The 278,810-nt window shown below is 52.1% G+C and overlaps 9 protein-coding genes across 23 annotated transcripts in view; 5 read left to right on the forward strand and 4 right to left on the reverse strand.

The window, feature by feature from the left end:
- The first annotated feature begins 478 nt into the window (after positions 1-478).
- ZCCHC8 (zinc finger CCHC-type containing 8) lies at positions 479-19,282 on the forward strand. 3 transcript variants are annotated; one of them, XM_024566868.3, is made up of 14 exons: positions 479-825; positions 2,029-2,071; positions 4,176-4,250; positions 5,304-5,409; positions 6,572-6,649; positions 10,218-10,321; positions 10,438-10,503; positions 11,064-11,124; positions 11,795-11,937; positions 12,894-13,036; positions 13,215-13,336; positions 14,476-14,562; positions 14,823-14,937; positions 18,356-19,282. In XM_024566868.3, the coding sequence occupies exons 1-14, from the start codon at positions 627-629 to the stop codon at positions 19,132-19,134; spliced, it is 2,121 nt and encodes a 706-aa protein (XP_024422636.2). In that variant the 5' UTR covers positions 479-626; the 3' UTR covers positions 19,135-19,282. The 3 variants fall into 3 exon arrangements, with proteins under 3 accessions (XP_024422636.2, XP_045056654.2, XP_053784255.1); XM_045200719.2 differs by lacking the exons at positions 479-825; positions 5,304-5,409; XM_053928280.1 differs by lacking the exons at positions 479-825; positions 2,029-2,071; positions 4,176-4,250; ... (1 more) ...; positions 10,218-10,321; positions 10,438-10,503.
- A 2,653-nt stretch (positions 19,283-21,935) lies between these two features.
- CLIP1 (CAP-Gly domain containing linker protein 1) lies at positions 21,936-120,488 on the forward strand. 6 transcript variants are annotated; one of them, XM_053928275.2, is made up of 26 exons: positions 21,936-22,055; positions 56,761-56,954; positions 59,529-60,100; positions 68,395-68,519; positions 68,950-69,172; positions 73,176-73,373; positions 73,980-74,083; positions 76,065-76,125; positions 77,318-77,350; positions 80,307-80,411; positions 84,044-84,988; positions 86,470-86,586; positions 88,371-88,428; positions 88,966-89,049; positions 89,950-90,106; positions 91,446-91,611; positions 91,698-91,913; positions 96,805-96,921; positions 99,386-99,492; positions 104,005-104,125; positions 109,850-109,902; positions 115,619-115,736; positions 115,818-115,968; positions 116,480-116,529; positions 118,368-118,492; positions 118,818-120,488. In XM_053928275.2, the coding sequence occupies exons 2-26, from the start codon at positions 56,870-56,872 to the stop codon at positions 119,041-119,043; spliced, it is 4,317 nt and encodes a 1,438-aa protein (XP_053784250.1). In that variant the 5' UTR covers positions 21,936-22,055; positions 56,761-56,869; the 3' UTR covers positions 119,044-120,488. The 6 variants fall into 6 exon arrangements, with proteins under 6 accessions (XP_053784250.1, XP_053784249.1, XP_053784252.1 ...); XM_053928274.2 differs by lacking the exon at positions 21,936-22,055 and adding an exon at positions 31,451-31,590; XM_045200715.3 differs by lacking the exon at positions 21,936-22,055 and adding an exon at positions 45,387-45,643.
- A 1,779-nt stretch (positions 120,489-122,267) lies between these two features.
- Positions 122,268-143,851, forward strand: VPS33A (VPS33A core subunit of CORVET and HOPS complexes). Its single transcript, XM_024566918.3, has 13 exons — positions 122,268-122,436; positions 123,868-123,933; positions 124,362-124,489; positions 125,371-125,557; positions 129,652-129,768; positions 130,612-130,786; positions 131,583-131,776; positions 135,594-135,720; positions 136,569-136,636; positions 137,297-137,434; positions 139,521-139,658; positions 141,137-141,305; positions 141,680-143,851. The coding sequence occupies exons 1-13, from the start codon at positions 122,335-122,337 to the stop codon at positions 141,859-141,861; spliced, it is 1,791 nt and encodes a 596-aa protein (XP_024422686.1). The 5' UTR covers positions 122,268-122,334; the 3' UTR covers positions 141,862-143,851.
- A 2,093-nt stretch (positions 143,852-145,944) lies between these two features.
- On the forward strand, positions 145,945-147,210 carry LOC128781356 (uncharacterized). The gene is made up of 2 exons (XM_071221862.1): positions 145,945-146,093; positions 146,849-147,210. Exon 2 carries the CDS (start codon positions 146,874-146,876, stop codon positions 147,006-147,008), a length of 135 nt encoding a protein of 44 aa, XP_071077963.1. The 5' UTR covers positions 145,945-146,093; positions 146,849-146,873; the 3' UTR covers positions 147,009-147,210.
- A 71-nt stretch (positions 147,211-147,281) lies between these two features.
- On the forward strand, positions 147,282-156,978 carry DIABLO (diablo IAP-binding mitochondrial protein). Its single transcript, XM_024567011.4, has 6 exons — positions 147,282-147,432; positions 148,241-148,367; positions 153,371-153,502; positions 154,160-154,270; positions 154,404-154,500; positions 156,337-156,978. Exons 1-6 carry the CDS (start codon positions 147,287-147,289, stop codon positions 156,528-156,530), a joined length of 807 nt encoding a protein of 268 aa, XP_024422779.3. The 5' UTR covers positions 147,282-147,286; the 3' UTR covers positions 156,531-156,978.
- On the reverse strand, positions 156,276-174,791 carry LRRC43 (leucine rich repeat containing 43). 7 transcript variants are annotated; one of them, XM_045200814.2, is made up of 13 exons: positions 174,604-174,791; positions 173,338-173,598; positions 172,193-172,303; positions 169,242-169,381; positions 167,253-167,491; positions 166,539-166,726; positions 165,786-166,012; positions 163,949-164,090; positions 163,636-163,788; positions 163,374-163,562; positions 163,100-163,127; positions 162,941-162,985; positions 160,507-160,639 (listed from the first exon to the last, which is right to left on the reverse strand). In XM_045200814.2, the coding sequence occupies exons 1-13, from the start codon at positions 174,772-174,774 to the stop codon at positions 160,524-160,526; spliced, it is 2,010 nt and encodes a 669-aa protein (XP_045056749.2). In that variant the 5' UTR covers positions 174,775-174,791; the 3' UTR covers positions 160,507-160,523. The 7 variants fall into 7 exon arrangements, with proteins under 7 accessions (XP_053784237.1, XP_045056749.2, XP_045056747.2 ...); XM_053928263.1 differs by lacking the exon at positions 160,507-160,639 and adding an exon at positions 160,661-160,858; XM_053928262.1 differs by lacking the exon at positions 160,507-160,639 and adding an exon at positions 156,276-156,326 and having other exon boundaries at positions 162,941-163,127.
- Positions 156,861-160,320, reverse strand: B3GNT4 (UDP-GlcNAc:betaGal beta-1,3-N-acetylglucosaminyltransferase 4). 2 transcript variants are annotated; one of them, XM_024567179.4, is made up of 2 exons: positions 160,212-160,320; positions 156,861-158,532 (listed from the first exon to the last, which is right to left on the reverse strand). In XM_024567179.4, the coding sequence occupies exon 2, from the start codon at positions 158,522-158,524 to the stop codon at positions 157,451-157,453; it is 1,074 nt and encodes a 357-aa protein (XP_024422947.2). In that variant the 5' UTR covers positions 158,525-158,532; positions 160,212-160,320; the 3' UTR covers positions 156,861-157,450. The 2 variants fall into 2 exon arrangements, with proteins under 2 accessions (XP_024422947.2, XP_053784239.1); XM_053928264.2 differs by lacking the exon at positions 160,212-160,320 and adding an exon at positions 159,285-159,372.
- A 17,472-nt stretch (positions 174,792-192,263) lies between the features above and the next one.
- Positions 192,264-241,292, reverse strand: MLXIP (MLX interacting protein). Its single transcript, XM_053927921.2, has 17 exons — positions 240,762-241,292; positions 207,323-207,429; positions 206,718-206,803; positions 205,461-205,550; positions 205,060-205,101; positions 204,561-204,732; positions 203,754-203,843; positions 203,076-203,167; positions 201,507-202,158; positions 200,970-201,088; positions 200,694-200,850; positions 199,708-199,835; positions 199,037-199,138; positions 198,836-198,963; positions 198,484-198,607; positions 197,114-197,243; positions 192,264-196,711 (listed from the first exon to the last, which is right to left on the reverse strand). Exons 1-17 carry the CDS (start codon positions 241,172-241,174, stop codon positions 196,590-196,592), a joined length of 2,754 nt encoding a protein of 917 aa, XP_053783896.1. The 5' UTR covers positions 241,175-241,292; the 3' UTR covers positions 192,264-196,589.
- Positions 241,293-255,829: 14,537 nt separating this feature from the next.
- BCL7A (BAF chromatin remodeling complex subunit BCL7A) overlaps positions 255,830-278,810 on the reverse strand; it is a 25,386-nt gene continuing 2,405 nt past the window's right edge. The window contains exons 3-7 of the mRNA XM_053927758.1: positions 273,118-273,199; positions 270,394-270,490; positions 265,796-265,963; positions 262,016-262,137; positions 255,830-258,604 (exon numbers count right to left, since the gene is read on the reverse strand). Coding sequence (XP_053783733.1) covers positions 258,533-258,604; positions 262,016-262,137; positions 265,796-265,963; positions 270,394-270,490; positions 273,118-273,199 — 541 coding nt within the window. The 3' untranslated portion in view covers positions 255,830-258,532. The remainder of the gene's footprint in view (positions 258,605-262,015; positions 262,138-265,795; positions 265,964-270,393; positions 270,491-273,117; positions 273,200-278,810) is intronic.

Here is a 278,810-nt window from a genome sequence, read left to right on the forward strand (position 1 = left end):
CCGCTAAGCAGGCCTCCCCTGAGCTTATCAGGTTTAGTATGTGGCCCCTTTTCCCTCCACAAGACAAATCTACAACATTTTAATGTAGCTGGTTTTTCATAAAAAAGTGAAGCAATCCCAGTAAAATGAATTATGTTGTCCAAAATCCCAAAGGTAGTCTGTGGCAAAACTGGGGTTCTTAACTCTGTCCCTGCTGTTTGGCATGCACACCACAATCTGTAATAAACCATGCGTCATGTTCTGATTTTTTCAGCCTTAGGTGCGTAACAAGAACAACCCATATTGTTTTAACACATTCTGTTTAACTTGAGCTTTTTAACGCTTGAAAAGGAGCAATCCCAGTATGCAATGCAAACAATGAGCTAACAGTAGCCTAGGAACTACATGTCCCAGCGTGCCATGCTCCCGCGCAATCTCGGCAGTGGGTGTGAGGACCGCCATTGCATTCTGGGAGTTGTAGTCTCTCGGGACTGGCCCGCCCCTAGTGCAGCTTCCGCGGCCTACATTTGAAGAAAACCCTACACTCAGGGTCGCTTAGCGCCCTACAGAGCGGTGCCGGCCTACAACCTCTGCCCCCTGCCCGGGGGGCAGCTCCGCCCCTTCTCCAGTCTTTCCCACAGCCCAAAATGGCGGCTGAGGTGGATTTTGGCGATTTAGAGCTGTTCGAGGCGTTTGACCACCCAGAGGAGTCGCTTCCAAAGCCCGTTCACACCCGCTTCAAGGACGACAACGGCGACGAGGTGAACGAGAACCGGGCCGACGACGCGGAGCTGCGACAGCGTCTTCTGCAGTGCGAGGAAACCATCGAGCAGCTCCGCGCAGAGAATATCCTTCCCGCACGCAGGGCCCGTCACCCGGGCGTGGTGGGTGCAGAGCCCGGGAGCGCGCGGGCGGAAATTCCACGAGGGCCGCAGATCGACGTAATTTCTCTCCCCGACTGGCGGGCTGAGAACCTGGGGTTCTGGTTGCAGAAGCTGCCCCGGGGGCCTCGGCACGACCTCTCCGCGTGTGGATCCGTATCCCGGACTCCACTCGCTCTAGCCCGCACCCAGCCTGGGATCGGTTTTTAGGGTTATTTCGGACTGTTGGATTGGAGACTTTTGGGGAGTCATTCAATTTCATTTTGCAGCCCAGCTAAAGTTGCTGCAGTCCTGTTACAGTTATGTGTTAGGAGATATCGGATACTTAGACCTGGCGTAGACCTGTTTTATGGGTTTTTCTTTTGCGGGGGGTGGGGGGAACACTGGGCAGATGCAAGTGGTCCTAGGATGTAGGCTTGGGGGCCTTAAGGATTCCAGGGATGCATAGAGAAATGGTTAATTGCTTGATTAAGATTGGGGGCTCATTTTAAAGTTCTTCCACTTTGAAATAGCTTCCAAGGTGAAGGTGCATTGCAAAGCTTTAGGGAAAACGCGCCAAATGTTTCCATTTGTCTTTAGTTACATGATGACAGGCTTTCTAGCAAGCTTTGTTATTATGTTTATTTACAGTCAGGGATTTAAAAAAACTATATTTGCAGATAATTTTGGTTCGGGTAGTTTTCCTTTTAGAATTTGTAAGGATCCCTGAAAGCGGTTAGGAAGTTACCTAGGTTTTGAAGTTTGATTTTGTTCGTGCTCCCTTTTTCCTGTCATTATGGACAAAAATTAAAATACAGAAGAGTTGAAAGTATCCTAGATGCTACAGTCGTGTACCTTACTGCACATCATGATGCTTTTGCCTTGGAAAATTTTCTTAAGTGAGTGACTGTTTAACTGTTGATGGGACACCGGTGTTGGAATAACGTTTTTAGTTCGGTCTGTTAGTTTCTTTTGAGCTACAGGATGGTATCTTCTAAATGTTTTTGTTGGAAGGGATGACAACTCAGTTTTTAGGTCCAAATGCCTAGCCCTGCAACAAAACAGAAGCTCAGTGTGTCATTTTCAAAGTAGTTGCGTGTCTTTGAAGGCAAGTATGAGAATTTGTAGTTGATTTCTATGATGTTTGTGAATGTTTAATGAAGGCGTGTGCTCCTTAACACGTAATAACATCAGGAACTTAGAAGAAAATTGAACATTCTGACTCGACCAAGGTATGAAATCTTGAAATGACACCATAGTTGTCCTTTACTTTTTTATCCTGATATTAACATGTAATCAAAGTATCTTTGTAAAAAGGGTGTTTCGGATTTTTGTTTTTTTATTTGTTCAGCCTACTCTGAAGAAATCAGAAGTAATGATCCTTTATTTTTAACTTGTGGGGGTAGAATTTGAATTCTCAAACACTTGTTAAAGTACAAATGTATTACCATGTGGAGTGGTGGTATTTTCTAGCTCTCAGAATTTGGGGGTGCCTGGTGCAGTTTCACAGGAGCCTTTTGGTAGCGGGTACCCCCCGCGGGAGTGACTGGCTACCCTGGTGACTTTTAAAAGTGTAAACTTTTAGAATTCAGATGTGTTTTGGAATAACTTACCCATGTCCTACCTTTCTTCCTCTGTGTGAGCACACTTTTATGGATCTAAACTCATTTTTGGTTAGTTATTAACCATTGAATATAACTACGATTCCTCAAAAATCATAAGGTATTTTATTTAGATAAGCACATTTTCTGATAGAATTGATTGCTTAACATTAAATATTTATTTAAAAGTGGGTTATAATCACCTAAATTCAAATGACTATAGCATTGTAGGCTTTGCCATTTTATAAAAAGTAAGCATTAGAATCACGAAAAAGGAAAAAAATTAGAATAAGTGCCCTCCAAATTGTCACAGATAAAGCATTCTACAGAAAACCAAGGAAGAAAAAGAAATGAAAGTTATTTACATGAAGTTTGTACCCTGAGTCTCTTGGTTTTACCCTTAATTTGGAACCATCATGATCAGAAGTTTCTCTCTTTATACAGTAAACATTGTGTTTGTTTGTGTTATGTACTTTATATTATGAAAATTTTCAAAGAACTTGGAAAGAACAGTATAATTAGTACCCGTTTTTCATCACAGTAATGATTAATACTGGGTCCGGCAGAAGTACGGCTTGCTTGAGAGTGGCTCGTGGGGTACGTGGTCTCGCACCAGATGAACAGCGATTTGGACATTTCACCTAAAATGTCCTGCGGTGTGCTGGAGTGTGACGTTGTTATGTTACAGCATTACATGCTTACGATTTTATAATAAAAAACAGGGGCGTTATTTGTGCCAGACCCTGTATTTTTGCCGTACTTTTTTCTAATCCCATACACACATTTCACCCCAAATATTTTAGTGTGTATGTTTTTTTAAAGTTACTTTTTCATGCACAAGCACACCCTTATCACACCTAACAGTTGTCATGGTCTCCTTGATAACACTCCCAGCCTAGTACCTATTCAGATTTTCCCAGCTGATTGGTCAAAACAGACTCCAGCCAAAGACCCTGCAATTACACCCGGTAAAAACAGGATGTATTTTTTAAAACTGAAGTTTGCTCAGACTGAAACAAGTCTGTGAACTTTTCCGTATTTTCCTTTCATTTCTCTACTTGTGGGAACAATTCTAAATACAGACTGATGTGTTTCACATGCTGTCCAGGTAGAGGAGTATGAGGCCGGTGAGGAGGAATTAGAGGCTCAGCTGGTCACAGGTTGCCGGAGATGCACTGCAGGCTTCCAGGCTGCGTTCCGGTTCCGGGCTTTGAAAGGCAGATGCAGAGCAGGGTGCTTCCTGCGTCTGCGCTGTAAAGCCCTGGATTTGGGGTACTTAGTGCAGTGTGTGCTGCCCTCCAAAAAGAACGTGTCCACTTATTTATGGAGTGTTTCATTTTCCTATATAGTTCAAAGCCAGATTCACTGATTCTTCGAGCAATATACTCTTGTAACCTGCTGGTTTATCCAACTCCCTCCTTCCTCTCCCCAGTTTGTAAGGAAAAAAACCAATAGGTAAAAAAACTTTTTGGTTGAAAACAGAAAGATTAACTTTTAATTTTTTGTGAGATATTTAAAAAAATATGTTATATCAGGGATACCTCTGTGTGAAACTGTAAAGTGGGTAAAGCCGTGAAACAGGTTTTACTTGAGAAAACGAGTTCTTGGTGGTTCCAGATCTTCTCTTTAAAATATTATATGATCTTTGGTACTTAAGGATTATATAGGTTATTGGTTTATATGTACATATGCAAGTTTTACTTCAACTTCTCTAAGAATATGTTTTCTGTTTTAGTGGAATATTGGTGAACAACACTAAGTTAGATGGACCTTTATTACAGATTCTATTTATGAACAATGTTATTTCAAAGTAAGTCATTTTCCCTTCTCTAAATATAATGAATTTATGTGTTTATGAAACAATGTCTTCTATAAGAATGTTGATTTCATTTGTACTTGTACCATCCTTATTACTTTACTTACAATATGTGGCTTCGTGATGAAGAGCAAGGACATTAGAGTCATGTGCCCTTGAATTTGGTCTCTTTCTACCCATGTGAACGTGGGCACTGATGCTCGCTGCATACCAGTTTCCTCACGGGGAAACAGGATATTAATAGTCCCCACCTCCTAGATAGCGAAATGAGCACCTGTGAGAGCCCAATAAATACCCTCTAATTAAAAGATAAGAACAAAAATAAAAAACTACCTTCACTACTGTAATGTTAGCCACTTCTCCCCCCCCACGTCAGGTAACAGTTTTCCCTGTTGGCTATCTTCAGAGCTTCTCCACATGATACATTTTTAAATATCAAAGCTAGGCCTTTGGCGCCTCCTGACCTGGGACTGAATGGAGACCGTTGGGTGGAAATGGTTCTTGACCTGGAAAGCTGGAGCACGTAGACCTCAGTAGTTTCTCTGGCCTTGCATTTTGGTTTTCTCTTTTTCCGGCTTAGTAGTCACGTAGTATTTCCTTATGTGCACATGGAGGGTCTCTGGGAAGAGCATGTGGAAAAGCAAATGCATGGGTTGTCTTGCGGGGCAGAAACGGGGGCCAGCACACAGGGTGGGGAGGAGGCCTCTCATTACCCACCCTTTTACTTCTACTTACCAAACCGTGTACATGTGTTACACATGCAAAAGCCAAATACACAAAATCTACAAATCCGTTTGTTCTTAGTGCACACGTCTGCCACCTGTTTCATGCCCGACACTGTGTTAGGTTATCATCGCCGTTTTGTTAACTTGGCTCCAGGGGTGGTTTTCTCCCTAGGAATAGGTCCTGGGTGTGACAGAGTCAGTGACTTGATAAACCTGAACAACAAAGTAGCGAAAGTTACGCGTGACGTAGTAATGGGTAAGACTTCAGCCTGTTCCGTGTTTTACTCTGTCTGAGTTCTGACCGTTTTGTGCTCTTATGCAGGCAATATCATCAAGAAATAGAGGAATTTGTATCAAATTTAGTAAAAAGATTTGAGGAACAGCAGAAAAATGATGTGGAAAAGACTTCCTTTAATCTTTTGCCCCAGGTATTTCAAACTTAAGAGACTTTAAGATTAGTAGGTTATGCTTTTCACCGCTAATTATTAGGCCACGAGGATCCTGTTGAATCAAAACCAAAATGATGAAGATTGTCTGTTCCCCTCCCATCTGTCAACGGGCCTCTTTCTCAGCGCGCCCCTCCCCCCACCCCGCAGCCCTGGGGCTTGCTTTTGGATGGTGGCGCCTTTTCCCCCAGGTCCCGTGGTCAGACCCGGCTGCACTCAGAGTCAAAGGCTCGTTTTTTTCATTCCCTAACTTGGACATGGGGGTTTGTGTAGAAAATTAATTTTAGGCCAAAAAATCTACATTTCTGGAGTTTATAAAATGTGGATTATTTTTTCCTAAAACCAAAAAAGTTTATGCATTTTTCTCTTCTGACCCCTTTACCTGTTTAAAGGAAAAAAAAAAAAATCAATAGTGTGCCCAAAGAAATCTGAGAAATTTTACTATGTGAATATTAGAGCATGAGTTTATGTTTTAAAAATCAGAATTATGTTTTCTGGGGCTTTTTTAAAATTAGAAGTTAAGGTAAGTAGAGTCTCTCAGATAAGGATCTTCCGCTGTTTATCCCTGAGGTTAGAGATCAGTTTTCGGATTAATTAAAATTTTAAGTCACCTTAATTTTGACCTATATAGAATTTTAGAGATTTCAGAAATGGAAGATACATTTTCACCTACATGGAATTTTTAAAGATTTAAGAAAAGGAAAATCAAAACCATACTGAATATTATTGAAGTTTTGATTCAAGATACACTTCAGAATTTTGTAGTGGCTTGAGGTTGGTAGAAGTTACATTAGTGTTGACCCATAATGTAAAGTATTTTTTAATCTTTCTGGTTACCGGGTTGCAGGATAAACTAAAATCTGCCTTGCCTGCCAGTTTGTGTTGGAAGTTCCATAATTAATATTCATTAGCAGAAAAGTGAGAGTGTATGCTAATGATTCAGAAGATGCTATTTTATATATCTTTTTAAATTTTTAAACTTTGCTACTTGTGAAATTTCTTTCATGAGCATTCCTACCTAGCTAAACTTAACTCACCTTAATTATGACAACAATTAATTCAAATTTTTATAGACCTTAGCGCTAGGTATTAGAAAGTGTGTTCAGAGGCTAACGTCTGTGCTGTGTGTTTCCCCATGTGTCAGCCATCCAGTGTCATGCTGGAAGAGGACCGTAAAGTAGAGGAGCCCTGTGCCGTTAAGAACGACAAGGAAGCTTTCAGTGTAAGTTGGGATTGTTTATAACTCTTCAGTCACTCGTTTCCCGTCGGGGCGGGGGCACCCTGTGAATGACGGCACAGTGTGTGGCACCGAGTGAGCGCACCCTTTCCCTGAGTCCGTTACAAACAGCGGTGCGGGCTTCAGCCTCTGAACGCCACGGTTCGCTTCTTAACGACTGTTTTAGTGTGGCGTGGGGCACATTAAATGGACTTGTCTGGCGGACTTTGTTGCCGCCCTGACCAACCTCTTTGTGTTTATTTTCAAGAACTTGGAGGAAGGTGCCGAAAGCGTGCTTGTCGAACTTACAAATGGTTCAAGTTGAGAGGGATAAATAGCTAACGTAACAGGTGGCAGATGTGAGATTTAAAACGTTGCCAGACTCAAATAACAGGTGAAAAGTGGAAGCTTAACGGGTGAACCTGTGTTTAGGCTCTTTTCAGGGCCTGTGCAGGATTTAGCAGCGTCAGTGCGGTGTGGTGGTGGGACTTTGCAACTTAGGATTTTGTAAAGATGAGGGTGTAATCCTGGACTCTATCCAAGGAAGACTGCTCCTCAAGTTTGTGAAGTGGTGTGCTCCACTGGTAATGCACAATTGTAAGGACCGGGGCCTGCTGCGATAATGAAGAGCCCACGAGTCTCACAGAAAATATTTACAAGGGATGCCACATCTCTGCAGCTGTGATAAGGGCTGGCATTTGCAAAGGGCTCGTTTTAGATCACCCTGTATAGTGCCAAGGGGCAGGACGAAGCCCAGCGATTGGATTGAGAATAAAAAGGCTCATTTCAGCTCAGCGTTAAGTAAGCAGGAATCTCTGTCAGGCAGGTGAGAGCCGAAGTGGTTGCTCATTTTCGTAGAGGTGAATTCCCTGTTGTTGGAGTCGTGTAAAGACTGTGATGCGCTCGGCACTGAGAGAAGGCTTTCTGAGTTTGGGCTAGATTGCTCTCGTTTCCCTTCCACGGCGAGGTTCTGGGGTTTAAAGTGGCGGCTGCCTGGAAACTGGGAATTGTGCGCGCCTGTGAAATTTGTCCTTCAATAAATATTAGTATAAAAATCGAGTAAATATTTTCTAAATGTTCCTTTGTACCATGAACAGTTCCAGGTTCCAGGGACATAGTAATGAGAAAACAGGCAAAGTCCCTGCCCTCGATGAATTCCAAACATAAGCAGGCTAAGTAGCTGAGGCATATTTGGCTTGTGTCGTGAGTCCTTGGTGACAGCCTCTGAGCCAGAGCAGAGGGGTGTGCGGGAGTGACCTTACTGCAGTGTTCGGGAGGAGGGCTCCTGGCGGCAGGAGGAGAGAGTGCGAAGCCGTGAGGCAGAAGCAAACATGTATTGTCCTCTGCGTGGTCAGTGCTGTTGTGAGCTCATTACAAGTGTTACTCGGGAGGACACTATTCTTCATCGCACTTCACAGACGAGGAAGCGGACATGACACTAAGTAACTCGCCAGCGGTCCCTTAGCTGGGGAGTGGTGCGGCCAGGCCGTGAGCCCATGCCTCTGACTCCTGACGTTGCCTTACAGCCACCGTGAGGACTTTGGGTTTTACTCCGAGTGAGATGAGAAGCCGTTGCAGGCTTTCAGGTAGAAATGTGACTTGATATGACTTGAATTTTTAAAAGAACTGGCTGTCTGTGGAAAAGGGCCTCTAGCTGCTTGCATATGGAAGCTGGAAAGCAGTGAGGAAGTTACTGTACTCATCTCAGGTGAGATGAGACAGCAGCTTAGACCAAGGTGATAGTGCTGCAATAAGAAGTGGTTTCTTTTTTTTAAAGATTTTATTTATTTATTTCTAGAGAGGGGAAGGGAGGGAGAAAGAGAGGGAGAGAAACATCAATGTGCGGTTGCCTCTTGCGTGCCCCCTACTGGGGACCTGGCCCACAACCCAGGCACATGCCCTGACTGGGAATCGAACCAGCGACCCTTTGGTTCTCAGGGCGGCACTCAACCCACTGAGCCACACCAGCTAGAGCAAGAAGTGATTTCTGACCTGGATACGCCTTGAAAAGTAGGACCGATCAAGTAGCTTGGTGACCTGAATGGAGAACCTGAGACTGAGAGTAGTCAGAGTGGCTCCGGTTTTTGTCCTGGGCAGCTGGAGGAGTGTCCCTGCCTCTTCTGTAATGGGAGAGGCTGGAGGGGGAGCAGCGTTTGGGGGTGGGAGTCCAGTGCAGTTTTAAACAGGTGAGTGTGAGGAGCCGCACATGCCTGGGAGGCCTGTCAAGTCGGCACTTGCGTGTGCACGGCTGGAGGTTAGGAGTGGTCAGAACTGGGCCCTGGGGGTGGTCGGCACGTAAATTCCGTTTCACACCATGGGTCTGGAGCCACCGAGAGAGTGACAGCAGAGAAGCGGAGCAAGGGCTGAGCCTTAGGGAACATGGAGAGATGGGAAGGATCTAGCAAAGAAGGCTGGGAGGACTAGCCAGCAAGGTGGGAAGAAAACCAAGAGAACGGTGTTGTGGAAGCCAAGGGAAGAAGTAGTTTTAGGAGGAAGGGATGTCAGCTGATAGGTGAAGGCGAAGACTGAGAACTGGCCACTGAGTTTGGCTGCGTGGGGGCCATGGGGGCGCTCCATGGTCAAGTAGCTTAGTACCGTGTCAGGAACAGAAGGAAGCCGTCCTGGACACGTTGGAGAGGATGACAGTGTCGTTTTAATTGAGAAATGAAAGTGGGGGGGCTGTTGTAGACTGAAGGAGACTAAGCAGACTCGGCAGGAACGTGAGTACGACGTGAACCTGTCTCGGATCCTGGCCTGGGGGAGAAAACGTCTACAGGGCGTTCTGGGACGGTGGGGAAACTGAACGTAGATTGGGTAGCGATGATACGGAGGAGTTAACAATTTTCTGATGGTACCGTGGTTTGTGGGAGAATGTTCTTTTTGAAGGCTCCTACTGAAATATGTAGGGGTGAAGTCTCGTGGAAATCGAAGCTGGAAACCATATAGGAAGTCACTGTATTCATCTCAGGCAAGAGGAAATAAAGGCTTAGTCTAGGCTGTGATGATGGTGGTGACTTTGTTTAAATGGCTCAGTGAAAGGTCAGTGTGGAAAATGTGACTGTGGGCGGGGGGAGAAGACACATGTACGAAACTGAGCAATTGTTAAATGTAGGTGGAGGGTACGTGGGCATTCCTTGCACCCTTTCTTCAACTTTTCTGTATGAAATTTGTTACAAAAAATTGGAGGGAGAAGAGACTGGGAGGAAGGAAACGAGTCAGTGAATGTAGTCAACTTCCCTGCCTGTCTTGCTGCAAGGGAAGTGAAGAAACAGGGAACGGGAGCGAGCAGTGAGGGCCGTGGGCGAGTTTCGAGTTTTTAAGTCTGGAGAGGGTGCGGCTGAGAGTGCTGAGCCGCAGAGAGGAGTAGCTCGTGGTGGAGGAGGCGAAGGGAGATTGATCCATGGAGGCAGCTCTTAACTTTCGCATCAAAATCTGGCTCCTTTAACTAGGGAGTTGATTATTATTTCTAATAATTTCATCCAAAATAAGTTGTTGAAGCAATCATAGTCTTACATTATTTAATGTGTTTTCCCCCCTGCTTAAATAGCAATATTTTTTGACTTGTTTTCTGCAGGTTGTAGGAAGTGTCCTGTATTTTACTAATTTTTGCCTTGATAAATTGGGGCAACCGCTACTAAATGAAAACCCTCAGCTTACCGAAGGATGGGAAATACCCAAGTATCCTACATAGTGAATGAAGATCTTTTATGCGTCTTGCCTTTAAATCACCTTTAAAAAATATTTACCACATTTTGCAGACTATGATAACCATTCCTTAATAACATTCACTAAAGGTACCAGCAAGTCTTCAGCCACATTGTTTCCCTAGAAGGGCAAGAAATACAAGTAAAGGCAAAAAGGTTTGTGTGGGGAGCGGTTTTTGTTTTCTTCTTTTTGCTCTGTAACCAAATCATAAAGTCTTTTAGCTCGACAAGTTAATGTTCTCTATCGCTGGCTTACTATAAATAAATTACAGGCTGTGCTGTAACTTTAATGTATAGACCTATATTAACTGTTTAAATTGATCATCTGTTTATGGGAATTCATTGGTTCATGCCTAATGTGTGTGGGTGGGTGGAAAGGTTTAATTGTTGCTGTCGGTGTGTTGCTGTGTTAAAACCCCCGCCCCTTTCCGTGACGCTTAAAGGAAACACAGTCTGGTTGCCTCGTTCTTCTGGTGCTAAACACTGACAAAACCCGGAGGTAACAGATCAGTGGGGAGCGTTGGGTTTTGGTTAAAAGTACTGTTCTGTTTAAATCTCTAAGTGCGGGAGGCGAAAGTGGACCCACGGCGGATCTTACTCGTCTGTGGTCGACTTGCTTTCTTCCCTCTGATGCACTTTTCCGTCCTCTAGGATGTTACCGATTTGCTTTCATGTTTTCATTTACATTATGAAATCTTTGTTTTTTGACCAAATAGGCCAAAGCCTCACTGTTTCAATTGTGGGTCTGAAGAACATCAAATGAAAGATTGCCCAATGGTAAATTTTTCTCCTATAAAAAAATATCTTGGAGCCAGCGCTGTCTGGGGCTTTCAGCATATTTGTGGCGTGGTGTGGTGTGAGGGGCCTTCCTATGTCAATTTCCTGTGGTCCTTGAATTTGAAATTCTTTTCAAATTCATACTTAAATTTCAAGGCATTATATTTTTTGAAAAATTTAGTACAGAGCTCTGTATTTGAGATGACTGAGCATTAGGAGAGTTAATTTTCAGACAGTTTATTCTAAAAATTTGATTTTATGTAATGATAATTTGAGATAATAAGAAACTAAAGTGATTGCTTCTCTTTCTTGCTTATTTTTCTAAGATATCCACCCTGTTTCACACTTGTTATTTATACATTAAAACCACAATAACCTGCTTGCTTGCCCTAAAGTGCTCACTATTTATCTAATTTCTGAGGCACAGGGCCCGGCAGAAGTAAAGCTTGCTGGGGTGCGGTCGGTAGGGTTGGGGATAATGACAGTTTTAATTTGAACATTTCCCCTAAATGTCATGGTGTGCTTGAGTGTGACGTTGTCCTGTTACAGAATTACATGCTTATGATTTTGTGATAAAAGATTTTGTAATGAAGAAAGGGGCGTTACTTGTGCCTGACGGTGTATTTCTAAAGTGCTTCACACCATTCTTTTCAAATGTGTCGCGAGGTAGCCTCGGAACGCCACCCGCATAAGCGAGAAGAGGAAGGAGTACCTGGACGCCTGTGGGGAGGCCAGCAGCCAGGGCTTCCAGCAGCGCTACCACGCGGACGAGGTGGAAGAGCGCTTCGGGAGGTTCAGGCCCGGAGTCATCAGGTACCTTTCTCGGAACCGTGGGGGCTCCTTTCTGTTTCCTTGGGGTTTGAAGCAGTCTGTGTTTTTAGGGTAATTATCAGTAGATAAGTTTTCTCTAGCAAAGCTCTAGATAACATACATCAGTTCATTTGAAAATGTTCATTGAAATCTTAACTATATGAGGTCTGTCCAGAAGGTATCCAGCCACATAATGTAAAAAATAGTGACATTTATTGAAGAAGATACAAGATACAAGAAACATCGTACATAGGACAGTGACGCCTCAGTCACCTTTGAAGTAGGCACCTTGGGATCTCACACAGTTCTCCCAGTCGCCATCAGCCGCCCCATCATATTTTCCTGAATCTCATTGAAACCTCCTCCCTTTCAAAGGTGATTTTAGTTTTGGGAAAAGCGAGAAGTCACAGGGCACCAAATCTGGGCTGTAGTGGGGCTGAGTCACCTGGGTGATTTGCTGCTTCACCAAAAAACTCTGCACAGACGTGATGCATGAGAAGGTGTGTTGTCATGATGAAGCTGCCAATCACCAGTTTCCCTTAGCTGGGGCCTTCTGAATCATCCGAATAGTTCTCTTGCAGGAAAGTTCAAGCTTAATGCAAAATTTGATGCAGATTCGTTGCTCTACTTAGTCTTTTGAATGTGATGGCCATATACTACACATGCTTACTCAAGGGTGCCTACTGCCCCCACTGACTAGTGCAGTGAAGTCATCATTGGTCACACTTGCACATTCCAGTCCCCTCTTCTTGGCTTCCAGGTTACAGCAGTGTCACGCAAACTGTTCTCTTATATTAACAGTGGCTGGACTTACTCCTGAGAGACCTCGTATATTTGACAGGCACCAATGCCGCCAGCTGTGTAACGTGAGACAGAATTGTTTCAAAACCTTGGAACGGTATGCGTTTTCATCCAAACTAGAGTACAGTATTTTTCCGTCCTCTCTTATTTTTACTTAGTGAGGAACTTCAGGATGCACTGGGTGTGACGGACAAGAGCCTTCCGCCTTTCATATATCGAATGCGCCAGCTGGGGTACCCACCAGGATGGCTCAAAGAGGCCGAACTGGAGAACTCGGGGCTTGCGCTCTACGATGGGAAAGGTAATGTTAGGTTAAATAGGTCACCTCAGTGTTGAGCAGCTCCGAGCTAACGGTTCAGACATACTGGTCGAAGAATAATGCTCTCACCGTGAATGTTAGCGCTTCCGGGTCTGCGTGTGGTCTGGCGGGGACTTACATCGGTATCTAGAGTATTAACTCCTTCGGTGGCCCGTGACAGATGGTGCTGATGGGGAGACAGAAGCTGGAGAAATTCAACAGAATCAAAACATCACTTACGATCTCTCGAAATTGGTAAACTACCCAGGTTTTAATATCTCTACTCCCAGAGGCATTCCAGACGTAAGTATATTGTTTTCTTATTCTTTTGAGATGTGTAGATTGTTTAAAATGTTAGCTTATGTAGCAATTACTGTTATATGCAGAAGTAAATCTGTTACTTAAGTGTTTAACTTTTTCATTTTCTTTCTGTTGACTAGAATCTTAAGTGAAACCTTATATTCATCAAAAAAGAAAAAACCTACAGTAGTTTTTTTTTGGTATTTTATGCTTTTAGAAAAGGAACTAAAATGGAATAGTTAGATTCTGTAAATCTAAAGTTACCCTAAAATTTTAAGAATTATTTTTTGAATTATGGGATGATTCTGAGGCAGTATTATAAGTTTTACAGAATTACTTGGAAAGTGAATTTCTGCCTTTGATAAATCTAAGTGTACCATTACTTTTTTCTGTTCTTTCCTCCTTTTTTCCCCCCTTCAAAGTAAAATTTCTCAGTCTGTATGAGAATGGCTCCAGCACTTACTCTTTTCCAACTCTCGAGTGTCCAAGTTCAGCAATTAGCTATTGTGGTGGCAGCGGTATTTTAATCTAAAAAGGAGATGCATGGGCTACTTTGAGGGTTGAACTGCATGGTACAGACCATCAGTGCCTCTGGAAGTGAGTCCCCATCGGAACCCCCTCAGGGTGCCTGCAGCCCCTCCCTTACACCTAACCAACTGCAGTCCCTGGAATCTGTAGGTGTGACAAGCACCAGAGCGATTCTTCGTGACAGTCACTGTTGAATGTGCTGTGGGTGAAGGGAGAAACGTTGAGCCTTGCAGATGAGCGCTCAGTTTGGAAAGGGAGGGAGCAGGAGGTAGAAGACTCAGTGCAGGCAATTGTGTTAGGAGCAGTGAGCAGCGGGGAGGGTCAGGCCTGCCAGGCCTGGCGGGTGTCCCTGTAGGTGCTGCTTATACCGTCTGCTTGTCATAAGCAGAACGTTTGGGGGCCAGTGAGTGTCAAGCTGTCTTTTAGTGTTCAGTCCTCATTGCTCTGTAGGCAGAGTGGAGGTTTTTTCCCTCCAAGGCACCATTATTTTCATGAATTCGCCCAAAGAGGAAAAGTCGTGTATGGAGCAGAAATGTAATTTGAGACCTCCACTTTACCTCCTTTGACAAAATCTCAAAGCATGGATTTCCTTTTCCTTCTCTTCGCATCGGCAGGAGTGGAGGATGTTTGGTTCCATACCAATGCAGGCCTGTCAGCAGAAGGACGTGTTCGCCAATTACCTTACTTCTAACTTCCAAGCGGTGAGGAGACTTTCAGAGGGTCCTCCATAAGCGTTCACGGCGCGTGTCTGTGGGATTTTGTGATGTGTTAGCGTCTTACTGCCTCTCTTGCTTTGTATGAAAGCTGTCTTTGTTTTCTGACGACTCAAAAGGAAAGAGGTGGCTGCGTTCACCAGTTACCCAGACTCAGCCCCAGATTGGTTTTCTAAATCATATGTAAGTGCCGGGACGGAGTTTCGTTCTTTGCCTCCCCACTGACTGAGGTTTGGTTCTTCCGTCAGCTGAGTGCCCGGTCTGGCTCCAGGCGGTCTTCGTCTCAGCCCAGCCCCAGTAGTCCCAAGAAGCAGAAGAGGGAAAGCAGCTCGGCCTCCCCTGCCGACATGGAGCTCGACTCGGGTAGGTTTCATGTCATGTTTTGATTTCCTTGAGGAGGTAGGACAAGTTTGTACGCTCCTGAGTTCCATGAGAAAGAGGAGCTCTTTTTCAGTACCAGCTAAGTAGGAACTCTTTTGTTTTCCCGTCGGAGACCAGAGCTTCCGCACCGTTGCTGACAAGGGCTGGGCTGGAAAGCATAGCTTGGCGTGCGGGGTAAGTGGGCCTGGGAGCTGAGTCCTGAGTTAGGCGGACCTGGGTCTCTGGTCACCCTGTCCCTGCAGTCCCGGGTCTGGGCCGGCCCCTCGGGCGGGCAGTGTGGAGACAGGTGGGAAGTGTCCCCTTTAGCAGCTCGGTCCACAAGGAAGGAGGGCAGAGCCGAGCCAGGCTTCCCAGTTACTCTTTCCAACACTTCTTCTGTTTCGTTTTAACTTTTTACTGGATTTATTGGGGTGACAGTTAGTAAAATGATAGGTTTCAGGCGTACAGTCCTGTAACACATCATCTGTATATTGTATTGTGTGTTCACCATCGCAAGGCCCACCCACTGTGTTAACTCAGTAAGTCGTTCCTCCTCCCCAGGAAGGAGAGGCCAGGAGGAAGGTCTGCCCTGCGGGAAAACCAGGACAGAGCTAGGCCTTGCCCTTTGACCCCCCTCGCTTTCTGTTCTCCGAACCTGTGGGCTGACTCGTGGGGTCTGGTTAGGCAGGACCAAGATGGTTCTGTCCAGCAGGTCAGCAGTGTGTCAGGACAGAGTCCCCTGCCCCCACTCCCAGTATCTTTGGGTTTCCCTCTGGTTCCGATGCATAGATTTTGCCCCCAGGAGGCTCTGGAATGAATCAGAACTTTGTGTTAGTTAGATAAACTCCAAAGCCACTCCGAATCCAAGATTGAAACTCATTCCTCAGGCTGCTTTGCATCCTACATCCTGCCCAGTCACTTTGGTCCTGTGTAGCATGTCGCAGGTCCCGAAGTGAGATCAGAGGGCAGCGTTAAGGTAAAACGCAGACAGATATTCTGATAGTTAGACGCCAGCAGTGTAAATTGCCCCAAATTTGAATGTGAAACTTCCCCTTCCCCATTTTCAAATTCCAAAGGAGAATTTAAAGATCACAGATGAAATTCCCTTTAAGTCCAAGGGAATTCGAGTCCAAAGTCAAATTGTTTTGCACGAGTGGCCTCCAAGTCAAAAATCAAAGCCCCCGAACCATTTTCCCTGATCGCTTTCTCTGCTTGGTCTCGACCACAGGAGTTTCTGATGCCCGAGCAGAGTTCACGGCTATGGCCTCGCTCTTGTCACGGTCAAGGAGTTCATAGGAAACATGGAATTGTACGGCCTTTGGAAATTACCTAGGAAATTTTGACAACAAGCCATGTCCCCCAACCCAGAAGCACTTGTCCCAGACAGAATCATACTCCAGAGCTCAGCATGTCTCAGTGTCACCAAAGGCCAGAGCCAAGGTTTCTGAGCGAAGGCAGGAACCAGGAACCTTGTTAATGCCATTGTTACTTTTTAAAAGAATATTTTATTTATTTATATATGTATGGTTTTGTTTCTTTGGTTTTTTTTTTAGAGAGAGAGGGAAGGGAGGGAGAAAGAGGGAGAGAGAAACATCGATGTGCAAGAGAAACATCAATCAGTTGCCTCTCACATGCCCCCAAGCGGAGACGTGGCCCACAACCCAGGCCTGTGCCCTGACCGGGAACCTGACCGGTGACCCTTAGGTTTTTACAAGACGATGCCCAACCCACGGAGCCGCACCAGCCCGGGCGCAGCGGCCATGTTCCTGTCGTAGTGACGCAGGCTGAGAAACCCCGTCCGCCCTGAACCTCGGCCCTCCGTGTTCTAGCCGGTCACCAGCGCCCTACAGTGTTTCCGCAGTTGCTTTTCTCTCTCACCCGTTGCTCTTGGTGGCCTTAGAGCTGATCGTTGTTTGTTTTTGTTTTTGGTTTTTTGCATCCTTTCAGCTTTCATCCACTCTTTGCTCTCCTGAGTACGCTGATTCCTTAAATTCTGAGTGACAGCCTGTCACCCCCTCACAGAGCTCACTGCCTGTCCAGTGAAGTGCACACCGGTTTGCGTCGCACTCCCAGTTCCGTGTCACCCAGTTGAATTTTCCAAAGTGTTCAAACGTGTACTGTTCCGGACCTCTCTGTAGACCCCGGGGTGGCAGATGCAGCCCCACCATGCGGTAGAGATGTGCCGGCCGTAGTGACGCACGCAGAGCCCAAGGGTCGCATGGTGCTGCCACCGAGCTGCTCACAGACCAAAGTGGTGGCACAAAGGGGTCACTGAGCAGCTGTGCTAAAGTCAGACCTTTGCCAAGAGTGGCCTTGGCAGGCCCTGTGGGTTGAATTCAGGGGTTTACCAGGGAGGCGAGCGGCCTCAGGGCGTTTGAGACAGTGGGAGATGCAAATGTAGACGCGTGCACCGTCACCACCAACGACAGAGTGACAGCCGGAGTTTAACCAGGCAGTGCGAGATGGCTTGGCGGAAGTAGGTAAATTCTCGGTCATGGAGGGCCTCAAGGACACTGGATGTCATCTCGTAGGGGATGGGGAGGCACTGGAGGCTTTCTCCTGCGTGCGGTGGGAAGGACCAGATTTGTGTTTCAGAGCGAAGGCTTGTGGGGAGGGCGTATACGAGGAAGAGGAGTCCAGAGGCGGAGCCGTCTCTACCATTCCTGGCGAACAGGGATGGCCTGGAGTAACGTAGTGGCTATTAACGGCCTACAGGACAGAGGACCCCAGACAGCCAAGGACCTGGGTGCGGCAGGTCCTTGGGAGGACTCCTAGGTGACCAGCAGGTTTCAGGTTTGGAACCTTTGCCCAGGTACCATTGCTGGTGCCCTTGGTGAGAACGGCAAATAGTAGAGAGTCCCGATTTTAGAAAGAGACCCTTTGTTTTGGACAGGTTGGGTCTGTTGTGTCCAGTGTCTATGGGACATCTCGGTGGTATAGACCAGTGACCAGTTAGCTGCATGCAAACAGTCCAGACGAGAGACTCAGAATTAGGAAATGAGCCAGGGGGCAGTCCTGCCTCGCCTGCTCGCCTTTGTCTCTGCCAGTGCTCCCCACACTCAGCGGCCCGGCCAGCCCCGACTTCCGGCCAGGCGTTCTGTAGTCTTCCACGAGCCCATCTTCAGTCACGGCAGACTGCCTAGAAACCGCTCCGTGCCCACGCTGCAGTTCCCAGTGCCGGCTCTAAAACGGCGCACACAGCACGAGAACGGACTTCCCAGGGGCTGGTTAAAGCTGCTGGCGCCAGAAGGTCCCACAGCTCTCTCTGCAGGTATCCTTTTCAGGTGGCGTGAGGACACGAGGTGATGGACATGGCATGAGTGTCCATCGAGTCTTCCTCTCAAGCCAGCTGTTTGCGGCCATTGAACCTCTGACCACCCCAGGTTGAAGTACATAATACATGTTAACTTTCTTATTTCAGATGCAGAGGTCCCGCACGCTTCTCCGAGCAGGGAGGCCGTGCAGTTCCAGCCCCCGTTGCCCCCTGGCACTCCTCCCCCGCTGCCACGGGCCACTCCTCCCCACACCTTCACGCCTCCGCTCCCCAAGGGCACCCCGCCACTGACTCCCAGCGACTCGCCGCAGACCAGGACGGCATCTGCGCCCATGGATGAGGACACACTGACTCTGGAGGAACTGGAAGAGCAGCAGAGGCGGATCTGGGCGGCCCTGGAGCAGGCCGAAAGCATACACAGCGATTCTGATATTCCTGTGGACACACCTTTAACTGGAAATTCGGTTGCCTCTTCACCTTGTCCCAATGAGCTGGACCTCCCCGTCCCAGAAGGCAGACCCTCTGAGAAGCAGGTGCCAGGGGAGCCCGAGGAACCCGACACTGGTCCAAAGAAATTGGAAGTTGACTCTTGCTCGAGTCCAGCGTCCGAGGCGACACTGCTTTGTCAGAAGGACAAGGAAGAGCCCGCGCACATCGACTCCAAAGGTGCCCTTGACAATGGCACAGCTGTGTCAAACTGTGACGTGAGGAATGGAGGCAGCCAGCAGCTCCTGCGTGTGGACGGCAGTCCTTCCGCAGCCGCTAAAGTCCACAGTCCCATCCCTGACATGAGCAAGTTCGCAACAGGAATCACGCCGTTCGAGTTTGAGAATATGGCGGAATCTACTGGGATGTACCTCAGGATAAGAAGCTTGTTAAAGAACTCACCCCGAAACCAGCAGAAAAACAAGAAGCCTTCTGAGTAACTGCTTGACACAGCATCCCGGTCCTGGTCGTTAGCACCAGGCGGATACATAACACTGTCTTCCTGCTTGTCCCTCCCGTGGTCAAAACCCATCCAGGGCTTCTTTGTGACCTGATGTCAGGCCTGTTTTAATGAATGGAAAGATTGGGCTTGCTGGTTTCCTCTGTTTTTATTCTCACTGATAGAAACTTGGGGGGGATGTGAGTATGAACTGCTTTAGAGATAGTTTGTTAAGGTTTATACTATTTTTGGATTGTGAGTGTCTGCCAAGAGTGATGGTTTTTATCTGTCTTTTGTACATTGTTTTTCCCTTTCTACATTTTGCTAATTAATAAGTTTAATATATCACTTTAAAAAAAAAAGTCTAACCATTTTAAATTCATACTTCAACAACCAAATGAGAAAAATCAGGGATGAGCAGCTTTTATCCCCCTTGGGGTATTTTTGTAAGTGATTTACATACATCAGTTTTAATGACTTTTTTGTAACTTCATTCTCCATATCAGCTTGCTGTACAGCATGTTCACCTTTGTGTACAGAGGTTTAATAAATTAGTTTTCATGTACATAATCTAAGGCTCTGAATACAAAATAGCAACTCACAGTGAAATCAGCATATAAAAAACCCCATAAGTTTGGAAGTAAATTGTGTGGTTACAGAAATTAGTAACAATATAAAGGGAAAAAAGCAAAGGAAATACAAGATACTGCAAATTTGGGTGCTTTCCGTGGACTTCAGCCTTAAATATAGAAGCAGCAGGGTCTTAATCATTTTGAAAAAAATGAATGGAGGGTAGCCAGCCTTTGTACAAAAACAAAAATTTCTAGATTTGAACCTCAAGATAATTAATGGTTAAAAATAGAAAGTAGACAAAAAATTGCTTTCAATTGTCAGATCTACAGAAGAGCTGAAACTATGGTTTTTGTTTTTATGTGGAATGCTGCTGCATCCTTATAGTCCAGTTCACGAAAGTAAACATTTAGATGATCTTGAACCATTAGTCTCAGGTAGTACAGAGTGGGGCAAAAATAGGTTTACAGTTGTGAGTACTTGAGTCTATTCTCGAATTATTAATTAATTACTGTATTTTTCATAGAAACAACTGGGAACCTACATCCCCCCTGCCCCATATTATCCTCTCACACCAGCAGAGGGAACTAAATACAACCATTCTGGATTTAGTTTTCATCTGGAGAACTTGCATAATCTGATTTACTGCTCTATAAACAGTAAAGGGAAGGAAGTTATATGAAAGGGGGAATTTATTTTTCAAGGCCCTCACAGAACATGCTAGAAATTGAGTAACATGTTAGGTACTTCTGGCTTTTTTCTCTCAGTTGAAGTGCATAACGAAAGTGACCCCTTCCTCGATCTTCAGTGTTTCTATCAGATAAACGTAGTGTCACCACACTATGTACCTAAGGAAACATCAGGGCCGTGGAGCGGTTACTGGGACTCGGCGGCATCCCAGCAGCAGCGACTGGGTGGCGGTCCTCCCCGAGAGATTTGCCTGTCCCCCGAAGTGTCGTGTTAGCCGAGGCCCCTCTGGACACCAGAGCGACCTCACGGCTGCCTCCTGGGCCCTGGCCGCAGAAGTCATGCACAGGTACTGTGGTGCTTTGCCCCGTTTGTGTACCTCCGTACTGGGTTTCGTGTTGCTACCTTCACCTTTTATTAGAGGAAAGGCCTCAGACACACAGCTGGTATGTAACCCAGCAGATCTAAATCCAGCTCCTTTTGACCCGCCTCCCCATCTGTGCATTAACCAATGGACTGCCTCCCTGTCAGAAGCCCTGTAAAAACCCCGGTTTCTCCAAAGAATTGGCTCCTGATTCTTAATTTATTCAGTTATGTCTTGGAGGACACAGCTTATGTTAAGTCATCGTATGTGCTTCGGGCACTAAAAGAAAACAGTGGTCTGTACGCCCTGGCTGGTGTGGCTCAGTGAAGGGTCGCCAGTTCGATGCCCAGTCAGGGCACATGCCTGGGTTGCAGGCCAGGTCCCCAGTTGGGGATGTGCGAGAAGCATCTGATCGATGTATCTCTCTCTTTCTCCCTCCCTTCCCTTCTCTCTAAAAAGAAGTAAATAAAATCTTAAAAAAACGCGACAGTGGGAGAATCTGCGTTAGTGGGAGAAGACCAAGATGGTCCCTTGTTCAGGAGAACGTCCACTCAGTGCGCTGGCAGGAGGGCCAGGCGCCCGGGTTATTGTGGGAAAAACTGCTCTGGATGGCTGGCTTCAGATTCCCAGGGCCGTGGGTTCCAGTTTGGGGGGTGTTTGAAGACTCCAGGAAAAAGCCTTTGAGCTAATGCTTAAAGGGTAGATAGGATTTCTATAGATAATGAGCCTTGAAATGTACCGGAAATCCCATGATTAAAACAAGCAGACACTCAGGAGGGTAGAAAGAGACTTAAAAGGGTTGTTTATTCACTGAAGCTGAGAACTCTTGATTGCTTTCCTATGAGGTTTGAATTTTATGAAGAAAAATGATCGAAAGATTGACCCGGGCGGTGTACTCCCTGAAAACATCCAAGAGGTGCTTCAGGAAGAGAAACCCAGCAGCGGAGCGCAGGGTGATGGAGAGGAAGCAGACATTTTGTAGAAGGAAGCCCAGAAAAATGGGAAGTAGTTGCCTTCCAAAGGTGCCCCACTTACAGTAAGATTCATTCTGAAGCCTGTGTTTGAGGAGGATGCAGAGTGCTGGGTGGAGGAGCGAGGTATGGGTTGGACGTGAGCGTGTTGGGACAGGTGTCCGGGCGTGGGTAGGTGAGGTCATAAGCAAACCCGTGCACTTCAGGGTTGGGGCGGGGACCTCAGGGGTGGGGACCGGTTTCTAAGGTTTGCCTTGGATTAAAAGGAATGTGGACTGCAATACACAGGTTGCTAAGACAAAGTCAGCTCTTTGTCACCTCCTTGAACAGGTAAGTGGAAAGCCTTACTAAAATGCCAAATGACTGATTTCTTTTCTAAAAAAAAGATTGCGTTTCTTTAAGTGGTCAAAAATTCGGCCTACTTTCTGCCAACAAGAGGTTTCTCCTAGTCGGTTCTGCAAGTTCTCCGCTGGCGTCACGGGGCTCTTCTGTCTCACACTTCGTAGGTTGTCACTAGAAGGCAAAACCAGCAAGGGGGCTGTGACAAGGGTGAGTCCCCAAGGGGCTGACCGGGCATGACCGTTTCCCAGGACCCCTGGCCACACAGCCTGCGCTTTCCTTCAGCATTTAGGAGAATTCGTTTTCCTTTAATCTGTTTGTTTGATTTAATGGTGTGAATTTACTTTTACGTGTTTAGGAGTAACTTATTTTGTTAAAGTTTATAGTTTTCAGTTACAGAACCATTACTATATTCTTCATAAATTAGAAGTCTCGGAACAAGTATGCTTTGTAAGGCACCAGCAATGTAGCTAAAATGTTGGAATATTGCAGTGGAGCGGGGGGGAAGTGACATCTGTCCTCCCCTCCCTCAAAAAAAAGGATTTGGGGGGAGGCTCCAAAAGAAATGACTCCTTTAGAGGGATGGAGAGAATGAGGCTGTAAAGTTAAAATGAAAGAACGCTTTCCTTACAGTGCTGTAGAGCGTGTGTTTGTGATGCACACTTGGATTTTGAAACAGTGGGTTTTACAATTTAGCAAACAGCCTCTGTAAACGTCACATCCCGTGCGCTCCCCTCCCGTCGGCTGCTGTTAGCTGTCTAGGCATCAGAGGCCACTTTCAGCGCATTTTCGGGAGCAGTTCAATTATACCCTTTTATAACCACTTAAAAAGAGAAAATTAAGATACTTTTTCTTTGTTTAAAATGCTTGTATTTTAAATTGTAAGCAGAAGAAGTAATAAAGTCATACATTTGATGGAAAACCACCCAGAGGAAGGAAGCCCACGCCATTTTCCTTCATAGCAAAATTTATTTTCTCAGCAGACTGTTTTCTAAACCTAAAACATTTTTCTTTTTCCCCAAAATGGAAATTCTTGATTCTGATATAAAGGTAATACATATTTGTTTTATAAATGCAAAAGTCCTTTATGTGTATAATCAAAACTTTCAGTTCCCATTGTTCATTGTTCACAGTTTGGTGTAACTTTTCGTGAGCAAATGCTAAGATCTTTTTGTTCTTTTTTAGTATTTTTCTGTATGTGAGTCTTACAAGTGGTTTTTTTTTTTTTTCAAAGATTTTATTTAATGTTTAGAGAGAGGAAGAGAGGGAGAGAAAAAACATCAGTATGTGCTTGCCTCTTGCACGCCCCCTACTGAGGACCTGGCCCACAACCCAGGCCTGTGCCCTGATGAGGAATTGACCCAGCAGCCCTTTGGTTCACAGGCCGGCACTCAGTCCACTGAGCCACACGAGCCAGGTAGTCTACAGGTGTATTTTGACAAAAGTGAGATTATGCTGTGCTTTCCTTGCCAGGATTTGAAATATTTTTGTAAGATTTAATTTATTTTTTGAGAGAGGGAAACACCAATGTGTGGTTGAAATCTATTGTTATTAATGGCTGCCTAGCAACGCACAATATTTTATTCAGTATTGTTTACAATATTTTGTTATTGCAGTGAACTTTCAGAAAGGTACATCTTTGAATATTGGTGGAAATATGCGTATAGGATGCATTCCCTATAGATTGTTGGGTTGAATATCATATGCTTATTGCCAATTTTTATTTCTCCTGTGACTTGTCTTTATATCCTTTGCTCATTGTTCTTTTGGTTTACTTACTGACACATAGGAACTCTTTATTAAAAATATACATACTCCGTTAAGTACACTGCAAAACTATGTTTGCGATTTGTCACGTATTTTCTACTTGTTTATGGTACCTTTTGCACTACAGAAGTGTCAAACTGTTTTGCATCAAATCTTTGAATTGTTGTTTATGAATTGGCAATTTTGATATGATGGTCTATTTACAAAATAATTTGTTTTGCAAATTCACCATCTGATACCCACTAATGTGGTTACTGATTGAAACTGGTATTGAAAAATTACTTCCTCCCCAGGATTTAAATGATGCTATTGGTGAGACTGACCCCATACAACTCTCTAAGTTAACGTTCATTGGGTGATTTTACTAATTACTGTCCGAATTCAGTTCATTTTCCCCTAACCTATCACTGTATTTTAGATTTTCTTTGAGTAAACTGGAAGACAATGACTGTTTTTCCTTTCTTTGGATTTTTTTTTTAACATATGGGTTAATGGGGAAAAAATCTAGAAAGATTGTGACAGAAATGCCAAAAATGTTTAACCTAACCAAAAGAAAGAATGGATCATGCAAAAAAAAAGAGTTATGATTCTTTTTTTTTGAGAACTTTTGTAAGAGTTTATTTGAGCCAAAACTGACAACAGTTGCCAGGAAGCAAGCTCTCAAATGCTCCCGATCCTAATCTTTTTATTATTATATCGGTGGTGATGGGAGATTCTAACACATCTAACACAATTCTAGATACCAGAAATGCATTTTCTACACAAAATGAGCTATCAACAATCTGACTCCATGTGGAATGTTTCTAATACAAGGACTTCACTGAAAATGCAGGTGGTAAACCCTGACTCAGCTTTCCGCCGTTCTGGACAGCTGAGGTCGCTGGTCTGTAGGGGCGACGTCATAAGGGAGCAAATTCTCAGTGCTTTCAGCGGTGGTGGGAGGCCAGTTCGTTAGTCATAATTGAGGAATGACACATGAAGCGACATGAAACCGGATCGGGACAGGCTGTGGGATTGGGCCCAGGGCAGATTTCTCACAGGCCTCAAACACATTTCCTTCTGTTCTGCCACCTGCCTTGCGTGCCTGTGCTGGCCTTGACTCTCCAAACCAGTTACTGTTCTGTTTGCTGTATTGGTGCAAACTCGGCTCCTTATATGCGGACATGTGGAAGGATACTGAGGCTGCACGCTAGTCGGGTGGCTGGAAGCTAATAATGGTTCCATGGAGAGAATCAGGGATGGGGACAGGCGTTGGTAGGAGCAGGACGTGTGGCCTCTACATTTGTAAGTGAAAGAAATGTCTGAGTTTCTCTGAATGTGCCCAGAGGCCTGGGGACTCAGCAGTAAGAACTCGCCCGAGGGGTTCCACGGATGGTCCTTCGATGACAGCGAACAGAGCAGAGGTCCCTCAGGCCTGCTGGCTGCTTCCTCACTGGAACCACTTGCCCCTTGAAATCCAGCTGTCCTCACCCCTTCAAGTCTGTGCTTAAATCTCACCTTCTCAGTGACCCCACCTCTACCACCTGATGTAAACCTCTCCACACACAACACACACGCACCACCCAGTCACTCCCCTCTCCCTTGAGCTACACTTTCCCAAGTAGCATTTTTTACTCTCTGTTACATAGTTTGCTGCTTGTCTGTTGCTGCCTTTCCCAGCTAGAATTTAAGTTCTGCAGAGCAGGGATTTCTTTATCCACTAATACGGCAAGTCAGGAAGACCAGCTCAGCTGCAGGGGGCCGGGAAAGAGAGTCCACCTCTTTGGATGAGCTACAAAATATTGTGGCAATTTTTAAAAAATCCGTCATGTATGTTTCAAGCAATTTATTATAAGTCTCCAGTTCTGAATGAATTGTCATGTATCATGGAATCCCTTAATGCAGTCAGTACAGCCTCGCAAGTATGAGGGTTACCATGCTTTATAGTTCTTTCGGAACCAACCTATTTTAAAAATATTTGAGATTAAAAATAGGTAACTTCCAGAATAGGAAAAAAAAAATACGTGGAATAAGGAAGTATTTAAAATCAGGAACCGCTGGGGTAACAATGCCGAACAGTAACATTAACAAACCAACCTAGTTCAGGTGCACTCAATTTTTCAACCCTCTCCTCACCCATTTGGCCTATAGTAACGTTGCTCTTCCAAGGAATTGTCTGTCTGAGCAGTGGCCCAAAGCACCAAAATCAAGTTTAAAGTTACATGTCTTTGTGTCACATGATTGTTCATAGCTAATAGACACCCAGCAGTTGGATAAAATTCAGAGCTGACCCAGCCTGAATCCTGCCCATGTGAATAAGACCTTGTCAGCGCAGGAGCGGGACTCAGAGCTGTGTGGCTCCTCCCCGCAAAAGCAAACTGAAATTCAGGATGCATTAACCATTGACGCACATTTCCCCAAGAATTTGGAGTAAGACGCAGGTCTCAGCAGCCATTTCTATTTTCCTCATAAAATTCCTCTTTAACCAGTCTGTTAGCCCTCAAATACTTATTTTATTGTTCTAAGTAATTCTGTTTTGGTGCTTATCAAATACTGTCCCCAGATAAATAGGTCTCTTTCTAGGAGAGGCATTCTGTCCTTCCAGTTCTTCTGTTCCGCCACCTCCACCTCTTGGCTTTTGTCTCTAGGCTCATTACCTCCGGTTAACAACATAGCTGCTTCGGCTCCAGCTGTCATTTCTGTATCTGTCTCCATTTATCAGGGAAGGAAAAGCTTTCCCAGAAGTGCTTCTCACCAACTTTTCTAGGAAAAGGCTAAGCGAGCATAGGTTTTTGGGCACGTTGCCACGTCAGATATAATTGAGGTTTGTTAAGTAAAGGTGGGAAGGATCTTGGGGGGTGGGGCAATCAGCAGTGGCAGACACAGCTGAGGTCTTTACAGGAGACTGTCCTGCTTCCGTGACCAAGCGTTGGTTTGCTTGGCACCTGGCCCTGACATAAGCTCTTTCTTGGCTCACTCAGGACGCGGTGCCTCCTCCTGCTGACTCAGCCTTCCTGCCCCACTCACTGGCACAGCTGGCACTGCTGAGCCCGTCACAGTGCTGCTACAGTAGTCCCACACAAAACTCCCAATCAGCCTTTCGTGCCTCCTAGTGTGCCAGGGAGGCCCAGAAGTGCAAATAGGATCTTCCTTAAGCCTGACCTTCCCGCCCATCTTAACGACGCCCATCTTAACGACGTTGGGTGGAGCTGTCCTGGTGCCTGAGGGTTTTCTTCCAGGCTCTGGAATGTGGAGTGGGGACAAGAGCAAGGGCTCCAGGTTCTGGGAGCCACACCCTCTTCTGCCCCAGATTTCAACCTGTGGCTCTGCCTTCCTCACTCCCAGAAAGTATAACATCTTCTCTTATTTCTTCCATCTGGAGATGGGTCTTTTTTAAAATTGTTTTTTGAAGATTTTATTTACAGAGAGGGGGGTGGGGAGAGAGAGAGGGAGAGAAACATTGATGTGTGAGAGAAACATTCATCTGTTGCCTATCACACATCCCCAACAGGGGCCTGGGCCCCAACCCTCGTGCTCTGACGGAGAATTGAACCGGCGACCTTTGGGTTTGCAGGTCAGCCCTCAATCCACTGAGCTACACCAGCCAAGGCTCCTATTTATTTAATTTTAGAGAGAGGGGAAGGGAGGAAGAGGGAGAGAAAACATCAATGTGAGGTTGCCTCTCACGCGCCCCCTACTGGGGACCTGGTCTGCATACCAGGCATGTGCCCTGACCGGGAATCAAACCAGCGACCTTTGGGTTTGCAGGCCAGCACTCAATCCAGTGAGCTACACCAGCCAGGACCTTTTTTTTTTTTTTTTTTTGGCTGAGTATATTCCATTGTAGGGATGGACCATAATTTGTGCATCCATTCATCAGGTGATGGACATTTGGCTCATCTCCACCCTGTGGCTATTGGGACCAGTGCCCCATTAAACACGTGTATACTTGTATTAGCATCTGCCTGACTTTTGCTGGAGATCGAGTCACTTTTTCAGGCGCTTAACAAGTGTTTCTGAAACCGCTGCATCGACCTCTGATTCCACACACGTTTTGCTTTACTGGGTAAAAGTCACAGAATCTTTAAAATGTCTGTGGTAGGAACTTCCTAAGTCATCTTGTCAACCCCACGTCATGGACCTGCTTGCACGCCGAGCCCCAGGCTGTTGCGAAGGCCCTCAGTTCAGCTCACATCCTGACCTGGGTGCCTGGCTGACACAATTCCTTGTTGACTGAGCGGGCACAAAACAGCTTTTGTGGTCACACGGCGGTTCTCCTCGAGAAGGGACCGTCTGGATTTAAATTTAGTAGCTTGTCATCAGTTCATCATGTTGCTTTTTAAAGAATTCTGCCGCCATCGGCACTGCTTCTGTGAAGGAGCTATAGCAGGCAGTCTTCACTGGCTTCAGTGATGGATTAGTGTTGGGTCCAAAACAACCTATGAACGCTTCCCCGCGTATCGTGGGATTTATTCTGTTCCCTTTCTTTGCAGTTTAAGACTCTGTCTTGCTCTGTGTTGGTCACTTTTTGCATCGACGTTACACATTTTTCTTGTATCTGACTTTATAAATCTCTACCTACCTCAATTTTTAGCAGAGCTGCATGAAATTGACAATGGGTGTGGGCATAAAACCAGAGGAATTCATAGAACAATGATTATCCAACCTTTTGTAAATCGGATAGCAGTAAAAGTCAAGGTTGGAAGACAGGGACTGGATCTTCACTGCTGGATCCCCCCCAAAGCCTGGAACAGTGCCTGAGACACAGTAGGCGTTCAGAAAATACTGGTTGGATAAGTGAGTGAATTAATTTCACTCTGGTTTCCGAAACAACAACGCTAGTAAAAGTAGGTGTAATTGTAGAAGTAGAAAAAATAGCATAGTGAAAATGGATTCCTATGCCTTCTTTATAAAGATTATTGTAATCATGGACTATCTCTCAGAAGTTAGGTTTTTAATCGTTACCTATCTACCATGGTTCAGGAATTTTTTTTAAAAAATTGACTTTTACTTTAAAGAGCATTCTTGCTAGGACAGCTTTTGTTTCGTGTTTTATTTTAAAAGCTCTGTGAATCCTTACATCTTACAGCAGTTTACACAGCACCCTCCAGCCAGTTTCATACCGTTCACCAACCGCAAGTCCTACGCTCCTTTTACAAACTAGAGCAATGAATGAGTCTACAATCCTCGCTCTCTTGCAACTTCCATTCTAGGAGGGGTGGAGTCAGACAGGAGATAAAGTAACCAACACGCTGTGCTGCCGAAAACCAGCAGAGAAAATAGTTACTGCCAAAGAGCTGTGTAGGAACAAACCACGAACACCTTTCGTGTTGCAGAGAATACCCTCTACTGGTTTTGTTGGAGGGTCTTAGCTACCTTATACCATTAAAAAAAAAAAAAGGTCAAAGTAATGCATGCCCATAATTTTTATTTTTTTAAAGATTTTATTTACTTTTAGAGAGAAGGGAAGGGAGGGATAAAGAGAGGGAGAGAAGCATCAATGTGAGAGAGATACACCAATCAGCTGCCTCTCACACGCCCCCCAACTGGGGACTGGGCCTGCAACCCAGGCATGTGCCCTGACTGGGAATTGAACCTGGGACCTTTTGGTTTGATGCTGGATGATGCCCACCCCATTGAGCCACACCAGTCAGGGTCATGCACATAATTTAAAAAAATTAAGTATATCAGGATTTATAATGAAAAGCATCATTGTTCTGTCTCCTACCCCCATCCCCAGAGACCACTAATTTTTTGCTTTTTGCTCTTCTGGTGGTTAACTTCCATATCTCTCAAAATATAATTATACTGTTACTTATTTATCATCTGTAGATGTTCTCTATTGACCTCCTGTTTTGACTATAGCACCACACCTCTCCCTCAACAGCTCTGCCACTCTGCAGTTATCTCTGTTGGTTACATTAATAACCTGATCAAAGCTTTATTTTTGTTCTGGAAAGACGAAACAGCAGGTATTTACCCACTTTCCCACTGTGTGGAATGAAGCTTTGGGAACTCCCACCTGCCTTGCTGCTGCCACTTCCCTCCATTTTCCAGAGTTTTGTGCCTGGAGCTGTTCTAGTACTTTCCCCCGAGAGCCCAGGTGTCACCAGGGGTTCCAGGTGACATGGCATGTGAGCTGAGGGCTGGGCAACTTTAACCCAAACACTGGCACCCCTGTGGGGCTGGAGCAGATGCGCCAGTAGTAGTTTTGGGGGTCAGCCTTGATCACCAAATTTAAGGAGGCACCAAAAATAGTATTTTAATGCAATATTTTTAAGAAATCAAAATTAATGCAAAAAATCCGTGATGCACAAAATCTCGGCCTTTAAAAATAAAGATGGGTTCAGCAGAATGAGTAGAGCAGAAGAGAAATAAACAGACACGTGTACAGCCGCACCCTGCCGTCGTTAGGGGCGGCCCTTGCCTCACTGTGATTATTACACAGGTTGCCTATCAGAGCTGGAAAGTGTTCAGGTGGGGCGGGGTGGGCGGTGGAGGAATTCAGACACTGGATTTCAGAGGTGCCACCGTCACTTTGGCCTCGGAGCTTGCAAACCAGGGCGATGGTGAATTAGGAAGTGGCATTTTTGTGATTTAAAAACGCGAATCTAGGGGAGGGGCTCCCAGATCAATTCACTTTGTTCAGAATTTCGTTGCCTTTCTACTGTAGTTCCCTCCCCCTGCTCTGTGCGTGCCTGTTGGTCCAGGCAGCAGCGTGGTTTGAATAAAGGTCAGCAAAGGGGTCACTGTCCCGATTATTCTCTTTTACCCGGCAGAAGGAGGAAGCCGGGCCCCCTTATCCGCCACTGAGTCGTTGCAAAATCCTGGGTTTCCCCGACAGCTGCAAATCCTTTCCAGAAGCTGCAAAGCTTCTGGGGTTGCCATGGTCCATGAGAGTGAAATGCTGGCTGCCCCTACTGCACCAGCCCCGAGCGGGCTGTCGCTGTCACCCCTCCAGTCCCTTTCAAAAGCTTTTAAAAGAGATCCAGGGCGGGGGTGGGGGGAACGGGACGTCAAGCAGGGCTTCCGTCCAAGCGGCTGGGGCGAATAAAAGAGGCCTTTCTCAAACTAATGGAGCAAGTGCTGGGCTCGGTTCAAGGGATTTTTAGCCCTCGGCCTTTCCCGGTGCTTCCCAGGCTTCCTCTGCCCTGGGCAGCGCTTTCAGCCTTTTCCCAGGGACTCCTCGCCCGGATCTCTCCCTGGAGGGCCCGAGGACGCCCCCTACCCCGAGCCTGCGGCGCGCAGCTCCTCCTAGCTCGTTCAAAGGATTTCTCGCCCAGGGTCGGGAGGGACGAGGCGGGGGCGCGGGGGAGACTGAGCCGCAAACGGAGAGGCTGGGGTCCTGGCGGCCTGGAGCCGCGGGCTGCGCCTGGCTCCTCCCGGGCGCACTTTCAGAGACGCGGAACTGCGGAGACGCGCCGCGCGGGCGCCGGCCCCGCGGGGTCCCTCCCCACTCGGGTCCGCGGGCGGGCGGGCGGCGGGCGCGGGGTCGAGGCTCGCTTACCGCGGGGCGCGTTGGGTGCAGACAAAGCGGCGGCAGCCGCGGGGGTTCAGGCGCGGGACTCGGGGCGCCCGGCCGGGCGGGGGGCGGGGCGCGCGGGGAGGAGCCGCCGCGGCGTCTTCTGCTGGCGGCGCGCGCCCGCCCGGCCCCGCGGCGGCTGCGGCGGCGGCGCGTCACGCTTCCCCCTCCCCGCCCCGAGCCGAGGAGCCGGGAGGCGGCGGCGGCGGCGGAGGCGCAGGTGTCGGCGGCCGGCGACGACCGAGGCGGCTGCGGGCGGTGAGCGGGGCCCTCTCCCTTCCCCGCGCCCTCTCTCCCTCCCTCCCGCCGAGCCGGGCCCCCGCGTCGGGCCGCCCGGCGCGGTGACGGGGGCCGAGCCCCGCGCGCCGGGCCGCCCCGGAGGGGACCCGGGAGCCCCGGGGGGATGGCCCTGGAGGCCAGCGGTGCCTGGGGTGCTCCCCGGGAGAGCCGGGAAAGTGGCCGGCCCTGTGAGCGCCGCGCCCGGCCTTCCCTTCCTCCGCCCGCCTCAAGATGGAGCTTGGACTCCTTGCCCTGCGCCGCCCAGGGCTCCGCGCGCCGCGGGCGCCGGCTCCCCTCCGCTCGGCCCCGGGGCGTCTGCGCCGGCCCCGACCTGTTGCCCCCGGGCGCTGCCGCTGCCGCCCCGTCGCCCGCGCGTTCCCCAGGCCCTTGGCCCCGCCGGTGCCCGCGAGCCGGAGCGGAGGACACCCTGGCGTGGCCTCCGTGGCGGGCGCCGGCCGGCGGTGTGGCCCCGGCCCGGCTGGTGGTGGCTTTGTCCCCGCACCCCCCCTCCCCATGGGACTGTGATTCTTGGAGAAGGTGGATGATAAGAGGTGACGAGGATTTCTGAAATAACACCGCTGCTCTGTAACCCGAACCTTCTGCCTGGGCAAGGGATTGGCTCGGAAGACAGATGACACTTGTTCCGGGGTTATTTTAAAAGCAGAGCCTTCCGATTCCTCTCCTGGGGGGGGTGGGGGGGGCTGGGCTTCAAAAACCTGGTTTGGGTTGGGGGATTAAATCCCGAGCTCGACTGTTTGTCCCCTGCCTGTGGCTTTTCCATCTGGCGGGGGCCGAGCGCCACCCCCTCCTCCCGCCGCAGCCCCACCTCTTTGGCAGGAGGAAATTACACGTTAAGTCTGCAGCCCTTCTAGATACCTGTTTTTAGCAAAACTTGGGGGCCAATTATCGTATTTAGAAAGGACGGTGGAAAAAATGCTGCAATTTTTTTTTTTTTTTTTTTTTTTTTTTTGGTTCTTCGTTGCCTTGCTGTTGTAGGTTAGGACAGTGCCTGCCAGCGAGACCTGAGTAAGGACCGTGTTGCTGCCGCGGTTCAGGTTGTGGTTGCGGTTGGTGTTCCTGTTTTGTTATGATTACTGTTACTTAGAGTGTCCACAAGTCCAGAGACCAGTCTTTGAGTTTGGGTGTTTTACAAAATTGACGAGAGAGAGAGAGATGGAAGCATCGATTTGCTGTCCTACTTATCTATGCATTTATTCTTGCCTGAGCCCTGACCCAGGAGGGAACCTGCAACCTTGGTGTGTCTAAACGAGGCTCTTAACCAAGGGAACTACCCAGCCACGGCTGCCTTTGGCTTTTCTTAAAAATATTTTTCAGTTACACCTGACATTCGACTTTGGCTTTTAATGATAACCTTTTGCAAGAATCCTCAGGGATGTTGCTCCCCAGCCTGGGGGCATTTTTTTCCCCTCTGAAAATAACAATGTCCTTTTATTGAGGGCTTCTTGTGGTCAAGCCCTGGGCAAGTCTTTTGTGCGTTTTATCTCAATCATTCTCATTATTCCCATTTTATAGAGGAGTCTGAGGAAGGGGAAGCGCCTTACCCAGGGTCACACAGGGAGCAAGTGGTGGTGTCAGGATTGGAGTTCAGGAGTTCTGACTCCAGGTGCTTTATAATTAAATGAGTAGAGTGAGTCTCTAGCAAGGAACGAGGCTGGCGGTAATTAAATACAGAAGTGGGTGAATGCTTGGCCAAGGGCTGGTGCTGAGTTTTTAAGGTTCAGAGAAGTACATCTTTGGCTTCCCACTAGGCCTGGTTCAAAAAACAAACAAACCAAAACCCTGGAACTAGAAGTGTGTTGGAACCTGTAGGTCTCCGTCTGAAGATAAAGCTCACACCCTTCCCTACCTTCGACAGTTGCTTGAGCTCCTGGTGCGCCTCAGCACAACGTAAGCTGCTCTGGTTCCTGTTCTTTAGAAATGTAGAAACCGGTGCGCTTTTGTATATTTCAAATTGTTTTTTTACCCTGTGTCTAACATTGAGTCTGTTGCATCCCACCTGATCCATACACGTATGTGCACTTAGCTTAGTAGTGTTTGACTCTTGCTTTTTTAAAAATCGATTTGAGATGGACAGAGACATCAATTTGTCGTCCCACTTCTGATGCATTCATTGGTTGATTCGTGCGTGTGCCCTGACTGGGGCTGGGACCGCAGCCTTGGCATATGGGCACGATGCTCTAACCAGCTGAGCTACCTGGCCAGGGCTGACTCTTGCTTTTTAAGTGCTGTCTCTGTGGGATTCTAAACTTAGTGGATGAGGGATGAGGGATGAGAGATGACTTGCTCCTCTTGAACTCCTTACAAAGATCGGCACCTGTGAATGCATCGCATACTGGCTGCCTGGAGTTCTCAGTTGTTGCTGTGTTTCTGGTCTTCCGTGTGTGTGTGTGTGTGTGTGTGTGTGTGTGTGTGTGAGAGAGAGAGAGAGAGAGAGAGAGGGGTCCTTGCCACACATGTATTTCCCTTTATAGCACCCCCTGCAGAATTCTGCAGAGTCCCCAGTGCTCAGTAAATATTTATTTAGTTAGTTGAAAATATGAGGTCCATATGTTTCAAACTAATTTTATAGGAGTCAAAGCTAAAGAAAAAAAAAGGTAGTGTAGTAAAATCAAAGGAAAATTGCTTAATAATTTGTTCATATTAAAACCTCGTCTATACAGTATTAGCTAAAGTGATCACCTCATATAACTTTACACTTTATCCGCATTATCAGCTTCTTTAATCCCTTCCTTGTCCAGGTGAGAGGGGAGGTGGCTTGTCTCTTCCTGTGGTGTAAGAATGGACATCGGTATTTGTTGCAGGCTTATTGTTCACCTTGAGGTACTGTAGTTTGCTGGTCAGTGAGTGGGAATTAGCTCTCTCTCAGTCTTCACTCAACAGATTTTTACTGAGCACCTACTGTGTGCCAGGTGCTGTTCTGGGCGCTGGTGATACAGCAGTGAATAAAACACAGAAATCCCTGTTCTCTTGGAACTTCCCTTTAGTAGGGGAGGCAGAGAATAAACCATTAATAAAATTAATAGTAGTGATACATAGTAAGAAAAAAAAACAGGGAAGGGGAACATTAGGTTGTGGGGAGAAGTTAGGGCAATGGAAATTTTAGGTAGGGCAGTCAGAGGAGACCCTGCTGAGAATGTGGCTTTTGAGTAGAAATCTAGAAGAAGCAGGGGAGGGAATAGAGATCCAAGAGGGAAGAGCAAGTGCAAAGGTCCTGAGGTGGAGGCTTGGGAGGGGGCAGATAATGGAAGGCCATACAGGTCGTGGTCCTAAATAGGTACTTACTAACATATTGTAAAATAGCGAAAGGTAAAGAATAATGCCATGTTGTTTGTGATTTTGATGAAGAAAGAGTTAACAATGGGGGGACCCGAGGCTCAAGGAATTCTACTCACTTACCTAAAAGGCCACACAGCCAGTGAGTACAGAGCTGGAAATCGAACCCGAGTTTATGTTAGGTGATGTTGAGTGGCGTGGAGAGTGTGCTGGCGATGGAACCTGCAGTGGCTGGCGGAGAGGCCCGGCCGGCGCTTGCTGTTCGGACCCGCTGTTGGGCGTGCACTGTCTGTCCTATGTGTGTGTAGCGTCTTGGCTCCTCCCTGGGAGGCCTTGTGACTGATATTCGCGTCTGTAGCTTTTTCCTGGAATTGTGCTCCCAGCAGCAAAGCCTTCCTTTTTAGTCTCAACCGTCTCATGGTTCAAAATTTATAGTTAACATAAACCTTTATGTTGGTCTCCAGGATCACCCCGCATATGAATTTTTTAGATACCTGTTCAGGGAGGCTTTAAAGTATTATAGCATCTTACAGGTTTTTAATACATGTAGTGTATCTTCCCCATGTAGATGGAACGCAAAGAATCCATATGCTTTAAATCAGTGTTCGAGTTACAGTGTACTTTTAAGGGAAACCATATTGACTGATGGCGCGACACAGGAATTTCAAGTAAGAGTGACCTCTTCAGACTTCAGTCAGGGAACAGATGAGGCCCTTTCTTTCTTTCCTTTTTTTTTCTTTTGATAGGTTGGCGGACTTAATTAACCAACCTTGAATTTGGCTAGGACATCTGGGTTAATATCCTGGCCCTGGCACCGAGTACCAAGGAATCTTGGCCACAGTTAGTAAAGAGCTTTTTTTTTCCTCCTAATCTCCATCTGGCACTTCCAGAAGGACAGATTCCACTCGCACTAGCTCAATGGGCGGGTCTGTTTTTTAATTGTCTCTGTTATTGTGGTTCAGCAACAAAATCTTTCAAGTATTCTTTGCGGACTATCGGAAACGGAGGAGTCGGCCTGCTGACAGGGTCCCAGTGTGCCTGCGTGCCTGTCCCCGGGAGAGGTGTTCTCATCTGCCCCTTCTCAGGGTCCCAGTGAGACGAGAGAGGCACAGTCTGCGGCCTTAATGTTTCATACGAGCAGGCCTGATACACTTCCGACTCAAATTAAGTACTTTAATATGTGTATTCTCCGCTGCTTACTCAGATCTAAGAATAGCTTGGAGTACACCCCAGTTTCAGCTCTACCCATGTTTGACACTTAAAGTGGCCGAGTCCTTGATTTACGGTAGCATCTCTGAAGTCCAGGGCCTGAACATGCGGGTGTTCAGGATGTGCCGATCATCCGGAATTTGGGGTGATGTATGAAGGGTGTACAAAAGGAAGGCAGCTTTAATGAGTCTCTCCCACCCTCCACCCCCCATTCTACAAATCCCTGGTCCAGCAGGGCACTGACATATTTGGTGTACCTTTTTCCTTTCTCAGGAGAGATAAGAGGAGCTAGGGATATTTTGCTAAACATCTTTTAATCAAATCTTTTGACTTCCACATTCTCTCTTTAACTGATTTTCTCCATTGAATGATTTCTTATTGGAGATACTGTGTTCTAACACCCCAGGCAGGAAGGAACCTATTCAAGACTTTTCGTTTCCAGACTATAGAATAAATAAACATTTTAGGCAGGGTAATTTTTTTTTTTTTTACACCCTCTGTGAAAGAAAACTTTTACCACTAAGTTTCATACATGGGTGACCAGAAAGAAAGTATATCACCTGAAGCCATGTTGATAATTTTTGTTGTAAGGCACATGTGGCTTGCTTAGGTTGTTCCATTGAGAATCTGGTACCCGAGTCAAATGTAGATTTTAGTTTTCCAGTGAAGTTACTATGTTTCTTTGAGATTCTTAGGTTTATTTCTTCCTTATATACTAAGTAGTTTTACAATCCAAGTGGCCCTTACATTTTCATAACACATTATTTTACAATATGTGTATTCAGTATATAAGACATAAAACATACAGACACAAAAATACAGGAAAAAAAAGCAAATTATTCATACTTCTGTCCAGAGAAAATCATTTCAGTATTTTAGAGCATGTCTCTCCAGTCTTTTTTTATACTTAAAAAGTACTTGTCTGGGTCTGTATTTCTATTTTAAGTAATTAAAAGTATAATATTTTCACTGGAAATATTCTCAGCAAACCAGCTTGTGGAATCAGAACCACTGTTAAGAAGCTTGAGGTCCCGGATTTGCTTCAGGCTCAGCTTCGTGAGTCCTGTGGACCCGGGCAAGTCGCGCTCTCTCTCTCTCTCACTGGGCTTCTCGCTTTGTTCGGTGGGGCTGGCTCTGCCCTGTCAGGGCCACGCACTGCTGTACTGACGAAAGGGACTTGGCCTTGCTGAACCAGAGGTCCCTGGGTAACGGCGTGAGCCCTTTCAAATGCCAAAGAGGCCGGGAAAGATGGGCGAGGCCAGTCCCTGTCACTGGTGGCCTGGCAGTCACCTGGTTGGTTTGGTAGCGTGGTTAAGTCTGTGCCACATCTTTTCAGATGAAGCTGACTGATAGGAAGTGTCCATGGAGTGGGAGAAAGCCTTCAGAACGCCAGCTTATCCCCGCTTTGTTGCGTGCTGGGAAGACTCTGTGCTGGGTACCGGGAGCTCTCTGTCTCACGGGTGCGGCGTAGGCGAAAACGGTGTGTGGTGGCCCCGTGGAGGATGCTCCACTGGTTTGCCTTGGACGTTGTGTGTATGGGGGGGAATCAAGGCAGGCTTCCGAAGTAGGCATTAGCGCTTGTGTTTGGCACTGATGGTGATCTAGGGGAGTTTCTATGCAGGGGCAGTTGAGGCAGAACACTGTAGGCCAGAGGGTGCACAGGTAGGAGGCACATGGAGACAACGGTCTATTGCCCCGTGGTTTGAGGGCAGGTGATAGGGAATAAGACTAAGAAGTTCGGGTTGATGTCAAGGAGAGGCATCCCTGCCCCGGGGTGGGGAGTCGGGCGGGGCGGGGGGGGGGTCCATCCCATTGGTGTTCAGCGTTTTAGAATCACGGAGGTTTCTGCGCGTCATTTTTCAGGTGTTTGGTCTAAACTGGCTGTCGGGGGTGAACAGGAACACTGCGGGGTGCACCTGTTACCTGTTTTGCTCAGAGTGGTGCGAGCATCACCACAACCAGTGTTAGTGTATTTTCTTTATGCTGAGAAGGAACCCTGCGCGGGGGCCGTGGCTCTTCCTTCCCTACAATGCGCCCAGCCCTGGGCTCCCGTCGTGCTCTCCGGTTCTGCAGGTTCGCCTGTTTTGGGACACCCCATGTAAGTGGAATTGTACAATATGGCTGATTTCTTTCACTTAACAAAACGTTCTCAGGGTTCCACCCGTATCGGAGCACGTATCCATACTTTGTTCCTTTTACAGTTGAATCATATTCCGTTGTGTGGGGATGCCATGTTTCATCTTTTCATCCGCTGAGGGACATTTGGGTGGTTTCTGCGTTTCACTTAACTATGAGTGGTGCTGCCGTGAACAACAGTCTCTAAGTTTTCGAGTGGGTACACTGCATGGGAGCTCTGCCTTTTCAGGAACACCAAAACTTTTCCAGAGTGATCGCGCCCCCAGCAGTGAACGAGGTTCCAATTCTTTCAGGTCCTCACCAACACTTGTTATTTGTCTTCTTGATTAGAGTCAGTAGGGGGTGAGGTGTGGTGGGTTTGGGTTTTTTTTTTTTTTTAAGCTCTTATTTATTTTTAGAGAGGGGAGAAGGGAAAGAGAAAGAGAGGGAGAGAAACATCCATGTGTGGTTGCTTCTTGCACGCCCCCTGCTGGGGACCTGGTCTGCAACCCGAGCATGATCCCTGACTGGGAATCGAACTAGTGCCCTTTTGGTTTGCAGGCTGGTGCTCAACCCACTGAGCTACACCAGCCAGGGCCCATTGTGGTTTTGATTAGCTTCCTGGCTCGTGATTTTCAGTACCTTTTCATGTGCTTATTGGCCATTCGTATAGCTTTGAAAAAAGTGTCCGTGTAAGCCCTTTGCCCAGTTTGAATCTGGTTGGTCTGTTGTTGTTGAGTTTACCAGTTATCTTTTAATTCATGTATTCATCTGGCGTTTATTGGGTGCCCACAGTGGGGAAGGACCAACTGAGATGCTGGGGACCCCGGGTTGTGTGAGACGGGCACACGGGCTGCTGTCCGAGGAGGTGAGGGTAAGAGCAAGGCTTCGGGCCTGGCCTGACAGCAGACCCCAGCTGTGTCACTTTGTGGAGGACCTTGTGTAAGCTACTCCGCCTTCGGGGACTCAGTTTTCTGATCTGTAAATTGGGGAGGATGGCTGCTTCCTGTCGTCTTTGTGAGGATGAAATGAATTTATGAAAACCCGAGGGCGTGTCAGAACTCTTCTGTCCCCTTGCCTGTGTCTTTCCCGATTCCTTGGTGCTAAAGGAATTAGCACCTCAGCGTTCCTCTTCCACCTGAGTTGGGATGGGGGGAAAACCCACTTGTACCACTCTGGTGAATGAAAGCCTCTTCTCCTGCCGTGTTTTGGAAAGTTAGTTTGGGCAGGAGCGAGCTGCCGTTACTGAAGGGCATATTTTTAATCAACAGTTGTCCCTGCAGAACTTGTACCGGGCGGGGAGTCAGACACTCAGCTTGGAAAAACAACTCGTGCTCCTCGTGTGGGAGCGCGCGCCTTGCCAGGTTTCAGGCCCTTTTGTGTGTTTGTCAGTTTTACTTTCCACAGCTTAAGGCAGCGGCGGGGTGGCGGGGGGGGGGAATGCAGAGAGGGTTCTTTCTAAGGTGGAGCCTGCTCTGTGTGTCTGTGTTACCAAAACAGGTGAAAAATAACCAACAGTGAAGTTGGGTGTTAAGAGCCAAACGAAACCCATTTCTGGTTTCCGTGGACAGCGTGCAGGGTGGCTGCTTGGAGCACTTAGGGCCTTGTGAGTGAGTTTAGTGCAGTGGCATCTTCCCTGGAAGTAGGCAGGTTGCCTTCGGGAGGTATTGCGAATGTAGAAGTGTGGTCATGTTTTCCATCGGATCTAAAGACCTGTAACCCTGGGGGGGGGACCCCAATAGATGTACATCACTCAGAGTGGAAGAAATAGTACACCCCCGAGGGACCTATAACCCTGGGGGAGGGACCTGTAGCATCTGTTAAACTTGCTCATTTGCAAAGGGAATATAAAAAGCTTTTATAAAGAGAAGAAACAACAAGGAGGAGATGGATTCTCGTGTGAGCTGTCTCTGTGCCCCTTTCTTGTTCAGAGCAAACGGTGGATACGCATTGCTTTTACGAGGGCGGACCAGAAGCTTTTATTCGTCAGCATACTTTGGGTGAGGGCCCTTTCATCTGGAGATTGGGGTTTAAGTCCTAGACTGTTGAGTAACTGTGGCCCTACGTGATTTCACTTTTTTAGAAGCATTTCCCTCCGTGGTGAAAGGGGGAAGCTGAACTGGATTGCAAAGGCCTCTCCTCAGTCTAACCCTAATGATGCTGTATTAAGTACATTCGCTCCTTCTCACACCTGAGTGCGATTGACGGCCGTTGACCTATTAAGTGTGTTCTTCTGGGAGATACTATAACTAGGCCCAGTAATTTCAGTCCCTTCTCAGCTGGTAGTACTAGAGTTACAGAGCCACAGGATTTTGCAGAAACTTGTGTAAATGAGCAAAATAGCTCAAATTATTCAGCTCTTCACGTCCGCCCTCCTACCCCACCCCTTTCAATTCCTCTGCAGAGGGAGGAACTTTGGGAGGCTGGTTATTTTTTGCTTAGATCTAAGTAGCAGGAGCATAAAAATAAATTTTCACTCAGCCTGAGCTGTACGAAGATATTCATAGTTGCAGGCAGCTCACGCCATGGCCCAGAGTTCCAGAAAACTGTCTGATGGTCCAGCTCTCTTTGCCTTGACTGACTGGGTTTCGGCCCCTCCTCCTCCTCCTTTAAAACTGCCGTGGACTTCGACACTCTGGGTGGAACTTGTAGTCGGTTCTGTGTCATACACACTTTCAATTTAAGAATGTAATTTCCAAGCACATGATAATTTTTCAAAGGGTTATGTCTGTCTATTGCTATTCTATTCTGACTTCCTTCAGCAGACATCCTAAACTGAGCCCTTAATTACTTAAAATTTTACGTCTGACGTAGCTAGAAGGACGTAGTGAAAGCTTCCTCGGGATCTTCTTGTGCGAGAGTCTCAAGTCAGCACTTGAGGTCGGCGTGCTGATTCCACGCGCGGCTTTGTGAGGCCCTACCAGTTAGAAACTGGAAGTACAGCTCCCTCGTGTCACCGTTTGAATGAAGGAGCAAATTAGTTTTCTCGCCCTTCCTGGCTCCTGTCAGTCCTCTAGTGTCCAAATGGGCCTCGCACGTCATCCTCGCAGACAGTGACCATCCCGTTTGCTCATCGCTCGTCTTCCGGACTCCACCCTTGCTGGAGATGCTCAGTTTGTGTTCTGAGTCTATGAGTTAGTTTTAAAGCTGTTTGCACCCGGACTATTTAAAAAACTGTACCCTCTGTTGTGCACGAACTATCCGTAAATACGTACGTATGTAGGTAAATATCAGCGGAAGTAGATCTCGGTGGTCCTCTGGTGCAGTAAGGTGGCGGAGGGCTGAGAAGACCCCGCATTGTGCTCCCAGGGACCCTCCCATCATTCTCTCTTGAGCTTCCCTTGTGAGCCCCGAGGAGGGGCAGTGGTGGGACCTGTCCAGGTGTGAAAGAACCCTTGACAGGTTCCCAGGGGTTGGAAATCTTGGAGGAAACGTTGGTGTTTACGAGTATCTGTGACAATGGAGTGAAAAAGGACAGGTTGCATAGCTGTAACATTCAGCAAGCTTTCTGCACGTCCCCCGCGTGAAAGGCACGCTGATCCGAAGTTAACAGGGAGTGGTCGGTCTCTCCTCAGCGAAGACAGTGAGGACCATGGTTTTTTGTTTTTTTGTGTTTTTTTAATCCTTATCCGAGGACATGCTTATTGATTTTAGAGAGAAGGGAAGGAAGGGAGAAAGAGAGGAAGAGAGACACCGGTGCAAGAGAGAAACATCAATCGGTTGCCTCTCGCACGTCCCAGACTGGGGACCAAACCGCAACCTCAGCACGTGCCCTGACCCGGCATCAAATCAGCGACCTTTTGGTTTTTTGCGGGACGCCGCCCAGCCCATGGCCAGGGACGGGGCTGTGTTTTTGAAGAACAGCTGCAATGGCTCTAATCCTGACTCACGGCTCTCTGCAGTTAGTGTGAGTAAATCCTGTAGAACGAGGTAATAAACTTGATACAGAGAGGAGTGAACTCAATGGAAGCATCGACAAGTGGTACTATAGTCAAGCTGATGTTTCTCTCCTGTCTCCTCTTCCCTTCTTTAACTGATTTCATTATTTTGTGTCATGCTTTATAATGGTTTGTGCAGTGTACACATTTGGCTTTACAAGGCTGTGTGATTACCAGCTCTGCCGTCAGTTGTGGATTAGCTGTGAGTTCATCAAAAGCGGTACAAAAATAACTTGAATGAACACTCATTTCAAGATTCTGTTTCTTTAGCCAGGTGGTCCTTGGCGAATGCTGGTGATTTTCAAGCTAGACCAGGATGCTGTTGTTTCCCATTTATGTGAAAAAAATAAATAATAAGCAGTGGTTTTCTTAACTTGGTTTTTCACTTTGTATGGGGCTAGTGAGTGAGTTAGAGTCTGGGCTCCTGCTACCGTACTGTACCGGGGAATTTTAGACTCTGTACTGTGCTTCAGTAGTCGTGGTGTGCTCATGGTGTGCTGTTAAGAGCATCACTGCTTCCAGATGCTCTCGCCTGCTGCACACACGCAAGACAGGCCGCACCACGATGGGCACTCCCCTGGGAAGGACACAGTCGGCGTTCTGGAAGGTGGTTCTCTTTCTCTTTCCACTCTGGAAAACTGCTGACTTTCCCTTCTCGTGAGTTTATTTCTCACAGGGCTCTAAGACCTTTTTCCCTGGCTCATCTTCTCATTTTTCCCAGTCTCGGAATGCGCTGCTGGAGGTGGCGGACTAAAGGAATTAGGGATTTCCCCTCGCCCGCTCGGCAGGGCACGGCCCGTAGACTCACCTCCCATGTGGAAGATTTTCCCTTACCCTTTAGAGCAGCCCCTTCCTTGCTGCTGAGACCCAAGGGCTCCACTGCCCTGCTCACTCTTCTCTCCGGCCCATCTCACCTGTACCGCACGCCCAGGCGGCAGCGGCCCTTCTGTGGCTTGTGCCCTGCACTGTGCTTGGTGACGTCCCACACGTTTTCCCTGGGTCCGAGGGGCAAGCACCTGGGAGGCCAGAACAGTGATGAACGATGCCCCTAGGTGACTTCACGTCTCTCTCCAACAGTTCACCTTGACTGACCACTTACGTGCCTGCCAGATACACTGCCCTGGAGCACAGGCTTCCCTCTCCACCCCCAGGGGAGAAGCCTGTGTCTTTATTCAGACCAACAGGTTCCCCGGATGTTATAACAAGGGTGGGGGGGGGCAGTGCTTTGTCTGCCCTGGGTCTTACATTGTAAATGGTAGTCAAAGGCAGGGTACCGAAGGCTAGACGGGAAAATGTCCGATTAATAAGAAACAATAGGATGTGACACTGAGGTGGTCACCTCCTTCACCTCCTCTCGCAGTTCCCCCTCCAGCCCCCAAGCCTGTCTTTGCCTGTGGTCCTGCCACGTGGGGCTGGTCTCCTGCTGGCAGAGAGACAGCGAGAGCCAAGCTGCCTCGGGAGACCCGTGCTCTCCCGCCCTTCTTCATGCTTGAAATGCTGCCTCCTGCTATGCCGGCCTTACGCCCCTAACTCTCAGGTTCCGTTCTTGTATCTTGAGGCGCAGTTACCGCATTGTCATCTGTAACTCGGTCTCTGTACTTCGAGTTTTGCGCGGGCGCATTGCCAAGCTCAGGGCCGAGCTGTCAGCTTCCCTGGGCAGAGCCATGTGCCACCGGCAGGGCCCCTTCACACCTCTGTCTCCTGTCAGATAGGGGTTTTAAGGGTCCTCTTACTGTGAATGCTGGTTTTTTCTCGAAAGAACAATGGAATTATTCACAGTTTGCGATGCAGGAGTTTTTCTGCTCTTTTCCTCACTGATGTGTTGCAGTGAAGGGGGAAAGACAAGTGCGGCCCCCCCGGGGGACTTGGCGAGTTCACTGCCAGCACCAGCCTGGGGTGGCCTTACAGGCTGCCCCAAACACGCGTTCTAGGCCTGCACTGCCCAGGACGGCAGCCACGGCCGCGTGCGGCTGGAGAGCGCTGGGAGTGGGGCAAGTCCACGTTGAGAGGTGGGCTAAGTGTAAAATATGAAATGCACGTTGGGTTTCAGAGACCTAGTGTGAGAAAAAGAATATGGAATAGCTCGTTAATAATTTTTATGTCAATTCCCGTTCGATGTAATATTGTGGATCTACTGGATTAAATAAGATGTTATTCATTTTAGCTGTTTTAAATTTTTAAAAACATGGTTACTAGCAAACTCAAAATTACAAATGTGTCTCTCATTATATTTCTATTGGATGGCACCGATCTGGAAGAGTATAGTTGTGTCAAGAAAGGTAACGCTATAATTTGAGACTCGAGGCTGTTGTTACCGCCCGCTGGAGGCAGTCACCGAGCTGATGCCCACAGTGCCGGTGGCCTGCTTTTGAAGGAGGCCGCAGGGTTGGGAAATCCTCAAACGCCCTCCCGTTCACAGATGCCGAGAGGGTGAGTTACAGCCGCTTGATGCTCCAGTTTGAAATCGCAGTAGTGCATCCCTTTATGGGTTCTTGTTTGGATGCTGAGTCAGTGCAGAACTTTGGAGAACTCTTCATGTGCACCAGATACTTTTTTAGGTCTTTTGGATGCCAAGACAAGTCTCATCCCTGACCACGAGGGACTTAGTCACAGCGTGGTGTTCAAACAGACGGGCGTGAGTGTGATTCATCGTTCAGTAATAGAAGGCTGCTCGGCGGCTGGAGCCGTGCAGAGGAGGGGGGAGACCCTGTGAGCAGGGGCTGGGCCTGCCGGTGCTCTCTGGGCGTCGGTTCCTGAGAAAGTGTGGGCTTCGGGTATAGAAAATGCCCACTCGCTGAGGCATCAGTGTGCACTTCCCACCTATAGACCTTAAAGCTCAGTTCAGCGGGGGTATGAGCTGGGTCTAAATCGGTCCCAGGAAGGCCTGTCAGCTTCTTGATTCGGTTTTGATAATGTTCTGTGAAGTTTAAGCCTTCCGTGTTTTACTCAGGGATTGAAGAACATGTGCACTAGGGCTCCTCAGCTGTGCTTCCTTTGGTCTTCTCTGCGTGTGCGGAAGCGGGAGTGCGAGTGACACTGGGAGGGGGAGTCTTCGAACGGCTTGCCTTTCTTTAGTGGAAACGCTGGTCAGTTTGGAAAGCTTCCAGAGTGTTGTGTAATGTTTTCTGTGGCCGAAGCAGACAAGCTCAGGTTACACTGTGCCTCCTGTGTTGGGGGTGGGGGACAGCAAGTGACACAGCATACAACAGACACTTACATAACTGTGACTTCAGGGGACAGGATCGAGCTGTGGAGGAACCTCCCAAGCTCAGGAACAGGGTCTCAGAACACACACAGCCTTTGAGTTTGCCTCTCGCTTGGCTTGGAAAGCAGCTTCAGGAACATCTTTCTCTCAAACTAGACTTTCCATTACTCTCGGACCTTTTCCCCTTTCCCTTCGGTGATTAAGTTCATGGACACATAGCATTTGAGGATTAGAAGGGAACACAGAAGTCTCAGAGTGCAGCTGTCCACAGGTAAGCCCTCACCCTGCCTGCTGCCGGTTTCCCCAGGGTTGCTGCCGCAGCCCACAGCCTGCTTCCTGGGGGCCGTGTGAAACTCTTTCCTGGCACGTTAAATTCACTGCCAGTCCCTCACTCTCCTTTGCCTCCCAGCAGAATTTCCAGATGTAGTAAATAAAGGAGTGTGTTCGTTTTGCTGAAGGGACCAGATGGGCTGGAAAGGGACCGAGGTTAAGTGCGGAGACGTGATTCGCCACAGAGAACACAACACAGGGGCCCAGAGTCCCAGGGGTGCTGTGCTTCCTAGAAGCCGATCTTATCAGATCTGGGTTCTGCTTCACTGATGGCAGAGGACTCTTCTTACTCTGGCATCCTTAGAGCCACAGCCGCTTGCCTTTCACTTTTGAATCTTTGCCCTTCCACTTGAGTTTGGATTTGAAATCCAAAACGGTGGAACCATGGACGGATGGAGCTAGAAGTGGATCTTATTTCATTTCATCAGTATCCTCAGATTGTAGATGGGGACATCAGGGCCTGGGAAGGGGCTGTAGACTTGTGTGGGGTCATCCCGCCGGGACGAAATTCAGGGTCTTTCTTTTCACACATTAAAAAAAAGATTTTATTTATTTTTAGAGAGAGGGGAAGGGAGGGAGAAAGAGGGAGAAAAACATCAGTGTGTGGTTACATCTCACACGCCCCCTACTGGAGACCTGGCTTGCAACCCAGGCATGTGCCCTGACTGGGAATCGAACCAGTGACCTTTCAGTTCACAGGCCAGTGCTCAATCCACTGAGCAGCCCCAGTTGGGGACCATACATTTGTTTTTTAAAGCCACAAATGTATGGGTAAACTGAAAAAGCAAAGCTAAAACTAAGCAAAACCTTCAGAAGTCAGAGAAAAATTATGAAGAGTATTACTTTTTTATTTGGCCACAATTTACACCATGCGTGTGTGAGGGAACTGCCTGTTTTGAAGAACCTGTTATTTCTATAAATTGCTTAAGCGTTTTTAGGGTTATGAGGGGTCGAGAAGGCAGTGTGGTTTGGATTTTACTAAAATATCTTCTGCAATAAAAACTTTGCGTGGAAGGCGTCAAACATTCGCGGAAGTGGAGAGAACAGAACATCACCTGACCCCACAGTTACCAACTCCCCATCAGTCTTACGTGAGCTTTAGTTGGCTGTAATCAGACTTGTTTTTTCTTAAACATATTTTGCTCCTGCCAGTAAAATGTCTTTTTGCTTTTCAGAAACTGTAGTACTTTTATTATTTGTTTAATGCTTTTTGTGGTATGAAGCATTTTCATCTCGGGTGCTTATCCTGAAAGTTTCTTTGGGCAGTTTACTACGCCAGTTCCAGGTTTGCTTAGATGACTGCAAAGCTCTAAGCAGGGTTTCTACCTCTTTGCCACGGCATTAGGTAAGAGAGGCTAGCTGCTGTTAACAGACACCACTAATTTTAGTGACTTACAGATAAGTTTATTTTCAGTCATGGGAAAGTCCGGGATAGGTTTTTCCTAATGAAGAAATGGGGAGGAGGGATTCAGGGGTTCAGGCTCCCTCCGTGTTGTGACCCCGCAGCCCTAGATCCACGTGTTCGAGGTGCCCAGTGTGTTTGCATCAGGCTGTCGGAAGGGCCGCGAGCACAGGGGACTGCGCATGCCAGGGTGTTAGGGGTGTGGCAGCAGCGGCACGTGTCCCCCCATGCTCCTCTCATTCCATTGGCTGGCACTCTTGTCACGTGGCCACACTGTGCTGCCGAGGGAGCTGGGAAATACGGCTGGTTACTGCGGGAACCGAATAGGCTTGGTGAACACCTACCCACTGCACATGCGCCTCCTACTGGCCTTGTGTCGCATTTAATGTTCCTGAGTAGACCACAGCCCAGTAGAGTCTGCTTTCCAACTCCCCGATTGAAGGCGTTTCATTGTAGCTCAGAAATCATTAAATCTTTTTCCTGCTTATGAAATTATGCCTGTTCATTAAGTAGTATTTGAGAAACCAAAGAAAACACGGAGAAGTCATAAAAACTAGCAGTAATCCCAGCACCTGGAGATAATTATTACTAATCCTGCGTTACCTTTCCCTCCAAGTTAAGAATTCTTAACCATGTAGAAATATCAACAAACTTTCACTTACTTTGTGCTGGCTTGCAGATACCTAAACTCAGGTGGGGTTGGGGGAAACAACGTAATCACAACACTGGCGATGTTGCCTTTTCTCGGCAAAGACACACTATCGCAGAGCTGTGGTGAGGGCTTGCACTTGTGGCACTTTTGCAGTGAACTTCTTGCTTACTTGTCACAATCCTCAGTAAGCAGAGGACAGACTGAGGCTGTGAACTCAGTGACACATTAGGGTGGCAGGGCAGGGAGAACATTTAACTTGGTGATTAATTCCTGCTGAGTGTTCAGCATTCTTAAATACAGCTTAATTTTCAAGGCGAGAACACTAAGACAACGTGTTTCAACCTGAACGTGAATGAAAACTTGCAAACGTGAAATGCACAAAAGCACCTACCTGGTGGCAAGCCGAGTTCCTAGGCGGATGTGCTTCTCTCCTCTAGCCCGGTGGCCTGTGCCTGTCGGCAGCGAGGAGATGCTGCTGATGGAGATGGGAGGGGCATTTGTTGGGAGAAGGTACGTTTCCTGAGTCACCAGCTCCAGCTTCAGGCCCAGGGAGACAGGACCCTCTGGGTCTCCCTTCAGGGGCTGAGGTTGCCTCCTCCGGGCAGACCAGCATCAGAATCCCTGCTTGTGAGGTCGTCGTCATGACCTCACAGCCAGGGTTGCTCAAAATGTTTGCCTGGCTTCTGGTGGGACGTGAGCTGAGTGAGGCCTGGCCCCGTTCCAAGGACGCCATGAGGTACTGCTTTGTCCCGTGTTACCGATTTGTGTTGACTTTTCTGTGACTTCTGTAGATAGAAAGTAAAGACATTGATGTTAGTCCCTCCTTAGTTTACTGAAAAAGATCGTATAAGGAAAGTCACTGCTTAAAATCTCTGGAAGGACATTTACAAGCAGCGAGGTCAACAACAGAGCAGAAATGCTGTGCTGTGTGCCTGAGTATGCGGCTGACTGTTTTCTGCGGTGATGGCGTTGCGATGGCCGTCAGCCCTGTTTGCTGTGAAACGGGCTGTCAGCTGTCCTGCTCCCTGCAAATAAATACACGTAGCATTCTTATTCTGGGAAGGTACATCCGCGGCACCAGGCAAGGAACGACTGGAAATGGAAGAGACTTGGTTGTCAGTGACACCAGTTGTTTATGACTCAGAGACCTAACTTCACACACATCACCATTGAGATGTTGCCACCTGTGTGTTTTGAATATATTGCCGCGCTCTTTGTACCTGTCTTAGCTGGAGCTGGAGGCAAAGGCGTGGGCTCACACAAATACCCAGAAACCTAGTCTTTGAGGGTTAATACATACAATTTTTTTAAGGTTGTACAAGCACTTGATAAATTATCCACTTTTTTTTTTTAAGTAGATGTTGGACCCTTCTTTTTTTTGGTGGTGGTGGGGAGGGTGTCTGGCTTCTTTTTGTGTAATTTTTTAAATTGTTGGACCCTTCTTCTAAGTTTGATTCTGTGAGGAATTGCATGTCCCCCAGTTTTTTGGTTTTACCTCTTTTCCCCGCACAAAGCGTGTCAGTATCAGACCCAGCGTCCCCCTGGTTGAAGCGGACTGCTTGTTTGGAGCACTGTCCTCTGCGTGCCCTGGCTTCCCCTCTGTAGCAGTCGCGTGCCCCGGTTTTCTTAAACATGTGAGACCTACAATCCTAAAACATTTACTTTCTCTTTTAAAAAAATTTATTTATTCATTTTTAGAGCGAGGGGGTGAGTGGGAGAAAGAGAGGGAGAGAAACATCAGTTGGGTACCTCTACCTCTCACACGTGCCCCAACACCCAGGCATGTGCCCTGACCGGGAATCGTCCTGCCGACCTTACACTGTGTGTGGTGCTGTGTGTGGGCCGCTGCCCAACCCACCCAGCCACACCAGTCATTTACTTTCTTTGAAACGAGGAGCCCTGTACTGATTCAGGAGTTGTGTCGCTTTCAAATGCATCTCTCTAACCGGGATGTCTGTAAGACAGCTTTTTAGAAACGAGCCATCCTGTGACGGAGGCTGTAGAAGCGAAATTGCTGGTTTTAAGTTGAGTTATAGGGACAGTAAGTAACTGCTTCTGGTCAGTTTTCATTATTAAAAACGATTGTGGGTTCAGCCTTTGTTCTTATACAGGGCAAATAGAACTGAATGCTTGTTTGACTTGTGAATTTCCAGTTTCTTTGCGAGATCTCTTTTGTGGTAGAGTAATGGGGATGGGGTGTGAATGGTAGTGGGCGTGGGCAGAGGGGCTGGGCCCAGAAGCATCTTGGGACAGCTGGGACAGGAACCTCTCTTTGTGTCTTGCAGAGTGTCAGATAGCCCTGGCTTCATCTCCAAATTTGGGATTCATTACTGGAGTAATTTTTTTCCCGCCCTCCTCATCCCCTTACAGGCCCTGGTAACTTGTTTTTTACTGCAAATATTTTTTTTATTGTCTGGGTGTTTTCAGTATTCTTGCCTTCGTGGGGCATGTTTCAGGATTGCTTACCAAAAAGAAGTCCGTGCAGTAACTGTGTGTTCTGTGTTTCGCAAAGGCTGTGGTCTTGAGCTACATCCCCAACCTCTGAAAAATTGTTTAGAAGACAGAGTTTTGTGTGCTTTCCTGTTTAAATAATGTGTAGTGGGAGAGGTTATATCTGAGAGGAAAGCGGGGTGCTGGAGCCCTGACCGGTGTGGCTCGGTTGGTTGGGTTTCGTCCCACAAAGCGGAAGGTCGCTGGTTTGATTCCTGGTCAGGGCACATGCCTGGGTTGTGGGTTCAGTCCCCAGGAGGGGCATGTGTGAGAGCAGGTGATAGATATTTCTCTCTCACATCGGTGTTTTTCACCCTCTCTTCTCCTCTCTCAAAAAATAAATAAAGTCTTTTAAAAAAGAAAGTGGGGTATTTGGACTCTTAGAAATAATCATAGCTAACACTCGTGGTTCTTACCATGTTCTAGCATTGTTGTAATCACTTGCAATCTCCCTGGATGCTGGCATCTTCTAGTATCTCACATGCTAGACAAATGTGTGCCAAACCCCTAGAGGGAAGGACACATTTTTTTATTGGGTAGAAGGAGGACAGTCCTCCTTTCTGGAATCTTAACTTTGAATAAAGCTGACATTCTCAACACATGTGATGCACACTTCAATTTTTGAAATACCAAAGAGGGTAAGTCTTCTAAAGGTTATTTGCTTCCCGGAAATAAATATCTCGCCCTTTTAAATTTGTCCTTTAGATCAGATCTCAGAGTTAAATCACAAACTAGGGTATTAAAACATTGATCTAGTTCAAAATGTGTGCTCATTTCAGGCCTGGCTTTTTTGTCTTGTAAGCCTGTGGGTCACGCAGAAATAAACAGAACTGTCCCTCCAGTGCTGATGTTCAGCACCAAAGCTTCCTGTTTTCGGGTGGGAGCATAACCTCTTCAGGAAAAGGAAGGGGGTCAGAGGGGTTGTGCAGCTGGTTGAGTCATCTGTGACAGCGGTCCCCCGCGTTTTGGGCACCTCGGACCAGTTTCATGGAAGAAGGGTAAGGGGAGACACAGGAGGCGGAGCTCAGGCTGGCTTTGCTTGTGGCCAGTTCCTAACAGGCCGCGGATACTGGTCCACTGCCCAGGGGTTGGGGACCCCTGAGGTACAGTATTCCTGGAGCCCCACTCCGTGGTCCGTAGTGGGTGCTTGGGAGTAGATTGCTCTTCCTGCTTCTGCCTTCTGAGAGTGTACAAGGAAAATAGTAGCTACTTTTGACTGTTCAGAAGTGAGTTAGGTTCTAGAGAGAAACATTTTACAAGTGGTTCTTGGCTTGAAAAAATACTAGAACCACAGCGTCAGTCAGAGGTGTAAATGTATCGTTCCGGGGTAGTGTTTACAGTCTGTGTTGCAACTTGCAGTTTGGCAAGTGAGTTATGAAGGGGAGCGACCGACTGGAAACAGGTGAAAACCAGCAGACCTTGAGCTCTTTCGTTGGAGGGCGTGCTGCCCGCTTAGCCCAGAGGTGCCGCCGGCACTGACTTTTGGAACTCTCGCAGTTACCCAGTGGGCTTGGATCCGTCTTTGCTGTGTTCAGTCGTCATATATTATTCCGAGTTTGAGGGCTTTTGATTCACATTTTGGAAACAGCTCATAGCATTTTAGATCCAAATCAGTGAAGCATTGAGACGCCGACGTGGTCCCTGCCACCTTGGGTCACCGAGAAAGTACAGCTTGCAAAGTGTCTCTGAGTTTGTTTGTAAAAGAGGGGTTAAAAGTGTTTTGCCCAAAGCAGTATACTCAAGTAAACTTACAACTTCCCGAGGTGACCACGTGGACGGGCATCTCATTGGCAAGCAGACCGTCCCTGGCTGGAGGAGGTTCTAGAACAGTGCTGTCCCGTAAAACGTGCTGTGATGGTGGCAGTTGTTCCTCAAGTTGCACGGTGGCTCCCGAGCACTACAAGTATGGCTGGTGTGACTGAGGAGCTGGACTTTTAATTTTATTTCATTAAAAAAAAAACCTTAAAGTTTAAATAGCACGTGTAGCCTGTTGGAGGGGGCGGATCTGGACGCTGAGCGCACAGCCTGATGTGCAGACTGGGGTGAGCAGTTCACGGTAAGACCACCCAAGTCTCCGGGCAGAGCAGGCCACGCGGTGTCCGTTCCCGCGGACCTCCTCTGCCGGGGCCCAGAGCCGTGGAAAAGTCTGGGCTTTGTCCTTGTGTTCAGGGGCATCGAATCTTTCTAGCCTCTCGAAGTGTGTTCTTGCTACATTGGTATCTGAAGGTTTTAGGTGAGAACCTTCCTCTGCAGTCAGTTTAATCATCAACTCGGATGCTCACGTGTCTTCTCCCCTGAAACTGAAGACCGGCCCTGGCAGCCCCCGTCTGCCCCCGTCTGTCCCCGGTGCCCATGGCCAGAGCAGAGGAAGACTGGATGCTGCTGGAGAAGGGCTGCCAGCCCTTGGCGTAAATCTGTGCCTGATAAGGGTGGTTAGGGTCACATGACTGAAACGCACAATGAAACAAGTTTAGGGCTGGAGGGGAAACGCGAGAGACGTCTTTCATTTTGTGCCAGTAGAATCTCGAAGTAGAGGAGGCTTTTCATTTGAGTGTAAGGCAAGTGAAATCTGGGCAGAGCACATCCTAGACTGCTCTCCAAGGCTCTTGAGAGCCTCCTTTCAATTTACTTTTCTAACTTGATTTCTTACCAGGATCTTCCGACGTTAGCCGAACTGAGCTTTGCGCTTTCTTACTCACCCACTCCATACACGTCTCCCTTCTTTCTTTGTCTCCCACTCCGGATGATTCCTTCTCTCCTGCTCTTTGGAAACCCTGGCTGCCAACCCCTGTATGATAACGGGAAGTTCCTTTGGCCCCGCTCGGATCCCGCCGTGGCCGGGAAGCCTTTTCCTTCTGCCCTTGTCCACTCCGCCCTCCCACCTTCTAAACCCCTCCAGGGTCATCACATGGTTTGGTATTTCTCATAAGTTGCATCGTATTCTTATTTATTTTTCATGTGTGTGCGTCTTCCCTCTCCAGCTGAATTGTAAATTTTTCGAGAGTAAGTCTGTGTTGTGTATTTTTTCTGTCACCTGTAGCAATATGACTTCTGAAAATACTGGTACACTCCGCAACTGGTTGGTAGAGTCATGTAAGCAATAGAGACCTTTTTCTGCATTCATTTTATTTAATGAGCATTGTTTGGAAAGTACCACGGGAAAAGCCAACGCTGACCAAAACTCGGTTTCTCACCTCGGAGTGTTCATAGGCTGGTGGAATCTGTAGGTGACTCACACACAGCTCCGCGTGCTCGGTGTTAGGAGGGAGACCTGGTCTCAGGCCTGTGGGAGATGTAGGGACGGGCACCTTTTCCCCGGTGAGGGTTGGAGAAGGCGTTGTGGGGCCGGTGAGTGCCTGGGTTCACCCGCGAGTGAGGTCTCAGCAGATGAAGACGACTCTTGGAAGGGCACTCGGGATCGAGGGCACGGCCTGAAACGGTAGTGGGGAGACGGGAAAGCACCAGGGATTCTGCAGGGCTGTTTGGGGCGTGGGTCACGTGGATGATTTGTGAGCGTGTGATTGAGAAAGTGAACGTCGAGTGACTTTTCTAGATCAGTCGTTCGGCAGTGGGCTTAAAGCTTCAGCATCAGCATCCCAGCGGGCCTTGAGTGACAGACCGTGGGGCTCACCTCCAGAGCTGTCCCCAGCAGGTTTGCGGAGGGGCCCTGAGGCTTCCCAGGTGATGCTGAGGATGCCACGCATTTGGAACCACTGATGGCAGAGCGCGGGTCCCTCTGGTGACTGCCCGTTGTACGTGGAGAAGTGCCTGGTGTCAGCGTATACCTGCGTTCCTGTTGCTTCACGGACCTGGGACCTGTCGTTCCGTGGGTGTGAGTTCCGGCTTCCCGTATCGTGAATGCCAAGCGTGGTGCTCTAACAGTGGCTGTCCTTGATACTGTCATCGCTAGCTTGCCGTCCAGATCTGTGAGCACGTGACCGAGAAGCTCAGCCCTTCTGGAAGCCCCTCTGAAACGAGGGTTGTAAGCCTTGGTGCCTCAGCGCACAGCAGCAGCTCCCTGACCTTCCCCCAGGGCCCCGCTGCCCCTTCAGCGCTGTGCAGGTCTCCGGAGGGCTTTTGTGTGTGTACTTTGACCTGTTGGGATTCACCTTGTTAGAGGTTCAAACGGGAGGTTTCAAGTACGTTAATTCACCGGCAGTAGTAACGAACTCACTGTGTATTATACACATTTTAAATGAAGGATTAACTATTTTCTAAAATAAAATGTAATGAGAAGATGGCGTTGCTTCACATTTTTGCTGATCTCTATGTCTGGCTTCACAGAAGACAGCTGGCTCTCTGTTCAGTCTGTAGTGATACGTTGTGTCGGTCGAAGTACATGAAGGAAATTGGGAAGAGGGCGTTTTCACATAATTACAGGTTTTATTCTTCGATCCCAAAACTTGACAGGTTGTGGTTTCTCAAAGGTCGAACCTGAAACTATGTGAATGAACTTTTATCGTTACATAAAAACCCATTGGCCTAATTTGTGCTTTGAATGAATCCCTTACCCACGAATGATTTTGCAACATTTTGCGTTGTTGGTTGGAAAATACTGATTCACCGAGTTACGAGATCTTCCAAATATTGGCACATTTTATTATACAATGTCAAAAAATCACGCTTAATACTGTCAATCTCCTTAGAAAAGGCTTTGCTTAGTGTGGGGAAGCTGTCGAGCTCACAGCGGAAGCTTAAATTCTATCATCGTCAGCACATAGTTGTCTTCCTCGGAGTGACAGGCTCACGTAGTTCATTGGTGCTCTGCCATCAGTGGTTCCAAACGTGCGGCATCCTCAGCATCACCTGGGATGCCGTGGGGCCCCTGCAGTTCAAGGAAGTACCCGCCAAATGCTGGATCCTGAGTGGCCGTGGTCATCCTTTCAAGGACAGGTGGTGACCGTGAGCCAGGCGGCTGGCCGAGAGAGTGCTGCGGGTGTGTGCCTGCGTTTCCGGGGCCCTCGCTGTCCAGGGGTGTCCAGCGGGAGCGCCCCGTGTCCTCCCGTCCTGTTACTAAAGAGGCACGTGTTCCTCAAGGGTTGAAATGTAGTCAAACCACGCATTCTTCTGCTTCATCGCATTCCTGCGTGAGAGTGGCTTTTCCCCGGCAGGCGCTGGTGGCCGGGACGCAGAAAAGAGTGGCCCGCGGCCTTGGTGGGGCCCCCGCAGTCCTGGCCCGCTGTCGTGGTTGCACTGTCAGTGCAGGTGTGGGATAGTGGGGGGAGGCAGACAACGTCTTCGTTGTACTGCGCCCACAGTCCCGGCCCCTGACAGGGTCTCGGGTGGCTCAGGAGCCGCGTGGGCCACACCTGGAGAAGCGCCCTGTTGTAGTTTCGAAGGTCGGGGTCAGTGGGACGACGGAGCTCTTGTCACTCCCACCATCTGGCCCTCAGCTGTGTAAGCCCAGAACTCATTTTTTCACCCATTTGCTCAAAGAGTCGGCCCTTGAATCACACTGACAAATTTAGGAAGTCGTACTTTATAAAATATAACTTTGTATATTTGTAATGAGAAAAATGCCAAGAGGCACCATTCCCTTTGGTCGCTGCCGGACACCTGAGCCTGGAGTTTTGGAGTGCTGCTGTGATTGTCCCCGATGCCGCTCCCACCCAGCTCTGCAGCCTCGACCCGCCCGTCCCTGCGCCATGCGTGCCTGCTCTCAGACCCGTGTGTGCTCCTCAGAGAGGCTCTTCCCCCGCCAGTGAGATGGGCACTTCCCTTTAACTCCCCTCGTCGAGACCTCCCAGTCCTCCTCCTCCTGAGTTTGGCGAAACGTGGTCGTCTCTCTTCACTTGGGTGTATTTTTATGTTTAAAGACGTTAAGTTATACGCATTGGTGTGGGTGTGGGCATGCATGTACGGAAGAGCCTGCGGTTTAACAGGACCCCAGAGATTTGGGGATCTTGTGCTCATAGTGGACGATGACATGGCTGCCCGTGCACACGGCCCCCCAAGCCTAAGACGTTGAACACTATGTATATTGGCGTTCGGTGTTGTTTTTAGAACCAGTTATTATAACACAGCATAATTTTTTGTTAGGTTTCAGGTCCACTGTGTTGGGGTTGCTTTCCTCATAAATACACCTTTTTTAGTACACTACTTAATTACAGTGTGAGACAGATGATTTCAATACTCAGCCATGCTTCCCTGTGCTTCTGGGTTCATCTGATTACCGCTCCCCCCATTAGGTCTGGTGCACGTTTTCCTGAGCCCACTTCCGTGGACCGTGTGCATGGGGGCACCGTACCGAGCCGGCACTATTAGATACCACAAAGAAAAGGGAATATATTGCTACTGTTACTACTTGTCTTCAGGGTGGTACACCGCTCTTAAACCCATTTCCGCAGCATTTCGTGTCTTCAGTGTCCCGTTTTCTAGGCGCCTAGTTTCAGCGCAGAGGTGGTTTATTACAATGAGGAAAAGCTTAGGCTGTGAAAGCTGCTTCAACAGTAACCCTTGCTCCTACCTTCTTTCTCCCACAGATTCTCAACTTCCTGTGTTTTTCTCTCCGCAGACTTAACCCGGAGGCTGACTTCACAGTAGAGCCACCCGCACTTGTACCGATGGTCCGGGGGAGGTAGTGGCAGCAGACACAGGGAGAGCTGTGCCCCACACCGAGGACGATGAGCATGCTGAGACCTAGCGGGCTCAAGGTCCCCACCAAGGTCCTCAAGCCTGGAAGCACGGCCTTGAAGACGCCTGCCGCTGGTAAGGCCTCCGTCTCCCTGAACGGCGGGGAGACGGCGGGGAGGTTGTAACCCTCTATGAAGACTTGGATTTGAAGATTTTTAAAAGACAGTCTTACAAAACATCACATTCTTGAAAATACTTGAAAAAGTTTTAACTACCAGAACAGCCTTTTTTGGCTGAAAGTCTTCATCACTGAGGGGTTTACTTTGTTGTAGGCTGTCCTCGTGGCGTAGCTGACTCAGTGTCAGGTGGTAAGACAGTTGTCAAGTTACGCGCCGTCCGTGTCTGATCCTCGTGGGGTCAGGCAGATCCTTGGTTTTTCCCTTTTTCTCCCCACGCGTCTTCCGCACTCCTCAGGACCGTGGGTTTAGGGGCGCGTAGAGCAAACGGGGGCTGGTCTGGAGGGAAAGACGAGGTGATGCCGTCTGCAGGAAGGTGGCGCTGGCATGGAGGGCGCAGGCAGGGCAGGGAGTCCAGTCTCGCTGCTGAGGGAGCCTCCCCCACTTTATAGATGGGCCCACGCCCTCGATGATCTTCAGCATCCTCCTCCTCCTCGTCGGTTCTTCAGCTTCTTCTCCAGGTTTCAGTGTGCGCTCAGTTTCAGTCTTTGTTGAGAGAGGTGGAGAGAGAGGGCTTCCAGTGCTTGCCTTTGCAGTCTTTTTATGGGACTTAACATACAACGAGACATCTTAGGTTACCAGCCGTTCCGGATGGGTGCCCACCATAATGCATCAAGGCCGGCACTGTGCACGTTCGTCCGTGAAGATGCTCCTTGGCCTTCCACGAGGGCGGGGCTCTTGGTGTTTGTTTTTTCACTGCTGTGTTCTGCCCACACACCTGGGACTTTGCCTGGCCTGTAACAGGAGCTCAGTAAATAGTTGTTGGGTAAAGCCTGGTTTTTATCAGAAAGGACAGGAAACATCATAGGTGATAGGAAAGCTTTACTGATAAAGCAAAGAATTGTGAGGAAATAGGTTTGTTTCAAGGCTAATTAGCTTTGAGGAAAGCAGTCAAAATTGACATCTGCTCTCCTTCCCTCAGGGCCCCCCCTCTCTTTAAGACCCCTTCACATCCTCGAGGTCCTGCTTCAGCATCCTCGAGGTCCTGCTTCAGCATCCTCGAGGTCCTGCTTCAGCATCCTCGGTCGCACTCGTAGCACCTGCCCTGCACGCCCCTTTGCACGGAAAGGCCTGGAGTCCAGGGGTCGTGAGCAGTTCGACTTCACGCCCTCAACAGTGCTTGGCACACACTGGATTTTTTAAAAGAGTAAAGCAGCTTATTAATACTGAAACTTACGTGCTTAAAAGGAAAGAATTGCCAAGGAACTCAAGGCACTTTTATGGGTCATTTTTCAGAGACTGGTGCTTGTAGCCCCCTGGGAAGAGGAGTTGCTGATGGACAAAGCTAGAGCCAACTCTGAAAAGCTGAGTGGGCTGGCCCCTGCCTTTGGTGGATTATTATCTGTCCTACCTGAGGGCATTGACTCGTGTCTTAAAAAAAAGAAAAGAAAAGAAAGAAAGAAAAGAAAATCCTCCACAGATTAAAGCTCCGCAGTCTCCCGTAGGGTAGTGTAAAGAGGTGTAGCTCCAGACTGCTTTGCTCCCCAGCCTTTGCATGATGGACGGGTGCTCATCAGGGCTCAGGCCACACACCACCACCTCAGGCCTTCCCTGACTGCTCCCCGCAAGGGCGCTGTGTCCTCTACAGCACTTAGGCTGCCTGAACCTACTGCCCGTCTCCTCATGTCTAGACTGAGCCCTGTGAGGGCACATACTGTGCTGTCAGGCTCTGTCCCCCCCCGCAAAAACACTGCCTTGGACTCGTCCCAGAGTGGGAGGAGCTCAAAAGACACGTGCGGCATGAGTAAATACGGTTTCTCATTGAATACTCATTTACAAACCCTCGCACCACTTTCCCCTTGTAGAGGAGACACTGAAACTCGGAGAGGCCGTGCGACGTGCTAAGGTCACAGTGTGCCTAGTCAGCGCAGAGTGATTAAGAATGTGGGCCTCCGTTGCCAGTTCGTACGAAATATTTGTTGAACGCTTGCAGGGTGAATGCTTGAAGTTTCCAGTGAAAACATCACATTTCTGGCAACACCTAACGTCTCTCTCTGCCAGAGTAGCAATTGCTCGGTTATCTCACCTTCACGGGCCAGACATGCTCTCTCCCCGCTCGCTGGATCGCCCCCTGTCCTAGCAAAGGAGGGGGCTCGCTTGGTTGACCTGGAGTGATGACAACAGGGGCCGCAGTACACAGCCCCTCCTTCCTTCCTCAAGCCTCACAGCAGGCCTCTGGTGCACGGGCTGAGTCTTGTCGGCTTTCATCAGCCGCTCGCACGTGAGACCGGCGCCCACCTCGGGTTTGCTCCTGACGTTCAGGGTGGGGGTGGAGCGAAGAGTGAAGTCAGACCTGTGTGATGAACGCTGGGGAGAGGACTGGTTTTTGTTGTTTTGACTGCTTCCCATCTTGATTGCAAATAAGGATTAAATCTCACCAGCTCACTGAGTTTGGGCAGCATTGCCTTTAAGTTAGGGGCGGTCTGCTCGAGAGTGAGATTGAACCTTTTCTGATCCTCTCTTCTGTTTGCAGGCGCAGCTCCAGTAGAAAAACCGGTACCCAGTGAGAAGGCATCCAGTGCCCCTTCCTCTGAGGCCCAGGAGGAATTTGTGGACGACTTCCGTGTTGGGGAGCGGGTCTGGGTGAATGGAAACAAGCCCGGGTTCATCCAGTTTCTGGGAGAAACCCAGTTTGCCCCAGGCCAGTGGGCCGGGATCGTCCTGGATGAACCCATCGGCAAGAATGACGGCTCGGTGGCGGGAGTCCGGTATTTCCAGTGCGGACCTTTAAAGGGCATATTCACACGGCCTTCGAAGTTGACCAGGAAGCTGCAGGCCGAAGATGAAGCTAATGGCCTGCAGACGACTCAGGCCTGCAGGGCGACCTCGCCTCTGTCCACAGCTGCAGCCAGCGCCACGGCCCCCTCCCCAGCACCCCCCTCAAGTGTTCCTCCGAAACCGTCCCAGCCGACGGCAAAGGAAGCTCCGGCCACACCGCCCATCAGCAACCTTACGAAAACTGCCAGCGAATCTACCTCCAACCTCTCGGAGGCCGGCTCCATCAAGAAAGGAGAACGAGAGCTCAAAATCGGAGACAGGGTGCTGGTGAGTCCAGAAACCTTCCCGAGTCCTCGTGCGGGACCGGGGCGCAGTCGCTGAGGAGTGGTTGGAATACAGGCTCAGGGTCTGTTCTGGAGGGATGACCTCCCACTTTCGGAGAAATGAATCGGCTTTGCTAGTAGTTCAGTTTATATGTAAACAGGATACAAATCGGAACTTGGCCGTGGAGTTGGAGCATAGAACGAACATAAGTTTGCATTGTTCACTCCTAGTTTTCTCTACCAGTGTGGCCAGAAGAATAGTTAGTGAAACTTAGTGGATGTTAAGAAACTTAGGAAACGTGGTAACATTTCTAAGGAACTTAGTGAATTCACAACTTACAGCCATTAAGTTTACTTTACTTGACAAAACAGGTTCAGAAGAGGCCTTAGATGTCTTTATAAAAAGTTCTTTAAAAACGGCTTTTTGTTGTTGTTGTTGTTGTTGTAAGAATGCACAAGTAGCTCTTCCTTCCCACCAACTAAAGTGAGAAAGAATTAAAGTACTAGCCACGTAGCGTGCTGTTTGGCTGCTAGAGCAGAAAATGTGACAAGGTCAGGCTGGTCCAACTTGTAACCAAAGGCTTCCAGGAGGACATCATGACTCGGGTGGCCCCGAGGACTAGGGATTGGCCAGGCAGAGGGACACGGTGGTGAGAGAGAACGTTCTAGCAGAGGAAAGGGCAGACTCCCGAGATGAGAAGGGGCTGGCGTGTTGAGGAAGACGCCAGTGTCCTTTCCCAGGTGTAATCAGCACCTGGTAGGAGGTGACACTCGTGGTCTAGGTGGGGTCTACAGGGGCCGGTGCTGGGCGACACGGGGCCTGTGAGGCTGAGGGATTTTGATTCCGACCTTCAGAGCGGGGAGAGGGGTGAGGGGTGCGATGAGGTTGCAGTTTAGAAAGGTCGCTCTGGCTGGTTGTAGGTAAAGAGGTGGACGAGACTGGGTTTGGGGTGACCCTTCCCTGAAGAAGTTGGGTATTGGGGAGGATAGGGGTTCGGGCTGATGCTGGAAGAGTGATGCGGCTAGGGGAGATGGGCGTGTTTATTGATTTACTTACTTGAAGATGGCTGAGTCCAGAGCATTTACTCTCCTGACCCGCGCGTGGCCTAGAGGAACAGTGTGGAGGTGTGGTGGTGAGGGCAAGGACTGAGCTCGCTCCCTGGGGGCGGGGGGGGGGGGGGGGGGGGAGCTCCCTGCGCACAGCTGGGGCCGGGCAGGCCCTTGACAGAGAGGGGGACTCGCTCTGTAGGCCTAGGGAGGGGGGAGGCCGTTCTGCAGGTGCAGGTGGTTTGGCGAGGTTTGAGTGGCATGGTCCTAGAAACATTTTAATTATTTTAGTTACCTGTTCAAAACTAGTGAACAGAGTCGTGTCTGAATCTGTGAGTCTGAAGTCTCACAAGTGTGTTATTGTTACTGGAGGTGGTAAAACTCTTTCCTGCCTTTGGGGGGAGTATTTTTCGGAGAAATTCCAGGGGTTTCTCAGAATCCCAGCATCTCAGCTGGCGAGGATCACCACATGCCTCTTTTCGCCGGTGAGACTGAAGCCTAGAGGAGAAGGTGACTCCGTTCAGGTCGCGTGGCCGTGTGACGGATGTCCTCGTCTGTCACTGCTCTTCTCTCCAGCCCCTGTGTTTTTCCTCTTTATGCTGCTCTGTGTAATAGAAATCGTTCATTTAGAAATATAAAACAGCCGTACTTTAAAATTAATCCATTAAGGAAATTAGATTTAGAAATCTAAAATGTTTGGTTTGAAATTTACCTGGTTAAAGAAAAAGTCTGTTGATTCCCAAATCCACGTGGAACCCAGATTAATTATTAGATCGTTGTTATGAGATAATTGGTGAAGAGTTTCCCAGCCCTATCCCCAGCACCGCAGGGCCCCTGCCTCACTGGGCCGGTGCTGAGGGGGCGGGAGGCGGGCCTGCCTTCCCCACACTCCTCGCCCTGACTTCCCAGGGACAGCAGGCAGGGACTTCTGCATTAGGGGCGGTGTTCAGCCTAGTGGCTTCTGCAAGATCCAGAGACAGCAGCTCCTGAAGTGTGACTGTAGCAGGTGCCCTTCTGTGGTTTTAAAAGAAATATTTATTTTTAGAGACTGGGAAAGGGATGGAGAAAGAGAGGGAGAGAAACACTGATGTGCAAGAGAAACATCCGTGGGTTGCCTCTCCCACGCCCCCAGCCAGCGACCTGGCCCATGACCCAGGCAGGTGCCCTGACGGGGAACAGAACCCGAGACCTTTCACAGGACGACGCCCACCCACTGAGCCACGTCAGTCAGGGCAGGTGCTCCTGTCTTGGGGAAGGCAGTCAGGCTTGGAGAAGTTCCCCCTTGTCACTCCCCCCCCCACCCTGTAGTCCTCAGTGAAGTGACAGAATGCCTGGGCCGTGCCGGCTTCGGTAACATCTGGAGGCCCGGGGAGGGCCGGTCAGAGCCGCTTCTAACAAACGCTCCCAAGCTCTGCCCTGTGTGACGGGTCTCCGTGGGCTGATGCTGCGGTTCCCTGGACTCTCGGAGACGTCCCTCCCGGACTGGAGGTCCCCGGGGCCGTGAATTACCCCGAGTGTTTCTGAGATGGCCCTGCTGCATTTCTGGGGTGTACACGGTATTTTGGGGTGTGATGTCAGGTCCCTGAGAAGCATGAGTCACCCCCAGCTGTTCTGTTTCAACGTGGACGTCTCCATGTCTGGGACTGCATGTGCTACGCTGCATTCTTAGCTTATGACTATGTATGAGAAGGAGATTGCAGACTTTTTTTTTAAGACTTTATTCATTCATTTCTAGAGAGGAAGGGAAGGAGAAAGAGAGGGAGAGAGACACCAGTGCGTGTCTGCCTGTCATGCACCCCCCACCTGGTACCGTTACCTGGCCTGCAGCCCAGGAACGTGCCCTGACTGGGAATCGAACCAGTGGCCCCTTGCTTCGCAGGCCGGCGCTCAGTCCACTGAGCCGTACTAGCCAGGGCCAGACTTTTTTTTTTTAAGTGACAAGTTTTATCTTTCTATGAGCTGCTCCCAGGGCTGTTACACTGAGCATCTTAGAGCATAACTCTATAGGCCTTTCAGATGCTGTGAAAGGGGAAAAAAGTCTTCCTGAGAAATAAAAACTATCTTTATTTATAAGAGTTATTTTGCTTGTGTTTGAACCTTAAATAACTTGCAGTTTATCTGGTATGTCCTTTTTTTGTGTTTTTCTTCCTTCATTCAACATGTGTTTGTGAGATTTCTCTATAACATGTAAATTTACAACACCCGTATGGTGGGGGTGATATTATATACACACCACTTTGCAATGTACCTCGGTAGATTTGGGGCGTTTCTGGGCTCCTAAATACAAGCATTTATTTAAAATGACAAGCTGCTGTTTGGAAGCAGCGCACCTCATTTAATCACAGACACTCAGATTGTTCCCATTTTTTCTCACCTGGAAATGAAACTCCTGAGCCATAGAATATACATTTAAAATGGTAATAGATATTGCCAAAGTACAATCTAAAAAGCTATTACTGTTTTATGTTCTCACAAAGAGTACAAGTATGCCCTTTCTAATTTGATTTCTTCTTTTTCTCAGTCCTCTTACCGGTGACTTAGAAACCCCGAATCTCCGTGTGTGGCTGTGACATTGCACTTATCCTGGGCATTTGTTTGTCATCTGCCGGGGGGGGGGGGGGGGGGGGGGGGGCTGTCGTTGGGACGGGTCCTGCTCTGAGGAAGCTGCTCTCCACCGTGGCCGCTCCTCGGCTCGGTTGTGGCACGGTGGTTATTAATAGAAGGCTCTGTCACGTGTGGCCTAAGGTCGAGAATATTCCAGATGTTCGCAGTCCGTCAACAACTCTTTCTGGAGGCCTTGGCCGACTGTTGAGACCTTTTCCGGCACGATAGATTTTACTGAGCCTGATTCCTTTGCAAGGAGGATTGCTGCAGATTTGAATTACCTTTTCCGAGATTAGTTTTGATTTTTCTCATTCTCAGTTTCCAGAAGCCTTCAGTCTCACTCCGCAGAGCCTTGCGGGCTCACGGGGAGGGAAAGAATGAACCTCGAGGTGCTGATGGGCAGCGGGGTCGGGCCCAGCAGTCAGGTTCCCTCCGTCCACCCGCTCTGCGGCAGGAGAGCACTGCGAGGGTGTTCCCTCTGTCCCTTCTGAGGCTCCGGAATGCCTGTGGTCACCTGGCCACCCCGTGAGTTCCGCTCTGTGGTCACCCCCCCCCCCGCCCCCCCCCCCGCCCCGACCTCCCCACCAGCCCTGCCTGGAATCGGGCCATTGTCACCTTCACCTGGACTCCCAGACTCCCGGCCTGGCCTCTCCTCAGTCCTGTGCTTCCTGCGCTCGCAGGGAGATGTATCTTGATGCGGGTCTGAGTGTGCTGCCCCTGCAGACACCCTCAGCGGTGCCCTGCCCGCGGCCGCTGGCCCCGTGTCCGCACTGCCACTGCCCGAGTTTCCCACAGGCCTGGGGGTGGTGCGGCGGTGGGGTTCTTCCCGCAGACCTGGGCCAGTTCCGTAACCTCTTGCCGTCACCTTTTACTGGAATTATTTGCTTGAATTCCTCTCTCCATCAGTGTCCCACACTGTATTCTGCTTTTATCTTTGTATCCTAAAGGGCCCCAGCACTCAAGAAACAATATATCAAATGAACGAGAACGTAAAAATCTGAGGTTTGCTAAAGCGTGAACAGAGCTGGGTGCTCCTTTGGGTGCGATTCTGGTGTAAAGTCTCCAGTGGCGACTCCTGATTTTGGCTTCGGTTGGCCACAGCGCTAGGAATCACACGCGCGTGTTCTGAGGGCGAAGAGAAGGAATGGGGGTGGCTGGCCTTTGCCACGGGAATCTGTTTCTTCTTCTGGTGTGGACGTTTTTCTCCTTGCCAGTCTTGATATCTGCCCCTAAAACATAGACTCGGAAGTCGTGGCTTACAGTTAATGTGAATGCACGTACTGGGACTTGCTGGAGCACGGGAGGAGTGAAGCCCGACTTCATGAAATCATGTTTCAATGCCCAGAAAAAGATTTCCACTGTAGAATGTTTAAGGAGGAAGGTGCCTGAGTGATTTTTAGGACTTTGTGACTTCCGATCTCTGTTGGAGACACTTTGAGTGATTACTGATGATCTTCCACAGGGGAGAGGAAAGTGTCTTGTCTGCTTTGTGAGTCCAGAATTTCAGGTTTGGCCGGGGGAGGAGGGGGGGAAGTGTAAGAAAGCTGCCTGTTCCAGGAGCTGAACAAACTTGGTGGCGAGGCATTTCCCCCCCGGGGCAAATGCTTATGTGAGATGGCCTGCTCTTAGAGAAAGAGTTGCTAATCTGTCGTGTGGTCAGTTTTCATAAAGCCTCTGGTCTGCCTGAGGCCTATGGTTTGCTCGGGGATCTTACTGCCCACAGCCCGTTGGATGGATGCCTCTTGGGGAAACAGTCATCGTGACGGTAACTTAGACTCGCCCGCAAGGAATCCCACAGACTATCGGAGGAGGCCGCGTCATCCTGAGCTAATGCGCTGAGCTCTGCCCGCGTGACGCTGTCCAGACAGTTGCTCCGGGCGCCGTCCTGCAGGAGAGGCAGAAAACGGAGGCCAGTGTTACACAGGTGGCCCTGCAGAGTCCGCACACACCAGTTAGGACAGGGAGAGGTCAGATGGGCCAGGTCTAGAGCTGCAGGCTCGTTGGGGTGGGCAGGCCCGCTGCCGGCATGTGCTGGACTCAGGCTCGGTCTGTCAGGCACTGCTCAGCATTAGCGGGTTGTTTTAGTTTAATTCTCCTGTAATTAACAGTCCTGTAATTACCCCTATTTTACTTGTGAGGAAACAAATTAAGCAATTTGACTAGTTAACAGACAGAGCTGGCATTTGAATTTGTCCCGCTTTCAAGTGCACAGAGCGTATTCCTTCCTCGCCTGCCCTGAGGCATCGAGTGCCCCTACAGCCACGGGCTGTCTTTTTCCTTTAGTTGGTTGACATGGAACAGTGGCCTTTGCTATGTGACAACTGAGAGGTCACCTTCTGTTTGTTCAGGACATCTTGGTTGCATGCCCACCCTGCTCTGCCGGGAGTGCGGGCTGCAGATCTAGGCGCCCAGAGGTCTTGGCTGGCGTCTTCTCCAACTCCGTCTCTCCTAGTGTGACACCTCCCATGACCCCAGAACGGCCCTTCGTCACCCTTCATGCCCTTCACACCCGGAGCACCTTAAACCACAACCCCTTTGTTCCTTAAATTGGTGTCACAGGAAGTTTCTCTTTCAGAGAGCAAGCTTTGAGGCTTTAACATTTTCTGTCTTCAACAAAGGGTTAAACAGAGCTGGGGAATGTGTGTCATCCCAAACTCATAAAAAGCTGTACTCAGAGGAAAAGTTCAAATAAGTGCCTTCGGTATTAAAAAGCAAGACAAAAAATAACATCGGTCTTAAAAAATTAGGAAGTAAAGAACAATAAATCAAAAGGAAATAGTAAGTATACAAAATGAATTAAATGAAGTAAAGAGCATTAAAAAAAAGGCGAAAACCTAAAAGCTGGTTCCTTGTAAAGATCAATGACATAAGTCACCTTCCCAAGACAACCTACATTTAACAGTCTCATTGGACTTTTTAAGAGTTAGCCAGAGTGAATTTTAAGTTTAATAGGTAAGCAGACCTGTGTAAGAGGAGTGTCGCACACCAGGCTGAGGGCGTGAGCCAGAGAGCGTCCGTGCCACACGGACAGAGAGGGTGGCGCTCCCGGGAAAACATAGAAATTAACATCTTCCTCTGTGCGCACGCGTGAAGAAGGGCCGCCAGGAGGGGTCTGCGCTGGAAGGCGGTGGCACCACGGTTGTCTGTGATGGTGGACACGTGGCACAGAGTGGAGTGAGGGGTGCTCTTCCCTCCATCCATGTTTGTGTTTAACACTTTGGAACGATTAGGATGTATTGGCTGTTGAAGAATCAATTAACATTTAGTGTGTGTAGCTTTTAGATCGGTAAGGAAAAAGTGAGCATCCCAAATGAAAAACGAGTCAGGTGCCTGTTGCGGTCCCTCCGTACGTGGAACACGGAACAGCCGACACGCAGCAGGGAGGGGAAGCCCAGTGCTGGCAGCGGCTGCCTCTGGGGTTGAGGACACAGGTATCACGTTTACTTCTGGCGGGTAACGTCCTTAATCTCCTTCAGTGACCCACCTCTTTCAAACAGGTGGAATTGGCCTGGCTGGCGTGGCTCAGTGCACTGAGTGCTGGCCTGTGAACTGAAAGGTCACCAGTTCGATTCCCAGTCAGGTTCTATTCCCAGTCAGGCAACCAATACACTTCTCCCTCCTCCTCTCTCTTAAAAAACAAAAATATATATATAAGGTACTGTTCTGAGCTCTTCACATCTATTAATTTAAAAAATAAAATAAAATTGGGGGAATTAAAAAAAAGAAGCTCAGAAAAAGAAAATGTGAACCTGTTCAGGAGCAGCGAGGGAAACGCACACTAGCACACGTGAGCCAGCCTGTACCTGGCGTGCTGGGCGGCCGCACAGGTGCTGAGCCCGGAGGGAGGCTCTGACACACCCGTGTGCACGTGAGGGAGGAGGTGATGAGGGAATCTGCGGCGGAGAGTGGAGTGGCAAAGGAAGGGTAATGAGTAAATGCTGGTGGGATAACGTTGGAAATGAGGTTCGTGCGTTCTCTCAAACAATGGCTGGGACAAAGAGTCAGACTTTTAAAAAGGTAACTCTGAATAGTTCATGTAAAATAACGTGTGAAGAATAGTGATTGTAACGGTTGTGAAGAACGGAGACCCTCAGAGTGGAAAATAAGGAGTTTACATTCACACGAAACATGCAGTTAGAGAGGCCGAAGACAGAGGTGTGTGCGTGTGGGAAGGTCCTGAAGGTGTACGTGTGGCCGGTTTCTGTGGATAAAAGGTAGACAGGAAGTGTGAGAAAACCAACAAGGCAGTTGTTACAGTGGAGTATGGGTGAATTCTGTTTTCCTTAGTGGTGTAGGGGTTTTATTTTTGCAGCAAATATTTACTTTGAAACAGGGAAATCGCCCTGGATTAGTAAAATATTTTTCTACAGAAGGGAATAATTTGGTGGGCAGCCTTAATAGCTGCATGTTCCCTAGGCTGTTTCATTACTGGGATATGTCAGGTACCGAACCACTTTGGTAGCATAAGCCACCCAGGTCCACCTGGCCACCTCTGGAGCTGATGCTGTCAGGAGGGTGGGGAGGGGGGTGGAGCCTGCTGATAGCCCCGGGGTGTGGCGCTTGAGTGCTGGTTGGAACTGCAGAGGGTCACGCTTCGGGACCCCGGGACCCCGCTCACCCCTCCATCCTGACGTTCTCTTCTTCCAGGTCGGCGGCACTAAGGCCGGTGTCGTCCGGTTCCTTGGGGAGACGGACTTCGCCAAGGGGGAGTGGTGTGGCGTGGAGTTAGACGAGCCTCTGGGCAAGAACGACGGGGCTGTCGCTGGAACCAGGTATGTGTGGTCGCCCTCTTGCACGCACAGGTGCTCAGACAGAGCTCACCCACATATCCAGCGACGTGGCAGAGCGCGGCTTACAGAGCCCCAGAGCTAGTGCCTGTTTGCTCTCCTTTTCCCTCTGTTTTATTCGGTGGGGCCACCGTGTTGCTGAGCTCCTGCTGTACGCTGTCCAATGGTAGGAGTGTTCACTCCCATGGTTACCTCAGTAACAGACGAGTAATTCTGTGTCTGCGTATCATGTTGTTCGTGAGCGTCTTCGTCAGCCTGACTCCATGTGAGTGCCGCATGCTCTGTGCCACGCCAGCCCATCGGCAGCAGGGACCGCAAACCAGTCGTGGCAGAAAGTTAGGAGAGCTTTTTCGTTATAGTTGTTATTTCTCATAATTGAGTGTTTGGTTACCGTCCTTATTGTTGTTCTCTATAGGTATTTTCAGTGTCAACCCAAATATGGCCTGTTCGCTCCCGTCCACAAAGTGACCAAGATTGGCTTCCCTTCCACCACGCCAGCCAAAGCCAAGGCCGCCGCTGTGAGGCGAGTGATGGCGACCACTCCCGCCAGCCTGAAACGCAGCCCATCGGCGTCCTCGCTCAGCTCTGTGAGCTCGGTGGCCTCCTCCGTGAGCAGCAAGCCCAGTCGCACGGGATTAGTAAGCCTCCCCTTCCTCCCTCCCTGCACGCCTCTGCTCGGTGCGCCCGCTCTGCTTCCAGGCATGCTCCACCCTTGCCCCTCACCCTTGTGCTGAGTGTAGCTTGTGAAAGGCCCGACAGGTTTCACAGAATAAAGCTCTAGCAAGAACACACGTTTTAAGATAAAGTTTTTAACAACCCCTTTCAGATCCTTGAGGCTTAAGAGGTCACAGGTGTGGGTGGACCTGTAGTAGCTACTGATGAAGTGACTTCTCTAAAATTGCTTCGGACACGAGAATGACAGGGAAGTTAGGGGACCCTTTTCCTCCAGGTCATAGATTTCTTTCTCTTTTATCTCAGTTTTAGGATCCAAACTATCTTGAAAAGCCGTGCTCTTAGAATTTTAATGTGGTCTCACCCACTGAAAGCAGTGAACAGGTGGAGTGCTCCCTACTTGGGCCAGAGCACACAGAGGGGAACTTCCGAAACTTGAAAGGGTGCTCGGAAGAGCTACGTTTTGTTTTGTCTCCTCTCTCCATCTCCTGCCCCCCCCCATCTTTTACACCCCCCCCCTTTAGATCACTAAAAATAGAGTCATCGGAATTGAAATAGGCAGCCTCTCATTCTGGTTGTTAACAGGTGCTTTATTAGGGTCAAAGCAATGACTTTCGGGCTCCATCCCTGCCTTTAAGTGTACTTACCTGAAGGGAGGCAGACAGTTTAAACCGGACATGGCAGCACGAGGTGGTCCTCGAGACTGAATCTGGGATCCCTGCATTCCGATGGTAAGGTGCAGATAGGCGTCAGGATGTCAGGAGGTGGGTGTCGCTCTGCCTTCTTTGGGTTGATGTCTGGCAGGGAGAGGAAAGGCGGAGGGTTCTGTCCTCGAAGCGGGGCTTGCGCTCGCCGGCAGCATCTTCCTCTTGTGTTCAGGGTAAACTGAAAACCCGCTTGGACTATTATTTCATTTTGCATCTGAAAAGAAAGCCCGCATCTTCGATAGAAAAATGACATATGGACTTCATGGAGGCTTGACCAGAGCAGTGGACTGGAGGTGAAGAGCCCCTCGGTTTGGACAAAGCCTAATTCCATCGGCCAGGCCTGCACAGTCCCACGGGAGGGTCCACAGAACTGGCCTAGGAGTTCTTTTTGCATAGTTTTATTACATTGTACTTACACACCTGTTTCTTTGGGAAATAACCAAGCTCCCCGCGCTCCCCCTTCTCCCTTTCAGCCCAGTTCTGAGTCCTCCTCAGTGACCTCAGTGGAGGACACTGGCAAAGGGATAGGATTCTTGCCTTGTAAAACAGCTCCTTTCAGAAACATTTCTATCCGGGGTAGCTATTGTTTCTGAATCAAAAATCACCATAAAAGAATATGCCAAGGATATAGGAAAATTGACGTGTGATTTGCTAGAACCGAATCTCAGCAACATAATCCTATTCACCCGCGTAGACAGTCTAAAGATTCTTCCGTGCAAAATGATCTTACGCAAGCGCTGGGCGCAGAGGTGCCCGGACGTCTGGTTCCACAGCACCTGTAGCCACTCGGTCGTTTTCCCCTGAGGCCCCAGGCCGAACGTGATGGCCAGCAGTTCTGCTTATTAAGTAGTTACGCTTAAACGATGTAATGTCCACCCACGTCCCAGCCATTCAATAGCTGCTTAAAAAATGGTACCTATTAATTAAAAGAGTAAGTATCTTAAATTCATTCTTAAATACCCATGACTAGTTACTACCTGTCAAACCTTGGGATCGTACTGGCCCTTCACCCTCAGTTCTGGGCCGCGCTGGCCGCATACAGTCCTTGCTTTGTGTCGCGGTGGTAGCCCACACCCAGCTTTGGGAAGTCGTGACGTCCTCTAAAGGAATGATGGCCGTTTGAGGAGTGAGGAAAGAAGATGGAGTCACTATAGTCAAGCTGCCAAATTACTGAGATCTCACAGGCAATCCGGACCGGGCTGGCACAGCAGGTTGGGCCTCGTGAAGGAAGGGCCTGCTGGTTCAATTCCCGGTTGGGGCACAGGCCTGGGTTGTGGGTTTGGCACCGCGCTGGGGAGCACACGAGAGGCTACCGATCGATGTTCCTCTCTCACCCTCTCTTTCTCCCTCCACTCTCTCTAAAAATAAATAAAATATTTAAAAGTAAATAAATAAAATCATACAGGCTAAGGCATAAGGAAACATTTCTTTAATTAGCCTGGGAACTTAAACTTTCAAAATTTCCAGTTATGCCCGGAGAATATATATATGGATATCTCCTACAGATAATCCTCTGATAACCCCCCCAAGGACTTAGGAAAGAATGCTCCACACCACTGGACATCCAGAATATTAGCATCTCGGACCAATCCAGAGGCTGAGAATGCAGGACTGATTCTTCTCAAAAGGTTCTTTTTACCAAAAGAGCTCTTAGATTTTATTTCTTCTTCAGAAGAACACTCTGGGTATTTCCCAATTGTGTTTCCGGCTTGTAAACCCTAAGACCCTTGAAAAAAAATCTTCAGTGTTTATTTCTGGACAAAGCCCGTTGAAGAAGAATTGCCTCATGCTGGTAGTCTGTATGGTGTCCAACAGGTGTTGCTGCGGTTCCCTCGAAATGTGAAATCCTTCCCTGGCGAGTGTACAGCTGTGCCCTGGGAGATCTCCAAGCAGGGTTGGGGAACCTCAATTGCGTGCGTGCAGGGAGAAATGCATTGTGGGAAAGTGAGATTTGACCACACAGGTAAGGAAGGCGGGACGTCAGGGCCAGGTGGTAAAACACCAGGAACACTCCCTCCCCCAGCACGTTTAAACATTCACAAAATTGCACTAAATGGAAACCGCAAAGGACAGCTCAGGTTTGATTGGATTCCTGTACTCTTCACTGTGATCCGACGGCCTCCCTGTGGGTTGACGGCAGACCCTCATGCTTAGTCCAAGTCCCGGACAAGAACGCAGGCAGACGAGGACGAGAAGAGCATTCAGGCCCCAACTGAGCTCCGCTTGCAGACTACAGAGTGAAGGCTGCGGGGCGAGAGCCCGAAAGCACCGGGGAAGTGGCCTTGGACAAAGGCTCGCCGAGGGAGAGGCCTCTTCCTGACCGCCAGCCTTTGAAGCCTGGCTCGGGAGGACAGCACCCACCTTGCCAATCACCTGTTAACACTTAACAGGGGCTGCTTCTCTGTGTGTTCACGTGACTGCTGGCCTCAGGATACACACAGGTGACAGAGCTCAAACGTACTCCCAACCCCCCTCCCCTCCCCTCCCTCTCCATCCGTCCTTTCCCTCTGTCCTTCCCTCCCTGCTGCTCTTTGTTCGTGAATTTCTTTCCCTTCTTTTTTTCTCTGATGTTCTTTTTCTTTCTTTCTTCCTTCTGTGTGTGCATGCCCAGACGTGTGCACGCACACACACCCACTCCCACACACCTGAAGGCGGGCAGTTTTCCTCTTTATCTTGTCTGTGCCAGTCTCTCTGGCTTGCCTGGCGAGACCACCTCTGCCTTTCGCTCTGAACAGAGGTGAAGAAAGTCCCAACAAAGGTCCGAGTCTCCAGCTATTTGGTCAATTGAAGGAAGGGTCGTGATGCCAGGGGTGACCTGTTGGTTACTTAACGGTATTTAGAAGCTTACGTTGGAAAAAGTCTCAACCTCAAATCTAAAGATCAAAAGGTTGCCCCAAATGTTGTGAGGATAGCTGTGAGCGAGGCTTAGGTTGCAGTGGGGTTGAGAGAAGTGTGTTAGTGGGCTCTCGGGAAGTTCTCTAGATCCCTGCAAGGCCCTGTCAGCTGACTCAGGGCCCCTCTGATGGATTCGAGCCATTATTCTTGCTGACGTCCTCCCGAAGGTTCCGTGACCTCTTCACATCGGTGCACTCTTTGTGAGTCACGCAGACAGGAGGCCCGTGCTGCCTTGTCCTCCTGGCCGTTGGCTAGCCTGTGAGCCGGCCGTGCTTTGGCTGTGCGGAGGAGCTGCTGCCTGCATGCCTCGCTTCCCCTTGCGTCCCTCGTAGCATCCTTGCCTTCACGTCTTTAACTTTCTTTGCAGTTGACTGAGACCTCATCCCGTTACGCCAGGAAGATCTCCGGCACCACTGCCCTCCAGGAGGCCCTGAAGGAGAAGCAGCAGCACATTGAGCAGCTGCTGGCCGAACGGGATCTGGAGAGGGCGGAGGTGGCCAAGGCCACGAGCCACGTGGGGGAGATAGAGCAGGAGCTAGCACTGGCCCGGGACGGACACGACCAGGTGAAGTCTGGCGCTGGCCTTGCCGTGGCGATGGTGATGGGTTCCAGGTGGATCTCGTGGCGGAGGCGGCAGCAGGCTCTAAACTGAGGGAGGCCGGACTGCGTACCCGGTGCTTGGAGCCTGGCGCTAGTCTCGGGAGCCTCGCCGCGCCTTTGCTGGGCTTGTTTGCGAGCTGTGCCCTGGGGCGCGAGTGAGTGTGGGGCAGCGTACAGGTGCAGTTCTGTCCTTCTGGAGTCTCTCTGAGCCTGCGGTCTTTATGTCCAGGTCTTCTGGCCTGTCTGTGTTAGGTGAGCCCGTCTACTAGGACTTCACCCGTGTCACAGCTTCTGGTTTGCAGATTGTCCTTTGTGTGAGTTTCAGCGTCCAGAAAGGGGGGAGCTGTGTTACCATTGCCCTCTATCGCCTTAATGGTGGGGTTTCCATCGTCCCCTTCCAGGAATACTGCCTTGAGTGACCTATTAAAGGTCATAGACTGCATTTTCACGTGAAAAGGATTCACAGTAATGCCAGCCCACAGTGGTGCCACTTAGCTGTAGCCCTTTGCAGGCGTCCCTGGGCCTGTGTGGGGCAGAGTGGGGCTGCTCACTGCCACCCTTGCCTCCCCAGCACGTCCTGGAGCTGGAGGCCAAGATGGACCAGCTGCGAGCCATGGTGGAAGCTGCCGACAGGGAGAAGGTGGAGCTTCTCAACCAGCTCGAGGAGGAGAAAAGGTGACCCTAACCTGCGCCCTGGTGCATGCTGGCCTCTCCCTTTTACACCACCCTTCCCGTTAGCAGCCACATTGGGGTCAGCCCTTAGAACCAAAAGAATGACCGTGTCCAGTGGAAATTGAAGTCTCCATTCTGTGTGAGGAGGGTTTGCTTTGATTCGACTTCTTTTGCATCCTTTGGAATCATCCAGACGTGGCCTGATTAACTGAACAAATATTTTTTGAGCACCTACTGTGTGCCAAGCAAGCATCCTCTTGAGGATCACCTCAGTCAGTGTGGTGGAGTTCATTCAAACCCAGCTTCCCCCTGGAGACTTTGCTGGTGGAGGGTGTGCTGGGTCCAAGTTCCCCAGGGTTTAGGGAGCACTTTCCGAGTAGCTGATGACGTTGTCTTAGGTCTGGCTGGTGATGCAAGGTCCCTGTCCTTGAGAAACGCAGCACCTTAGGGGAAAACAGGGCTCTCACGGGAAGCAGTTGAAGAATTATCCAGGTCGGGAGGAAATCAGGCGCTAAACTGAGAGTCAGAGAAAGCAAGTTTGGTTCTTACAAAAGGCCTTCAGAGACGTTAACGAACCGTCTCTAAAACAGTGTCTTCACGGAAACCGCGGGGACATCTCCGGTTCTGGGATGTTTGTCCTCTGGTGTTGCACTCACTGCCGTCTCCTGTCATTTCTGGTGGCAGCGACTTAATTCCCTAGTAGTCGATTGTGGCAGCGCCCAGGACGGTCACAGTGCTGCCCTAGTGAGGGGACAGCCCCTCGGAGGTGGACTGCAGCGTCTTACCAGGAAATGACTTGCGGAAGAATCTCCTTGCATCTAACTGGCTGCACGTGAAGGAGAGATGGCGGGGACGGGTGCTGGGGACCGGTGCTCGTCTGCCGTTGGCTCTGTCCTCAGACCTCCTCCTGCTCTGCCGCCCGGGCTCTACCGTAGCTGGAGGGCTTTTGCTTGCTTCCTGTTTGACCAAGTAGGATTTTTAGAAATGCTAGTGAGTTCAAAAGGTTTGTTCTGCATGTATGTTATGAACTTTATCCCCCTTTTCTTCCTTCTCTTAACACCCAGTTTTGTTAAAGGTTCACGGTGTGGGAGTTACCCAGATTTTCCGTCCTCAAAAAGTACCACATTTCCCTGACTTTCAGACGGCATTGATTGAAACCCACTCGCAGTCTCCCAGATTTTGAAGCGTGAAAAGATGTGCATTTTAGAAGCAAATGGAATTTTTTTTTTAAGATTATTTATTTATTTATTTTTAGAGAGAGAAGACGGGAAGGAGAGAAGGAAACATCAATGTGTGATTGCCTCTCCCTTGCCCCCTACTGGGGACCTGGCCTGCAAGCCAGGCATGTGCGCTGACTGGGAATCAAACCAGCGACCTTTGGTTCACAGGCCGGCGCTCAATCCACTGAGCCACACCAGCCAGGGTGCAAATAGAATTCTTGACCACTTCTCCCCCAAAGCATTCACAGCCTTGTTCTCGCAGCCTTGGAGCCGGCACTAGCGCCACCCCAGCACACTCGGCGTGGGCTGCCCGCCCCCCTCGCCCTCAAAGAGCTGACCTGGGGTGGTGTGAAGAGAAGCTTGTTTTCTGTGCCAATTTCCCCCACATTCTGCTCCTGGAAAGTAGAAACAACAGGCTTGCATCCCCAAACCTCCTTCTGTGGAAATCAGTCCTCTCTTCCCATTGGGCAGAGCTTGTCCTGATGAGGTCCGTTATGCTGGTTGTGAGCAAATGAACCCGTCGACTTCTCTGAACTCTCGCCTCCTGCCTCCTGCCTCCTGGAACGCGCCCCTGGGTGCGGCTCTGGCGCTCCCGAGTGGAGCAGGCTGCTCAGGTGCAGGACCGGGGGCCCACCGATGGGGTCACTCCCCGTGCCTCTGCGGGGTGGTGATTGTAGACACACAGACACACATACGCACACTCTTTGCAGCACGTGTTCCTTAGTTACTTTTCTGAAGTGCTTCGTTCCCCTTTTGTCCCACAGGAAGGTTGAGGACCTTCAGTTCCGGGTCGAGGAGGAATCCATCACGAAAGGCGATCTTGAGGTAAAACCCCTCCAGCTCTGTGAAGTGTCCAAGGGTCCCAGTGTTCAGAAACGTGGATGAAGTCACTGTGCCCGCTGATGTGGCCAGAACAGGCCGCGGTGGGAGTGGCGGGGCCCGGCCCCTGGCCAGCTGGGCTGTGGGCTGGCTGAGCTCCCGAGCGCCCGGCCTTGTGGCCACAGAAGATTTTCACTGCTCTTCGCTTGTGCTTGGAAATTCGGAACCTTAAATTGGAGTCAGTCGAGTCATACGTCTGGCAGTGTGTCCCAAGGGAGACTCTACGTCCCTCTGATGACAAGTGACAGCCTTGGAAGGGGCTTTTTTTTGCTTCATCCTAATAGTGCAAAGCAGAGCTTTTCACTTTGTCTCAGCCTTGCTTTACAATTGAGCAGGATAAGTCTTTTCTAACCCTGGAAAAGGAGTAACAGTGTGTTCTAGTAGTTGATTTTTTAAAAAAGTAAATTGCCTGAAATAATAAGCAGTTTCTGTTTTAGCTTTTTTTTTACTTCCCTGGCATATTTTAAATTGATAGAGATTTTTCTTTATCATTAAGTTCTCATCTCATAACAATGGTTTTGATGCTTTTCAAACCACTGCCAGATATATGACAGACAAATTATTAAAATTTTCAAATTTTGCAGATTCTTGGTACTTTAATCTGTAATATTTTAGTAAAAATTGCACTTTCCTATGCAGTTCTCAAAACATACATTTTTGCTAACATTACAGTTTTAGAGCCTCTTGACTGCCCGCTCCGTGCTTACATCCCGAGGGCCCTTCCAGATGGGAACTCGGATTTCTTTGGAAGTAAATGTATCTCTGTAGTTAACAGAAAGTAAGAAAACCATTTTCCGAGTTTTAGTTTTATAAGGCCCAGGGTCTAATGGATTATTAATAATAAAACTTCTTCGCTCATTTCATACAATTACATTTTTAATTTACTTTTGTGTTACTCTCATCCATTTAGAAATACCCCCCGAGTCTCATGAGAAGCTTCCTGTCTTCATCTAATTCACTTGAGGTGTAGCCGAGGGTATTTGGGGGAGGGACGGATTAAAATGTTCACAATGGCACTAGGCTAGTCTGTCTGTAAACTTACTTAGAATCAGTCAGTTTTTTTGAAACCCTAACATATTGATACTTTAGTTGAATCTCTCCTTTGTCATTGTTTAATTTTTTATTTTTTTACTGATAGCAAAAGAGCCAGATTTCTGAAGACCCCGAGAATGTAAGAGGCCACGTCACTGTGTGGACATCCCTTGTTAACACAGATTGATTACAGATTAAAATGCTTATTGATACACTCCAATACTAACTGCGTATCTGACCCTGAGACACTGGCCTCAGCGTTCTGTGCATGTGGCTTTCAGAGCGGTTACATTTGTGTCCCTAAGAAAGTGTTTGCTATGACTGAGCTCTGTACGTCCATTCTTACGAAGTATAGGCAAATGTTTACGTTATAAAGAATTTTGCCAAAAAGCGGGGAAGAAAAGAATTTTGTCTGGGGGCCTGGCCTTTACTTAATTCCTGGTGTCTTCTAATTGTAATAGGATTATTCCCAAAGAGATGATAGCCGAGGAAGGCATAAAACTTATTAGATGAAGGAATTACAGAAATTCTGGGGGAGGTTTCATTCCCGGGAGACTTAAAGGGCCTTGGGAATCCCAGACTGATTGCCTTTGGTGTGAGTGCCCCCTGCTGGCCAGTGCCTGTCCTTGCAGCTGACCAGACTTTCCAATGAGGCTTTTGTTGAGGTATTTTCCCTAGTTTTTGAAACTACAGGCGAGCCTTCTTCAGTGAAAAGGCTGAGTGTTTTAAACTTACTATTTTGAAGTGAAGTTTTTTGGGTAGCAGTGCTACTAGGCACATAGGTGTTTTTATTTCCCTTCTGCCCTCTGCTTAAGACCAGACACCCAATTCAGATCTTACCAAAGTTAGCTCCAAATCTGGCTTCTCGGGGCCCCTTGCCAGCTGTGATGCCAACGGACAGAAACCCAAAGCCTTTGCACTTGGATTCATCACCACAAGAGAACACAATTGGAACTGCTCGTTCCTCCCCGCCGCCGGCCTGCTGGCCGCTGGAGCAGACGGCTGGGACCGAACCCTAGCAGGGCCGCGGTTCCGAAGGGCTCCTTTCTGTGCCGCTACTTCAGTGATCTGGGTCTCGCTGTCCTTCCCACACAGGCTCCTGCTGCCTCCGCTGTCGTCTGCATGGGGCCCCTCCCGCCTCTCTGTGCGCTTCTCGCAGAGCCTCTGCTTTCCCTCTCAGTCCCGTCCTGGGCTGCCCTCGCGGCACCGTGTCTTATTCTAAGAAAGGAGCCGTTTAGCAAGAGGGGCTGTCCCGTTCAGTGTCGCATCTTTCCCGCGCACGTGGCGTGGAAGTGCGTCACGTGTTCCCGTGCTGGTGGCTGTGCAGAGAGGGCCGTCGTCCCCCCTCGGGACGATCTTGCCACGTTGCCTGGACAGGATCCCATTCAGTGGATGCTGGCTTTTTGTCCTGAGTGGTGACCTTTCCCCCCCCCCCCCCTCCCCCGGGTCACCGAGCTCAGTGTCCAGAGGAGGGAAAGGCTCTGTGCCTTGTGCTCTTTGAATTTCAGTGTTCGAGGCTGGGGCCCCGGTGATGTAGGTCTGCATTAGAGTCTCTCCTTGTGACAGCAGGTAAATGGAACAGCGTCTGTCCAAGGCACATAGGGACGAGGGACAGGCCCATGTGTCTGCACAACGTGGTTTTCAGTGTTGTTATTTTCGTGCACTGTGAGAGGTGAAGCCGGTGAAAGTTTTGTTTAAATATTCCATGATGACTTCTACCTGCCTCACGAGCAGAGTGAGCTCTTGAATGCATCACATCCTCAGAGCAAAGACGTTTACAATGTAATGCATTCCCCCTTCCGCTGAACCTCTGCACGACTTTCTGTTACTTTGTTTAGAGTTTGTTGTTGTTTTTTCGTTGCCCACGATGGCCCAGACTGATAGATCTGACCAGTTAGAACCACAAAATGTTTTAAGTTAACACAAGTGACTAGAAGCTTCTGGGAATAGCTCTCTCGGTAGTTTTTATCAGTTGATTATGCTAAACCTCTCGCATAGGAGAGGTGAGGGGAAAAGAGGTGGATTCAGACTGATACCAAGTTCATTTGATTAAGATTCTGCTGCACTTAACCTGTTACAAAGACATCACCTTCTGGGTTCTCCACCCAAGCGAATTTGTCCGAGGGAGCGATGATGGGGAGTCTCCCAGGGTTTGAAACACGGAGCTCCGACTCATGCCTTTGTGTCCAGTCCGAGCTTCTCACCTCGGAGCTGAAAACCGCTACATCTTAGGAGCAAGACCGAGAGTCCAGCTCTGGCCAGACTTTTCTCCTGCTCTGAGCCTCAGGGATGGAGGCCGTGGGTCACAATTAGTATTGAACTTGCTTTTTGTAAACCTATTTTCCTTTTTTTTCCCCCCTGGTGACAAACAGCCTTTAGAAAAGCCACTGTTGGAAAGAAATCAGAGTTTTAATGGCTCTCACCTGTCAGATGTGAGCTGTTGCCCAGCTCCTCGGGTCCTTCTCTCGCGCCTCAGCAGAGGCCGCTGGGGTGACCTCAGCCCGGGTTTCTGGGTGCCCTTTGTGAGGGGTCACGCGTGACCCTTGGTCATATCAAGCCGAAGTGCAAGGATCTGCTCCAGGGCTTTATTGATTGAACACCGACGAGATGTAGCAGGTTACCTTTCCCCTGTTTAGGTGCTGGGGAGCATTCTGAGGGTCAGTCTCCTTTTTAAAGTTACCAAGTCAGTTACTTACACGTTAATGTCAAAGAGCCGTTGTGGGGAGGAGGGGAAAATGACAGCTTAGAGGAATATTAACTACTCTAATTTGTGCTGATAAACTTCACTTATCAATATAACTTATATTTGCTGCATGCCTGACTCTTCTTCATCTTGCCTCATGTGTTTTCCATTTTTCCTTCCCCGTAGACTAGCTCCTGCCCCCGCCCACCTCCTCCGCGTGTTGTCAGTGTCCATCCGCACCCCGGCCTCCCATCTCACGTCCACCCTCTGCCCCTCCCCACTGCCCGCCTCGTTCGTTCACCCGTCGGCGGACGGGACCGGTGGCTCGGCCTGCATGCCGCTGTCTCTCCTCTCGTGCTGGCATGTCATGGTGGCACTGTTGTGTTCTCTTCCTCTTCCTTTTTACTAACAGACGCAGACCAAACTGGAGCATGCCCGCATTAAGGAGCTTGAACAGAGCCTGCTCTTTGAAAAGACCAAAGCTGACAAACTCCAGAGGGAGTTAGAAGACACTAGGGTAATGGTTTCCACTGTTTGACGAAGCCGAGCCGCGTGTGCGAGTGGTGGGCGCCTCGGGCGGCGCCCCTGGCCTTTGGCCCGAGCCCTGACCCAGTGGTTCAACCTGAGTTTGGTCTCGATGCCCTTCATGAGCTTAGACGGATGGGTAGGCACAGGAGTTTCATGTCAAACCTTTTGTCAAAGGTAAAGACTCATTCCTTTGCTTAACTCAGCCCAAATCAAGATCGGAAACCCCGCAGCCGTGTACATTGCGGGGCGTCCACGGCTGCCTTGAAGCACCTTTCTCCAGCTGGCCACAAGCAGTCGTTGTCCTCTTACTCTCTTATCCTAGTTACTGGGTTTTCCAGCTCATTTTTTGTCACTGTTTTACTTGAGCTCTCTTCTGCCTTCTTTCCTGGCCCCTGGGGGAGAAGGGAGTGGAAACATTGAACCCTCACTGATGGGAGTTGAGGGGTACCCCCCCCCTCGTTATCTTCCTTTCCCCTTGATGCCAGGTCTCTCTGAGTTTCCCTCCTTTCTGTGACTTGGGAGGTCAAGTGTCAGTTGTCAGGAAGGAAAAGTGAGTCGGGAGCAGAATGGCTTCTTACCACCCCCACCCCCTTGGAGCCATTACCCTCGCCGTGTTTCCACTTGTGTATCAATGGGAACCCCCGCACGGCGCTCGCCGCAGGCCAGGCACCGTTCCGAGCGCAGAGCGAGCGGGCACTTAGTCTCACCACAACCCCAGGCGGGAGCTGGTGGTGGTGTCCCCGTTCTACAGGTGAGGACACTGAGGCACAGAGAGGTTACGTAATTTGCCTGAGGTCACACAGCTAATAGTAAGGTGGAGCCAAGGTTTGTGTCTCGGCCGTTTGGCTGCAGAGTCTGTGCCCTTCGCCACATGCAGCCTGTCTGTCACGGGAACGGTTTTGTGCGGAAACATTGAAGGAATAATCCGAGTCATCTGCACGGAAGACGACGTGTATATATAGATACCTCTTAAATCATGCATTTGACTGTCAATGGCTGAATTGCCTTGATCCTTAAATTTAAAATATCAAAAATTGCTCTATCTCTAATCAAATATTGGCACTGATTTTTTTCTTTTGAATTATGAGTATTTTTAGAAATTTCTCCTATTGGGAAATCATTGATTGATCTAAAAATCTAGATAATTGAGTGATTTTTCTTCTCTAAGTCGTGCTTTTATTTTTTAAGAAAAAAGGAAGTGGTCTCGGTCGGCCTCAAAACTAAAGCTATCTCCTGCGTGTTTGGTAAGAAGGATGTCCTGGTGGTTTGGTGCTCTTCCTTCATTACCTGAGAGCCAGACTTGACCTGGGAAATAGAAGGGACCGAGAGTGAGATTATTGAAGCAGGATATTTTTTTACTTCTGAATGCCTCTCCTGTATTGCTTTGTCAGCAAACAGCTTCGATATTTAGTAGCAGTATTATTATTTTCTGCTGCGGATAAGAAGGCATCCGTTCACGGCATGGCCATTCACGTATTTCAGATGTGAGCCTCCATTTTTCTGTAAGTAGCTTTGTCTTCTGCTGATCCTCACTCTCGGTTCGTCAAGTGTGAAACTAGCCAGGGACCCATCCGGGTCTCACACCACCTGGATTCCTGTCAGGAAGCACTTTGGACCCCTCTCGGCCGCTGAGTCCAGTTTGTGAGCGGCGTGCTCAGGGCTGTAGGGACGGCAGCCTGAATAAGAAAGGGGGCCTGACTCTCCTGGCCTCGGGCCAGCAGGGGAGGCAGATGCAGAGACCGCAGAGAGAGATCACAGAGATTGCTTCGCCTGAGGGCGGGCTTTGGGAGATACAATAAAAACGGGGCGCCGTGAAAATGCCGCACTGAGCGGAGCCACACTGCTTCTTACCGCCCGTACTTTCTTTTAACTCGGCGTGCCTCAGTTTGCCTGCTCTGTTCCGATTCCGAGCTGTTGCCCTGTTGGGCTTACTGATGTTACAGGCCTTGTAGCGAAGGGGTTTATTAATGGTTTGTACCTTACCGAGCGGTCACAAGCTCTCACACTGCCCCGTCCCGCACCCCAGAAAAGGGGCTTCAGTGAGTTAACATCTTTAACCTGGAGCAGCGATGGCCCTGGAACACAGCAGTTACCGTCCGCCCTGAAATGTCCAGTGGCTTCGTTCTGCGGTGCTGGAGACCGGAGTGTGTACTTCTCCCGTCTTTTTGTGGACACGTTAGTCCTTATTGCTGTCACAGCCTGAAGGTGGACAGAGGGTTTTCTGTCCCAACAGTGAGGGAGGGAGTCATCCTCTCCGGGAGGATGAGGGTCCTTGAAGTCTGGGACTCCCTGGTATGGAGAGATCCCTCACATACCTTCTGTTTCCCAGGTCAGGCGAGGAAACTTTATTGCTGAGGCTGTCATTCCCACACGATTTGTGTGCTGGTCTGACTGCCTGCAGGCAGCGGAGGGAGAGAATTTCCTTAGAAAAAAGGCACACTGGTTACGAAAGTTTTTTTCTCGGCCCTGGGACATTTGTTTAAAAGAAGCAGGTTCCTGGGTCCTATCCCAGAGCTGAAGTAGAATCAAAATTCAAGGGGGTGGTCTGCCTTGCAGACCTGCCTCCCAGGTGACTTGTGTGCACCTGCAGCCGGAGAACCACTGGGTTAGGGAACAAGAGGTGCATATCCGCATGCTGGCAGAATTAGAAAACCCAAAGGGGGTGCTGTGTAGGATGCTTGTGTGTCACTGCAGGTAAGTGACCATTCTTCCGTTGTCATTTTTTCTGAAAGTTAGTAAATTAACTCGTCCAGTTGAGGCTTTTGTTCTACAGTTGATGTGATAGTCCTTGAAACACTTCCTAGGTAATCTCACACCATTGGTACCAGTGCTATTCCGTACACGTCTAGTACGAGCCACGTATACAAGTATATGATAGAACATGTTCTGCTACTCACATGAACATGCTATTTTAAAAGATAAAAAGAAACGGGTGAAGTTAATACTGTATTTTATTTAAACAAATGTATCTGAAATGCCCTCATGCCAGCCTGTAGTCAGTACAAGACCCTGCACTGGACAGATGGTGTTCGTTCTTCTCCCTGTCTCTGGAGCCCGGTGTGCATTTCACACTGACAGCCCGTCACTGCAGACGAGCCCGTTCCCAGTGCTCGGCAGCTGGGTGTGGCTCCTGGCTGCGCCACCACACAGCGGGCTTGAAAATCCTCTCCGTCAGCTTGAGAAGCATTTATACACCCTGAGTGAAGTGGGGTAGGGAAAACAGGCAAATCAAGGAAGATTCTTTCTTTCAGCAGGCAGATACACATGAGAACTTTGAAAGTTACTGCTTCCCTTAACTTATCAGTTAATGGAAGTTTCCCCAATTTAAGCTTCTTTGGGGGGAAAAGAAATATTCTTGGCGTTGAACTCAACATCAATTTTAGATTCCCTTAGTCTCTCAAAGTGGTGGAAGTTCGCCAAAGAGTTTAGCTTTGAATGGGAGCTTCCAGAATTGGGCCTGAGCCCTGATTATAGCGAGAGGTAGACTCACACATAGGTGTTAGGGGTCGTTTGGCTGCTGCCTTAAGATGGGATAGAGATTTAAGGTCTTGAGAGTTAAAAGAAAGCCATCAGTGATTCGTCACTTAATTGATCTCTTTTTCTTTGGACTGCTGTCAATAGGTGGCCACAGTGTCAGAAAAGTCTCGTATAATGGAGCTAGAAAAAGACCTAGCGTTGAGAGGACAGGAAGTAGCTGAGCTGCGAAGAAGGCTAGAGTCCAATAAACCCGCTGGGGATGTTGACATGTCACTGTCCCTTTTGCAAGAGATAAGCTCTTTGCAAGAAAAGTTAGAAGCCGCCCATACTGACCACCAAAGAGAAATGACTTCTCTGAAGGAGCAATTTGGAGCCCGGGAAGAAACCCACCAAAAGGAGATAAAGTCTCTCCAGGCCGCCACAGAGAAGCTTTCCAAAGAGAACGAGTCACTGAAAAGCAAGCTGGAGCACGCCAACAAGGAGAACGCGGATGTGATCGCGCTGTGGAAGTCCAAGCTGGAGACCGCCATCGGGTCCCACCAGCAGGCGATGGAGGAGCTGAAGGCGTCCTTCAGCAAGGGGGTTGGAGCAGAGACAGCAGAACTTGCCGAGTTAAAAACGCAAATAGAGAAGACGAGACTAGACTACCAGCACGAGATAGAAAATCTGCAGAACAGACAAGACTCCGAGCGGTCCGCTCACGCCAAAGAGATGGAAGCCGTCAGGGCTAAGCTGATGGAGGTCATCAACGAGAAGGAGAGAAACCTGGAAGCCGTCAGGTCGAAACTCGACAGGGCGGAGGAGCAGCATCTAGTAGAAATGGAAGACACGCTGAACAAGTTACAGGAAGCGGAAATAAAGGTAAAGGAGCTAGAGGCCCTGCGCGCCAAATGCAGTAAACAGACCGAGGTCATTGATAATTTTACATCACAGCTCAAGGCTGCCGAGGAAAAGCTCTTGGACCTCGATGCGCTGCAGAAAGCCAGTTCCGAAGGTAAATCGGAGATCGAGACACTCAGACAGCAGCTTGAGGCCGCTGAGAGACAGATTAGAAGTTTAGAGGTTGAAAAGGAGGCTGAGAGTGGCAAGGTTCGTACCAGCATCCTCCATCTTTTCCTTTTCCATGTGTGTGTTCTTCCATTGCATCGCTCGTTATTTTTGAGTTGAGACAACTCCGTGTCCAAATTCCTGATTTAATTCAAGCAAATTGCTCAGTGCTAATGAGGTGCCCAGTTGAGTATAGTATCTTCTGAGTGTCTTGCGTATGGTCTCATCTGAGGAGATTTGGGAAAATGATGGTTTAGTTCTGTGAGTTTGTTCTGGTTTCCTGTATCCCAGGCAGTGTGTTACTTTATCTCTGCGGTTCTGTGACCTGCTGTTTCGGCGTGGTTCCGGTCTAGAATCCCTTTTGAAAATAGAGGACTCCCTAAGTCGATGGTGTTAAGGTGAAGGAATGAATGAATTGGATAGAAACCCAGAAGGTCACCCCCTTTCCCAGCCCCATGATTGCCTCACCTGCGAGGTCATACACAAAAGCAGAACACAAACTCTGCGTGCCACTTGACTGTCATACGTGAGCACGCTCTGATGAGTGACGGCCACGGCAGAGTGACGGCGAAGGGCCCAGAGCCCTCTGCACTGCCACGTACGTCTCTCTGGAGTTTTTCCTGTGCCACCGAATGCAGTCTGCTTCCTGCTGTGGGGGGGGGAGACCCGGTGAATGTACTTCTGGTCCAGGCGGAGGGAACGGTCTGAAACACCCGCCTGCCGCATGTCTTACAGCCCAAGGCTGTGCCCTTCCCACTCCCCCGCCGCCGGCTGGGGCGCTGCCACTGATGCCGAGTGTTCTGAGCCTTTTGTGGGAGAAGCTGCTCTGTTGGCAGTGAAGGAAGGGCGGCGAGGGTTGAATGGGGAAGGGAGGACAGACAAATAGCAAAAACTGCCAAGTAACCTCAGTTGAAGGCGATTCAGTGTTTACAGGAAATTTTTCTCCAGTCTCCTCAGTTGGTTCCAAATACCAATGAAAATACAAAAATTAATTAGTGGAGAATATGTAGCTAATGGTTGGTCTACTTTTTCACATCAAGATTTAACTAAAGCCCATTTCTGATGACTGTCATCTAGGGCATTTCGAAAAGTTCATTTTTATGCTAAATATCAAAATACTGTGGGCATAGAAAAATACAGAAAACAGTAACATAGGCCACACGTATCCATCATTTCTATCTTAAGGTTTTTAAAGTCCAGGAAATGAAATTGCCCAGCCAACTCATTTAGAAAGTAAGCATCTGTACTTTGTGCTTTAAACCATGTGATGTTCCAGATTTAGGTGCAGAAAACTACTCTATTTTGATTATCTGAAAATAGCCACTGGGCAGTCACACGGAGAGCTGGCTGCGTGAAAAGTCACTGGTTTCTTAGAGACAGGAAAACAAAATGATTCCTTATCCGTGCCGTTATCCCTCCCAGTTGTGTTTGGTTGTGTTTTTCTCATAATTTTTGTTTGCTTTTTGTTTCTCATTCTTTTCTGTGCTTGTTCATTTGCTTCTGCACCACATCATGTACGGTAGGCTAGTAGCATTGCCAAAGAGCTGCAGGGGAGAGAGCTAGCGCTCGGTGAACTCCAGGCGCACTCGAGCGAAGTCAGCCGAGCGAAAGAGGCTTTGCAGAAGGAACTCCAGATGCTGGTGAGTACCCGTTGGGAGTCCACGTCTCAGCACATCTGGCCGTCTGAGTTGTTCTTTTTAAAAACAAAACTCTCCATAAAGAAGAAGCATTGCACCCATTTCTTTCTTCTTTCAAAGTATTGATTTAAGTTGAACGTATGAGTAATTGGCTGGTAAATACCTTGAGGGGACTCAGGTCAAACCCAAACTAGGAATAAAAGTAGGTCTTACAGTCGCCGCGCCCCCCCCCCCCGCCCCCCGGTCTGTGGGGACACATTCTCAGAGCCCCAGTGGACGCCCGGAACTGCAGGTAGGACCGCAGGTGCTCCGCTTTTCCTGTGCACGCATACCTGTGGTGCGTTTGCCAGTCCCGGAGGGGTTGAACAGTCGTGGACGATGGAGCAGAACAGTTACAACAGCACACCACAGCGAGAGTTAAGTGACCGTGGCTGCTGGCGCCCGCGCCCCCTTGCTGCAGCCCTCCGCCTGGCACGGCGCTTTCTGGCGCAGACCGTGGCCCATAGTGGAGACGAGTGTTCTGCTCTGGTCTCCCACCCGCAAACGCAGTGCCTTTTCCAGCCGATCGAGCCTTCGGCAGGCACGGTGGCCGTGACTCTCGGGGCTTGGGGTGCCACAGCAGGACTAGTGGGAGCTTCTTTTTCCTTCGCAACCTCACAGATAGAAAATCCACCCTCACCTCAGCGTACGGTTTCTCTTTCCTGTTGAGTCGGGAGCTTTCACCACACTTTGCGGCCATTGTGAAGTAAAGTGAGGGTGTTGTCACCACGAGCCCTGTGCTGCCCTGGCAGTGGATCTGGTGACTGATGGCTGCTGCGTGACTGACGGGAGGGTCGAGCGCACGGTGCGGAGGGGACAAAGGATGGGTCACATGTGGGCAGGGTGGGGCGGGGTAGCACGAGACGTCGACACGCTAGTCAGCACAGCACACAGTTTAAAACTTACGAACTGTTTACTTCTGGGATTTCCCATTTAATATTTTCGGGCCTCGGATGACCGTGGGTGACAGGAACCGTGAAAGTGAAACTGCGAATACTGGGGAACTTCAGCACTTCACGCAAATTATCTGTCCTTTGCCTCTGGCATGTTACAGACCACTTAGTTTTACAGACACGGGGACCTTCCAGTTCACACACCGACACTCTCAGGCCCGTGTTCCGCGAGGTCGTGCACTGCCCGCCTCCGCCTCCTGCCCGGTGGTACCCCGTTAGCAAGGCGGGGCGCTCGTGCAGCAGACCCGGAGAGTGAAGTTCTCGCAGCTCAGCTTATTCACATCAGGACATCACACTTCCTTCCATATATCCGCGATCCTTAATCCCAAGTTGTAAGACATATTTTTCTTAGTTTTTCTCAACTGTTCTCCCTTCTCCCTTAGCTCCTGCATCACAAACTTGATCTTAATTGAGGCTGATGACCATGAGTGGTGCCAGGGGCGCCCATGCATGTCGGGAAAGGAAAGTTGTAGGTTTACAAGCAACTAGGGAAGAGGAACATGTACCACAGCTGTAATTACACACACGTACTGAAATAAGCATGCACACTCACACTCTACAGATGTGTGTGCACACAGGCACGCGCACACACACATGCTAACCTCATTCACTGGGGCATGTGCACGCACAGTATGCACACGGTGGTGGTTGGTGCCCATGCGTCCTAAGCGTGAGTCAGTTTTAATAAGACAAAACCAGCCACCGAAAGTAGGTAGCACAGTTATACCTGACTGAAACGTGTAGTTTTTATAGTCTGAAATGTTTCTATTCTGAATATCAATTCTTCATCTTTAGAGAGAAAAGTTTGCTGATGCTTCAGAGGAGGCGGTCTCTGTTCAGAGAAGTATGCAAGGTATGCATCTCTGACGCATTTGCGGGCGGTTTTTCTGCGTAGCACAAAGCCCACCCGCGTCTTCCATGGAGCTGGCCCCTGGGGTGCACGGGGCCCACGCCACCCGTAATTGGATCGAGCTCTCCTGGGGGTTCCTGCAATGCCCGTAATACTGCATTCCTGGCTTCCTGAGGCCTCCAACTCCCACTAATGTTTTCCTTCTCTCGACTTAAAGTTTGTTTCATATTGAAATGCACGCATACTTGGGCAGATTGTTATCTCACCTAAGTCATAGTGGTTGAAAGCTCCGCTGAGTATACATGGGAGGGGAGGGCACTGCCTGGTCCCTGCCGCACCTGCAGACCCAGGTGACAGAGGAGACGCGTGCTCATCACCCCGGCAGGTTCGCTGCCCAGTGTTTTGAGTTGCGAGGGGACTTCTTGGCTTCCCCGTGACCGCAGATCTCAAGCATGTGATTGACTTGATTGTAAGGCAGCCAAGTCCTCGATGGCTTGTTAAATATGAAATATATTAAACTTTTAACTTTATCCTAAATAGAAACTGTGAATAAACTACACCAGAAAGAGGAGCAGTTCAATGCGCTGTCTTCTGAATTGGAGAAGTTGAGAGACAATTTAACAGGTAAGAAGATGCCTCTGGTTCCTGGACACCGAGTGTAGCAGGCTTCCTGGGAGCCGAGATGACGGCAGTGTGGCACAGCAGCACACCTCCTGTCCAGGCTCACCTCCTCCCCCTTTATGCCTCGGTAGTGGGGCTGAATGCTGGTTTGAGTCCGTAACCTTCAGCGAATCTCTCTGCCCTGTTCTCAAACAAGACAGCATCGACCCCATCCCTCCACTCCCACTGTTGTCCTTGGTCCAGGCCAGCCCTCTCCCGTCTGAGCTGCTGTGACAGCTGGCCTCCTGGTCTGCCTGCTTCTGCCCTTGTCCCCTTCATTCTGTTCTGAGCACAGCGGCGAGAGTGACCCTTTAGCACCAAGCCAGCTGATGTCACTTCTCTGCTGAGGGCCGCCGGTGGCTCCTGTCTCACACAGAGGGAAAGCTGTGGCCCTGACTGTCACCAGGCCCTGCTTTCTGTCTGATCTCCAGTTGAACTGCCTCTCCCTTTGTTCTTTCCGCTCCATCCCTAGCGGCCCCCTTGGCGATGCCTGCGTGCCAACCTTGCTCCTGCCCCAGGGCCTTTGCACTTGCTTTCCCCTCTGCCGGCAGGCTTCCCTCACTGCCTTCAGGTCTTTACTAAAATGTCACGTCTCATGGGTCCTAGCTCAGATTTAACCCCTCCCAACTTCTTTCGAGCTCCTTTCTGTGCTTGTATTGTTTTCTTCTTAGCGCTTAGCACTATCATTGTACTGTTTATTTTCTTGATTGCCCTTGTTTAGTGTCTGTCTTTTTTGCTGGAATATGATGTTCGCAGGGATTGCCGTAGGCATATATTCCCAGAGCAAGGCGTGGCGTCCAGGATGCAGGCGATAAGTTTTTGTTGACTAACGTCACAGTGCTTGTTTTTTCCATATGTATTCAGACATGGAGGCAAAATTCAGAGAGAGAGATGAAAGAGAAGAGCAGCTGATGAAGGCAAAAGGAAAACTGGAAAACGACATTGCAGAAATCATGAGAATGTCAGGAGACAACTCCTCTCAGCTGACGAAAATGAATGACGAGCTGCGCCTGAAGGAGAGGTACGGACGGGCCTCAGCGAGGGCCTGCTGCAGGCCCGGCTGTGGCGCGGGTCCAGGCGGGGGGCCCAGGTCTTCGGGTCTCTTTCTCATCACCTCCGTGTGGGCTCGAATCCACCATGGATCCTCTGACCCATGCAGCATTGTAGGCCTTTGGTTGACTCGCTGAGAAAAGGTAGTGGTTTGCAATGGCGGTTAAAAGTCTTTTCATCCGTTTCAGTGTAGCGATAGGTAACCCTTTGTAAGGGCTGACTGTGTGCCGTGCACTGTGCTGACAGCTTTATGTACAGAGTGTGTTTTCTAAATCTCCGAATCATCCTACGAGGCGAGTATACTACTGATCCCGTTTTAAAGGAAAAGGAATGGAGGCTTGCTGAGGCTCAGCAGCCTGCCCGAGGTTTCAGCTCCGGGCAGCCCGGTCCCGGGGCCCTTGCTGCGTGACCCGCTCCGTGGTGCTTCCTCGGTGCTCGTGCTTCTGGTACCTTACTCTCCGCTCCTCTTTGTTCTGCGGCCTTATCGCTGTGATGTTTCTTCTCCTTTGGACAGCTGCCATATAAAAACCAAACATTTCATAAGGCAAAAACTTTTCGAGGACATTTAGGACCATTGGACATCTGATTCTGAAAGTGTTACCACTTGGCAAACTCTTGTTTACACCCAGCCACGCACCACGTGCAGTTCGGATGGGCGGCTGGGCCTCGCTTGGCCGACTTGGGTCAGACTTGGTGTGAGGCGGGTGCGGCTGGTGGCTGGGGCGCAGTGTCTCGGGAAGTTCTGTTTCTGTGGGTGTTCTATAGGCGTAACACCCAGAGGTGCCCGCCCGGTTCGCCGCCTCTGCTCTCTAGGTTGGTGCCCTGCATTGGCCGAACGTCTTTGTTCGACCACATGGCTATCTTTAAGCTGGGAACTTCAGGCTACTTATTGTCATTTTTATATGTCATGTTCTCAAGCATCATTAGAATAAGTTTTTGATAACCTGGTCTGGTAAATTTTTAGAATAAGTTTTTGATAACCTGGTCTGGTAAATTTTGCAACTTTGTAAATACTCCGTATGTTTACTTTTCACTCATATTTCCTCATAGATCTATTGACATCAAATAATCCTAACAATTATAGTAGCTGCTACTCTAGATAATGTATTTATAACTATGATAACTGTTAAAATTATTCTTCAGGGCAAGTCAAACTTTTTGTTGTTGTTGCTTATTTCAGATGTTATTAATTACTCCTAATAGTCATAATCGTTAATGCACTTATTAACGTAGTGTCTTTTTAGTAGAACTCCAGAATCGAAAGCGTTCTTTTGAAAAATCTGACACACCTTGTATTGAACTTGTGCTAGAAATATAGAAGAATTGCAGCTAAAACTTTCCAAGGCTAACGAAAATGCAGGCCTTCTGCAGAGAAGTATTGGAGAAGTGACTCTCAAAGCTGAGCAGAGCCAGCGAGAAGCAGCTAAAAAGCATGAGGAGGAAAAGCAAGAACTGCTGGAAAAGTTGCTGGACCTGGTAAGGAGGCTATCAGTGGGACTGTTTGCTGGCAGAGGGGGCTCACGCAGGTAGGGTGACTCCCTCCTTCTCTCGGGATTCTGCAGGAAAAGAAGGTGGAAGTGAGCCACAACCAGTGTCAAGACCTGAAAGCCAGGTACGAAGCAGCCGGCTCCGAGACCAAGGCGAAGCATGAGGAGGCGGTGCAGAAGCTCCAGAAGCTGCTCCTGGACGCGGAGGAGAAGCTGAAGGCAGCCCAGGAGCAGCACAGGGACTTGTTGCAGGAGACGGTGGAACTGAGGAAACAAGCCGACAAGGCCAGAGTACGTGGCGCAGAGAATCGCGTTTCGCTGGTCGGCCGCAAGCTAAGGCTGGAAGGGTGCTTAGCTCGCGGCAGCTGGTGGGATGAGCTCAGTAGGCCTTCGCCCTCCAAGAGTGTGTGACCCGAAGGGGAATCCCACTCCCTGTGGCTTCAGGTGTTCCATACCAGCTGCTCTCCTGCTTGGGGACAGCGATGGCTGCAGGTCTCTCCCCTGAATGTCCCGTGTAGCTGTCACCCCTCCCCGCTGCTTGTCCCAGCTGTCACAGAGTCTTACGTTGCTTGCTTGTAACAGATCTCTGTTGCTCCAAGATTAAAGGAGGGCTCGTTCCTCTAATCTTGGCGCTCTCGCTGCCAGCTTGCGCTAGGGTGAGGAGAGGCCTGTTGCAGAAAAGCCAGAGGCGAGGCCAGGTGAAGAGGCGAGCAAGGGATGGAGCTTGCTTGGAGGAACAGAGCCCTTGGGAAAGTTTACAGGGGAGGACTCCAGTGAGCACTTTTCTGTGTCCCCAGGAAGACACAGCGAGCTTATGGACAAGGAAGCCGGGTCCGGGGCTGCGAGGAAGCACCCTGGCTCCCTGTAGAGTAGAACGCACTGCGTTGCGAGTACTTCGTGGTGTTGGGGTTGTACCTGTACCCCCACAGATCTTTTTTGACTCTGGTGACTTAAGGAAGGTCAACCCTCCTACTAGTATTTAATTTTTTTCTATTACTATTTAACTCGCTCAAAGAAAAGTCAATGCTTACCTTTGATTATTTTTAACGTGTCAGAGAAACATTAACAGAGGAGGAGCTTAGCAGAAAGAAGATGTAGAAAGAGCCCCTGCAGGGTCGGAAACAGACCCCACTTAAAGTTGGAACTCAGGGGACTATGACATAACTAACACGTGTCGTGCACCAGGTGCCTGAGTCCCCTCTCCTGCACGCGGGCCATCGGGGCCTTCTCGTCTCCCTGTGAGACGTCTGACGTTTTATGAGCCATTTAACACTGGAGGTAATTTCCAGATCTCCTGTCTCTGTGGTTCCCTTTATCCGGACAGGCTCCAGTTTTTCAGCGTTTCCCTTGAACTCTTCTGTGCAACATTGGGACTAAGCCCGACTCAGGCCGTGGCCGTCCTTTAACCTACAAGCAAGAGTTTCATTCCTCCCTCCCCCTGCTTTTTTTTTTATAGTTGGTTGGATTGTGTTTTTAAAGAATTTTTATGCGTTCTTTCTACGATAGAAATTATTGTATAATTAGAATGGCAGGGAAGACTCTTAAGCCCTGATGTTCAAATCACAGGACCGGTTTTATATTGTAGGTAGCTATCAGGCGTGGTTTCAGAAGTCCTTTCCAAGACCAAACAAACCGAGAGCTGCGGCAGCACTCTGCAGAGCCGCACCCGCTCTGTCTCGCCCTTTCGCGGGCTCTGTTCATCCAGGTTCTTTCCCTTGTTATCCAGACAGTTTCTGTGACATCCATCGTAAGAAACAGTTGTAACTCCTGGGATTTAGGTTACGTTAAGTTGTTCGGGCTTGCATTTGTCTGCTTGATTTCATTTTGTTTCCATTCTTTCCATCTTTTGTTTCTGTAGTCGCTAACTTATTTGTTAACATCAGCCAGAAAAGAAATTGAGCTAATGTCAGAAGAGCTGAGGGGTCTGAAATCAGAGAAGCAGCTTCTTGCACAGGAGGGAAATGCTTTAAAGTTAGAGAAAGGTTCGCTTTTGTCAAAGCTTGTCGAGGTGGAGGCCAAAATAACCTTACTGCAGGAAGACCAACAGAAACTGTGGTCAGTGAACGAAACTCTTAATCTAGAGAAAGAGAAAGTCTTAGAAGAAAAGCACAGCGCCGAGCAGCTGCACCGGCAGGAACAGCACCGTAATGAAGCACTGGCTGCCGAGAGAGAGGAATTGCTTAAAGAAGTCAACACTGCACAGGAGGAACTCTTGAAGATAAACACAGAAAATGACTCCTTACAAGCCTCCAAAGCAACCTTGCAGGCTCTTGTAGAAGAACTCCAGTTCAGCAAAGACAGTCTGATTGCCGAGTGTAAGAAGAATCGGGAAGAAAAAGACCGCCTGGACAATCATACCAAGAAGCTTGTTACCGAGCACCTTGCCTTGGCTAAAGATAAAGATGAAACTATTCAGAAGCTGCAGAGCTCTTATGAGGAGCTGGCCAAAGATCAGAAAACCTTGGTGCAGGAGATCAAAGATCTCACAGCCCAGAAAAAGTCGGCGTTAGAGAAACAGTCAGGTCTTGAAAACATGTGCATAGCCTTGAAGGTAGAAAGAGACGCTCTTCTTCAGAACAGCAAAGACCTGCAGTTTGAGAAGGACACGCTGCGACAAGACCAGGAGAAGCTGAACGTCAGCCTGGCAGCCGCCCTGCAGGTCAAACAGCTGCTCAGCGCCGAGGCCAGCGGGCTCCGCACACAGCTGGACGACACCAGCAAAGCTCTGAGGAAGGCCGAGCTGGAGACCCTGCAGCTCCAGGCCACCAAGGGCAGCCTCACGAAGCTCCTGGAAGAAATTCAGGCCAGCCGGGCGGTCACAGACTCTGAGTGCATCCAGCTCCTGCATGAGAAGGAAACCTTGGCTGCGTCGGAGAGAAGGCACGTGGCCGAAAAAGAGGATCTTATGCATGAAAACAGGCTCCTCGCTGAAAAACTCAGCAAGTGCTCCGAGGAGGCTGCCCGCATTGAGATGAGCCTGAACGAGAAGCTCTCTTACCTGACTTCCGAGAAGGACATGGTTTGTCAGAAAATCTCTAAGATCAAAAAGCAGCTTGATAGTGTCTTGAAAGAAAAATCGGTGCTGGAAGTGCAGAACAGAGATTTGCTTGCAGAAAGAGAAAATTCCATCAATGCCATAGGAGAGCTTAAACGGAAGTACGATGAGGAGTCTGCAAACAGGAGGATCGTTGTGCAAGAGAAGATGAAACTGCTCGGCAATCTCGATGCTCTGAAGAAGGAGCTTCAGGAGAGGAAGAGAGAAAACCAAGAACTGGCGGCCACCAAGTGTGAGCTCTCTCTGATGCTGAAAGAGGCTCAAAATGCCAAAAAACACCTAGAAAAAGAACACACGAGCATCCAGCAAGCCAAGGAGAGCCTGAATGCTGAACTTGAGACTTGCTGGTCCGAAAAGGACGTGTTGCAGGAGGAGTGTCAGAAACTGAACCAGGAGATGCAGACGGCGCAGCAGTCCTTACTCCTGGAAAAAGAAGCCAGAGCCAAGGACAGCGAGTCCTCCTTGCATGAAAACAGCAAGCTCCGCGGGAGACTGGCGCGCCTGCAGCAGGAGCTGGAAGAGGTAAGAGCGTGCGCTGAGACGCTCCAGTCCGAAAACTGTGCGCTAATCCAAGAGAAGACCAAATCGGAGCAAAAAGTGGTGGAGATACTCAAGGAAAAGGAGCTCCTGGCCGCAGAGACGGCGCGACTCGCTGCCAACATAGAGACTCTGAAGAGCGACTTTGCTTCCTTGTCCAAGTCCAAGTTGGAGCTACAGGAGCTGCACACCTACCTCACCACCATCCTGGACGACCTCCGACTGGATCACGAGGTGGCCCTGGCCGACCGAGCCAAGGCACTGCAGGACAGCAAGAGCCTGCTGGCTGAGAAGAGGGAGGTGATGCTGAAGAAGGACGAGCTCCTGAAGGAGAAGGAAAAGCTGGCCGAAAGCTACTTTGTCCTGCAGAAAGAGATCAGCCAGTTGGCCAAAACCAACAGCCACATTTCGGCCAACCTCCTAGAATCTCAAAATGAAAACCGTATTTTGAGGAAAGACAAGAGCAAGCTCACTCTTAAAATTAGAGAGCTCGAGACGCTTCACTCCTTGACGGTAAAGTGGGAGGTCCCTGGACTACTAACCCTGTGCACTAACTCGTTAGTGGCCTAGGGGGTTCGTGCCTGTCTCCGTATAAGGACACCCGCCCCCCTGAGGCAGGTGCTCGTGTGTCTCAAGCTGTTCGTTGCCACCCGAAAGGGCAGTTCTTTACTAAATGTCTAATTGCATTAGAACAAAACGTCAACTGTGAATAACAAGGATATGTATTTAACTTAGGGGGAAATTTCCACGATAAAGTCCAACGTGGTTCTCAGCGGCTTATGAATAGTCGTAAAAGAGGCACACATTGAAACGTGCTATCTCCTGTCTGGCTTGTCACTGTCGCCTTGCGTCTGCCCACTTGGAGCGGGCGACTCCAGCGAAGCCCCCGCGGCTGGTCACGGGGACGGCGTGGCGCAGGAGGCCTGTAAGCTCTGGTAGACCACGTGAGGTGCGAGCCAGTGCCCGAGGAGACTTCCATTTGTTTTATGGTTATTTTTAAGAGACTGTCAGCCAGGGATTTATTTCCATATTCATACTATCTTTTTTATTCACAGCCATGTTTATATTTGTTACCCACAGCTTCTCACAGACTTTTCCATTCAATGCTGCTCATTAAACACTTGACCCTCACATGATAATTGCCCTAATAATTTTTATTTTTATTTGAAAAATTTCCGGCCTAAATTCTGAGTGATTTCAAAAGCCCCAGATTCGAAAGCGCAGCAGTCGTGGTTTAGACCCCTAGAGGTAAATGTGAGTAAGAGAAAAATTCAGCCGCATGAGGGTGTCACCCTCTGTCAGCACTGAACGTTTCTCTCACACAGGAGCCAGGCGGACGGGCAGGACTGTCATTGTGACTTGGGCCTGGACTGGGGTCCGAAGTCAGTGCAGGTTGCACATGACAGTCACCACGTGGCCTGAGGAGGGCGAGTTGTAGGCGGGAGCGGAGACCTTTCCTGTCTCGGGCTCTCTGTTGATGTGAGGCTGGCTCCTCCTGTCTGTGCGGTTCCCATGGCGCACAGGCCCCGGGCACGAGCCGGCGGGTGGGCGAGGGCGGCCGCCCCTCTCACTGTGCCTTCTTGTGTTCAGGCTGCACAGACAGCAGACGATGCCATGCAGATAATGGAGCAGATGACCAAGGAGAAGACCGCGACGCTGGCCTCCTTGGAGGACACCAAGCAGACCAACGAGAAGCTGCAGAGCGAAGTAATCAGACTTACATGGCTTTTTGTGCAGAGGACAGCTCATGGACTTCATGGCATGTTCGACCACTAACTTGGGATCGTTTATTTTTGAAGTGTGGCCTTGCTCAGGTCTGATCTCTGTTAGTGGAGTCGAATGCTCACAGAATTGCGATAATATTAAATAAAGTGTGTTACTTCATTACTTATTTAGTACAATCAGCCTTTTAAAAATGAAGGGGAAACCCTTAACTATGGTAATTGTTCAGTGATGGAACGAACTAGTAAGAGGAGGGACTGATAACATTCTCTAGTTTTTGTATCTTTTATCTTAGATCAGATACTTTTTTCCCTCAACTTCTCCCAGCTTTGAGCCGCTGAGTTTCATTCCTCGGCACTGAATTTGACAAAGGCCTTTTCTTGGCCTAACCGGGTACTGGTTCCCAATTGCGTGTCATCTTGAATTAGTCACTCCTGGGTGTTGGACACATTTATGGTGTCTAGATAATTTTGATTCTGTCCAAAAGTAGCATTCTTATTCTTACACCCCCCTTTTTTTTATTTCCTTCCTCCAACCGCCCTTCCAACGCATAGCAGTCCTTTCTGTCTCTGGAAAGATGTCACCTAAATCCTAGGCAGACTGATTTGCCAAAATAGCTATATAAAATTCTGTAGAATTTGGGGTGCTTTTTAAAGTGATAAGCAGGTAAGACATTAACGAATCAGAGCAAGGGAAGGGACAGCCACGTTGAACAGCTGCTCTAGAGACTAGGCCTTCTCATTATGGGGGGTCCAAGATGTGAATCTTTAAAAGACATGAACATTTTGAGATAATTATAGGGTAAATAAAACTTGACGTAGAAGGGAGTATATTTATAGAACTGACAGCCCTTGGAGAAGACTGAAGCTAAAAATATAAAAACATTAAAAAGTCATTGATGATAATCAAAATTAGAAGCCCAAGTAAATGAGATTTTAGCGACTGTCTCTAGCCTCTGAGGAGAGAATCGGGGAGAATCCTGACTTCGTCACATACCCCCTGGTGTCTCTGTTATAGCCAGAATACAAGACTGGATGAGTCATTTTTTGGACCCACTGTGATTTTTTTTTTTTTTCTGTGAATCCAAAACGTTAGAGGGCATTAAAAGGAAGACGGTGGTGCAAAAACTAGCACGACACTTTTTAGGACTCCTGACTGGTGACATGTGACATAGAAAAGTATCTCTGGCTGTGGGAGATAACTCCCCAAGCCCCAGAAAGCCAGCATGGCACCGGGGCAACCCCTGGGTGATGGGTGGTGATGGGGGGCCCATGACGAGCTCCCTGTCCTTGGTGAGGGCTCCACACCTAGAACTCCAGCCCCTGCCGGAGCCTGTAGCTGGTCACATCCTCGCTCATTGCTGTAACGCACCCTATGCCGTCTGCATCCGCCCTCGGGCAGGTGATGGGGCTGAGTGTGTGTGAGGGCCTTTCAGTCACTCTTCTGTTTTTGAAGGGTTTATTTATTTTTAGAGAGGGGAAGGGAGAGAAACATCGATGTGCAAGAGAAACATCGATCAGTTGCCTCTCACTTGCTCCCAGCTGGGGACCTGGCCCGCAGCCCAGGCACGTGCCCTCAGTGGGAATCGAACTGGCGACCTTTTGGTTTGTGCGAGGACACCCAATCCACCGAGCCACCGCAGTCCGGGCTCCTGTTAATCTTACCACATGACTTTTCCCTTTTCAGAGTGAAGTTCAGGTGGATGACTAATTTTTTTCCCATGTACAAATATTTTTATTCAAGTAATTTTTTAATAACTTTTTTAAAAATATTTATTTTTAGAGAAAGGGGAAGGTAAGGAGAAAGAGAGGGAGAGAAACATCAATGTGTGGTTGCCTCTCATGCGCCTCCTACCGGGGACCTGGCCCACAACCCAGGCATGTGCCCCAACTGGAAATCCAACTGGCCACCCTTTGGTTATCAGGCCAGCGCTCAGTCCACTGAGCCACACCAGCCGGGGCTTCAAATAATTTCCTTAGTGAGGACTATGTAAATTTGGTACTGTTGTTGGACAATATCATATCCTAACTCACGGATCTATGGGGAAGGAAAGGGGTTTGTTTTCATGACAAAGAATAAGCCTTCTGATGTCATGCCTCTGCAATTTACTTCTTGTTTTTTATTTTTTAAGATGGTTTATACTTGAATAGCGAGTTCAGTGATAGACGTTGGCAAAAGGAAACATGTTTGACCTTATGAAGCGATGTAGTTTGGCGTTTTGGCGAGATGTACAGGAAATGTCCGACGCAAACGTGAGGGGGGGTTGCGGTTTATAAGGACTTGTTCACTTGTCATCTCCCCGCCCAGGCGACCCTTTTTTTTTTTTTTTTAAACAAGTGACTAATTTCACCTGTTTTTTAATGCACATTTTCGTGAATAACGTCATAATTCAGTCATGTCGTTGGAAAATGAAATAATTTCACCAATCTTTTGTCTCTGGGTCTTTAAGTTGGACACACTTAAAGAAAACAACCTGAAAAACGTGGAAGAGCTGAACAAATCGAAAGAACTTCTGACTGCAGAGAACCGGAAAATGGAAGAGTTCAGGAAAGAAATGTAAGTTCATCTCCTTCGAGAGAAGTTGTGGGACTCACTTAAAATCGCAGAAGTGCAAATAGTGCTAGCCATTTTTAAAACTACTCGACAAGTACACGAAGTGCAGATAGTCCCCTCCTGCCCCGCACACGCCATTGCGCCTGAGAAGCGGCCCCTGTGCCCGCGGTTTCAAGGCAGAGCCCCAGCGAAGAACCAGGCGCCTCGTGCGCCGGCTGATGGTTAGGACGTGTGGGGTTCGGGTGTGGTTGCGTAAGGCCTTGCAGAAGGTGGACTCGGGGCTTTGTGAGCGGTGTGGTTACCCGGCCACAGCAGACCCTTTAGTAATAAATCCCTCCAAACCCTTTCTGTAGGAGGGGGAAAAAAACACCCAACATTCCTGAGATTATCAACAATCTCGATTTTTAAGAGCAATCAGATCTTTTGGCATGGAAATTAAATGAGCGGAATTTTGCAAGACTTTTTCTTACCAAGATGCACCCGCCAGACGGTTGCCCCGACTCCGGGCAGACAGGCGGGCCGTGCTTCCTGTGTCGGCGCCACCTTTCAAGTTTGGTTTTCGTAACTGCACACGGCTATTCCGCTGGCATTTTTAGTGATAGGTAGCACGCAGGTTTCATTGTGCCCTTCTGTCCTGAGAACTACACGGCGTCGAGTGTGTGCACTAAAGTTCCAGAGCGGAGGGGCCTGGTGAGCATTCGAGCGGGCCTGCAGGCGCGGTACGGTGAAGCTCGGGAGGGCGCGAGGAGGACTCCTGCGTGGCCCCTGCCCCAGGGGTTTATGGCATTTATTCGGAGTCCCGACCAAACGGATGAGGTTCAGACAAAGATGAAAACACCACCGCCACACTGCCATTCTGAGTTACCACCGCAGTACTGTTTGTTGACCAAGCTTGAACTAAACTGGTCTGTGTCTGGTTCTTCTGAGAGTTCTTAAAACCCTGCTAGAAACAGCCTCACCTGAGCTGCTCAGGACGCTGACCACGGATCCCTTCCTCTGCCTTCGTCTCCACGAGGCTCCCGTAGGTGCTGGTTAGAGAGTCCCGACAGTCCCACGTGCCCAGATTGGAAAATTTACAACTGAGAGATCACGGTCGTCAGGAGAGGCTTCCTCTTCTCGACCTGCCGAAGCCCAGTGACAGTGACGGGGACAATGCCTGCAGGATCGGGGCCGGGCGGGATCAGACAGCTCAGCATCTCCCCCCACCACCCCTGCCCCATGACACCGGAGGTTACGTTCACCCGGAGCACTGGGGCCCTGAGCTCCAACCTTTAGTTTGCTGTGTCACTCAGGCAGCTGGTGAGCGAGGATCTGAGCCGCAGGAGAAGATCCCCTGACCAGCCCCCCTCCTGGCCCCGCCTCTGAGCTCTGGACCCAGAGGCAGGGCTGGGGTGGGTCCAGGCAGGAGAGCCCCTCATTAGGTGAAATTCCCCTTTCCTGCCACAAGACGTCAGTCTCTCGGGGTCATTCCGTTGGTGTAGTACGAAAGTGTTCACCGTCCTCACTGACCATTGTCATGCCACTGCCCCCAGAGTGTGGGGTGGTGTCATGTGTCGTAAGAGACAAATTGTTTCTGTGTCCCCTTCTACACGGTCCCCTTGAATAATGAGAGCATGTCCTCCTGCCTGTGGGAGCAGAGGAGCAGCTGCAGGAGACCTGCCCGCTGCTGTCCCCCGAACCCCGGCCTGTCTTCCTCCCGCAGCCGCGCTCCCCGCCCCTCCGGTCCCTGAGGGGGTGGCCCAGGTGAGGAGCCAGGCCACAGGGCGGGCAGAGCCTAGGCTGCTTCTGATTCTTAACCCTTTTTCCTGGCCCACCAGGCCTGAGGGGGCCACGCCTTCTGTCAGCAGGTGCCAGGATTCTTAGCAGGAGGCAGGCACTGGGGGACACCCCCATGACGTACCCCAGCAGCTGCTGGAGGGAGGTATGAGGAGTAGGTTGAGAGAGCCCCTGGCCCCAGAGACTCATTGTTCCCGTCCTAGATTTGGCCACACTTCAAGGACCAACTGACAGAAGTGTCCTCTGTGATGGGAACAGTGCTGCCCAGAAAGCAAACTAAAAGCCCAGCCACGTGACTGCCCCTCTGTTCCTCGGGGCTGCGGGCTGGCATGGAGCGCGTTTGTTCTGTGGTTCGGCAGGCACGTGGCACGTGGCTCCTCGCCTCCCCCAGGGCCTGTCTGGGGTCTCCCTCCCCCACCAGGAACTCTGTTCCTCAGGGAAAAGGGACAGCCACAGAGACACGGGAGGTCTACCTAGGGACTGCCTCCCACAGGGCACCGCCCTCGGCACTGGGGACCCCACACAGAGAGCCCCATGTCCCCGTTCCTCTGTGTGCTGACTGGGCTGGTTTTAGGAAAACGTGCGACTTGGGTTAGCGGCTCCTATTTCTAGACGGAGGAAAAGAGTAGAACAGTTTCTCTCTGCTGGACAAGGTTGAGTCCTAGGGAGGACACCACGAGCGGTCTAATTTTCGTCTCTGCTCACCTGCTGCAGTGGTAAGTCCAGGGTATGTCTAGCATGGCAGTTAATAGATTTGCGACCGGTTCGTAAGTCTGGTGTTTACAAGTCAATGTTAATCATGTTTATTTTGCCCCAGTTTTAAAACTTCCTTTTCTGGTTCATGATATCCTGCCATGTAGAGAGAAGAGGAGCTTTAAAAACATTTAGAAGCATAGCTGTAGGTATTTTCAGAATTACTCCTTAGAGTATTCCCAGGAGTCGGGCTGCAAGAGCCTCCTTCCTCCGTGCCACACGGGCGCCCACCAGGCTCGAAAGAAAGAAGGTGCTTCTGTGTTAGAGTCGGGCTCGTCCGCCAATTATAGGTCCCGTGTTCTTGCTTCTGCAACTTACTGCGATTTGGGGCAAATCTCTTCAGTGCCCTGAGCCTCAGGGTTTTCGTTTTTCAAATACAAATAATACGATGAACCTTCTTAGGGTTTGAGGATTGAATGAGAAAATGTACATGAAGGCAGTTTGTAGATTTTAAAACGCTGAACAAACCCCTAGGACTTTGTGATATTTCTTAGGCTCCTTGTGTTAATTCTCCTTACTGCGGGCTCTTAGCAGACGCCAGGGACCTAAACAACATTACGAGATGAACATCTCGAGTAGACAACACAGAATCACAAACTTCGTTCCCAGGCCACACAGACGCTGAGAGGGCGTTGTCCCCCCCGGGCGTGAAAGAGTTGGCTCGTGGCGGCTTCACCATAAGTAAAACCTTCCGTTTAACCAAGAATTAATAGATTTTAGACAGGATGAACTTTAGCTGTTGTGTGTGTGTGTTTTGATCCATAGCTAAAATCAAGCCTTCCAGGCTTTGAATGACTAATTACCTGAGGCTGAAAGTCCCTCTCTCCCAGTTTTCCTTCATGCGCTAAATAAACACCTCTGTGAAACACCAAATGTAATGCGCAAGGAGAATTGCTTTGTAGAGTCATTCCCGTAAATCTTCATGAGCTCATCCCTGTGCTCACGTTATAGGTGGATGGGGAATTAAAAATCAAGAAAACTGCGATGCCAAGCACCGCCACCCGGTAGACAATTGAAGTTAAAAATAGACGCACTCATGCGTCAGCAGATGGCTTCCCACCCAGATGACTGGACTCAGAACTGAGCCACGCGTGACAGCTCACTCGATGGAGCGTAGCCAGCGCAGACTTAAAACCGTAATCGCATCAAAAACCTGCCGTGGCCCAGAGCTAAAACCCAGTGATCAAATAAAATACTCTGGATGCCCGTGTGTAAAGGAGAACAATTTGGGGTGTATATCTGGGATTAATCTCAAATCTTGACAAGGTGCTTAGTGAATGTACTTACCTGCTCGTGTGGCATATGCTGATATTGATGAGATAGGTGAGCAGGCTATATTTCTATTTACTACCTTTAATTACACATCAGCACTATGGAGAGAATACAGGCGAAATGAAACCCCTGTTACGTAACGAGGCAACTGCCTTCCCCTCCGGACCACACCTCTAGGTGACCCACAGACATACTGAGATTTGTGCCCTTGGTGGCGACAGATTCCAACCAGTGAGACCAGGAGACTCTCTCCTGCCAGAACAAGCGGGGTGCAGACTTGTGCTGTTGGAGCAGAGCACCTGGCGGCAAAGTGAACCCCTCTGTGCACGCCGCAGGTTTCAGCATGGTTCCCCGATGGACGCAGCCCAGAAGACGGAGCGCTGGCCGTCTCACTTGCCGTTTATTTCAGAGCAGCGTTGCGTTCTGTGTGGGGAGGGCTCAGAAGTGGGGTAAGTGTGGGTGGCGAGAGGCTGGCCGTGCTGTTGATTCAGTCCTTTTTTAAAACATGCAATAATTGTGGGTGGCAGTCCTCTTCCTGAGAGGTCAGTGCCACTTGGCCCCTCCCGCGAGGAGGTCACACTGCCTCCTGTTGTTACAGAGCCTGCCAGGCACGTGACCCAGATATATTTTCCCTGTGCTATGGGGCCGCTCGTCTCCCACAGTTTCCTTGCCTGTCTTGTTTCTATGGTAACCGCGCACCCACTGTCCTTGCAGAGAAACCCTGAAGCAGGCAGCGGCACAGAAGTCCCAGCAGCTCTCAGCGCTGAAGGAGGAGAACGTGAAACTTGCCGAGGAGCTGGGGAGAAGGAGGGACGAAGTCTCGACCCACCAGAAGGTCAGGGGGCCCGGGGTGGGCGTAGCCGGCACAGCCATCTGCGGTCTGCAGGGCTGGCAAGCACCGCGTGCAGGCAGCTCCAACTTGCACTCTGGGGGGGTCGGGTGTGCCAGGTGGGACGTCCCCTCAGCCGTGTCGTGTGCCTCCTCTTTGCAAGCGTGCTGCAGCCATGGGACTCGGGTCCGAGTCTGTGGACAGGTCCTTAAAAAAAAAACCAACACTGGGAACTTGCAAGCAAGTGGCGGCCGAGGTCTTTACTGGGTGATGTGAGAGCAGTGTGTTCATGTGCGAAGGGACAGTAGCTGCTTCCTCCTGCTGCTTGGATTCTAACATTCTTTTCTCTCAGGTTTTTATCTTCATTCATCAAAGCTGGGTTTAAGGGAACAGATTCCAAGAATGGTTTTGGTGTGAGGGCTGGCAGCTGTTTTTAGATAGAACTCTGCTTGTCTTTAAATTTAAAAGAAGGACGTGATAGACGGGTCCCAGTGGAGCTGTGTGTGGACGTGCGCTCGCGTGCAGTGGCACACGGGAGTGTGTGTCACGCCCGGGGCGGACGCTGCCCTGCCTGCTCGCGCCTATATTCAAACCACAGAGTTCTTGGGCGAGCTCACTGGGTGCTGACTCAAAACTGGTGGTGGGGACCGCGTGTCCTACTGCTTGTTGTCTGGCAGTGGAATCCAAGTGCTGACCCTTCGGCCACCCCTGGGGCCCCCCAGGGGCTCAGAGCGCTGTGCTCCGGAGAATTCTGCCGTGTAGTAACTCTTGCTCTGCGTGTCAAGGGGGAAATTGCCCCCCGGCCCACTTTGCCAACATTCGTTCCCACGTGGGACGGAGGAGTTGGGGTGATTGTGTAGAGTCTCCACAGACACGGCGCAGTCCGCGGCGAGAGCACTTTCCAGGGCATCAGTCTCAACACTTTCCACAAGTGTTTGACTTCACAGAAGAGGGGCCACATCCTCTGGTCTCACAACGCTGTGGCGTCCTACTGTGTGGCAGGCACGGACAAGCAACAGCTTCATCTCACTCACCTTTGCAGTACTCGTAGGAGAGGGCCCTGCTGTTACCCCGTTTATAAAGGGGAACGGGAGCCCGGAGAAGGCAGTCCCCTGCTCAGCCTCGGTCAGCTCCTGGTGTCAGGAGCTGGGTGCCATCTTCTGGTTCGGGCCGGGAAAGGGGCCAGAGCAGGCTGACTTAGGCAGGGCGGCTGCGCTGGCCCATGGTCAGTATGTGAGAGGCGGGCTCCAGGAAGAGAAGCCGCCCTTCGACCACACGAGGCTGTCCCCCCGGGCCCAGGCCAGGGCGTCTGACATGCTGGGTAGCCCTGATGTCCGTGTGTCTGTGAGGACTTGCAAGGGGGGTCCCCGCTCCTCCTCTCTCGTTTTGTTGATCTTCCGGTAGAGGGTGGGTTCCATCAACGGGAGGGACACAGAGATCATCCTGTCCCCCACGTTGTGACCATCACTGGACTGTTGGTTCCATCTTTGCTTCCGTCCCCAGAAGCAGACAGCAAACAGGGCTCGGGCGGGGGCGGGGCGGTGCCGAGCTGAGGGTCTCGGCCCCTCCGCAGCCTCCAGTTCCCTGTCTTTTGTGTATTGGGACCTGAGTGACCTTCCTTCGGAAAAGGCTTTGTGGCAAAAATTTTGCAAATCTGTGGCTTTGAAGGGTGTTAGGAAATAGCGCCTGCAAAGAACAACTAAGAATAATCCCAGTCCTAAAGGAATGGGATGGTCACGTCCTGTGCAGCCTCCTGTGTCTTACTCGGGGGAGACAAGTCGGTGTGAACTACAGGATGCAAGGCCTCGGTGCTGGAGGTCTTAACAACATCGATCACCAGGGGAGGCACAGACCACTCTCCCCTTGATGAGTGTCTGTGTTTGCGTGTGGACATACGTGTGACTCCAGGAGTGGGAGAGCACCCGTTTAAAATGCCTTGGAGGAAGCCGTAGCCTGCAGAAGGCTGGTCCACTCCTTGACTGTATTGCTCTGTGTAATCTCCAGGACTCTGGAGCACTGCTTACTTAAGTGAAAGTCCAAATACTCACTTTCTTACTTCTCCAGAGTCAGCCCGAACTGTTGACTGGCCGTGTTTGGAAATATACAGAGTCAGTGTTTGGCAGAAACCCTATTTTTAAAGGAAAGACTCTTAATTGCAGTACTAATAGAAATAGTGTTGCCTCCAAACACTAGAGCAGCAGAGACCACACTGACATGGGGTACCACCGGAGCTCTGCTGGCGCCCAACGTGGCAGCACCGGCTCCCGGAGGGAGGCTCCTGGAGCGTCTCCCAGCGTCCTCGCTGCACACTGCTGAGGTGGCGGCTTACTTTGCCGACAGGGAAGCTGAGGCTCAAAGGTGGAGTAAACCCCTAGTGAAGGACCCAGGCCGAGACCCAGGCCGAGACCCAGGCCAAGACCTGAGCTCGTGTCTGTCTAACTCAGAAGCCTGTTCCCCCACCGAGCCCCCTGTCCTGGGAATGAGACTCATTTCTACTCCGTCGTCATTGCTGTTAAGATTTTTAAAAATACAATACCCGTGAGCTGGGTCTGGGCGGTGGAGTCACATGGTACTCTAAAACACACTTTCAGTTCCTTTTCCCAAATGGGATTTTCATTGTGGGGGGCTGAGGAGCGACGGCCAGGACTGGGAGAGGCAGCCGAGCCTGATTTCTTGGGCGCCGGCTGTGGCAGAGATCTGCGCACAGTGTCACCTGGAGTTCCTGGCCTTGCACTAGGCTGGACCATGTGAAAGTGCCCTTGTCCTGCAGTTTCTTGTGGCTCAGCTGCCAGTTAGCACAGCCCAGCCCTTCCAGGAAGGCCATCGAGTCGCTGCCGTGGGCCCCGCAATGTCCCGGGGGCTCCTGCCTGCGGGCTGGCTTGGTGCCTGCTGCGCCAGTGGCTGGTGTGTGTGTGAGAATCCGCAGAACAGGACGCTTGCTGCTTCAACCATTTCACAATGCGCAGTTCAGCAGCGTTAGTGCATCCCTGGTGTTGTGAGGAGTCAGTGAGTGCACACTGCGTGCCTGCCCGTGTTCCAGGCGCGGCAGGGACAGCGGGGAGGGGCGCAGAAGTGGACACTGCCGCTCCTCCCCGGAAGTTCGCACCCCAGTGCCTTTGATGAGCCCGCCGAAGCGGGAGCCGTGTCTGGTGGCTGTGAACTCCAGCACGTGCTCCCTTCACATGGCCTAGTGCTTTTCATGGCTTAACTGATACAGAGTAAGAGGAAGTCACCCACCATCTTTATTCATAAAGCAGTTCTGTGGATAAACTCTTTGAGACTATGGGTGTTCGTGCACTGTTTTCTTAATATATTTTTTTAAGTAACGCTCCCTTTTAGTGAAACTTGCATTAGGAAACGCTTCAGCCCCTCACAGAAGCCGGGTGAGCGGGGCAGCACCGTGGGGCCGTGCGCCCGCTCCTGCCGCGCTCCCACGCACCCCCACCCTGCCATGGGCAACTGGGAAGCGAACCCTAGATTTCCTGTCACTTCGTCTGTACATATTTTTGTGTCTCTAAAAAATGACAATTACTTATCCCTTTAAAGTTACAACGTTATTTTGAAGTTAGAAACACATCCATGTTTGCAACATGAAACAATACAGATGCACGTCATTTCAAAGGCATTGCCCCTCCCGTTGTCCCCGAGGGGAGGCCACGTCACCGGTGGTTTGGTTTGGAGTGTCTTTCCGCACTGCTGCTCACGGGGGTGACGGCACGTGCAAATGCGTGTGTGCACGCAGCAGTGTTCTCACTAAAGCTGTGGCGAGGAACAGCTGCATCTACAACGGTACAGATTAGTACTCACACTTGCCTTTCCCCGTAGTCCTATTTATTACGATGTGATTTCCATAAAACTCACCCTCATGGGTGTGCGGCTTGGTGAGTTTTGACAGACACACAGTCACAACTGGCCTCACAATCAAGATTTCCTTCGCCCTAAAAAGCTTACTCACTCTCAGTCCCTAAAATCCATTTATTTATGGCTTTTATGGCCCAGTAGATTTGCCTCTTCTAGTAGGTAACATAAATGGATTCAAAATAGTGTGTACCAACAAAAACATCAGTAAATTGAATCCAACGATGTATAAAAAGAATTATAGACCACAACCAAGAGGTACTTACCCCAGATATGCAAGGCTAATTCAACATTAAAAATCAATTAATGTAATCCAATCCCATCAACAAACCGAAGAAGAAAAATAATCACACGATCGTGCCAACAGGTGCGGAAAAAGCAAGCACCTGAGAAAAACCTAACACCTGTTACAACAGTGTCCTGGCAAACTAGGCGTAGAGGGAAGCAGCTGCCCTGGAGAGGACTGACTGGAAGACCTCCCGGCCAGCATCTCACCTGACGGCGAGAAACGCAAGGCGTTTCCTCCAAGACCAGCACCAGGGCGAGGGCGTCCCCTCTCATCGTACCGCCGGCCCTTGCGGATGAGACAGGAGAAGGAAATACAGTTGAAAGGAACGAATAAAACTTTTCGTTTGCAGATGGCATGATGTAGAAAATCCAAAAGAATGACAAAAATCTCCTGGGGCTAATACGTGACTACAGCGAGGTTACAGGGAACAAAGGTTTCATGTTCAAAAGTCACTCACTTCCTTATGTACCAGCGATTTTTTATTTAAGAAGTAAAACAGCTTCCTGGTTTAAAACAATAAATAAAAACTCTGTAAAAGGGCATGAAAGGGAAAAAACGAAAGCCCCTCTCAGCGCGGCGCCCCACTCCCCAGACGTAAAAAGCCGTGTGTTAGCCCGATGGGCGTGGTGAGTGCAAGCTCGCGTTCACACCACGCGTGCCTGTGGCAGGTGTGAGGGCGTTTTCGGTTTGAAGACCTCACGGCAAAGCAGGTACATAAACAGAAATAAGTCCTTGACTCCAGTGCGTGCAGCTTGAACTCCAGACTGCTGGAAATGTAATTACGCAGTCTCTAGTGTCATCCTCTAAAAACCAAAAGACCTGCACGGGAGCTTTTCACCGCTCTGTATTAGGAACAGTCTGAGTGGAAATCAGGAGTCGGCTAACCTCTGGTTCAGGTTGGGGGTAGAGGTGAGGCTTCTCTCAGATTTTACTAACTGAAGCTTTTGTTTTTCCACACTGTGCAGTGTAATAGAATTTTGGAAATAAAAGGCCGCTGGGACTTGTAAGTTCTGTATTTTATGGGTGAGAAACAAGCACTTGGAGTGTAGCCTGAAATGAGGCCCACAGAGCGCGCACAGCCTGCCCCCGCCCTTCTGAAGTTGGTGGCGCTCAGAAGAGGGGCCGGAATGTTAGTGGTGAAGCTTTCACTCATCGGTTATATTTGTTTTTAGAGATGGGGGAAGGGAAGGAGGGAGGGAGAGAGAGAAACTTCGAAGTATGAGAGAAACATTGATCAGTTGCCTCTCGTATGTGCCCTGATCAGGGACTGAACCCACAACCCAGGCATGTGCCCTGACTGGGAATCAAACCGGTGACCTTTTGCTTTGTAGGACAGTGCCCAACCCACTGAGCCACACTGGTCAGGACTGTTGTTTGGTATTTTCACTCTCAAGTCCTTGAGGAAGGGGAGTTACTCAGGTCATAAATGACTTGTGAACTGCTAAGTGTACATCCTGTGACGTGGGGAGGGGACAGCTGCTTCCGCAGCCCTGGAGCCTGGGAACGTGACCCTCGGCGTGAGAAGCAGGGCTCTCTGGGGGCTTGTGAGGGACTGAGCTTGTTTGTGTTTGCTTTTTTCCCAGGTGGAAGAAGAGAGATCTGTGCTCAATAATCAGTTGTTAGAAATGAAAAAGAGGTAGGTTTTCTTCTTCTGTTTATCGGTGGCACGTGCGTGAGGGTGTGCGTTTCTTCAGGAAGGTGCTAGGACACCGTGTGTGCGGGGACTGGCAGGAAACCCGCGGCCCCCCTGTTCAGAAAGTCGCCCTCTGACGGTTCTGTACTCATGAGTGACAAGTTACGAAAATTCGCTCGCAAGACTTTCACTATGAGCTCCTAGAGCAGAAAGAGTTGAATTCGCAGGCCACGTCCAGCTGCGTGTACTCGAAAGTGTTCTAAAAGCCGATGGTCTCATGTGATACCGCTGTTCCCTCCTAGATTCAGTCACTAAAAATACTGCCGGTTCACATGGACTAATTGATCTGCATGAAAATACTGATTTCAATTGTATGAAAATTTAACTTTTCAATACTAATGGGTAACCCAATTACAAATGTTTCCATTTATTGTCTGAAAAAGAGCTTTGGTACTTTTCCCTGACAATCACACAGTGTGAAAATGGAAGCCTTCCAGTCCTTTTCAGTGAGGATAAACAGGCCCACAGAAAGAGCCGTTTCGAAGCTTGGTGCTTATACATGCTGACAGCCCGTCTGCTCCTTTAAAATGTGCAGTCTGTGCAGAGAAACCAAAAGTAATAACAAAATAAGACAGTCAAAAAAGAGTTGCCCGTGCCCGTGCCCAGCGTGCGGTCCTCAGAACTGCAGCCCGCCCCGACCGCGGGCGCATGTGCCCTATGTGGCGGCGCCCCCTCCGGCCGGCGGGGTGGCCGCTCAGAAGGTGAGGGCTTGACTGAGCCCACCCAGCTGTTTGGGTTCCACCAGCTGCATCCTGAAGGACAGTGGGCCTTGGTCTAGGGGTGCCTCTCCTCCTTTCACTAAGAAACACCAAGACCCATCCTTCTGTAAAGTCTCGCACCTGAAAATGCGGGTGTCGGCGCTGCTGCCGCGGCCCTGGTCCAGCCAGGCTTTCCCCCAGCTCCACCCCTGGCCTGACTCTGCCCACCTGGGCCTCAGGGTGTTTCCTTCCACATGGTTAAGGCTTGTTTCTTTAAAAAAGAACCCGATGTCCGTGTGTAGGATATGTGAAAAAATTCATAGGGCTCTCCCTGTGGCATTCCGGCCAGGGGACACGGGCAAATGGGCTGATGCACGTGCTGGCATGTCCCCTGGCCCTTCTGTAGCATTTCGCAATCACAAGTTTAATCTCAAAGCAACCCAGTGAAGTATATAGTGGGACATGCACTCAAACGGGATGAACGGAAGCCCCGAAGAATTAGGCAACTTGGCCAAGAACTCCAAGGCAGGCGTAAGATCCAGGTCCTCAGAGCTTTGTGCTGGTTCTTGTCTTGCTGTATGTTTATTTATTATTTAAAAAAGAAAGATGCCGTGCTTCGTTAGTCCTTACCTCGTGACTATAACTAAATCACATGCCTTTCAAAATGCGATCGGACGGGCGGCTTTCTTCCTGGCCTCAGAAGGGGGGACAGATTTGGTGCCTGTTTCACCACCTCCGCTCCGGGTTTAGGTGCTGGGTGTGTTTAGAACAGTGTCTCTGGAGGGTTACTCTTTGTTATCAGTAAATGCAGATAAAGATGATAGTTTTTTCTGGGAGCGAAAATGTTTTAAATCTAGTTTCTCATATTTACAGCCCCCTTTTTTTTTTTTTTTTGTCGAATTGTTAATTAACCCTCGTGGGAAGTTGTGTCTGTTTCAGAAATCTGAATGAAAGTATGCATTTGAGCTAATAACTTGGGCCCTTAAATGCCTTCCAAAGTCCGTTTGGTAAAGGGTCCGTGTGTAGGTCTGTGTGTGTAATAGTCAAGTTAATTTAGCATAGAGAACCAGAAAGAATTTGGTACGCTCTTAATTTAAAAGTCTAGAAAGTACTTAAATCATAAAGAACTGAGATCTTAGTTGACAGTTTAATTTAAAAGCGATAATTGAATATATATAATCAAGAAAGCATGTAATTGCGTATTCCAATCATCATTATATTGAAGTGTAGAACTTACCATATTTTTCATACTATAAGACACACCTTTCCCCTCGAATTGGGGGTGTGTCTTATAGTCCGAATGTAGCTTACCTTGCTCTTGGGAGGGGGGTAGGCAGTGGAGCAGGGGTTTTTTTTTCCTATTTTCTTCCTCTAAAACCTAGGTGTGTCTTACAGCCTGAAAAATATGGTACTCCTAACTATGGGATGAAGCTACTTTCCGTTAAGAAATTAGTAATGTCCCCTGTATCGCTACATTTTTTTGGTATCTAAATATTGAATTGCAAGCAATAGCTAGTAAGGGTTTTTCTCTGAAAAGTATAGTCATTTCTTTGGGAAACTGGTCTCCCAGTTAGACCTCCTTCAGAGCAGGTTCTGAGACGTCAGATTAGGCAGATCGGCCCGGAGCTCCTGCAGCTGTCATTGTGGAGAGGCAGGTCCCTCTGACGCCCAGAGCCTGCAGCAGGTCAGGGACTTGTTTGGCTTCCCTCCTCCCCCAGGCTTCTCCCTGTCAGAGGAGGGACTTGAGAGCGAAAAGTCTTAGGTGCGGACTTTTCAGAGTCAGAGTTAGTGCAAGCTCAAGGTTGCTGTCCCATGGAAGACTGGGCGGTGGTTCAGCCCAGCGGTCCCCCCAGAGGCCCCGTGCGGCTCCGCCCCTTCAGCCCCGTGGAGGGCTGGCCTCCGACTGTCTCCTGAGCTCTCACTGCCAACCAATGCTCATCTCACCCTCTCTTTTCCCTTCCTGCTCTTGCTTCCTTTGCTATATCTGTGTGTCTTTCATGGTAAGGCTGAAGAAAGTCTATCCACGTTACAATAAATAAATTTCATATATTTTTAGTAAACCAAGTTGTTGTACATGTTTTTTGGCTGCCTTTGTCCCTCCATGTCTTGCTTTTGTTTTGTGACATACTCTCCGCAGTATCTCCATACATGCACACACGCACACACACGTGTTACCTTTCTACAACACGGGCCTTCGGTGCCCACTTGGTTCTGCTGGCAGACTGCATCTCTCCTGTGTGTCTGGCACTTGGCTCCTGTTCCCTTGCACTTTTAAAGCTTGCCCAGTAACACCGTAAGGTATTCGCTTCCTTACTAGAATTTACTTCTCACATAAGTAGTAAGGAAAGAATCTGGGGAGCGCGCCCCCTCGGGGGGAAGGTTGCGGGCCCCTCTGGCCCTCCTTTCGTAAGACGTCGGTCTTCCCTTTTTGGTATTTTGAGTAACGCCGATCACTCCAGTCAGCGTGGCTTCAAAGTAACACAGGCCCCCTGTCGGGGTGACTTGTGACTCAGATGCCAGTGACGCTGGTGTACGTGGTTTAACTCAGCCCCTCTTGGTTTGCACAGCAGGGGTTAGGGCTCAGAAATAGCCTCAGAAGCCAGCAGTGAGGACTCGTCTCCGAGATGAGCTGCCCGCATCTCTGTGTTCTGGCATTCGTCACAGGTTACAGCCTTTTGCTAACCACGCATCTTTTGATAACTTGTGCAAGAAACGTCCTGCTTGCCCTCTCCTTGGAGAGTGGCCTTGCTGAGACGCTGCGTGTACCTGACGACAGCAGATAAAGATGTCCAGACCTCCCGCTGCTGCCGGCTGGGGGTCTCTAACATCGTGGCTACCTGGCGTCCTGACGGTGGAAGAATCCAAGTCTGTTCAACGACCCCCAAATCCTGGTGTCTTCCAGTAAAAACATTCAGAATAACATTCAAATTTGAGTCGGATTTATCACAGTTGAAGCTCTTGAAAAAGGTTTTACAATAAACTACCAAGTAAGTTTGGGAGAAGCCTGAGGAGCCCAAGCTTTATTGAAATCTCCGGATAACATCAGATGCTTCCTTTCCAGGTGGAAGAAGTGTTCACGTATTTCTTCCGTTAAAATCTTTGTTTTGTTTCAACCTAAGCAAGATCCTGTTTCATAGCAAGGTGTTACTCTGATTCAACATCACCAATGCCCGCTCCCTGTTCAGGGTACAAATAATGCTTGGGTGTTGAATTCAAGAAATTTCTGTAAGTCTTGGATTCTTTTCTTACTACTTAATCATTCTGGAGTGTGAGTGTAAGCCACACAATGAGACAAATACAACACTTATGTTTTATCTTTGTGTAGAACCTCGATTTACCATAAATCACGAGAATTCTGCAACTCATGTGCCGGATATCTTGGGTCTCACTAACCAGACATCCATTCTGCCATTTCTAACCTGGGCCTCAGTCTCCGACTCTCCCTGTCGGTTCTGAAACAGACCAAACCACCACGTGTTCCGCACCCCCCACCCCCCCACTTCTCAGGGAGCTGGGAGCGATGGGGCTTGTTTAGGTCGCGAATGCTCACGGATGGTAGTTAAAGAAGTGTTTAGGCTATGTGGCCTAAGGGCTAGCTAGGAAAACTTTCTCCAGCTTTGTTTTTCCCAAAATATTTGTGTGATACAAGGTCTTTTGCCTCTTCTTTCACGCTGCATTTTAAATGTTTCTTTACAAAGCAGTATTTTAAAATTACAGATTCACAGAAAATTGCAAAGGCAGTGTAGAGTGTCCCACGTGCCCTTCCCCCAGAGTCCCCTTAATGTGGACACCGTATGTTCCCTGGTACATTTGTCAGCACTTAGAAAGGGGCATCGGTACATACTCTGTAAGCCTGGACTCTGGACGTTATTCAGGTGTCCCGGTTTTCCCACTAATGTCCTTTTCCTTTTCCGGGACCCAAGCCAGGAAACCACATGCCATTGATGTCACGCTCCTTAGTCTCTTCCCATCTGTGATAGTTGTCGGCCTTAACTCCTCACGGGTGACCATGGCCGTGGCACTTTCACATGCATACGATTCTTACACAAAACTGTAAATGCACAAACACATCAACACTCAGTAGCCAGCCCTTTCCAGTTGTACCTGCTGTGTCTCGCCCCACTCCCTGTCTTCCCTGCCCCTTTCCCTTCCTTTTCCTGCTTCCTTGCCTCCAAGGTAAGTGTTTCCCTCTCATCAAAGGCCTGGCCCCTCCCTCTGCTGGTAACCAAGTGCTGAGCAGGGCTGAGAACAGGAACCCGGAGCTCAGCCCTTCTCCCTCCAGACACCCCACGCTTCCGTTCTGTGCCCGGCAATCTGCTTTAACATTCTGTTCTGGCCTTTCACCTCTGCGAGCAACCTAATGTCCCCTTCAGGTCCTGTGGACAAAAAGTAAGAGTCCTTCTGTCTGAATAGTAGTAATATTTGCTACTGTTTTGGCCCATAAGATCTCAAAAACACATTCTTGGAACTTGCTAAAAATTATTGAACTTAGTGAGAACCAATCGATATTTCCAGCATAAAACCGCCCTGCATGACATCCGTATAATCGCTTTGCATGTGTGTATTTTAATTGTTGCTGCTGCTTGGTAATAATTTATTCAAGAAGTAACAGAATTCAGCTGGGTAGATATTTAAAAGAATTCTTTGGGGGTGCAAGTCTTGTTTTTTTAAAAAAAATTGTACATCTTCCGAAGTTATTAACTTGTTTCTTTAAATTCAAATGGATACAATGATATGCAGATTCTGGCATGTCTATGCATAGTAAACTTATTCTGCCTTCACAGTAAGTAAAATTTCAAGTCAAATTTAGAAACATAATAGCCTTAGCCCCCTATAAAACTTCCCTGCGATACTTTTTTTCTTTACATTAACTCAAGTTAATTGCGTGTTTGTTCTAAGACTGGTTGTACACTGGTCACTCTCGGTTGATTTCTGGAATTTTCAACTCTTTGGTCTTTTAGAGAATCCAAGTTATTAAAAGACACCGATGAAGAAAAAGCTTCCTTGCAGAAATCCATCAGTATCACTAGTGCCTTACTCACAGAGAAGGACGCAGAGCTGGAGAGACTGAGGAATGAGGTAGAGTACCTTCCGAGGCGCACGCCCGCGCTGCCTCCTCTGGGCCCACCCTGGAGCCTGAGCCGACCTGCTGTGTTTCAGGTGACAGCGCTCAGGGGGGAGAACGCCTCCGCCAAGTCCCTGCATTCCGTGGTTCAGTCTCTGGAGTCCGACAAGGTGAAGCTTGAGCTCAAGGTAAAGAACTTGGAGCTTCAACTCAACGAAAACAGGAGGCAGCTCAGCAGCTCCTCAGGTAAAACGCTGACACGTGGTGCTCCTTCCCAACCCCATGGCGTGGCTCCACGTGGGCTCTCCCCCCGCTGACCCAGGCGGGGGCTGGGCACGACCCGGGTCTGTGCCTGGCACCCCCCTCTGCGCCTCCCTGTGGTCTGGGGTGTTGGCAGAAACAAAAGACAGCAGATGCTGGCTGCCACCTCAGTGTAGCTGTGGTTTCCAGAGGTGCACCGGTGAAGGAGAACAGAGGTGGTCCCTGCCTCTTTAAACTTGGGTGGACGGGACAGCTATCCTTACGCAGCAGAGAGCCCACTCGAAAGAGAACGCCCGCAGGGCTCGGGCCAGTGCCGGGTGGGTCCCCCAGGGGTCCGGGTAGGGTACAGGAGCTCATAAACTTGTTCTCGAAGAGGCACAGCTGGGGATTCCACCAAAAATGAGTCCCTAAGGCTGGCCCTTCCATTATGACAAGGAAAAAGATTACAGGTTTTTGCAAATCCCCCTCCAGTGTTTCTCTTGTGTTTTAACGGAAGGTAATACCGACACTCAGGCAGAGGAGGAGGAGCGGGCCCACGAGAGTCAGGTAAGACGCCCCCTTTCAAAATCATTTAATCTTTTGACCAGGTAGTGTATTCATATGGTCTAAATATTAATCAATATGAAAGGTATCAACAGTTAAAAAAAAATCTCCCTCCAAACCTTTCTCTTCCAGTCGGTTCCCAGCCCTCCAAACAGGTCATCACTGTTACTAGTGTCTTTTTAAAAAAATGTCTTCAGGGAGTTTTTAAAATGTGCATATAAGCCAAGACTAACACAGTCTTTTCCCTTCCTTTATGTAGATGGTGGCATATTACATAAAATGATGTGCACGGGTCTTTTTCAAGCTGTATAGTATTCCGTTTTGTGGACACCTCTATGTCATTGGTTCTCTCATTGACAGGACACTTGGGATATTTCTGATCTTCTAGGGGTATCTATCATACACAATGCTGAGATGACTCACCTTGGACATGTGTCATGTTGCAGATACAGTAGTATTTCTTTGGAATAAATTCCTGGAAGTAGAATTAATTGCTCTACCTTAAAAATACAGGGTTCTGGAAAATTTCCCTAAAGCCGGAATTAACAAAACAGCCTTCGTTCTAAAAATGAGATCATACGGAGACAAAGTATCCTGCGTTTGGAAATACAGCAGCTCATAGGCAACGAGCACCTGTCTCCAGTGTCAGTGATGTGCGGCTCTGTTTGTCCCGTTCAAAAACCATGGGTCCAGGGGCCCTGTTCCACTTGTAAATAAAAGCTCAGGGAGTTGGCGGGTTGTCTCGATGTCTCCTTTAAAAGACGTGAAAGGAATCAGCAGATGTACTCACTTACCCTGATTAGCACCACCTGCTTAGTGTGTGTGTCTAATGAACTTCAACTCAATTAACAGTGTTTTCTCTTTCTCCCCCTTTCCTTTCTGCTTCCGTTTGCTTCACCTGCCGCTGCCAACGCTTTTCTTCCAATCAGCAAATGGTTTGTTTTTTGTTTCCTAATTTGCGAGCTCGTGGTGTGCGTGTGAATGTACGTGTGGTCTCCCACTCTACTTACCTCTGCTTTGTGCCTTTTTCTTCCCGAAAACCGAGTTCCTAACGCGATGAGGTCTCGGCAAATGCAGTTTAAGAAGTGAGAGCGAGTGGTCAGCGGCCCCGCCGTCCGTGTTGGCAGGGCCGGTCCACAGAGAGCTGCAAAGCTGCAACCGCTGGCTGTGTTCTCCAGGGTGCCCCAGCAGGTCAAAAAAGGCCAACTACTCCTTTAAAAATAGAACCGATTGTGGATGTGTGTACCCTCATACACATTTTTTAATACTGTGGAGTGGAATGTTTTCATCAGCTGTTTAGAGAAATGAGACCTTTTTATTAATAGAAGAGCGAAGAAACGTTGTCTTTAAATGAAATTGCCCCTGGTTTGAAAGCAAATGTTAGGACAAGAGCCTTTCCTCCCACTGGTCATCTGCCATCCCACTGCCAGGGACTTGGGCCCATCGCTCTTCCCCGCTGTGGCATCTGAGCGCAGCCTGGCCCTGGGCGTGAGTCAGAGCATGTCCTCGGCTGAAAGGGAGCTCAGGCCTCCTCTTTCAAATGCCTCCATTTCTCTCCAAAGGCTTACTTACTGTCCCACCTGACCATTCAGTGACTGGAGTGAGGAGAATTCCCTGCCCTCTGTCCAATCTGCGGACCCTAAGTCATGGACTAGTCCAGCAGGGTTTCTGTAAAACTTTCTGTGTGTGCATAAAACACGGGTTCAGTAACAGCCAGTGTTGGCCCTGTGACGTCCAGCACGCCCTGCAGCCAGAGCAGGCAGTTTGCACTGTGACTGCTGGACAGTCCACTGTACACGCTTTAGACATTTTTCACATCTGGGTTTTTTTTTTTTAATTAGATTGATTTCCTGAATTCAGTAATAGTGGACCTTCAGAGGAAGAATCAAGACCTCAAGATGAAGGTGGAGATGATGTCAGAGGCAGCCCTTAATGGGAACGGTGACGACCTAAACAATTACGACAGGTATTTCACATGAAGCAGTGCTGAGCAGAACCTTCATTCCATCTGAAGAAACTATGTTTTTAAAGTCAGGTCCTCCAGTGAGTTGGAGGAACAATTGCTTGGTGGTTAACAGGCCATAAATCCATTTCCATAAATCTGGCAAGAGAGTGATACACACTACAAGGGGCTTGACCTGAAAGTTCTAATGTAAATGGTAGTAGCTACACTTGAGGCTCCCAGATTTGGCCATAGCTCTCGCTTACTTTTTATTACTTACAAGTGATACTGCCCCTTGAACATCTAATGATAGCGATGAGTTTCTGATTACACACGTTAATATCCGCAGTGACGACCAGGAGAAACAGTCCAAGAAGCCGCCTCGCCTCTTCTGTGACATATGTGACTGCTTTGATCTCCACGACACAGAGGACTGTCCCACCCAGGCGCAGATGTCCGAGGACCCGCCCCACTCCACACACCACGGCAGCCGCAGCGAGGAGCGCCCGTACTGTGACATTTGCGAGGTGTTCGGGCACTGGGCGGCCAACTGCCACGACGACGAGACCTTCTGACAAAGCCGCAAGCCGAGAACCCGGCCTCCGCGGGTGCGCCGGCACCTAGGCGACCGAACACCAGCATCGCGTGTGCGGGCTCCAGGAGAACGCATGCTATTTTTGACCCCCATCAACAAATCTGAGAGAGTATTTTGATCTTCAACAAATCGCTCTTTTAGTTTCCCCTTACAAGTTAGAGTAATAAACCCTAAACACTTAGTAGGTGAGTTTTCACCTCTGATGTCATCATCTTGACCTTTAAGTTCGAACGAGATGTTACACCGGAGGCCGTTACCTGTGTTGTCCCGAGGGAAACCTCATAGAACAGCCCCCCCTTCCAATACCTTATTTAAGTAAGTTATGCCGTTACTTTTCATATTTGCACTAAAATTTCTCCAGGCTGCATTTGTATATTTGATCTTTTGGTTAAGCTTTGACACTGGAATGAGTTGAAAAAATGTGCCATTTTGCATTTTCATCTACTCGTCTATAAAGTATTTTATTCTTAATCGAAGAAGGAGCTGAGCCCTTCGCACTACCTGCAGTCAGTAGTGCCTTCCCTCCGGCTCGGAGACACTGGGTGTGATCACGAAGTCAGGACCAGGCGGGGGCGGGGCGAGCCCCCAGGCTGCTGTGGGGCGTTCTGTACTCGATATGCTGCACCCACTTCCTCACTGTGGCGTTTTATTGGTTTTACATAATTTCAGCTTCTATATATTATATGTATATATTTTTTAAAAATCTCTATTTTGGGAAAAAGCATACACAATGTGTCTTTGTTTTCAGACTTTTACCTTTATGAAGAAGAAAACACTTAGAATGGTCGTCAGGACACAGTGGGCTGGGCCAGAAAGAGCACCACGCGGAGTTGGAAGCCTTTTTTCTTTTGTTTCCGTTTTGTCTCTTCGTCAGGTAGAAATAAACACAAATTCCTTCCTTCTCAGCAGATCCCCCCGCAGTCAATTAATTAGATAATAAACCACTGTACAACATCTACGTTAACCAATCTACAATCTACAAGTTATTTTTACTGTGTTTTTAGATGAATGTATGATGAGAAATTCAACATTAATAACTTTGGATTTTCTTATCACAAAAAATTCAATGAAGGACCTCAGCCTCCAGAAGTTGATCAGCCAGTTTGGATCTATTTATCTTGGTTTGAATGTCTTCTACGAGATGTAAAAAGTAATAAATGTATCCTCCCTGCTACATGTAAAATAAGGACTTCTATAATTGTATATATGCCTTTGATGTATTTTCCCCTCAAGATTATTAACTGTGTGTTTGACAGGTGAAAAAATCTGTAATCAGTTGAAATTTTCTGGTTACAAACATAATAGGAATTGTTTCACAAACATAATAGGAATTGTTTCACAAACAAAATGTAAATCAGTATTAAAATTTGAGCAAACAAATGTTCTGTACCTACTTTAATAAATGGTTATTCTCTTTTGCCCGGTGGTAGTAACATATTATTCCCAGGTTTATTTGCCATAATGGTTTTTGTTTAAATGAGCCAGCACTATAGATCCAAACAGCAATTCCTACTGCGGTGTTGCTGACAGACAACTTTAAGAAGTTGGTATATCCTTCTTATCGAAGAGCGGTCTATAAATACCGAGGGCAGTTATCCGTTGCTATGCCAACCCCGAGTTACCAGACAGAAATGAGTGGCACCATGTAGCACCAATACTGATCCGTGAAGTTTGAGAAAGAAACTGAAAGTTGCTGCAGTATTTACCTAAATGATGACTGAACCAAACATCTGTTTGGTGAGCACAGACTTACCCAGAGGCAGACATTTCCGAAGCAGAGTTACAGGTTACTTGAACAAGAACGTAACTTTTACCAAAACGACACCCTGACAGTAGTCTTTGCCTGTAGTATTGACCACGGGGGATTGAAGGACTCGGATTACTAAATAAACTTACTGTGGTCATTTCATATTACATACGTAAATCATGCTGTACACCTGAAACGAATACAATGTTACATGTCAATTACAGCTCAAAAAAGTAAAAAGACTCAGCACAAAACAAGGGTGCATATGGGACAAATACATCAGGACAGCAAACTCTCCACACATTGTTTACAAGTAAAACCCTTCTGTTGACCATCTGGCGGCCAGGTCCAGTCTGACGGTGACAGTTTATCGCCCTGGTCTTGCAGGCTTACACTGGCTGCTGCTTCGCTAGCCTGGGGCATTTTTCCTTTCCCTGTAAGTGGCGCCCTCATTCAACAGCACGTGACTCGGCCCGCTTAGCTCAGCATTTGTTCTTGCTGACGGTACTAAAAAAAAAAAAATCTCTGTTGCGCAAAAGACCCACACGGGTGAGAATAATTTGTGATACAGGTTGAGAAGCAGGGCATGGAACAGTCTGTGTGAGTGGAAACAAGGTATTTTAAAACCTAAGTGTCTTGGGCGGCATCATGAAATTGAGAGTGGAAGTATGTATATATGTGTGGTGGTCTTTCTAACAATCCCCAAGTCCACTCTGCTTCCTCAGACTCCATGGTAATTGCTTAGCGAGTCTTAACAAAGCACCAAAGATGGAGGGGACCTTGCACTCCAAGACCAAACGTTTTCAATCCTCTCACCAGGTCCCAAATAGCCGATTTCTACCCCCAAGAATTGAAACGCTTAGGTCATCCTAAAGCAATTTTTACTGAGCAATTAAGTCCCAGGCACCCTGCACAGCTCTTTATGTGAATTACACTATGCTGCGATAGCCACAACTCACTAGGGAACACGCGAATTTTATCGATGAAGCAAGCGGGGAGACAGGGAATTCCACATCGGATAGCATCTGCGTGAATTACAGTAAAAGTCTACTAGGAAGAGCTAAACAAGTCGCTCAAGGTTCCTTCAGACCCTGGCTATTTTGTATATTTTAGCCCACAAACCACAAGAGCAAAGCGAAGGACCTTTTGATTGCCATAATTTAAAAGCCTCCATTCACCTTTTGCTTCCAATTACCATTTTATAGCGAGTACCCTCGCTGCTAAGGAGAAAGTGGCGATTTTTTAAATTTAAATGGGGCGAGCAGGATCCCGCCTCCGCTTTTAAATTCAATTCAATTCTCAGCGCACAACGACTCTGGGACTGACGCAGCTTCAGTGGAAGAAAAAGGTGGCGCTAGGGCTGGTTTGAGCAGCGGACGCCTGCGCGTTCGGGTTTCCGGGTTTGCCAGCAGGCGGCCGCCGTGGTCACGTGAGCCTTCTGTCACGTGACTGCGGCTACTGGCCTTGACTCGCTGCGGAACAGATGCGTTCGGATTGGGGGGGAAAGGTGGGCGGTGGGGCAAGATGGCGGCGCACCTGTCCTACGGCCGTGTGAATCTGAACGTGCTGCGCGAGGCGGTGCGCCGGGAGCTGCGCGAATTCCTGGACAAGTGCGCGGGAAGCAAGGTGAGGGGCGGAGGTGGAGTCGGCGCCCTCGAGCCCCGTCCGGCCTGGCCTCATCGGGTGCGACCGCCCGAGCTCCAGGCGTCTGAGGTTCCTGGAGCAGGCGGGACCGGTGGGGCGGAGAGAGGGGCCCGCTAATGGGACCTGGGGCAGACAGCCCGGAGTCTGCGTGGCAGCGCACTGTACCGTGGCAGCTGAATGAGCCACCGTGGTGTCTCGGCCCCTGTGAACCAGCTTATGGCAGGTGCTCTTCAGGTCCAGAGGGGCGGGACCGCTGCCCCCTCGGACACCGGGCCCGGAAGGGGAATGGTGTCGTTGATTGCGGCGATCACGCGTGTCGTTACAACTCATACCTTGGAGAGTCTCTGAAGCACCAACACCTTAACCTGCCGCTCGCAGGGATTATGAGAGAAGTTGTAATTACCTTCTAAAATAACACTTTCCTGTTAGACCTTTCCTAGCACCCAGCTCACCACGGAATCAGAAACGGCAGAACGGGGACTTGGTAGAGTTTCTTTTGGGTAATATTACCTCTCCCCTTAGGATTTCTTAGTCCCCCTAAACGGCTGGCAGTACAATTCTGAACAGAAAAAGGAGAACTGAGGAAACTCAGGAGTCAGTCTTGGAAAGACTAGAAACCCAAGAGGTAGTGTGGGCGCTCGCAGCCATTGAGTAAGAAGAAAGCAGGCTAACAACCCCAGTTCAAGCTCCAGAAATGGTGCTGAAATCCGCGCAGGATCCTGGGTTGGATCAGCGTCACCATCCTGGCTGCGGTATTGAAGTCTAGTTTTGTAAAACCTTACCTTTGGGAAACTGGGTGAAGTGTCCCAGGGATCTCTCTTACAACAAAACATCACCTACAGTTATCTCAACAAAAATATCTGTTCAGAGAAAAAGAAATGACCCTGGAATCTAGCCGTCCACGGGCTCCAGGGGCTCAGAGCAATGACCTGCGGGGCGTGAAGTCCTTAGGTTGGAGGCCTCACTCCCTTATGCTGTACTTGGATGTGTTAGTGAACCTTTTGTGAACCTTTTAAAAATTCTTCTTCTGTCGAAGTAAGATTTGTAACACCTACCTTAGAGGTTTTAATTTTATGTAATTGGATTACATGGTTATACATGCAATGCTAGATAGAACCGTTGCCCCTGGCAGTTAACAAATGGTTCGATCTGATTATAGACACACAGCAGAGCACAGTTGCTTCTCTCTGTTGAGGACAGGAGTTCACCTTGGCCCAGCAGTAGCATCGCTTGTCCTTGCAGTTTTTCTTTAGGCCTGCGGGATTGAGTGTAGTCAGAGCCTGTTCAAATTTGTGTTAATTCAGAGTTGGAAGCAGATGGTCCTACTATGTGTGACTGCTGTTTTCTGTTGCTGTTGTCGAGATGCCTGAGATTACCCGTAATAAGAGAATGCTTCTCTTCTCCCTCTTACAGGCAATAGTTTGGGATGAATACCTCACAGGACCATTTGGGCTGATTGCACAGTATTCACTGCTGAAGGTACATGAGCTCTTCGGGTTTTATTCGGGGATTAATGATTCTGCACTTTAGTACTAATAGTAGGATTTTTGCATTTCCTCTTGTTTGGCCTTTCTAAACACCGACATCATTTGTGACCAACATTTCATATGCAGTGGTCCTTTGGCCTGTGATGCTATGCCGACTCTGATCTTAGGGAAGTTGCATTAGGTGACCGTGACCTGGTGTCTTTGATAGTTTATCCGTATGTGAGTGTCACGTGAATTCTGATGCAATGAGCAGTGGCTTCACCCTGAAACTTGGTGCTTTGTACGTCTGGCTTTGGAGAATCCAACTTTGGCTAATTCAGTGTTAAGTGCATTTGACTGGGGGAGTGTATGACGTCTGAGTCTGGATATGACAGGTGAAGACGGGCTTCTCGTTGACCTTTCATGTGCGTGTTTTCCTAGGAGCACGAAGTGGAAAAAATGTTCACCCTGAAAGGAAGTCGTTTGCCGGCAGCTGATGTGAAGAATATTATTTTTTTTGTCAGACCCCGGCTAGAACTGATGGATATAATTGCTGAAAATGTGCTCAGGTATTTCTCAGAGCTTATGTTTGGTCCACAAGAGGATGGCCCTTCGGGTGGTGTTCAGGTGCCAAGCCCCTCATTGCAACTCCATTCTCTTGCCGGTGCGCTGGGAGGTGGTCTTTGGGAACCTGGGGCAGGCAGGAAAGGATAAGAGGGGGCATGCGAAACCTGAACCTGTTCAGACAGCTGGAGAGTGGGGTCATCGTGTAACCCTGTTGTTTTAGGACAGCGGACTGTTTGGACCTGTATCAGTACAAGGGACCCTAATTAAAAAGAAAAACCTCTAACGATTGTTCTTTCAATATACTGAATATAGTGTGCTTGAATCTCGTAAGCAGAGCAAGTGAGAGCTGAGTACAGTTTCATGCTGCATCCCTCTGGGGAGGAAGTCGTCCTGCCCGGTCTGCGCTCTGCGGTGCAGGGGATTGATGTGGCCCCGAAAACCGTAAAAGCAATTGTGCTATTTTGGGAGGTTCACCGATCAGGAGAGTAGAGGTTGGAGTCAGCAATGATCTTTCGTTTTAATTTAAGACTCTGTATTGCTGCATTGGTTTGGTTTAAAAAGCCATTTGTTGTCATGAAGACACAGATATCCTGTTTCAATAAACCTGAGAGCTTTAATGCCCCATAAATAGTTTAAGAGGAAGCTAGAAAATGCATTTACAAAGTTGTCCGGGGATCGATGCTGCTTTCCCGTCAGGGAGGAAAAAAACAGAGCGACTGCAGCAACCGGGGTCTGAAAGTCAACACTGGTGTCTTCATCCAGCCAGCATTTATTTAGTGCCTGCTGTGTACCCAGCATAGGACCAGGCTCTGGGAGTAACAGAAGCAGCACAGCCTGTGACCCCGAAGTGTGCCCGAGCTGACAAACGGCACTTCTTTTGCAGTGAAGACAGGCGGGGCCCGGCGAGGGATTTCCACATTCTGTTTGTGCCCCGGCGGAGCCTGCTGTGTGAGCAGCGGTTGAAGGACCTGGGCGTTTTGGGCTCCTTTATTCACAGGGAGGAGTACAGCCTGGACCTCATCCCCTTCGACGGGGACCTCTTGTCCATGGAATCAGAGGGTGCTTTCAAAGTAAGTTTGGTGTTTTCTTTTTTAATGTCGGACGTGAACTTTGGCTAAGTTTATGAGGAAGACAGTGTCAAAGCTATTGTTTTAATGTGCATTTCCTTGGTTATGGGGAAACTGAGCTTTTTCATAGGTATACTAATGTTTAAGATTTTTCTTTTCAGCAAAGTGCTTGTTCATTTTCTTTGCCCATTTTTTCTTTTTGCGGAATTCTTTATACTCGTATATTCTGGATACTTAACCATTGTGGGTTATAAAAGTTGCAAGTGTCTTCTCCAGTGTGTGGCTTGTCTTTTAACTTTAATTATAATACATTTTATCACGTGGGCGTTTCCAGTGGTAAGGTATAAGGTAGTTAAATCTTTTAATAATCGCTTTACTGAGGCATAATTCACATAGCAAAAATTCACCCTTGGTAAGTGTGCGATTCAGCAGTTCTCAATATCCTCACAGAGTTGTGCGACTATCGCCGCTGTCTAATTCTGGGACATTTTCGTCACCCCCAAAGAAACCCACGGCCATCAGCAGCCACTCCCCATCCCCCCGCCCCATCCACTGGCAACACTCGTTTATTGCAGCCTGTGTGGATCTGCCAATTCTAGAAATTTCTTATCAGTGGACCTTAGAATATGTGGTCTTTTGTGTCTGGCTTCTTTTTTAGCATCATACTTTCAAGGTTCATCTATGTTACAACATGTTATAGCATGTATCGGTACTTCATTGATTTTTATTGCCAAATAGCATTCCGTTGTAATGACATCCAACACTTTGTTTGCCATTTATCTGTGGTGGATAGCGGATGACTTTTTGTCTGGGATGACGCTGTGAACAGTCACGCAGGGTTTGTGTGCACGTGTTTTCATTTCTCATAGATGTACCTGCAAGAGGAATTGCCGGGCTACATGGTTAAACTCTGTATTTAACATTGTGAGGAACTGCCAGCCTGTTTTCCAGAGACTAAGGGCTTTAACGCCCCATAAAGAGTTTATGCAGCTACAGCTCATACCCTCTTTTAGAAGAGATTTGTTAACATTTATTTTTAGAGAGAGGGGAAGAGAGGGAGAAAAAGGGACAGAAACATCGATGTGTGGGAGAAACATTAATCGGTTGCCTCTCGGATGTCCCCCACTGGGGACCTGACCCACAACCCAGGCACGTGCCCCGATGGGGAATCGAACCTGTGACCCCTCTGTCCATGGGACAACGCCCAACCAACTGAGCCACAGCAGTCAGGGCTGGAGACTAGAACTTTTGAGAAACACTGGTGTCCTACAGACCATCATGTGAAACTTTTTGTCCCCCAGCATGTTGTTACAATGGTCACCACCTTAAGAGTTAACTTGGGCCCTGGCTGGTATAACTCAGTGGATTGAGCCCGAGCCTGTGAACCAAAGGGTTTCTAGTTCAATTCCCAGTCACGGCACATGCCCACGGGCCAGGTCCCCAGTAGGAGATGTGCAAGACACAACCACACATTGATGTTTCTCTCCCTCTCTCCTTCCCTTCCCCTCTCTCTGAAAATAAAATAAATACAATAAAAAAAAGTTAACTTGGGCAGAACTCGCTGGCATGAGTGGCGCATCTGGTAACAGAGTTTCAGGGCTCTTCTGTTCTGCGCTCCCCACGGGTTTGCTTGCACTGAATCTGCTCCAGCGACGGTGCAGATTTTTCATAAGAAATTTCAAACATACGAACAATTGGAAGAATTGTACTGGGAGCACCCACGCACCCATCACCCAGATCCTGGAATTGACATTTTGCCATGTTCACTTTATCACACCTCTGTAACGGTGTCCTCGCTTACAGTTATTCACATCCGCGTAATGAATGTGAATTGGCAGCCGCTGAGGAGGACTTGTCCTGGCCTGACAAAACCTGTCCAGGAGCGAGCTCCTGTTTATTTAATTAGGGACTTGCAGAGAAGCACAGAATTATTTTCGGCTCAGATCTTCAAGCCCTGGGCTTTGTACATTCAGTTAAGGATTGTGTTTAGATATCAAGCATTTTGCCTGGACGGTAACGCTAGTTCTGCCGAGTCTTAAATTCAAACCTGATTTCTGATGGAGCTGCGTTTTGCTTAGTTACGTGCTTTTTAAACTGTGAGCATGATTTAGCGTTCCTTGGATCCGGAGGCACTCTGGACCTTTCTGTGTTTGCGGGACACGGTGAGGACCGTCTCCAGTGTTGCACTGTGCAAACCGCAGGGCTTCGAGTGCTGCCCGGTCTGATGCTCGGTGACAGTGCTAAGCATAGTGTGACCTTAGTTTGTATGGATGAAACCCAGCACGTACAAAATCTATGACCTTTGTAAAAACAATATGAAAAGTTACTTTGCAAGGTCAGAAATTATGTGTATTCACTTATTTATTTTTTAAGATTTTATTTACTTGTTTTTAGAGAGAGGGGAAGGGAAGGAGAGAGGCAGAGAAACATCAGTGTGTGGTTGCCTCTCACGCACCCCATACTTGGGACCTGGCCTGCAACCCGGGCTTGTGCCCTGACTGGGAATCGAACCAGTGACCCTTTAGTTCGCAGGCCTGTGTTCAATCCACTGAGCTACTCCAGCCAGGGCAAATTATGTTTATTTAATGGGTATTAGCTTTTGGCCTTCCCAAAATACTCTTGGCTTGAAATACCACGTGGAATTTTGCACATGCCAAATAGAGTTGAGATATTAGTACAGTCACCCCAGTGCCAATCATGTTAGAGCAAAGTGAGTTAATTTGTATATCTTTTTTAAAAAATAGAGTCATAAAAAATGTTTTGGTGGTAATACAATTTTTAAGTTAAAAAAAATAAATGCTCTTTTGAGATATATTCCCTAATATTTTTTTCTTGAACTTTTTCTTACCTCTGCTCCAGTCAGGAGTGTTAAGTAATTTTGGCAGAAAGTACGTCTGTCGACGTTCTTGGTTTTGGCCTGTCGTAGTCAGTGAAACCGTAAGCTACGCAGGACTTGGAAGAGCCAGCCACCTTTTCTTCCTTGATCCCTCGGCCATCCCTGTCCCTCCCTCCCGGCTCTGCACTCTAGAGCTCCATTTGTGAGTGGGTGATGGTTGTAAAATATGCAAATGATTTGCAGTCAAAGCTGACATTTATTAAGCACTGAACACGTTTCAGGTGCTAATCCTAAAGCTACGCTGATAAGTATTTTTCTCACTTAGCCCTTACGTTGTGTGGAATATGCTCCCTTCTGCAGAGGAATACACTGAAGCACAGAGAGGTTATCTCGCTACCTAGGGGCCAGCTGGGAAGTGACAGCAGTGGGGTGGGGTCGGATCAGGGCCCCTGAGCCCAGAACCTGCGCCCTTACCCTCCAGTGTCCGAGTTGATAGCTTCCCTCTCTCCCTTCTCTGCTGGTTCTATGTTTATCTTTTTTTGTTTGTTTGTTTAAAGATTTCATTTATTTTTATTTTTTTTTAATTTTTATTGTTATTCACTATGTGTATCTTTTTAGCTGTTTTACAATGCAAAAATAAAAGTATATTTTTGTATACTTGACAAAACACACTTTGTGTATTTTATAAAGTAAAATACAGTGTGTAAAATCAAGATCATACTTTTAAGATTGTTCAACCATCCTTTTTCCTTTCTCACGATATTATGGCTGTTGGTGCATCTGAAAACCTGCCTCATGTCTGTAAAAATCCAAAGCGTCCTTTTGTGTGCTCATCGGGGAGTTTGGGGGTGAGAGAATATGTGCATTTGTGTATATTAGCCTGGGGCCCTCCCAAAACGTCCTACCAAAGTTTGCAGTCACCACAGCGAATGAGGGAACCCGTGTAAGTCTCTTCATTCATCAGTAATTTATGCAAGAGCGGTATAAACTAAGAGCTGGCATGCCTGGTGAACACTTTCCTTCCAGAAGGTTCTGCCCCAGGAGAGTTGCTTCCATGGCTGTACCCTGATAGCTGAGCTGTTCGCCTTGTGGTGTGAAGTGCCACACAGCAGCTTTTTAAAAGGCACTTGGGTCCCATCTCCTGTGTCCCCAGCAAGGTAGAAACTGTCTTACCCACTGCCAAGCCCTGGTGCCGGACATAGGTGGGCACCCCGATGACTGGGGCCTGATAGTAACCCTAATGGGCGCTTCCTCCCCGCAGGAGTGCTACCTGGAGAGTGACCAGACCAGCCTCTACCACGCAGCCAAGGGGCTGATGACCCTGCAGGCCCTGTATGGGACCATCCCCCAGATCTTCGGGAAAGGAGAGTGCGCACGGGTGAGAAACACGCGAGTCTGGTGGTGAAGGAGGAGCCCCCTAGCACCCTGAAAGGGGGGAGGAGTGGGAAGCCATTTACAAACGAGCCCCATCAATCCTTTTTCGCCTACTTGCTAAAGTGTGTTCATAACCCCGAATGGCTGTGCGGTGTTTTGTGGACCTGCCCAGAGCAGCAAAGCATTTGAGGTGCCCAGCGTGCATGTGAGCAGCCGGAGTTGACCAAAGCGGTGCTCTGCCTCGTTTCAGCTCCTACTGCAAACAGTATCCTCTCTGCCACTAAACGTGGCCATGCACTACTTAATGCCACTTTTTTTTTGCATTTCTTGCTTGTTGTTGGTGATTTTGCTGTTAAAACAGCCCCCAAGCACAGTGCCAACGTGCTGTCTAGTGCCCCCGAGTGTTAGGTTAGCTTCACTCAGGCGTGAGTGATGGTGCTGTTGGCTGTGGGTTCAATGTCAGTGAATCACCAGTATCTACTCAACAAATTATCTTCGAACAGAAGCACGTGAAACAAGGTCCCATCTGCCCAGAGCTCGCGGGAGCCTCGCCCCGTGTTTCCCCTGCGAGCGGTGGCTCGGTATTCACGAGTTCATGTTCGTGGCAGCTTTACAGAATGGGACGGCCAGAACAACAGAAGCAGGCCAGGACAGAAATACAGGAGCGGCAGTCCAAGTGCTCAGCCAACAGAGCGTGCTTTTCTGCCGCCGCTTATTTCTTACTGACCTCGCTATTGCACGGTTTTTCTCTTCTGTTACTTTTTTGATTGCCTTTCTGTTTTGAGCTGAATTTTAAAATCTGCTGGTTCCCGGGAGGGTCCCGCCTAATCCACTGTTTTGTTTCCAGCAAGTGGCCAATATGATGATCAGGATGAAGAGAGAGTTCACAGGAAGCCAAAATTCAATATTTCCTGTTTTCGATAATCTCTTGTTGCTCGATCGAAACGTGGATTTATTAACACCTCTTGCCACTCAGCTTACGTACGAAGGACTCATCGATGAAATTTATGGCATTCAGAACAGTGAGTAAAGTGTCGTCTATTTTTACCAATAGGTCACCTGATAAAAACATTCAGAAGGTCATTTTTTTTTAAGGTGTTTTCTTTGCATATAAGTGAGAAAATGATTGAAAATATAAAAATACTGCTTTTGACGCTTAGACACTAGAGGTAAGCAGCATCCGAGCGAGCTGTCGGTCACACCAGGGCTGGGAGGGTGTGCTGTGGGAGGACTGTGCTTGTCCCCTGTGAGCAGAGGCCCAGGGTTAGCTACAAGTGACACTGCAGTTTGGATAGGACAGGAGCTCACGGCCGGCAGTTGTGCGGGGAAGCTGTGGGAGAGGTGGCCTTGGGGAGAGGTTGGAAAGGGGAGTGGTGGCCACGGGCAGGCAGCCGGGCTGAGCAGGGAATGGAGGTGACCAGCCAGCTAAAGCAGAGAACGTGGCGGGGACGGGAATCTAGGGGCGAGGCTGACTCGGGAGGCCGGGGACCCTCGATGGAAGCCTGCAGGGGTTTAGGCTCCACAGATTTTTAGTTGGGGGTCACAGACGCGTGTGATTTGGTTTTGGCCCACACGATGTTCGTTTGTTTCTGTCAGCGTTTAAAACTGGAGACAACTTTAATAAGAATCCTGATTTATTTGTTTATGATCAGAGTATACTCTGATAATGGAAAGATCAAAACCTCAACGCCGTGCACCGTTTTTTGGTAAAGGCGGCTCACATCTTTCCTGAGTGGGAGAACTCTGCCTCATGCCCGGGCACCAGAGTGGTTCTTCCAGAAAATGCACACGGGTGCCCGTTCCCTCCACGTTGCCCAGGTTATGTGAAGTTACCTCCAGAGAAATTTGCACCCAAGAAGCAGGGCGACGGCGGTAAGGATCTTCCCACAGAAGCCAAGAAGCTTCAGTTGAATTCCGCAGAGGAGCTGTACGCGGAGATCCGGGACAAGAACTTCAACGCGGTGGGCTCCGTGCTGAGCAAGAAAGCCAAGGTGATCTCAGCAGCGTTCGAGGTGAGCCAGCTCAGTTGTCCTCCTGCTGCGCCTATCCCAGGCTGGACTGCCCGCCACCAGGCCGTGGGAGCTGCCCACAGGTCCAGCCAGGTTTCCTTTTAGCTTCCTCCCAGGCCCGTGAGAAAAGGTATTTTATTAAGTTTTTCTCCCCCTTCCTCTTTTCTGGGGCTCGAGACAGTGTTTGCACTTTACCACCTTTTGACAGAAACCTTTGTTTTCCCTTCTTTTTCATTATTTCCAACCTTCCTTAAGAGGAAGCCAGCTGTACTATAAATAAAAGATCCTCTGGGATAGAACTTGCAGTTTGGGGTGAGAACTCCAAGTTTGGCCGACATGCCCGTGAAGGGGACCCCTGCAGGCATGCCTGGTGATAATGACGGCGAGGTCCCCGGAGCCTGGGGCTTTTACATTGGTGGCCTCGTTACCACGTTCACACTGCCTCCCGCCCATCCCTGTTTGGTTCGTGGTTGAGCTCATTTTGGAAAGGTGGGAAATCAGCGAGATGATGGGCTGAATACTAGGTCTTACAGACAGGAACTTGGAGAATTTTTGAAAACTAGTTTTCCACTGAGTCGGTATTTCCAGATTTCTTCTTTCTTAGGAATTGTATTCATTAATTGATTTTCCTGTTTCTGAAGCTATTTTGGTCTAAATGATTCAGTTTTGTGGAAAAACATTTTCTCATCACTAAGCAAGGTTCCCTTGGTTCATGGACAATATTTAAGTCCGCGGTTCAGTAGGAAGAATGGATTTTTTCTTATTATAGAGGGAACTTCCTGGTGTTCACGTTCCCCTCTTAACATAATGTTTTCAGTTCAGTGTTTTCCTCTGAAGTGTCTGCGGTTTACCCAGTACCGCCCCCCACAGACACTCACAGCATGGGCCAGCACCTGGGACGAGAAAACCGTGGGCGTTTGCTCTCCGAGGAGGTACTAATGCCACGCGCAGGCCCCGCGAACCTTCCTTTTCTGTTTTTCTATGTGATGTTGGAGCTGGATTAGGATTGGAGCTGACTTATTTGTATCCATTCTTTCTGTCACATTAAAATAAACTAAACATCAGGACTTCTGGCCAAGATGGAGGCGTAGGTAGACACACTGCGCCTCCTCGCACAACCAAAAGAAGGACAACCACAGTTTAAAAACAAAAAACAACCAGAACTGCCTGAAAATCAAACTGTATGGAAGTCCAACAGCCAAGGAATAAAGAAGAAACATTCATCCAGACCAGTGGTAGGAGGAGCGGAGATGGGCAGCCAGGCGGAGAGGACTCGCAGCAACGCGGCGGCTGGTGGACCCAGCAAGGTGGCGGATTGTGGAGCAGGTGACAGACCCACAACCCAGGGCTCCAGCACAGGGGAAATAAAGCCTCAAACCACTGATTGAAAACACCTGTGGGGGTTGAGGTGGCAGTAGGAGAAACTCCCAGCCTCACAGGAGAGTTCATTGGAGAGACCCACAGGGTCCCAGAACGTACACAAACCCACCCACTCGGGAAGGAGCACCAGAGAGGCCCAGTTTGTGGGTAGCGGAGGGGGTGACTGAAATCCGGCAGAGAGTGGAGCAGGCGCCATTGCTCCTTATTGGCCCCTCCCCCACATACAGCATCACAGTGCAGCGACTAGGGTTACCCCGCCCTGGTGAACACCTAAGGCTCCACCCCTTTAAGTAACAGACACGCCCAGACAAAAAAATGGCCCCAATGAAAGAGCAGATCAGAGCTCCAGAAAAAATACAACTAAGCAACGAAGAGATAGCCAACCTATCAGATACACAGTTCAAAACACTGGTAATCAGGAAGCTCACGGAATTGGTTGAATTTGGTTGCAAATTAGATGAAAAAATGAAGGCTATGCTAAGAGAAACAAAGGAAAATGTACAGAGAACCAATAGTGATGGGAAGGAAACTGGAACTCAAGTCAACAGTGTGGACCAGAAGGAAGAAAGAAACATCCAACCAGAAAAGAATGAAGAAACAAGAATTCAAAAAAATGTGGAGAGGCTTAGGAACCTCCAGGACATCTTTAAACATTCCAACATCCGAATCATAGGGGTACCAGAAGGAGAAGAGGAAGAGCAAAAAATTGAAAACTTATTTGAACCAATAATGAAGGAGAACTTCCCTCATCTGGCAAAGGAAATAGACTTCTGGGAAGTCCAGGAAGCTCAGAGAGTCCCAAAGAAGCTGGACCCAAGGAGGAACACACCAAGGCACATTATAATTACATTGCCCAAGATGAAAGAGAAGGAGAGAATCTTAGAAGCAGCAAGAGAAAGGGACACAGTTACCTACAAAAGAGTTCCCATAAGACTGTCAGCTGATTTCTCAAAAGAGACCTTACAGGCAAGAAGAGACTGGACAGAAGTATGCAAAGTCATGAAAGGCAAGGACCTACATCCAAGATTGCTCTATCCAGCAAAGCTTTCATTTAGAATGGAAGGGCAGATAAGTGCTTCTCAGATAAGGTCAAGTTAGAGGAGTTCATCATCACCAAGCCCTTATTATATGAAATGTTAAAGGGATTTATCTAAGAAAAAGAAGATAAAAAATATGAGCAGTAAAAATGACAGCAAACTCACAGTTATCAACAACCACACCTAAAACAGAAACAAAAGCAAACTAAGCAAACAACTAGAACAGAAACAGAACCACAGAAATGGAGATCACATGGAGGGTTGTCAATAGGGGAGTGGGAGGGGGAGGGGGGAAAGGTACAGAGAATAAGTAGCATAAATGATAGGTAAAAAATAGATAGGGGGAGAGTAAGAATAGTATAGGAAACGTAGAAGCCAAAGAACTTATAAGTATGACCCATGGACATGAACTATGGGGGGGAATGTGGGAGGGAGGGGGTGTGCAGGATGGAGTGGAGTGAAGGGGGGGAATGGGACAATTGTAATAGCATAATCAATAAAATATATTTTTTTTAAAAAATGCGGGGAGGAGAGAGGCCCTGGGTGTTGGTGCAACACCCCCCCAGGCGAGCTCTGTGTGAATGGAGTTGGTTGCTAGTAATCGCTGTGAAGTGCTGTGCCGGCTCCAGCCCAGCCTAAGCCCCTGTTTGCTAGTAGGAACTCTTAGATGGCTGTGGGGGCTCAGGAAACACTACCTTAGAAGGGGGGGGCAGTCAGGAAACTCTGCTTTAGGTGATTATAGGGGCCCAGGAATCGTAACCTTAGGAGACTGGGGACCCTGGAAATTCTGCCTTAGGTAATTGTGGTCACCTTGGATGTTCAATTTTAGGTGATCGTGGCAGCCCAGGAATCTCTACTTTAGCTGATTGTGAGCCTGAGGAATCTGCGTTATGACTGGGGGGGCCCAGGAATCCCATCTCAGCTGATTGTTAGGGGCCAGGACAGTATACCTCAGGTGTTGCATGGCCAGGGACTCCACCTTAGGTAACTGAGGGGGCCTAGGGAACCCACCTTAGGCGATTGTTTGGGCCAGGATAGTCTGCTTTCGGTAATGGGCGGGGCGGGGGGGGGCGGGGAATTCTAAATTAATAGAGCCTAAGCCCAGGAAATACTACTTAAGGTAATTGTGGGCCCAGGAAACTACACCTTAGATGACTGTTGGGGGTGCCTAGGATACTCTACCATAGGGTGTGGGGACCCAGAACTCTTTTTTTTGAAATCGGCTTTATTGGGATGATAGTGGTTAATAGAAACATACAGGTTTCAAGTGTACAACTCAATAAGTAAAGCATCATCTGCGTGAAAAAAATTAAAAAAATAAGAATAAACTAAACATCACTGAGCTACACGAAGAACAGAGCTCCTAAAGTATCTTCCCTTCTCGATGGTCCTGCCCGCTTCAGGAAAGGCACAACGCCAAGACGGTGGGGGAGATCAAGCAGTTCGTGTCCCAGCTGCCCCACATGCAGGCGGCGAGGGGCTCGCTCGCAAACCACACTTCGATCGCAGAGTTGATCAAAGACATCACGAGTGAGTGCCGCGGGGTCGTGGGGGCGGTCTGGTCATTGGCACCGCTGTGATCCTCCTTGTTAAGTGCACAGAGGTCCACATTTAAGCGCGTGCCATTTGTGGTTAACACGTTTCTTTTTATTAGTACAATGATGTAATCATATGGTAAAATCTTTGGAATATCAATAAGAAAAAATTCTTCCCTAAGTTTGCCACTATAACCTGAGGCAGTGAAGTTTTTAGTCTAGTATTTTTTGCTGTTGTTCAGAGTGATTTAATTAGAGCAATGTGATGTTTCTGTTTCTGTTTGTTTTTCACTTGAACTTTCTGCAGAATTGGTAGCCAGCATGCAGTGAGTGTTTTGAAAGAGTGTGGATGATGTATATTAAACCGAAGGCAAGTTTATTCATTAAAACGCAGGCTGTAAAAGCTGCATAGGAAGGAGATTGGTCGGGGCCTGGATTATGAAGTACACTCCGAATCTTAAATGCAGAGCAGTGCCGGAAAGTCGAGTCTTCCCTTGTTAATAGAAATCAGTTGAAACTGGGTTGAATCTGATGATGAAATACTCTGGGGAAAAGAGCTCTCTCTGACACCCAGGCAAAGTTTTTGAGATCCGTATTTGAACTGTGAGGATGGCCCGGGGGTGGGAGCGGGCCGACTGCATCTCCGTGTGACGGGGAGCACAGGGCTGCAGGGTGGCCGTGCTTTTCCAGGATCCCCATCGGGGGGCAGTTTCAGCCTTTTGCCTGCTTGCTTTTTCCCATGTCTTCTCCTTTCACTGTGTTCTGTCCGTAGAAGCACGCTGCTCAAATAAATGGACGTTTATTTAATCTCTCTAAGTTGCAAATTTCCTAATTACATTTTAGCTTCTGAAGACTTCTTCGATAAGCTGACGGTGGAGCAGGAGTTTATGTCTGGAATAGACACCGATAAGGTAGGTGAAGGGTGAAACCGTCAAACAAATAATGGCTGCTCGCCAAACACACGGTTATAGCTAGAAAAGCAGCAGTTTTGACCGCAGTGTGTTGCTTTTTTCAAGAGCAAATGCAAAATGTGAACATGCATGTCTTATCAAGTGACAGACATTCAGCATCACGCTGTGGAGGGCTCTTTCTGCGTCACAGAGAGGCGAGGCCCAGCCCCTGGAGTGGAGGAGCTGGAAGGGCTGTGCCAGGCGGCCGAGGGTATTTGCTTTTAGAGAGACATGGTCAAAGAATTTCTAAACATACTCACCTCTATGAATTAAGTTAAATTATGTAATCTTTGAAAATTTCCACCGTCTAGAGACAGTCCTCTTTGTGGTAAATTGCTGCTGTGCGGGGGGAGACTAGGCCCGCACGCCTCTCGGGAGGCAGTGCACAGGGACAGGGGTGTCCAGACGGGCATCCAGGTGGCCGAGCGTGGCCACAGGGCCTGGTGCTTCTGGTGACTAGGGGTGGGTGGCAGGGGCTGGGGGGGCTTAGGGAATGTGGGGAGAGTGAGCCCTTCTCCCACAGAGCTCCGTTATCTGACTTTGAAGAAGAATAGTATATAGCGAGTCCCTGAGGTCCCCAAACCAGGGGCTGGTGCACATCTGTCTGTACTTGCCTTCCAGGCCAACAGCTACGTCGAGGATTGTATCGCTCAAAAGCACCCTCTGATCAAGGTGTTAAGACTAATTTGCCTCCAGTCTGTGTGCAACAGTGGACTCAAACAAAAAGTTTTGGATTACTACAAACGAGAAATTCTCCAGGTCAGTATGGTGTTTAATGACGGATTTGCCAAGGGAGAAAACTTTAAAAAAAAAAAAAACTTCCCAAATCTGCCGTTTTGGTACAGTTTCCACTGTCTTTCGCACTTTTTAACACCTGGAGGGGTTGTCCACAGTGTCAGTCACTACGTGCTGTGTTTGCGTCATCACCACCATCGCCACCATCATCACCACCGCCATCATCACCACCATCACCATCACCATCACCACCACTACCATCACCACCCTGCCGTCACCACCACCACCATCACCACCATCACCATCATCACCACCATCACCACCATCATCACCACCACCACCATCAAGTCTATGGAGCATTTGCTGGGTGCCAGGCGCTAGGGGAGAGCTCTGTCGGCATCCATTTGATCCCCACAGCAGCCCCGTGAGTCTCCCCGTGTTATGGGTGGTAAAGCTGAGGCGCAGAGTGGTTGCGTGTCTCCCCTGAGGTCACTCAGCTAGTAAGTCAGCTCCGAAACCCAGCCCCTGGGGTCTAGTGCCCATGCGCCTAACCAGACAGCATTGAAAGGAGGAAGGGAACGCTGCACAGTTTGCATAATTCCTTAGGGGACTCACTGAAATCAAGACTATGCTACGTTATACTAAGGAGAAGCCCAGCAGTGTTTACTTTTCAAATTACCCCTCTGTTTGTAAGTGTCTCAGGCAGTGTATCTGTTGTTACCAGTCACAGTTAAGTACGTTACTGTTAAAACTAAATGTTTGCTCAATTTTTTTTTGTTTTTGTCCTTTTAAAAATTACACAAATAACACATGGGTCCTTTTCATGTAAGGCAGAAGTACACAGAGCAAAATGTAACCCTCCCTGCACCCCACTCCCGCCCCGGCTCCTTGCCCAGATAGGACCAAGGTCAGCGTTGGCTTTGTCTGCTTGCAATCGCCTTCTTTCTTTATATAAAAGAACATTTACGTGCAGTCTCTGGGAGCGAGACTGGCTGGATCCGAGCCCCAGCTGTGTTGTTATTAGCTGTGTGACCTTGGCCAGCTTGTTTGCACTTCTCTGTAAAATAGAGACAATAACGATACCGCTGTCGTGGGGTTATAACAAGGAGGACTGAGTTAATGTATGTGAAGCTCTTAGAACAGAATACTGCTCCCCACACAGAAAATACTATAGAAGTGCTGGCTATGACTTACTAATTTTTAACAAAAATAAAATTCTATATACATAATATTTTATTATTATATTTTTTGCCCTTAAGAATATACCCAAGATACTTTTTGATTGAATGTATTGGGATGACATTGCTTAATAAAATTGTATCGGTTTCAGGGGTACAGGTCTGTAACATGTCATCTGTACACTGTATCGTGTGCTCACCAGCCCCAGTCCAGTCTCCTTCCGTCACTGTCTATCCTCCCTTACCCTCCCTACCTCCCCACACCTCCCTTCAAGATCTTTCTTATCAGGATGTATAGATCTGCCTCATTCTTTTTATAGCTGCTTATATCCCATATAAACACATACTGTACAGACCCTTGAGCAGCGTGGGTGTTGAAAATTCACATGTACTTCGGATTCCCCCTGGAAGCCTAACCGCTGATAGCCCAGCGTTGACTGGAAGCCTTACCGACGCCATGCTAGTCAGTTAACCCGTTTTGTGTGTTCTGTGTGCCGTACGCTGTACTCTCACAGTACGCTGTACTCTCACAGTACACTGAACTAGAGAGAAGACAGTGTTGTTAAAACCAGGAGGAGGAGGAGATGCACTCACAGCACTGTACGTGTGCAGTGAAAACTGTGCTTGCGGAAGCGGGCCTGGGCAGCGCAGAGCCGTGCTGTTGAAGGGCCAGCGGTCACTGATTTGGTGCTCCCTTAGGCTGGGCCCATAAACGCCGATTCCAAGCATTTTAAGTCCCTCTCTGAAGTAACTGAGCTGGGCTGGTCGTGATGGACAAGCGGGTGTCCCTGTGCCCGGGGGCGGGCATTACCTGGCCCGCAGTGACGTGCCCAGAGTACACGCCAGATCGATTGATGGGAAGAGCTCCATTTTGAAAGTCGCAGAAACCCTTCTCCTGATCTGACGTCCAGGCCAAACGGCCTCTCTTGCAGACGTACGGCTACGAGCACATCCTGACCTTGCACAACCTGGAGAAGGCTGGCCTGCTGAGGCCGCAGGCGGGCGGCAGGAACAGTTACCCAACGATCCGGAAGACCTTGCGCCTCTGGATGGACGACGTGAATGAACAGGTAAGGCACCGTCTTCACGTCAGCTCAGCTAGTTACCGGTGAGCAGTCTGCAGTGGCAACGGATTCTACCCGGTCCACGCAGCCCCGTGCTTTCTAAAAACAATTTTCTGATGTTTGTGAAAAAGCAATGCGTTTGTGTGTTCTGTCTGGCAGAACCCCGTCAGGAAACGGGAGGGTGCTCTCACACTGGGCAGTTTGAGGAGAGTTTCATAAAGATGGGGGGGGGGGGCAGCGAGAGGCAGCCCCTACCAGCCGAGGCCTGAGGGCAAGGAGACGGGGCTGTTCCAGACCTGGGCAGAAGAGCTGTAGGGAGCTGCTGTCTCACAAGATGAGGGGTGAGAGGGACACAGCCAGCCTCCAGGGAGTGACAGAGAGGACACGGGCAAGAAGACCCTGACCTCACTGCTGCCTGCCTACCTTTATCTGGTGCCTCCCAGGGGCCAAACCCAAACAGAGGGCGTGGAGCACATTGGTCTAGAGTCTGCAAGTCCGCCCTGGGCTCAGCAGGCCAAGGAGAAGGGCAGAGAAGACCCAGAAGACACAGTGCGCAGTGAAAAGTCAGCAAAATTAAGGCAGACGGTGAAAAGTTAGGTTCCTTCCACGTCTAAGCCCAGTTTCCCCTCAGATGCAACTGTCGTTACCCCCAGCCCATTCTCACCCTTCCAGAAAGAGTCTGTGCGTACACCAACACTTTCACGTAAATGGTGCCGTTCTGTACCGTTGCTCTGCGAAGCAGGGTACACCTCGCCTTACATTACTGTCTATTCCAGTCTTCCTCAGTTTCTTTCTCTTATTTCCTCTTAGGTTTTCGTAAGGGACTTCGTTAGGCTGCATCGTGCGATGAAAGCTAATAATTAGACCGTCTCCTTTCTCAGTAGCAAAGTTGGATTGTCTTTTTCCCAGTTGGAATATAGAGACTTCAATTCCTGTGTTGTGTGATGTAAAGTTTGGCTCTCCTCCCTGTCCTGGCCCACCGCTCCCCACCCCTGTCACCATGGACTCTGTCCTGAAGAACTTCCTGTGACTTACCTCGAGTTTCATAGTTCTTTGTAATAGCTACATAACGGTTTTGCGGACGCACCTTGTCTTATGATTTGACAGACTTCCAGCAATCGTAATTCAGGTTGCTCCCGGTCTTTTACGGGTTCAGACGACGTGGCAGTTCATGTCGGTGCTCTGGGCTAGTCTCCCCGGGTGCCAGCCCCTCGGTAGGATAAGTGCTGACAAGTGGAATTGCCCAGTTACCCTCCAGCAAGTTTCTTGCCAAACTAAGTAACACATTTTCATCTTCAGCACCTAGAGATGCTTTGCGTGGCTTTTCAAGATGTGAGTCAAACGTGAACCTCTGGTTGCTGAGATACGGAGGGTTGCTTGTGGTTTGGCCTCAAACAAATAATTTGGGGTTACCAAAAGGCCACAGTTAGGTGGCTCCAAGGCTCTGTACCTACAGGCTTTTTTCCCCTTTGATTGCTGAACAGAACCCCACGGACATCTCCTACGTGTACAGCGGCTACGCCCCTCTCAGCGTGCGGCTGGCCCAGCTGCTCTCCCGGCCCGGCTGGCGCAGTATCGAGGAAGTCCTCCGCATCCTCCCAGGACCCCACTTCGAGGAACGGCAGCCCTTGCCCACGGGGCTGCAGAAGAAACGTAAGTCCGAGGCCGGGCCCGGCAGGTCACTGTGCACTGTTAGTGCGGCTTTCACGTGTTACGCAGTTGCTCTGGAAAACACATTTGTAAGGTCCTTGGGAGTCAGAGTCCAGTGTAGCCCTTTTGTCAGTCGCTGATGTACATTATAAGCACGGGAGCCCGTCGTTCCCTTAGGGGTAGCGGTTTTCAGCTTCAGAGCAGACATCTTAGCAGTTAGAAAAAGACACGTGAGAGCAAAGTGGCGCATGCCCGAGGTTCAGGTAACCTGTCTGCCCAAGGCACCTTTGACTTTCCTCTCACGAATGACGCAGATTTTTAGGAGGTGGGAAGAGAAGCTAATCAATACCCTTAATTCTGAAATGTTTCAATTTTAGGTCAGCCAGGAGAAAACCGAGTCACCCTGGTCTTTTTCCTCGGGGGTGTGACCTTTGCCGAAATCGCTGCCCTGCGCTTTCTGTCCCAGTTGGAAGATGGAGGCACAGAGTATGTCATCGCCACCACCAAGCTGATGAATGGGGCCACCTGGCTAGAGTCCCTGATGGAGAGACCTCTGTAGGGCACTCAGGGCGCACTGAACTGCGGACTGTGGAGTACAGCGCCCCGTTGAGTGCGTTGCGGGGGGAGTGCAGCCCCGTGGAGGAAGAACGCCAGGGTACAGAATGTGCTTTAGGGGCAGCCTCGTAAATTATGCTGGTCTCTCCTTTCTCCTTCTCTTTTGGGTTCCTAAGGGAAAGGAAGAAAGAAGAACGGGAGAGAACAACCTGGGTAAACAAATACCAGTTTTTAATGTCCTAAGCTCAGGATCTTCATTAGAGACCTCTGGAAATACGTTAAGGACGGTGGGGATGGATAATCTATACAGCCACACAAATGGGGCCCATTCATCAAAAAAGAAAGCAGGGTCCAAGCAGGTTACAAATGGAAATGAAAGGGGGAGTCCAACCCCTGATAAGTAGAGCCGGATTTCTTGAAGCCGCATGCCCAGGGCAGTGGTCAGGCGTGGGGGGCTAGAGGCAGTGTGGCCTCGAGGTGAGATTTCCTTTCCCGCTCAGCGTGGCACGTTATATTCCGTGTCGCCAGCTCTCTTTCTCACCTGATCATTAAGGCAGGTTTTGATTCCTTGTGCTTTTGATTTGTTGGATTCTATACAGCAAGTGATTTGGGGGAGCTTCTTTCCCCAAAACCAAGTTTATGATCTATCCGATCAGCTCCATCTGTGGTACTCACCCAGGGCTTTTGACGTGGAGGAAGGTGATACTTGGGGGCAGCTTCCTGAGGGTTGAGCCATTCAAGGACACTTGCTTAGTGCACACATTATTAACTCCAAGAAGGCACGGCAAAGGTGGATGCCTCCGCCGAGGTTGCCGTTTCCTCCCCTGCCCATCACGGGCCCAGCATCCAGCTGGCCCCGCTGTGAGCGACAGCACTCTTGCTGCTTCAGCATCTTGCAGCTCTGTCTCCCTGGTAACCACCGCATGGACTTCTGTAGCTCTCTGTGGTCGCTCACACTCAGCCCCTTGTGTTTGCTCTATTTGAAAACACCCAATTCCATTTCTTGTCTGGTGACCTTGGTCACCTCTGACACAGCTTGTGGATGAATTCGGAGTCCAGTGGCCACTATTCCCACGGGGACTGCTAGGCCGTGGGAGAGACGGGTAGGGTATAGCTGCCTGATCCAAGCATCTGGAGGAGTTAAGGCCAAAATGATTGTTTCACAGCCCAAGTCTCCAGCAAAACTAGCCGATCCCCCTCTCTGCTGGGGGGCAAAAGTCAGTGCCTGCCCCAGGTGTGGGTTCCCTTGTTGATTAGTAACCACACGTTTTTCCTGTTAGGCACATTGCGTATTATGAAGTGAAAGAGAAATGCTGTATACATTTTTTTAAAGATTTATTTTTAGAGAGGAGAAAGGCAGGGGGTGAGAAACGTTAATCAGCTGCCTCTTTCATGCATCCCAACCAGGGACCGAACCCGCAACCCAGGCCTGTGTCCTGATAGGGAATCAGACCAGCGGCCCTTCACTTAGTGGGAGGACTCCCAACCAACTGAGCCACACGGTCAGGGCTAAATTCTGTATATATGTATTTTTAAATCTCTTTACTATAAGAGTGGGGGGGTAGAAGAGGTAATATTTAAAAGATTTGTTTGTCCTTAATGGCCTTGGCATTCAGTATTTGGAATGGTCTTAATGAGAACAACTCCTGTTTTAGAAACTCCTTTCTCAGACCCTCGTCGTCCCAGGGAGATTAGTTTATGCCTTCCAGCCCCGTGTCTGTCAGCCTCGGCTGCCTGGCAGAGTGAAACGCACGTTGTCCCGCAGTGCTTTTGGCTCACGGGATTCAATTCAAGTCCGGTCAGGTCTCCTTGGCTGCGGTTTCTCGCCCATGAACAGTCGCTCAGCTGTGTCTCATGTGTCTGCATTCACTCGTGGCCCTCCCCTTGCCCGCTCAGAGGATAGTTAGGTCAGCACCTGAAAACGCATTCCTCAGAAGACTCAAAAACATCAATTGCTTCATTTGTATGCAAATAGAAAGTGGTGGATAATTATATATTATACGCCTTTGTGTCAGTTCATTTAATACTTGAAGCCGTCTTTGTCTCAAGGGAGTGTGGCCTTACTGAGAAAGGGTAAGTGAATGGTACGTTTATTCCTGGACAGGGTGGATTGTTTACATCATGTCTGGACTTTTGTCTGCTGGGTAGACAGCCCTGCTATACCAGCAGTCCCCTAGAAAAGGAGTCTGCATAGATAAAGAAGTCCACATAGGCACTGTTTTGTGTCTTACTATAGACTTGAATTTCAGCCAACGGAGAAAAAAGAATTTGAACTGTAGTTTAACTGTGGACCAGAGCATAATGGTTAAAGGAGGCGGATTAAGACCAGCACATCGAGTTCTCGGAGAGAAGTGGGAAGGGAAGACCCTACCTGAGTCCCAGTCTGCTCCAGCTCTGCCCTCAGTGGAAACCGGTTATAATTGGCCATGGTGTGCTGTTTTGCCTCTTGTTCTTGGTTGTATGTGAAAGACTGGCCTGTCACCAGAGGGGAGTGTTTGTATTCAGCAGAGCTGAGTTCAAGAGGAAATACTTTAAAATAGCAAAGTGAACTGAGTGCAGACAGGGAGAGGGGCTGTGATAGAGACGGCAAGAGACAGGCATGCAGACATCACAGAGTCCGTGAACTACACTCTGGAGCCTGGTGCACTGAATCGTGTGGTTTAACGTGATGGCGTGCTATTGGAAACCGGGTTCCTCTTGTCAAACGGTCGGAGAAGAGGGCAGTCGTGTAACATTTCTCAGATCCTTATATTTCTAAATGAATGCACACGAACTCCAAGCCACATAATGTTTCTCAGTTGTTCCTCCATTGCTGTAAAATAGCCTAAATCGGGTGGTGACCAGAGGCTGCAAGGACTAGAATGCATAACCGCCTGGAGACATCCATTTGAAGGGTGTGAGACGTAAAGGGGAAGAGCATGGGCCTACTTTTTTTAACATGTATTTTTTAGACAGGGAGGAAGAGAGAGAAACATTGATTGGTTGCCTCTTGTTGCACCCTGACTGGGGACTGAACCTGCAACCCCAGGCATGTGCCCTGACTGGGAATCAAACCAGTGGTGACCTTTCACTTTGTGGGACAACACCCAGCCAACCGAGCCACACTGGTCGGGGCAGAGTTGGCCTGTTTTAATAGCCTCTCTCTTCATCTGTTCCTTTGGTGTGGGATGAGGGTATAATCTCAGCCATACTTTCTTCCCTGTGACTACGCAGGACACAGAAGCCCTTGAGATGACCAATTCTCTCGGGGAGCAATTACTGACTGACTTCCTGAGCAGCTTGATAATGGTCTGCTCTGGTTTGCAGCTGAGCTGCGGCCGGGCAATGATTTGATAATAAGAGATGCTGATCAAATTAAAGGGCCATTTGCTTCTGGATGATAATGGTGATAAAAGGGTTGGTGTACACACTGCCTGCTTCTTTTTTTAACGTCAAGAAAAAAAACTGACTACAAACTGGTACAAAAACAAAATAAGCAGCAGCATAGTTTGTGTTTTCTTTCACTAGTACATCTGGGAAAAGGTCTGTTCTGTATTTGCGGCAGTCTTGACTGGATCGTTTTGCTTCCTTTTGGGGGGACTTGAAAGTGGAAGCGGGTACATTGGGAAGGTGGCGGTGATGACGAGCCCAGTCTAACCTGCCCAGTCTGTGAACTGGAGCCACTCGGGAGAACGGTCCTCCACTCCTCGTCCTTGCACACACGCACGCTCACGTTTGCACGTTTTTTAAGACAACGGTTTTTGCTTAGTAGGGCGGTCATGGTGAACATCATTGGTACAGTGGTTCTTCTGGTCTGAGAGTAGGATGGGGGTTGCTCTCCACATGGGTGTTAGAAAAGGATTTGGACTAACTCCCACCCGCAGCATTCAGAAAGGCAGACAAGAAGGGGCATGAAATACCCCGTAGTGTACCGCCTGCTCAGTCCATCTAAGTCAGGAGCTTTGCAGGCAACCTGGGAGCCTGTGAACAGGGGTGGTGACCCAGGCAGAGAGGGCGGGCAGGGTTGCCCACGCCCCGCCTGGCCTGGGACCGCCTGTGCGCAGCTCCCTGGGAGCTCAGGGACCACGTGGAGATTGCGATTGGTCTCTAGACCACACCTAGTTGATGAGTGCAGCTGCTGCCTGAGAATCCCTCAGCTCTGCCCAGATCGCTGGAGTGCGCACAAGCTACCTTCGGACACCAGATCGGGCGGAAGCCCAGAGCTGCGTGGAGCAGGAGTCTTGGAAACCTGGCTGAGTGAGTGAAATGGGGAGAGGGAAGCTAGTGGCTGGCGCTGAGGGGATTTCCTGGGCAGGGCAGCGATGGAGGTAAAGAGCTGGTTTGTGATGGTTACCGTCTGTGGAAAGAGCAGTGGGCTGGAGCAGATGAACAAATGCACGATGGGGAAGGAGATAAGCTCAGGATCAAATCGAGACCCACCTCTTGACACTCCTGCAATCCTGGTGGGTCAGAAGGGTTGGCATGCCGGACCACAAAGCAAAGATCCTCAAGTTCTGCTATCGACAGGCCTTGGGGCCAGGGGAATTGCAGTGAGGGCCTGTCTGCCTTCCCCCTCCCCGAGTGGGTCTCTCTTCTCTTCCCCTCCCAAGCAGCAGACAGCCGGGGCTGTGGCTAGTGATGGGGAATGAAAGCTTGACTCCACTTGCCCATTAGCAGCACTCATAGCATTAAAAATGCAGGAGGTGGATGGGAGGAGAGGGCTGGGGATCAAGACTAATGCGGCAGCCGGCGTTGTCTTCCGAGCCCAGATCCAGATCAGAGCCCAAGAACGAGGGGAACTTCTGGTTTAAAAGAATTCTATAGTGAAAACGCAAACAGAGTCCAGATAGCTGTTACGAAAAAAAGCAGCACTTTGGGCTTCCTTAGCCTTAGGAAAGTGTAACTTTTTAGAGGACCTGGACCTAACCCAGCCGCCTGCTTCCACGGTGCCTGGAGCAGGGCTGTGTGCGCTGGAGGCGGGGCGTGCGCGGGAACCCTCCTTTGCACCACAGGTCCTCCAGCCTCCGGGGCAGGGCGATGCCGGCCTCGTCCACCATCCACGTGCTGCAGCTGCTGCGGGAGCTGCTGGCCTTCGTGCTCCTCAGCTACACGGTGCTCATCGGGGCGCTGCTGCTGGCCGGCTGGACCACCTACTTCCTGGTGCTGAAGTGACAGCGCCTCTGCTCCGGCTCCCCGCCCCTCCCGTTCTCCTCGCCCCCAGGCCCGGCTGGTCTCTCCCGGCGCGGCCGGCCCCGGGCTCCGAGTCCCGGTCCAAACCGCCTCTAAGACGGCCGACTTCGCTCCGCCCACTCCGCGCCCTCAGGCCACGCCCCACGCGGAAGCTCCGGCGGTTGGGTACCCAGTGCGGCGGTTAAAGCCGTTTCCCTCAGCTCCGCCCCTCCATCCCAGCCTGTCCAATATCGACTGCTTCCTCGGGCAGAGGCGTGGTCATGAGGCCCGGCCCTCTTGAGAGGCCGCGCCCCGCCCCCCCGCTCACGAAGCTACGTCATTTCCGGCGTGTACGTCCGGCGTCCGTCCGTCGCGGGATGGCTGCTCTGAGGAGTTGGCTGTCCCGAGGCGTGTCGTCCTTTTTCAGGTACCGTTGCGGTGGTGTTGGAGAGCTGGAGGGGCGTGGGGAGGCGACCAAATGAGCGCCCGGCCGGGGTCGCCGCGCCCGCCTTGCTGGTTCGCGCTTCTCCTCCGCCGAGCGGGCCGCGGCGCCCCGCCCCTCTCAGCGGTCTGAGGGTGCGCCCCGCCTCTGCCCCGGCCAGAGACGCCTCCCACGCCCTCGGCCAGGCCCGGGTCGGTTCCTCACTGACGGCTCTTCCGCTATTCCACCTGCTGAGAGCCAGTCTCCCGACCTCCGGCTGTCTTCCTGGGGCGGCTCGGCCTGCCCACGAGTTCCCGCTGCCCTTCGAAGCCCGGGCAGGCGGCGGGTTGATGAAGTCCTCCCGGAGGGCAGAGCCCAGGAACTTGACGGCCCCCTCGCGGGACCTGCGGGCTCCAGGCTCCAGGCTCCTGGCGGGGACTCTCAGACACCTTGCCAGAGGTCCAGAGCTAAACCGCGCCTGCAGAAGCGTTTGTATGGGCTTGCAGTGTTTAAAAAGCTTGGGGTCCACCTCGTAAACGTCCACACCTGGCACCTGGTGAACTCCAGAGCCTTTGGCTCCGCCTTCCCGGACGGCGGTGGTGCCCGGGCGCTAGGGGGCGGCGTCCCTGCGGCGAGGCCCGGACTTTGCGGGGCGCCTCGCTCCCCTCCGAGCCCTGTCGTCCGGGAGGCCCGCCCTGCGCCTCCCTGCAGGTGCTCGCGTGGCCCCAGGTTGCGTTTCGACTCCCCGTGACTAAATCGAAGGGACTTCTACAAACTGGTGGTTGTGCCTTGTTAAATTCGACTTTGTGTCCAGGTACAGGCGGTGTGTTCCTGTCGCGGCTAACTTGAAGAAGCGCTGTTTCTCGGGCTCGACGAGACCATGGCACAAAACTGTGGCCGTTGGATTTGGGGTGGCCCTGTGTGCGGTTCCTATTGCCCAGGTGAGTGCTGTGGCGGCGCTCAGCGTTGCCGTCTCAGTGCAGCGCGTCCTCCTCGAGTCTCACCTGGAAAGCGGAGCATCCCGAAGCGCTCCTGGTTTCACCCAGTGCCTCTCCCCGCCGCCACGGCAGACCTTCCGCCGTGCCAGCACCTTCTCAGAGCTGAACGAACGATAATGTCCCCATTTGATGGCCTCTTTTGGTAGGAACAGCACGTGAAGTTGGTCAAATTGTGTAAGGAGGGACGAGAGAGATAAGAGTATATTACAGTCTGTCAACAGAGTGGTCTTTCACTTAACAAGGTTCACTGGGCACTGGTTGTGTGCCGCCCACCGAGCAGAAGCCAGCCCCTGCTGTCGGAAAGCGGACACTGCGGAGCGGAGGGGGGAGAGTCTCTGTGCGGCGGACAAGTAGAGTGACAGTGACGGCGCGCCAGTGCCCGGAGTTGTTCTGTTCTGGATGCGGGTAGCTGGGACCCAGCGGGGTTGGTGGGTAGGGGCCGGAAGGATCTGAGAGGGCGCCCCGTCGTGTCAGTGTCCCGGGGTGGGGGTCGCGGGAGGAACGGGCGAGGCGGAAGCGGGAGCGCGCCGCGCACTCGGCAGCGGGGGACGGGCAGCGGAGCATCAGATTGCGTTTTGGACTTTGCGGCCGTTGTAAAGTTTTAGATTTCTGAAAAAGGCCACAGGATTTTGATACGACATTATTACACGCTGATGTAGCTTTTTATTTTTTATTTATTTTCAAAGTAAACATTTTCAAAGGACAGCAGTCTGTATTCATTGACCGTGTCTGAGACTGTTGTGTATGGTTGGAAGAAGCACTTGTGTTACAGAGGGTTCTACATATTTGGCAACTCTATCTTTAATTTTTTGAGGGACCTCCGTGCTATTTTCCATAGTGGCTCCACTAGTGACAGTCCCAGCAGTGGTGCACAAAGGTTCCCTTTCCTCCTCTTCCCAGCGACGCCTCTTCGTTACTGCACTGCGGTTGGCCGGTGGGAGGTGCTCGCTCACGGTGGCTGTACGCGCAGCTGTGCTGGTGGGTGGTGGTGAGCACCTTTTGATGTGTGTTGCCTTCTGTATGTCCTCGGGAAAACTCAGGTCCTCTGACATTTTTATTTTTCAATTCTTACCAATTTCTTTTTAATTTTTTAAAGTTATTGACTTGAGAAAGAGAAACACCAATTGTTGTTCCAAATGCGTTCTTTGGATGATTCTCAAAGGCCCCCTGACGGGACCAAACACGCGACCTTGGCGAGTCGGGAAGGTGCTCTAACCGACTGCGCTACCCCGCCAGGGCGCTCTGATATTTTTTAATTGGAAAATTTTTTGGTGTTGTATGAATTTCTTACATATTTTGGACGTTAACCCCTTGTTGGATGTGCCATTTGCGAATATCTGCTCCCATTCAGTAGGTTGTCTGTCCATTTTGTTGGTGGCTTCCTTTGCCGTCCAAAACCTTTACAGTTTGATACAGTCCCATTTGTTTATCTTTGTCTTGTGTTTCCTTTGCTCCAGGAGACACATCTGAAACGATTGCTAAGGGCGATGTCGGAATTTACTGCCTGTGTTTTCTTGTAAGAGTTTAATGGTTTCAGGCCTATCACTTAAGTCTTTAATCCATTTTGAGTCTAAATATGGTAAATATGTAGAACCTTCTATAACAAATGTACTTCTTTTTGTATATTGTGTAAGACAGTGGTCCATTTTCATTTTTTTGCATGTGTCTGTCCATTTTTGCCAGCACCACTTACTGAGGAGATTGTCTTTACTCCATGTAGATCCTTGCCTCCTTTTTCATAGATTAATTGACCATATAAGTGAGGATTTATTTCTGGTCTCTCTATTCTACTCCACTGTTTTTTTTTACTTTTTGCCAATACCTTACTGTGTGATTATTTTAAGATTGTAGTATAGTTTGGTATCAGGGAGAATGGATACCTCCCACTTTGTTCTTTCTCAAGATTTATTTGGTTTTGGGGGGACTTTTATGGTTTCATATAAATTTAAGGATTAGTTTTAATTCTGAGAAGAACACCATTGATATTTTAGGAGGGGTTGCATTGAATCTGTCTGTTACTCTGGTAAGGACATTTTAACAATGTTAATCCTTCCAGTCCATGAGCAAGATATATCCTTCCACTCACTAGTATTTTGTTCAGTTTCTTACTTCAGTGATTTACAGTTTTCAGAGTACAGGTCTTTCATTTCTTTGGTTAAATTTATTCCTAGGTATCTTATACTTATGCAATTGTAAATGGATTTTTTCTTAATTTCTCCTTCTGATCATTTGTTGTTGGTGTATAGAAATGCACCAGTTTCTGTATGTTGGTTCTGTGTCCTGCAACTTGACTGAATTCATTTATTAGTGCTAATAGTTTTTTGGTGGAGGCTCTAGGGTTTTCCATATATGGTGTCAAGTCATTTACCGATACAACTTTTTAAAGGTGTGTGCGGAGCTGGGGAGACCAAGAGGAGTCCAGGCATGAGAGGACAGTGCTCTTGGTCTAGGTGGGCAGCAGTGGAGGTGGGGAAAGTGGGCCGCCTGTGGTCAGCAGGGGTTGCTGATGGGTTAGTATATAACCTAGATTCCGTTGATTTTAAAAGGCCTAAGCAACAGAAAGCCTGGAGTTGCCGTTTACTGGATAGAGAGGATAGGCTTGGGGAGGAAGAGTCAAGAGTTCAGTTTGGGAAACGACGGCCTGAGGTGTCCGGTAGACATCTAAATGGGGCTGTCAAGCGGACACTGATGGGAGAGTAGTGCCTGCTCCTTGGGAAGGAAGAGCTAAACAGGAAACCAGCAACCTCGTTTTAGCAAAACATTCCTGATACTTACAGGAGGAGGGCCTAGAAAAAGCCCTGGAATCTTCTGGAGGGCAAGCCCCTTGCAGGACAGGCGTCCTCCACTAGGGGAGTGATCTAGGAACCCATCCGCATCGGTGCACCAGCTGGCACTGTTGTGAGAGGCTGCTTTGGGCCTCAGTGAATGTTGTGTTGAAGACTCCTTCAGCCCATCTGCCTGTGTCCTGATGGGTGAGTGTGAGCACACCTGCCCACACTGCGCTGAGTGTTCAGCAGTTTTTGACCCCCACGCCCCACCCTCTGTACTCCCCCAGTCTCACCCCCAGTGACTCACCCCAGAGGAAAAAAGTCCTGAGGCAAACGATTTGCTGATGTGGAAGAGGTGAAACAAAAACGGCAGAAGCGAAGGGAAGAATGGTCTCAACAGGTGTATTGCATAAAATGGAGAGTACTTTGGAGGTGACTGAAGTTTAAACATGTTGGAATACACCATTTTTCATGAATTCTGGGTTTGGGGGGTCCCCCTTGTATGTGTATCACAAGGTTAATTCCATTTATTGCAAGTATTTTCAGCGTCCTCTGAGTGAGCCCTCACCTTTTTGTGCCTCCCTTCAACCCGCATCGCTGCACACTGATGAATCTCTTAACGCTAAAACCTCTACTTGAACAGCATGCTGTTTTCAGCCACAACTAGGACTTTCTGGGGTTTGTCCTCTCTCAGTTCATACACCATTTTTAAGCCCCACATGACAGGAGCCTGTGGTCATTCTCCTGTAGGAACAGCAGTTCCGTTCTTCAGAACCTGCATGGTTCTCCATTGCGACAGAACTCAAGTCCAAGTCACTGTCCCTGCACTCCACCCTCACCTCCTCATGCTGCCCACCCGGCTTGGCTCCTGAACCCCCCGAATGCATGTTGTATTTTCGTCATGTCTTCTAACCCAGAGGCCTGCCATTGTGATCCAGGTTGTCTTCAGGCCCAAGTCCTTGCCTGGTCCCTGGCCTGGCCGACAGTTTCCCTTTCTGACCACCTCATGTTGCATGCTGTGGTGTGTGACGTCAGCGCAGGTGGCACTCTCCCTGGTGCATCAGCAGAGCACAACAGAAGCCTCAGGGTGAGGTGCAGACGTAAGGCTTTTCGGTGAAGCTACCCAGCTGCTCGGGGCTTCCTTTCCTCACCTGTTAAAAAGAAGTGATGACCCCTGGGCTGTTGGAGGAACAGGTGAGAATGCACGTAAGCTGCAGGGCACTGTGAAGTCCTCAGTTATCGGAACGTTGAAGTCAGCTTCTCGTAAGCACAGAGAATGTCATTCCTCCCTGTGTAGCCCCTCAGTGCACGGTGCATAAAGAATACTTAATTATTTGATTGAATGAAATAGAAATATGGTAAGTTCTTGATTTGTTCATGTATCAAAGATCTTTCTTGACTACTGTAACAAGAACAAGACAATAGACGATAGAGGGATTGGTTTCTTTGTTGGTTCTAGTACAATAGATGCTCTGCTGAGGAAGTAAAAGGCAGAGTCAGATAGTTATAATGGCTTTCTTTACACACAATAGCTGAGGTCAGAGTGCAGAGCTTCCCACTAAGACTGCTGTTCGTTCTGCTCGGAGTCGCCCTCCCCCATCCGCTCATTTACTTACTTCTGCTCAGTTTAATCCCCAACTCTGAAGCCTTTTCTCAGCTGTTCTCATTCAACACAGGAGTGATCACTCCCCTGCGTGGGCCCGACTGTAGCCCGTGCAGACTGCTGCCGCTGCTCCCGTGGCGTTGGAGCGCGTGAACTTTCACGGTTCCTGTGAGCTCCAGCCTGTCTGAAATCTTGAGGGCAGAGAGTGTACTTTTCTGTCTTTATAGCCCAAGCATCTAGCCCTGTGGTAATGAATGAATCATAACTTCATGAAATATGTTGTGTATAATTACTAGCCTTTTATATATATTCTCAGGTTTCTCTTCAGATTGTATAAATCTTTTGCCTTTTTTAGATAAAGAAATACTTCGCTTTATGGAGTAGAAACTAAAGAATAAAAGCAGGTAGAAAGCATACTCTGGAATTATTTCTGTTAATTGTCTTAAGTAGCCAAACTGAAGCTTTAAAAGCAACAGCTGTTGCAGCGTGTGAGTTCCGTTTTCACTCAGCTGGTGATGACGACCTCCTCTGCTCCGGCTTTGGGAGCTGAGTAAAAATGTGTGTGTCTTTTTCAGAAAGCGGAACCTCATTCTCTCAGTAATGACGCACTGATGAGGAGAGCTGTGTCCCTGGTAACAGACAGCACCTCCACCTTCCTCTCGCAGACCACCTACGCGCTGATCGAGGCCATCACTGAGTACACTAAGGTGAGTGTCCTCCTGTCCAGTCCCGGTCTAGCCCAGCAGTTAGCACACTGGCTCACGGCCCGTGTCCAGTCTGATGCCTGCTTCTGTGAGTTAATAGTTACAACAAACTATAGGGCCACAAAGCCTAAAATACTTACTTTCACCCTGATCTAAATCTCTAGTTTTTAAAAGAAAAACCTTAACTATAGTAGCCCAGTTTATAAGACAGGGGAACCAAGCTGATCTGGCTCAGCTGGAGGTAAAAAGGGCCCAGAGTCAACTACCACCAGCAGTGCCGGGGGCTGCTCGGTGAGGAGAGCTGAAAACCCCTGACCTGAGCCAGTGGAGAGAGGACGTGGGTAATCGAAACCATTTAAACTTCTCTTCTCTTTATTTTACATGTATTTCCAGCAGCCTTTTCCTCAGCTTTCTGAGTTCCTCTCTGCATTGTGTTTTCTCTCTCTCTCTGAATTACTAACAAGCGTTTAAAACACAAAAATTGACAACCGGAGCTACGATCCTGGACTAACACCCCGACTTCATACAGCAGGGCGGTGCCTGTGAGGCCGAGGGACTGAGGGCAGTTTGCTGTAGTGGGACTTCATCTGCGGGAGGCGTCGGTCTTACCCTACCTGGTACGCCTCGCTTGTTTCACGTAGACTTCCTCTCTGTTTGTAGGCTGTTTACACCTTGGTCTCTCTGTACCGACAGTACACAAGCCTACTGGGGAAGATGAACTCGCAGGAGGAGGACGAGGTGTGGCAGGTGATCATAGGAGCCAGGGTCGAGGTGAGCCTCACTGTGCATCTGAACGAGGGGGTTGAGGGTCTGCCCAGCAACTGTTTTCCGAATCTTCCGTGTTGAAGTCCGTCTACTGGTGCTCACCCTGTCTGTTGTCTGAAGCACGTTGTTTAACTTACAGATGACTTCAAAACAGCAGGAGTACTTGAGGCTGGAGACCACGTGGATGACCGCGGTCAGTCTTTCTGAGATGGCGGCAGAAGCTGCGTACCACACTGGTAGGTTAGTCCTCGCTGTGGAGGCACCGTTGTTCTTTCAGCTATAAAATGAGGAATTGGGGTCAGATGGACTAAAGCCCCCTGTGGCTCTAACTTGGTGAGAAACGGTCCCCATTTCCAAAATATCCAACTAGCCTTTCATTTGTATAGTGGGGAGATTAATGCCCCTGTAGACCAGACCAGCAGACGTGAGCTTGTCAACATCTAGAAAATGAAAAATAATAAAATGATAAAACTACCACCAGTTGGAAAATTTGTCTTCAAATAGTTAAGCATTTTATTTTTTAAAACCCAGACAATTTATGAATGACTAATATTTGTTTCAGGCTTTGTAGGAAACATTTTATAGACACTTTTAATTTAATCCCCAAAGGTCCCTTAAACTAGGACCTATTATTATTATTCCCACTTGACAGGTGAAGAAACTGAGGGCCAGAGGGGCTAAGTAGCCCACCCAGGGGGCTGTGGAACGGGAGGCAAGCAGCACACAGGTAGATCAGATTCTCAGGCCTTTGCTCCTGGCAGGCTGGGCTTCATGCTTTGCACCCTGGTGCCTCAGTGTAGAAAATGCAGTTGCTCACTCACTAGGCTGTTTTTTGAACGTCACTATCCATCCGCCAGGCTTAAGCAGAAGAGTTTTTTTAATTAAATGTATTTTGAGGGAAACTCCACTTACCTAAATGGTCCCAAAAAGCTGGCTCACAGAAATTATAGCCCAGGAGCAGCTCTTAGTAAGAAACTGGTATGTTAAAACACCAGATCTTAAAAAGCACACAAAAGATTTCTTTTTTTAAGTTAAAAAAAAAAAGAATTCAAGGAATCAGAGATTGTGAGAACAGGACAGGAGCGAAGAGCGAACCAAATGGTGAGATGGCACGATGGCAGTGACCCTGGGTGGGCGCGGGGTCCAGGCGCAGTGAGTAGGGGAGCGGCTGAGGTGCCGCAGCGGGACTCACCGGGCAGGCTTAGCGCTGGCAGGGAGAAACGGAAGAGTGCGCATGAGCACTACCTGGAAGACACGTTTCCCAGAACTGACTGAAAGGGCTCACAGAAGTTCTAAACGTGCCCTGGCTGGTGTGGCTCAGTGGACAGGGCACCGGCCTATGAACCTGAGGGCCGCCGGTTTGATTCCCAGTCAGAGCACATGCCTGGGTGGCAGGTCACATCCCCAGTGGGGGGCACATGAGAGACAACCACACATTGATGTTTTTCCCCTTCTCTTCCTCCCTCCCTTCCCCTCTCTAAAAGCTTTAAAAAAAAAAAAAAGATTTTTAAAAATTGCAAAATATGTTCAACAAATACTGTTTGTGCTATTGTGTAAATTTATAGTAACTATTTTTCTAAGCATTCTATATGTATAGAATCACATTTAAAAAGATAAGGTGCCTTTTAAATTTCCAACGGAAGTTATATCTGAAAACTGGTTCGGGTGAGGAAAGAATTCTTTGACAATTTTATTATTGATCCCTTAATTTGTCAAGAGTGTACTACTTGCAGAGTTAAAAACTTAAATTCACAAAAAAACAAATTCATAAAACATTTATATTAGGAGCTATGTAGCTATAAAGCTTGTGGGAATTGGATTTAATAATTATAATGATAGCTACTCGTAGCTGGAGATAAATGCTAGGATTTTGACAGTAAAAAGTAAAATGCAGACCTGAATGTGGAATTAGAGTTGTCTGCTCTGCAGAGAGGAGGCTGGCAGGGAGAACAGGGAGTGGGGCTCCAAGGGGGGTCCAGATGACAGCTGCAGAGCCCGCTGGCGGCTATTCCTTGTGTCCACTCACACCTGCCCAGTGTGCATGCTCAGCATATCATCCCATCTGTTGGCAGGAGCAGACCAGGCCTCTATAACTGCCAGGAATCACATTCAGCTGGTGAAGTCGCAGGTGCAAGAGGTGCGCCAGCTCTCCCAGAAAGCAGAAACCAAGTTGGCAGAAGCACAGACAGAAGAACTCCGTCAGAAAACACAGGAGGGGGACGACAGGGCTGAGCCGGAGCAGGAGGCCTACCTGCGTGAGGATTGAGGGCTGAGCCTCTGCCCCTGTCTGCCCACTCTGCCTGGGCTCGGCACAGCTTTCTCCGCACGGAGAGGTAGCTGCAGGTTCTGCCCTGGCCCATCAGGCCTGAGGCCTTTGTGAGCTGTGAGTGCCCAACCTTTCCTACTGGTCTCAGGCTTATACTGGACCTGGTTCTTAGCCCGGGGCACAGAACCCCATTTACCATTGCACCCCACTCAGCACAGCCGTCCTCTCACCCCACCGACCTTTTTACCTCCCACCAGAGCATCTCGCCAACCTGGCCAGAGAGGAGCCATTTTTTGTCATGCCCATAAGTTCAGTAGCTGTTTTAACCTGTTTCCAGTCGGATTCACATTTTCAAATAGGGTTTAGTATTTGCTTCCCCCATAGGGATGTGAGTTTGGGGAGGGGGGAGGCCTGTCCTGCTTGTACAATTTCTTTGTAAGCATTTTCAATGCCTTCTCTGACCTGGCCCCCTGCCTGTGAGGACAGCTCAGGCCAGGGAGCCAAACGGCTGTTCTCAGGAGACAGTGCAGAGGGTTTACCTGGGGCTTCCAACAGGACTACTCCAACACACGTTCCTCCTGTCCCTCTCCCTCTATGTCTCTGCTGTGTGTGAAGGAGAATAATGGTTTTTTTGCATTTAAAAAACGTGTGTGTCTTCTGGGGTCCTCAGCAGCCTCCTACTTTGGCCCCTCCCCCCAGACTGGCCTAGCCCCAAGGGGCTCCAGCAGCCCCCCCACCCCATGGAGTTCTAGCTCCCATTCAACACATGCCGTACAAGTTAGCCAGGTTTGTTTTTAATCAAAGTTAGAAAAGTTTGGGAGGAGGTTACAAAAACTAAGCATTTCCTGTAGACGGTCATGGGCCAAGTTTCAAGTCTGTTGATTTCTCAAGATAGGAAAAGATCCATTCAGTCCACTTCCTCAGCCCGCCCCTCGGAGCTGGGACATGGGAGCAGCTGTGCACTTGAGCCCCTCATCTGTCACCAGTGCCCACATGGTCCACATCTCCAGGGGGCTGAGGCGGTGCACCAGGAGGAGCCCTCTGTACAGGCAAGGGTCCAGGGGGTCCAGGGGCCGCCGGATGCCAAACGTCTTGAAGCCAGCGTGGTGCACGGGGCTCACCCCCAGCTTCCTCAGGCACATACCCACAAAGACGTCGTCGATGGGGAAGAGTTCAGCCTCTTCCACAGCTGCTTGGAGGTGCTGCACGGTGGCTCTGGACATGACATACCCCCCACCCCCAGCATAGGGCGGGTAGTGGCGGGCCCTGTACATGGAGGGTGGGATGAAGTATTTGACCTTGGTGTTCCTGTTAGGTAGAGCCTGGCGTATGACATCTCCTACCAGGAGGTCCTGGGCTGGATCCCAGCCATCCAGGAACTCCAGGACGTTGGGGACATGGACAAAAACATCGTCATCTCCCTTCAGCACGAAGTGTGCCTGGGGACAGGCAGTTGCCACCCAGCGTTGCAAGTGCAGCTCCTTGAGGGTCAGGTTGAAGAAGTCCTCCGCAAAGTCCCACTGTAGGATATCATCGAACTCCTGACTCTCATAGGCCAGCAGCTGGGCTGGGGGTGCGGGTCCCGCCACCCCTAGGAGGAACACCAGTTTCAGCTGCCGGTCCCTAGCCCAGTCCCTTGCCCGTCCCCACGTGCTGCGGATGGCCGCACGCCGCTCCACATGGCCAGGCTGTGACTTGATTGCCAGGAGCAGAAAGATGTCCTTGGCACAGCCCGAAGGCTCCAGCAAGATGGGGAAGTTGCGGCAGTGGCGATAGGTCAGGAAGAGGCGGTGGCGGCTAGGCAGGGACAGGGAAGCGTTAGCCACTGTGTGGTTGGGTGGACACAGGCTGCGGCGGGGCCCTGGGGGGGCCCAGAAGGGCTGGCGGGCTGTGGGGGCCCCCACCGGCTTGGCCTCCTTCTTCAGGAAGAGCAGGCAGCTGAGCAGCAGCACAGCGAGGCTGTACAGGCCCAGGCAGCCCAGCCTGCGGAACATGGCAGGGCCTGCAAGGGAAGAGCGCATGAGTGGGCCGCCGGGTCCCCTCCTCCCTGCTCCCGCAACCCGGTGTCTGAGTCCCAGCTGGCCTTGGGGACTTAATTATTCATTTCAGCACGTCCTTCAGCTCTTTCCAGAGCCGTCCTCCCCGAGGGCAGAGGAAGCACACACTTGCTCTGCCCCCTCAGAGGGCTCTTAGGTCAACTTGTTCCCAAAATGACTTGCAGCCACTTTAAAACTGAGGCGCTGTGAGCGTTTTCGGCATTTTCCCACAAAACTCCAGTACCTTACATGCTTTAGAGAAGCTGGCACGGAGCTAGTGTAGCTTCGGGTAAAATTAATTCTAACTACCAAACATGATATCCCGGGCTTCTGTGTCTAAAGTCAAACCATTTCAAAAAGTCTGGGGTCTGGTCTGCAAGTGGCAGGCCCTGTGTGGGGTGTCCCAGGTGACAGCCCCAACAGAGTAGGAGACGGCAGCCACCACAGGGCACACCCTGGGTTTCCTGGGAGCCAAACGGGGCATTAGTGACCAGCCACAGGCACAGGAAGAGCAGTCCGCTAGTGGGAAGGCTGGAGGCGCCCCAGGACGGCCCCCACCACTTAGAACCTCCAGGTTGTCTCGGCAGGACTCCCAGGGAGGAGGATGCCCCAGGTCCAGGGCAGCAAAGCTCAGCCCTGCTGGCCCCCTCTTCACCCCTCTGGCCACACCGCCCTGGTCCGACAGGCCATCACGTCTATCCAGTCTACCAGCACTGACCTCAGCCTGTTGTCCCCGCTGCCACCACACCAGCATCTTCTGTAGCTGCTCAGGGTGTTGGTGCCGGGGTCACAGCCCTCAAGAGGAGGGACAGACCCTAAAAACCAGTGCGAACGTCAACTAGTGCTGAGGACATTCCAGCAGTGTCACAGAGTCCAGGGACGGGATGCTGTCCAGCTCAGTGATTCAGAGAGCCCACCCCGATAAAGGACATCTGAGCAAGAACTGAATGGAGTCAGGGGCCAAACCCCGTGACGATCTGGGGGGCAGTGAGCCAGCCAGGGGGACGGGTAGGTGCGGAGCTCCTGAGGCAGGAGGAGGCTGCTGTGCGGGAGGCCGGGGAAGCGCCCGGGCCCCGGAGGGACGAGCAGAGGCTGGGCAGGAACGTGATTGTTTAGAGAGCCGCCAGCGCTGCTGCCCGACAGATGACGGACCGCGGCAGAGCCGGGATGGGAGCTGGAGCCCAGGTGAAAACGGTGCCTTAGGACGCAGGTGCGGCCAGGGCGGCGGCTGCGTGGCGGCGGGGCCGGGTGGGTTTCAGGTGTGCGAAGTGGGTTTCAGGCGTGGACGGCACGCGGGTGGGTGGCGGTGCCAGGCCCCGAGAAGCGCGCAAAGCAAGCGGCAGGGGTTTGTGCGTGTCTCAGCGGCCCGAGCGGCCTGCCCACCCCGCTCCCACTGCGCCCCAACCTCGCGGCGGCCCCCCCTGCCCGCACGCGGTGACGGGCAGCCTCTGCGCCCCACCCGCGCCTCCTGGAGTTCCACACCAGTACCCGCTAAGCGGCCTCCCCGCAGCCAAACCCTGCGCCGCCCCGGAGGGTTCCGGCGCCCCCAGGACAGCTGGGGCGCCCCTCTGTGCACAAGACGTCCCTCCCAGCAGCGGGGCTCCAGGCGTCGCAGCCAGGCACGAACCGCGCCTCGCGGACCTACCTGAGCCTCGCCGCCGGTCAGGCGCAGGCAAGGAGTTGGGCTAGCAGCGCCAGCAGCGGAGCGCAGACTCCGAGCTCCAGCAGCTCGCACCTGGATCGGCTGGCGTGGTGGGCGGGGCCCGGCTGCGGCCCCCACTTGTGGGCGGGGTTTGCGGGGCGGGCCCCTCCCACCTGGGTCTCCAGGGCTCCCAGCCGCGCCCCGGCGGGCAGAATGGCTGGGCCTGCCCGGGAGAGGCCGCCCCGCTCCCGCAGCGCCCGCTCCCCGACGTGCGGCTGCCAGACAGACGCGGGGCTGCGGTCGACACAACAGCCTTTAATGAGGCAACGACATGCAGGCCCGCAGCGCCTCCTGGGCCGAGCGGCACTGTGTCAGCTGGATCTGCACTTCCACTGTCAGCGGCTCCGGCTGGTAGTCGCCCTCGACGAACCCTGAGCGAAGGGCGAGCGCGCGAGTGGGCGGACGGGAGCAGGCTCACTGCCCGGCCCCAAACGGGAGCCCGGCCTCCGTGCGTCCCGACGGGCCCGACCGGCTCAGACTCCGTAATATCGGATAAAACGAAATCACATTTGAACGAGGGACCGCCGTTGCACTTGAAAAGACACTGACAGACTGTGGTTATTCAGATGTGAATATTTGGCAGATAGTTTCTTTAAAAAAAAAAACGAATGAAGTAAGACTGGGACTTCGGGGAAAGCAACTAAAAGCACTTTAACAAATTCCTAACACTCGAGCTTTCAAACAGAAATCCGAACTTTGGAACATTGTATCTGCCACCGCGAACTTAGTTTTCCAGCACACTCCCAGCGCCTTCTCGTGATACGGGTGGTGATATTAAAGAGTGTGACTTTTGGATAGCATACGATGCAACGTCTCCACACTGGGAACATGTGCCTAACTCAGTATTTTACAAAGAACCAATGTCCGACGCTACGAACTGAGCGTGGATAAGTTGGACGCTCAAAATGCTGTGCAGCCCAGGGGCTTTTAACGTGGCTGGTCATGAAAGTGTCCATTTGTATAGATTCAGCTTGCACATCGTACTAACTTTCAAAAAACGAGTGGTCATATTTGTTGTAATATCAACAAAGGGCATCCACAGTCATTTGAAAGCCTACTAACATACCCCGCTTTTCCAGTTACACATGGGGCTGGATTTCCTTCTAACACTTCAGCGCAGCACAAGGGAGGGGCCCCGAGAGCAACTCATGTGACAGCAGCTATCCTCAGTGAAGCCAGCCATTAAGGAGGTTTATGTGAATGTAAACAAAATGTAAACAAAAATAACTCTAAGGCCATCTTAACCCCAGAGCTGTCTCCCCATTTGCATGTCAGTGTTTGTGTGGGTCTTCAGATCCAAGCAGTATAAATCCCTTGTGCTTTCTTGAAGTTGCTTTGCCTATCCTGGCTCCTTTGTATTTCCGTGAGCATTTTAAAATCAGATTGCCGATTTCTGTTTTTGAACAATCCCCCTAAGATTATGACTGAAATGGCATCAAATCTATAGATTAATTTGAGAGAAACCGACACCTTAACAATATTCAATCTCCTTATCCATCTACATAGTATAATGACCTTATGCTTTTGTTAGGTGAATTTTTTCATTGAAAAAATCCTCATAAAATTCAACGTTTTAACCATTTTTAAATGTACAGTATTCAGTGGTTTTTAGCATATTCACAGCGTTGTGCCACCCCATTCCGGAACGCTTTCGTCACTCCAGATGGAAAGCCCGCACCCATCGGCGGCAGTCTCTTCGCAGGCCCCTCCTCCCAGGCCCCAGCAACCACTAACTAATCTGCTTTCTGTCTCCATGGTTTTGCCTGTTCTGCACATTTCATATAAATGTGATCATGTACGCCCGTTGTTGTCTGGCCTCTCTCACTCCGCATCGTGTTCTCAAGGCTCATCTACGGTGTAGTAGCAGGGTCAGTGCTTCGTCCCTTTCCGTGGCTGAGTCATAGTGCCTGGGGACCGGGCCGCACCACACTCTGCCCATCGTCCATCAGTGCGCCTGGGCTGCTTCCACTCTCTGCCTGCTGTGACGCCTGCTGCTGTGGCCTGGCCTTGCATTTTGCGGCGGCCCTCCAGCTGACATCCCTCTCTGCCACCTCCTCCTCCCAGCCGGGCCGTTCCAACACTCAACTCCAAAACTTAGCTATTTCAGACACTTGGGTGGCTGACCACCGCCCACAGAACAAGTCCAGGCTCCTCTTAGGGTAGATATGGGCTAATGAACCAAAGCAGGGGCCAGGCCATGGCTGAGCCAGGGGACCGAGGGTCAGAGACCCCCATCCAACCTCGTCCTGGCCCCTAGCCCTGAATGCTTTCCCAGCCATGGGTGACCTGCAGCAAACCACTCTGGTCTTGGGGCCACAGGGAAGACGACGACTTGCCCCTCAGGCAGGGATGGCCCCTGCACTGGATGGAAGATAGGGTTCTCTATCCTTCCATCCCTGTGGTCCCGCACAGGCTGATTCCTCTGCAGGTCCTGCTGTGAACTGAATGTGTGTGCCCCCCACATTCACATGTGCAGTGCTGCCCCCCAGAGGGGATGGTGTTCGTAGGTGGAGGCTTTGGGACGTGACTGGGTCGCAAGGGCAGAGCCATCACGACCGGACTAGCGCCTTTAGCAAATGAACCCCAGAGAGCTCCTCCCACCCCTGCCTCCAGGTGAGGGCCCGTGAGAAGGCCCTCAGGTGTGGGCTGTGAGCCAGGAAGAGAGCCCTCACCTGACAACACCTGAGCCTTGCTCTTGGACTTCCCGGTCTCCAGAGCTGCGGGAAATAAATGCCTGTTGTTCACGAGCCGCCCAGTCTGTGCTGCTCCGCTGGGCGGGGACAGGCCCTCCGCAAACGCCCCCAGCCCTCTGTCCCTGTCATCGAGCTTACGTTTCTTAGCTTTCTTATTCCTGGAATCCTGAGAGAGAGAACCGCCAAATGAGAAACTCACAGGGTGGGGGTGCAGGGAGGGGTGGATGCAGATGCAGGGTGGGGTCTCCTAGGGGGAGCGGGCCCACCCTCACCTGCCCCAAGACTATGGGAGATGCCCCCCTTCTCCCTGGCCATCCTGGGCACTCTGGGGTCCTGCAGTGCTGGGGCTTCCCGAATGGGGGCGCTCAGAGCCCCTCCACCCCACCCCTCCCATGACCTGGCCCCACGGTACCCTGAGGAATGTCAGCCTGTCGGACTCCAAGGTGCGGATCACCCCGAAGTTGCACAGGGTGGACACGAGGGACTCCCCCGCCAGCAAGGGCTCCAGGACCACCAAGCAGCTGCCCAGCACCCGCAGGATGGGCGGGTCCTGGTGGAGCTCCTTAGGAAGGTCTCTCTTCTTCTTGGACCCCTTCTGTTCCTGTGAGGAGAGGCCAGGAGGGTGACAGGGCCCCCAGGGATGCATCCAGTGCCACTGCCCAGGCCAGCGGTACCTTCGTCGTCTCCTTCCCTTTGGCGGCCTTGTCCTTCCCATCTTGCCCCTTCTGGCCCTTCTCTTCTTTCCCTTTTTTGTTCTTCTCCCCTTTCTCCTTCTTGGCAGGCAAGGGACTGTCCATGGGAGGTGACACCTCAGGCCACGATAGAATCTAGGGGACAGCAAGGTGGCCTTGTGTGAACATGGCAAAGCTGGGCTGGCAGGGGTCTTTCCAGAAAGGTGCAAACCAGGGAGCAGGGCCGCAGATGCCACGACAGAAACCGGATGCGGGAAGGGGCAGCGTGTCGGTGTCCAGGGACCCCAGCACCCACCTTCTCCTCCACGATGGTCACCGTGGTCCCTGCCAGCAGGAAGGCCTTGAGTGGCACCAGGCCCCTGAGTGTGTGCTGCATCTCGTAGTTGCAGGAGATGACATCTGCCCAGGGCTTGCGGGAGGTGCTGAAGAGGACTGTCCTGGGAGGGGACAGAAGGGGACAGGAACCCAGGGCGTCGTCACCCAGGCCGGTGGCAGGCTGTGGGGCACTGTGGGATGATGTGGGCCTGGGGCTGACTGCTGCCAGGTGGGGCGGGGACCAGAAAGGGGCACAGACGCCATGAAGAAAGCGGGACGGTGAATGTTGAGAGGGTGACGGGGCACAGGACAGGGATGGAAACCAACCAGAAATGAATCACAAGTGTTTAAGAACTTCAGCAAAATAGGAGCAGAATTGTTTCGAATTCCCCGAGTTGTCCCGAGTGATGCTCTGGTGGTAAATTATCGTTACAAGTGCATCTAGGGCAACGGCTGCACGATCCCTTTCAGACGGCCATTGCCACCGCAGCCCCGTCCAAGGCGCAAACCCAACGTGGGCGCCCCCTCCCGGGAACATGCTCCCCCTCTGTTGACCTTTCCACCCCCCCTGCCCTCCACATTCAAGCTTCTGCCGCCCGTCTCCTCCTCCTGCCGTCGCAGGGGCCCACACACCCGCCTGGACCTCCCTGGGGTGGCAGTTGCTGCGCAGAGTGAGGGGCAGCTCCCTCAGGGTCGTGTCCCTCCCGCAGTGGGTGAGGGCCCGCAGGTCAAGGGCTGTCTTACTCGTCACCTGCAGCCCAGAGAGCCAGAATCGTGCCCGTTAAGGGCAGAATGACATTTTTCTAATTTACATAATGTTTGAAGTGGTGGAATTATTTGTGGCTCTTATTTTTTTGTTCACCTTTTCCAAAAGTTACAACCACCACTGTGTCAGCCCGTGGCAGCGACTGGCTGGCCCCACACCACTGTCTTCTCTCTGTCCCCACAGGGGACAGTGGCTCTTGGGGATGGACGGCTTGAGCTCCCCCACATTCTCAATGAGCCTGCATCATTTCCTTGGAGATGAGGCTTTAAATAATTTTTTAAAAATAAATTTTTTGCACACTTTGAGAGAAGCTAGCTTCTGCAGCTCCTTGAGGGTGCTGGCGGCAGGGTCTGCGGGAGGCGATGGGCTGGGGCTTGGCAACGGGGTCAGTTCCTGCACTCCGGTCAGAAAACTCAACCACAAATGCCGATGGCAGGGCGTTTGTCAAAAAAAAACCCGAAAAAAACCAAAATAAAAAACCCAAATAAAGCTCCATGTTTTAAAATTAGTACAAAATAGCTCATAGAGCTTCAATACTGAATTCGACCTGACCCTAAGTTCTTGTAAAAGTCATCACCAAAAAGGTTCTTGATCAGGAAGACCCAGTGGGACTTGGGGGAGCCCGCGGAGTGGCTCAGGGAGGCGGGAGGAACCTGGCACTCGCTGGGAAGACCCAAACCACGGGTTAGACACCAGGATCAGTTCCCGACGAACTAAAACGGTAAACGGAAATGGTTTCCACCCCTGAGGCAGGAAAGTGCACCCCTGTGCACTTCTTCTCTTCCCCTTGATGAAGCATGGCCAGCCTCAGGGGAGGGAGATCCAATGGAAATTGGGCTGGAAGTTAGGGCTCCAGGGAAGAGAGCCAGGTACTAAACCTGAGCTTGCCTTCGGGGCGAACAGCCTCAAGGGGCCTCCATGGTCCACACCCCGGCTCCAGGGAGCACTCAGCTGTCAGGATGGGACATGGAAGGGCGGTGTGGTCTGGCCTGGCTGGGACCCAGGAGACCCTGGTGACCCTGCCCCGCTGCTGGCCAGGCCCCATCCTTACCCTGGGGACGGGCAGAGCCGGGGATCGACTCTCGGCCGCAGCTTGGCCAGCTCCTGTGCAGAGTCCATGGACCTGGACAGGGCCACCGACCCGGCCGAGACCACGGACCCCTCCAGCTCTGCTGACGGGGACGGGGATGCGGATGTGGGCACAGACTCTGTGGAGCCTGCAGCCTGTTGTGGAGTGCTCCTGCCTGGCTGCTCCTGGCTGGGTGAGGGCTTGACAACCTGCCAGAGAAGACAGGAGGAGCAGAGAACCAGCCAGGGCTCCCGCCCGTGCAGGGTGGGTATGCATGAGCAGATGCACCATCTGGGTGGGTCTCAGGTGGGGGCGCACGCGTGAACTCAGGAGGGCAAATGAGCCGGTCTGGTTTCTTATGGAAGGAGTGAAAACGGTACCAGCTGTGCAGGGGCCCAGCCTCCCCACCTTTCCATTCTGGGCCAGCGACTGCCTGGGGTGTCCTCCTGTGTGGGGGTGGGGGAGAGGGGAGGTGGAAGGGTTGCCCGGTGGGCCGGAGCCGTCAGTCTGGGGGTGACATTCTGGGCTCCTCCCTTGTTAGGCCTTTTGCTCTTATTTTGAGGGGACAGAAGGGTGAGTGGCTGGGAGTCATTTCAGTTATGAGAAAGGCAACTCCGGCCCCAAGTTCAGGTTCAGTGCGTTCCTGGGCCCGAGAAGCCTCGAGCCTGCGTGGGAGACTGTGGACCCAGTGCAGAGCCCAGCACCAAGTTCTCAGGGCCAGCCCTGGGTGCGCACCTCCGCCAGCACCTCCGTGTATTCGCTCTTCTCGCCTTCCTCATCCTCCACAAAGTCGTAGGTCACGTAGTAGTTGTACGTGATGACAGGGCCCTGTGGCCCGGGCTCCGGGTCCAAGACCGAGCTGTCCAGGACCCCTTTGACGTTTCCAATCGTCACCACAAGCTGTGCCTCATGTGCCAAGAGGTCTGCAGGGGAACAGGCAGGAGTGAGGGGTGCTGTGGGGTTGGAGGTCAGAAGAGCCGGCCAGAAGGTGGGGGCCACAGGCCGCCGTGTGGGCAGAGCCCTGCAGTTTGCAGACCTGGCTGGGTCGCAGTGACGGGGGACCACCCCTCTGGCTGGCACCTCTCTTAGGCCTTGTGTCCCCATCTGCATAATGGGAATGATAGCAGCTGCCTGGCAGGGGGGTTGCAGAGCAAGACCACGTGCCTGAGAAGGCGCCGGTGCAGCTTGCAGCCACAAGGGGGTGATCTCAAGCCACCATGGACCTGAAGGTGCTGCCCTAGAGATTGCTACCCATTGTGCCTGGGAAGGGAGGGGACTGAGGAGGTCCCAGCCTCCCTAGCCCTTCTGTCCCCAAAGCCCAATCACAGGAATCAAATCTGGGAGGGATGGAGAAAGAAGGTGAGCCCCACACAACCGGGGTCTGGGCCTGCCTGGGAGTGTGGCAGGTGGGCAGTGGTAGGCCCACAAGCTAGCGTGTCAGCCCCTCACCCCCGCTGTGGCGGAGCCCCCGGAACTGGTACTTCTCGGTGGGAGACACAGTGACATCGTCCAGCACACAGAGCCGGGCCAGGCTGTCGATGGTGAAGCCACGGTAGTAGGGGACCAGGGCCAGTGGGTTCCCCTGCAGCACCAGAAGCCGCAGGTGCGGCAGGGTGCTGAGGCTGGAGACCATGCCCTGCAGGTCTACCAGGTCGTTGAAGCTCAGGTCCAGGGACACGAGGCTGGGCCTGGAAGGTGAGCAGAGGGGTCTGACTGGCCTGCCTGCCCAGCCTCCCCCACCCCGCATCCCACGCCCAGGGCAAAATGGAGGCCTGGTGCTGAGGGTGGGAGGGGCGCTGACCTTTGTGACTGGCCCGCCTCGGGTGGCCCTTGACTGAGTTAGCCCCCTCACACAGTGAAGGACCTCCTGGCTCTCCTGCCTGCGTTCTGTGGCACTGCCAACCTCGCGGGTCAGAGGTGGCCTCATCACATCCTGTCTCTGCCTGACTTGTACTGACACAGACCTTCTCTTCCAGGTTAGATGGCTCAGTAGCTCCCAGGGAACCTGATTCGGTGTTGTGTACCTGGAAGATTCTGAACAAAGACTGACGGACAAGGAAAGCAGAGCAAAGCCCCTTTGGGGAGGAGCACTGGGTGGGGACAGAGTGTCAGGTGATCTGGGGACAGGGGAGGAGATGCAGGAGCTGTGAGGGGTCTGGAAGCTGGAGGACACTTTCCAAAGCTGGCTGGCAACTGACCACTGGAAGCTGTTTGGTCTGTCTCTAGGGCCACGGGTGCAGGATGGAGGAGGGGCAGAGGACCAGCAGGGGGCAGGGCAGTCCCCCAGGGCCAAGTGGACTGGAAAGCAAACTGAACTTGGCTGAGAAGGGAGGTGAGAGGGATGGGGAGACCTTTCCTTAGCACCCTCTCTGGGGTCCCCCGACCCGTGACCCTCCTGCACGCTGGCTCAGGAACGTCCCCTCTGGTTCTCCCTGGCCAGCCCGTCTGTGGGGAATACACAGCCTTGACCCACTGTCAGCCTGTCCACAGAACCAGGGGAAGAGTCCGCGAAACCGAGTAATAAGATGTCTACCTTCCTTTTAATTTCAAAACAGTGAAAGACGGAGGTTTTATATGTTTTTATGAAATCCACACTCAGCATTACGCAGGTTACCTAGGTTTACGGTAACCATTATTTTCCGAATAAAACACTGGAGCACTGGGTACTGTCCATGGTACCAGCCGCAGGCCAAGTGCATCTCTTCCATGAGCTACAACCCGACCGCTGGGGTCCGTGGGAGAATCATGTGCTCGTGATCCAGTGCAGTGAGGGGGAATGGCCAGGAGTAGGAGAGGGGGGTCGGAGAAGTGATGGTCACAGAGAGGGACCCGCTGAGAGTGTGTCCCCCGGTTACGTGGGAAAGCCAGGCAGCGAAGCTGACCGATGCCCTCTGCCCCTCCCGGGTCATGAGGGGGGGCAACCGCACGGCCTGCTCCCACGGCCTTTAACGGGCAGCCTCTGACCTCCTCGCCCTTGGTCCGAGGTTCTCGGTTTCCCACGCTGTGCCCACCGAGGAGACAGAGTCCCACCGAGGGCTGTCTCGAGGGCAGTGGTACCCTACTCAGGGTGGCTTTGTGCCCCGCAGCGGTCATGGGAGACACCTCAGTTGTCACAGCTGGTGTGGGGCAGCCGCTACCGGCTTCCAGTAGGGAGAGGCCAGGGATGCCGGTGGCCTTCCTGCGGGGCACCAGGCTGCCCCCCCGTGGAAAACTGCCCGCCTACAGTGTGCACGACGGCAGGGCCCGGGTCGCTGCCCCGTGCTGACTTTCCTGGCCTTCCGCGGGGCGGCTTTTATTGGGTCGGAGACATGAGTCTCAGGTCTGGAGTCAGCAGCTACTGGGAGTTATTACAGCAGAGAGCAAAGCCGGGCCCGCCAGGCCCCCAGGGTCAAACGCCCAAGTCCCTTCCCCTTGCCTCGTTTGGGGGTCCTGCATTACCAGTGCTCGGCGGTGAGGTACAGACTCTGCTGAGGGCCCAGGAGCTTGTTGTGACCCAGCCCCAGGTGCTGCAGGCCTGGCGGCGGGCGGGCACACAGACACTCCATGCTGCTGATGGCGTTGTCGTAGAGCTCCAGCACCTGGGGGGCGGGGAGGGCGCCTGTGAGCCCCTCCTTCCGCCCGGGACTCAGCAGAGGAAGTGCCCGTCCCAGGCGCCGGACCTGCCCGACCTGCATGGACGCCCTCGTAAAAGTCCGGGATGAACGTGTTCGTGCAGCAGGTATTGGAAAGTTACCTTTTCTTTGGGGAAGGAAACTTTAAAATTGGGGATGGGAGGTGACGCTGGAGCGCATGGGAGGGGACATGCACCACACTGGCAACTCCGAGACCCGCGGGGATGTCTCTGTGGGGCCCACCCACCATCCTTTCGGCACTCTCTAAGTGCTGACTCTGACTAATATGTAGCTTACAGATAAGCAGCATGCTTATATAAGAATTCTAGGAACTAACTTCAAAAGAAGCAGACTCCGACCTTCAGGCGTCCCAGCTCTGGGAGACATGGTGACCTTCAACCAGTCAAACCAGGATGACATAAAACCAGAGATGTAGGACCAGAGTGACGCAAAGCCGGGAGGCTGGAGATCCTTATCGGAATGGACGGGGCTGGTCCGCACGTACGGAGCTTTCCGACCCTCCCCGGGGTGGATTTGTTCCGCCTCCCCTCGCCCTCTGCCTGAGATGTGCAGACAGCCTCGGTGACCAGTGTCCGATCTTCTCAGGCTGCCGGCTCTTGAATAACCCTACTTTCCTTCCACCGGCCTCTCTCTCTCTCTCTCTCTCTTTTAATGTATTGATTTTAGAGAAAGAGAGGAAGGGGGAGAGAGAGAAACATCGATTTGTTGTTCCACCTATTTATGCATTCATTGGTTGGTTGCTTGTTTATTTATTTTATTTTTTTGTTAAAGATTTTATTTATTTATTTTTAGAGAGAGAGGAAGGGAGGGAGAAAGAGGGAGAGAAACATCAATGTGTGGTTGCCTCTTGCACGCCCCCTACTGAGAACCTGGCCCATAACCCAGGCATGTGCCCTGACTGGGAATCAAACCAGCAACCCTTTGGTTCACAGGCCTAAGCTTAATCCACTGAGCCACACCAGTCACAGCATTATTTATTTATTTTAGAGAGAAAGAAAGGGAGCGAGGAAAAGAGGGAGAGAAACATTGATGTAAGAGAGAAACATCAATCGGTTGCCTCCCATCCACGCCGAGTGGGGGGGACCAAACCCACAACCCAGGCATGTGCCTAGACAAGGAATCGCACTGGCGACCTTTTGCCTTGTGCAATGATGCCCAACCAAGCAAGCAACACTGGTTAGGACTTGTTGGTTGCTTTTCCATGTGCTCTGACCAGGGATTGAACCTGCAACCCTGGTGTATCAGGACAGCACTCTAACCAACTGAGCCACCTGGCCAGGGCCCCCCGTCTCTCGATCACTGGCTTCCAAAGGGCAGGCGGCTGGACCTGGGCTTGGTGTCATCTGGAAAAGCCAGAGGAACCTGGACGGAAGACGGCAGTGGTTCTGGCCCCCGCCTCCAAGGCCTCGTCCCGTGTTTTCTTGAACATGGCCCTGAGCTCTAGTTTTCAGTCCCTCTGCTGTGAAATCTACTAATCTCAGCACTCAGTGTAACACTGAGACCATTTTTGAAGGGATTAAGAAGTACAGATTGGCTCTGGCTGGTGTGGCTCAATGGATTAAGCCCGGGCCTGTGAACCAAAGGGTCACTGGTTTGATTCCTAATCAGGGCACGTGCCTGGGTTGCGTCCAGGTCCCCAGTAGGGGGCACACGAGAGGCAACCACACATTGATGTTTCTCTCCCTCTTTCTCCCTCTCTTCCCCTCTCTCTAAAAACAAATAAATAAAATCTTTATAAAAAAAAGTACAAATTGGTAGTTACAAAATAGTCAAGGGGCTGTAAAGCCCAGCATAGGAAATATAGTCAGTAATGTTGTAATAACTGTGTTTGGGGCCAGGTGGGTCCTGGAAATATCGGGGGCATCACTTTGTAAAGGACACGATTGCCTGAGCACCGTGCTGTGCACCTGAAACTAATACAAATTAATCTTGAAGTTAAATTATAATTGAAAAATAAAATTTAAGTTAAAACAAGATAAAACTGAGACCATTTTGATATGCTGCGCCTAAGACTTGCGATAAAGCCTAGCCTGCCTTTATTTTTAAACAACTTTTTATGGTGGTGAGAGATACTGACCCTGACCCTGACTCTGCGTGTCAGGCTCAGCGGCATTCGCTTCATTCACGTGGCTGCACCGGCGTCGTCACTGTCTGCGTCTGAATTTGCTCATCGCCCCGGACGGACGCTCTGCGCCCAGGGAGCCACAGTTCCCCACGGCCCCTGCCCTCCCCCCCCCCCCCCCCGTGGCCACTGGTAACCTCCCACTTAGTTTCTGCTCTCATGGACTTGTCCCTTCTGCATAGTTCATGGAGCTGGCACCATCTGACACGTGGCCTTCTGTGTCTGGCCTTTGTCACTCAGCATCATGCTCTCGGGCTCCTGCACGGTGTAGCCCGGGTCGCTCCTTTTTATGACTGAGTCGCAGCCCCCCGCAGGGGGAGGCCGCACTGTGTTCCCACCCATCTGTGGGTGGACACTGGGGCTGTCCCCACCTTTTGGCAATCGTGAATGACGCAGCCACGAACACTGGCACACACAAATCGGAGCCCCTGCCTTCCTTTTGGGCTCTATCTACCTGGGAAGGGAATCGCTGAGTCTACGGAAACTCTACTTCTGAGGAACCTGACCCCCCTCTGGAGGGCCTGGGGCCGGGCCTCACCCACAGCCGCCATGCGAAGCCACGTATCTGGGTGGGGGCGGGCAGGCCGCGGGGCAGCGCGGGCTCACAGACCTGAGCTCAGCCTGGCCTCCTTTACCTTGAGAGTCGGGGGCAGATTGGCGGCGGCGACCTCCTTGATCTGATTGGCGCTCAGCACCAACTCCTCCAGCCTCGGGAACTTCAGCAGGCCACTGTCCACCAGGCTCACCTGGAAAGGAAGGAGAGGATGGGAAGAACTCGGCTGCGGTTGCGGGAGGCAGCGCACAGCAGTCCCCCAGTTGCCCTGCGGGTGGCGACAGCTTGTTAGTCTGCTCCCAGCACCCCGCCCCCACCCCATCCTCCCTGTGAGTCTTTCCTGCCTCCTCCTGCCAGGACCCAAGTCTCAGGCATGGCGCTGACCTCTCACCTCTCCAGCCCTCACCCGTCCCAACTGGGGAAGTCAGACCATTTCTAGCTCGGTGACCTGTGGCCCTTGTTGGGCTGGGAGCCCCCGAGGGCAGAAGCCCCATTCTCCGTGGCTGTCTCCCCCAGAGCCACAGTGAACCCCGGGATCTTAAGGAGTCACCATGGTTCACACACAGCAGGATCAGACCAGAAGCTTCAGAGCCTGTCCATGAGGCCTCAGCTGCCTTTGGTGTTAAAGACATTGGGGCCCTTCCCGCTGGCCCTCTCTTTTCTAGGGTGGCAACCGTGCTAGCCTGCCTAGGACTGAGGGGTTCCAGGGACATGAAAGTTTCAGTGTTAACACCGGGCAAGTCCCAGGCAAACTGGTTGCTCCCCCTTCCCATTCCCCAAGCACTGGGTCCTCCAGTTTCTCTGGGAAAGAAGACGAAAACTTGGGAAGTCCGAGGCTGCGTTCCCATCTGTTATTGATATAAGCAAAGAAGGCTTTTTAGGAAGAGTAATTACTATAGTACTGTGCCACGTCCCCCCAGACCCTGGCCCCCACAGCTGAAACGAAGTAAAACCAACATGAACGCTCTGAGAGGTCTCTACTTGGACCCAGGAGGGTGGACGACGGCAGAGCGCTCCGAAACCAGCTCTCTAAGATACACCGTGGACTCCCGCCTGGGGTGCAGGATGAAGCCAGATACCAAAGAACAGGTGAGCGGCTTGCTCTGCCAGGTAGACCAGTGGGTAAGATTAATCAGCAGTGGGGCGGAGCCATCCCGGGGCTTCCCCACTCAGCACCCAGGTCTTCCCTAAGGGCTGTCTATCACCTCCGGAAGCTCCCACACTCACCTGCTTGTCCACCACCCGGAGGGACCTGAAATAGGAGTACAAGAAGGTGTCTTTGAGCATCAGGGGATTCTGGACGGCCAGCTGTCTCAGGAACCGGTCCTCCGCACTGGAGTCTTCCGGCAGGGCCCAGGGCGACTGGGGGCTGGAGACCAGGCCCAGCAGGTCCTCCACCGTCTCCTCCCCGGGGCTCGAGGCCTCCTCCTCTCTGGGGATCAGCTCCCTCCTCGTGTGCCACGTTCGAGGTAGAAAGCGTGACTTATTCTGCAGAGGTGGAGATGGAGAATTTCTCTGTGACTGAGTCCTCTCAAGGAGCCAAAAGTCTCAGGATTGAACAGCTTGTAAAATAGGACAATCAGGGATGAAGAGTTCAGACATTTAGACAAGTAATCAGTGCTTTTGGCTGAGTACCAGCCGTGGATATCACGACAGACAAGAGAAACTTAAAAAATAACCCATTCCCATGGCCCATTCCTGCCTTCAGGAGTTTGCTCTTGAGCTGGGACCCTGGAAGATGCCAGTGGAAGTGATTCCACGTTTAAGGAAAGATTTCTGTCCTAGAAGCCAGGAGGCGCAAAAGGCGGCCTGTGGGATTTCATCAGTGAAGGAGAGGCGGCAAGGCTGAAAGGTGAATTCAGAGCCTTTCCATGCCAGTAAGTGGAAGATGGACGAGTTTGTCCCAGAGTTTACTTTCTCCCTCTCCTTCCTCCAGGAGCGACATCTTCAAACCCTGAAGCCCAGCCGCATCCCAGGCACAGGGTCAGTCACTGCGAGCACCGACCGCTTGCTGAGGGAGAGGAGTGTGTGGGGCCTGGCTTTCCCACCGCGGCCCTTCCGGACTCAGGACGTTCCCGCACACTTGGGGACCCCATCTCGCGATCCTGCTCCTCCTCCCTGCCATGGGCGCTTAGCTGGAGGCACGGCCCCTCTGGCCACATCGCAGCGGTGTCCGAACTGCTGGCTTCGCTCTCCTGGTGTCTCTACGGAAGCCAGAGGCCCTCCCCAGCTGGGCAGACGTGTCCAACTCCCGCAGGCCCAGGGGGACCGTAGCTCTGGCCCCGCGCCCAGACCCCAGGGCAGGTTGCTCCCTAAACCTGCTATCTTTAGGAAGAGTAATTACTATAGTACTGGGCAGGAGCCCAGATCCCAGCCCCCTCTTGGGCGTCCCCAGACCCACCCCCTCTGCCCTGCCTGGCGCGGCTCTCAGTCCCTAAGCCCTGGCCGGCCAGTCCCCAGCGACCCCCAGGTCCCTCCCGCCGTCCCCCGCACCCAGCTGCCTGCTCCACACGGAAACTCGTGCAGACACAACTGCCGCAGGTGCTCCTGGACCGCGGCGCTCACTGTCCCGACGGGCGCCTCCGTGGTCCTGCCCGGAGCCTCCTTGCTCCCGCCAGGCGCCTCGCTCCCGCCAGGAACCTCGCTCCCGCCAGGAACCTCCATTGCCCTGAGCGTTAGCAGCAGAAGGTTGCTAGGCAACCGCTGGGACGCGCGCTTGCTCCAAAAGGCGGAGTGCTGGGCGGGGGGGGGGGGGTCCCACGACTTCCGGTAGAGCTATCTCTTCCCGCCGGAAACCCGAGACCCCGACTAGGCCCCAGGCGACCTGGGTTTTCTCTTCCGGCCTGGTCTGTGCTCGAAGCTGAAAAACGGGACGACAGTCCACGGGCCACCGCGGCTGAGGTGTGACGGCTGCGGCTCCCAGCGGGTGCCGAGCGCTTCCCGCACACGTGTCGGTTTCTCCCTCCAAGAGAAGTGCTAAGCATGATCCCCATTTGACTGATCGGGAAAGGAAAAAGGAGCCCAAGGGCAATCTCAAGATTCTAATCGGTGGATTCCAATGTGGATCTCTCTAACCCACCGGCTCAGCATCAAGGCCCCATTTTAGACGGTCCAGTCTCACCGCTCCTTCCCCAGAGCATCTAGCCCGGGGCCCTGCGCACACTAGGGGCTCCTGGGCGCTGGTTTGTGAAATCAGTGGGGTAGGATGATTCTGGTTCCTATAATTTGGAAATGCAACGTCAGTACTGAGATATAGTTTACCTATCCTAATATACGCCGGTTTATAGTACACAATGCTGTGAGTTTTAGTACGTTCACAGTGCAGCTCGGTTCGAGTGTACCTCTCGCTGTAATCTGATTTTCAGCAGTCAATCTCCCTTCCCCCATCTACCCAGCCCCTGGCAACCACTAAGGTGCTTTCTGTCCCTATGGATTTGCTTCTTCTGAATACTTCACATCAGTGGGATATACGATATTTGTCCTGTTGTATCTGGTTTCCGAGGGTCAGCCAGGTCGTGGTGTGTCAGCGCTTCATTCCTTTTTTAGGAGGAATGATAGTCCATTGTACGCACAGAACACATCTTGCTTATTCATTCATCAGTTGATAGAGATTTGGGTGGTCTTCCTTTTCTGGCTCTGATGAATAATGCTGCTATGAACATTCGCGCACAAGTTTTCGCGTGAACATAGGTTTCGTTTCTCTTGGGACGAGTTTCTCTAAGAATGCAGCTGATGAGTGATAAGGTGCCTCTGTGCTTAACGTCTTGGGAACCGCCAGTCTGTTTCACACAGAGGATGCACCTTTCACAGCCTTGCCGGCAATGGGGGGGGGGGGGTCCAATTTTTTCATATCCTCACTAACTTCTATTATTTTACCTTTAAATTAAAAAAAATTACACCCATCTCAGTAGGTGTGAAGTGGTAAGTGGTAACTCATTGTGGTTTTTGTTTGCATTTCCCTAATTCCCGACGAATGACGTTGAGCATCTTTTCACGTGCTTGTCGGCCACTTGCCGGTCTTCTTTGGAGAGATGTCTATCAAAATCTTCTGATTACTTTCACATCGGGTTGATTCTCTTTGAGTCGTAGGAGTTTCTATAATACATTCTGAAGGCTAGCCCCTCGTATTGCATGTGATTTGCAAATACCTTCTCCCATTCTATGGGTTTCTTCTTTCACTTTTTCGATAGTGTCTTTTAACAAATGAAAGTTTGTAATTTTGATGAAGTGTAACTTACCTCTTTTTTCTTGGGTAGCTTGTGCCTTTGGTGTCATTTTTAAGAAACCACTGCTGACCCCTAAGATTGAGTTTTGCGACTTCTTTATGTATTCTGCCCACGAGTCCTTCGTCAGACTTGTGATTGGTAAATATTTCCTCCTGGTCCTGTCTTTTCATTCTCTTAACAGTGTCTTCAGCAGCGCAAACATGTTGTTGAGGAATTCCAGCCTACTGACTGCTCCTTCCCAAAGCCCCCACTGGGGCGGGTTTCTTACCACCCTCTATCACTTTCCAATAGAGAAACACCTTTACTATTATTAGAATTCTCCAAAACTACAAAATAAGGCAAAAAGAGAATCATATATCCTTTCTTTTTTCTTTTCTAAATTATATTTTATTGATTATGCTATTACAGTTGTCCTGATTTTTCCTCTTTGTCCCCCTTCACCCAGCACCCCCTACTCCTCAGGCCATCCCCTCACAATTGTTCATGTCCACGGGCCGTGCATAGCGTTCTTGGGCTTCTCCGTTTCCTATGCTGTACTTTACATGCCCATGGCTATTCTGTAACTACCTACTTGTACTTGTAATCCCCTCACCTCTTCACCCATTTCCCCACACCCCCCTCCCATCTGACAACCATCAAAATGCTCTCGGTATCCATGATTCTGTCTCTGGTCTTCCTGTTTGCTTAGCTCGTTTTTAAGATGCAATTGTTGATAGATATGTATTTTGGGCCATTTTTTTGTTCATAGTATTGATCTTCTTCTTTTTCTTAAATAAGTTCCTTTAACTTTTCATATAAAAATGCTTTGCTGATGATGAACTCCTTTAGTTTTTTCTTGTCTGGGAAGCTCTTTATCTGCCATTTGCTGCTAAATGATAGCTTTGCTGCGTAGAGCAATCTTGCCTGTAGGTCCCTGCTTTTCATGACTTTGAATACTTCTTGTCAGTCCTTCTGACCTGCAAAGTTTCTTTTGAAGAATCAGCTGACAGTCTTATGGGAGCTCCCTTGTAGGTAATTAACCTCTTTTCTCTTGCTGCTTTTAAGATTCTCTCTTTATCTTTAATCTTTGGCATTTTAATTATGATGAGTGGGCCTCTTTGCATCCATCTTGTCTGGGAGTCTCTGTGCTTCCTGGACTTGCATGTCTATTTCCTTCACCAAACTAGGGAAGTTTTCTTTCACTATGTTTTCAAATAGATTTCCAATTTCTTGCTCTTTCTCTTCTCCTTCTGGCACCCCTGTGATGCAAATGTTGGACTTCTTGAAGTTGTCCCAGAGGCTGCTTATACTGTCCTCATTTTTTTGGATTGTTTTTTCTCCTTGTTCTGCACGGTTGTTTTTTGCTTCCTGATGTTCCAAATCATTGACTTGGTTCTCAGCTTCATCCACTTTACTGTTGCTTCCCTGTAAATTGTTCTTTATTTCTATTAGTGTACCCTTTGTTTCTGACTGGATCTTTGTTATGCTGCGGAGGTCCTCATTAGTTCCTTGAGCTTCCTTATGACCAGTGTTTGGAACTCTGCATCTGATGGATTGCTTATCTCCACTTTGTTTAGCTCCTATTCTGGAGTTTTGATCTGTTCTTTCATTGGGGCCATGTTTCTTTGTCTTCTCATGTTGGCAGCCTCCCTGTGTTTGTTTCTGTGTATTAGGTAGAGCTGCTATGACCCCCTGTCTTGTTAGCGTGACCTAATGTAGTAGGTGTCCTGTAAGGTCCAGAGGCACAGCCTCCTCTACCACCCAAGCTGGGTATATGAGGTGAGCCCTTCGTGTGGGCTGAGTACACCCTCCTCTTGTAGTGGAGACTTGATTGCTGTTGGCAGGTCAATGGGAGGGATTTTCCCAGGCCAGTCAGCTCCAAGGATTGGCTGTGACCACTGACCACCAAGCTCTGCCCCCCATGGAGGATCAGCTGTGCAGGGGCAGGGTGGTGGTGCTCCAACGTGGTCTGTAGCCGTCCACTGGGTGCGTGGGGTTTCCCGGATGGTATGGGCCAAGATCAGCCCCAACCTGTGTTTTGCCCAGGGCCACCCTGCCTGAGCTATAAAGGAATCTGAAATGGCTTCTGCTTGTGCTGAGCTTGGAGGTTCTCAGGCAAAGCTAAGCTGTGGATCTAGGCTGGCTGCTGCTAGTGCCAGACCTGGGGCTCACTGAAGCCAGCTGTTGCATGTTTGATGGGATTTAGGAAGTTGTGAAGCATGAGCCAAGACCAGCCATTCACATGGAAAAGCAGCTGGGTGGGCCTGGATGGGGCGGAGTCTCTCAGGATCTCTAAGGCAGGTCAAACAGTGTCAGCCAGGTTGGAGGAGTCCCAGTTATGGCACCAGCTTTCTGGCTCTGTGAGGGGAGGGTTTAGCAAAGGGACAATGGCCTCTGCCTGCCCTGATGCCAGACACTTCAGTTCCTCCCCGTGTACCACCGGTGCCTTTCAAGCTGCCACCCCGGTGCTGGAGCTCAGAGAGAATGAGTCTGATAGGTGAGTCTGTGTGTGGGTCCTTTAAGAGGAAGTGCTTAGGGCTCCAGAAGTTTCTTCAATCTACTCAATCCCTGCTGGTTTTTGCAGCCAGAAGTTGTGGGGACTTATCTTCCTGGCACTGGAACCCTGGGCTGGAGGGTCTGGTGTGGGGCTGGGACTCCTCACTCCCAAGATATCCCTCCTGAATTTTTATCCACTACACGTCTGTGTGGGACCGGCTAGTTCTGTGTCTTCACCTCTCCTACCAGTCCTGATGGATGTGGTTTCTTTAATTCCCTAGCTGTCAAACATTCATTCAACTTGGTTTCTGACGGTTCTGAGTGATGGTGTTCTGTATTTTAGTTGTAATTTTTATGCGGTCGTGCAAAGAGGCAAGCCGTGTCTGCCCACGCTGCCATGTTGACCAGAAGTCTTCATATGGCCTTTCAAAGAATAAAATAAATATCCAAGAGACTGTTGAGATACAAACCAATCAGAGAGATGAGTCAGGATTAACACCCAGGGTTTTGATGAAGCAGCTAGGTGGTTTCACTTTTTCTCGCTTCTCAAACCACAGCGATATGGCTTTCACCCCCAACAACTTGTTCAAACTCCCCCCCAAAGTCCCCGGTGACCTCATGCTCCCTGACGTAGGGCCTCTCTTCAGCCTTTGCCTTAACTGGCCTCCCTGTCATTGAAGATGGGGCCGATCATCTTCGCCTCCTTGAAAAGCACTCTCATCTCATTCCGTGACATCATGTTGCTCTGCCCCCCCCCCCCCGACTCTTGAGAGCTCCTTCTCAGCGCTCAGCGCGAACCCGCTGGAAGAAGATGATTTTCCACGTGACTGGCTGGTCCCCGTTCTGTGAATGGAGGTGTGCCCCCGAGGTGCACATGTGACTCATACACCTCGCATCGGCCATCTCTCCTAGGCCACAGTTTTATCAATAGCAGCATGCAGATGGCACCCAAATTTACACCTCGAGTTCCTGACTTCAAGCTCCACCCCCAAATGTTCAGCGTCCTGCTCTGCACCCTCACCTGAGAGATCCGTGACCCGTCTTTCTCGCCGCGTCAGAAACTGGGTTCGTCCCCTCCCCCACCCCTCGCGTCCTGTCTGTAACGCCCATCCACCCAGCTGCCAAGACCAGAGGACCGCACGTCGGCCTCAGCTCTTCCCTTCCCACGCGCCCCCGTGCAGCCGGTCACCATTGCTCGTGACTGTTACCATCTGCAGATCCGTCCGCCCGCATCACTTCATTTCTACTCTCCCCATTGCCCCGTCAGACCGTCGGCTTTGGACATGTCAAGTGCGAGGGACAGGTGGGACATTCAGGTGGAGATGTCCATTAGGCAGTGGGACATTAAACCCAGAGCCCGAAGGAGAGAGATACTGAAGTGCGTGGAACACAGGTCAAGGGTGAAGCCTTCTGAGCGTGTCCGTGAAGGGGCCAAGCAGGAGGGCGATTCAGCCTCAGAAGGCACTGGCAGAGGGGCCCCGATGTATCGGGGTGCCGTTCTCAGGAAGGAGAGGGAAGGAGGTTTTCAAGAAGGTGGAAGTGGCTGGCATTCCCGTCCCTCTAGCAGCTGCTCCCTGCTCCCTGCCCTTGGTCACAGCGAGCTCATTTCTGCCTGAGGGTTCCCCTGGCTACCAGCGTGCCTTCCTCAGGTCTTCCCAGCACAGGTCCTTGTCATCTTCCACATTTCAGCTGGAATGTCTCCTCCTCCCAGAGACTTCTCCTGGTCCCCTGACTTAAAGTATGTCACCTGTCACCGTCTGTCCCATCACCTTGTTGGATTTCTATGTTCTTACTGCCTGATGCTTTCTTGGTTATCAGTGTGCCCCTTGCCCAATAGAATGCCAGGTCCGCGAGGGCAGGGGTCTTCTGGAGCTTCTTTGCCACCATCCCCGAGACCCCAGAAGAGTACCTGGTCAAAGTCGGCGCTCAAAATATACCTAAGTGATTTCAACAAATAACTCCCAAGCGAGAATTCCCGTTCCAGGCCCCACCCTCAGAAAGACCCAGCTGAGAGGCTAAGGATGTTAAAGCCCGAGCAGAGGCGAGATGAAGCCTCTGAGCACCACGCTCTCGGGGGCTCTCGGGGGCTCTCAGGGGCTCTCGGGGCCGGGCCGTCCCCGCATGCTGGCACAGGCGTGCCTCGGAAAGTCACAAAGATAACGCATTTGGCAAACACGCTCCCTTTCTGCCGCCTACTCGCCTTCAATGGTGACCCCCCCCCCGCCCCAGAAATTCCCTGCGGGCACCGCACGGCATCCCGTATCACCAGTTTCTTGGTGGCTGTGCCTGTCACCCACTGCTTCAAAATTTCTTCTAGCCTAATCAACAAGCTTTCCAAGAACAAATGGCAAAAGTGTGTGCGCCTTCCTGTGTGCCCGTGCTGAGTCAGGCGCCGCCCAGAGCCTCACGTAACCTCGAATTTCCTTCCACTCGCACTTCCTTGCCTTCACTCACCCTCGGGTGGCAAAATTTTGAGTGTTTCTGGAGAAAAGCTGAGCAATAATCTTGCCAGGGGCGGGACATCGGTTGTCCTTCCTCACGGTGGCCCTTTATATATCGCCCGGAGACCATGGCCAACACATCAGTTCGAGAAGCTGTGCCAGAGGCAGCACCCACTCCCTGCCGCCATGGTCTCCCCCACAGGTACCCCGGGATGGAGAGGAAGACTCCGGAGGGGTTCAGCCCCCGGGGCTGCTGGGCTGAGGCTCGGGGGTTGGAGCCAGTGGGGGGACCGGGGCGTGCCGGGCCCGGGGGCCTCCCAGCAGCCTGTTCTCTCCCCAGGTCCCACGAGGCTTGCCCTGTTCCTGCTCTGCTGCACGGGGGCCTGGCTGTCCGTCCACATGGCTCCCACCAGGAACCCCCACTGCCAAAAAATAGTCAGAGAACTAAAGGGCTCATCTGAGCAACTTCTGAAAGTCCAGGTAAGTGCCCTCCAGGTTTCATTGCTTTAAAACGCCTTTCATCGCCCCTGGAGAAGGGGCTCTTTTCAGACTTGAAGCTAGGGCTGTGGACCTGCCAGGAAGGGATGGGGACTGGCAGGCAGGCCACCGTGGAACTTTTAGGCAGGTAGGGGTCGGAGGCAGAGACGAGCCCAGACAGCTGAGAACGCAACCAGCTTCTCACATCCTAGAGGATCTGCGTCAGCGGCTCATTCATTCACCCCTAGCGTGCTTGGTCCGCAGCGCCGCCACACGAGTTCCCCCATGCGGAGCACATCCCTGGGGTGTGGGCCATCTTGCCCACGGGCTCGGGGGCCTGCCGAGGAGAGTGACCGCCAACCTAAACTGTAAGCCATGTCCCCGCAAATGCAGGACATTACACTCCTCACGTGAGTCACGGAGGGTGCCAGCTAACAAATTAGGTGTCCACTTGTACGCTCCTTCATCATTGAAAATCGGGACCCAGTCTGCCAGCCCCTTCAGGGGGGGGGATGGACGAGGCTGAGTAAATGCCAATGGCCCCTCGTTTTCTCAAGGTTGGGATTAAGGCAGAACCTCTTAGGCAGCTTTGATGGAACAAACAGAAACCAAAACAGGGGAACAATTTCTGACCTTGGCCTTGCCCTTTCCTTCCACGCTGGCACTGAAACCTCGGCCTTGGTTTTTTGGAGACGCAAAGGCAGAGGCTCTTATCAGCCGAGGTGACTGGGCAGTTCTGCCTGATGGGTGCTCTTAGCTCTTCAAGTTGACCGCAAAAGCTTGTAGTCCTTAGGAGGAGGGACAGGACAGAGTGTGGGCCGGCGTCTGGGTGTGTTCGGAAACTCTCTCTCTGGCATCTCGGAGGCCTACGCAGATGAGCCTAAGCCTCTCTTTGTGAGCTGGGGACATCCCGGCTGTAACACAGAGTGGCCGAGGGCAAGCGGCAGTGCGGCGCCGCCCAGGCCCACCTCTCTGAGTCCCGGGGCAGCTGGGAGCAGGCTCCACAGGGCTGTGGCTGCGGAGGATGCTGCCGGGTGGGGAGAGGAGGCCCCGTGGAGCGGTGTCCATTAGCACAGGCCTCATGACTGCCTGGCATGGGCTGGAATCTGGGTCTGCCCCTTGACCTTGGGCTAGTTCCACAAACCAACCGAGCTTTCCTTTCTTCTGGGATGGGGGTGACTAGAGCCTCCCAGGGCCACGGCGCCAGTTCCAGGAGAGGTTGGGATGGGGCTGCGGGGGCCTGGGTTCGGGGCCACGGTGCGGAGGGGCTCGCCCACACCGGACCCAGAGGGAGCATTCAGAAGTTACCTGTTGGGATTTGTCGCAAACCTAAGGCTCACCGTCTCTCCCCCTGTTGCACCCCAGGAGGATGAGGTGGGACTCCCCCCGTCTCCCTACCCGCTGCCGCCTCTCACCCACTACTGCCAGCGACAGCACGTCAACGGCTCCGCTCTCCTGCCTTACTTCAAGGCCATTCAACAACTTGTCCCAAACTCCACCGTCATCGAGGACGTCCTGCAACAGCTGGGCAAACTAAGCCGGTGTGAACGAAGCATGGACGTTCCGGCGCCTACAGTGCCGTCCAAGCGCTTAGAGCAGAAATGGTTCCTCTCGGCTGTTTTACGGGAGCTTTCCTTGTGCTTCAAGTCGTTGTAATCACCGCACCCGGCCCCCAGGGGCCGCCCGGGGCAGCCTGCTCCTCTTGACTTGGTGAACTTGCGTGAAGCCCCCCAAAACGGATGAGTGGCCGCTGAGCGTAGCCACGCTGCTGTGAATTATTAAATTATGCCAATGGATGAGCTCAGGGAAGCCCCACGGATGGGTCCTGGGAGAGCCGAGATAGGAACGTGTGCGTGAACTTGAAAAGGATTTCAAGCTGTGTCATTGTTACGAGTCTTGGTATTTATGGGAGTTTTGCTTCTGCAGACTTCAGTCTTATTTATTATCCTCATACCCCTGCGAGGGCTGGAAGTGGCAACTGTGTTAACTTATTGATATTTATTGTCCTGACAGTTGTTAATGCTCCTTGGAGGAGCCCTTGGAACCTATTTAATAAATTATTTTGAACTTTCCTCACCTGTTTTGGATGTTGTGAGGGGCCGCTAAAATTAGTAACTGGGAGTCCGGGCCGGGTGGTATGTGGCCGAGGGACCAGGGCCTCACAGTGGAAACAGACCCATGTCTACCGTCATCTCTCCCCACCGGACAGGCTCGGTAGCAAAAGGTGGTAACGCTGGCAGCAACAAGCATTTACTGGGCATTTTCCTTATGCCAGGCCGCAGAAGTAGGTGGAGAAACTGAAGCCAAAAGCCATGTAGTCACCTTCTTGAGGCCACAAACTGTTAAGTGGTGGGACCCAGATTCCAGCCATCTTTTCAGCACTCTGTCCCCGGTGTCCCTCCCCGGGCAGTGACCGGGCCTTAGGGGTTTTAGCGCTGTGGTCGGCACAGCGCAGGCACGGCCTTTCCCAGCCCTGCTCCCGCAGGGGCTGGCGCCTTCGCTCACCAGCCGCTGCTTCATAGCCGGGGCCAAGCGCTCCCCACTTGGATGGATGCTGAGCCCAGGGCCGTTACCTGGGTCTTAGAAGTCACCTGGACTCATGGTTCTCCCAGCACGGTCTCCGGGCCAGTGGGGGCAGCGCCACCTGGCAACGGGTTGGAAATATGAACCTGGGGTGGGCCTCACCCCAGACTGAGTGTGTCGGGTAGTTTAGGGGTGCAGCCTGCAGTCTGTTCTTGAATCAAACTTCCAGGTGACTCCCACACACGCTTAAGCCAGAGAATCACCGGCCTTGAGCCGACCAGAGCTTTCTTCTTCATCTCACTTTGGGGGAAACTGAGGCCCAAAGCGATAGATCGAGTTCTCATGTGATGGGGGAGGAGGTTAGGACTTGGAGACGGGCAGTTCAGCCTCGGAGTTCCTCTCGATCTCGCTCTCACGGGGATTTCTGCACCGAGTCCCACACCAGGCACTGACGTCCCCAAACACCGTAGCCTCCAGTGACAACGCTTTGGTCCAGCTGTCCATACACACCCCCCTGGTGGACAGCTATCCTCTTGTTGACTGGCCAATATTGGAACATCTTTACTATTACTAGAAAAATTATTCAGAATTGGGAAATCAGGCAAAAGGATAAACGTTTCTCCTTCCAAAGAATAAAATAAATACCCACCGGTCTGTAGTAATATAAACAAATCAGTGCAGGAGAAGGAACGAGGGCCCCTCGCAGAATTCTAATTCATCCTCAGAGGGAGGGAGGGAGAATCTCCACAGGACCTAGGTGACGACTCAACTCTGAGCAGGGACGGGGACGCGCACCGCCTCACAGCACCTCCCCAACATTCCCCAGTCACTGTGGCGTCCCTGAGTCCTCTGACACCCCCTCTCCAGGAGGCAGAGCCGGGCTCCTTGCCCCCAGGACAGGAGGTGGGACGCAGGGACTTGCTTCCAAAGCGCAGAGGACAGAAGTGGGTGGAGGGGAATCAGGGAGCGAGGTAGACACCGCTGCTCAGTGGGTGTCAGGGACCCGGCCAGGGTGTGACAGGGAGGGCCCCTCCCTCACCTCTGTAGGACTCTCCCCCAGACCCACAAGCCCGGCCCCTTCCGGAAACTTCAGACAAGCCCAGGTTGGGGACATTCTACAAAATCCCTGACCGGGACGACCACGGGAAGGCGGAGGGACAGCTGCGGACTGGGGACCGAGGAGACCCAGGGACAGTGTGCGGTCTTGGAGGGGACCCTTAAAAAGGACATTTGTGGGAAAACTGGTGGAAATCCACATGAGGACCGGCCTGGTGAGCGTCTCTTAGTTTTGATCCGCGGCCACGGAGAGGCCTGGAGGGTGTGCCAGGACTCTGCCCTCTGTAACGTCTCTGTAACGTCTCTGTGTGCAAACAGATTTCAAAACAAAGCCTTTAACAGTTCATTCCCTCAGGCACACCAGCCACATTTTACGTGCTCAGCCGCCACCCCGGGGCTGGCAGCTCCTAAGGAACGTCCCATCACTGCAGGGAGCTCTGTCGGACAGACACCACCGCTCTGGGACTGGGATGCGGGCCTGAGGTTTTATTTTACTTTTATGGGTTGATTTTGGAGAGGGGAAGGATAGAGAGAAACATCGGTCTACTGTTCCACTTATTCATGCATTTCTTGGCCGATTCTTGTATCTGCCCTGACCAGGGATAGAACCCACAACCTGGGTGTATGGGGATGATGCTCCAGCCAACCGAGCTACCTGGCCAGGGCTTGGTACGATCTGTTACCGACCAGGTGCCGCAGTCTGTGGAGCTGCGGGAGATTAATAGAAGCAAATGCCCTGCATCCGGTCCAGAAGATAACCCCAGACGGTTTCATCGACTGTAGGACCTGAACCAGGTGAGCAGCTACCTGAGCGTTTTTTCCCAGCACTCATTTCTTCAGGTGATGGAGAGACAATGAGAGAGAGATGTCTCTTTGCTGTGCCGTCCTCTGACAGGGTCGTGCTGTGCTGGCTGTCCTCTCCCTTGGTGAGGGAAAGGAGACCTTTGTGTTCGTCCGAGGATGACATGCTGACAGTCTGAGACTTAGGCTGGGCACGGAGCAGAGTGCGCCTTCTCTTGTGAAGCTGGGAAGGTGAGAGCTCACTTCCCTGCGGCCAGGATGCAGGCACTTCCCCCGCTCAGAGCACTTCCGACACCGACCCGGGTGTCCAACAAGTCCACCCAGGTCTGGCACCGGCTGCCCGGAGCTGGTGAGACCCCACGGGAGGGAGGGGGCTCAGTGCCACCAGACTGCCCCCCCCACACTTCAGATGCCGGTCACGGGTCCCCAAGTCACCCACACTTGCTAGAACACTCACAGAGGTCAGGGACCCATTTCCTCACATTCATGGTTTATTACGAAGGATGTGAGGCGGGTACAGAGAGATGCGAAGCCAGATGAAGCCGCGCCCAGGGCGAGGTCCCGACAGCTGGACCTTTGTCCCCGAGGAGCTGGGTGGCACCACCCCCCTTCCCCGGCACATGGACATTGTCACCAACCCAGAAGCTCTTCCAGCCCCGTAATTCAGAGCCTTTGATGGAGGGATCATTACTCAGATGTGATAGATTATTAACTCAACCTCTACTCCCTCTCCCTCCCATTAGGAGAAGTGTTCTTTTTTCCTTTTTTTACGATTTTATTTATTTTTAAAGAGAGAGGGAAGGGAGGGAGAAAGAGAAGGAGAGAAACATCGATGTGAGAGACAGACAATGAGTGGCTGCCTCTCGCACGCACCCTGACTAGGGACCGAGCCCACAATCTGGTTAGACCTGGAATCCAACCAGCATCCTTTTGCTTTGCAGAACGACACCCAACCCACTGAGCCACACAGGACAGGGCTGAAAGTTCCAAGCTTCTGATCATGGCTTCGTCTTGCTGGTGACCAGCCGGGAAGCCTGCAAAGAGTCACTTCATTAGCACCAAAGACACTCCTATCGCCCTGGAGATCATCCAAGGCTTTCAGGAGCAACACATGAGCAACCAGGGGCAGAGACAAACATTTATGTCCTATGTCACAGCATGTAACCATGGCAATACCCCAGACCTCGGCACAGGGGCTGGGGCGTGGACAGCAGGGATGGAGGCCGGTTCCTGGCTGCAGGGGCAGCTGGCAGCCGGGGCTGGGTTCTTGGTGGCTGCCAACCCCCCACCCCGCCTGGGACGGCCCCCCGCCTCCTGTCACGAACCCCTGCAGCAGCCAAGCGCCCAGGGCGAGTGGCTGACAGCGGCCCAGGTCCTCCCGCTGATCGCTGATCGGGTGGCAGCCTCCCGAAAAGTCCACGGATGACTCAGCGCATGGCTTTGGGGGTGCCGCTCCACGGTTCTGACTAAAACCACCTCAGAGCACTTTGCAGAGAGAGGAAACCTTTTGAAGTTTTTGATTTCTTGTCTCGTATTTCCAGCAAATCTACCTACAGCTTCTCCGACGAAGAGGCTTATCTGTTAACCAGTCCCCTTCCTTCCTTTGGGGACAGATCTGCATCCCAAACCCTCATCGGGGGCTGCAGGGCTGGCTTCGTAGGCCGGTGTCCCGCGGTCACACAGGGCCCCACCTTCAGAAGGGCCCCAGGCAGGCTCTCACGCTCTGTCGTCACTGGCTTAAAAGTTAACGGTTCTTGAAGAAGCGGCCCTACCCCTTCTGTGCGCGCTGGGCCCTGGGACGTAACTGTTGCCAGTCCTGCTGGGGTGTCTGGGCGAAGGGCAGGCTCCTGGCTTTACACCGAGATTCGGACCGAGCAGATCCGGGCTGGGCCTTGCAATCAGTACTTGTAACAGCTTTATTGACATACAATTTACACACCTCAAAGTTCCCCCACTTCCAGTGTCCACACTCGACGCCTTTTTTCGTATGGACACAGAGCTGTGCCACCATCGCCACTAACTCCCGAGCATTTCCATCTACCCCAGAAGAAACCCAGCCCCATTAGTGGTCAGCCCCGACTCCCCTCCCTTCCGTCTCGGATCTCCACTGACCTGCTGCCTGTCTGTGTGGATCTGCCTGTTCTGGATGTTTCCTGCAAAAGGAACCACACACTGGGCATTGTGTCCGGCTTCTCTCGCGCCGAGTCTTGTTTTCAAAGATCATCTGCAAGGAGATTAGGGCCAGAAACACACCTTTAAGTGAAGACTGCCGACCGCAGGGTTACGGAAAAGGAGAAAAACAGAATGTGTTCTCACCTCTCCTGAAAGTGGCGATGTGGGGGCAGAGACGCCCGGACATGATAACAGTGACAAATCCCAAGATGCCTGGAACTCGGCTGACAAAGACTCTTTTGGCGATAACCTGCCAACACCAAGAAAGAGGCAAAAAGATAAGCACACGGCAGCATTCGGTGACAAACTTAGCGTCTCCTCCACCAAGCAATTTCCACGGCGCATCTTGTGATGGAAACACTTCACGGTAATGACTTTTAAAATCCAAGTGCCACGTTCTCTCAGAGTGAAGGAAAACTAGTAAACCAGTAAGCAAGGGACGCAGAGAAGCAAAAACTAATACAGGACATGATTTATTTATGTCAGGGGGTGCTTCTGTGATTGAGGAACAGCTTAAATTTGCCCAGTTAATGAAGGAAGGACAGGGAATACAAAGCTGTGAGGAATTTTTTTTTCTTAAAGAGGGGAAGGGAAGGAGAAAGAGAGGGAGAGAAACATCCATGTGGTTGCCTCTTGAGTGCTCCCTACTGGGGACCTGGCCCACAACCCAGGCATGTGCCCTGACTGGGAATTGAACCAGCAACCCTTTGATTCACAGGCCAGGGCTCTGTCCACTGAGCCATACCATCCAGGGCTAGAGAAACATTTTTTAAACAATATTATTTTCTTAGTCTGGAGAATTAAGAGGGTAGAGGAAAAGTAAAAAAGAAATAGAAGAGAATCAGATAACGAGAGAGAGGAGGGGAAAGGAAGGAGGAGGAGGGAGAGAGATGTTTTAACGTAAAAGGAGACATCAAGTAGCCACTAAATGTGAACCTGGGCTCAACGTCACTCAGAACCAAGATGGGCAACTAAGCAGAGGGCCCTGTTTCCTGGCCACCACGTCTCAGTGGTTTTCCGAGCAGCGAGTCCCGAATGATGAGGCTGTCGGAGAAAAGCCTGTTCACCCACTCCTGAAGTCACTGCCAGTCTTGTAGAAGGACCCTATTCCTCACCGGGCAAGGCCCTCCTGGGATCCTCCCATAATGCAGCTCCCTACAGGGTTTCCTTGGACAGGACCCACACACTTCATGTTCAAAATAGCCTCAGCCACAACATCCGGAGCAAACAAGGAAACGAGAGCGGGAACAACCTGTGTTAGCCCACGTCTTCCGAGAGGTGGACACCGGGTGGAGGCCCACGCAAAGGCTTTGTCAGCGCCAAGCCTGCGAGGGGAGGCGGGGAGGGCGGGGGGGCAAGGGAGGGTCTGCTCTCGGGGGAGGGCACAGGGAAGGAAGGAGGGCTGGTGGTACCACCTGAGACTGAAGTGCTTTTCCCAGAGAGCTTGGCAAGGCTGGCAAGGCTGTTAGGGGGCCATGAAAGTCACCTGTCAGGGAATGAGCCAGCCTCAGTGTCCCTGACCCCCTCCCACATAGTCACTGGCCGGCAGTGGCCTGGGTGGTGGATGGGCTGGTAGGTTTCAGGCACAGCAGGTGCCCTGACTGGGACTTGAACCAGTGACTTTCTGGTTTGCAGGCCGGCGCTCAACCCACTGAGCCGCAGATGTCACGGCAGGAAGGCAGACTTTTGAAGAAGGGATGGGTGTTAGGCGCGGAATGCTCTTTCCGGATCGTTTCAGACCAGAGCTCGGAAAGCTCCGTCAGGAGGGAACTCAGTACTGACCGGGACCAGCTGGGGGGCCTTGTGGCCTGGGACCACAGCCTGCGGCACTTTGGAGAAAGGTTCACAGCACAGGAGCTGATGAATGGGAAGGGGGCGGGCAGGTGCTGCGGGGAAAGGAGACTCCCAACGACTCCAGGGTCTTGACAGAAACTTGGAAGAAGATGCAATTTGTTGGGGGCGGGGAAGAGAGGCGGCAGCAGCTGACTGATAGGTGTGGGCCCTCTCATCCTTACTGCTGTCCTGTGGGGACATGGGTCATTACCCCTGTTTAACAGGTGAAGACTTTCTGGCCAGAGAGGTGGCCGCTCCTCCAAGGCATCAAGAGCCAGATGGCGAGGAGGTTGGATTTTCGTCTCGATGCAATGGGAAGCCACTGGAAGTTTCCACAGGGGAAGGGCATGCTGTGTCCCAACTGTCTTTTTTAAAAAGCCCATGCAAGCTCCCTGGAGATGATGGACCCTGCCACCCGGCCACCCGGCTAGGTGGCCAGGCGGTGGCGGCTTGGGTCACTGTGCCAGCAGTGGCCTGGGGCCAAGGGCTGGGTGTATGGTGGATGTGGAGGCGGCAAGTCCGAGTTTGCGCCCTGAGCCGATGGCTTTGCGGGGCCAAGACACAGATGCAGAGGGTGTGGGCGGGGATGAATGGGTGTCCCGCAGGCGGGACTGAGTGTTAGAGCAGGCAGGGCTGGCCCACAAGTGAGACGCAAGTGAGACTCGAGAAAGGGAAACCCGTGAGTGGAGAGGAATGAGTCACATGGAAGCGGAGAAAACTTGTAGAGACGGAAGAGAGACCACAGCGGGGAGACTGGAAGGTGGTGCACACCTGGAGGGGTCAGATTTGCAACCTGCCTGCCTGTGGAAAGGTGGGTCTTGCCCCCCTTTGCAAGGCTAACCCTGCTTGCTTCACTGGCTCCTGGCTCAGGTGCCACCCACCATGGGGACGTCCCTGAACCCCCGCCACCCCAGGACCAGTTCCTGCCCCTTCTCATGCACCCCTGCTGACCCCATCACTGACAAGACTTCGCTGTGTCCCCAGTACAGTCCCTGCTGCGTTCCCTGAGCCAAGTTCAAACTCAGCGCTCAGCACACACTCCTTGATCAAAGACTGGGGAAAGGGGGAGATTGGGTGAACGCATGGCAGGTGCTGTGGGGGAGGCTGGGGCCTGGGGAGACACCAAAGGGTTGGACTCCAGGCTTCGGGGCAGGTGGGAAAGACTTCTACCTCCTGCTCACTCGACCCCAGGCCCACCGCAAAGTTGTAATGGAAATAACGGCCCGGTCTGGCCACTTCCCCGAGGAGCGAAAATCAGTCAGACTAGATCACAAGATTAGATGGTTTGCTGTATCACACCATTGAGGCAGGAAAGCAGACGCTTATCTCAGAAAGCTCTTCCCCTTTTTAAAACATTAAGGGGTTTTGAGCTAATAACTCAGTGAAACAGAAAATCTGATCAATCAGAACATGCCACTCCCCAGATTTCTCGTGAACTGTGACTTGGCAGCTTTGCACGAACCCTTCGGGAGCCTCTCGGTGGCTGAGGTGGCAGGTGTGTGTGCAACTCTGGGAGCGGAACCCACAGGCACTCGCAGACCCACACGGAGCCTGAGGACTGCCCCAGAATACTGGGGGCAGGGGGGAGGTGCATGTCGGCCCGAGCCGGCCCTCGGTTATCACTGATGAAATGCGTGGGGGTGCAGGGGTTCACTGTGCGGCTCTACTGTGCACGCTGAGGATTTTCTGAAAAGATAAAAGCGCGCTTATTGAAATCTAGGACAAGTGTGACCAAACCACCCCAGTGGGCTAAATTTAGACCCTGGCGTGCCAAACATACTAGAGGTGAGCTCTGTTCTGCAGAGCCCAGTCCACATCCAAGATGAGATGCTTTCAAATGCCACGTAGAGAATTCTTAGCGAATCTAAACCTAATGACTAAACTACAAAAGTTGACTTTTTATGTTAAACTTGTAATCGCTGGAGTTGACCTTGAAACCCTGTCCAACACCCGCATTAGCGGGCCACCTCAAACGCCGGCCACCCCTCCCCCGTGCCTGAGGTCTGACCAGGTCCCACTGCCTGCACCTCTGCGGGGGGCGGGGAGGCAGGACTAGCCGTGGGCTTTCCAGAGCTCCCACTCACTGTACGTGAGGCTCTGAGGCAGAATGGGGTGAACAGGGCAGCACAGAAGACCACACACCACAGGCTTTTCCAAAAAAAACAAAATACGGATTTTTATTGTCTCGGATGCAAATATAGTTTTCAAACTGCATTGTAGTGTTGAGTACAGCTGGTGGCGACGTGCTTCTTGACAGCGGGGCGGAGGGGCTGCCCTGTGGGCGGGCCTGGGGCAGCCTCCGACCCCTTGGTTGTCCTCAGGCCCCAGGGGAGCGAGTCTCCTAAAGGAAAGGCGCCCTGGCGCAGCCCGAGCTCACACAGTGAACTGAAACCTGAAGGAGGGAAGGAATGGGTGCATCGGCTGCGGGTTACAGAGCGAGCGAGCAGCAGACGCCCCCTTCTCGGCTGTGAGGGTTGGCGGGTGGCATGGCAGGCATGGGGGGCGGGGCGCAGCTGTGTCCCAGCGCCCCCCCCCCCCAACGCTCAGCCCGGCCCAGTGTCCCAGGGAGCCCTCAGACCATCAACCTGCAGGGTGTAGATTCCATGTAAATGTGTAAAACGCCAGCACCTCCCAACCCCCCACAGCCCCCATTTTCGACAGCAGCAGCCTTTGCTCAGAAATGCAGAAGAGAATTCTTCAAAATAGCGATGCCCATGGCCAACTGTGGAACCAAAAGTTGAACTGGGAGATGCAGGTGAATTTTGCTACATGATTGGAAAAGAATTTCCCAAAAATAAAATGCAAGTACACACACACACACACAGGCTTGTGCAAACACGCACACACAGAGGCAAAACCGACACCCAGCATAGAAAAGCTCCCTTTTCCGTCTCCAAGGCTGCCCCCAATAGGCCCAGACAAAGAAACAGCCCCGGGCGGTGGGCCGGCAGCACCTCATCCTCAGAAGGAAAAGAAAATGGGTCTTTGACCCGTGCGGAGGACCTCGGGGTGCTCCCGGAGCCCCTCCGACCACCAGGCCCTGCGAGTGGCCAGGAAGGACCAAGGCAGCTGCTGTAGGGGATGCGCCAGCGTGCTGCGCTTCTAAGCTCTTCCAGCCTCCAGCTTCGCTCTCCTCAACCTTCCCTATCCCGGAGCACAGACGTGGGGAACACCTTCAATGCGAGGTACTGGGGCGCTGGGTGAGTGGGGCATCCCCACGACCCCTGCTGCCACCCCAGGGCTCTCCTGACTCCCGTCCCCACCAGGCTGTAGCTGAGGGACACATTGCAAAGCCAAGGCTAAGAGCAGGGTGGGGTGGGTGGTGGTCCACCTACCACAGAGTATATGGGAAGCAAATCACCTCGAGGGAAAGGCAATTCTCGCTCCAGAGAGAAAGAACGGCCCGACTGATACCCCAGACGGTGGGACAAAGACCACCACCGAGGGAGCAGGGGACCTCAGGAGGGGAAGGGACTGCGGACATTGGTTGGGTGACAAGGCAACGGGCTAAGCCCGCCCATCTGGAGCCTGCAAGATGAAAGACCGGCCGTGAGCACTGTGTGAGCCTGGGGGGCCATGTGCAGAAATGTGCCCCCTAGGACCCACCTAGGCGGGAGCCAGCCAGGACCGCGCACGGGGACAGGGGTACGTAACCCTTCCTGGCAGTGGGGTGCCAGTACCGGACGAGGATGTCACTCAGCACCGCACCCCTTCACCAGGGGCAGGACAAAGGGTTTGACACCACCCCAGGCCCCACGTCCCCTATGAATCAAAGTTTATGTTTCTACTGGCCACGATAAAACCAAACCAAACCTTCAGGCCTGACCTCTACAAAGGGGAAGTGGGGTCAGGTCACAAGGACCGGAAGTGAAGGAAGTTGGGTGCCCAAGGACACATGGGCACCCACTGACCACCACCCCTCCTGCAGAGGCTCCATCCCTCCTTCCACCAACACTAGCTTCCCTCGAGCTGTGAAACCTCCACCGAGCTGCCTGTCTGCCACAGGGCTGGGCTCCTCCTGAGGGGGCAACAGCCGCCCGAGACAGGAGGGACGGGCCTTTCACTTTTCAGAAAGCCCCGCGGTGGCCGCTGCTGCGCCCCCACTCATTGTGAAAGAGCCAGCCGCACAGAAAGTGCGCGGGGGCTGATGGCACAGAAAGATTTCACAGAAATACTTGCAAAGATTTATGTGCCAGACAGGGGTGTCTCTTCTCATTTTCAGTTTGGTTTCCGTATAATCAGCGTGTCAGCATTTTTAAGTCTTTTACGGGAGGAGGGACAGAAGAGAGAGTGAAAAGCAGTGTAAACGAACGACAGCCCCGAGGTCAGCATCCACTGGAGGCCACTGGCAGTGGTCTCGGTCCCCCCATGTCCTGGCCGGTCACCCCAGGATAGAGGCCAGAGGTGCTGGGGACCAGCTGGCTAGACTCATCAGTCAGGACCCCGAACGAGAACACCTGGACGACAAGACTCGGCCGTGTGAGCAGCGAGAAGCAGCGCTGCGGCCCGAGCGCCGCGGTGAGCGAGAGCACCAAGAGACGGGGTTCAAGCAAACACCTCAAAACAAAAATGAGCTGCACGGACACACACACATGCACACCCACACACACCCCTTCACATGGCACACAGCCCGACAGCCTTACATATGTAACGAGACAGAGTCTGAACATCACATCAGCAAGAGGGAGAGAGGTAGGCCAGAGAAGCAAGAGGCCGATTTTACATCCCACGGAGCTCTAAAAAAACCGACGCCCGGCGAGCGGCGGGAGGCAGCTGCTGGCTGAGGAGAGGCTGGGCCGGGCCCGAGGCCACCTTTGTGGTCTCTGAAGGCACAGGGTCTGCGGAGGGGCCATCACGACTGCGGACGTCCTGTGCCTGCCTGTTTCCCTTTGACCCTGGGGGGCTCTCAGTCTTCCCCTTCTGAAGGGGACTTCGAGTTACGCTGGGGGCAGCGATGGCTCTTCTGCCACATCCCAGTGGACGTGAAGGACCAGCCCAGCCTGTCGGGAAGGCCTGTAAACACAATTTCTGGGGAGGCCCAGGGGCGCCATGTGCTGCTCTCCTGTGAGCTTGGAGCACAGGCCGGGGGCAGGCAACAGTTGGTGACCCGCGGCAGAGGAGGCGCGGACGGCAACTGGGAGAGGACTGCCACCACCCAAGTCTGAGGTGGCCTGGCCGTCCCTGAGCACCTTCCTCAGGCCGCCAGGAACCGGGGAATGGGGGGGTCGCGCCTCCTAATGCATTGGAACTGGAGGAGGTAGCTGTGGTCCCCCTCACATGGCTCTCGGGCCCCCTGAAAGCCCACTGGGCCCCCTGCCTGCCCGGCGCTGCCGTCCCCATCTCTGGCTGGGAGGGTCGAGGAGAGCCAGCTGGACAACAAAAGCACGTCCTTTCACGGGGAGGAGAGCCAGGCTTCCTGAGTGTTGCAGGGTCCTTCCTCCGCAGCTCCTCCCGCATACCCAGGAGGACCGGCTGGAGCCCCCTCGCGCTGCGTCTCCCTCCGCCCACCCACTGCGGTCCCCACACTCGACGGTGTGACGCCCCAGGTGTCTTCCACCTGGTCAGCTCTGAGCACAGTGCCTTCCTGTCTGATTGGGCGATGCTGAGGGACAGCTGAGGCCGGCCACCGCGGAGTTCTGCCTGTCGACATTCAATGTCTTCCTGCAAACACAGGACGGGGTGGTCTTTGGGCATCGTGCCATCTTTGGTCCAAGAACTGTGACGGTTTGGGGCTCCCAGGTGAATGGATGCTGACAAGGTGGGCAGGACGGTGGCGGCAGCACGGGGCCTGGTCTTTCGAATGCTACACCCAAAGGGCTACACGTGTCCGTCAGACGCTGCTGGCTCGGCAGAGAACAGGGTGGAAGGGCCGCGCTGTGGGCTGGCCCCTGGCAAGGCCCCGGGCCCAGTGTACGTGCTCCCTTCTGACCCATGGGCCTGCACGCCCCCCGCCTTCGCACACGAGAGCTCTGGGGGTCCCCGGGCAGCTGGCGGTGTGCAAGCCGAGCAGCTGTCCAAGTCCGTCACAAGGTCAGAGTTGGGGGAGGAAGAGAGAGGCCTTCCCGGGGCAGGCTGGGTTGTTCAGAGCAGACCTCGGCCCAGGACGAGACAGACAGTTCCTGGGAAAGGGCCCGTGAGTTCTCCAATTCCAGGAGCAGGCGTGGCCTGGCAGACCAGCAGGGCAGGGCTGGAACTGCAGCGGCCTCCTCCATCTGGGCCGCCCCGTGGGTAGGGAAGGCTGTGACCAAGATCGCCGAGTGACAGATTACAGCAAGGGGCTCCAACGATGGGCTGCTGCCGCCAGTAGGACCCAAACCTGCTTCAAACCTGAGTATGGCACCCATGGCCGGCTGGGCCAGCGGCATCGAAGGGCGGCCCTGAGGCTCTGCATACGGAGAGGCGCAGGCGGGCGCAGCCTCCTCTCCACAGGCCGGGAGGGTCTCCGCAGCATCCTGTGCGCACCGCCCAAGCGCTGCTAAGACTCCCCGGACCTCTGGCCAATTCTGGTGACAGCCTGCGCCGCCTGCTCGGGCAGCTGGGACGGGTCTGTCAGGATGGAGGTGGTGGTGCTCAGCTGGCGCAGGGTGTTCAGCACAGCTGGAAGACAGGAGGGAATGAGCCTGGAGGTGCGGTGGCGGTGGCACTTCCAGCCCACCACAGACAGGGCACACATGTGGTCTCACATCCATGCCCATCGTGGCGGCTTGTGCCAGCCCAAGGAGCGGCTCGGGGCCCCACCACCTTTAGGGCCTCTCTCTGACCCTCTCCGTGTCCTGCACACAGAGGCGCTGGGAGGCCCGCCCGGCCACGGCCTGCAGTTGGCGTTTCTGGCTCAGGGCTGCGCATGGCACCATCCCCGCACCCCGGGCACCGCCTGCGCGGCTGCTGCGGTGGGCCTGGGTTTTCTATGGCGCTAAGGGTCCCACTTTGCCTGGCGCTGGCACAAAGGGTGGCAGCCTCCCCCCAGACTTCCCGCCCCACGCACAGCACCCCACTCACTCGGCCTGAGGACGGGCAGGGAGCAGTGCCGGTCCAGCCAGGACAGCGCCGTCCGGTGCAGCTCCTCCAGGCTGCTGGTGGACACGGCCCCCTTGAAGGACTCAAACAGTGGCTTTATGATGATGCTGAACTGCACAGCACGTGGGTTAAGGAAAAGGAAGCGAGGAGGACGGCCTGTGGCCAGCTCCTAGTTGAGAGACAGATCTGGACGTCATGAGCATGCCTTACATTTGCTTAAAATGTCCGTCTAACTCTGGCCACTGGGCCGGCGGGTGGCAGGGACAGCGGAGCTGCTTTGGTCGGGACGGGTGCTGGTGCCGACACCAGGCTGATACCCTGGTAAACGCACAGCCAGGCAAGCGTGCCTCTAACACACCTCAGTCCCAGAACACCGCCGCAGCTCAGCCCAGAATGCGTGAACACTGACTCCAGCCTGCAGTCGGGCGAGGTCGGCTAGCAGCGATTTTCAAGTGTTTTCACTAAAACTCTGCAGCACAACAAAGAATCTACTTTTCTTGCCCATCTGGCAAAAAAAGAAGGGTGTATTTTTGATCCATCCACACCAGACGGCTACCGCTGCGCTGGCTGCCGTCAGTCACCACCTGACGATCTCAGGGAAGAGGTCCCTGCCTCCGGCATTGCACGTTTTAAAAACTCTTGCAGCACACGGGTGGGAAAGCTGCTCTAACACAAAGCCTGTCTCATAACAAAGTATCAAATGGCTCACCTGGTTTATTATTTGTATCACTTCTGCACTGTCCTGAAGGCAGAGAAGCCTAACTGTCGGGTGTTGGGGGCCGTCTAGCATGCCCATGGCCGAGGCGGCGCTGACCCAGCAAGGGGGTGCACTGCCCGCTCAGAGGCCGTGGTGGCTGGGTGGGGAGTGACCAGGCAGAAGCAGGTCCCCGAATGGCCCCACCGCCATCTGGAAGGGCAGGTGAGGGAGGCCTGGGCCCCCAAGACGGGCCAGCGCACAGGCTCAGGCTCTGCCCCGGGTGCTGGGAGTCCTGGCTTCCCGCCTGGCACAGGGATGGCACTCAGCCTCCCCACTGTTTCCAGGATGTGCCGGCAGCTGGGTGTGTCTGACTGGACACCCCCTCCTTCTGCAAGTGGCCCTGGCACTGTCCTTCCTTCTCAAGGACGCAGCCGGCCCGTCCTGCCTCCCGGAGGAGCCCTGAGCCCATGCAGTGGCCAACAACAGCCCGAGCACACTGCGGCCTGGGGCCCCCTCGCGCGAGGAGAAAGCCAGCCTTACTGTCTTGAAGAACTCAGTGACAGCCATTTAAAGAGACTCCTTCTAAGGAAATGGAGTGTGGACGTCTGCTGTTTGGTATCCTGGTTTGGGGTGGGCAAAGGACATCCAAAGATACAATCCAGAACTTCCAATTCTGCAGCGTCCGGCTCTTCACATACTCCTCAAACATGTCTGTCATGTGATCACACTGGCGCCGGGTGACGGGGACTCCTGTGGCAGGCAGCAGCTGCTGGCAGGAGCTGGAAGGACGGGGAGAGTCAGAGGAAGCTCAGAGAAGCGGGTGACAAGTATGGGCCCTGGGGTGCCGAAAGGGCAGGGCCAGCCCGCCGTGGGGTCCCCAGGCCCAGGAGGCGGTCCAGGAAGGAGGGGACGACAAACAGCCAAAATGCTGCAGCAGAGAGGTGCGGTCCACGCCCAGGACACGGGGGAGAGGACGCGCCGCCCGAGCCCCCAGGCACCCGCCTCACATGATGGTGGCGTTGAGCGCCTCGACCTCGTCCCGCAGCCGCCGCGCCTCCTCCTGCATCTGGCCGCGCTCCTGCTGCAGCTTGGTGATGTACTCCACCGTCTTCTGCAGCGTGATGGCGTGGCTGGTCTGCGGACAGGCAGGGGTGAGGGCGGCGCCCGGCTGGCCGGCCGGCCCCCCGCCAGGCCCGTGGACAGCTCACCAGCTTGGAGTTATTGGAGATCAAGCTGTTGAGGGTGTCGAAGCCCATCTTGATGTTGAAGCGCCGCTTCTGCTCGGCTGAAATGTGCTTCATCTGCCGGTGCTGGTGGGGGATCAGCCCGTCACTGTGACCGGGGCTGGGCTGCAGGGCAGGCGCCCCTTGCCCCTCCCCCCTCCCGACCCCCCGCCCTCCCAACCTGGTGCTGGCGGCCAGGGGGCAGACTGGAGCCTGCAGCTGGCCAGGGGCCAGAGCTAAGGGGATGGGTGATGGAAAGCTGAAAGGCTCCTACAGCAGCTGGGAGGGGATGGGGGTGGGGAGGGGGGTGGCTCTAGAAAACCTTCCCTGCAGTGTGGAGACTGGGCTGAAACTCCCGGAAGGGAGCCAACGCTGCTGACCTGGTGTGTCCCAGCCACCCGCAAACCTCTCCCCTGCTGTCCCTGTTCTCCCAGCTGCCACTTCCACCACCTCACAGGGGTCAGTGTTGCTTCCAGAGGCAGGAGGAAGAGGGCTTCATCTCAAAATTAAAGCAGCAATGTCCATGCTTCCGACGCCACCCCCAGTCTGTGCGTCCCTAGTAAGGGACGTGGCTGTCCCAAAGGTCCCTTGATGGTCTCCTGCTCCTTGCTTCCCCACCCTCCCTAGGGAAGCGAGACCCGACAGACGCACACTACCTTTAGCACAGCCATGTTCTTGGGGTCCACAGAGCATTTCCCTGAGCAGTTGTTCTGGGGGGACTGGGGGCTGGGGCTGTGCTCCGACGCACATGGCGAGGCCTGCCCTGAGCTTGCGCCGTCACGACCTGAGAGAGCAGAGACCCCTCTCAGGCGCAAGGATGGCCGCAGGCCGCACTGAGCCCCCAGCCAGTCCCAGGATGCAGAACCCCACCCTGAGGCTTGAGAGTGGCCCCCCAGCAAACTCCCAGGAGAGTTCTGTCAGGGCCAGACAAGGCCTGACAAGGGCTGGCCACCTGGTGAGCGGCCAGGCACAGGTCTCAGGGAGCACGGGAGAGCCCCAAGAGGCGGTCCCACCTAACAGCCTCCTATAAAGTCACCCAGAGGCACCCAGGGGTCTCCACAAAGTCTGTGAGGCACTCGGGGGCCATCTGTTCTGTTCCTTAAACTCCACGGTACCCCTGATCTCTGGACTCCTCAGAGGTCACTGGGCAGAGTCAGGCCGCCCCGACTGTCTCCTCAACAAAAGGCCCACACTGGCAATGGGCTCACAGACGACAGTGCCAGGAGGCTGTCAGGGGTGACCACTGACTCAGAGACAGGCAGGGCGGCTTCTGGGGCTGCAGGAACCCCAGGCCGCAGTCCCCTGGAAACCATCGACAAGGGCTCCTCAGTCCCTCTCCCCCTTTTCTGGGTAAGGACTGGCTGCTCAGGGCCAGGCCTTGGGGGGAGGTCGCAGGTGGTGTCCCCAAGCTTGCTACCCCACGCAGCAGCACACCTGCTCCTTTTCTGCACCTGCGCTTTACCCTGCCCCACGCCAGGCATCTTCCCAGCCCGGGCCAGCGGCAGGCTTGGGAGACCTCGCTGCGCACCTGCAAACCCAGGTTCAATCCTGGGGCACCCAGCGGGAGGCGTCCCCAGTCCTGGTGTGGGCTGGCTCAGGCCACTCACAAAGTCCCAACCGTCCCAACCACAGGGACACTCACTGGAAATGGCGGGGACCGGGACCTGCTCGCCCTTCACCAGGGAGTCTTGCACTGTGCTTGGAGAAAAGAGCCGGGAGACAGGGGCGGGCTGGTTGCTGGTGGCATGGCCCAGGTCTGTCACCAAGATGCCGCCGTGGAACTCGGTGACTCCAGGAGCCTGGAGTGACAGAGACAGGCAGGGGTGACTCCTGACCACAGTCATGTCAAGCGAGGGCCACCCAAGAGCCAGGCCACAGCACAGGCATTAGGAGGCCGCGGCCTGGCCAGGGCCCTCACCCGGGCGATGGGCGTGGGCGTGATGACCACGTTGGACGGGGACACGGTGGAAGCCAACATCCCTTCTGTCTTCAGAGGGCCCGTCATGATCACCGTGGGTGGCTGACCTGAAAAGGCAGCTGCCAGAACAAGGAGAAGGTGACGGGGAGGCCATGAGCTGTGCGGCCCACTCCCAACGAGGTGCCGAGCCCAGACGGCCCAGCTGCAGTGACCCCCCGGGAAAACACACGGCCCTCTGCCTGCCACAGGGACACAGCTTTTCTCAGCACAGGCCGTGGAGAGTCAAAGCCACCTTTTTCTGTAATGTCCCCTTGAAGGGGACGGGAAAGAGATGACCAGCAGCATGTGTTTTCAAACTGGGCTGAGACCCACTTTAAAAGAACAACACAGAAGAGAAGCGAGACCGCTAGATCAACCATGGGCAGGATTTCACGGCTCTTGTTCACACCCTATGTGTGTGTTGCAAATGTGCGAGCCTCTGGGACAGGGGGCACCCTGGGGGTTCCGGGGGTCACACTCTAGCTCCCCCTGACTCACCTTGGGTGATGCAAGCGTTCTTCAGTACCAAGGACACGGACTCCGGTTTGGGAGCAGGCACTATTTTGGGGGGTTGCTTGGACCTCCCCCCAGTCAAGGACACAGGTTTGGGGTGCACAAAAGTTAAACGGGGTTGAGGAGGCCCGACAGCAGGTGGCTGGGTGACTGGGGACAGCGCCAGGCTGTGGGCGGATGAGGAGGGGGTGGGGTGGCCTGTGGTGACGACCAGGCCCTGGCTTGGGCTGAAGGTGGTGGCAGAGGCGCCCTGTGGGAGGGTGGCGGAGGCCGTGTGGGTGGCAACAGCAGGGGACTTGCTGGCTCCCGCAAACTTCTGTGGCTGCAGGAAGGCGGGTGGGGCTGGGGGGTTCAGGGCCTCGGTGGGAGGAGGGGCCAGCGGCACTGCAGGGGCAGAGGGCGGTGGGGTGGGACTGGGAGAGAGCACCGGCATGGTGAACAGGGGGAGGAGCGGCTGCGGGACGGTGGGCGGGGGCGCAGAGGGCCCAAAGTCTGCAGGCCGCAAGAAGGGGTCCCCAGGCTGGGAGGTGCCTTCACAGCCCGGCCTGTCGGCGGGGTCCAGGGCGGCGGCTGCGGGGGACGCCATGAGGCTGTCGGGGAGGCTCACGGTGGGGAGAGTGGCAGGCAGGATGTTCCCCTGAGAAGGGAAGAGGAGGGAGTAAGGGAGGAGCGCTGGGCCCAGGTGACTCACTACACACCACCAAGCCCAGCAACGCAGGCCAGGCGCCTGGACACAGGGGACCAAGGTAGGCCTCCCACACGGTTACTGCTGACGGGAGACGGCTCCGTGTCCCCCTGGGGGTCCGAAGGGTCTTGTTTCCATCAGGAATAAGTGATACCACAGGGCTCAGACAAAGCGACTGTCTGCACACAGCTGGCTCGCAGCCTGGGGGTATCTTGTTTCTGAAGTCCAGCAGGGGTCCCCCAGAAGTCCCTGCCATCTTCTGTTACGGGGCAAAGGCAGCCTGGCTCGCAGCTGCTCTGGGGGTCCCCTCAGGACAGTCTCATGTATCAGCTTCTAGAGAGGTCGCCTCTGCCTTGAAGGGCAATGCTGTGAGGACTCGACTGCTCAGGCCTATCTCAGTCTCTACAGGAGACATTCTCCCCAGAGCCCGGGGAGGGGCAAGTGGGCTGGTGACTGGTGGCCAACAAGGTACAGGCACCAGCCCAGGGACGCCATCAGGGCACAGGGCCTGTCTCGCTCGCTCTGCCACCGCAGCACCTGGTGAGCCAGCCCTGGCGACTGCTGGGTGAAAGAAGGGCACAGACCCTCCTTTTCTGAGTGACCCACGTTTTCCTCTGCTGTTTGCTGGCCCCGCCCAAAACAGCCAGAGCAGAGCTGGGGAGTCTCTAGCGGGCACATGCGTTTACAGAGCCAGCCTCCCACCGCACGCATCCCTAGGGCGCTCTCAAGGAGGACTGGATAATTTCGGGGTCGGCACTGTGTCTCACAGCCTTTGACACTTTGCTCAGGACTGTGTGGACCTGTCATTCGCCAGCCCTGGTAGCAGAGGTTTCATGACCAGCCCCAGGCCCCTCCCCGGACTCCTCTACCTGAGCAGGTGGGCTGCTGGGATCTGGGGCAGGTGCTGAGGCAGGTACCGGCAGCATGGAGCCAAAAATGGAGCGGCTAGAGGAGAAGAGGTCTGAAAGACAAAATCGGGGCCTTCTGAGCTCTGTGCGCCCCCCATGGCCTTGAATCAAAATGCAAATGAATCAGGCAATGGCCCCCACCTTACCCAGAGCGGTGCCATAGCCAGAGAGCATCCCCCAGAGCTAACTGCAGAAAGAGGCACACCCCCCACCCCCACTGGCGCTACACATGCAGGCCACTAGTGTGGGCTCTGAAACACTCCCAGGCCTGGCACCCCACCCCCCCTTACAAAGGCAGGAGCTCAAGGGCTCGTTCTAACTGCTGGAAGCCGCTGGAGGCAGCTGTGTGGCCAGCGCCCTCTGCTGCCTAGAGGGGAACCTGCTCTCACTCACAGGCCAGCCAGAGGTTCTTGAGGCTGCGAGAATGAGAAGACCAACTGCCTTGGGAACAATGTCCCACAAAAGCTTCCCAGACCTCGCAGCTACAACCAAAACAGAACATAGTCCTGGGAAAATTCTAAGTCCTCCCATACCCTTGCTCGTTCTAACAGGTCTCTCCGTGACACAGGAGCCCCGGTGTGCTGTGTCCTGGGCAGGGACACATGGGTAGCTGCGTCTCTCCCCGCCCCCCGTCCTCACCCTGGAAAGGTTCGAAGGTGTCCATGAAGTCCAGGTTGGGCTGCAGAGGGATCAGCCCTGGCTGAATCATGTCTGCGTTCCCCAGATGCGCTGGAAGAAGCAGAAGGGGACAGAGGAACCACTCTGCTTTCTCAGACAGAGTTGTAGGGACACACGAGAGGCCTGGCACGGACCTTCCTGGACCTGCTCACACTCTAGATTCTTCCAAGGAGAAATGTGGGCAGCCGGCTGGGATTTCTACCTCCCCACGGATTCATGGCCATTCTCCACCCTCAGAAAGCAGGGAAGAATGTGAGTTTTTGCCAGGAAGGTAAGTTAAGCATCAGGAAGAGACACTGCCAGGAATCCACAAACATATCTGCAGAGATGCCCCCGCCTCCCGCTCTGATCTTCGGTCTGTGGGCTCTTCCCTGAGAAGCTGACCGGACAACCGAACGCGGCCAGGTGAGAGGTCATGCCCAGGATGTTTCTGATTTTCCTTAGAGTGAGTCCCGGGCCCTGTGAACAGGCCCTGTGGCCGAGGGGACAGGACCAGAAATGTGAGGCCAGCTCAGACCAAACCACCTGCTGCCTTCTCCTGGTGATGCCATGGGCCCACAGCTGCCCAGGCGGGTGTGATTTGCGGTCCCACCCGCTCAGTGCGCACGGCCATCAGATGTCGATGGGGCCGCTCGGTCCTTCTCCCTGCTGCCTGCTCTAAGCCAGCGACATGCAGCAGCTCAGAGGGGCCCACAGGGAAGCCTGCCCCGGGGCCAGTGAGGGAAGGAAACAGGCTGGGCGTTTGAAGTCGGGATGGGGATATATTACCTATCTCCCGGGGGTTGGGCCAGGCCACCGGTGGGTGTGACGAGAGTGTGGAGAAAAGTGTGTCACTGAATTCCGACATGAGCATCTCCGTGTCCAGCAGTGGGTCCTCCTCCATTGGGACGGGGGTCTTCCATCCATCGCCATGTTTGCTCCAGTAAAACATGTCATCATCCTACCGCCAATACAGGGGAGGACAAACGGAAGCAGCGATGGCAGCCTTGGCGTTCCCAGCCCGGCTACGCTGGGGCCACGTTTCCCTGTTCTGCCGAGCGGGGGGGCTGCCGCTCAGAGGCGGGGGGAGGGCTGGAGAACTGCGGGAGGAGCCCCCTACAGCCCACCCAACAGGGAGCTCACCCTTCTCCTCAGCCCTTCGCATCCTCCCTGTGATGAGGGGGTGGCCCCCTCCTTCAGCCGCAGGGCTCACTGCTGAGCTCTCGTCATTGCGGTTTCTTGTCACAGGGGGTCCCCAGGAGGGCCCTCACAGCCCCCACCCCCTCACCTGGGCCAGGCTGGAGAGGTCCTCATCCTTGTGTTGCTGTAACTGTGGAGGCAAGGAGACGGGGGACAAGGGGGTCACCACCCTCAGCCTCTCCTCCCCAAAGTGCGTGGACTCCGTAAGCATCCGGGCGTCTTCCCTCTGGGAGGCAGTCTCCCTGGCGCCCGGGGCCGGGCGAGGAGACTCCCAACCGGGTGGCTGTGGAACAAGGAGCCCGAGCACGGCTGGAGAGGCGGACAGCGAAGATGGTGGCTGAGCAGGCCCGACCCACCCTGGGGTGGCTGCAGCGCCGGCCTCCACAGGCAGCCGCGGAGCTGCAGCCGCAGGGTCAGTGGTCTGAACCCAGTCCCTTCCCTCTGCGGGGAGGTCCCCAACTTGCCCTTTCCAGAGCCCAGGCCAGATACCCTTTTCTTGAAGTAGGTCCTCCACTTGTGATACTCCCGGATAACGATCTCAATGCGGCTCTTCCAGTACTTCCCCTCTGTGGTGATGGCCTGCGAGGGAGAGGTGCAGGTCAGAGCTCAAGGGAGCCGCGTGGACCCGCGGAGCCACCCCGGATGAAGCCACGTCTGATGCCGAGCTGGCAGGCAGTGTTGGGCGACCCGGCTGGGACCTGCACGGGGCGAGCCCTGTCCTGGGCTGCAAGTGGCCCCGGACTGAAGACGTGCTCACGCGCCGTGACCTGCCATAACCCGGGGGCTGGACAGGACGGGGTCAGGCAGAAGGCGTGGGCAGCACCATCCAGAGCCCACCGTCCTAGCGCTTCGGGCCCAACAGAGGCCAAGGGGCAGCACCCAGGTTCCCGTTTCCAGGAGCTGCTGCTGCTTTTCCAAAGGACCACAACGAACCATCACCGAGGTGTCGGGTGGAGAGTGACCCACTTCCAAGAGTATCTCCTTCAACTGAACCACGGGGCGTGCGTCCTTCCACGACACCCCTGAAATGCTCTGGTGACAGAGTTCAGAGCGGCCTCAGAGTCCCCCGCTCCGCCAGCCCCTACCACAGCACAAGTCCCGTGTCACCCCCCTACGGAGTCGCCCTGTGCGTCTCTGGCGGTGAAGACCCTCACAGTGAGGGACACAGTGTCACCCCCAGACCTGCCAAAACGACGGTGCTCAGTGTCTCGTGCCAGATGCATCCAGCTGCTCTCTGTCGCCTGCCCCTTTTACGACAAAGTAAGATGTGCTTGGACAAGGTTAAAGCGACACAGAAGGGCATGAAGGAAAGGTGCTTCCCTTCCCCCACTCACTCCCTGCAGTAAAGTTTCTGAATACCCTCCTAGACACTTACTAGGCCTGTATGATCACACAGAGACATATTTTAAAAAATAACATAAAAAAGCTGCTGTGCAACTTGCTTTTTTCCACTCCCCATTCCCTCGCCTTCCCACCCCAGGATGCATGGGCCAGAGGCCGTGCTTTCGTTGTGGGAGATCGGCTCCACGCCCTCTCTGAGGCTCGGAGGAGCACGGGCTGCAGAGATGCTCAGCCGGCTCCTCTGAGGCTCCTCAGGGTCACAAAAGCTGGCAGGACCGCGCGGCCCCAGCAACGGTCCCGTGGTCTGCCACTGGGGGGCCCAGTCCTTGCCCGCAGCCTTCATTGAGCTGTCCCCTGAGTGACAGTGACTTCCTTTCCCGGCCACCCCGATCATGCACCATTTACCTCTGGCCGGCGATGCTCGTCCACTTCCACAGAGCCGTCCAGTGGGGTGACGAAGTGGCAGACAGGGTTGCTGCGCTTCTCCAGATCTGGGCGGAGGGCGGACACCGTCTCTGTGATGAGACCCCCGAAGGAGCCCTGCCCACTGCCCACACCTCCCCCCTCGGGTGGGGCCCTCCCACGTGTCCTTTCCTTCTCTCCCCCTTAGAAAACGAGATTTCAGAGAAATAAAGCAGTCCAGGTTGAGAGAGAGAACCTGCGACTAAGGGGTGGGTAAGAACGGGGGTCTGGCTCATGGAAACGATGGCCGAACCCCCAGTGGCCCAGGCACACCCATCTGCAGCCGCCACCCAGGGAGGCTGAGGCCTGGGCCTGCATGTTCCTAGACCTGCTGAAAACGCTCCTGACGCTTCAAGTGCCGCTGCTCTGCTACACCCTTCCGACTACCCTGCAAAGAACCCAGACTGGGGGCCCTCCTGACACGGGCCACCGATGGCTTGGTTTTCCTGTCCCCGGAGACTGCCCCAGAAGCTGCTCTTTGAAGCTCAGGCCTCCAGGTGGGAGGCTGGGAGGACCCGCCCCGGCCTCCGGGCTCACGCAGCACTCACACTGGATGTACCACGCCCGCCAGATGGCGTTATTGAGCCGGATCTTGTCCCTCCACTGCAGCTTCAGGCCCTTAAAATTCTTCCACTTTGGAGACACCAGCTTCCCACTGAAAGGCAAAAAAAAAAAAAAAAAGGAGAAACTCAGCAGCTCCTCTGAAAACGAAAGGCAACTGGAAAGTGCCCCTCAGTCATCCCGGACTCCCAAATTCTGGATCCATCCATTCCAAGCCACGGGTGAGACTTGATAGAATATACAAGTCCTGCTGGGACTCCTTCAAAGGGACGTGGAGGAGAGGGGTTGGGGTGGTGGCAGTGGGGTCAGGGGTCAGAGGAACAGGGCTGGCCACGGGCTGCTACCTCTTGCAGCAGGGTGAGGGTAACTATTCTGTCCACGTTTATGCACGGCTGTAAAATTTTCCATAATTCAAAGTTAACGAGGAAGCTGTTGATTTCACAACATATTTACGTATGAAATCACACGTACACTCTAAACTTACACAATGCTGTATGTCAATTATACCTCAATAAAGCTGGAAAAAAAAGAAAGCAATGTTAGCCACGGAATGAAAGCCACGCTCCTTCTGCCTGGCCTTGGCCCACCTCCTTTGCCACCAGTTCCCTCGAGGCACTTAACAATCCGGACACCAACCAGATTCCTGGTCTGGGAACCTGGGGGCCCCCAACCACCCCCAGGCCTCTGCACACACGGTCCTTAGGCCTCAAGGAGCTGCTGGTACCCCTGGCCGCGTGCTCATCCCTCAGAACACCACTAGAGCACCACCTCCGCTGAGCGGGCGCCGGCTCCCCCCAGCACGGCTCACACCTCAAGGCGCACTCACTCACAGCCCACGCGGCACTGTCTGGCCCCGCACCTCCCTCCATCAGACCGCAGCTGCCAGAGGGAGGGCACTTTGGGCAGCGCTTGCCCTCAGCACCCAGCACAGAACTTGGTGCACAGCAGCAGCTCAGGCAGCAACTCTTCATCAGTAAGTGAAAGAGCTCTTGCAAGGCAAGTGGCGGGCCAGGAGCGCCCCCCGGAGGCGCAGCCTTCTCGGACAGCCTGGTTTTCCAAGGGCTGTGCCAGAAGCAGCGGGCACAGGGCCCCCCTTTTTCAGTCGGCTGGAGATGGGAAAGACACTATTTTTGGTGCATACCAAACGGGGTTCTCTGGGTCTTCCTGGCCACAGGCCACAGTCCTTCGCCTTCTCCAAATCCACTCAGAAGGCTCAAGTGACAGGCAGAGACGTGCCAACAGGCACAACAGCTGAGGCCTTCAGAGACAGCACCCGAGCTATAAACCTCAGCTGAACCTGACAACCTGGGCCGCACAGCAGAGGGCCTGGCTGCGGCCCTGGCAGCACCTCCTGGCTCCGCCCTCCCAACTCAGCTTGGGGCCAGGCTGGGAACCCTGGGATCACATTGGCCAGGAGGCTGGGACCCCCCCCCCCCGCCCCCCGCCACAAGGAAATGTCACAGCACATCCTCTTAGGATCTGAGGGACAGACAGACAGCAGCAGCCTTGGCTCAAAGGGTTAGGGGCTTCAAACTGGCCACACACCTCCTTCCTCCCCTTCACTCCCCCACCCAGCCCCACTTTGAACCCAAGCCCACACAGCTTGGCTTTCACTCGAGCTCAACAGCCAGCGGTTCTGGAGTTTCTGCTGCATACCTGCCTCCTGACGGAAATTTTACAGGCACTTAACTTTTCTGGCACGCATTTCCTGGGTAAGATCAGAGTAATACCATCATCTCCAGAGTGTTTCGATAAGGATTAACTGTATATACACATACACTATGGGTGGACCCTAAAGCAAAATATGAATATATTAATAATCACCTCAAGCTCTGGCTGGTGTGGCTCAGTGGATTGAGCACCAGCCTGCAAACCAAAGGGTCACTGGTTTGATTCCCAGTCAGGGCTCATGCCTGGGTTACAGGCCAGGTCCCCAGTAGGGGGTGCATGAGAGGCAACCGATGGATGTTTCTCTACCTCCCTTCCCCTCTGTCTAAAAATACAGATAAATAAATAAAACAAAAAAGGATCACCTTGCTCCTCCTTCTCCGCAGGAGGGAAAAGGTGGCACCGTGTACACGCTCTCAATGCTGGTGAGCAAAGGCCTGCGCCACGGTCCACCCCGAACTCCATGTAGCTGCAGAGCTGTCTGCCTCTTGTGGAGGCACAGGAGGGAGGGAGGGACGAGGCAGTGGGGTCCCCTGAGGCCCAAGTCCCGCCTACGCACAGAGTGCTGTTCAGAAGAGCCGAGGACTCGGGGAGCACGCGGTGGGGCTAACTGGCCGTCTGAGCAGACGGGAGAGGCTTTCCGGAGGAGGTGCCCCCCATGCCAACAAGGCCTAGAGGACAGGAACCTTCAAAGAAACCAAGGAGGGCGGGAGAGGCCACTCCCTCAGCCTGGCTTGCCGTGGCCCTGCAGTGGGCCGAGCATGCCTGGTCGCTGCGGTGAAGCGCCCCGTGGGGCTGGAGTCTGGAGGGCCCGGGGCGGTGGGGCGGGCCTTCTGACCAGGCTGGGGAGCAGAGGCCGCCCCAGAGCCCGTCAGGCCCCACCGCTGGGCAAAGCCGACCCTCTCTCCCCTCCTCTGCGAGACCGTTCAGCAGCCTGATGTCTAGACAGGCAGGCGGTTCCAGGCAAAACAAAACAAAGCAGAAAACGTTCCCTATTTCTGTATTTCCTTAATGCGGGGAAAAAAAAATCCCAAACTTCTAAAACCGATAGCTTCTTCACACCGAAGCCCAGGATCAAAGGCCGCTCCTCTTGCTGAATCCAGAGGCAGCATCTGCCACCTGCAGAGTGGCTGCAGACACCAGCAGAAGGGCCACCACAGAGAGTGAGGACTCCCGCGAGGGCCGGCTTTGGTGCCTTGCAGTGTCTGGCTGAGTGGTCAGCACTAGGCGTAACAGCAGACCCACTCGCACCCCTTGCTTTGTCCCTGGAGCTGAAGCAGGGTGGCGCAGGTGCGAGAGCGTCCTCTCGGAGAGGCGGGGCGGGCAGTACAGACAGAGATCCAACCACATAGGCTGGAGGCCAAATCTGAAGGGGTGCACTTTCTGGGTTCTCACCCTCTTCCTCCTCGCTTGCTGAAACGTTTCACTTTTCCTTGGTGTCTGTATCAAATTCGGTAAAACTTCAGCAGGAACATGGCAGGCAGGTGTCAGAGGGTAAACTGCTATCACACCAGCATCCCAACACTATCTCGACATCCCTGTAACACCTCAACAGGTGGCGCTGGACCGGCACAAAGCAGTGAGCCCCAAACCAAAGCAAACCCCAGCCCCCCATGGAAGCAGAGGATGGACGGCATGGGAGGCCCAGGATGCTTGCACGGTGCCTGGCCAGCCCTCCCCCAGGCAAACTGTCGGGGAGTGGGGGACACGGTCCTGTGAGCTTCTGCAGTGACTGGCTTCTCAGAGCCTGTGTGTGCTGATATCACCGTGGTCTTCGGGAGCAGAAGAGGAGACCTGCCCTGTGCCCACTCTCACAGACCAGACCTGGACTTGGACCCTTGTTACAGGGCTGCCCAGTGTCTCGATCCCCACGCCACGGACTAGGGAAGGCAAGGCCCCTTGGCAGAGCTGCCCAGGGCAGGTCCCCAGGGAAACCTGCGGTGGACTTCCACTCCCCCCAGCCCTGCCCCGGCTCAACCCGTCACCTAGCCATGGCCAACTGGGACGCTTCTGCGTCTGACTCAGGGTTATGCCACCTTTCTTCTCTGAAGTGTAACTGCAAACACACAAAACTTTATGAGACCACTGGCTTCCCCCCAGTGGATGGAAGACTTCTTCCAGCCTTAACCTCCCAAACCTGCCTCTCCGTGATGCCGGTGTAGCTCCTGGCGCTTCCCCAACAGACCAGTGACCCTGGACTCGCCTCGTGCCCTCCCCCTCGGACCAGGGAGGTCAAGGCCTAGGTCCAACTCATCCCAGCGCCTGGCAGCTGGGAGCTGCTTTCAAACATGGAGCGACTGAATGCGGGCTAAACTTTTCCACAAAGAGCACTCTTCATGCTCACCCTGGCACACCGCCCTCCTTAGGACGCAAATGGCAAGTTCACAGCACAACACAGGTCCCTCTCCAAACGGCTGGTGAACATTAGCAAACTGAATTCTTCAGGTCTGGCAAGAGACTGCTGTGGAATGGAAACTCCAGTGCAAGCCTTGCAGACTGGAGCTGGGATTAAGGCCAGGGGAGGGCGGGACTGGGGCCGGGATTTGGGATTCTGTGGGTTCCAGGTGGGATTAACTCCTAACTCTTAGCCAGACCATCGTCTCCAAAGGCAGCAGGCAGAGGGCTCTGGGGGCTGTCAGGATAGGTCCCAGAACACGGCGGAGTCCCCCCATTTGTTCATTTGACAGTACTTGCTTGTTATAGGACATTCCTTCGCCATTCCTAGACGCCCGGGAGCAAAGCATCCCTACCCCGCCCAGAGAGAGTGGGCATGTCACCAAGTGAGTGTGAGAGGCACTGGCGTGGCTGGTCCAGGCCCTCCCCCTCCTCTCGAGAGCAAGCTGCCTGCTGGGGACCCACACTCGCCTGGTGGGGAGAGAGGCCTGTCCCAGCCCAGGACTGCCTGGAACTACCTGGAAAGGCAGCCTGGGGTCCTTGATAAGCCACAAGCTCCACCTGATCAACAGTGAAGGCGCGATCGGGGCGAGCACCTGCTGACTGCTTTTCATTGAGGTGAAGCATGTACAACCCAGCGGCATCGTGTCCAGCCACAGCACTGTACGGCCTCCGCTGGCGGCCGCCTAGGTTCAGAACTCTGTCCATCTCGCCCCAGCGGAGACCCTGCGCCCACCGCCGCCTCCCCCACCAGCTCCGGGCAGCTACTCTCTCTCTCTCACAGATTTGTTTCTTCCCGACATTTCATATGAACAGAACAAAACGTGTGGCCTCCTGTGTCCGGCCTCTTTCGCTCAATGCGCTATCCTCAAGGCTCACCCATGCCACAGCGTGAGCCAGCGCTTCCGCTGAGTGGACAGACCCGCTGCATGCGCTCGCCCCTCGGTCACTAAGCTCTGTGAGCAGTGCTGCTGCGCACCCAGGCCTCCTCTCTTGGCGCCCCACCGGCCCAGAGCTCAGGCGGGGAGGCAGGTCTGCTCCCTGGGCTGGCCCTGGGGCCTAAGGATGGGCAAAAACCACCGTGGACCCCTGTCTGTCAACACTTCAAATTCCCGTCCCTGACTCTCCACTGCACTGCTCAGAACTGGTTCCGCACGCCCATGGGCGCACAGGCGGGCAGGCCTAGTTAGAGGGGCGCTGTCTGCGGCGGCCAGAGGCCAGGCACAACCTGGCTGCCCCACCGGAGGGCAGCCGCTCACACGCTGCAACACACCCGCACAGGGGAGCACTGCGGGCGACGGGAGCCACTCGCCTTCACACGTGCTGGCCCATGGGCAAGGCCTGCGAGAGGCATTAAGCGGGGGAGACCCAAAGGGCAAGCAAGACACACAGCACGGCCACCACCCGCACTTCTGACAGGGGGACCGGCATGGAGGGAGGGAGGGGCCGGCAGACCAGCAGTCGGGCCTGGGACGGACACACCAGAAACAGGTGGCAGCGAGACTTCCTCTCAGGGGGCCGAACTCGGGGATTCAGTCGGAGACCTAACTTTTCACTGGTTACCACTTCGTGCTGTTTAGCTATAACACTACATGTATTGCATTGTATGCATGTATTGTATTTTAGAAATAAACAAGGAACACAGACCGGGCACAGCGAAGAACTCGCAGGACTCCTGGCTACCTGGGGCAGACAGTCAATCGCATGAGCACATGGAAAGCCCGCGCTGGTCAGGCCTGCGTGCCAGGTCCAACGGGAGGGGGACAGTGGCTGGTGAGTGGTTTCTCTAGTGAGCGAGTGGACGGACAACGCTCAGATGGGTCTCCTTTCCAGGCCTCCGACATTTTTTTCTTCAAAAGAGCGGTCTCCATTGGCTTTCCCTGGGACCTGGGCCTGGTTCCACGGGCTGCTAGGAGCCAAAACCAACAGGCTCCACACTGACAAAGGTTCATTCAGGAGCCAAGACGTGGGGTGCAGCCGCTGGGAGGCGGGGCGCCCACCGGGAGCCATGGGCCCTCTGCCCGGGCCCTGGCCCAAGCAGGGGCTCCTCCCAGGAGGCTCGTGGTTTTCAAGTCCTGCTCAGGCGTGGGTCCACCCTGCTGTGCCTGAAATGCATCCTCGTGGGTCACGTGGTGCCTGTGTTTTTTTTACACTCAGAGCAAAGTGCTGCTGGAGAAGCAGGCTCTGCAGGCGAGGGCAGCACAGCAGGAACGCGGCTCCCTGTGATGCGTTGGTGTGTGAGTGTGAGAATGCGCACTTTCGTACGTGGCTTTGCTAGTGTGCATCTGCCCATGCACAGGAGCGTGTCTGGGAGGACTCGTGTTCGTTGTGCGTGGAAGGCAGTGAGTGATCGATTCCAGGACTGTCAACAATCAGGCAACTGGGCGGGAGTGAAAACCAGATGGAAATGGATGAGCTGCAGGAGTGAATCCCCCTCCCCCGACTGCAGTGGAGAGCAGAGGGACCCGGGTCCTCATTGGGCACAGTCCCTCCTGGGTTCTGGCTGCCCTGCCAGGGTGAATGGGGCTAAACCTGGGGCCTGTTGCTGAGTTTTAGAGCCTGGAGTTCCCTGCCAGGTCTGGGCCGTACCCGGGTTTTCAACGGGAGCAGGGACGCCGGGCACCGCTGAGGCCACGCTTACACACCTGTTTACCAGGAGAGTCAACCTGAATCCAGAGCCCGGGTGCTCCTGGTCTCCTCTGGACAGGAGACAAGGCAAGGCTTCCGACAGGAAAGAGCGGCGCGGCAATTCCACTGCATCATTTGTTAATCAATTGTAATCTTTGGGCAGCTTAGTTGGAGCATCGTCCGGATACACCAAGGCTGCAGCTTGACCCCTGGTCAGGGCACATCCAAGAATCAACCAGTGAGAGCCCCAGTAAGTGGGACAACAAATTGACATCTCTCTCAAATAAATGTTAAAACATTAAAAAAAAATCTATTAGCCTTGTGCCTATTTTACTTTGTGAACTCTCTGTACCGTCTTTTTTTTTTTTTCAATTTTAAAAATTTTGAAATGACAGACTCGCAGGGAGTCACCAAAAGCAGCACAGAGTCCCATGTGCACTCGCCCACCGGGGCGCCTCAATCGGGAGCTGGCTGCGCTCCGGACTGCGGACCAGACCCGGACCTCAGTGGGTCTTCACCACCCGACGAAGCACTACTGGATTTCCTTGCTATTTTATGTTGGCCATTCTACAGTGTTAGTGCTATGAACCCTTGGTGATGCTTCCGCAAACGTTCCCCCTAAGTGTCTGGGTCTCACTCTTTATAGCCTGTCTTTGAATTGGCTGGTGATATGTTTGTGGAATCACATCTGCTGGTTTCTTCTACTGCTTCCCTGCCCGCCCATCTACTCTGGCCAGAGATTTAGTTCCTACTCTAACCTCTTTTTTAGTCTTATTAATATGTAAATAAACTATATACCCACGTTGAAAGAAAAGTCAAACAATACAGAACAGTACAAAGAGGGGAAGCAAAATCTCCTGCAAGGCCACCGCCTAACATGTGAATTTCAGTGTGTTGCTGTGCAGCGAAGAACCCGGAACCGAGGAGAAGCCAGGCCTTTGCCCTCAGCTCCTGGGAGGTGGTCGCTGAGCCCCCAGGATGTCCTGCCTGACAGGAGTGGGTTTTGGGGGTATTTTGCCTGGGGACTTTAGCCACAGGACAGTTCACAGCACGGTCTGTCACCCACCCAGGAAGAGGGCAGGGGGGGACTTGACGGCTTTGGGCCACAGGTTATCAGTTTGCATCTCCAGAGGGTCTGGGGGCGGGGCTGGAGAGGAAGGGCCAGCCAGGTGGGCAGCCTGTCATGGAGCTCCCGAACACCTCTGAACACCACGGACTCGGATGAAGTCCCTGGCTGGCAATAGTCTGTGCACGCTGTCACACGCTGTCACACGCTGTGGCTGGCAGGAGGGAACGCCATCCGGGACCCCCACTGGCAGAGGACAACCACAGCACCCGCCAGCTGCGGACCCTCCTGGACTCTGGCCTCCTCGGCTGATTCAGTTGGAAGCCCTTCCCGGATAAGCTGGAACCAGGAACGTTTCTGCGTTCAGAGAGTGCCGGGTCCTTCCAGAGAATCCCTGCAGTGGAGGATGGCTCAGGGACTCCCCGGCTGGCGAGTGGTGTTAGGGCGGCCTTGAGGACTCTTCGGACTTTGTAGTTAACCCCTAAGCCTTTGTGTACATATACATACACACGCACATATATATATTCAGATAAACGTGGGAATAAACAGAATACTTGAACATGTGGGGTCATTTTGTTCTATAACCCGTTTTCCACTTACATGCCAGACGTCTTATTATGCCAATGAACATAGTTTTATTTTCTTTTTATTGGCTGTAAAGCATTCGACTGTATGTACACGTCTGCAATCCACTAAGCACTTCTCCCTAACAGACATCTGCTCACACTAAGGGACACACCGTCCCTATCTGCCAGCGTCACAAACGCCATGAGGAGCATCCTGCGGCTCACGTTTCTGTGCGACGCGTGACTGAACTTCCACGAGGAAAACTCCTAGAAGCCGGAAAGCTGAACCAGAGGGTATGTGAGCCCTGTAACTCGGCACACGGTCGAAGAATCTGTCCAAGTTGATACCAAGTTACAACCTCAGCAGCAGTGGGTAGCACCTGTTTCCCCAACCCCTACCCCTATCAGTTGTTACTGTTGTGAACCCAACAACCAGAAGTTCAGTTTCCTGCTCTTCTGGTTCCCACTCATTATTTCTCTTACATTTCGTGTTAACTGCCTCCTGCTCACTTCCTGCAGCGTGAGAACTCAGCTGGGCGCGAGAGCTGCAGCACACAGGGTGCGGGTACCGGGCCCGCCTGGACAGTGTGTCTTTGCCTTGTCTCTTTGTGGTGCGTTCTGCTTTGGTTTTTGCCTTGCTTATTAACTCTTTAATGTATGGGGGTTTTTTTGTTGTTGTTATTTTTAATTTTTTTTCTTAGATTTTATTTATTTATTTTTAGAGAGAGGGCAGGCGAGGGGGAAAGGGAGGGAGAGAAACATTAATGCTTGGTTGCCTCTCTCACACCCCCAACTGGGGACCCGGTCTGCAACCCAGGCATGTGACCTGACTGGGAATTGAACCTGTGACCCTTTGGTTCTCAGGCCGGCGCCAATCCACTGAGCCATACCAGCCGGGGCTACATGTTTTTTAATTGTTTCATTTTTACATTTAACTCTGACTCATTTGGGGGGAAAATCAATTTAGTTCTTTACACAGCTCACCAAAATAAATTCCAACTAGCTGTCTGATGATCTCATCTTTCTATTAATTTATGATACTTCTATTAACATATAAATTATAAACCAGGGTCTGTCCAGGGGGCCGCGGGTACCGCTGACTCACGGCCAACCCAACCACGGTGATTTAATCACTGTGACTTGTGACGTGCTGTACTATCAAGGTAAGGTTAGGCCCATCGTTTTTAAAAAGTTTTTAGATTTCTTGTCTACTTATTCTTCCATGTGAACTTTCAGTCATGCTGTCAAATCTCAGAAGAAACTATTTCGGTATCCTGACTGGAGCCGCACTTACTGAATAAACTGACGTGGGCAGCGTGGGCCCGGCTGCCTGGGCCGCCACCATCCCGGGTGGTCACCACCCCACGTGGTCACCACCCCGGGGCAGCGTACGGTTCTCTGGTTACTCCAGCTTCTTAAAGAGCCTGAGGAACCTGACGCGGTGTGGAGTTCTCTAAGGTTTTTCTCATAGGTCCTTCACGTGTCTAATACTAGTTCTTTTGTTACCATTTAAAGTTACTGTACAAAGACAACACAGAAAGAGAAATCAGCAGGATGAACAAAAGCACACAGTTACACGCCCAAACACAAGCACATTTTATTATGTTTGACCCAGCCCCACGCCGGTGATACAGCGCTGTGTTTTGCCGTGGATACCCACCCATTTGTGCGCACTATACGCGGGATTACTGCGTCTGTGTTATGTAATCATTATACCCATGTATATCACACACACCCTTGTTTTCCCCTCAAAAACTTTGGCGGAAAAGTGTGCATCATACACAGCAAAACACGGCAGCTGCCACCCTTACCTGATCAAAGTGGCTATGCCACAGACACCAGGGAGAGGTCCCTGTCACCTCTATGGCTACGAATGACCTCCTCAGAGAATCCAGCCTTATGGGGGAAAAGGCAGGCAACTGTCACTGAACAATTAAAAAAAATTACAACCCCCCCCCTCCAAGAACCCAGCCTTTCCCTGGCACTTTCAGCCACCTATAGGAAAAGGTTAATCAGTATTCACCAACGTTAAGACTTTTGTGTGCAGAGTCAGAAGCGCCGCCCCCTGCACACATTTGGCTGAGAGGACACACAGCACAGAGGTCTCGGACGAGTACACACCTGGGGCCAGGCCTCTGGAAACCGGCCACCGGGGATGTAATAATGACAGGCTGTGTCTGCAGACATTTCTGGGTCCCTATGAAGACTGGCCAGAAGCCAGTGTTCTTATCACCGCCATTGGTCATTTTCAAGGCACTGCCAGCTTCGCACCCTACTTACACGACCGAGAACTCGGATGCCATCTGATGCAGTTCAAAGGCAAGGCCGCGCTCTCTGGGCACCACGCTCCGTGAACAGGCTTTAAAAGCACTGGCTCCCCCTCGAAGAGTCAGCCTTGACTCAGCATGAGGAACACGCATGGAAGAGGTGCTCTGCTAAACAGGAACCCCCAAGCCCCAGCTCTGACAGTAACCAGGGTCACAGTGACCCTGGGGAAGTTAAATGAAGTTAAGTTAGTGTGGGTACAGCTATCAAATTCTCACCTTTCTGGGGCCGGGCTGGAGCAAGCAGGTGTGCTATGTAGCAGCGCCCGCGCCCTGCGTCCAATAGTGCTTCATACAGAAACGGGTTGACAAAAAGCAGCAGGACCTTTTCAGGGCACACGTGGCTACCTGCATAGAGTGACTGCTGTGGCGAGAGTGCCCTGGCCGAAAGACCACGGTCCCGGACACGTCCTGACCGCCCACGCAGCCACTTACTCAGTGCTCCCCTTGGGGCTGCGCTGAGAGCAGCGAACAAGACCAAGTGTCCGGCCTCACGGAGCGCACACCGTAGGGGAAGCAGCAGCCACCTCGTGTGTAGGGAATACTCGGTGGTGCGGGGCAGGGGCAGGGTGCCGAGGGAGCTGGGCGGGGCTATCTATCTAGGGCAAAGGGGACATGTGAGCTGCCGTGTGTGCCAGACACAGCACGGAGCCCGGCTTCTGTCTCAACAAGCCAGCAGAACTGCTCCTGCCAGGGATGCTGATACCGTCCGCACCGTCAGATCCCACGGTCCCTTCCAGGTCTCATCTGACCAGAGCTCCCTGGCTCCCAGACCTCACCCACTCCCCGCCTTCCGGTCACTCCGGCTGCTCCTGTGGAGTCTCCTTCGCCACCTTTGCCTCCTCCTTCTCTCAGCCCCTAACTCTTGTGCTGGGCTCTTCCCCTCTCCCTCCGCCCCCTCCACATGTGCCCCGCAGGCTGGTACACTAGCTGCCTGACTCCTCTCTGTGCTCGCCCTCTCTTGCCTCCTCCCCATCCAGCAAGCTGGAGTGCCCCCAGCAGTGCGTGTCTGTTCACAGCGTTCCCCTTCTTGCAGACAGAATAGAGTCCTAAGGAGTTGCCACGGAAGAGCTCCCCGGCTGCGCACGGCTGGTTCTAACAAGACCTCACTCGCTTGCCGAAAGCCTTCACCGGGTGCAGCGGGAGCCCTCCCGGACTGCTCTCAAGGAAGGCTCGTTAGTGACACCCTCTCACACACCCCGCACCCACCACCATCTGTGTTACCCATGCATGCCTGTCCACCGTCTCCACGGCCAGACGGCCTTTTCCGTGGGGGAGTGACCGCGCCGGCTCTGCTCACCGGCGCCTGCCTGTGCCCCGCACCGCACCACCACACCCGAGTGAAGGTCCACTGCCTTCCTGCTGCCCAGGGCCCCACGCGTGACTAGCACGGCCCAGTCTCCCACACGGTAACCATCCCCTGTACTCGCAGACCCCTCACCCGTCAAGGCGCCCTCAGCAAGGAAGTGCGGCTGGGGGACTGATGGGTGGCCTTCAATACCAGCTCTTGGGTGGGCTTCTCAGTGATGCCCCTTATCAGGTGCCACTTAGTCAGGCTAGAGAGGGAAACCTGGAAGAGGGCAGGCAACAGGGGGCAACAGGGGAGAATGCTGGGGACGTCCCAACCCTGGGGACTCATGTATTTGGTAGCATAGCTCCAAGTCCATGATTCTATGACGCTGTAAGAATAAAGAGTCACGAAAGGCTCCAAGTGAGAAATAGCCACCCTAGGGGGCTAAGCAGCCAGCTTTCAGGCGGTTGGGACAATGAAAAAGGGAAAGGCCAATTCCTCAGCTCTTTATAAGAGACAGACAAGTGTTTTGATTAAAAAAAAAAAAAAAAAAGAGCCTGCAATTTACACCTTGCTTTCCCAGCCAGGGAGCCAATGCATCCATGCCACGTGGAAGAAATCCCCTGCAGGCCAGGGGGAGAGACACCCCAGCAGTCTGTGCACCAGCTCTTGTCCCCGGGACCTCACAGGCCAGCGGTGGGGTGGGGGTGGGGGACAGAGTGCCTAGACTTGCACGGAAGCACGGGTGGGCACTCAAAGGCGCGGTGGGTCCAGGACGTCTTCCTCAAGTAGGATGCCTGTCCACCTCCAAGGGTGGGCAGGAGTTAACGGGGAAAGGGAGGTAGAGAAAAGGGGTTCTTTCAGGAAGGAGAGATTAAGAGGTCTTTCTCAAAATATCAGCTGTTTGGCTCTCGGGTCCCCTCCCTCCCCCATCCTTAGCTTTGATGAGAAAAGTTGAGATAAGAACCACGGTTTGTTTGGAGCCTGGAGGATCAAAAGCTCACTGCGGCAGCCTTCTCGCCAGAGCTGCGGGAGCCTCAGCTCACCCCTATCTCCCATCTGGGCTCAGTGTGATTTTTGAACCCGTAGTCCGAAGCGATGATGGCCTAGGAGGGAGAGCTAGCTTGTCGTTCCAGTGTTTGAAGTAAAGTGGAACAAGAAAGGGCGGGAGAGAAAGAGAGAGATGAGGAGAAGAGGAGGAGAGGGGCTAGAAAAGGAAAGTTCTGGAACGATATCTCTTGTACTATTAGAGGTTTGACTACATAAAAATCTCTTCTAAACCAAAACTCCAGCGAGCAAGGTTCGAAGATAAGGCCAAACAGGCAGAGGGCGAAGCGTGTTAGGTGGAGTTCTAGAAAATCTGCCAGCTCCCAAACCGCTACCTGCAGACGGAAAACCACGCCTTCGCAACGAAGAGTCGAAGCGAACGACCGACAGGAGCACTGCTGCCCGCGGGAGGCCTGGCACGTGCGCCGCCAATGGGCGTCTGGGCAGCACGATGCCCTGAACAACAGACACACTGAACCTGAACATGAGGAGTCTTTCGGGCCTCGTGTGTGGCTTACAGGAAATCCGGGGGACAGGAACACCTCAAACCCAACAAGAAACAGATGCAGAATGTGGGACCTTCTTCAAGACAGCTAGGCTGGCTGCTTCAAAGTCAATGCCAAGGTGGGGAAAGGTGGCAGGATTGTTCTAGATTGAAAGTAAAACCATTGTTTTGCCTATCAGATTAACAAAGGTATTTAAAAGCACAGCAATAATAGAACACACTTCTTTTTTAAAAATGTACAGCCAGGCCCTGGCCGGGTAGCTCAGTTGGTTAGAACACCGTCCCCAAATGCCAAGGTTGCATGTTTGATCCCCGGTGAGGGCACATGCAAGAATCAATGAATGCAGCAATAAGAGGAATAACAAATTGAAGTTTCTCTCTCTCTCCAAAATCAATACATTAAAAAGAATAGCAGTGACCTATTAAAAAAATTTTAATAAATTTAAAAGGTACAGCTATTTTGAAAAAGTTTGTCAGTTTCTTATAAAGTTAAACACACACTCACATAGGACCCAGCGTTTACCCGAACGAAGTGAACGCCCGTGTCTGCAAGGAGACTTGCACACGAGCCCTCACGGCGGCTCTGAACAATCAAATGGCCCCGGACAAGTGCACATCGACAGGGGAACAGATAAAAGCAAACTGGCAGCCGGTGCAGGAGAGTATTAACCCCTTGTACAGGCAGCAGCTCGGATGAGGCTTAAAAACATGCTGAGCAAGAGCAGTCAGGCGAAGAGCACACACCGTACGATTCCACCGATCTGAAAGAGAAGGCCAGACAAGCATACCTACGGTGAGAGAGGGCAGATGGGGGCGGGAAGAAGGCCGGGGCAGCTTCGGGGGGACCCTTCTGCGGAGCTGAAAATGTCCTGTCTCCTGAAGGACGTGGTCACACGCGGAAGGCGGTTTTGCATTTGTCAAAACTTTAGAGCTGTACATTTTAAAAGGTGAATTCTACTGTTTACATATTAAACCTCAGTAGCACTGACTTAAATTTTAACATGGCAGCGATGACCGCCAGAGCTGGGGACGGCGTGGGGGAATGGGCTCTCTTATCTACTGCTGGTGGAACAGCAACTGCTAGAACTTCCTTTTGGTATCGGCCCTGCTGGCATACAATTCACACACCACACAACCGCCCACTGCAAGGTACAGCTCAAGGTCACAGGGCGTGCCAGGGTCACCATGACCCATCCAAGAACTTTCACCACCTCTCAAAGTCATGCAACACCCTCAGGCCCCACCGCCGAACCCCGAGCAACCACCGAGCCCCTTTCTGTGCCCGTGAGCGTGCCCAGGCGGGGCATCTCGGGTCACTGGAATCACGGAATATGTGGGGTTTGTGACTGGCTCTCCCGCTGTTTCCCAGGCTCATCCACGTCGCAGTGAGTGCTCCATTCCTTCTCGAGGCTGCATCGAAAGTTTGTCGTCTGGATGCATCACGTTTTGTTCATTCAGCAGCTGACGGGTGCTCGGGGCGTTCCCCCTTTCGGCCCTCGTGAACGATGCTGCCGTGAACACTCGTGCACAAGTTTTCGCACGACACAAGTTTTCATTTTTCTCGGGTGAACACCTGGAAGTGCAACTGCTGGGGCGCGTGGTCCCTCTGTTTCACTCTGTAAGGAACTGCCAGCCGGTGGTCCACACGCAGGCTGTCCCAGCTCACACCCGAGCCTGCGATGCGGGGGGGATCTCTCCACGCCCTCACCAGCATGTGCCACCTGGCTGGCTGGTGAAGCAGTATCTCCGTGCTTTCTTTTTGTTCTCTTTTTAAGATTTTATTTATTTATTCTTAGAGAGAGGGAAGCGGGAGAAGAAGCAAGGAAGAGAAACATGGATAACAATCCTTTGGACCAGCCTCCTCGGTTTTGATTTTCATCTCCGTAACGATTAATGGCGTTAAACATCTTGCCACAAGTTCATTGGTCATCTTTGTATCTTTGGAGAAATGTCTGTTCAAGACCTCTGCCAGTGTAACTGGGTTGCTTGTCTTTTTACTTTGAGCTGTGTAGTTCTCTCTACAGTCTAGATACACATCCCTTATTAGATACACGATTTGCAAGTATTTCTCTCCCACTCTGGGGGCTGTCTTTTCTAATTGGCACAATGTCTGAAAACCAGCCCGGCAACATACATCAAAGATTTCAGTGTAAATACCCTTTGATCTTACAGTTCTTACAGTTTTACTTTTAAGAATTCATCCTCAGAAAATAATTAAAGTAGAATGAGAGGAGCTATAAATGAGAACACTCATCAAAGTACTATTTAAGCTGAATCTCAAGCCTCACCTTATACCACATACAATATTTAACTCCAAATGGATCACAGTCCTAACTCTAACAGCTAAAATTACAACATTTCCTGAAAAAAAAGTCATAGGAAAAAAATCTTAGAGACCTTAGAGACCTAGGTAAAGAATTCTTAAATAGGACACAAGTTTTATGGCTATAAAAACCCCACAGATACAATAGATTTCATCAAAATTAAAAACTTGCTCTTTGCCCTAGCTGGTGTGGCTCGGTGGATTGAGTGCCAGCCTGCGAATCCAAGGGTTGCCGGTTCGATTCCCAGTCAGGGCACATGCCTGGGTTGTGGGCCAGGTCCCCAGTTGGGGGTGTGTGAGAGGCAACCACACACTGACGTTTCTCTCCCTTTCTTTTTCCCTTCCTTCCCCTCTCTCTAAAATAATTAAAGTCTTTAAGAAATATAAAAATAAAAACTTTTGCTCTTCAAAAGACAACTGAAAATGATAATGCATGCCTATTTTTACTAAATAGGTGCAGAAAAAAGTAAAAAGGACACAGTAACAAAATTATTGGGTATATAATTCCAAAAGCAGTGTTTCAGATGACTCTGCTCTTCTCTTTCGATCTTTTTGAAATGACTGAACCCCCCATTTCTATATAACAAGGAGGAGGGCCGAGGGGACCTTCACAAACCCATTTGGAAACAGGGAAAGTGAATTTCCCTTTTCAACTAATTAGAAGTAACTTTAGTTACCCATAATTAAAGTAATATTCAGTTACTCAGGGGACACAGTTTATCCTGTTGATTTGGAGTAACTTTTTTATTTGCCTCATTTCAGAAATAAGAATACCCTATAATTTTAAGAGTTTAGTATCTTTGCCCTTTCACGTGATTTGCAGATAATCTCTATCACACATGCAAGTTAATCTTGCCAACAAACCTCAGTAATGCAACTGGATAAATAATGAATGGCTTAACATCACTCCGTGAGAAGCTTATACATACAGCGTTACCTCGCAACTATATGGAGCTTAACTTAGTTTTACAGAAGCAAATAAAAATGACTAAGACAGATAATAAAGGTCTGAGCCCTTGATTCGGAGGAGAGTCTCTAAACCCTCACTCAGTTAATTACTCTTATTTTACACTCAATTTAACAAGTTACGCAAACCGACAGAAACTGGGAGGCACCAGACAAGAGGAGAGAAGAACACTGGGGAGCAAGTGGCAGCCAAGTCCCGGGGCAGGGGGACCCTCAGAGAAGACTCAGAGCCCCAGCTCCTCAGAGAGCCCGAGCCCATCGGCCAGAAGAGCAAACGTGGCCTAACAGTGCGAGATGTCAAGGGGCTACTGTGGTAACACAACGTGTAACATTCCGCTAGGTTTCCAAACCACCAGAAGCTCTAGTGTCACCCACGTGTTCGAGAAGCAGTGACGGCTGTCACACACGTGAGGGAGAGTTCCGCTTCCCAGCAGCGATGGCTCAGTCTGAAAGGACTACCGAAACAAACATGGGTGACCTGGACAACTGGCTCATAGTAAAAGAAGCTCTATTCCTTAAGAGAGGGGCAGACAAATAATTTTTGCAAACACACTGTAATTGCTACACAAGTTCAACACCGCAGACCTCGAAAGACTGAAGGTCAGAACTGACTGAGAAGCGTTGCGAGGTCCTGCGCCCCTCAAACCATGCCACGTGGGCGGCTCCCGAGACTGACTGTGTCCGAGGAAGGACTCACCCGTGGTTAAGGTCATTTTGCACTGCTGTCCTGCCAGCCAGCTGTCCACCACGTACGTATGGTCTCCTCCTGCCTTTACAGCTCCGTCTTTGAGAAGAAGCACTTATACCGTGGCTGCCTGGGGCCAGGATCTTTAAAAAAATTTTTTTTCCATTTCATTTCTCCTGAGCGCTTCAAGTGCTCCTCGGTTGCCGTAGCTGCGCCTGCAGCACTGTTGGGTCAAACGCAGAGAAGCCCGGTGCCCACTGCGGGAGGGACAGGCCCGGGTCTGCCCGCCGCCCTCTGCGCTGCCTCCACCCCGACGGGAGTCCCTGCGGCCCTCACCCGCAGGGCTGGGGTTTCCACGAGGGCAGTTGACAGGACTGGTGTGACCACATGAATACAAAACCAAATGAGGGGCAGAGGGGAGACACTGAGACCCAAGTCAGCAGCAGAACAAACCCAAACGCGAGTTTCCTTCCCCGTCTGCAGTCCAGCCGGGGCAGCTCCTCGCTCCAAGGGTTAACTCTGCAGCTTGAAAGCCTCATACACACGACAGGGGCAGATGCCAGGCCAAGAGGTCAGCAGGAATGACAGCCCGACAGCAGGTGGGGCACCTGGCCAGAGCAGGTGGTCTCCTGTACTGGGCGGGCGGGAGCCAAGTAAGGCCGAGGGCACGAGCGAGCAGCTTGACTCTGGAAGGCTCCATGCCAGGAGGTCACGATGGCTGCCGCCCAGCTGGGGGCCAGGAGTGGCCTGGGATGCCCACTGACCAGGGGCAGCTGTTATTCTGGAATGGTTAACTCATCGCCTCAGAAGCTGCTGAGCACGGAGGACAAAGGAAAGCAGGCTCTCCCCGCTGGACCGGGCAGCCCTCCTCTGGCCTTCCCCAGGAACACAGCCGAAGTGGAAAAACAGCCAGTCTCAGAGCCTAGAGCGGTTCAAACCAACCCCTGGTGCTCTACCCACAACAACAACGGCTTTGTAAGGAGGCCGCAGCAGCCCGACTAGAGCAGCTGAAAAACCTGCCCTCCTCTCCCCACGCCTAACCCCTGGTCCCCATGACTTTGAGACACCACACTCAAAAGGGGGGGGTTACCCACATAAAAACCACCACCAGCCAGCCCACGATGCTGCCGCAGGGCCAGCTGCCTTCCAGACACGACCCCGTGGAGCTTTGCGGACCCGAAGCTCCTTCCCAGGGGCCGAGCTCCGGGACATATCCGACCCTCCCTGGTGGATTCCCAGTGATCTTAGCTGACTAGTAACAAGGGCTGAAACGTGAAGTTTCCTACGGTGCTGCTGGGCCAGCTTTCTCGTCAGTTTGGGAAGGCAGCTCACCCAAGACCTCAGTTAGAGCCACCAAGCTGGAGTGGCCGCTCCTGGCTGTCCAACAGCCTGAAGGCTGCTCCCCGGGGCCCCTGGGGCGAGAACTAGAGAAACTCTCTCTGTGGGAAGAATTGGGTGGGTGGGCACCAGCAGACTGCAGTATCTCACACACACCCTGCCCTGTTCACATCACCCCCATCTTAGAAACCAGGGCGATCACCTCAAAGCAAACACACCCACAGCTCCAAGGAGCCAGCAGCGAGCGCAGAAACAGAGGTAAGCAAACAAAGTTATCGGGCAAAAGGCAGCTGGCTGCACAGGGGCCCGGCCAGCCCAGCCGTGCTCAGCAGGTCCCCAGGAGGCTGCTTGGAGAAGCATCTGGACAGGCCACAGAGACGCAGGTGAGTTCTAGCACCACCTGCCTGCTGGCTCTCAGGAGCTGCCCAAGGACAAGGCAGAGGGTAAGCTGATGACTGGGCTCCTCGCTTTGCACAAGAAGGCCTTTTTCCCACGGAATGACACCTTCAGCCAAGGTTTCCCTTGGGGAAAAAACCATGAATTCCAAGGCTAACGGGAAATGGAGTCTAGTCTGATAAAAGGGTGGCCAGCCCGAGAGACAGCCAGGCGGCCAGGGCGGGCTGAGCCAGGCTCGGACAGGGAGCCCTCAGTAAAGGGTTCTGAGCTGGGATGCGGCCGCCAGATGTGGGGGCCCCAGGAGGCAACCACACCTCTCTGCAGGCCCAGGGAGGCAGGCATCCTGATCCAGCCTTTAAAGCCTAACCACACCCCCCACAGCTAAGCAAACCAATGTGCAAGGCGCTCCATAAAGCCAGAGACCAGTATCTCTGGACTCGATGAGACAGGAAGTATTTCAACGGTTTTCCAGAGAGCTGAGTCAGCTCTTCCTTCCAGGTACCAAGGCAACCCACAGGAACGTGCATCTGCACACTGCCCATCACACGCGAGCTCGCCACAGCTGTGTGGACCCACAGCTGGACCCACAGCCTCTGGGAAAACTCCGTGCCCACCCTGCCTCTGGAACAACAAAAAGCCAAGGGAGCCCACCTGCTCACAGCCCTGCAAAGCCCTGGCCTCCCAGGTGCGTCTGTCACAAGCACGGAGCTCAGCCTGGGCATGCACACTGCTATGTCAAACACCACCCACTGTGTCCCCTACCCCTCTGCAGGCCACTGCAGGGAGCTGTCCGATCAGCAGCCTGGGGCACACACGAAGGCTAATTTTCAGCTGTGGACCTGCCCCCTACCCGCCCCCCCCAGACACACCCTGTCGAGGAGGGTGGGGGGCTGTGACAAGGCAGGTGGGGCCTGGTGTGACCATGCCAACTGCCCCCACCTTTCAAGAGTCCTGCTGGGAGGCTCTCGGGGTAAAGGGTGATTTCTGCCAGGAAGAAGGGAGAGGTACAGGGACATTTTCCCAGAAAGTAGCCAACCTAGGGTGCAGGAACGAGATGAATGAACAGGGCCCCAGAAACACCTTAAAGTGACCCCCAAATACCATGAGATATTCTCAATAACCAGCAGAGCGGGATTAACAAGTAGCAGTATATCCACTCGATGAAATACTATTCAGTCCCTAAAAATATTGCAGATAAATATTTGGGAGCTTAGAAAGGTGTTCACAATCTGTTAAATGGGGGGGGAAAATACTCATCGTGCCAGAAAAAATAAGAAAGGAAAAGAAAAACAAACAACCCAAAGGTCTGGAAGGACAAACACGAGGGAATTGACTGGTTATCACTGGGTGTTAGAATTTCTACTTTTTCCTGGAAGGAGGCCTGGAAACCCAGTCAAATTCCAGAGCCCTGAGCTTAGAAGAATTCCCCAACTTTTCAGGGAATGCGTCCTGGCAGAGAAACACTGCACCTCTAACAAACCCCAACCCACTGCAGTCTGGCTTGGCGGAAATGCTGGCCATCAACAGCCCAAACAGCAGGGCCCTTACAGGCCAGGTCAGTGTGGACAGGCTCCCGGGAGCTCTCCAGAAAGGGTAGGAAACGTGTGAAGGTGGTGGCAGAAGCCACGCGCGCGCGCGTGCGTGCGTGCGTGTGTGTGTGTGTGTGTGTCAGGAGAGGGTTCTAAAGCGGCTCGCCCTTCCCTCCTTCACCTCCACAGGTGCGTGCGCGCATACACAAGCTTGTGTGGGGGGAGCAAAGACAGAGGCCTGTGACGTGAGGCCAAATTCACAGGTTAGGAACTTCGGCGAGAGCCAGGAGAGAGGCCCCCGCAGTCTAACCTACAGTGAGAGTTTTGTTTCTGTTGTAACCAAATCAACAGTCTAAAGTCAAATTATTATCCCTTCCTTCACTCCAGGATCGCTCCAGGAGACAGCCCCACCCTGGTCAAGCATGGCGGTGAAGTTGAAGGCTACCAGTCCGAAATAAAATGTAAAGCTAAGAGTAACCTATGGTCCAAGCATTTCACAAAATGTATAATCAACCCTCCACTTCCAAGACAAGATTATTTATTCACTTACTTACTTCTTCATTTCATCTCCACCTGAAGATACGTTTTATTGCCTTTGAAGGGGCAGGGAGAGAGAGAAGGGGAAAGACTGATGTGAGAAGCACAGACTGGTTGCCTCCTGTGCGCATCCTGACGGAGACTGAGCCCGCAGCCTTCCGGTGTGTGGGACGGCACTCCCATCAACCGAACCACCCGGCCAGGGCGAGACGAGATCACTTAAGTAACTGCCCAGGTTCCTCATAACTCAGAGGAACTGTCCACTAGGAGCCTGCATACTTCTGAGGTTTACCAGGCAGACGGTCTTAGATTTTATATCTGGAAAATTACGGTCCTGTGACTTTAAACAGAGCCTGGGGCAGAGGGGCACCCAAGAGCGAGAACACCTAAAAGGACTTTCCTGGAGCCTGCGGCAAAGAGCACAACAGGCTCCTTCATCTCTTAGGCTAAGACTCCTAAACTAAATCCAACCTAAATTAAACTCATTTCCCCAGAATACCTAATACCTGAACTCAGACAGTAAATTACAGATTGAGCTAAAGTTAAGGAGTTCACATACAAATTCAGATTTCTCCAATTTTTCAAACATGCCTGACCTTGTAAGAAGCTGGGCCCACAATCCCAAGTAGCAAGAACCACCTGGAGCTGAGTGGTGGCCGCTCCCTGTAGGCCAGGCAAACACAAACACTCTCTAGTTAGCCACAGACCCCGCTGCTCCCTAGTACCCTTCCTTCGTGGAGACCAAGTCAGTTTCAGTTTAGGCTTGCCTGGTTTTCATAACAAAGAAACTTTTCTTTGTAACCGTGATTTTATCAAAAGGCAGAAAATGAAAGGGAGCAAAGGTCCTCTTAGCCTTACAGATAGATGGCCCACTTCACTTCCCTGCCCTGGTGGGCATTTGAGTTTGTGACCCCCTGACAATGTTGAGAGGGAAAAAGGCCTTAAAAAGATCGCCCTGCAGAGGGTGACTCAGCAACCCAGGGGGCAGGCTGGAAAAGCAATTCCTGAGTTGATTTTAATCTAGGGACATGCTCAGGGCAGGCCCCTGTGCCAGCCACTCTCATTTACTGCACACAGCAGTGATGGCGGGTAGAAAATCACGGAATGTCCAGACACCGACGTATTTAAGATCTTTAAGATCATGTGGTCCTGTGCTTCTCGAGTCAGATTCCCCAAAGTTAATGCTGAAAACCTGAACTGCTTTTGAATACCTTTTTAAATAACTGCTCTTTTGAGACATAATTTACACACCATGAAAGTCACCCTTTAAAAGTGTTTGTTGGTTGTCCTGGCCAGTGTGGGCTCAATTGGTTGGAGCATCAACCCATAAATCAAAGGGCCGCAGGTTCAATCCCGGATGAGGGCACCAGCCTAGGTTGTGGGTTCAGTCCCTGGAAGGAGCACATACGGGAGGCAACCGATGGGTGTTTCTCTCCCTCCCTTCTCCTCTCTCTAAATCAGTGCACATGTCCTCAGGTGAGGACTGAAAAAAAGGGCGGGGAACGAGGGAATGAAGGAATACATGAATGCATGCATAAGCAAACACATAATACAAGTGCTCACTGGCTTTAGCATATTCAGGGCCCGTGCAGCTTCGGAGCATTGTTATCACGCCCCCGACCCTGTGACCACCAGCAGTGCGGGCACTCTCCCCTTCCCCTGGCAGCCACTGCTCCACTTTCTGTCTCATGGGTCTGCCGACCCGGGCATTTCACACGAACGGGCCGACGGCAGGTAACCCTCAGTCTCCAGCTTCCCCCACGCGGCAGCACTGCAATTTCAAGGTCCATCCCTGTTTAGTATGGGTCAGCCCTTCATTCCAGGGGTTGTTTGCAGCATTTTTTAGAAGTGTTTATCTGCCCGTCATAAAGCCACAGAGGTCATTCTTTAAATAAATCCGACCTCCCCCAGTTCTCCAGACATGTGCTATCATGGCGGGGATGCGAAAGCAGAGGAGCCCCCGCTGTCTTCCTACACATCAGCCCAGGGGCTCGTAAATGGGTAAAACAATGTCACTCATCTAATTTTTTTGAAGATTATTTTCTACAAAAATGTTATTTATGTTATTTTTAAATGCTTTCACAAACATTTTAAATATCCCTCCATTTTCACTTCTAACACGGCAAACATCAACAGATGAAATGCACAAAACAGAAGCCGCCTGGGGCTCTCGGGACCCAGGGTGTGAGGGGGTCCCGAGGCCGCGCCATGGGAGCACTGCGCTTTCACAGCCAGACGCAGACGCCAGCGTGCTCTGCCCCTAACCCGCCAGCCTGCGCGGTGCTCCGGGCGCTCAGTGCTCATCACTGGTCCTTGTTGTTTCGGAAACATTTACATACAGTGAAGTGCGCACTTCTCCTATCATTCAGTGACTTCTGACGAATCTGTACCCAGCCCCCTCGAAGATACAGAACATCACCATCACCGGAAATTTCTCTCCCGCCTCGGCCCCGTCAGCCCCCTCAGCCTCCCGCAGAGGCGAGTGCTGGCGTGGTTCCTCTCCCCACAGGCTAGCCGCGCCCACCCTAGAAGTCCACTCGAGTGGGGTCAGTACTGGCTCTTCTGGGGGGGACTCGTTTGTGTCATTCAGCGCAGTGTCTGTGAGATTCACCAGGTTGCTGCACATACCAGAGGTCTGTTCTTTCTTACTGCTCACTGCAACTTGTGTCTCAGGCATCACAGCTCGAAAAACACAAGGTCCACAAAGAAGAAATAAGGTTGGTAACCACGATCCTAGAACAACCCCTTCTCTTGTCCCCCTCCCCATTTTTACAGCCAAGGACAGCCCGACTGGGAGGGGCTAAGGGGCAGGCTTTCATCCGTGGTGCCACTGTCCTGTGCCGGCCAATCCGCGTTCACTGCCACTTCCTGCTCTGGCTGCGTAAGGAAGTCCCTAGCTGAATCTCTAAGAGGACTCTGCAGCGGGAAATAAACAGGCAATGCCCAAATAATGAGGGTACTAGGCTTCCCTCAAAGACATGCCGGTCACCGAGTGGATAAACAAAATACTCACAGAATGGAATACCATTCAGCAACAAAAAGGAGTAAGATACTGCTGTGCACCACAATCACGGGCTGACCCCGAAACACCGCGCTACATGAAGAACGCCAGACATAAAGGGCCACGCAGAGAATGACCCCACTGACGTGAAATGTCTAGCGAAGGCGAACCCGTGGACAGAGGGAGCAGAGCAGGGGCTGTCGGGGGCTGGAGCAGGAGCTGGGGCCGACCATACAAGGGCAGGAGGGGCCTTAATGGGGCGGGGGATCCAGTCCTGCAGCTGGACTGCGACCACTGACCGCACCACTAAAACCTCAGGGAACCGGGCCCTCCAAGCGAGCGCATTTTGTGACAGGTAAGTCACACCTCACTAAAGTGGCTGAACCACTACCACCGATCTGTGCAAGCGGAAGGAAGGGCCCTGCTCCAAGGCCAAAGGCCTGCTTGACAGCCTGAAAAATGAAGGAGGCGACTCAAAAGACCCCGCTACTCACCCAGAAACTAGTTGTTTGAAAGAGCAAACCAATATAATCACACACAATTTTCAAAATTCAGTGCAAGTGTTTCATTTTAACAGACAAAAGGATTTACAGACTAACTTAAAGCTCAGCACCAAGCTGTCTGGGTAGGTCCCATAATCAAAGTAGTCCATTCGCAGGTGGGCCAGTTGCCATGCGAGCACATGAAGAGGTTCTGTAGGGTGGTTGTTTTCTTTAAGATAGAAATATTGGGTAAATATCGGGAAACCAGGTTGATTCCTTCACTTTCTACGTAAGAAGCTGCTTCTTGTTTTGGTGACTGGTTGAAAGAGGCCCTGAAGCTGCAGCGGGAAGGGGTCATAACTAGCTTTCCAAACGGACCTTCCCGCTCAGAGGAGAGGAGTCCTCACCAGGGACCCCGCTGCTGGAACCCCTGTGTCGCCCTCTCCCGGGGAACTGAGGCGCCCCCAAGCTCCGTCCCCACTGGGAGCCTGGCGCTCGCCGCTGGCCCTTGCTTAGCTTTCCTCGTCACTGGTACTCAGTCGGGTCCTTTTGCTCACTTCGGAGACTCAAACGCTAGAGACAAGGCATTCTGTTTCTGGAATTCTCTTTCTAGATCTTGGACACCTTTCTGGAGCCACCAAAAGAAGCCCTCTCCGCTGCCTCCTTCCAGAAGACTTTCTGATGACACAGTCCAACCCCAAACCCAGCAGGAACCCAGACCTGGAGGAGCCTCTTCAGGGCATTCAAGACCAGGCAATAATCCTCCGCCGCAACCAGCCCCAACTGAGTAAAAATACCACTCGGGGTATATGACACCGTAGATCTCACCGGAAAAAAACACGACTTTCCGAAAGCCAGCTCCCAACTCCAAAGCCTCCCCTCCCCAGTTAGCCCCTCTGGAGGCACAGTGGAGGCTGGGGAGGCAAGACGGAGGGGCAGGAGAGCCCAGGTTACCTGGGCTGGCCAGGGCCCGGTGGAGGATTGCTCTGGGAACAGGGAGGGCCTGACTGGGTCACCATGGCACCCCCCACACACACACTAACCGCCCCCTTGAAGGGAAGCTGCCCTGCCCACAGCTTCGGCCCTCAGGGCGGCCCAGGGCAACCAAGTTGAGTGCGCAGGGCAGCGGTGGCCATGTAGATCCCGGGTGCTCTCAGCGTCCTCACGTCAGCCATGGCTCCCAGGGCTCAGTGACACCTCAGAGTCACTGCTGACCCCTCCTTTTCTTCCATCCCGATGTGACCCACCCACAAGGGCAAAACCTGCTTGGACCCAGCCACTTCTCATCGCCCCCCCTGCTGCCGTCCCCGTCTGAGAATGGTGCCAGCAGCCCCCTGGGGGACCCCCATGTCCACTTGTGGCCTCCTACCCTCGAGTTTCCGCAGAGCGACCTCAACAAGCCCATTCCCCAGTGCAAGGAGCACAATTTCCCAACTTCTCACGGAGGCCAGCAGGGCCCCCGCCCGCTTCAGCCCTTCTGACCACGCCCCCTGCCCCCACCACTCTGGCCGAGTGCTCCGGCCCCCCTCTGGCCCTGGACTGGGCCCTTCATCCCACCTTGGGCCTTTGCCGAGGGTTCTTCCGCTGCCTGGAATGACTGCCCGCTCAGGTTTCAGTTCAACCTGAAATGTCACCTCCTCAGAGGACTTCTGGGATGAGACAGTGTCTGCCCACTCCCACGCCGTCACTTGCCATCTTCTCTGTTGCTCTACATCCTCCGCTGCGCAAACAATGCAAATCTGCTCTGCTTCCTGACTCCCCGGCTAGAATACAAACCCCGTGAGGGGAGACGGCCCATCTGTCCTGTTTGCTGCTCTGTCCCCAAAGGGCTGTGGGAGTGTCGGGCCCACACAGAAACGTGATGAACACTAATTCTTCACCTGTGCTAGGAAGAGCCAGTCCAAAGACCAGGGCCAAATGCCTGCTCGGTGGCTGGTGAGGGTCTGCTGGGAGAGGGAGGGGCTGGCTAGCCTCCCTCCCAAACACCTGAATTGGAGGCTGTAAGGCTAGTTTAATTAGACAGCTGGCAAAGAGCACTGACGGTAACGGGAAGCTCTCTGCGAGGTCTGTATGGAAATGCAGGCCACAGGCAGGCTCCAGCCAAGGCAGAGACTCCTGCAAGCAGAAGCTTCAAGGCAGAGAAGAACAGGACAGCAGGTGAGAGAGCCGGCTTGTGGCAGCAGAAGACCACAAAGAAAAGCAGAGCCTGAGAGAGCAGACCCGTCACCAAGGGCGGCATGTCGGGAAGAAGGGCCAAGTCCCCTGCTGAGGACCCGGAGCTGCCCGGAACCCAGCTGCAGCCTTCACGGCAGTCAGGCGGTCCTGAGGACCCTGGACTTAGGGTCATGAGGTCGCCAGCACCCTTCTTGGTGCTGGCAATAATCCCACCGCACGGGCTTGTGCAGGAGGGTCCCTGAGCCACGCGGCCGAGACAGCTGTGACTGAAAGGCAAGTCTGCAGCCTGCACTCTAACTACGGACAGAATTCCAGCAGAAGATGGCCTTACCGCCCGGGCTACTTGCTGCCTGGGTTGCACGTACTACACCCAAGGAGTAAGTCAGTTCTGGGGGTGGGAGCTCACATGGATCGTTCTCCAGCCGTTATGAGTCCTTAAATGACTAAAATCAACTTTCCACAGTACCCTATTGTAGGAATTGTACTGGGGAGTGAGGCTAAGGCCCGCTTTACAGAATTCTCCCTGTACAGCGAGGGCCCTCCTCCCACCAGATCCCCTGAACCGCGGCCCGGGACTCTCGGAGGGACTTGATACGACTCCAGGGCAGGCTGCTGTGCTCCCCTGTGCTGGAAGAAGAGATAAGAAAGACTTTTACACCTGGGTCACATGCTTAAAAACATCACCCAGGAAACTTTGGAGACCAGTCTGTGTTAATTCCCTACCGCTGCTGTAACAAATGAAACAAATGACCACAACATTAAAGGCTGGAACACCACAAATGCGTGTGGCCTGAGGGTCCTGGAGGGTGGAAGTTTGAAATGAGTCTCCATGGCTAAAGCTGAGACGTCGGCAGGCTCTGTTCCTTCCCAGTCTCAGGGAGAAGCTGTCCTTGCCACTTCCAGCTTCTCGAGGAGGCCACCCCCCAGTCCCCCCTCCAGCTTCAAAGCCCACAGCACCCCGCCAAGTCCTCCTCCCGCTGCTCTCTCTGGTTCTCTCCTGTGATTTCCTCTTCCACTTTTAAGGACCCTCGAGTTTACCTTGGGCCCACCAAGACAACCCAAAATAATCTCCCCGTTTTAAAGACAGCTGACTGACGACCTTAACTCCTCTCTGCCTTGTACCCTGCCATCTGCACAGGCTGTGGAGGCTGGGATGTGAGCCTCTTGGTGGGGGCGGGGGTGTCACCCCGGCTACCACCGCAGTCTGCGAGGGCCACCATACACAGGCCACCCAGCGACAGCACCTGGCCTGCTGTCCTACCCCACACCAACTCGCCCGAGAGCACACTCCCACAGAGGTGACTTGTCTGTGCGCAGCTGAAGGTAAACAAGGTTCGCCAGAAGCAAGCCCCAGTGTCAAGCTTCCCTTTTCAACCCCGCGTGTGGTTCTGGATCACCCACTGTGTGCCGGGCACTCCGGGCTCCAGGACAGCTGCTGGAACCCTGGCTGGCCAGGTCTACCCGATGACAGAGGCAGGGTCAGTAAGGTCGCGGATTTGCACGGGATCCTCATGTTCACTCCCTTCGGGTTTGCTGGGGCAACCAGCGTTCGGGCCGGGCCTTGAAGGAGGAAGGGTAGGGTTTCACCAGCGGGGACGGGCAGCCGGGCAGCTGTGAGGGGCACGGAGACGCCCCAAGCCACTCATTTCACGTCTCAGACCCCCGCGCCTGCCGTTAGGGGCAGAATTGGCATTTTCACAGCTTCTAACAAAGCTGCAACTTCTGTGAGCGGATCAGGGAGATGACATTTCAGCTCTCGACGCTGCCTTGGGCAAGCTGCCTGACCTTTCGGTGACAGGGCAAACTCACCTCTAAGTCCAGGTCTTCTTTCCTTTTTTGTAAATATGTGAAGTAAGACCACCATCGCCCACCTGAGAGCGTTACTGTGAGAAATGCTCAAGGGGACGCAGGGAGAATCGAGGACAGACAAGAGGCTCGGTTACTTCGAACGCTCTTCTCTTCTCCTACCCCAGCAATAAACTCCCGCCGCCCCTCCTTGGCCTCCTTTCCCAGGCTCTCCCAGTCTCATCGCCCTTCTTCACCTCTTCCTCAGGATGGCAATTAGCCAGCTGGCCTCTAGTTGAAAAGGAAATTTGGTCCCAGACCACTGAAGGGGAGAGGACAGGTGAAAAAGGGGCTTCCTGCTGGGGAACCTGCTTCATAACTTTCGGTGGGTAACATGGGGAGGGGAGATGCAGGTGGAACCCTGCTGTCGGGGACACTGTCCACGCCGACACCTGCTGAGCCCACTCACACGCTGGGTCTGGTCTCAGCCCGCCCTGGGCGCTGCCGCAGACCTGGTTCGCGGTCTCAACCACAGCCCTTGCTGACAGCCCCACACGGGCTGCTTGTCTCTCCTCAGGTTTGTGAGCCCTTGAGGACAGAGCCTTCGTTCTCATCTCGGCAGCCCTCACTCGGGTCTAACCCTGTGCCGGCTGGATGACCAAGGACCGCAAACAGCCCGGGAGAGGAGGAGCTGACGGTCTTCGGCATGGTGGCAGAGAACGGATGGACTCAGTCATCAGTGTGACCGGTTCCCATTTACACCAGCCACCAGGCCTAGCGTCAGACAGTCCCTCCCTGCAAAGCTTCAATGTTCAATGTGAAGGGCACAGGGCGCTGACCCAGTAATCCCCGCCACTCCCTGCGCCTGGCAGGGACTCCTGCCTTGGGTCAGGAACAGACAGTGACCATACAGGCCACACTTACTTGAGGTCACAGTATAGAAACTTGTACCCCCAAGCCCCAATTAAAAGGTCTCCTCAAATCTCCGCCCGGCAGAAGCCCCCTATGCAGAAAGCTACTGCCCCTCTCCAAACACACAGGACCGTCACTCTGGCCAGGCATCCACACCGAGGCTCCCCGAGGAGGAGCCGAGTGGGAAGGTAGGGAAGTGAAAGCAAAACTGACCGCAAAAAGCTACGTGCCAGAGGTGTTCCAAGTCTGTGTGAATGACTTACGTGTGTGACGTTCTTTAACACGCTAAGAGGGCAGGACCCACGAATTACATTGTAGAGCACACAGCTCCTCTGTGGAGCTACAGAAAGCACGGGCAACCCGTCCCGTCTGAGTGTCACATGCCGAGCAGCTGCCTGAACGCCTCACTAGAAGACCCTGTCATTTCCTTCAGGTGACAGGTGAGAAGCTTGGGCTCCTACCCAAAGGCAGCCAAATTGAGGACGCAGAGTTGGATTCCGCCTGTTAAGCCTCCTCTGGCCTCCTACACTTCCCAGACACTAGACACATTTGCAGTCTCCGTTCATCCTGGCGTCCACCCTGCCGGCCAGCGCGCCCTCCCCGCTTTACAGCGGCCGACAGAAAGGCTGAGAAAGGCAGCTTCTGTCCCCGTAAGTTCTGCCTTGGGGAGAAGTGACTTCCCCTCTAAAACGTCATCCCAATCACTGAGCACAGAGGCAGTGGATGAAACCAAGGTGTCTCACTCCAGGGCTATTTGGCATCCGAGTGGGAAGGAAACGGGTTTCAAGGAAGCTATGTGAAGCTGGGGTCCCATGAGCAATGTCATTTACCCACGTGGGCCACACTGGGCACTCACAGAGTCCCCATTCCTCACACACCCGATTTCCCCACCCAAGGTCGGCCTTGCCAAAGGCCCTGGAGGACCCTGAAGGGGACTTCGCGTGGTCAGGAACAGATCATAATCCCAAGACCACTTCACAGGACTGGGGGAAAATAACCACAACTTCCCCTGCACTTAGTTCCTCCCCCGAAGAGCTGTTGAACCTCATCTGGAAACAGCTGGAAGGCAGCAGTTTACAGGAAACCAAAAAAAAAAAAAAAAAAAAAAAAAAAGGCACAGAGTGTACCAGGGAGAGTGAGGCAGCTAGAACGTGGAGGCCAGGGGACAGGGAGGAAGTTGGTCAGAAAGAGCCCGGGCCAGAAACGGTTCCACAGAACAGGAGGCCCAGCTGGCCTCCCTCCAGGCCAGGGAGGCGGGGGAAACCCAGGAGGCTGTGGAGGCTCCAGCCTCTGGGGCTCAGTTGTCTTCCCTGGCTGCCCCCACCTGGACCTGCCTTCTCCTGAAAGCCAGCTAGTGACCACGTTGGGGCAGCGGAAGCCAGAAAAGCTCCCCTCTGCTCTCATGCGGCTTTCTGTATGCCAGAGGCTACAGCCCAGACAGCGGGTTCTCAGTCATTCCTGTCACTCTGTACCCAGGTTCCACACTGCCAACTCGGCTGGGGGGCCATCCAAGCCAGCCCCACACAGAGAGACTGAGACAGACAGCCATCGGGGACTTGGGGCGGCAGGACTTGCGTGGGAAAGCCGGAGAGCCAGCAGGGTGGGAGGTGTTAAGAGCAAGGTAAGCCTCCAGCCAAACTATGGGTGCATTTTGCAATCAAGAAAGTGAACTAAGCGATGGCCAGTTGCCAAATATTTCTGAAAGAAGTGTGGGGGGGATGCCATTGCTAAAATTCCTTGGTGTTATTTAATAATAAGCCTTTAGGTTACCCAAACTGGGGGCAAAGGGGAGACTGGTTTATTTTTTCCCTTTGGCAGAGCTTAGATGAGAGCTTTCTAGCCCATACCTCCTGCCACTCAGCATCCATTCCCTCCCTATACATGCAGTTTATATTAAAACAAGGAAGAGGATTAGGTGCTTTTAATAAAACACATTGCTGCCTCTCACCCCCAGTTTGGTGAGGAAGGGCTGCCTCACACTGCAGCATTCGCTGCGGTCCACTCGGGTCTGATTCCAGCGGAGGGGCTCACAGTCTGAGAGGGAGCAAGCAGGGCTAAAAGAAGGCAGAGGGCTGCAATCGCGATACCACTTGTCTAAAAAAACCAGAACATCTTCACAGGCTCGGTGCCAGCTCAAACTGGCAAGACCAGAGAAGCCGAGCAGAGCAGGACCAGTGCCCTGGGAAGGGGGTGGGGGAAGCAGCCAAGTGGCAAACAAACCATCAGGGAATGCTTGGAGAGGAAATGGGAGGGTGGGGGCATTTCAGGAACATAACAAAGGAACAAACTGATTAATCATTTATTCCAGAGGAGGAAAATGTCACCCAGAGCCCAGTATCTAGTGTTTTAACTTCAGGTAAATGTGTAATGTTTTAACTTGGATGTATTCCAGGCTCATGGTTCTCCCCCTACTCCCCCAAAAAAGGTGTGTTGGAGGGGAGTGTTCCCACTTCCGTCTCTACACTTTTCTGGAATCTCCCAGGAAACGTCCTGTGCTGCCTGCGGAGTAGACCTAAGACAGCCCCAGCCAATCCACTTATAAATCAATAACCCCACTCAGCAGAGGTCCTCCCGGGCGCCCTGTGCGGGGCGGGGCTCCCCGCACTGCAGCCGTCCAAGGAAGTGCTGCCGCTGAGGCAGAGGTTACCTGCGGCAAACACCTAGCACTTGCACTGGGGAAGCAGAGAGTGCCACAGGAGGGCCAGGCGTTTCAGGGGCAAAGGAAAGAGACCTGCGCCTAGAGCCAAGCCCACAACGTCAGGATGGTTGGTGTCTGGGAAGGCTGCCCTCAACACTGACACCTCCATATAATGTTTCCGGGCCGCCCCGAGAGCCCTCCGCCGCGCCAGGAGGACAGACTGCACCTCCAACAGCAGGGCTCCGGCAGCCTTCCTAGGAGACACCCAGGCTCCCTCCCAAGCTGGGGGAGGGCTTCCCAATAAGGGGGACGTCCTCTGCTGGGACAACAAGAACAGTAGCTTATGTTCTGGAGACTGTAACCGGGAGCCAGACACTGGAGTAAGCACTGTACCTGTCCTGCTCCATCTCCACAACAGCCGGTGCAGCGGATACGACTGTCTCTCTCTCTCTCTCTCTCTCTCTCACACACACACACACACACACACACACCCCGCTTTAATTTTAGAGAGGGGAAGGGAGGGAGGGAGAGAGGGAGAGAGGGAGGGAGGGGGGGAGAGAGAGAGAGAGAGAGAGAGAGAAACATCCATCGGCTACCTCTCCTACTACCCAGACCCGGACAGGGATGGAACCACAGCCCAGGCACGTGCCTGACCTGGGATGAACCAGGACCTTTTGCTCTGCCGGACGACGACGTCCAACCCAGGGCGCCACACCGTTCAGGGCTGTCATCCCCTCTTTATACAGGAGGAAACAGTCTCCAAGATTTTACTCAACCGTTCAAGACTGGGACCAGCACTTAACCACCCATGGACAGGTGGTCTTAACCACCAGACTGCTGGAGACACACAAAGCGTCTCGGGGAAGGGCTGGCTCGAGTGGAGTGACACAAGGTGCATCCTGTCTTTACACCTCCTTCTAGTGCAAAATCGGTGGCCTCGGGACACTGGAGGGGAGGGCCTGAATGGGGAACCTAAGCCGGAACCCAAGCACTGCTGACAGGGGAAGAGGCCAGGCCCCCATAAGCCCTCCCGAAGGAGCAAGACCCAAAAAAAATGTGTGAAGTCAAGCCCCCCCCGGGGATTCAGCCCCCCACCCCTATTTTGTCAAAGGGAGCGCGGCTCGGCAAGTGGGGCCGGCGTGGGGGGGGGGGGTTCTGCGGGTCCTCTACCTATAGGCCAGGGTCATGCACTCGAAGAGCTTGGTGAGCGAGGCGTCGATGGACAGGTGGCAGGAGCTGGTCTTTCCGAAGCTGTAGGTCTGGCACGTCTGCTTGTTGACCGTGTCGAAATCGTAGCCCTTCTTGGGCGGGTGCTCGCGGTGCGGCGACGACACCATGAAGTGGCCGCTGTGGATAATCTGCTGGCGGCGCGGAGGTTCCTCGCGGCCCGGCCCGGCCCAGGGCGGCGGCGGCGCGGCGCTCGCGTGGGCCCGGGCCGGGTTGGCGGCGCCGGAGGCGGGCGGCGGGGACGGCTCATCAGTGTCGGAGTCGTCGTCGTCCTCAGGCACCGGGGGTTTGAGCAGCACCGGGCGGCCCCGGCTGCTAGGCCGGCGTGGGGAGCACATGAAAACGTCGGCGGCCATAGGGGCGCCCGGACGGGGGCATCCCCCGGGGCCCGGGGCGACGCGGGCGAGCGAGGCGGAGAGGACGCCGGCCCGGCCCGCGCGGGGACTGCCCGCGAGTGCGCCGCGGGGCGTGAAGGGGAGGGCGCGGGCCCCGGCGTGACGTAACCGGCGCGTCTCAGCCAATCGGCTGCCCGCGTCGGCCTCTTAAAGGCGCAGAGGAGACTTTGCATCCCAAGGCGGACAAAAAGAAAAAAAATGGGGAGCTGAACCACGCCTCCGAGCCCCGCCCCTCGTTGCCCCGAGCCCCTCCGGTCTACCCTTGGTGCTGTGGGAAGAGGTGGCCAGGTAAAGCCACTCGCCAGTGACGTGGCCTAGGAAAGGCGTTGGCGGAGCAGGCCGTGCCTCCGAGCCCGGCGCTCCGGAGAATCTCCCGGTGGCCTCGCTGCGGGCGGGGCGGGCCCTCCACGTGGTGGGTGGGGGTGGGGCTCCTTCCCCCTCCCAGGCTCCGCTTTCTCCTTCAGGGCCCGGAACTGTTGTAACAGCTCAACCTGAAGCTGCTGGATGCTGTCGTTGTTGTTCCCATTTTATTGGTGAGAAGACCGAGTCGCTAAATACCACAGGAATGTCTCTAACGAGAACATAAGATCAAGAACACCTCACTGAGCTCTGGCTGGTGTAGCTCAGTGGATTGAGCGCGGACCTGCAAAAGAAAGGGTCCCCGGTTCGATTCCTTGTCAGGACACGTGCCTGGGTTCCCGGCAGGGTCCTCGGAGGGGAGTGTGTGAGAGGCGGCCACACATTGATGTTTCTCTTCCTGTCTTTCTCTTTCCTTTCCTCTATCTTTAAAAAAAACCCAACCTCAGTGAGACCTCACTAATACACAGCTGGAAAGTGGCAGTCGAGGCGTTTTCCTGGGGCATCGCAGCAGTGGCAGAGGCGCTTGTGAAGATCTTAACGTTTGGAGGGCGAGCCAGCCCCTGAACCATTCCGAAAGGGGAAACTCTAAGCCATAGTTTTGTTTTCTATCAAGTGGGGAACAATTCCTATGTCCCAGAGAGCTGTGACTGTTAAAAGATGACGACAAAGTGTTTAGCAAGGCACCTAGCACAGCATGAGTGCTAAGTAAGTGTACTATGGGCTGAAAGAAGTGAACCAACCAGCCAGAGGTTCTTAAACAATGCCAATACTCAACCACTTTTGACCTACAGAAAGGGCTATTTCCTGTGGTTCGACCTAATAATGAACACTTCTAGAGAGCTGTCAAGGTTTCAGGGACTCAGAACCAGCCTGGGATGGGGGCAGAGTGGGGAGGGTTGGGGTGGCAGGGCCTCAAGAGGCCCAGTGAGGCCCCTAGGCCCAGAGCACCCAGGCCACCCCCAGCAGGGCCTCGGGAGCCCTCTCCAGAAGCACCCTGAGCTCCACTTTGAAGTCACTTTCACTTCCAGATTTGGGTGGAGGCTGATCACCCCGCCCCACCCTCCTCCCGAAGGAGTCAGTGTTGGGGAAGGAAGGCAGGAAGGGCTCACCAAACTGGCCGCAGTCACTCCTTTCCTAGATGCCTCCAAGGAGGAGTAGGTCACAAGGGATGGCCAGCTTCTGGTGTGAGTTTGAGATGCCGTCCCCCACCCCCACCCTTGCCCAAACCACTGCTTCGACCTCCGGTTGCAAATATCTGCACGTCCAGCCTTTGAGTTGCCTTCCTTCAGCTGAATATTTTTCTTCTTGATAAACTCTTGAATGCCCAGCCACATTTGACACAGCAATTCCACCCCTAAAATTTTATTCTAATGATATATATACAAGGATGATGATTGTAGCACCATCTATCAAGCGGAAACAGAAACAATGTAACGTCTAACAAGAGGGAGGTTATTGGATGTATTATGGCCCCAAACACAGTGGAACCCTGCACACTAGTGCTGCGAACGCATCTTTACTGACATGGCAAGAACTCCGTGATGTGTTGTCAGGTGGAAAAACGACTTTTAGAAACTTATCAGTAATTTGATACCAATTTCAAAAATAAATAAATTCATATATTAATGGTATATGTCAGAAAGTGTACCAGGCTAACTAACAGCAGTTATCTCATTATCCCTGGGTGAGGTGATTTTATTTTTCTTTTGTATTTTCTAATTTCCAAAAGGAACGATTGTTACTTGCATACTTTTTTTTTTTTTTTTTTTGCAGTGGACTCTATTTCTGTTTAGTTTCTTAACACAAAAGACATCCATGAAGGAGGATGTATACTTTTTAAAATTAAACAATATAAACATCAGTTTCCTGAAAGGAGATAACCTCTTAAGACTGATGTTACGACTGGCCATCTATGGGCCCTATTTGGTGTGTGCACATGTTGTGTGCGATCCTCACTCTAGGGCCGCAGAGGTCGTGTTAGAGAAGCAACAAGACCAGGAAAGCCACAGTTAAAAAGGCAGGAAGCAGAGGACCCCCAAGAGTGAGGTGTAGAGGGGGCTCCAAGCTCACAATCAGCAGCTCCAAGGGGGTCTCTGGGGCGGTTTTCAGGAAAATGGAAAATGCTTGCAGGGCATCCAGGCCAAGGCCCCCACCTTGCTTCCTGCTGAGTTGTGGGCAGCGCCGGCAGGTCCCCAGAGAAACACACAGCACCGAGCTGAGAACTCCAGGAAGGACAAAGAGCTCCCACACCCCGCAAACCACAAGTACACAGAGAGCCAGCTCCTCGCCCCAGTTCAGAAGTATTGTAATCACCCCATCGCAATGGAATCGGCAGTCAGGCAAACAGGGATTCGCAAGCGCAAAGTATTACAGACCAGCAAACGTCTGCAAACGGGTAAAGTAAGCCAGGGCTCTGGAAGAAAAGCTACCTGGGAGCTAACGAGTACAGGGGAAAAGTTAACAGAACAAACAGAAGACTTTTAAAGTAACGAGTAGCCTTACAAAGAATACGGAAGATTCTGCATGCATTAAACAACCCCCCATTATGGAAAAGAAGCAAGTGGAGGTCTTGGAAAATAAATATAAATACACAATTATGACTAAAAAGGAAAAGCCGAGTCGAGTAGCAAAATGAATGCGGCTGGAAAACACAGTAGTAAGCTAAAAGATTAATCTGAGCATTTGTCTCAGAAAACTGCCAAAATGACCAAGGGAAGATAAGTGGCGGGGAGGACATGTTCGAAAGTTCCAACACCTGCCAAATAGTTCCAGAAAGGAAGAGGAAAGTGAGAGAGACAGAGGGAAAGATAGAGAGAGGAAATAATGAAAGCAGCAATAAAAGAAAACTTCCCCATTGCTAAAAACACACGCCTTCTATGTGCCTCAGTGCAGACAGTGCTGTGATAACCGACCACACCCAAATCTCAACAGCTTGAGCCCACAAAGGTGTGCTTCTGGTTCAAGCTACCTATCTGTTGGCCACCTGCCCATGACAGGTTGGCAGTAGAATCTGCTGGTGGTAGTCACTCCCGAGACTCAGGCAAGCAGAGCAGCCACCCCTGCAAATGTTGCCCGTGGCTGCCGCGGGGGAGAGAGAGAGCTCAACAGGATCTTGCATGGTTAACTAAATGGTTTGGCCGAGAAGGAACATGTACTCACCCACTATTGGCCAGAACTAATCACAAGGCCACTTTGAACCACAAGGGAGCCAGGAAGTACAATCTGATCACAAGACCGGAAAACAGCCACAAATATGTGGTGAGCAGCACTGATGACCGGTGACAACTGTCCCTTTGGGTTGCAAAGGTCCCCAGAAATGCAATGCCATAAATGAGCCTCAAGAGCATCATGCTAAGTAAAAGAAGCCATATACTGTTCGGTTCCATTTGTATGATATCTGGAAAAGGCACAATGATAGGGACAGACGCCAGATCGGGGTTGCCAGGAGCTGGGAGGGGAGGGGACTGACTACAGGAGAGGAACAAGGGGACTATTTGTCACGGTGGTTACATGACTGTGTAAGCTTCTCCAAATTCATAGAACTATGCACCTGGAAATGGTGACTGTTAGTATATGTAAGTTATACCCCAATAAATCCGGGAGGATACAAGGTAAAATGGCCTTTTCATCCACAGGCCATATTTGAAAGAATTACTAGAGGTTTTTCTCCAGCAAAATAAACACTGAATTCAAGTAAGGGAAAGAGGACATAAGAAACAGTGTAGAGCATTAAAACAAAACTTAAAATTGAATTTTAGAATTATAACTTTACAGGTTTTTATAAAAATAAAGCCCTGGCCTTGGCTGGTGTGGCTCAGTGGATTGAGGGCCAGCCTGCAAAGGAAAGGGTCACCAGTTCTATTCCCAGTCAGGGCACATGCCTGGGTTGCGTGCCGGGTCCCCAGTAGGGGGCGCACAAGATGCAACCACACATTGATGATTCTCTCCCTCTTTTTCTCCCCCCCTCTATCTAAAAATAAATAAATAAAATCTTTAAAATAAATAAATAAATAAAGCCCTGGTTGATGTGGCTCAGTGGATTGAGTGCCGGCCTACGAACCAAAGGGTTGCTGGTTTGATTCCCAGTCAGGGCAAAGGCCCGGGTTGCAGGCCAGACCCTCAGTAGGGGTCGCATGAGAGGCAACTACATATTGATGTTTCTCTCCCTCTCCCCTTCCCTTCCCTTCCTCTCTCTCTAAAAATAAATAAATAAAATCTTTAAAAAAATAAATAAATAGAACAGAGTTAAACAAGTCATGTTAGAAGGCTTAAAAATAGCAGTCTCTATCTGCCCCCCCATGCCCCTCATTGCCTGTCCAGAACTAGTTATTCAGTCCTACCCACCACCTCCCTAGAGGTAATCACTTTTAATTTTTTTAGTTATTACTTCTAGTATTTATTGCCACATTAAAAAAATACTCATATACATAGCCCAGAATCATCAGTTTCACACATCATCTACTGACTTATGTTAGAATGATTTTGTTTTACTTTTTTTCTCAATAATATTAAAAATTCACGGGGCGGGGGGTAAAAACTGAGATTTGTTGTTCATTCATTGGTTGTGTGCGCCCTGACCAGGGATCAAACCCACAACCTCGGTGTAGCAGGGGGACCCTCTAACCAGCTAAGCTACCCGCCACTTTCCTTTCTTATAAACCTCTTTTATCCCCTATCCTACCAAGGTAGTTTAATAACATTTTATAAAGTTTATATTTAATGTTTTTACTACTTTGACCACAAAAATATTGTGTGTTCTTCAGCCAAGTTGTTCACTCTGATTTATTTTCCTTTATTTTTCAAACTTTTATTTTTCCTGGAGTTAACAATTGCCTCACTTTCCCCCATTTGCTTAGCTTCCTTGGAAACTACACTTTAAGTCTTCCTCCATCATCTAATAACTTGTTAAATATTTTTCAATGCGATTTTCACAGAATCAACCTCGCCAGATCCTACCAGACGAAAGGTTCCCCTGGGAGCCCGGTGCCTTGACAATCTTCACTGGCCGTGGTCTGAGCTTAACACATAGCTACTGTCGTCCCGGAAATTTACTTCCTTTTCCTTTTATTCTAAATAAATATTTTATTTATTTATTTTTAGGCAGAGGGGAAGGGAGGGAGGAAGGGAGGGAGAGAAACATCAATGTGTGGTTGCCTCTCTCACACCCCCTACTGGGGACCTGGCCCACATCCCAGGCACGTGCCCTGACTGGGAATCGAACCGCAACCTTTTGATTCGCAGGTTGGCACTCAATCCACTAAGCCACACTAGCCAGGGATACTTCATTTTTCTTGTGACAAATCTACTGTTTCCTGGATCCTTTGTCTTTGTTTTCTTGATGTACATGCTCCCTTGTTTTACAGGAGCACATCCTCCAGTAGCCTTTCCAGAGAGGTCATGGGAAGCAGAATTTTCAAGACTTTGCACATGTAAAAGTGATTTTATCTTTCCTGCGCACTTGTTTCATAGTTTGGCTGGGTAGAGAGATACGGTCTGAAAATCGTTTGCCCACTGAATTTAAAAGGTATTGCCCTACTATACTGGATCTTCTGATGTTGTGTTTGAGACATTCAACATCATTCTTATCCCGGATCCTTTCTCTGTGACCTGTGTTTCTCTCTGGGAGCTTTAGAGTCTTCTGTCATTGGTGTTCTGAATTTCATGATCATGTGCCTTGGTGGGGGCCCTGTTACCCTTAATGAGGTTGGGTACTCTGTGGACATTTAACCTGGAGATTCATGCCCTCGGGCGAGGCGTGTTTTGTCATAGTCTCTAAAAAAATATTTTCTCCCTTACAGTTTTTCTCTTCTCTCTTTGAGGAACATCCATGAGATGTTGGACTTGATGAATCAACTCTCTAATTTTATTACATTTTCTATTCGTTGCTTTGACCTAGCTTTGGGGAAATTTTACCAAAAATTTAATTTATGCTACACTTACTTTTTTTTTTCTTAGAAGCCCTTATTTTCTGAGTGTTACTTCTGCACATGGAGAGCATCCTGTTCTTGTTTCACGAATGCAATTTTGTCTCATCTACGAATATTCTTTTGAGCTTATTTCAAGTTATCTGTTGTTCCCTACATTGTTTATTTCTTCTTGTCCTTCTCCTCTTCCTCCTTTTTAAGATTTTATTGATTGGCTTTTAGGGAGAGGGGAGGGAGGGAGAAAGAGGTAGAGAAACATTGACTGGTTGCCTCTCGCACACCCCCAGCTGGGGACCTGATCCACAACCCAGGCATGTGTCCTGACTGGGAATCGAACCAGTGACCTTTCCATTCACAGGCTGGCGCTCAATCCACTGAGCAACACCACCCGGGGCTCCATTCATTTATTCTGAACTCTCTCATTATGTGGGAAGCTTTCCTCAGAAGTCTGATGTCCATTAGGATGACTCATAGGATGAGTGTGCACACAGCTGGAACATGGCTTGTCCGCTTGTGAGTCCGTGGGTGGCCAGGGAGCCTTTAGATGGGAGACTCCTTTAAGAAGCTGGGTGGTTCAGATGGCAAAGATGACCCCCAGTTGCCTTCTGGGAGGGAGGGTGTAAGCTTAGCTCTAGAGCAAGGCCAGGGAAGGGGACAGTAGCCTTGCTGTTTGTTCTGCCCACGCCACTAAAGTGCCACCCATTGCGTGCAGCCTCTGGCACCTCCCTCCCCGCACTCTTCCCGGCCTACTGTCCCTCGTTCTGGAGTCTCCCTGATTTCATTTCTCCAGACGCTAAATCTCCAGTCTCCAGCTGAGGGCTGAGCGGGACACTCGGCCGAGACTCTGCAGGATGGGGGATGGCAACCTGGCTGCCTGACTGTCTCACAGGCAGACTTTCCACCCAACCCTCTTTTAAATCCCCTGCCTTCTGCAGTACCCGATGCCTGTGATGCCTGAGGTTTTCTAGGATCGGGCCAGGAGGACCTGTGCAGGGGGACACGTCTGCAGCACTTGGGTCTGCTCTTCCTCTGCCCCGCGAAGCTCACTTCCAGTCCTCCATTCTCCTCTCCAGGTCCACATACAGTGGTTTGGACGACAGACGTTGCCTTACTTCACTAGCTATGGAGTTTCCACCTCTGCTTCTTGTTTTCTTGTACTTTGGGGGTGACTTTGGAGAAAAAGAAAGGGGTGAACATATCTTGTAATACTAAAACCCAGTGTCTAAACAGTTTTTTAAAATGTGGCTTATTGGCTAACATTTTTAAAATCGCAGCATAAACGTAAGAATGTCAGGGTTTATTGAACTGCCGGAAGATCTGACAATACTGGGCCCATATTGTATCCACCTTGAGGCAGCTGGAGCTATGGAGGAACTGTCCCTTCAGACACAGCATGTCCTCCCCAGCTTTCCACGGTCCCCACCAAACCCCTACTGTCCCAGGGGGTTTTGCTGATCCAGTGAAACTCCGCCTACCTGGTTCCTGTAGGTATTCGAGTTCAAAATCCCTGCTAAGCCTCGTTGTTAGGGGTGGGCCCCTCAAGGGGACAAGCTAGTGGAAGCTTTTCCTGCGTGGCTCTGGGACAGAGAAGACAGCTACAGGGGAGATGAGCGTCACAGCAGGAACAGGGCGCTGGGGATCAGACCGAGGGGGCTGGAAACCGAGAAGGTGAGAGGGCCCTGGAGACAAAACTCTCACAATTTGGGGATAATCGGTACCTACTTCATAGGGCGGTTGTAAGGACTGAGTGCCTTCACATGCGCCAAGTGCTTCAAACGGTGCCCGGCGCAGAGCCTGTGGTGTTACTGGCTATTATTATTCCCATTTCTGTGTTATCGGGGTATGAATTGCCTGCAGCAACGCTCGCTTTTTTGTGTGCAGTTCCACGAGTTTGACAAGCAGACAGCCAGGGACTCAGCAGCGCCTGTCCTGACATGAAACAGCTCCAACACGCACACCCCTCCCTCCCTCGCGCCGCCCCAGCCCCCCAACCACCGGTCTGCGTCTGGTCTCTACGGTCTGGCCTTTCCCAGGACTTTATATAAAGGGAATCATTCAGTAAGTAGCCTTGAGTCTGGCTTCTCTTTACTTAGCACAATGCACCGGATTCTTGCCCGTTCGTTATTATTGGGTGTCTCTGTAGTCCGCACCTTTTTATCTGTGAGTAGGATTCCATTTTATGAGCGTAGCACCGTTTCTTGATTCGCTCACCCGTTCAAGGCCACTTCAGTTGTCCCCAGACGTGGGTGATTATGAATGAGGCCGCCGCACACACTCACATACATTTTGATTTCTCTTAGGCCAATACCTAGGAGTGGGATTCGCTGGGTTGTGGGGCAAGTTTACGTTCAACTTTATAGGGACCCACCAAACTCTCTCCCTAATGGCTGCACCATTTTCCCTTCCCGCCAGCATGTAGGAGCATTTGCGCCGGTCTGCATCCTCGCCAGCACTGGGCACGGCCTACCTTTGTGGTGGTGCTTTTAGTGTGAATGTGGGGCATCTGCTTGTAGTTTGGGTTTGGGTTTTCCTAATAACTAATGATGCTCCTCATCTTTCACGTGCTTATTTGCTTTCTGTATATTTTCTTTTTTTTTTGATGAAGTGCCTACGCAAGTATTTTGCTAGTTTTTTGGGGAGTGGGGATGCCGGCTTTCTTATTATTGAGTTTTGAGAGTTCTTTATGTATTCTAGATACAAGTCCTGTATCGGACGAGTGTTTTGAAAGAATCTTCTGCCCGTCTGTGGTTTGTCTCTTCATTCTCTTAGCAGTTATTTTTTTTTAAGATTTTTAAAATTTATTTTTAGAGAGAAGGAGAGGGAGAGAGAAAGAGAGGGAGAGAAACATCAATGTGTGGTTGCCTCTCACGTGAACCCACTGGGAACCCGGCCCACAACCCAGGCATGTGCCCTGATGGGAACTGAACCGGCGACCCCCTAGTTCGCAGGTCGGAGCTCAATCCACTGAGCCACACCAGCCAGGGCTCTTAACAGTTCTTTAGCAGAGCAGAAGCTTGGAATTTTGATGAAGCCCAATTTATCACTTTTTTCTTTTATAGTTAATGCTTTGATATCTAAAATAGCTTTTCTGAACCCCAAACTCACAAAGCTTTTCTCCCATAGAAAAAGTCTTCCTCTACAGTTTCTAGAGTTACGTTTTGGTCTACGATCCATTTTGAGTGAATTTTCTATCAGGTGCGAGGCACGGGCTGAGGTCTGTTCGTTTCACACAGGGATGTCCAACCGTCCCTGCGTCAATTCTTGAATGTTTGCAATGATTATTAACACCAGTGGGCTCTCCGGGGGTCTGGGGGCCGGGGGCCAGCAAGTGGACATCCTGGCCCCGCACATTTCTCAAGCCTGACAGCTGGGGCCCGTGGCAGTTCTTTACTGGCAGAAGAATTGGTTTCAGGTGGCTTCACGCCTCTCTCGCCTCCTGAAGTTTTTTTACATGAAACAAACCATGAAAGGGCAGGGGTGACCTAGCGGTCTGGCAACGTCCCTTTGAAAACAAACAAGCGCAGGAACTGAAAGGCAGCAGCCGTCTCGGGGGACTACTTGGAGAAACAGTTTGGGGCCCGGGCATCCGCCGCACGTGGCTTTCCTGACCCCCCTGCTCCCGCAGGTGGCAGGTCCCCAGGTAGCAGGTCGGACACAGCGAAGCAAACCGGATGTTTCACATGTCACCTCTGGACAGGGAGACCCCCACCCCCGCCCTGCCCCTGCTCCGCCCCTTTGCAGGGAGTCATCACACTGGTGGGAAGCATCTAATCATGAGGGGCATTGGACAACTGGCTGAATGGCCTCTGACAGCAGACACAGCCCGCCTCATGCCTCTGAGGGAAACTGAGGCACAGGGGGTTGAAGACGTTGAGGCATGTAGGTTTGGCGCTTTTTTTTTTTTTTTTAGCTTTATTGAGCTCTATTTTACACCCCCTGAAATTCACCCAGTTTCAGTGTCCAATTCAAAGTCATTTCCTCCTGCCTCGAGGCAGCCAGTCCTTGCTCCCCGCCTCAGGCAAACCGGCTCTACCTTCTGATGCCACCGTTTCGCTTATTCTGGAAAGTTCATGTAAATGGGATCAAACAGTCTGTAGTCACAGTGAGACTGCAAGCCAGCATCTAACCAGGAAGGCAGAGAATGAGGGCAGCACTCACAGCCACCTGCGCCCAGGGCCTTCCCCACGTCCTGTGTCTGAACTTCATTCAGCCTTCACGTCTCTCAGAGGGGGCTACACATTGGTCCCCCCCTCAGGGTTAAAGCCAGGGTGAAACGGAGTAATGGAGGCCCGTCGTCTTGCACATTCATAATCCTCCCCGGAAACTGGAAGCAGACCCCATGCCCAGCAGCAGGAGGGGCGGCCTCGCCCCGCGGAAGGAAGACTCCCGGCAACGACAGGGAGTGGGTCCCAGTGGACGCCATGATCCTGAAGAATCCCACAAACATCTCAGAGAGTGAAAGGGGCCGGACACGGCAGAGCCCATGTACAAACCCATGAATGTGAAGCCCCAAAACAGGCAAAATCCATTTGTGGGAAGAGAAGTCAGGCAGCAGTCATGCTTCAAGGGTATGGACCGGAAGGGATGGGGGTAGTGTCCAGGGGTTAGCGACCAGCCGGTTCCTGATCCAGGTGCTGGTCGTGCAGGTGTATTCAGGGCATGAAACTCACTGCGCTTCCCCTTACACATGGGCAAAACGTTCAGGAAAGTCGTGCACGGTGCCTGGCACGTAGTAGGCCATTATTACCATTTTAACAACACAGTGTTTCAACGGGAAAGCGCGGTTGAGGGCAGCAGTGGGCAAACTTTTCTGTAGGGGCCGGAGGGTGTACACATTTGACTTTGCAAGTCACACAGTCTCTGCCGCAACTGCTCAGCTCTGCTAGTGCATCTCAAGCAGATGAGCCTGGCGGGGTCGCACTGCCTTATCTACAAAAACTGGGGGGTTGGGGGGGCGGATCTGTCTCATCCGGGGGAAGATGGGCTGGATTCCGGAGCCTTCCTCACCAAGTCCCCGCGGGACCCTGTCCAGTCACTGCCGGCCTCCGTCTCTCTGTCTGTGCAACAAGACACGGATCCCAGCTCCACACTACCATTTGGGGCCATGCCGCACCAAGTCGGATGAGCTCATCGCTTAAGGGGAGCCCTTAGGGAGGAAAAAGCAGGAGTTAAGAGCCTCTTGAGATTCTTCAGTACAAAGCAGATTGTTATTTCTGCCAAAGCCTGGGAGAGAAAGGCATGGAGCCCACGTCACCCAGTATGGCCGCAGGCAGCAGTGTCCCAGGGGTATCTCAGAGAGAGGCAGGGCCCACAGGCCTGGCACCATACCCTGACCCTGTCCCCTGAGAGCCTGGGGAGGGACAGCAAAGTGAAGGAGAGAGACTGAAAAAACGCACCCGCAGTGGGCTGTTCCCCTGAGCTCCTGCCTGGGCCGGGCTTACTGGGCAGCCAGCGCCTGAAGCAGGGATGTGGTGGCGGCAGCGGCGATGTGGGGCTGTCTCGGACCAGTCTCCAGCCCTTTGCTCGCACCCTTGGCTCAGCCAGATTTCTCTCCTGCCTGTTTCCTGGCGGGCTTCCACTTGAGCCCCAAAGCATGACGCAAGCGTGGGTCACCTGGGGTGTGCTGGGTAGGTCAGTCCGGCGTCGATCATTTGGAGAAGAGATGAGTCTGAAGAGAGCAAGGAGGAACTCAGAGGGCAAGCCCAAAGCACCGGGGGATGGGCGGCTCTTGCCTTTCCTTGTGCCTCATTTTCTAGCAGCTGGACTTCTGGAGTCTAAACGTGCTTGAGGATGATGATTCTAATGGTAATAGCAATAGCAGCTAACATTTACTGAGATTCACTACATGTCAGGGCTTGTCCCAAGCACTTTGCATGTATTAATTCAATCCTCACAACATCCTGAGTAGACACTATTATTCTCCCCACTTTCCAGGTGAGGGAACTGGGGCCCAGAGAGGTTGAGATACTTACCCAAGGTCACACAGCACTAAAGTGCTGGAGCTCTGAGGATTATAGAAAAGGCTGTCTCAGAAGTCCCAAATGGGTCCATGTTATCCTCTGTTTATTTCTTGTCCTAATGTGAAATTTCCAAGTCCTTGTCCCATGGGTGCACTGGAAGGGGAGCAGTTTGGAGGGGGAGAGGGACACCCCCAGTTAGGAGGCAGAGCTGCCACACTGGTAACCACTCCTCCTGGATGTGCCCAGCAGGCACTCCTGGGTGAGGAGTGGGGCTCACGTGGGAAAGACCAGTGAAAGCGGACCTGAACTATCAAGGGCGTGTGCTGGCTCACAGGACGGAAAGTTCCGGAGAAGAGCCAGCTTCAGGGCCAGCTGGGGCCAGGTACTCACATGCTGCTCTCAGGAAGCTCGCTGTCACCACCTTGCAACTCCCTCCTGTGTTGGCGTCAGTCTCAGGCAGGCTTCTCCCCACCTTGGAGCAGAGGTGGCGCCAGCAGCTCCGTTAATGCTAGCCAACACTCCATCAGAACTCTTTCCCCACGGTTCCCACAAAAAATCCCTGGAGCTGACTCTCACTGGGCCACTTTGGGTCATGTGATCACTCCTGAACCAATTGCCGTTGCCAGGGGGAGGGAAGTAGGCCTGGGTCACACAGCCACCTTTGGTACTGAGAGTGGGTGAGGGGGACCCCTACTGGAAGAAGAAGGGAACGCCAACTGGCAAAGTTGCTGGTGTGTCTCAGCTCCTGGGGGAAAAGAAGCATTCTCACCCAGACGGGGAGGGTAGACTCAGTGTTTAGGGGTTGCCAACCCCTGAGACCAACCACTGACCTCCATGACACTCGCTGAGCTGGTCAAGATGCTGACCTGGACAAGAGCTTTCTCTAACTACCTCCCCCAGCCCACCCTTCCCCGCCCTACCTGTCTGTGGTACCCCTTGGCCCACATCAGCTGGGGGTACACAGCCCCTCCTGTTTGGCCTACTGTCCCAGCTCCCTGGTTGTCCTGCCCCCACCTCCTGTCTGGCCCTTTCCAATCCGTGCCACCCTGGCAACGCCGTCCTCCATCTAGCAGAGCCCTCGCTCACACACCTCCCTCCAGCCACTCCTCATCAACAAGGAAAAACGAGCTTCTTAGCTGCATGCCGGGCTCCCTCCACCACCCTAGGAGCTGCCCTGACCACGCCACCAACAAAATGTACCTCTCCCCAGCGCACCAGACGGCTCCCTTCTCTGCCCAGAGGGCAAGGGTCAAGTCTGAGTCACTGCTGACCAGGGCTCAGCACACCGATGGCGCACAATGGAAAGCCTTGTGCGTGACTGTCCCTTGGTGGAGGGAGAGGAAGCTCCAGACAGAGAGCTGAGACAGAGAAGCCAAGAGGCAGAGCAGGTGAAACAGAATGACTGAGGGACAGAGACCTGAGCAGGGGGGACAAGAGTGGCACAGAGAGAGGAAGACCCACAGAGACAGGTCTGGATGGAAGGGAACGTCATCCTGGGCTGAGCCCCAGGGAACAGACACACAGGAAGGACAGAACAGGGCAGGGGTGGGGTGGGGTTGGGGGGAGAGGACACCAGCCACAGTGGTTCTCATTAAGCAAACAGGCCCCTGGGATCTGTGTTCTGTCAAGCTGAACTTTCCATTTCAGAAGCTTATTTTGCTGAGCAACGAGTCCTGGTAAAATCACCAGAACTCAGTGAAAAGGAGAGGGGTGGGGGGAGAGAGGGGCACGCACGGGGAAAGAGAGAACATTTGCCTTAAAATCACTGGAACATGGTGAAAAGGAGAGGGGTGGGGAAGAGAGGGGAACGCACGGGGAGAGAGAACATTTGCCTCCAGGTGGTCAGTGGCTGAGACCAGAGCCTGCTCATCAATATTCCTACACTTTCCTTATCAGCGCTCCCCCAGGGTGGAAGAGGAAGTGAGACCAGAAAGAGAAAAAAAAGGGAAAACAAGGACAACTGCGGTGGGGGGCGGGGTAAGGACCCTGGGGGAAGGTTCTGGCTCTGGCCTGAACACAAGTCACCAGATGAGGAGTTAAGACAAGTCCAGACAAATTTGCAATTAGCCTCTCATTGTCCCTGCCTCGGGCCACAGCTTCCCAGAGTCTGGACCAGGCGTGGCTTTTAGACTGGGATTCTGCACCGGGCAGTCCTGAAGTTGCCTCGTGGCATAAGGTGGCCCATGACACCTGCCCACGGCACCCACTGGTGCCTAACGATGGCAGCTAACAAGCGCAATTGTGGGTCAGGAGTGTCCCGTACAAAGTCGGGGCCACACAGCCGAACCGGAGGCCAGAGCGGCTGCTGAGGGACACGCTCCGGGTCGATCGGATCTGCCTCTTTATTGTGCGGCTACAGAGTCACAGGGTGGTGCTCATGATCTGAAAGTTTATTTTCTGAAATGGAACCATTGTACATTGTACAAACCATATCTACTGATGGAATAAATAAGTGAAAAATTATACTGCTGTACAACACACCAAAAAAAAAAAAACCCATAAAAGGAAAAAAAATTAGATAATGTGAAAAAGTCTGTATACCTCTAACCAGGTCCTTGGCCGTAAAGAACATTCCAAACCATGACGTCGCTTGTAACGGGAGGTCACCACCCTATGAGTCGGTCAACTGCCTTCCGGGTTATGGGTGTTAAGTGCCAGCACTTTGTGGAATGTGTAGCCGCAGCGTCCCCAACATCAAGTTTCTCGGGGAGTGAGTTTGCCCTGGGAGCCCTTAAGGCCATGGGGCCTGGTGTCCGCGGAAAGCGTTCGCTCGGGACCCCCGCCCTGGCTCGGCAGGCTGCGGGACAGCGGCTCCGGGGAGCGGGCCGCGGGGAAGGAAGCACATCTGGATTTCTGCAGTCTCGCTGTTCGCCGTGGAAGGCCTTCCTGGCCAGTGGCAAGTGCGGGCCACCGGCGCTTTGCCTGGCGTGGCCTTGGCGGGGCCCAGTCCGTCTGACCACCGGCCCGCCCCTACCTTCAGGCACTTCAGAGAAAAACGAACGACAGCCTCGGCGTCGTGGATGGTGTCGACTCCCCTTGCCTGTCTGGACAGGCCAACAGAAGGGGCGCAGGGGACCCCGGCCGACCTGCTGTTTCCGTGGACGCATGCGCACAAGTGTGCGCCCACGTGATGCGCTTTCAGCTGTCCTGGTTGTCACCTCTCGCTTCCCAAAAAGAGCAGGAAATAAACATCCAAGTTCATCTTTCCTCAGAATGGAGTTTTGCTGCAAAGAAAAACGTGACTCAAACCCTACAGGATCTGGAGGTAAAGCCGCCTGGGGAGTCGCTGAGAGGTAACGCGGAGCCCAGTTCTCGGAGAGCTGACCGCCGAGGGGCCAAACTGACAAGGATTTTTTTTTTTTTAAGACAGAAACCTTGCGGCCACCACTCTAACATTGAGATTTCCAAAGTTTGTTTGTTTGTTTTCCCTTATTTCAGGAGACATTTTTGCATGAGGTATTTGAAATTCAGGAACATTTTGATTCTTCTTGAAGTGCAGGAAATAGATCGGCTCTCTAAAAAAAAAAAAAACACAAAGCGAGAGCCTCACCCTCAGAAACTCGTGGAAAGTGGAACCCGGCAGACACTTCCATGGTGGTCAGGAGAGAGCGCCCCGCGTCAAAGGTGGCACCTGAATATACACCGATTAGCAAGAAACAAACAAACGAAAAAGAAACAAACGGAAAACAACCAAGAAAACCCCGCAACGCCCCCTCCCCCCAGCCACACACAACTCAAAGGGAGCTGGAACTCCAGTGCAGTAAAGAAAGCTCAGGGGAAGGGCGAAGGTCTGATGAGTTCATAGAAACTAAGGGCAACCAGGCCTCAGAACCAAACACTTAGGTGGTTGGTCCAAGGGGGCAGCTCCGTTTCAGTGAGAGGGCGCTGTCCCGGGCAGGCAGGGATGGGGACAGGGTCCGACTGCCCCTTCCTGGAGGTGGGCAAAGCTGTCCAGCTCCTCCCTCTGGCCTCCAAGGCCAATCCACCAAGGCCTGCTCCTGGCTGGGGACCCATGATGGGGTGTCCTGGACTGTAATCTTGCACCTGCCCCCCCAACCCCTGCCCCAAGGGTGGGGCTGGGGGACCTGGAGAGGCAGAGGGCAGCAGGTTCCTGTGGATTTGAAATCCAAGTAACGTCCTGTCCCAGGAGAGGAAGTTCAGCACCAGCTACTCCGGCTGTCTGCTGGCCTCCTCCTCAACCCTTTTGTTGCCGTGAGCCAATCCTTCCGTCAGCCACAGAAGCCATTCCATCTTCAGCGGTGTTGGGGAAAGCAGAGTGGTGAGGGCAGAGGGTGGAAGCGCCAGAACAGTCTAAGGGTTCTGCATGTCCATTTGGGACGCTTGGAAACACCAGGCTCAGATGCCCCGAGGAGGTGAGCATATCAAGTGGCCGGCGCTTGGGGACACAGTGCCCTGACATCTGAGACTCCTCGGACCCTGCAGGCTGGGCATGTGGCCAAGGAGGTCCTACTTTCCAGCAGCCTTGGGCTCTCCTCCTCCCTGCCTGCTCTGTTCCCACTGAAGTCCCAGGGCAGGGAGGAGCGAGATGTGAGGGCTGGGGAAGTGGCAGCCTCAACGAAACTGAGAGGGCACTTTGCAAAGGGAGATGCAAAACAACCAGGAAAACATGCCAGAGGTCACCTCAAGGGCACAAGGCACAAAAAGAAAGCGGGAGGAATCGGTGGAACAGTGACAAGCCCCGACGAAACGCGAATTCCTGATGGGTACCACTCTCAAATAGCTTATATCGTTAAAGAGAGAAGTGGGGGAGGGGCAGGGGGGGGACAATACAGCAGCAACGCAAATGTAATCTTGGCTTCAGAGACAGTGTCTGACACTCCTGAGCTGTCGACCCGCCTCCACAAGGACAGTCACTTCAAGATTCGAGTGTTTTGCTTCACAGCAGAAAGTTCTTCAGTGTCTGAGAAGTCACGCCGTTCTAGGTTTTCTTGGATTTGCACTTGGTAAACTTGGAAAGTTAGTAGTTCCAACCCGAGGGCTCGCTCGGGGAAGCTGGAGAATAAGCCTGCTGATGGATCTCCCGTGAAACGCGGACTGGAGACTGAGGCGAACATCTACATCTCTTCAGAGTTTTGTTGCGAAGCCTCCAGTTTCATCTTTTTGGAGGGCGGCCCTCCTTCCAAATCCTTGGGGGAGGAGAGAGAGAAGAGAACGGCAGGTTAACAGGCCAGGAGATTGATTAGGGCAGCCATGAGGTTCAAGGTCAGCCCAGGAGGGAACTGAGGGCAGGACCCTTGGCTGGCCCAGGGAGCATGGACCTTAGGAGGCTCACAGAGCAGTGGGGAGCTCCGACCCACCCTCCCCCGTGTCTCCCAGGCCTCTAGGCACCCGGGTCTGGCCTGTCCCTATGGCACTGGCCTCCCTCCAGGTGCCCCCCACCTCCACCTCTAAGCTCTCCCGCCCTGCAAACCTGCTGGAGCAGATGTCCCCATTGTCCACCTTCCAACCTGTAATTCACAGCCACAGTAATTATTTACGCGCAAGTTTCGAGTTTACTTCTCCAAGCTCGAAGGCCTAGGCCAGCCCGGCCAGCGTGCAGCTGCTCCCTGAGGCCCAGCACAGGCCTGGCCCCGGCGGACGCCCAGCCTTTGTCACAGGTGCGTGGGGATGTTGCTCTGGGGAGAGGGTCCGTGGTTTGTCACCAAATTCCCAAGAAGTCCCCTGACTCAAAAACAGGTTCAACGGTGGCTCACCCACCACCTGCCGGGACCGTCCCGCTCAGTCACCTCAGGCCTCTCCAACCTGACCTGTCACCTGAGACCCACTCTTTTTTTACACTGAGTTTACTGGAGGGACATTGGTGAGTGAAAGACAGGTTTCATGGGTACAATTCTATGACACATTGCCTGCATTGTGTGGTGTGAGTTCACCACCGAGACCAACTCTTCACTTCACGCGTCCCACCGGGGGCTGACAACAGCTGGAGGTGCCCGGGAGCCCCTCACCTCCTCTCCACGCTCCCACACCCAGTGTAACAGCAAGTCCCTTCGACTCCATCTCCGGAGACCCTCGAGCCCGCCCCCTCTCCCTGGACCTAGCCCCGTGAGGTGACACCACAGCCTTCCCTGCACAGCCTTCAGCGCCACTGGGTGCTCTTCTGGGAATAGAAACCACACGTGGAATCTAAAAACCGCTGACACTTCCCCGCTGACTTCAGAACAAGATCCCAACTCCTCACCAGGCCGGGAAGGCCTGGAGGCCCCAGCCCACTCAGCCTCTCAGCCTAGTCCTGCCCCTCCCTCTTCCTTGCCTGCCAGTCTCCAGCAGCCCAGCCTCACCTTCCGTTCCTCAGGCCGACACCCGTCTCCAGGCCTGGGCTCCTTCCCTTCCCTCTGCGTACAGGGCCTGCCCTAACCTCTCGTCCTTGCATCTTGCTCCCAGTCCGCCCCTCTCTGCAGACACCGTTCTAGAACGTACCACTGATGTCCTCTGCATCACCGTGTGCTGGCCTCCCCCAGCGTGTGCTATGACTTTGTCACCCCTGTGTCTGCTACACTCTGTCTTGGCTTCCCCGATCGAGACACCTGAGCCCCACGAGAACAGGGAGGGACCCTGTCTGCCGGTTCACCCTGGGTCTCCAGCACCTGCCACAGTGCCTGGTATACAGTGGGTGCCCAATTAATGTTAAAGAGATCCCAGGCCTTGATGTAAGACATGTAGGAGTTTCCTGAGGCCAATCCCGCGGGCAGACACCACAGGGAGACAGAGGAGGCTCTGTCTTCCTCTCTCTTTCCCCATCACCCGTGATTTTCGGCCCGATCCAGAGGCACAGAGAAAGCAGGCCACTCTTTGAGGAAGGTGGGTCCTGCTCAGGAGAAGCCAGGTCATTCTGCAGAGCTCTTGGACGAGGGGGACAATGTGTGACTTGGGGGAGGAACGTGTAGAGAGGGGAAGTGCTGTGCAGGACAGAGGGACCGGGAGCTGGAGGGTCTGGGAGGGGGAGCGAGATGGGGGTGAAGGAGGGAAGAGACCCATGAGCTCGGTAGGACTGACAGCAGGGAGAAGAGTGAGGAAACCTCCCGATGGGGAACCTGCTCCTCCCTTTGAAACAGGGACAGCTGAACCTGGACGTCAAGCTGTTTTCCTTGCTGCCGCACATCCTCCGCCCTGCTTGTGGGCCTAGCGGCTGTGTCCATGTGGGCGGGGAAGCAGTGGAGGAGGCCCAATTCCAGTCTGAGACCCCAGAAACAGCAGTGGAGGTGGGGGCGTGCTGGAATGCAAGACCCCTGGACTTTTCAGACACGGGGGGTGGGGAGCACAAGATGCCCCCAGGGTGTGGATCTAAGGTTCAAGCTGACCTTCCCTCCACTGAGTTCAGGAGGCTGAAGACGCCAGCTCACCGCTTGGCTTTACCAACTGCACACGAGGCTTCGCTTTGTGATTTCCATCGGAGGGCCTCATGCTCCACCTGAGGCTCTGTGACCTGTTTTTCTCCATCAGGACCTGTTTTCTCTGTCAAGTGTGCCCTCTGAACAGCTGCAGGCCAGTCTGTTTCCTACACGACTCCAGATTTATTTAACCAGGTCCCTTTCGACAAACTTCCCGCCCCTGCGGATCTCTTCTATCCACACCTCTCCGTGTCCCCGCGCCTTTGGGGGCTGTTCCGTAGGATGAAGGGATGGTGCAGATCCAAGGGTATGCAGATGCTGAAGCCCGAGAAGCACGTCCCCCAGGAAGGCCCGGTTCAAGGCTGCCCAACCAGCAGACCAAGTCCTGCCGAGCCCTGTCCTCCCTTGTTTCTGTTGCCGAGGGTCAGTCTTTCCCGAGGCACCAGGAACTGCTCAGCACAGTGGAAACAGTTTGTCCTTGACGCTGGGATACCGCTGAGTCCCCACTACTCTTCCGGGAGCACAGAGGGTGACGGTGGGAGGCAGGACGTGGCTGAGGCAGCCACTGAGGCACGTCCCATGGGCAGCTTCGTTGTGTGTCACCCATATTCTCCACCGCATTGCACCCTGTCCCCAGGATGGCTCTGGGCTCTCGTTTTGGCAGCTGGAGACTCCGAGGCTCAGGGTGTGCTATGTGAGAGTCAGGATTTGAACCCAGGACATCTGCTCCTACCCGTCAGGCCACCTGCTTCTGCACTGTCTGCTTCCGACCAGATTCGGACAGACAGTGAGGACCCAGAACGGGGTTGGGGCAGGGGCAGTGTGGTCTGTTGCAAAATGTTTCCAAGGAATGCTTCCTCCAGCGCTGAGGATCCTGAAGACTTATGTCCCCAGCTCTAAAGGCAGTTGGCTCTGGGTCACTGAGAGCCGCCAAGGCCTTTGTGGGCACAAATAAAGGGACGGAGCTGAGGCTGGGACAAAGGACCGTCCTCTGGCTACACCCTCCCGGGTCCCACCCTGCACGGCAGCCCCAGCACCCAGGGGGAGACACAGGATGCTCACATGTCTTGCTCAGTGAATACACCGAAGTTCCAGTCGTCCAACAAGAAAGCAGCAAGCAAAAGAACCAAACACCTTTCAACGTACCCCCGGTGCCCCAGCGGGCACCCGGCCGCTCTGGCTGCCCCTCGGAGACCTCGATCGAGGTACCTGAGAGATTGAGGACGTCTCTGCAGCCAGACCCGCCTCGGCAGACGGCTGCCGCTCGACCTTCTCTGAGCTGTTCATCGAGTTTTCCGCTGAAGACTGGGAGTTCGGCTCATCAGAAGCATCTGAAGGAAAAAGCAAGATGACAGAAGCTGTTTTCAGGCACGTGATTTGGGCGGCCAGATGGACCAGTTACTAAAAATACCGGGAAACTGGGCGTCCTGGCAGTCTGTCAGGGCTACAGTAAGCTGGGGTGGGGGTTGGGAAGCCTCTTGCTTATTTTTTAGAGGTACTGTTTTAAGCAGTGAGGCCACGTGCTGGCCCTGCGGCCTCTGGCCCTTTCCTACACACCCAGGACCACCTGCCAGGTGGTGGCCCTGGAGGACGCCTAAAGGATGTGCCAGACTCCTTCCGCGTGCATGTGGCGCCCTCTGGTGGACACAGCACGCTCCAACCATGAAGCAGAAAATACAGAAAAAAAAATTAGGTAAAAATCGCCGACTGTCTCACACCAACCATAGCCACCGCCCCAGTCACATTTTGGAAGATGCAGTCCCATTTTTCCGGATGTGGTCCCCTACCTGCACATAAGTCTCCTCTCTCCCTACGCAGGAATCACGGAGTATTCTGGAAGAACTTTTCATGTCTTTAAAACCCCTCTAAACACGAGAGCATACAAGATGGCTGCACAGAGTTCTGTCACCAATTCCTTACTTAATGAGTCCTGTTTCACCAGTTATTTGGGCTCTTTCTTATGTGCTAGTTTCCCAGCCCACCCCCACCCCACCCACCTGGTCCCATTCTGCAGGCCCTCAGGACCCCAGGAACAGAGGTCACCCTGATTTTTTTTTAAGTACAGTGAAATACTCAAGAATGCCTCACTGTCTAGGGTTTCTGAGACACCCCACCAGGGCCTGAGCTGTGGCTTCCTGCTGCTGAGGGTCAGGTCAGGGGTCAGCCCTCTCCAGGGCTGGCCTCCGCCTACCAGCTGGTGTCTGTTTATAGACAGGCCTGGGTTCCAGTGCTGCCACCCGTATCCTGTGGGGACCCAGCCTCTCCGTCTCAGATTCCGCACCGCCCACCCTGGTAAAACCAAGGTGGACAGTAGCCACCCTGGTGAATCACTGAGGATTAACTGGAGTGACAGGAAAAGTGCCCAAGCAGGGAAACGACCCCAGGTGGCAGTGACTGAGGGGTGATCTAGGGCACAGAACCAAACTGCCCATGACCCTGGCATGTCTTTGGTATTTTTAGTTTTACCCTTCAAGGTAAACACAGCATTACCCTACAACCCAGCAACACCACTCCCGGGTATACACATGAGAGAACTGGAAATGGGGCCTGAACTAACACTGCCACGCAAGCCTTCGCAGCAGCCCTATTCGCAACGGCCAGACGACGGGAAGGGCCCAAATGCAGACGAGCAGATGAATGACCTGTGGTCCGTCCACACAACGCATGGCCCGCGACTCGGCCATAAGAAGGAATGGAGCACCGACACCTGCTCCCGTGTGGATGAGCCTTGAGAACAGGGTACTGAATAAAGACACCAGACACAAAACGCCACATACTACGCGACTCCGTGCACACGAAGCATCCGGAACGGTACGTCCCTAGAGACAAAGAGCAGAGCGGTGGGTGCCAGGGCCTGGGGAAATGGGGCTTGACTGTCCACGGGGACGGGTTTCCATGCGGGGAGAGGAAAATGTTTTCGCACCAGAGGTGACGGCTGCACCACACGGTGGGGGTGCTGGATGCTGCTGCCGTGTGTACTTCACCACAGCTACCTATACGTTAGTTATGTGAAGTTCGCCTCAATTAAAAAATGCACATTAATGTTATGCTCTGTTTTGTAAAATGTGTTTGATTTAACAAACGTTTTCAATTGTAACTGTCTTCCCCTCTGACCATAGCTCCCTTTCCACCTACCGAGTGGGCCTTAAGGAGCGGGAGGTGGGACCCCAGTTGCAGGTGCAGAAATCAGGAAGGCGGCCGGCGGCCCGGAGAGTTGCACTGAGCCCTCGCCCGGCCTGAGCACCCGGTGGGAATTGGCCTTGGAGCTCGGGGAGGGTGCAGGACTCGGCGCAGAGGCCTGACTCTCTTAGCAGAACAGTACTGGAACTCGCCCAGGGGAAATTATTTTCCTGGGGCCTAAATTTAGTCCAGGGAGTTTGAACATTATGTCATTCCCTGAACTCAGTCAGCAGTAAACAAGTTCAAAGCAAGGTCAACAGCTGGTGACCAACAGACTCTGTCCCACAGGCTGCGTGCACCCACCTGGGAAGTGGGGAGCTCAGGCAGCCCCTAGCAGGGGGCAGGGGGCCCTGCCTGAGCAATGCTGGGTACTAGTGCAGGACCAGAGGCCTGGTGTAGCCCGGAGAGGACCCTGCTGTGGTTCCCACCTGGACCTGTAAGGCTTGTGGGGTGTGAGTTACTGAAACATGGCAGTTTTGGGAGGAAGCCTTAACCCAGGACGTGATTGCTGTAACCAGCCCTTTAAAAGGAGACACAGCCCCCAAACATGGGCAAACCAAGGCCACGGCCAGAGAGAAAGCAGGACAGGAAAGAAGCCAGGATGTGTCCCACACCTGGTCCTACACAGCCCTGCCCCTGGCGCCCCAGGGTCACCCCCTCCCTACGGCTCACCAGGCCCTTCCTAGCACTGGGCTCAGCGGAGCATTTCACTCTCTCGCTTACTTTCCTGCAGCGACCTGACCAGAGAGGTAACTTTTATTTGTCTCGTTTCATAAACAAGAAAACAGGAAGGCGTGCAGGAAGAGACACTGCCAGCCCAAGGCCACACAGCTGGCAGGTGTCACCCAGATGTGACCAGTCCTGTGTCCACAGCACCCTGGCTCACGATCGCGTGGCAGACTGAGCGCTGTGGCTCACAGCCTGGCCTCGTGAGAGAGGAGGCACCCACCGCACAGTGCTGGCCTGGGCAAGTTCAAATTCAAACAAGTACGGTTTCTACTGAACGCGTACAGCTTTCATAACCCCCTATAACACCATCAGTCAAACCATCAAGTCAGGGACGGTCGAAATGTGAACGTTTTCATTTAAAGAGGTCCAGAGACCTCAAAATAACACACATACCCATGCACACACTCACACAGCCAGACCCCTTCCTCCTGCCTTCTCCACCCTGCCACCTTCTCCCACCTGGCTGAGGGCAGCAGCCCCGCCACTGGTCCCCCTCCCCCGTCTGCTCCCAATCACAGCAACTGAAGTGACCCTTCAGGTCATAGCTCTCAGACTCCCAGTGGCTCAGGTCTCACTCGGCACGAAAGGCAGGTCTGCTCAGGGGCTTGTGGAACCCCATACACTCCGGGCTCTGCCTCCTTTCTGGTCCCACCTCGTGTCTGGGCCCCTGGCCAGTCTCCTCCGGTCACACTGAGCGTGCTACAGCCTCAGGGCCTTTGCACAGCTCCCTCTGCTCGAAGCGCTCTCCCAGTTAGCCAGGCTGCTTGCGTCCTCACCTCATTTGCTCGGTGAGGCTTTCCCTGACCCCCGATTTAAAATCGCCACACGCCCCCATGTTGGGGCAAGACACCTCATTCCCCTTTCTTATTTTATAATTCGCCAGAGCACTTATTTTCCAAATACTAGATTTGTGTCATTTTTAAATTGTACCCCTAAGAACATGAACCCAGGCATTACCTTTCTGCTGGTGGCCGCCTGGGGCCAGCATGTGGCAGGGCCTCCTTAGAGACCTGTTAGCACCTGCCGGAGCAGAAGGCTGGACAGAGAGAGGCCCCCGATCCCCACCCCCAGCACACATACCTTCCGCCCCAGGGAGCTCCTTCCCCTCGGCCTGGGCCTCGTCGGCCGTGGCGCTGCTGCCATCACCGGGTGCGGATGAGCTGGGCTCTGGCGCAGGGCTGGAGTTGCCGCCATTCTCCTGTTTGATGGGCGAGGCGTCGGCGATGGAGCTCTGATTGCTGTTATCGTCTGTGTGGGGGAGCAGAACCCCAGGTGAGACCCGCAGCAGCGGGGTGGGGGGGGGGAGCCTCCCCATACCACCTTGCTGCCTGCAGCAAGACGCTGTCCCAGGGAAGGGGACCCCTCTGAGGTGGCACACCCAGGGCCACAGGCTCCCTTAGAACCCTGCAGTTGGAGGCAGCCAGCTGCACACAGTGGGGGCACACTGTAAGTCTTTGGGGGACAGCTGAGGCCTCGCGCTGGTCGTCCTGGGTGAGGAAACCAGCCGTTGCAAACACCTGGCTAGGAAGCCCGGGGCTCGGGGCAGTGGAGCCAAAGCATGTCTGGTGACCTCAGTGGGCCTCCAGACCGGCTTCCACCTTAGCCGAAATAAAAGGGTCGGAAGGACAAGCTAACACCATGAAGTGGACATTCCAGAGGACAGTCGGCCCAGGCTCTTCAGGTCAATACTCACAAACAACAAAAAAAGACCAGGGAAGATTATCGTAGGTTAAAGGAATTTAAGAGATCTAACAGCTCACCATGCTGTGAGAAAATTATTTGGATCCTGTCTTTTCAACACGTCCAGGACGCGTTTGGGGACAATTCGGGAATCTGAATAGTCTGGAGCTGAAAAGGTACTAAGGAATCGTCGTTTCTTTTGCCAGGGTGGTCACGGCACGGAGCATGAAAATGTCACTTACTAGTGACGCGTGCTCACCTGTTTAGGTGCAGACACACACATCACAGCGAGGGAACAGTCCCTCTAACATGCCCTCGCACGGGCCACGCGCCATTGTCAGAATTCCCTGAGCTTTAGTCCCAAGAGCTGTGCGTTTTGTATACCTCCGTGGTGTTTCCATCAGAAAAAAGCTAACATTTAAAAAAAATACACGAGGCCGTTAGGTACATGGGGGTGGTTTATCACACTAGTCTCTCCATGACGAAATTTTTCACAATAAAAATAAAAGCGGAGGCAAGTTCACCAGGCCATGACGTTGGTGGCGGGGCTGGGGCTCACACACCCTTGCTTTGGACCCGCTCTCTTGGGCATGGAGAGACATCTTAAACTGTCGATATTCAAGTAGCGACTTCAAAAATATTACTAGGATCTGATGCCGCTTTTCTGGGCCGTGGCATCCACCTGGGCCCAAGGCCACTGTTGTAAAGATGGGGGGGAGGGGAGGAGAGGCAGATCAAGACGTCCTGCGCACCTACCACATGTCGGGCACCGGGCATGAGTCACCTTATTTAATCTTCTGGACAACCTGCCAGGTAGGAGCTGTCACGGCGCTCACTTTACAGAGGGGTAAACTGAGGCCCCTGAGCGGCAGAGCCCTTGGCTCAGGCCGGCCCGCCTGTCCCCTGCCTCACGTCTTTCTTCTACCGCCGCCGCCGCCCAGCAAGCGGGAGCCAGGCAGCCCGGCAGCTCTCACCAGGGAAACTGCGTCTGATTTTAAGTGTACTCGGCAGCGCTCGAAACACAGAACATTCTCTTGTGAATTCTGGGACTTAAAAAGAAAAAATAAAGATATACACTTTCCCCATTTACCTTTTGAGAAAATCTAAACTTCCTTCCTATGCCAAGATCCATGTGCACGTGTGTGAGAGGCACAGAAGCCCGGCCAGCGGCCAGCGGGCGGGCGAGCAGCGACATCAGCTCCTGTGCTTATCGGGTTCGCGGCCCGAGTCTGGCCTGGTCTCCTGGTAACAGCGGGACGCTCACTCCCCGCTTAACTGTGGTTGGGCGGAAGGTAGGGGTCCCCTCCCTTCATTCCTGCTATCCCATCCCCCAACCCAGAGCCTGCGGAGGAATCCGGCCAGGCCCGCGTCTTTCCCCAGACTTTCACACTCACGTGCTCTTCCCGCACAGATGCTGAAATAGAAATGGAAATGAGCCCTGGGGGGTGGCTCAGTTGGTTGGAGCATCGACCCAACAAGCCAAGGGGGTGGGTTCCATCCCCAGTCAGGGCACGTACAGGAAGCAACCAATGAATGCGCCAGCCAGCCGATGTCTCTCTCTCTCAAATTAATAAATTAAAAATAAAATAAAATAAAATGGAAATTGTATCAGGAAGGTGGGCATGGCTCCTGGTCTGTTCAACATTCTAGGTTTTTTCTAGAGTGTTAGTCTAGATTTTTCTAGTGGCCACACCCTGGGATCCTGCCTCCGAGGGACCTTGCATGCCAGCACTGGCATTTATGAACTTCCTGCCTCTGGGTAAGTGACCAGTCTCACTCTGAGCCTTGCTTTGCTCATCCGTATAGCAGGCTTTGTTTTCAGGGTGAGGTGAGGAAATGGGCTTATCAGCAGACGCTTGGCACCTTATGACGGCCTCTTAAATGTTAGCTACTAACACGCCAGGCCTTAAGAAATGATCTATTTGGCCCTGGCTAGTGTGGCTCAGCGGCTCAGTGGACTGAGCACCAGCCTGCAAACCAAAGGGTCCCCAGTTCGATTCCCAGTCAGGGCACATGCCTGGGTTGCAGGTCAGGTCCCCAGTAGGGGGCGCATGAGAAGCAACCACACATTGATGTTTCTCTCCCTTTCTCCCCACCTCTCCCTCTGTCTAAAAATAAAATTAAAAAAAAAAAAAAGAAATGATCTATTTAACACTCACACTCACAGCGAGGCATTACCATCCCCATTTGACAGACTGAAAACACACCCGAAGGCTACGAGACAAATAGCCCAGGGGGCTCTTGCAGCTGGGAGCAGATTCTAGGGGAGTCAGATCTGAACCCAGGCAGGATCTCTGCCCCAAAAGGCCCTCATCTGGCCCTGGCCGGGTGGCTCAGCTGGTTGGAGTGTTGTCCCATGCACCAAAAGGATGCGGGGACCATCCCTGGCCGGGGCCCATTCCTGGGTTGCGGGTAGATATCTGGTTGGGGCGCCTACAGGAGGCAACTGATCACTGTTGTCTGTCTCCCCTCCCCTTCCTCTCTCTCTAAAACTCATGCACATATCCTCAGGCGAGGATTAAAATAAAGTTTTTTAAAATGCCTTCACCTGCAATTCTATGACTGACCCCCAAACCCCAAGCCAGGCCTGGAGTTTTCCTGATGCCCAGAGAACACGGTGCCAAGGAGACAGGTTGCGTCCTAGCCCCAACACCTACTTCTGAAAACAAAATGCATCCCACCTATGATTGCACGGCCCTGGGGGGCTTTTCTTGGCATGCTAGCCGTCTGTAGACCCCCTGGCTTTTCGGAAGCCAGCTCAGCAACAAGACTCTGTCCTCAGAGCCTGGTTTCCAGATAAGTCCGTCTGGGCAAACGGGGAAGTGGACTGGCCTTCCTTCCCTCTGAGGTTATCCATGGAGGCAGGGGATCAGCCAGGAAGGGGTGCTGGGGGGTCACAGGGATGCTCTGTCTTGACCTGGGCCGGTTACATGGGTGTGTGTCATCTGTGAGCACTTCCCCAGCCCGGGAAGTGATCACACGCTTAGGATCTGTGCCTTTCCTCTTGGATAAAAAGGTGAAAAGAAATAGCCCTGGCTGGTGTGGATCAGTGCATTGCACACTGCCCTGCAAACCGAAAAGTCGCCGGTTCGATTCCCAGTCAGGGCACCCGTCTGGGTTGTGGGCTAGGTCCCCGGTTGGGGGCACACAAGAGGCAACAGATCGATGTTTCTCTCCCTCTTTTCTCCCTCCCTTCCCTCTTTCTAAAAAGATAAGTAAAATCTTTGAAAAAAAGAATGAAACACTAGTGGTGTCAACACAACTGCGGACTAGCTAAAGCACGTCCCCAGCCTGGACTTGCTCGGTAGGACACTGGTGACAGTTTTTGAAATAAGACAACAAAGGAAGGTAGGCTGTCCATGGGGTTTAACATGAAGTCAGAAACCCAGGTTGGAGCTTCCCAGCAGCCAAAGCAAAACAGGAAATGGGATACACAGTCATCTGTACAGTGTGTCAGGCCTAGGAGGGAAAAAGAACAGTGTTATGTCCCAGAACACCGCCGGTGATATGTTTTTTGTAATCCTCACCCGAGGATGCCTTTCCATCGCCTTTGGAAGGAGAGGAAGGAAGAGAGAGAAACATCAACTGGTTGCCTACTGTACACACCCGAACCAAGGACTGTACGCACTCAAATTGGGGATTAAATCTGCAACCCCCTAAATCGGCACATGCCTTGACCGGGAATCGAACCTGCAACATTTTGGGTATGAGACGATGTTCCAGCCGCCTGAGCCACACCAGCCAGGACTCCTGCGAGATTTTGTCCCTGGGTGAGAAGAGGCTCTTACTTTATGTTTCCTGGTGTGTTGGGCTGGGGAAGGAACTTTCTTCCTCGTCCCTGAGCCTTCTCCTTGGCACCGAGGCCCAGCCCTGCCCAGCCCTCCTACCCCTGGCCTGGAATGTGAACGGACCTGCTAGGGAAACAGAACACGGCTGGCCGAGGGCAGTGCCTCAGCCAGGGCCCTGGCAGGCGCGCGCCCAGCGTTCAGGGAGCTCACCGTGCATGTCCATCATCCCCGGGGAGGAGCTGTTCTCTGGCGTGGTCACCTCAGAGCCGCACTTCTCATCTTTGCCCTTTTTCTTGTTCTTGTTTTTCTGGAGGAGAAAATGGAGCAGCAGTCGAGTCACCACCCTGCGTGCACACAGGAGTGGGACCCTGGAGGGTGGCATGAATATTTCATTCCGCTGACTCATCTCCAAGCCTGCAAGTCCCCAGAGGGCTCTCCGTGGCCTGTACTGGACGTGTCCCATTAGGGGATCCCACCTGCTTTGGAATCAGAGTCCTGCAGAGGGGGGGCTTTCGGGGCTGGAGGACGGGGCTAAACCCTCTTGGCTGGCGGGAGGCTCCTCCTTTAGGGAGAGCATCTGGGGAAAAGGCCACAGTCGCTGGCCCAGGGCAGGTGCGGCAAAGCCAGGGGAGCCAAGGAGAAACGCAGAGTCCACACGTCCCCGCTGCGCCACAGAGCAAGACCCGGGGAGGCGGGAGGGGAGGGCGTGCTTTTTACGTGTGATTCCATCTTTTACAACTGGAATAGAATAGCGTGAGAAGCAACCTGCGTCTATCGGTAAGAGACTCGTTAAATAAATCACAGAGCTTTCATTCAATGTAGGGTGATGTCACAATTGCAGAGAATAAGGCAGCACTTCGTGTAATGATGGGGAATGATCTACAAAAATGTCAACATTAAACACATTTTCAGTGTCTCCAAGACGCTTGCATAGCAGGCGTGGAGGGGAACGCCGCCATTGCTGGAGAGGACAAATGAACACGTGTGTGGGGGGGGGGCAGCTGGGAAGGGTGAAGCCTGGGTGCCTCCCAGGAAGGAGCTGAGTGGGGTCGGGGGGTGTGGAGGGATAGGAAACGATTTATAAAAAGATACCCAGTACAAAAAGGCACGTTTGAAGACTATGCTAACCTACAAAGACAGAAAGTAGATGGTGGTCTCCAGGCTCTGGGGTTGGGGGCAGTGGTGGCCAAGGCCATTTTGGGGCAATGACCACGTTCTGGAATCACAGCGGTGACAGAGGCACAACTGAATATCGGAGCCCTGACCACTTTAAGAGAGTGACTTGTGTGGCAGGTGAACGGTCTCAGGTTAAAAAACGTTCTTTTTCAGGGCGACGATTGAATTTTATAATACTTTTTATTTATTTAAAAAAGTTTTCAAGTTCTGAAGAGAAAAAGGGTGTAACCATGTTGCAACTGGGTGTTTAAAAAAAAAAAAAAAAAAAGCTGTCCTCCACAATGCAGATTCCAGGCCACAACCATCAGAGATGCGGATTTAGCTGCCTGGGGCGGGGCCCAGGAACCTGCATTTCTTCCAGATTCCCAGGGGATCTGATGCTCAGCCGGGCATGGGACCCACCGCCCTCCAGGGAATGGGGGTGGGGAAATGGCGGACTGTATGTCACTGCTCCCAGATGACAGCGAATGAGCCTTTGTTGAGCGCCGTCTGCGTAGCTGTGCTGGGGTGAGGTCTCTCGCGTGACACGTCGCCTCAGCTCTGCTGCAGACACCCCAGGACCTGGGTATCACTGCTCAGTTGCAGGAAAGAAGGAACTGAGGCCCAGCGCGGTGGGGGCCTCAGCATCACAGGGTCACCAGGGACTGGTCTGTCCAACCCCAAACCCAGCATGCTCTCTGCCCAGCCCGGGGCTGCCCGTCCCTCCTGACGGCCCATATATTATGTTTTCTCCTTGATCACGATCCATTTGGCGCTTGCTCCCCTGCTGTTTCGTGCTATTCTATAATTATCTTCCCCCAACGAGATTATAAATTCCTTGAGAGCAGGGACCACGGCGTTTACACAGCATCTGACGGTGTGCACGGCACAGACAGCGGCTGAGCCACAGCTGCCTGTGAGGAGCCTGGCGTTCCCCATTCGCCACAGCCAGCACCAAATGCTGGGATGGCCCAGGTCTCGGGGCCTCTGGGGAAGGCAGCTCTGGGGGGTCCATGGGCCCAGGCCAGAACCAGAGGGACAACAGAAGATGGTGGAGGGGGCTTTAACTCCTCCTTTAAAGCCCCCTGGAAACATGCCAACCATGCGTCTGTGAGCCCAGGAGCAGATGAGACCCTATGGCTTAGTGTAAGCCGCCCTCCTGGAGGAGAGGGCTGTTCGTGTGCAGAGGACAGGCACCCCAGGCGGGAGGAGCAGCCTGTGCAGAGGCCCAGAGGCGGGGAGCAGCCAGGATTTTGACTGGCAATGACAGTAGCTGGCACTAAGGGGCTACTGTCCCCGGGGCCTGTCTCAGATTGCTCCCTAAGATCAAGCACAGCCACCAGGGCTCCCTCTAGTGGTCACAGTCACCACCCCTCCAGGAGCAGCCCAGGCCTCCACGCACAGAATGAACTCTGGGATGAGAGAGAAGCAAAGGCTCTCCAGGAGCCGAGAGTGTGTGCTCTGGGTCAGACACATCGACACCCGCTGGGTGTTCGCCTCTCTGTGCCTGCGCCCTCACTTGTGCAAGAGGGCGGCGGTCAGCCCCACAGACCGGTGTGAGGAGGGAAGGAGGTGACCCCTGGCATACATACAGCCCAGTGTGACAATGACAGGGTGTGTCTGCCTGCCGGCAGGTGCCACAATGGCCACCCCCAAACCACGGTGCCCCGGGGAGGGACACATCTGCACGCAGGTGTGTCCCCACTGGCAAACCAGGGGCCCTCGGCCCAAGAGAGGACACGCAGGGGACACTCCGGGGGACAGGTCCCTCATACTCACGTCGTCAACCTTTGGCTCCGTTACAGGGACCCACTTGTAGATTCGCAGAGATGTGTCACCCACAGTCACCCACTTCTTCTCCCTGCAGAGGAGGAGGAAGAGCCTGTTACCAGAGCCTGCCCCTCTGTGCGGGCACTGGCCGCACTCCCTTGGGGCGGCTGTGATGCAGTGACCCCCTTGGGGTTAAGAGAACAAGTTCTAGGTCCCAGTTCAAATCCCAGCTCTGCCTCTCACCGGACCCCTGGGCAAGTCACTGCCACCAGAGCCTCTGTGTCCTCATCTGCTGGACCACTGTGGCTGTGGCTCCCTCCCTCCAGGCTGCTGTGAGGCTCACCTAAGACAATGCCTGGTCAAGTCTCCCTGGTGCCTGGGGGGTGGGGGGCTGCCATCAGGATGGCTCCTCTGCATGAGGGGGGCTGGGCCCCATGGAGCCAGCAAACTGGGCCACCCAAGCCCTCAGGGCAGCAGAGAGGGCTTCAGGCTAGCCAGGTGTTTCCTCCTGGGGGTGGGGGTGGGGGTCTGAGGTCGGGGGAGGGAAGCAGGGCCACACAGCTGGACTAACCACCCTGCCTCCGCCCTCAGGAGGGGCAGAGCAGGCGGCAGAGCAGGGGCAACCCTGCAGTGCCCAGCAGCCCAAGGGCAGCCCCCAGGTGCTGATACTGAGGGGCTGGGGCTGCGGCTAGTGTTTCAGGGTCTTAAGGCCCACGTCTGTGCTGCTGCCTGGCCCCCTGCCGGCTGCACCCGGAACTCCTTGGGGACAGTGTGCAGGGCGCCTGCTGCTACAGGCAGGTTTATGGGTGAAGAGAGAATCATGGGCCACTAGGAGGCAAAGGGGTGAGTGTCTTCTTTAAGATTTTATTTATTTATTTTTAGAGAGAGGCCCCGAAGGGAAGGAGACAGAGAGGCAGAGGAAATATCAATGTGTGAGAGATACATCAATCGGTTGCCTCTTGTTTGAGCCCGACCCAGGACCGAATCCGCAACCCAGGCACGTGCCCTGACTGGGACCTGAGGACCCTCTGCTTTGCCGGACAACCCACGGAGCCAGAGCAGTCAGGGTGTGACTGGTCTTCATTAAGGACAATAATGACCACCCTTCCCCTCCCCACCACTCTGCTCCAAACCACTGTCATTCTCTACTGGGGTGTCTGACGGGGCCCCCGGGCCGCATGCAGCCCAGGATGGCTGTGGATGCGGCCCAGCACAAAGTCATAAATTTAGTTAAAACACTGATATTTTTTTGTGATTACATGTCACAGTGTATGGCCCAAAACAACTCTTCTTCTTCCAGTGTGGCTCAGAGACGCCAAAAGGTTGGACACCCCTGATAGATTATTGTCACAGCCTCTGAACTTCTGTCCTTGACCCCCTGCAATCCCTAAACCAGGTTGTATCACTTCCTGCCCCAAACACTGAGAGTGACGCCCGGAGGCCACACACCGGAGGGCACCTGGGCTCAGGGAGAGCCCACCAGAGGGATAGCGGGGATTCGAACCCAGGCAGTTCTGCCTGCCGGGCCCGCCCTCCCAGCACCAGGCTCTGCCATCCCGGGAGAAGCGGGAGGTCATGAAGGATCAGCTGTCTGCTCAATGAGGAAATCAGCTTATTCAAGGGACCCACAGTGGGAGGTGGGGGCCAGATGCACACCCGCACAGGCGGTGTGGCTGCCAGGACCCCTCGGCAGTTTCAGTGACAAGGTTCCACCCAAACCGAGGACCATGCGCGGCCTGAGTGCCTGTGTTGGTGAGCTGCCTGGCACCTTCCGCAGCTTCCCCACCCAGATCTCAGCCTTGGGTCCTCCCCTCCATGTTGGGGGCGGGGAGGGTGCCTCTTGCCCTGCTTGTGAGACCTGTTACAGACACCGGGCACCCCCTCACCACAGGGGGATCTGGGTTCCTGAGCCCGCTCAAAACCAGCCAACCCGCACCCTGGACACCTCCACTCCCAAAACTGCCTGCTCAGGGCCCACCTGTCCACTCGGGGGGAAGCTGGGCCTTCACTCTTATTATTGTACCAGTGGTTGTTTTAGTGTGTTTGATGCGCCAAGCGCTGTACACACTCGCTCTAATCTTCCCACAATCTTGGGCGGCAGGGACAGGAAATCACCCTCCCAGAGCCAGTAGTGAAATGCCTCTCCGCCCTGTCCTTGCCCCTTTAGCCCAGAAAGGACACAAAGGCAGGTATGTCAGTCACTGCCTACCCGCCTTCCCGGGGCAGGATGGGCAATCCACTATCCTAGTCTTTCCCCACCTCCACTCTGAATAGTCAGAAGGTGCCAGGAAGGGACAGGGGCGTTCCAAGAAACAGTCTCGGTGACAAAGCAACAATCATAATAGCCATTGTGTGCCGAGGCTTCGTGCCAAGCATTTTATTTACGTGCCCTCTCTCCCAGAGATGGCCACAGGCCCGTGACAGAGACGGGGGAGGGGGCTACTCTCACACCACTTCACAGATGGGAGAACGGGAGGCCCACAGAGGTCATACCACTAGTTCATGGTCACACAGCTAGTCAAGGGCAGAACCAGGCCTAGACAAGAGGCTCTGACTCCAGGGCCCACCCTCTGCTGCTCTGTCTCCCGTGGAAACTAAGAACCCACTCGCAGTGTGCCAACTGCTGGAACCCTGCACAAGTGGCCACAGGCACACTTATACTCACAAGCCTTCAACTGGCACTCTGGGTGCGGGGCGGGGGCAGAAGCTCAGCAAATCCATGGCTTGATTGTGGTTAAAAAAAAAGTAATTGACGCACAACACACAAGACACCTTCCCAGGCAGGATGAGTGTCTGCAGGGGCAGGCCTCCTCAGAGAGGTTGGGGGCCCTGCAGGTTGGGAGCTCAACACGCCCAGGGTGTCTGTCCTGACCAGAGGGTCGTCTGTCCCTTTGGTGACCCCTGGCCCGAGTCCCCAGCCCACCAAGCTTCAGCTGCATTTCTAGGTGCGGCCACTGAGGGATGTGGGACAGAGGGTGGAGAGTTCAGAACCCAAATTGAGAACCCAACCTGGGGCCTGCCACCACCTGGGCAGAGGGAGCGCCCGCAGCTCAGGTGTACGTCACTGAGTGAGCACCAGGGAGGGCCGCAAGGGGGGGCTCATCGAGTGGGTGGCTTGGCAGCACCTTGGGAAACACAACATGGGCTCAGAGGAGCAGTGGAGTTCCCACTCCCACCCCCAAACCCCCACCCAGGTCACACGGCCCCCAATGAGGGTGCCCCCAATAGCTACAGCTTAATACCCCAATGAGGGGTATTAAGCTGTAGCTATTACCTCACATCGTGGGTGGCAAACAAGCAGCTAACAGGCATGTTTTCCCCAGGCTACCTATTACTTTAAAAATCTGAATCAGCTGGGCCTGGCTGGTGCGGCTCAGTGGACTGAGTGCTGGCCTGCAAACCAGAGGGTCACCGGTTTGATTCCTAGTCTAGGGCACATACCTGGGTTGCAGGCCAGGTCCCCAGTAGGGGGCGCTCGAGATACAACTACACATTGATGTTTCTCTCAGTCTTTCTCCCTCCCTTCCCGTCTCTAAAAATAAATAAACTAAAAATAAAATCTTTTAAAAAGTCTGAATCAATCGCTAAACTTTACCAAAAACATACAGTCAGCAACCTTGCATGAAGCTGCTGCCCCTGGATGCACCCTGGGCCTCCTGCCCGCATGGCCCCCATCACCAGCGGTGCTTAAGGCTCTCTCTTCCCATCAGACTTGGGCTCCTGGGTGAAAAGACTAAATGAGGTCCTGGCTATAGAAACGGAGCCCCCAGCACCCCTCCCCAGCACAGGCTCCTACGTAAACTGCCAGCACCCATTCTGGATTCTCCAGGCCAAGGCCAATTTCCAATGTTCTCCCAGGTCTAGGTCCAAGGGCAAGGCCATCTTAGGGTCACCTGGCTCCTTCAAAGAGAGCTCCCTCACATTGTAGTCACCCCCCAAAGCTAGCCCTTGACACCCCAGTAGGCCTGGCTGATGACTGCCCTTACTCCCACTTGACCTGCCCTGTGCCTGGTGGGAGGGCACCCCGGGGGGCACTGAGGTGAGGCCCTAGGCACACACCGCCCCTCCTCCAGGGACAGGTGGGAAGTCTTCTCTTTGTAACCACAAGTCACCGAGGGACCCTTCAGACCCAAGGCCCAGGGGGTCCCCAGCCTAAGCCTAGTTCTCAGCTTAAGCCTTTGCCCACCCCCCCAGGAACTCCCCCTCCCCTGCTCTCCCCCACCCACACTGGGGCCTCCTAGCCTTGGCCCAGTTTCCCAGAAAAGGGGCCACCATTTTGTCCTCCCTTCAGCCATCTTCTGGCTGCTTCACACTCTGCCACCCTGCCCTGCTGGGACACCAGACAGAGAGGAGAGGAGGAACAGCCGCTGTGGACGGGGTGGTCACGGCTGGCTGCTGGCTTTTTCCCGGGGGGATGGGGGGAAGGGCTGGCAGAGGGGTTGGTTGGAGGTCACCAGGGCAGGGCAGAAGTGCTGCCCAAGGCTTCCAGGCTGAACAGTATGCCAGACACCTCCACCGTCTTCTGGGTAAAACAGAGAATGCTGACTGAAATCTGAATTTCACAAAAAACAATGGATCTTTTTTCTTTTTTTAGTGTAAGTATGTCCCATATAGTGCATGAGGCATACTTCGGATTTTTTAAAGTATTTAAAAAATTATTTTTTGTTTACCTGACATTCCAATTTAACTTAGCGTCCTGTATTTTTTATTTATTTTTTGCTAAATCTAGCAACCCAGCCTCCCGCCAGCGGTGAGGTACACGGTTGGTGGCCACACGGTTAATAAACAACCCGAAGTCTGGAGGGCTGACTGGGGAACCCGTCCTAGAGGCTTCTGGAAGGTGAGATGTGGTTTCTCCGGGCAGGGGAAACCCAAGAAATAAGTCAAAGTCTTTTTTGCTTAGAAGGGGCAGGGGGAAAAGAAGAAGGAAAACCCATCGGCAAAATGTATGTTTGTATCTACAGAGTCCACCTTACAATAAAGACAGCATTTAATGATGGCTACGGTGTGCAGGGATAAGGGATTTTATTCTGGGGTGGGGGTGGGGGTAGAAAGCAGCACAGGACCCCCTGGCGGCCAGGGTTAGAGAAGTTACAGGGTTTGCCCAAGGTCACAGCGAGGAAGTGACTCCGACGCTCCGCCCTGAGGTCTCAAAGCCTGAGGTCGTTAGAGGACCCGAGAAGTAGTTTCCCAAAACACACGGGGGGGAGGAGATCCGTTCTCTTCCCCTCCCCCCAAACGCTGCCGGGCCTGCATCGGGGCTCCGGGTGGAAAACCCCCTCGTTCCATCTGCCCTCCCTGCAAAGCAGCTGGCAGGCGGGCCCTACGGGAGCAGCTGGCAGGGTGCAGGGCGACCTGGGGCAGAAGGTCCCACCACGCCTCCTGGAACAGAGAATGGGTGGCAGCTTGCCCCTTGTGCCCTTCTCACCTCCGGGCGGTGACAGAAGGGACTCAGGCCCAGTCTCCAGTTCTTTCTTCGCACAGGCGGGAAGGGGACAACTCCAGGCTCCCCCTGGGGGGGGGGGGCCCAAGGGAGAAGGGGCTGCGGGCTTGTTTTCCTGTGTGTGTTTCGGCCTGCAGCTGTTTCTGCCATTTTTAAATGGCTCCAGTCGGCCGCGGGGTGCCCTGCGCGCCAGGGGAGCTCCCACGGCCCCCGAGGACTTGGATCTCAACTTTGGAAGGCCTCCCCTTCTCACGGTTCT

The sequence above is a fragment of the Desmodus rotundus genome, chromosome 7, assembly GCF_022682495.2.
Source record: "Desmodus rotundus isolate HL8 chromosome 7, HLdesRot8A.1, whole genome shotgun sequence".
In the NCBI taxonomy this organism is placed as follows: domain Eukaryota; kingdom Metazoa; phylum Chordata; class Mammalia; order Chiroptera; family Phyllostomidae; genus Desmodus; species Desmodus rotundus.

Excerpts from the sequence above, each read along its gene's own strand:
- LOC128781356 (XM_071221862.1), top strand. The coding sequence starts at position 146,874 with ATGCCGGCCTCGTCCACCATCCACGTGCTGCAGCTGCTGCGGGAGCTG.
- B3GNT4 (XM_024567179.4), bottom strand. The coding sequence starts at position 158,524 with ATGTTCCGCAGGCTGGGCTGCCTGGGCCTGTACAGCCTCGCTGTGCTG.
- CLIP1 (XM_053928279.2), top strand. The coding sequence starts at position 56,870 with ATGAGCATGCTGAGACCTAGCGGGCTCAAGGTCCCCACCAAGGTCCTC. Across the intron at positions 90,107-91,445 it reads GAGCTGCGCCTGAAGGAGAG|AAATATAGAAGAATTGCAGC; the intron begins GTACGGACGGGC and ends AACTTGTGCTAG. Across the intron at positions 115,737-115,817 it reads TGGAGAGACTGAGGAATGAG|GTGACAGCGCTCAGGGGGGA; the intron begins GTAGAGTACCTT and ends GCTGTGTTTCAG.
- LRRC43 (XM_053928260.1), bottom strand. The coding sequence starts at position 174,774 with ATGGAGGTTCCTGGCGGGAGCGAGGTTCCTGGCGGGAGCGAGGCGCCT. Across the intron at positions 172,304-173,337 it reads TCCGGGTGGTGGACAAGCAG|GTGAGCCTGGTGGACAGTGG; the intron begins GTGAGTGTGGGA and ends CTTCCTTTCCAG. Across the intron at positions 163,789-163,948 it reads TGACCATCGTGGAGGAGAAG|ATTCTATCGTGGCCTGAGGT; the intron begins GTGGGTGCTGGG and ends GCTGTCCCCTAG.
- VPS33A (XM_024566918.3), top strand. The coding sequence starts at position 122,335 with ATGGCGGCGCACCTGTCCTACGGCCGTGTGAATCTGAACGTGCTGCGC. Across the intron at positions 129,769-130,611 it reads GGAAAGGAGAGTGCGCACGG|CAAGTGGCCAATATGATGAT; the intron begins GTGAGAAACACG and ends TTTTGTTTCCAG. Across the intron at positions 139,659-141,136 it reads TGGACGACGTGAATGAACAG|AACCCCACGGACATCTCCTA; the intron begins GTAAGGCACCGT and ends ATTGCTGAACAG.
- MLXIP (XM_053927921.2), bottom strand. The coding sequence starts at position 241,174 with ATGGCCGCCGACGTTTTCATGTGCTCCCCACGCCGGCCTAGCAGCCGG. Across the intron at positions 199,836-200,693 it reads CCCGGTCCCCGCCATTTCCA|GTCGTGACGGCGCAAGCTCA; the intron begins GTGAGTGTCCCT and ends CTGCTCTCTCAG. Across the intron at positions 199,139-199,707 it reads AGAACATGGCTGTGCTAAAG|CACCGGCAGATGAAGCACAT; the intron begins GTAGTGTGCGTC and ends ATCCCCCACCAG.
- ZCCHC8 (XM_024566868.3), top strand. The coding sequence starts at position 627 with ATGGCGGCTGAGGTGGATTTTGGCGATTTAGAGCTGTTCGAGGCGTTT. Across the intron at positions 2,072-4,175 it reads AACATTCTGACTCGACCAAG|TGGAATATTGGTGAACAACA; the intron begins GTATGAAATCTT and ends TTTCTGTTTTAG. Across the intron at positions 14,563-14,822 it reads TTACTTCTAACTTCCAAGCG|CTGAGTGCCCGGTCTGGCTC; the intron begins GTGAGGAGACTT and ends TTCTTCCGTCAG.
- DIABLO (XM_024567011.4), top strand. The coding sequence starts at position 147,287 with ATGAGGCCCGGCCCTCTTGAGAGGCCGCGCCCCGCCCCCCCGCTCACG. Across the intron at positions 147,433-148,240 it reads GGCGTGTCGTCCTTTTTCAG|GTACAGGCGGTGTGTTCCTG; the intron begins GTACCGTTGCGG and ends CTTTGTGTCCAG. Across the intron at positions 154,501-156,336 it reads AGAAGCTGCGTACCACACTG|GAGCAGACCAGGCCTCTATA; the intron begins GTAGGTTAGTCC and ends ATCTGTTGGCAG.